The 253,791-nt window shown below is 51.6% G+C and overlaps 1 protein-coding gene across 12 annotated transcripts; it reads left to right on the top strand.

Moving 5' to 3' along the window:
* The first annotated feature begins 79,490 nt into the window (after window positions 1–79,490).
* Window positions 79,491–245,379, top strand: SSBP3 (single stranded DNA binding protein 3). 12 transcript variants are annotated; one of them, XM_027970542.2, is made up of 18 exons: window positions 79,491–79,988; window positions 80,988–81,060; window positions 81,283–81,344; window positions 84,097–84,181; window positions 195,767–195,856; window positions 217,942–218,022; window positions 218,878–218,937; window positions 222,987–223,053; window positions 223,169–223,245; window positions 231,937–232,001; window positions 232,665–232,713; window positions 233,325–233,360; window positions 233,882–233,936; window positions 235,230–235,300; window positions 242,291–242,369; window positions 242,588–242,616; window positions 242,735–242,836; window positions 243,679–245,379. In XM_027970542.2, the coding sequence occupies exons 1-18, from the start codon at window positions 79,933–79,935 to the stop codon at window positions 243,706–243,708; spliced, it is 1,167 nt and encodes a 388-aa protein (XP_027826343.1). In that variant the 5' UTR covers window positions 79,491–79,932; the 3' UTR covers window positions 243,709–245,379. The 12 variants fall into 12 exon arrangements, with proteins under 12 accessions (XP_027826343.1, XP_027826350.1, XP_042104361.1 ...); XM_027970549.2 differs by lacking the exon at window positions 217,942–218,022; XM_042248427.1 differs by lacking the exons at window positions 217,942–218,022; window positions 218,878–218,937.
* The last annotated feature ends 8,412 nt before the right edge of the window (window positions 245,380–253,791 follow it).

The following is a 253,791-nucleotide window of genomic DNA, read 5'->3' as shown; positions in this document are numbered from 1 at the left end:
ACCTCTGTGCCAGGCCTGGCACTCAGGACACAGGGTAAAGATCTGAACTCACAGCGTGGTAAGGCAGATGGAAAACACGGGTTGTCATCAGAAAAGCAAGCATTTGATCTGGCTGTCTGGGTTGAGAGCCCAAGTTGTTCCATGTTCCACGCTTTCTCTTTCTTCCTACCCTGGAGGGGCTGGGTCCAGAAGCCTAAGATGAACCCCTTGAGCTCCCTGCAAATGACACACATCTCCTCTCTGAGAGCTTCTGCCTGGGGTCCTGCCCTGGCCCTACGCACCTTTCCTCATCTTCATAAGGACAGCAGCATTGGTCTACCCCGGCAAATAAGAATGAAAGTTTCTCCAGTTTTAGGGAAAAACAAGAAAACTCTCCAACACCCCTCTTCTAGCCTCTTCACTTACCAACCCTCATGTCCATTCACCAAAGTAAATAGGAAGCCACAGTTAGTGATTCATTCATCCCTCTATTCAATAAAATACTCCAGAGAATTCCTCTGGTCTAAGAATGGATGGTCTCAAACATTCTTTCAGGCCAGCAAACAAGCAAAAAGTAGCAGCTCTGCAGCGTCTATCAGTTACAAATCTTTCTGTTGCAAGTGACAAAAACTCCAACACAAATAAGTTTCAACAGAGGGAATATACTGGCTCAGATACAGAGAAGGGAAGGGGTATGGCAGTTTCAGGAATAGCTTGATTCAGGGGTTCAAGCAAAGTCACTAGGACTTGCCTCTGTCGGTCTCTTATTCTTACTCTCTCCCATGCATTGGCTTCATGCTAAAGCTCCACTTGGTGATAAGCTTCTCTTGCTCTCAGACTCTAGCCCACCAGAGACAGGAGCTTTTCCAGGAGCTCCTACACAAGCCCTGGGATTCGCTGTGGTAGGATGCGCTCCCGCACGTGCCCACCTCTGAGCCAGTTCCCACAGCCAATGGGCTGCCATGCTCAGATTGCTTGGATCAAAGGGTGGAGTTCCAGCCAAACCTCCTGAACAGAGTGGGAACAGCTGGAGCCCCAAATGTTGTCAGAAAAGGGGGAATTGATAAAGGACCAGGAGGCAAGGTACCAATACCCGCTACAATGTTCTTTTTTAAAATTTCATTAATTTTGTTTATTTTTGGCCACGCTGGGTCTTTGTTGCTGCGTGCGGACTTTCCTCTATTTGCGGCAAGCGGGGGCTGCTCCCAAGTTGTGGTGCATGATCTTCTCTTGTTGTGGAACACGGGTTCTAGGGCACGTGCTCAGTAACTGTGGTACATGGAGTTAGCTGCCCTGCGGCATGTGGAATCTTCCCGGACCAGGGATCAAATCCATGTCCTCCGCATCAGCAGGCGGATTCTTAACCACTGGACCACCAGGAAGGCCCTACAGTGTTCTAAGCATTCTAGATCAGAAGGGTAGGGAATATCAGCCCCGTCTTGGATCTAAGGAAACCGAGGCTGAGAAAGGAGATAAGCCTAATAAAAACTGTCCAGTGAGTAAGGGACTGAGTCAGGATTTGAACCAATTTCCTCTCACTTCCTCCTTGAGCCCTTCCCCCACAAACAGGCTCCCGGGAGCACTCTCCAGGCATCCAGGCTACAACGAATCGAATCACTTTCCTCAGTTCTGCGGTCCCTGGGCCAGCAGGGCCTCCTGATTGCCTGGGAAAGGCCTCCCAGGCTGGGAACTCTGTGAGGGCCAGCCTGCTCCATCCATGGGTGTCCCACTCCTAGCCCTCGGAGCTCACTCCAGGGCAGGTGGAAAGCCTGCCACGCCACTCTCCCAGACTTCTCTCTGGCCAGGTGTGGTGAAGGACAGTCCAGAAGGGCCTGGGAGCGGCCCCAGACAAGGACCAATGGGAGCTAGAGGATACACGCCGGCTCCCTGGCCCCATGGTGGCATGACAAGGTGGGGCCTGTTCCACCCAGGTGCCCACAGTGGTGACTGGCCTGATAACACACCCTTTCCCAGCTGCCTTCCCTGCCCTGTCTCACTCCCCCACTCCCCTCCTTGATTCCCGCAGTCAGCTCTCAAATAGGCTTGCCTTCCAACTATTCTCTCAGGATCTGCTTATGGGAAAACACAACTTAAGGTACCTCCATTCTCCTATAAAATTAGGGTATGGGACGCCTAAGGGGGGGTTCAGCTAAATCAATGATGGTCAAATATTTTTTTAGTAGAATGCTTTTACAAATGCTTCTCTTTTCTGTCTGGTTTTCACCCCCTCTCCTTCCTAAAATCCAGGCCCCTCCCCTCCCTGCCCTGCCCCTTGTCCCACTGAGTCTCAGGTGTCCCATAACCCTTCTTTTTCACGTGGGATCTTAGTTCCCAGACCAGAGATCAACCCTGCCCCACCCCATCCCCACTCCCCCAAGCCCCACACCTCAGCCCCCTGCAGTGAAAGGGCAGAGTCCTAACCACTGGACCACCAGAAAAGCCCCTCCCACAACCCCTGAGTCTTGCGCATTCCTCAGCCCCTGGCATCTTCTCAGTCAAGGGCATTTTCTTCCCTGCCAGGTCCTGTGCTGGGGGAGGCAGAACTTCGGATCCCTTGGTGACGGAGGGCAGGAGGGAGATCCTAGAAATAGTTACAATTCACTCCCTCCCCTAACAGCTAAAAAAAATCACACAGATTGCACATCTCAAAGACTAGCTTCCTGTAGAAAACCCTTACTGTGTCTGTATATCCTTTCTGATAACGTAACTCTGGCCTAAGTACACTACAAGAACTCTAGCCCCACTCACTGTGGAAAACTGTACAAAGCCCTCTTACATTAACCTGACATCAGAGAGTGCCAGGTCGCAGGGTCCAGACTGGTCTCTCCCCTAGCTTCCTGAGGGGATGGGAGAGCTGTGTCCATCTTTCTGTCTGCTTATATCTGCCTCCCACTCTCTCTCTCAAGGACCATCTTCCTGTCCTCCTCTGGAACGTAGGAGGTAGAAGGTAACTGTTATCAGATGCTGTGGAGCAAATCACACCAAACTTAGTGGCCCTACACAATAACCTATTATGCTCCCAAATTCCCTGGGTTAAGATTTCAGGACGCTGGGCCATTCTCACTTGGGTCTCCCACGCAGCTGCAGACACATAAAGGCTTGATGGGGCCTGACGACCCACCTCAGAGGTGACCCACTCCCTTGGCTTGCGATGGTTCTGGCTGTTGGCCCAGACCCTCAGCTCCGCCCCGCGTGGGCTTCTCCAGGCTGCTGAGTGTTCTCACGGCCTGGCAGCTGGCTTCCCTGCAGCAGGAGAACCAAGAACCCAAGGCAGACGCTGCAGCGCCTGTTGTGAACCAGTCCCTGGAGCCACATCGTCACTTTCATCTTATTCTGTCGGTCACGCAGGGCCAGCCCTGATCTGGCGTGGAGAGAACCACACAGGAGGCGTGGGGCAGTGGGCCATTGTGGAAGCTGCCTACCACGGGAAGTTTAACCGGAGCCCCGGCCACCCCCAGGTAGTCTGTGTTGCCTGCCCCCTGAGTTCCTGTCCGCCCCACCCTGAGCCCCCCAACACCATGAGATCGTGGCGTCTAGCAGAGGCACACGGGCCAGAGCAGGAAATGTCTCAAAGCCCTCATCAGCCAGCGCTGTCTTGAAGTTCATCAGTCACTGCGCTTTCGGGCCAAGCACCTCTTGCAAGCCCACCAGGCTCCTGGGGGCACACAGGGGAGCCCTCATCACCTGCCACCCTGGGGGACCAGGAGCTCTGGGAGGGCCCGAGGGAAGACTGGTAAGGTGAGACTGGGGAATGGGGCTAGAAGGGGGGGTGTCTTCTCCCTACCTCTATTCGTTGGCAAGATGATACTCCCCATTCCTGCCCCAAAAAGGACAGAATCTGCCCCAGATTGTCACCCTACACTCCACTGAGGAGACCCTGAACAAGAAGTGCCCAGAATGTGATCCGCAGAATCTGAGTGGAATACAGGGTTGCTTTATGCCACTTAGTTATGGGACAATGTGATATAGAGCATTAAACAACCCAATACCTTCTGTCTCCAAAGACATAGAGGTTCTGCCCCAGGCTAACATGGTCCATGGATGCCAGGCTCCATGTGGTCCCATCAGTCAGATGGGTCACTGCCCCAGGCCTGGAGGCTAAGAGTGTTCATTCCAACACACTGCAGACAGGAGGAGACCCTCCTGCAGCTCACGTCCACACACCTGGGCCTTGTTTTTCTCCACCCCTGTGTCCAGATGCCCGTGCAGAACCCCAATTCCTGTTGGTTTTTCTAATAGCTTAGCCCTTCATCCTCTCCCCTCCCCCCGCACCCCCAAGGCCTCACGCCAGCTTCTGTACAGATGCAGGGCCTGGCTAAACAAGAGCCTTCTAGGCAGCTTCTTTCCTTGGCAGAAGGAACCAGCAGAAGCTCGGACATTACAGCTTGTTCCTGAGTTTACTGAATGAAAGTGACCAGCTACTCTAGGAACCAGCCTGGACGTGGGAGTGAGGGGGATAGGTTGGGGGGAGGGAGTGGGAATTTTCTATTCCTAGAGTTTGCCCACACCTGGAAGGAATAGCATCAGACTACTTTTAAGTCAAAAGGGGGATTTCTTGGGAGGTCACCAGGGTAGCCCACAGAGCAGGTGGAATCTTGGCAGAGACCTTGAGAACCAGAGGAGAAACCAAACTTCTAACAATGATGATGTCTAGGGAGGGCTTCCAGGTGGCACTAGTGGAAAAGAACCTGCCTGCCATTGCAGGAGACGTAAGCCTAAGCAGGTTCTGATCCCTGGTTTGAGAAGATGCCCTGGAGGAGGGCATGGCAACCCACTCCAATATTCTTGCCTGGAGAATCCCATGGACAGAGGAGCCTGGTGGGGTACAGTCCATGGGGTTGCAAAGAGTCAGACACAACTGAAGCAATTTAGCACCCATGCACACACAATGTGTAGGCAATGGGATCGTGAAGAACACGCTTCCTCCACACTGTTGGAATTTCTTTCTCAATAATCATGTGTAATCAACAACAACAAAAAGAAAAACATTTCCTTTTGGAGAGAGAACAGATCTGAAGCAAGGTGGGGGATGCCCAGAGCCCCACAACCTCTGCCCCGGCTCAGTCCCCAATACAGGGCCTCGAGCACCTCCACTGGTTGACTGCTCAAGACCCCGCAGCTCAGGCCTATTGTCAAACACTAGAGTCTGAACAAGCTTGGGTCTGGGCCCAGCCTCACCCGCCCTGATCTGGCAGCCAGCACCTCGGGAGCCCAGCAGCATCTCATGTGTACAGACCTGGGCCCCCACTGCTGATCTTCTGCCTGCTGACAAATGATCCTGCCTTCCCCACGAGCTGTGACTCCTGGGCCCATCCATCAGCTGCCCAGCCAGTGCAATCGGAGTTTAATGATGTCATGACAGGAGTGATTACAATTGTTAATTACCTTCCAGCCATCAGCAGCTTCTGCAGGTCTTCAGCCATGTGGCAGCTGCCACGGCCACCCTGTGCTTGTACAAACCTCTCCTGGTCTCATCAACCACCCTGCTGTATTCCCAAAGGCCCTGGGATATGGGGGTGGGCATTTCAAAGGAGGATTTCTAGGCACCAGTATGTCCCCAAGATCCTGGTACTCGGAAGGTCTGAATGCCTTTCTCCCTGGTTTAATTTATAGAACGCATGCTATCAGGGTCCTGAAGGAAAACACCAACCACATCATTATCTGCTCACGGTCAGTGGTGTGGAGTCCCATACCAAGGTCACAGGCACAAGGCCTTGTACCAAGGCCATAGATGCAGAGCCCAGGACAAGGTCACCTCTGGAACTGATTGAGCCTCATTGAGGACCATTGCCAAAAGCCCCTCTGATCCTTACAGGCCAGCCCCCTGACCCCATATCAGGCAAAAATGACCCCCGGCACTCACCCTATAGTGCCCTAACCAATCACCTAATGCCACCTTTCCAGCAGGAATCCTCAGCTAAAATTGGCTTCTAACTCACAAAAAGACTCTCCCTGGTGTGTCAGGAAGTCAGCCCGCTGTATTTGCAGCGTCCCTCACCTATTCTCCCTTCAGTCGGCTTTCCCTGGTCTGTCAGGAGGTCAGCCCACTGTGCTTACAGCACTCAAATTATCTCTACTCTCTGTTCTTAATAAACTCTCCCTTTATGCAATGCTCTGCGCCTGGAAATTCTTTCTCAACCCATATCTGGACTGGACTTCCACAAGCGGATCCTCCCTGCCACAGCATAAAATCTAAATCCCTTAGCTTAGCACTTAAGATGTTCCACGAAGGACAGTGCCTGTCTTTCTCTGGTTGCACCTCCCACTACTCAGCTCCACACACCTCACTGATAATAACAGAGCTTCCAGCCACACCTCCTACTTTCCCAATCCCAGGCCTTTGCCCACACCATCCCTCCCCCCTGGAAAGCCCTTCACCCATGGCTCCATACATTCAGCTTCTACCTATTCTTCCATGCCTGCCTCATGCTAACTCTGTAGGATATGGCCTAGAGCCTCCCTCCTACCCCAGGCTCCAATCCCAAGTAATTTTGGCCTCCCAGGATCTTCAGAAGCCCTTCACCTGAGCACCCCCTTTCTCACACATCAACTCCCCAGTTTAACAGGTTTGTGTCCGTGTCCTCACTCTCCCACAGCAGTGAACTCCTAAGGGTAGGCCCAGCACAGGGCCTGGAGTGGAGTAAGGGGTCAGAACCAATGGACAAGTCTTGAGCTGGCCCAGGAGAGAGGAAGTAAAAGTGGCCTGAGAAGGAGACAGCATGTGTCATTGCTTCCTTCTTAAGGGACTGTGCCCACATCCAGGCCCTCACCAGCTATGCAGGAGTAATGGGCTCCTCACTGGTCTCCCTGCAACCCACCTCCACCTCCAACAGCCAAAGCAAGCCTTCAGTTGTGAATCAGATTCTGCTACTCCTTGGCTTAAAACCCTTAAATTCCCCCAGAGGTAAGTCTGTTAGTTCAGCCTTCAAGGATCACCATGGCCACAACACGTACTCTCCGTGCGTGTCTGCAGCTCGCTGCACCCCCTCCTCTGAAGGCTACACCTCCACACACAGGCCAAGGCCGTGACCGCCACGTTCGTACCTCATACCCTCTCCCAGTCAGGTGCCAGGGCCTCACTGGACCTACCCGGTCTAAGCTCAGTCAACTAGATTTTCTCTCTTCCCTGGGAACTGAAAGGTATATAAGTGCTTCGGAGCCATGAGGAGGTTATTGTCCACTTGGAGCCCAGAGAGGATGAATGAAGAGGAGGAGTATGAGGAAGGGGAAGAAGAGGGGCTCAGAGAGACAAAAAGATACCAGGAGACTTTGGAGGTCACACCCGTCCCTCCCCGAGACACAGTTCTGTTGGGTTCCAGAAGAGACTCCCATCTCTTTATAAACATTGTCACTTTTTTCACGGTGGTTTCTGTCAAATGTGTCAAAGATGGAGGAAATTCTCTCATCCAGACATGTACAGCTCAAAACAAACATCATATATCTTTGAATGAAATACTCTGAAAAGCTGTCTGGGGAGCAGTAGGGATGTGGGAGTGCAAGTTCCAAGGACTTGTCCACATTTCACAAGGTGGTAGGGAGGCTGCCCCTTGAACGGCAGGTGAGAGCGTCATACTGCTTCTAGAAGCAGTAGGGCTTCCAGAGGTCCAACCATCTCCATTTAACCCCAGCCCTGCCAGCCACTCACGGTGTAAGACTGGACCAGTTCTCTCTGGCTTCACTTTCCTCATCTGTTAAACAGCCCTGCCCCTAAAAACAGTGCCTACCTCAAGGAGTTGTGCTTTTTTTTGGGGGGGGGGGGTTCTTTTTTTTTATTGGATTAAACAAGTTAATATGCGGAAAGCACACAGTAGTGTCTGTTAAGGGCAAACACCAAATGTTAGCAAAAATGGGAAAAGCTAAAGCTGTGAAGGGCCTGGAAGTTGTGAGATAAACTCTGATAGGCAAATTTAAGCCAGGATCCGGGGCACAAGTGAATTTAAGAAAAAAAAGAACTTAAAGTAGATTATTCACCACTGCGTTCCGAGGAGAGTCCTAGACACAACGCAGCCCAAGTCCCTGCTCTCACAGAGTTTCCATTCTAGAAGGAGACAGGCAATCAATAAGGTCCCTACAGATGACAGCTACAAAGACAAAAGTGTGGTATGAAGAGAGGGATGACTAGAGGGCTTCTCTGGACCAGGCGGGGACTGAGAAAGGACCAACTGCTCCAGCACCACCCGCGGAGGGAAGCCAGCAAGGAGGGAACAGCGGTACCGAGGCTGGCGAAGGTGAGCAAGCTGTCCATGAGAGGGCAGGAAGGGCAGATCCCTGAGCAGGCAGCTTTGAGCATGGATTCTGCCAGGCTCTCTGCTACAAAGCATGAATAGAAAACAGCCTCGTCCATCTCTGCCTTAATCTTCAGTCCCTCCCACATGCTCATGAACACCTTTGGGTGGTTCAGCTCTCTTTGAGGGAATAGGGGAGCTTCTGAATTCAGCGAGGAACAAATACTGAGACAACAGGGGTAGGTACTCCTCGGGGCAGGCCCCTCCAAGACTCTTCCTCGAAACTTAACCCTTCCTAAAGAGTCCACAAAACCCCGCATTTACCCAGAGCCCAGCTCTGGGTAACCTGCCGCAGGGGGAAGCTGAGAGAACTCACCTTTGTCTTGTCTTCAGCAGGCCTGGTCCCTCAGTGACCCTTAGTGAGGAGAGGCAGGAGCACTGGTTTCAGAGTCCAGCAGACTGCGTGTCACTGTTTTCTGCCACTTGCACACTAGAAGCCTGGGCAAGTCTCAGCCGCCCTGCTCCATAAAATCGGGGAGACAGCTCCTGGAGAAGATGAGTAAGCCTTCCACATGTTGCCAGAAGGTATCAATCTCAAGAGACCCATGCTAGTCATCCCATTTTCCGTCCAAGGGGTCAGTGGGACAGCATCTTCTCCAATGTGAAGACCAATGATACCTGTGCCTTGATGAGTGCCTTCCGGGGGCCAGACACATGTGAAAGAAAAAAAACAGCAATAAAGACTTTAAAATAAACAAATGAACACCTAGTAGAACAGTTTTACCACTGAGCAGGTCACAAATCTGGCACAGTCTCTGGGGAACTGAAACTTTGATGAGACAGAAAGGAATTTAACTTTTTAAAGCCAAATACCAAGCACTGTAGGCTTCCCAGGTGGCGCTAGTTGTAAAGAACCCACCTGCCAATGCAGGAGACGCTGGAGACACAGGTTTGATCCCTGGCTAGAGAAGATCCCCTGGAAAAGGGAATCTACCCACTCCAGTGTTCTTGCCTGGAGAATCCCATGGACAAAGGAGCCTGGCAGGCTACAGTCCATGGGGTCGCAAAGAGTCGGACAGGACTGAGCAACTAACACACACCCACCCCACGCATTGCCTGCCCCGAGTGAGGAAAGCAAAGCCTCTGAGCTGCCAGGGGCACAAGGCTCGTCAGCAGGCATTTGCTGCCTGTGAGGGCCCGTCTCAGGAGCCTGGCGTCTGCTGCACACACGGCATGCCGGGTCTGGGTTACGTGGCCTAACAGGTCTGCCCCAGTGTCAGCAGGCCAGGGGGTCGAGGCAGGGTGTACCACCTGGTACCCAGCTCTTCCTCCATTACCACTGCTCCAAGTGACCCCACAAAATACAGTTCCTTATCCCCATTTTAAAATGAGAAACTGAGGCCCAGAGAGTTTAGGGATTCCCCTGTCGAGGTCACTCAAGCCCAGCTCAAATTGGAACCTAGATCTGTCTGGTTGCAAAGGATGTAACTGTCACATCAAGCCACGGAAATGCCAGCTGGGGCACAATAACTGACTATAGTCAGACTAAGCTCAGAATCCTCAGAACTTGGAGGAAGAGGGTCAGGCCAGAGGAACCAGGCCAGAATGCTGGAGCCCAGGTTCCCTCCCAGGCCCCTGGGGTTGCAGAGAGGCTGAGCCAGGGTGGTCCAGGGAGAAGTGTGGGATTACTCCCAGGCTGCACCGGCCTCCCGCCTCCCCTCAGCACGTCCCCCACTAGGGGATGATTTTTCAAACCAGATTTTCCAACATCACCCTTCCCTGGGCGGCCAGACACCCGGCCCCCCACAGCCCGCCGCCAGTCAGCCCTGCCTCCCTCCTGGAGCGGCAGGAAGCCCGCAGCCGTTCTGCATACACCCCCTGGTGGAAACAGCTCATTACGAGATGGGGGAAATGTGCTAGAACATTAGCTTAATAAATCAAGCGCTCCCGGAGCCCTGCAGCCGCCGAGGCTCTGCAAGGCGGGGCCACGGCGCCCACCCCCGAGCTGGGCTTGGGGGTAGGGGGCGGGGCCATCATGCGGCCGTCACCCAGCTGCCGCCTCCCCTGCGGAGCCGAGAAGTCGATGTGTGCAGCCGGCTTGGGAGACTAGGCCGCCCGGGGTTTGAATCCCGGGGCTGCCACTTGCTAACCTGCAACCCAGAACCAGGGGGGGCCTCCTGGAGCCTCTGTCTTCATCTAAACAATGAGGCGGTGACGAGCCCTATCGATGGAGGGCCTCTCAGAGTGGTGCCTTCCACAACTCACTGCAGCTGCGTGAGATCCAAGAGGCCATTTCATTTTTCAGAATGATGAGATTCAGAGCCTGTGGCTGGTTTATGTCCAGTCCTGCCAGCCCTCTGCCCAAGGTCACTCCCAACCCCCTGGCGCCCACCTCTGCCCAGAGCAGGTACTCTGCAGTGAGGAGCCCTGCAAGGTAATCAGGTCCTGCAGGGTGGCTAGACTGCAGAGCAGCAGGCTTCACCTCCTGGGTGCCCAGCAGGCCAGCCATCTCCCAGCTCCTCCCGATCCCACACAAGGAAAATCCAACCAGCGGTATAGGGACCACCACAGACTGGGAGCCCCAGGTTTTTTTCAGCAGCCTGCTGCCCCTGTCTCTGATACACGCCAAAGCCTTCTCTGCTGTCCCCCACCATACTGGCTGGCTCCAGCTAACTTCCCTCCCAGTCCTAGCTCAGGCGTTAACCCACTTAGGGCCTGAAGAGAATCCCTCCCTTCTCTGGGTCTCAGTTTCCCTCTCTGTGTGAGACTTAGCCTAGAGGATCTTAAGGAGGCTCCTGCTTGCCACCCCGCCTCTCCTCCCTGCTGGTCTAGGCAGGAAAGGGGCTGCAACACCAGAGCTCCTTAGCAGAGAAAACCACTGTCCAGAGAGCTAATCCCTCCTGCTCTCTGGGGGGTGGAGAGAGGGCTAGAGAAAAAAAAAAATTAAATTACTAGACCATCTATTTGTCAACTCCTCCCTCCCCATTGACTTAATTTTCTCCAGCCAAAGGTAGAGTCAGAGGAGGCAGGAGTGAGTCTGCAGCCCAACCAGAGATGGAGTAAGGGGAACTGCAACAGGGAATGGGAAGAAGAAGCCCCAAATGGACACAGGGGTGAAACTGTTGGATGCTCATCAAGCCAGGAAGCCTCATCTGGGCCAAACAAAGAAACACCAAAAATGAGGAATAGATATTCCTCTGCGCCTAGCTCTGCCCAGGAACTCGGAGCAGCATCACTTCCTCCAGGAGACTTTCCCAGATCTCCCAGTATGGGTTAGGAGCCTTCTCTGGGTTCCCACAACCTCTTTGGTTCCCCCATAACACCATGCCGATATGGTGTGTTAGCTTTCATTCATTTATACAATGAGTATCTCTGGAGCATAGTATGTTCCAAGCTAACTGCTGGGAATAGAGCTAAAAACAAAAACTGTAGTCTACCAGGAAAGACTGATAAGAAGTATAAACCCATTTGGATTATCTACTGCTGTGTAACAAATCATATCAAACCTTCCTGGCTTAAAATAACAGCAATCATTATCTTCCGTCTCATAATTTCTGTGGACAAGGAATTTGGAAAGGGCACAGCTGGGGTGTTCTGGCTCAGGGTCGCCCGTGTGCTATAGTTAGACAGCAGCTGGAGATGGAACGGCAGAGGGCTGAACAGCTGGGGGGTGGCCAAGCTACCCCTCCTTTAGTCTCAGGATTTCACACGATCTCTCCACATAGAGAGTTTGGGCTTCCTCACAGCATGGCAGTTTTAGGGCAGTCATGGCAGCTGGCTTGCACCACAATGAATTCTCCAAGAGAACCAAGCAGAGATGTTTCACATTTTTTCAACCTAGCCTTAGTCATAAAAATAGTGTCTCTTCTGCCACACTCTTGGTCAAGGCAGTCATCAAGGTCCACCAAGTTTCAAAGAAAGGACACACAGACCCTATCTCTTGATTTGGTAGGAGGATCAAAGTCATATTAAAAGAGGGGCATATGGGAAGGGGTTATATTAGTGGGACCACTTTGGGAAAACACAATCTGCTGCAAAACCCAATTTGATTTAAATAAGATCACCTCACACACCTCCACACTCACCTCACACTCTCTTCCCAGGTGGTGCAGTGGTAAAAAAATCTGCCTGCAATGCAGAAGACATGGGTTCCCTGGGTTGGGAAGATCCCCTGGAGTAGGAAATGGCAACCCACTCCTGTATTCTTGCCTGGAGAATTCCATGAACAAGGGAGCCTGGCGGGCTACGGTCCATGAGATCACAAAGAGTCAGACACGACTGAGCAACTGAGCTGAGGTAACACCCTCCATCCCCCTAGGAAGTTAACCCCTCCACCTCTCACATTTTTGCACTTCCCCAGAGGCTGACTTACCTTTCACTTATGTTTCACTTACCTTTCCTGATTACCTCTGACGCCAAACTCCTGCTTCGGCTGTACTCGCTCAATTTTCAGACTATCTCACTGGTCTGTGGGTGCAGACTTTTGTCATAAGCATGAGATTTGGACAGAAACTCAATCCCTTGCTTGCATTTCCACAAAACACTCAGCTAATGGGATGAGATGGCTGGATGGCATCACGGACTCGATGGACGTGAGTCTGAGTGAACTCCGGGAGATTGGTGATGGACAGGGAGGCCTGGCATGCTGCGATTCATGGGGTCGCAAAGGGTCGGACACGACTGAGCGACTGAACAGAACTGAACTGAATGGCAAATGAGGATGTGGTGGGCTCTGCTAAGAATTTAAGGAGAAGGAGGAGCAGCTCCAGTGACTTGAAATTGAATATTAGACATCCCTTCTCATAACTGAGATTTATGCTTGGTCTAATCTCCTCTCCCCTCTCCACTGCACCCCCAACCACCACCAACCACTGCACTGAGCTGCTTCTGGGATCTCAGTTCCCCAAGCACGGATTGAACCCGGGTCACAGCAGTGAAAGCCCTGAACCCTAACTAGGCCACCAGGGAACTCCCATCTCCTCTCCCCTCTTTCACTTTTCTCTCTCTTTCCCAGCCCTTTCTCACAACTCTACCCCCTTCCCAAATTTTCCCCAGGTAAGCCAAGCAGTTTTCCAAGACTCCTTGCCCTAAACTTGCCCCCCGGCATTGTTTTGGAGGCTCAAAGGGCTTTCCAATTTCAGAGACATCTTCCCTAGAAGGTAAGTGTGGATTCCATGATGCAATGATGAATTTTTCCTCCATTACCCAAGCCAGGACCATCAAGTGGGACAGGGTCTCTAGTGGGGAGAGACTTTGTGTGGACCATCGCATGCAATCTTTGGAATAACTCTCTTCTGCCTGGTCTGCCTCCCTCACTGCACCATGAGCCCTTAGAAATCAGAGCAGCACGAGTCGCCTGGGTCCTCAGAGCCCACTCAGGATAAGCACTCAGGAAAGACATGAAATGACAGCAGTTCAAAGGCGATTCCATCAGGGACCGAGGGCAATGGTGTGCCAGAGCTCAGACCCTTGAAGCCAACCTGCCTTCCCCATCCCCAGCGGTCAGACCTGCTCTGAGGCAGGTGCTGTAGGTGGTCCTCAGCACTGATTGTGGACAGGAAGGCAGACCAGGAAACCCAGCAGAAAAATGTGCAAAAGACACAAGCAATTCCCAAAAGGAGAAGCCCCAGATGGCCAACAAGCGCAAGTGCGTGAAGAGCTGTTTATATTCACTAACAATCTAAGAAACACAAAGAGTTGCCACGTTACATTCATCATAGTGGCAAAAATTAGAACAATGGGTAATACTAAGTGCTGGCAGGCACGCGGGAGGTAAATGCTCTCACATGCTGCTGGCGGGTGCAAAGTGGTTCAGTCATCCTAGAAAGCAGGCTAACGAGAGTTAGTAAAATTAAGTAGGTGTGTGTCCCATCAGGTAGCAGGAGTATCCTGGTGCACCCCTGGATATGACAGGGAAATTCTCACACAAGCCCGCAAGGGGATCCGTCCATGATGTGTACAAGGGTGCATGTCAAGAAATTATTTGTAAAAGGAAGAAATTCAAGGCAGGAAACTTCCCTCGTGGTCCAGTGGTTAAGAACCTCCCTCCCAAGTCAGGGGACACGGGCTCGATCCCTGGTGGGGAAAGTAAGACCTCACATGCTGTGAGGCAACTAAATCTGTGCTTCACAATGAAAACCTGTGCATGCGTGCCGCATTGCTTCAGTCAGGTCCGACTCTGTGCAACCCTATGGACCATAGCCTGCCAGGCTCCTCTGTCCATGGGGACTCTTCAGGCAAGAATACTGGAGTGAGTTGCTATGCCCCCTTCCAAGGGAACTTCCTGACCCAGGGATTGGACCAGCATCTCTTATATCTCCTGCATTAGCTGGTGGGCTCTTTACCTCTATCAACATCTGGGAAGCCCAGTGAAGACCCAGCACAGCCAAAAAAATTTTTTTAACTAACAAAAAAGAAATTCAAGGCAGTGTATGTGTCCATCACTGGGGAAATAAATGAGCAAAATGGGGTGGATTGCGCTCAGAAATCCATAGCGTAAGAAGAAGAAACAAAGAGGCCTTCAAACATGTAGTTCTGAGTTTGTGTGGTGGTGCGGGAGCAGGGGGGAAAATGTAAAATACATAACGAGATCTCTAGCACCCAAGACACCTCTACAAAGTTTACAAAGATACATGGGTCCTCATGGAAAGAAGAGATGGGAGAGGGGACTAAAAATAGGTGAGTGGTAAGAAGGGAAAAATCCTACACATGTAAGCCAGGCCTGGTATTCAGAACTGTGTATGTATCATCTCATTTCATCTTTGGAATATTCTATGAGGTAGGTACTATTAATAGCACCACTTTTTTCAGATGAGAAAACCAAGGCTTAGAGAGATCACTCTGTCCATGGGATTCTCCAGTCAAGAATACTGGAGTGAGTTGCCATGCCCTCCTCCTGACTCAGGAATCAAACCCATATCTCTTAAGTCCCCCAGTTCTGGCCCCTCCAAATCCAGCCTCACATGAGCCAGCAACAAACACCCCTCACCCTCTTCCCCCAAGAATGGATTCATCCCTCCAAGAGAAGCTCACTTAGCACTCTCTAGAAGCCAATGGCTTGCAATGCCCGTACACTGAGTCCAGCTCTATCCAGGTGTTTGAAGCTCTCCACAATTGGACTCTGCTCACCTAGGAGTCTCATCCATCATTATTGCCCTACTGATGCTGGCTCCACATCAGACCAAGCTTCTAGCATTGACGTACCATGGCCTTCCACGCCCACCTTGAGTACCTTCCCTCAGCTCCTTTCAGTCTATTCAGACATAAGGAGTATATGCTCTAGTAGCTTTCCAGTCTTTTCTATTTTTAAAAATTGATGTATAACTTACACATAAAGATCTCAACTTCAAAAAATTCACTGAGTTTTGACAAATGCCTTCATCAGTTTGATAGTCATTTCCCCTCCCTGAGTCAGAGTTTCCCATGTACAAAATGAGGTAATGTCAACCTTATAGGGGTAAAAGTAATATGACAAGTGGCCAGCACAGTGCCTGGCACACAGCAGGCAAGCAGTTAACTGTTCTTCACAAGTAGCCTATATCCAGTTTTCAATTACAAAAACTTAAATGAGCATCTACTCTGTGCCCTGTGTACGTATGGCCTGGAGACTCAGGGAAAACCAAAACTGGAGGCTGCTAGCTTCCTACTGGGGCTTTCCAGGCAGCTTAGTGGTAAAAAACCCACCTGCCAATGCAGGAGATGCAGGTTCCATCCCTGAGTTGGGAAGATCCCCTGGAGGAGGAAATGGCAACACACTCCAGTATTCTTGCCTGGAGAATCCCCATGAACAGAGGAGCCTGGCGTGCTGCAGTCCAGGGGGTTGCAAAGAGTTGGACATGACTGAGGACCCATACACACAGCCTCCTATGGATTTTTTTTTTTTTTTGGCTGCATATAGGATCTTAGTTCCTCAACCAAAGATTGAACCTGCATTGGAAGTGTGGCGTCTTAACCACTGGGCCACCGGCGAAGTCTCTCTCTTAAGGATTATTAAACTATACTGAGACAGATGCTGTGACAAAAGCAAGCACAAGGAACAATGGAGTTTGAAAGGAGGAACCCAGGTCAGCTTTGGGGATAAAAGAGGGCTTCCCAGAGGGAGTAATGCCTGAGAGGCATCTTGAAACAGTTAACAGTTGGACTTCCCTGGTGGTAGTGGTTAAGACTGCATTTCCACTGCAGGGGACACAGGTTCGATACCTGATCAGGGAACTAGAATCCCAAATGCTGCGCAGTCAAAAAAAAAAAAAAATTAACAGGTGAACGACAGTAGGATTCCAGGCAGAGCAAATGGTGTGGGTACTGCTCTGACGGTTGGTGGGAACTCAGCGTATCGGGGGAAATGCAGATAACTCAGTTGGCGGGAGTAATGGGAGTATGAGGGTTCTGCTGTGGTGAGTTGCAGAGGCCAGCAAGGGCCTTGAATGCCATGCAAAGCAGAGGGCTTGCCCCTCAGGACCGCAAGGAGCCAAGGAAGATGTTGAGAGCAGGAATTAACAGGTGTGTATTTTAGAACGTCCTCACTGGGATCTCTTCATTCTGCTCTGACCCGGTTTATTCTTTATCTGCCTTAGTCTGCTAGCTCCTTGCTGTCCAGCCCAGGGCTCAGCAACCTCTCCAGGCTCCCTAGGGACTGGATGTGACAATCACAGCTCCTCAGGCCAGCACACAAGGACCACTCGGATCTGACTCCCTCTCCAGTCGCATCTCTTCCCCACTGTCCTCTCCCCTTACATTTCCGCCACGCCATCTTCGGTTTCATTAAAGGTCATGCTCCCTCATGTCTTGCGCTTGCCCATGCTGTTGCCTATTCCTGCCATTCCCTCTCCCTGAATGAACTGTCTCCCCTTTAGCTCTGTTTATGTGGCTAATTCCTACTTCTCCCTTGGGACTCAGCATAAGGATCACCTCCTTCAGGGAGCCTTCCCTGATTTCCCCCCAGACTGGGTGACAGTTCTCTTAAGACATCATTCTGCCAACCATCATTATACCACTATGCTTTCTGCAGGGAAGGCTGGTTCACCTCAGTATCTCCAAGCCCTGGCAGGACCTCACAGTGACAGCCTGTGCAAGTCTAAGGAGCAGGGCAGGCTCTGGAGGTCACATGTAGTGTCATCCGACTCTTTGTGACCCCAAGGACTCCTTTGTCCATGGGGGTTCTCCAGGCAAGAGTACCGGAGCAGATTGCCATGCCCTTCTCCAGGGGATCTTCCCAACCCTGGGATCGAACCCAGGTCTCCCGCATTGCAGGTGGATTCTTTACCATCTGAGCCACCAGGGACGCCCACACGCATGTATCACTAAGACACAAAAGATGCATCTGAGAGAAATAAAATGAGATGATCAAGGTGGAAAGGCCTAGATCATGGAGGGTCTCACCAGCCTGCAGCTGATCCACAGGGCAGGGAAACGCAGGGCATAGACAGAAGCAGCACGGGAATATGTGCTTTGTGGTTCAGAAGGCTTGGTGGAGGGGCCAGTTTCAAGCCCCCTGGATACCAGCAAGCTGGCAGATTAAGATGGTGGCTAAGAGATGTGGAGAAGGGAACAACTGGAGAGATATTTAAGGGGAGAAAGGACCAGACTTGGTGCCTGATTGTTCGTGGGCGGCAAGAGAGAGGGAGGAGTGGAAACGACTCCCTGTGCAGCTCCTCGAATCTCTAGGGAGAGAGGAAGGAGGCCAGCAGCCAGCTCGGACACCAGTCACCTTGGACACAAATAACCTCTAGGGACTCTGCCCCTGCTGAGCCGAGCTGCTACCTCTGACAATGCCTCCCCAACACACACACACACACACACACACACACACACACACACACCCTGTTTTCCCAAGGGGTTGACTGGACGCTCTGCTGGCTCCTTGCCCACTGCTCCCTCCCGCAGTCTGCTCTGCGCCAGCCAGGAGGGGAGGGAAGGGGAGGGGCAGCCGCAGAAGCCCTGCCGGAAGGGAGGAAGGGCGGGCTCAAGAAGCCAGCCCAGCCGACCCCCAACTGAGGAGCAAGGGAGAGCCGAGGAGAGAGGGTGAGACAGACAAAAGACAAGGAGAAGCAGTACAGCAGCTCTGAACACTGGAGATACAAGATGCCTTTCTGTTCCTCTTGCTTGCCCACTCCCCATTTTAGAGATGGGGAAACTGAGGCCCAGAGACAGCAACAGTTTAGGAACCTACAACTCAGGTTTCAGCAGACCCACACTCTTCTGTTGGAGCCCCTCAGCCTGGAGCAGCCACTTACAGGCTGGTCTGGTAGGAATGGGTGTTGAGCACCACAGCCATCGCCCCAAATGAAGAGCTGGCCAGCTAGTTGAGTCTATGGTTCAAGTCCCTCCAAGTCCCCATAGTATAGAGAGCTGGACTGAAAGACAGGGGACTTGAGTTCTCACCCCGCTGTAGGACTGATTTTTCATCTGTAAATGTCCTATACTGCCTCTGATAAACCTCTCTACAAGGTTTACAAGAGCCACTAAGGGATGAAGGAAGACTGTGAATTCAAAAACGCCACAGGACCCCAGAAGGATTGGGTGCAAAACCATGTCCCTGAGCAAATCGCTCCCCTCTCTGGGACTCAGTTTCCTCAACTGCACAAAAAGGGTACCAGATTCATTGATATTAAAAGGCCATTCCACCACTGGAAGCCAGTAGGATGCACCCACTCTGCCAAAGTTTTAGATTCTAGAGCAAACACAAAACCTCACCATCGCATCTTCCCCGCCCCTAGAACGGGTGCTTGGAAGCCCTCTTCAGGCCTGTCACCGGTCACCGGGGGAGTTATTGTCGCCCCTGCCCAGGTACCATTGACTCCGTCCTTAAGGCCCCTCGCCGCCCCGGCTGCAAACTTACTGCAGTGGCCCCTAGGGGGCAGTGTTGCCCCGAACTTGGGCCGCCGCAGCTGCTGCCCCCGCCCCAACGGGCGCCGGGAGAATACTTGAGTTCTGGGAATGTTTGACACCCCCCGGCACACACACCGCCCCCCGCGGCCAGCCCCAGTCCCGGAGGCTCCCGCGCTGCCCACAGCCCGGGTGCGGACTTACTGCTAGGGCCCCCCCACCCCCCACCTCTCCCAGCAAAATATTTCGCAAGGACAAGGCTTCTATTTTTGTTTTTTCGCAGGAGTAGAGAACAGGTATTGGTCTCAGGCTGCTCGCGCGGACTAGGATGTCTCTGTGTTCAGAGATCTGAGGGAGGAATCTGAGGGGAGAGGAGGCTTGTTTTCCCAAGAACCTGTCAGCTGTTTCCCCCGTCACTCCCGCATCCCTTTGATAAGGGGTTGGCAGGCATGCACCCCCATACCTCCTCCTCCACGGGTCCCCCAGCCCCGCCAGGAAGCGCCCCGGGGTAGAGGGTGTGGGCTGCAGGGTCCGACCTCGCCTTCTCCAGCTCAAGCCCAGGCCCAGAGACCGGGGCACAGGCCGAGCTTGAGGGGCTGGGTTTGGGGGGTGACTTCTGCTGTCTCCCCAGCCTCAGATGTGAGCAGCAAATTCAGGGTGAAGACGGTGAAGGGGAAACGGAGGGAAAATCCCACTCAAGTTTGGTCCAACGGTTTAATGGAAGTGGGGGGAGTAGGAAGAATTTAAAAGCCCCGAACCCACAAAGCAGACTTTTTTTAAAAAAATTATAATTGAAAACATCTCGGAGTAAGGGCCGCCAGGAGCGGGCCAGCTCCCCCCGCCCCATCCCCCTCTCCTGTTCCCCGGAGTCCGATGAAGTCATGATAAGTAGGCTGCAAAAAAAAAAAAAAAAAAAGTGGGGGGGGTGGCTTGCAGGGGCTGGGGGCACAGGGGTCCCAGGCTGGGGCCCCGCGCGGACACAGTTTGGATACTATGGTTACGCGATCCGACCCAAACAGCGAAGGCGGACAACAATAGCGGCCGCCAGAGGAGGAAATTCCTTCCGGGGTGGACGGCGCGGGGGGAGGGGCGCCTGGCTGGAACGCCGAGGCGGCGGCTCGGCCAATCAGCGCTCGGCCGCCGGCGGTTTCAAGGTGCCCCGCGCCGCGCGCCCCCGCCCCCCCCGCGCGCTCCGCTTGGGCGCTGGAATTGCTGAGACGTTTCCCTGCACGCGCCCGGGTAACCCTGCGGGGGCTGCTGCTCAAGCCGACCCCCTCCCTAGCCCTTCTCCCCGCCCCCCGCCGGAGCCCACCGCCCCGGGAAGACTGAGTGTTCTGCTCCCTGAGTTGCTTGCACTTGAGGGAGATGGGGGGGGAAAAACATCCCTCCAAACTACCCCTTTCTGTGGGGTTGGTTACTGCACAAGCCTGTTTTCTATTTTAAAGCATGTCTCAAGAAAAAATGAGAGAGGGGAGAGAGAGAGAGAGAACAGGGAGAGCGAAGATCCACCCCAACTCAAGAAGCCTGGGAGGCTCTGACCCCTGCCTGCCTGGCCGCAGGGGCTGTTACATAATAAGTTGGGTTATTGATATTGGCGGCCCTGGCCGGGCATCTGGCATGCAGAGATCCAAGGGCAGAGTTGGCATTTAGAAAAGCCCCCCCTCCCCCTTTCAGTGACCGTTACCTGCTTTATAAAGGACCAGCGGAACCAGGGGCTCACCTCAGCCGGTGTCTGGGCAATTTACGTGGTGCCCATGGTGTGACCGTGCCCACTGCTACCCCCACCTACCAGGGAGGGATTCTGTGCCTAAGTCCCCCTCCTTCAGAATCCCCGGACTGGCTCTTTCCCTGTCGCCAGGCCCTCCACGGTGCTTCCTGCTTTCCTGCCAAGTACCCAAAGCCGGCATCCTGGGCACTTAGAGCACCGAGCTGGTCCCGTTCCTTCTTTAAGCGGAACCAGGTTTCTGCTCTCTGGTGTTTCCTAGCTCGGAACACCACTCTGAGGAGGAGTAGATACCTTCTCTTATTCATTGCCTACTGAGAGATTCACTTCTCTGGAAGGCTCTAACATTCAAAAAGTATTAGCCTCTCTCTCCCACTCTTTCTCTCCCTCTCTTCATATATAATGGGGATAGCCCTAATTCTCCAGTTCCTCGTGTGTCTCTATAAATAAATAATGAGATTTTATTAATTATGCACGTATAGTATCTGCAAGCAGATTGCTCTGTCTCTTGATGCTTAATAATATTTTAAAAATGGAAAAAACTTCCACACTGAAGCTGGGTATTTGGGGGTTTTTCCCCTCCCTTCAAGCAAACAAAAACTTCAAGGGGCCATATGTCCTCCAAGGAGAGGCGAGGAAGGCAGAAAGTTGGGGAGTGCAAGCAAGGGAGGGATTAAAGGGGGTCTCTCTGCAGATTTTCAAGGCAGCTGAAGGCAAATTTCAAGTAGCCTGCTTCATGTTTGTGATTGAGCTGCTGGTCTGAAAACATACCAAGGTTCACTTGGGCGTTTGTGTGTTAGGCGGGATGGGCAGCTGTTAATAGTAAACAGGAAACCAGCAAGAAGAGAGCTGGCTGCAGCCCAGTCCCTCTCTCAATTCCGCACCCCTTCTCAGAGCCCCCAAACCCTTGAGCTCTCGAAACACACTTGGTTTCTGGGAATTGTGCATCAGTTAATTTCTGGGTGCCCAACACAACTCCTGGCACATAGTAAGGGTTCGAAAAAACATTTGCACATTGAACAACTGGAGCATGGAGAACATATCCAGGGTTGGGGAGTGGTTGCACAGAGGCCGGGGCTAGGCCTTGGGGCACTATGCCTTGAAGGCATAACAGTTGGAGCTTCAGTCCTCAGACAATGGGGGAGGGACTCGCCCCTCCAATTTTGTAGTCCAGGAAGTGACAGAGCAGAGCTGAGCATTGAAAAACTAATCTGAGTGAGGGAGACCAGAGAGAGGTGCAGATACAGGAACCATCAGGCAGAGTCGGTATGGCCAGAGAGAAAAGGATACAGAGGTAGCCTCCTACCTTTAGCATGTGGAAATGAGGCAGTGGGAGGGGTCAGAGGTGAGCTTTGATTCAAAACGTTCTAGTTCCTGATTTGAATAGCAAGCCTATGGAAATAGAGATTTAAAGGGTGCAGACATGAAGTGTAAGGACTCCTATAAAACAGGCTTCCCTCGTAGCTCAGTTGGTAAAGAATCTGCCTGCAGTGCAGGACACCGGGGTTCAATTCCTGGGTTGGGAAGATCCCCTGGAGAAGGAAATGGCAACCCACTCTGGTATTCTTGCCTGGAAAATCCCATGGACAGAGAAACCTGGAGGGCTATAGTCCATGGGGTCACAAGAGTCGGACACGACTTAGTGTCTAAACCACCACCACCAGAACAGGCACCTTAGACTGAAATTTTAAAAGCAGACAAAAAAAGAGATCCCAAAGGAGGCACGCATCATTAATTGTCCATCAGACTGTCCAAGGAATTATCATTTGGGACCCAGAGATCCCAAGAGGATCAGGGGCTAATCGCGGGCAGAGGGTGGTTGGTTTCTACAGCAGGACCAGTTGCTAGCACACCACCCCACATCTTTTGCCTCCTTCTCAAGTTATTTGCACAACACCCGCCTTGCAGGAGAGAAACAATTTTCTCACCCAGCCCAAAGCAGACCAAGCCTTCCTACAAAAGGGTTAATTAAACTGGGTATGTGTTGCGCAAGTTGAAAAAAAATTTTTTTTCAAGGGAGAAGTTCTGGATGCCATTTCTTCTGCCTGTGAGAGGTCTATATATCACCAAGAGTTAAAACATAAAAATAAAATTGTGCTGGCTGAGGTTACCACAAAGCTATCAAGCTGGGTCTTGTTGCCGGAGTCCTGGCATCTGCTGTGTAATTTGGGGAGCACTTACTCTCCCAACCATGGGTGGGGGCGGCTGTCTGACTTCTCTCTTTGTATCCTCCTAATTAAAAGGGACCAGGATCCCTTACCACATGTGTTAAAGGACATCTCTTGTGCCAAGGAAAGGCAAGGAGATGAAGATGCTATGGGTACTCGGGATGCAGGGAGATGGTACCAGGATCCAACATGAACCCTCCCTGCCACCCTCACCCCCACCCATACCTGATGTATCATGACCTGCTCTGTGACCTTGGGCAAAGTCCTCAGTTTTCCCAAAAATCAAAACGAGGAGGGGAGAGGAGGATGGTTGAAGATCAAGGATCCTTCTCACTCTCTGGCTCTAAGAAATGGGTCCAACTGGACCTCAGGCTATCTTCCCTCATGGTCTGTTGGGATGGAACCTCTGTCCCCCCTCCAGCAGCCAACATGCCTGTTGCCTGCCCCCCTAGTTCCAGTTGTGGGGCCAAGGTCCCAAAACACAAACCACCTTTAGACTACAAAGGTCCCCAGTTGTAGATATGCCCAAGCTCCGACAGTGCCTCCTACACACAAATGCAGCAAAACCCTAGGCTCAGACACCATCTAGGCTGACAGGCCGCCAGGCCTAGCTCACCTGGGATGCACGTAAGCCCTCTACAACATCCCAGGCTCGTGTTGGTCCAGCCTCTGCTTGAATGCCTCACATGACCAGAAACTCACTATCACTTGTATACCCTGGCACAGGGTACCCTTACCACCTAACTGCTCCTGTCCACCAAGGCGTCCTGCTAATAGTTCAAAGCCAGCACGTACCAGGATGGAACTCATAATGTCCTCGACAAACCTGGTACTCCTCCACTTCCTCTCACGCATCCTGGCTCAGACAACTGACACCGCAAGCGAAGAGCTTAGGACTTCTTCCTGCTTTCCCACTCCCTCTCCAGTTGGTCCCCAAGTCTTGACATTCCATCTTCTTACTGCCTCTCCAGTTGGGCCCACCTCCTCATCCCCCTCCCTCATCGCTTGCCTGTGCAGTACATCTGCTTCTAGCTGGCCTCCCTGTCTCCTGATTAGTCCCATCCACATGACCCTCCATGCTGCCTACCAGAGGGCCCTTTCTAAACCCTTAACCTGAATATCACACTCCTCTGCTTATAAATAAACGATGACACAAGTGGCCCACAGGACCACACTCCAAAATTCCTTACCACAGTATTCAAGGCTTTTCTCAATCTGGTACAGACACAAAGCAATCCTATCGCCCACCTTCCTGGTAGACTTACTTCACCTTGCAGCCCCACAGAATGGCGTGCTGGTCCCTGAACATACTTTGTTCTTTCATATCTTTGTCTGTGTAGCCCCTCCACCTAGGACACCCCTCTCAGCACTGAAGAAAGAGGTGGAAAGTACAGGGTCTCTGCCCTAGAGGAACCCACATTCTAGAGCCGTACTATCCCGTATGGGAACCACTCATCACACAGGCCGATCGAGCACATGAAATGTAGCTAATTCAGACTGAGGTGTGCCGTAAGTGCAAAATACACACCAGATTTCAAAAACTTAGTACAAAAATAATAATGTAAATTAGCTTGTTAATAATTTGTTTCTGTTGATTCCATGTTTACCATAATTTTGGTATCTTGGGTTTAATAAAATATATTAGTAAAAGTAATTCCATCTGTTCCTTTTTACTTCTCACAACCTGGCTACTAAAGAATGTAAAAAAGTACAGGGGTGCTCTCCTTCGTGACTCGCTGGGTATGTCTGTGAGACAGCGCAGCTAGGAGCACAGATGCAGAAAGCGGTGGTTAGAGCAGTGATGTCGGGAACAGACGATGGGGGGCGGACACAGGGTGCTAGAGGCCAAGGTGAAGGCGGTGCCCCCTCGCCCCCATCTGAAGGTGGTGAGTTTAGGCTTGCCAGCGTGGCCATGTCCTCAGACAGCACCTGGACCAGCTGGCACACAAGGGCAAGTGCTGGCGGAAGTACGTGCTAACAGGGAGGCAAGGCGAGCATTCAGAGTGCTCTCAGCTCCCCCCAGACACTTTTCTCTGGAAGCCATCCCTGGCCACCCATTCCTGGGGCCCAGCTGAGGTGAGTCCTCCTGGGGGGCTCCTAGAGCCCCTCATCTTCCCGGTCACAGTACAGAACAGTTGGTGCTGTCATCACCATTGGTGGTTGTGACCACCAACCCACCCCTTCCACCCCATCCCACCCCACCCCATCCCACCCCAACCCAACCCTCCTCTGGGCCTGAGGCCTGGGGGCGGTCCCTCACTTCCTCACAGTGGTGTCCCTGGGCTTGGTGCAGGGGGTACCTCACGGAATGTTTGTTGAAAGTTGAATGAATTCCTTCGTTCAACAAACATTCATTGACCCTGAGCGACCTTTCCAACTACATCCTTTGACAACCCCACACATCCTCAGAGGTGCCTTCCACCAGCCAACCAACTGTAGGAACCCATATTGCTGCCCAGAACAGCTATCGTGCTGGGTTTTACTGAGCCCTGCCTGGCCATAGTTACAGTACTTATGTAGGTTAACCCATTTCATTTTCTCCATAATCCTGTGAGATGGGTTCCACAGATCCCCATTTGTATACAGGCGAGGAACTTGAGTCTTGGAGAGATGAAGTGACTTGTCCAAGGTCAAGGTCACAAGGTAGGTCTGGATGGAGCTGACTTTCACAAATCTGTCCTCTAGTTGCCAGGCCTTTGGCCTAAGACAGGGCTCCTGCAGAGCTCTCTTCACGCTCTCCCTTCTCTTGCTTCCTCCTCCTTCTCCCTCTGTACCTCCAGCTGTGAGAGAGTTGAGTTTAATTCAGACGCTAGCAGTGGGGACAGCCCCTACCCCATACCCTTTGCAGGGGAAGTGCCTCCCCCCAAAGGCTGCCCAGGGCTGAACACCCCGCCCCCAGCTGAGGAAGGGAGGAGGGAGGAGAAGAGAAACCCACCGGGGCCTCTGGGGCACAGCCCTGAGGAGCCCCGGTGTTTGGTTTCAATTAGGAGGACAAATTCCAGGAAGCCAGGCCAGTGCTAGGGGGGTGGAGGGTGCGCAGAGCAGGGCTCAGAATGAGGAGGCTTCTGGAATCTGGCCTTGGGAAGAGGCTCCCGTAGGGTGAGGGGCCCGCTAGGGGAGAAACCTGGCCCCCAGGGCCCGGTTCGGGTCCCAGTTCACATTTACCAACTTACTGCAGTGTGCTGTCAGGGGCATGAAGAACATGGGCCGGGTGCCTGGCACCCAGTAGGCTCTCGTGGGCCCAGGAAGTGGGAACAACAGTGCTTCTACTCGTGCTTATGCTTAAACTGCTCTACAAATCCCAGCTCTGGAGGTGGGGAAGGGTGCCCAGTGGTTGACGACACAGTCTGCTGTGTGGCAAGCTGGGGGCTGGGTCCTGGGGCCCCAAGATGACTGAAGCTGAGAGTTTGTGCACAGTCCAGGAGCGACAGGTATAAATAACTGCTATGCCACGTGGCCAACGTCAGAACAGCACCAAGAGCCAGGCTCTGGAGGCTCAGAGAAAAAGGAAAGAGCCAAGAGGGAATGAGCTTCATGTGCCGTCTTGGTGCTCGTGTGCCCAGCCCCGAGCTTCATGCCTGCCACAGAGCTCGCACTGAATTCATGGGTGATGAACTCTTCTGGGAAATGTCAGGGAAAGGGTCTTAAAAGAGGAGAGTGTCTAAGCAGGGTTTTTAGGAAATGGATCAAAGCTTGGAGACCAAGCAAGGAAAAAAAGGGCATTCCAAGCAGAGGAAACAGCTGATGCAGAGATGAGGCAGCACAGACCGCGCGGCAGTGTTCGTTGATTCACTCATTCAACAAATATTGATGGCGTGTCTGTGACGGTCCGGGCACTGTGCTCCACGGATGGCTGTGGCTGGACTGGAAGGGAATGAGTGGGAGGAGGAAGCAGGGGCCAGGCTTCTGGGTGGGAGGAGGGGTGGGCTTGTGAATTTTGCAAGGGAGTCAGGACTCTGCACTGTCAGGTATGGATGGGTAGGGGGAACTGAAGGAGTTGTCTGGAAAAAATCATGGTAATATAGGACTAGAGTGTGGGAGGGGAGGGGTCCTACCATGTAAATAAGGAGCCTGAGGCTTCAAGTGATGTTGGCATTTGCTCAGGCACAGCCAGGTACACACACAGCAGCAGAGATGGGCCTCTGGGCTCCCACAGCCCAGAGCTCAGCTCCTGTACCCGGTCTGGTCTCTCAGCTCTCCCCCAGTCCAGCCCCACCCTGGGTCAAAATCCTGGGTCTTGGGCTCCAGGTGGCTACCTCACTTTCTGAATGACCTTGGATACCTCTCCTCCTCTCTCTGGACAAAGGGCTTGGATTAAGGCAGAATCTTCCATGGTGGGTCAAGCCCACCCCATGGGATGAGGGAACGAGGCCAGCGAGGGTGCAGACACGGCCACAGACCATGGAACCTCAACTCATCTCGGAAAATTTATTCCTTTTTGATTCTTGCTCCTGGCTAAGTCAAGGAGAAGGAGAAGGCCCATTTTGAGGTTGGAATGTCTTTAAGGCCTTTCTGATGCTTGCTAATCTCCCTTCATAGCAAAGAGAGAGGCCATTTAGGAAGCAAAAATTATCTAAGTAGAATTGCTTTGTTTTCACTGAATTACCTCTTGTATTTACCTCTTGTTTTTGGAAAGCCAAAACAGAGTACAAATAGTTTCTTTTGTTAAAGTTTTTTAAAAAGTGAGTTAACTTAAAGAAAAACACTAAACAGATAAGGTTAGAGCAAAAATCATGGAGACAGATGACCAGGCTTTAAGGACTTCCTGGCTGGAGACCTCTTACTTCACTTCTAACATCAGCCATTTTTCTAGGAAACTAACTTGGAATTTAGGTGCTACAGCACATGGGATCCCCAACCAGGAATCAAACCAGAGCACCCTGCAGTGGAAACACGGAATCTTAACCACTGGACCACCAGGGAAGGCCCCTGTTTCTTTTAAAACGGGGAAAATGAAACTTCCCTGGTAGTCCAATGCTCAAAGGGGCCACTGGTTCGCTCCCTGGTCTGGGAACTAAGATCCCACATGTCACATGTGCAGCCAAAAATAGAAAATAGAAAAATAAGAGGGAAATGGTAGAAATTCCCCTGGGTATTTCACAGTGGAATTAACTCTATTTACCAAGGAGTTTCCCTCAGCACACTTCAATGCCAGCTGCAACATTCTGGCCATGCCCTCCATGAAGGTGGGGATGAGGAAGGAACCCAGGTTGGGGTAGCCAACCCTGAGTCATTGTCACTTTCCTTCTCCCGATTCTGGGGATGCTCTAAGGAGGAAACTGTCCTTCTGCGTGCACCATCCACCTGTCTGATTCCTACTCCCCTGCTGGGGAGCCCTTTCTCAGTTCCTGTAGTCTCCCCCAATCTGAACCAGGGCCTCTTGTGGAAATCCAGTTTCCTTAGCCTCTCAGGCACCTTAAGGCATCATTGCCTGTACGTGCGCCTACTGTCCCCATAGATGGGGAGGCAGTGCCTCTGTTATCTCCATCTAGTCAAAGCTGTGGCTTTTCCAGTGGTCATGTACGGATGTGAGAGTTAGACCATGAAGGCTGAGCGTTGAAGAATTGATGCTTTCAAACTGTGGTGCTGGAGAGGATTCCTGACAGTCCCTTGGACAGCAAGGAGATCAAGCAGTCAATTCTTAAGAAAATCAATCCTGAATATTCACTGGACAGACTGATGCTGGAGCTGAAACTCCAATACTTTGGCCACCTGATGCAAAGAGCTAACTCATTGGAAAAGACCCTGATGTTGGGAAAGACTGAGGGCAGGAGGAGAAGGGGACGACAAAGGATGAGATGGTTGGATGGCATCACTGACTCAATGGACATGAATTTGAGTCAACTCTGGGAGACAGTGAAGGGCAGGGAAGCCTGGTGTGCTGGAGTAACAGAGTCGGACACGACTTAGCGACTGAACAACAGCAAGAGCCTAGCACCCAGCACAAGGTCTGTACAAACAGATGCTCAATAAACCTTCGTTGGATTGAAGAGGGCACTTCTCAGTGTGCGTGATGCTGACATTAGTTCTAGTCTCTCTGGGACTTTCTATGAGATTACTTGTCCTCTGCTGAGTCTCCTGAAGGGAAAGTTGCCTGTGAAGGGTAGTGAGAAACAGGGGAAAGGCCAAGATGTAACATCAGACAGATGTGGGTTCAAATTCTGCTTTGCTGTTCAACCGATTCAGCCGAACCAGAGTACTGTTAAAGGGGATCCTATCCCCGCCAGAGAGGAAGACGGGGCGTGATGAGTAAAGGAGACAATGTGAGAAGAGCTGCATCCACACTTGTTGGGGTCAGGGACACACTTGCTTATTAAAACATGGAAGCGTTAGAAGTGAAGAAAGTACAGAAAGCCCAGATGCTAGAGGAAAGGAACTCACACTACCCAAGGAACTGAAGCTGGGAAAGTTCTCTATGAGGGTCCTTTTGAGTCGGGCTTTGAAGGATGAACAGGAGTTACCCATAAACACTCAGAGGAAATTGAGATGAAAAGGCAGAAATTCATATAGGGAAAGAACTCCCAGCCTCTAAACGGAACTACAGCAAGAAGAGTTTTAGTTAAGAAGGAAGGACGTCTCCCCCCAGAGCTTGGGCACGATTCTAGTCTAGATTTGACTAAAGGTGTAACATGGCCCAAGAAGGATCAAGAGCTCCTTTATCATAAGTCAAAGGCCAACTTGTCCATCGGCCTGTGGCAAAGCCACCTAATAACTTTCTCACTCACTAAACCTGCTTCCTCTGTGCTAGAAGGCAGTCCCTCCTTGAGTGAGGAGGGGAAGGAGCAGGAGGCTCCCCTCTGATTACTGGGTCTGTAGCCAAAAGGCTGGGCCCAGGGCCAAGCAGCCCCCTCCCCTCCCTCTCCCAGAGCCTGATCCCCACCCCGCCTGGCTCCTTCATTTCTCCCTGCAGCCTTGACCCAGGGCAGTGATACCAAATTGGAACATCAGCCCCTCTCCTGGGCTGGGGAGGGACAAATGGAGGCAGGGCCCGTTTTCTAGGTCAGAACTGCTTGCCCTCACCCTTCCTCCCCTAGCCCATGTTGTTCAAAACTAGACCTTGGGGAGAAAAGTGGACTGGAGAGTGTGGATGCTTTTGTGTGTGTGACTGGGTGGGTATGCCTGCGTGGAGAGAGGGAGAGAGAGGGAAAGAGAACAGAGCCTGGGAGTGTGTGAGTGTGTGTGCGTGTGTGTGCGTGTGTGTTATGTGTGTGTGGAGAGAGAGTGACACAGAGAAAGGGGGGAGAGAGAACAGAGCCTGGGAGTGTGTGAGTGTGTGTGTGTGTGTGTGCGTGTGTGCGTGCGCGCGCAGAGAGAATGACAGAGAGGGGGAGAGAGAACAGATCCTGGGAGTGTGTGTGTGGCTGTATGACTGCGTGACTATGTGCAAGAGACTGGTGTGTGTGTGTGTGTGTGTGTGTGTGACTCCAGCAGTAAGCTGTACCTTAAAGGCACAGACCCTGCCTCTGCCCAGCTCCCCTCCACCTCCACCCCTAACCAGAACCACCCCCACCAGCATCAGCTGGGAACCAGAGCCAGTCAGTCCCCAGTGACTCTTGCCTGAGGGAAGAGAAGCAAGCCAGCCCTCTAAACAGCCCCACTCTAGGCGGAGGCTTTGAGACCTCAGAAAGGGGTGCAAGGAAGGAGAGAGGGGCTTTATCCCTAAGGAAAGTAGGGCCCCTCAGAGGATTGGGGGCTGGTGTGGGCAGGACGCCCAGCTCTGGGCCAAGACTGCCTGGTCCAGGGTCCCAGCTCCTCCCTTACTTAGGGCGGGGTGGGTGGAAGGAGGCCACAACCTCCACACCTCCTCTGCAGGGCGGGGACTCAGAACAGAGCTGTGCAGCAGTCCCGGATGGAGGCCATGGGGGTATGGGTCGTGGCAGGACACCGTGAGGTCTCTGGCGCAGATAAGAAGGCTGGCTCTCAGGTCAGGCTGTCTTCCCGTCGTCTTAGCAGCTGGAGCCTGCAGAAGGGAGAGCAGGGGTGTTCGTTTTCTTCCCACAGTAACCTGCCCCTCCCCCCACTCGTACACCCAATTTGGGCTCCCAGGCAGGAGGTGATGGGTGGAGCACCGACAGGCTGAGACCAGGTTTCTCGGTCTGCCTTGGCCTTCAACTCGCTGTGTGACCCTGGACAAGTCGCCTACCCTCTCTGAACACTGGGTTCAGAGACTACCAGCTCTTCTAGCTCTGACATTCCCACATGATGGGCGTCATGAGATGAGAACATGCCTCCAGTGGAAGAGGATGAGAAATTACCCAGCCCTGAATCCTTCCGGCCCTTTCCCCGGAGTCACAAAAATGTAGTGTGCGCTGATGTGTCCAGCAAAGTCTTCCTGGCCCATCTCTGCCATGTCACAGGCGAGGAAACTGAGGCTGGGAGATGGAGGATGAACGTAATGATTTGCTTGCGCGAGATACAAAGGGACTGAGAGCCGAGGCCAGAACGGGAGCCCGGTCCTCTAGTCAAACGGGGTTCTTCTAGCTATTCGTAGAGCCCGAGTCGCCAAAGGAGCAGCAGGAGCTGGGAGGCCGGGAGGAGGAGGACAAGCTGGGGGCGCGCCCCGCGGCCGCGGCTCCCGCGGGCCCCTTCCGGCCCCTCCCCCAGTCGGCGCACCGTCCCGCCACCTGCTCCCCCGCCCGCCGGGGCAGGGCCGCCGCCCCCCGTCGCCATGGCAACGCGGGCCCCCGCCGGCCGCCCTGGCCTCCTTGCCTCCGCGCAGCCCATCTGGCCCCAAGCCCTACCCAGCTGTGCCGCCCGAGGCCCGGGCCTCCAGGGGCCCCTCACAGTTCCCCAGGGGCGGGAGACCAGGGTTGGAGCACCAGGCTTCGGCCACCTACCCGTCCCAGCACATGGGTTGGCTGCTGGGTTCATCTTCCCGGGTCAGAAGCCACCCTGCCCTCCGGGATCTCACATTCTAGAAAGAACCCGCCCCCAAATGTGCACCCCCGTGCGTAGGAGACAACCATAGGATTAGGACAGCTTTCTGCACCCAGCCACCCTGGGCTCAAATCCCCAAGTAGTGTGACCCTAGTCAGTTTACTTAGCCTTTTCCCCATCTGAAAAATGGAAGTGATCATAGAACTTACCTCATAGGGTGGTGTTGAGGGTTAAATGGGTCAATAAAGAAAAATACATGGAGTCAGCACTCAATAAGGATGAGCTGTTATTATTACCTCAGGTAGCAAGCACAGCAAGAAAGAGCTGAAACCTAGAGTAAAGGGCCTAACCCAGCCTGGAGGGCAGCAGGGGCAGCTTCCCAGAGGAGGCCATGCTGGCTGGAATCTTAGGAAGTAGCAGGTAGCCAGGAAGCAAAAGGGGAGAGGGAGAGCAGCATCTAAGACAGAGAGGTGAAAAACAGCAAGGAGTGTGGGGGCGGGGAACACTATGAAGCCCCTCAGTGCTGCTGGAGAGTGTGGAAGAGCTTGGCGGACTTCCCTGGTGGTCCAGTGGTAAAGAATCCACTGGCCAATGGAGGGAACGCAGGTTTAACCCTCGGTCTGGAAGATCCAACATGGCTCAGGGCAACTAAGCCCGAGTGAAACTAGTGAGCCCAACTGCCCTAGAGCCCATACTCTGCAAGAAGAGAAGCCACTGCAGTGAGTAGCCCCAAGTCCAGGCAACTGGAGAAGGTCTGAGCACAGAAACAAAGACCCAGCACAGCCAAAAATAAATACATAAATTTTGAAGCATAAACGTACAATTGTTAAAAAAAGGAAGAAGAACTTGGCTTTTAGTCTAAGGGCACTGAGACAGGAGTCTGAACAGAGGCAGGAGATGTTCCTTATTTCCTAGACATCATTTTGGCTGCCGTACATCCAATGGCTTGGAGGGGTTAGTGGTCTTTTTGAGAGACGGTGAGGTCTGAACAAGGGGAGATGTAAGGTCAGTGGAAGGTGGGGACCGATTCATGGCTATTAGGAAGCAGATGTGACAGGACGGTGACCTGCGCATCAGAGGTGGCTAGAGAGGGCAGAGTTAAGGATGGCCATGAACACGCAGGTGGTTGCTTTGGGTACTGGAGGGGCAGCAGGGCCAGAAGAGGGACAGGTGTGGGGTTGGGGGCGGGAAGAGAATGGGCTGTGAGTGTGGAGCAAGGGTGAAGGAGGTGCTGCCCAGTTTGGGAACACTTTGGAGCCTAGAGACCGGGCTACAGAGACCAGCGTGGGAGACATTGGTGCCTGGATGATAACTAACCCTACCGGGGCCTGAGAGAGGCCCCAGAATCTTCTGGGCTAGGGACCCTCACCAGGCCATATCCTCTCACACAGAGAAGAGGACTTTTGTTCTATGATTGAATTCTAAGCTTCGCTTCCCAGGACCAAGCAGAATCTGTCCAAATAAATTCAAGAATTTTGACCCAAGTGCTAGAGTGCCATTATCTCTTTCTGAGGTTGTGGGGTTTGGGAGGGACTGGAGAGTCCAAGGAGCTAGTCCCAGCTCTGTCGTATAGCAGCTGTGAGATCATGGCAAGTCTCCTCGCCAGCCTGTTTCCTCCTCACCATCTCCCTTGCAGGGTGACTGTGAGAATTAAACAGGTTTCTGGACACAAAGCTCCCAGCACGGCCTCTGGCCATCTTTGTTAAATATGCAAACTCTAGGATCTTCACCGAGACCCAGGAATATGAATGTTCACGGTGGGGTGTCTGGGGGTGGTCTGGAATCTGCAAGCGAAACTGACCCATCATTGAATCAGAGTTACAACCACCAGGGACTTCCCAGGCAATGGTCGTGCGGTAGGACAGTCCACCCCTAACATTTGTGGCCTGGGGCAAGGGCTCAAATGGCAGGCCACCTGCCAGGTTCCTCCTCTCCCCACCTGCTTCCTCCCTACAGCAAGAGTCCCTGTTTGCAGACATGGGGACTCCGCCCTATGTCCCAAATTCCCAGGTGCACCTCCCCTCCATCCCCCACCACCAAACGGTTCCCTTGTCCACCCATCAGGTCTAGGGTTGCACACACCTGCAGCACAGTCCACTGGGAGGACAGACCTGGGTCCTGGGAGTGGGCTCAGGACCCTTTGGGCAGGGAATTCCAGATTCCATTGCCTGGAGTGTGATCTAGAATAAGCTTGGGCTCCAAGGGGGCATGTCCCCTTGGCCTCATGTACACCTTACCTTGTAGGGGGGAGTGGGGCTGGAGGCGGGCAGAGGGGACCCATACATAACAGAATTCAGAGCAGAGACCCAGCTGCCCAGGTCTGTGGTTCCCTTGCCTCAGTTTCTATCAGCCTTTCCCACCAAGGCCCTCTGACCATCCCAGTGGATCCTCATAGCCATAGCATGGAGGCTGCAGTCATTTGTCCATCTGCCTGCTCCCTGCCCAGCTGAGGTCATCTCAGACTTTACCTCCAGCCTCTGCTGGCGCTGGGAAGTACGGGGTTCTGAAACCTCCCACAGAGCTACCCCGTGGGTCATCTCAGCTCATGCATGACCTGTCCTGGGCTTGTCTTGGGAGGCTCTATTGTTGTTCTTTAAAAATGAGGAAACAGAGGCTCAGAGAAGGCAAAGGAGGAATTTATATTACAGAGCATCTACTGAATGCCAAGCATGAGGTAGGTGTTTTAAAGACGTGACCACCTAATACCTCTGTCAGGATTATCCCCAGTTTACAAGTGAGGACGCTGTGACTCAGGGAAAGAGAAGTAACCGGCCCCTGGGTCATCCGTTCGGTAGGAGGCAGAGTCAGAATTCAGACTCAGCTGGTCAGACCCCCAAGCCCAGACCACCTTGATGCACAGTATTTGGTGGTGGTTTAGTCACTAAGTCGGGTCCGACTCTTGTGACCCCGTGGACTGTAGCCCACCAGGCTCCTCCGTCCATGGGATTTCCCAGGCAAGAGTACTGGAGTGGGTTGCCATTTCCTTCTCTAGTTGATCTTCCTGACCCAGGGATCAAACCTGGGTCTCCTGCATTGCAGGCCAGTTCTTTACAGCCTGAGCCACCAGGGAAGCCCGTGATGCACAGTAGGCCTTCCGTAAATCTTGCCAAAAGGAGCTAAGGTTGAAACCTGGGGCCTACAGTCTCCTGTGAGGTCCACGGAATGTGAGGAATGTCCACCCCCAGGGCCAGGCCCTGGGCAAGGTGACCTTTGGGGAGATAAAGTCAAATTCCGATGCTCAGAAGGAGACTAGCAGGGGCAGAGCTGGGGTGGTACTGCCAGGGACTGGGGCCAGCTGCAGCCAGGCACCGGCTCCCAGAGCCAGTCTTTACAACTAGGCCATGTGATGGGGGCAGCACCCCACCCCACCTTACCCCTGCTGTTTCCTAGGTAGGAATCTCCTTTCCCCCACTTTGCAAACGACACCTCAGCCGCTGCACCTCTAACCCTGTCCCCAGCTGTCACCTGACACTTCTCCTCGGAAGGCCCTGGAGAATCTCAGCCATAACTGTTCATAACTAAACTCACCATGCTCCCTGACTGCATCCTGCCATCCTCCCTGGGAATGCCAGCTCTATGCCCCAACGTGGTTGCCAGGGTAGAGCTGCCAGATATAGCAAATAAAAATATAGGACTCAGGTATATGTACACAATGGAATATTACTCAGCCATAAAAAGGAACATATTTGAGTCAGTTCTAATGAGGTGGATGAACCTAGAACCTATTATACAGAGCGAAGTGAGTGAGAAGGAAAAAGATAAATACCATATTCTAACACATATATACAGAATCTAGAAAAATGGTACTGAAGAATTTATGGAGAAATAGACATAGAGAATAGACTTACGGACATAGGGAGAGGGGAGGAGAGGGTGAGATGTATGGAAAGAGTAACATGGAGACTTACATTATCATGTGTAAAATAGATATTCAATGAGAATTTGCTGTATGGCTCAGGAAACTCAAACAGGGGCTCTGTATCAACCTAGAGGGATGGGATGGGGAGGGAGATGGGAGCGAGGTTCAAAAGGGAGGGGATATATGTATACCTATGGCTAATTCATGTTGAGGTTTGACAGAAAACAGTAAAATTCTGTAAAGCAATTATCCTTCAATAAAAAATAAATGAAAAATACAGGACTCAGTTAAATTAGAATTTCAGAGAAACAATGTATAATCTTTTTTGTGTATGTCCCAAATATTGCATGGGACATACCTATACTAGAAACAAATTATTTTTTTTTTATCTGAAGTTTAAGATTACCAGGCATCTTGTATTTTACCTGGGAACCCTAAGTCCGCGTGTAGTTCACCACTTAAAACTCTTCAGTAGTATTCCGGGGGCAGAGAATAGAGAAAACTCCCATGTTTGAAGCTCTTCCCTCCGTGGTCCTTGAAATCACCTCCTCCAGGAAGTCTTCCAAAGAGCCATACCTATGTTAGGGACTGCTCTGTGCAATTCAAGGCCATCCATACTTCCCTTATCAGAACATTAAGTGCCCTGTCTCCCATCAGTAAAAGGTCCATGAGACCAGCATCTGTCCTGTGTTCACTCTGTTCCCAGCCCTTAGCACCATGCACAGTACCTAGAATAACTGCTCTGGAACCCTGGCTAAGCCCCTTGCCTTCTCTGTCTCTCCGTTCAGGACAGGTTCATTTAAAATGGCCTGTGCGGCTCCACCCAGCTCTGATGCCAGCCTGTTTCAGCCAGATCCTGCACTTTGACCCTGGAGATCACTGGCAGGGGTGGTGTAGGGAGAACTCTGAACTCAGCTTGGAAGACGTGAAGACCAGCCCCAGCTCTGCCAGTCTGTGACCTCAGGCAAGCTCCCCACCCTCTCTCAGCCTGACTTTTCTCCTCTGCCAGGCTCTGTACAAGGGAGGGGAGGGATCACGCGGCTTGCTCAAAAGGTTGTTGGGAGGTTGAAGTCAGAGAGGTAAAGCCTGCATCAGGGAGCCGAGCTGGTACTTTGGAGGCCCTCAAAGAACACTAGATTCCTCCCTGCTCTTCCCATTCAACTGGAAGACCTAAATGCCCAGGAGGGACTCAGGCAGTGGGGGCTGCAAGAGCTCCAGGGGAGGAGGGAGGGAGAAGCTGGGCTGGGAGCATTCAGGCAAGACTTTAAATCTGGTCTTCAATTTATTTATTTATTTATTTTTAAAGGGCCTGAGCATCTTCCCTGAGAGACGTAAGAATCAATCCAGCCTTAGCAGAGGGGGACAACCTGAAGTCAATCATCTCCCACTCCTATGTAGCAGAGTGATTTTTCAGCCTAAGTGGAGGGCAGGGAACATGTGGGTGTAGGGGGAACACATTCGAGAGACCTGGATCCAAGGAGACAGACACCAAGGTGGGGGGTTTGTGCAGCCTTAGAGCTCCCATTATCTTGTCCAGATTCCCCAGCCTACCCCAAATAAATATGCAGCTTCGGTGAGAACAGAATACTCACTGGCTTCAAGACAAGCTCATCCCCCACCCTCATTCCAGTCCCCTTTCCAGAGGCAGTGGGCCCATGAGGTGGGGAATTCCTGGCAGGCCCCGGGGGCCACCCAACTCTTGACCCATTCTTCCAGTGCTTGGACAGGGCTTTCCCAAGGACAGTGGGGCGAGGAGGGGGACACTCCTTTCCCAGACAGTCTGGGGTTCCTGGGGGGGTGGTGAGACAGCAGTGAGTAACTCAAGAGCTATGAGCCCCCAGGAAATGAATTCTTGCCTGTGAAAAGGAATCTTAAGACAAGGCTTTCTCAAACCACTCCTTCTCCTCCCCTTGCTCCTCTCTGTCCCCTCTCCTGCCTCCTTCCTCCTCTAGCTCCCCTGCCTGGCTCTCCCAGCCTCTGCTGAACTAGCTTCCTGTGGTCCATCAATCAGGTCCGATCTGATCTCAAGACCAAAGAGGCAAGAGGAGGCAGGGAGAAAGGAAGCAAGGAAAGGAAGGAGGGAGTTCGCCTTCAGTGAGCCCCCGGGTCAGCACAGCTCACCACTGCTTCCGCGGTCTCTAGGGCCCCAGCCATCCCGCAGGGCAGAATCTACTTTTCAGGGGACCAAATTCAGCCTTAAAGAGTGTAGACACCGTGACAGACACACAGGCGGTACAGAGTCAGCCCTCACCCTAGGACTCCAAGGTACAATCCGGGGGCTTCAGCTGGCCCCAAGGAGGCAAGGCTCCCACATTCTGAGGTTGGGAGCCTTAGTTCTTCTGGTCTGAAGCCAGTCAGAGCAGGTAGGAGGATGAGGCTGCCAGTCCCTGTCCCAGGCAGGCTCAGTGACCTGAGGCAAGTCACTTCACCTTTCAGATGATCCCTTTGTCCAGTTAAAATCTGTCCTGGAGTGACCTTTGCCCTCAAGGGAAAGGGGACAGGTTCCAGGGCTTGATTTCAAATCCTGGTGCTGCTCTTCCCTAGAGTGAGCTGGGACAGTCACTGCCCTCCTTGAGGGTCACTTCCCACCCCTGTGAGATGAGGCCCTCGCAGGGGGCTTGGGGAAGACTGGGAATGCACAGTGCTCAGCACCACTGAGGGCTCTGCAGCTGGTGAGTGAGGGGAGAACCCACTGAGAAAGCCTCGTGACCATGATCCGTGGGACCCAGACCTACCAGGTTCCTGCCTCCCTGCTGTGGGACCAGGCAAGTGGCTTTCCTGCAACAGGAGGCCAAGGCATTCTCAGACCTGGGAGGGCAGACTAGACTCATTTGTCTGACCTAGAGAGGAGACCCCTGTCTACCCAGTCCTGACCTGGACAGGTCCATCCAGCTCTGTTTTTCCCCATGCCGGCCAGGCTGTAGCCCCACCCTGCCCCAGAACAAAAGGGACATTTGACATTCTTTGTCCTGAGCAGACTCATTCTCTGAGTGTTGGACCTGCCAGGCCTTGCAGCCAGGACCTGCCACCAACCCCTGCTGCAGGTCCCCCACCTCCACCCCCGCCCCCACCCCGTCCTGGCCCAGCTCTCCCAGGAGCCTGGAAGAGAGGGAGGGAGGCGTCTTAAAGGAGCAGTCTGCTCTCAGAAAATATTCCCCACCCCCACCATCGGAACTAGCAGGAAGGAAACCAGGCGGGGGAGGGGGACGGGAGAGGTGTCCACGGAGACTACAAGGCATGTGACTTGTTTGGGACTGGAGGGGCGTTAAAGTGGGGCTACAACTTACTCTTCTCCTGGCTCCCACCTAAGGGCTCTTTTCAGTTTTTTTTAGTGTCTTTTAAAGAAACTGGTCCCCAACCCTGCCTTGATTTGCTGTGTGACCTTGGGTGAGTTCCTTTCCCTCTCTGTGCCTTAGTCTCCCTTGTATAAAACAAGAGGAGAAACACGTATGAGATTTCTGAGCCAAACCCTGGTGAGGTGCTGGGATACCAGAGATGTCCTGCCCTCAGAATCTAGTCCTAGGTTTCCATGAAGATTCCACCAGGAAAAAGCCACGAAATGACTCTTAAGGTAAAAGGAATATGTTTCTGTGAAAGCAGGACCCCTAAGTGGTGGAGGAGAACTAGCCGCTCTTCCCTCCAACTGATAGTCTTATACAATGTCCAAAGCTTCCCCCTCTTCACCCACTGATAGGCTTGTGAGACAAACAAACTGAATAGTGTTCTCCTTGTACAGAAAATAAGGCTACAGGCACACCGAGGACAGGCCCCGACCCGCCCTGCGAGCTGGTGTTTGCAAAGTGATGCCTAAGCACTGAGCCAAATGGGGAAAGATAGGCGATGGGTCATTTGGTCGAGGGACCCAACAAGCAAGGGAAAAGCACTGATACGTCGCTGTGCTCTGGTTCCTTTGGCTGGAGCTTGGGGTGTGCTGGAGGGGAGCAGAGAGGGGAAGCCGGAGGGTCTTGGTTGCCTGACTGAGGAGTTTGTCCTCTGAGTGCCAAGTAGCTAAAGGGAAATTTTACGCCAGGCAGTATTCCTTCGCTACTGCTGTACTGACGGGAATGCATGGTGGGGGCCCAGACAGAGACCAAGGGCCAGCTGTACACATAGGTACCTTCTGACAAAGGGGCCCGTGAAGCCATGGGGGAGGGGCAACAGAGCAATTCCTCCCGGGAAAGAGGGGAAGTGAGCGGGGAGATGAAGCAGGGGAGAGGAAATGAAAGATTAAGTGCATAAAGGCCATAAAGCTCAGAACCGTCCAGGCTGGATGGATTCCCAGTTTATAGATACGTTTATGTTCAAGGATGCCCAGCCAGGCCTGATACGCCCGCAAGAGCAGCCACCCAGGGAGGCCAGGGGACCCTGGGCTAGAGGAGACCCTTCCTGCCACTGCGCTCCTCTCTTGCCCCCTCCCCTTCACTTACCCCCAACTCCTCAGGGCTGGCTGACAGCCCAGCTGGAAGCAATTGTGGGAGTCTCCAGCCTGGAGAGCTGCATCCCACAAAGGGCCCTGGTAAATAGCAGCCCGCACCCCAGACGGCCTGCAGCCCCCTCCCCCTCTGCAGCCCCCTGCCCGGAAATTTGAAACAACTGCTCTACACAGTCTTAAATCCTCCAGGAAGGAGCAGGAAGGGGTTGGCAGGCGGGAAACATGAGGCTGGCCAGGGTCCTCCCTGGAACTCCCTCTTTCCCTTCTCCCACCCTGAATTCCCCTAAAAGACTTCCTCCCACCTGCTCCCCTCAAAGTTTTGCCATGGGGTCCCCAGCTCCCTGACTTCCTATGCCGGTGTTCACTGCAAGGCATCGCAGCTGCAGTCTGTTGGAAACATCAAGTGGGCGGTGAGCACCCAGAGCGCAGAACAGTCCTATGCTTGCTTGGCCTGGGGCACTGGGTCCGCCACAGAGCAAATGCACAATATATATATGAAGAATGAACAGATGAAGCCACAAGGGACCCTGAGCCACTGCTTGGCTCTTTTGAACTCAGTTTCCTCATCTATTAAATGGGCGCAATAACTTTTTCACCTAGTCTACTTTGTGCAAGTATTTTATGAACTGCGAAGCTGATAAGTCACAATGATTCAATTTCTGCCTTACTGGTCTTAACTTGCTCATCTGGAAAATGAGGGCCTGAGTTAAGTCCTAGCTAGGGGCTGTTCTAGCTTTGATACGATATTCCAAGACTTTAGCCAGTGGCAAGGATGTTCCTTAAATGTCACCTGGGTGGTAGGGGGACAGCAGAAGGTGAGGTAACAGGGAAAGAGCCCTGACTAGTGTTTGCTGCTTCTGTGCTGTGCTCAGTCGTGTCTGACTCTTTGCGACCCCATGGACTGTAGCCCACCAGGCTCCTCTGTTGGTGAGATTCTCCAGGCAAGAATGCTGGAGTGGGTTGCCATTTCCTCCTCCAGCGGATCTTCCCATCCCAGGGATCAAACCCACATGTCCTGCATCTCTCTGCCTAGAGTTTAGAAGGCCACCATTTTAGTTCCAGCGTGGCCCCTGACTTGCTGTGTGATCTCTGGGCCTTCGTTTACTTCTCTGTAAAATGGGAGTGGGTGGACACAGGATGCCTGAAGGGACCTCTTGCTTTTGAGCTCTGTGTTGACAGGCTGTTATCCAGTGAGGAGCCACTGCTGGGCTTTCAGTAGGAAAGCGGCATATGCTAGGAGTTGCACTTCAGGACACTCTGGCAGTGGCATGGCTTGAGGGTAGAAAGGTGAGGAGTCTGGAGGCTGGAGGGGGCTACTGTCTCTGCAGAGGCAGCTGAAGATAGCAGCCTCTACATCCTTCTTCACGCCATGCCTGACCCTGGGCTGCCCTGCCTCTTTCCAGTATCTCCTGCTTTTAACATTTACCCGTCTTTAAGACACAGTTCAGAGACCACCTTGTCTATGAGGGCTTCTCAGGTTATTGCTGATGCAGATAATGAGCTCTTCCCCTGTCATCCAGTTTCCTAGCTCTGTGTACCTTCATCACGGTACCAGTTGGAATTGTGTGTGTGTGTGTGTGTGTGTGTGTGTGTGTGCATGCATGCATGTGTGTGTACTCTCACCTGGGCTGTGAACTCCTGAGGTCAGGGCGGGTGCCCCACTCCTCCCCATACCATCTCTTATACCCATCACATGGAGCCCAGAGGAGGTGCTCAATACACAGAGGACTGATGTATGCAGAGGACTGATGCCACAGCACCCTACTCCTTGAGTCCACCTACAGTGTAGGAGACTGGGCTCCAGCCTCAGTTTAACTACTAAGAGCCCTGTGACCTTGGGCCAGTCACTTCTCCTCTCTGAATAAAGGTCCCTTTCGGCCTCATGGGAAGTATCCCCATTATTCAGTCTCAAGTCAGCACTCCCTTCACTCAGCACTTTTTCCCTTCCTGTGGCCTGGGTCACAGTGAGCTGCTACGAGTATGACTCCCATTGGAACCTGAGCTCACTGAGAACTTCATTCCTGGGTCTTGCACAGTGCTGTCTGCTCAAGGGGCGCTTGACAGATCTGTATAGATGTCCACTCCTTGGTCCTTCTAGAGGGCGCATATAGGAGCTCCATAAACAGTGATGTAAGATCAAATGTGCACCTTTGCAAGAGGCCAGGAGCCTTCACTGCCTAAGCCCTGCCTGCCACAGTCCTGCCTCTGTCCACCCACCCACCCTCTTGCCCAGCCATCCTTCTGGGGCTAGTCCGGCCTCCCCTGAGAAGTGTGGGGAAGAGGTGCTGTCAGCAGATGGGTCTTTAGCCAGCACTGCTCTGCCCCAGGCAAGCCCTGCTCGAATCTCAGCCAGAGTCCCCCTCCCACTCCCCCGCCCCCATGGGCTGGGACAGACCTCAGCCAGCAGGCCTCCCAGCTTTGATCAATACAGGGCAAGCAGCCAAGGCGGCTGCAGGCTCCATCCTCCCAGGAGGCCCCAGCTCAGCCCGGGTCACATGGGGGAGGGGGCTGCAGCCTGGCTCAGGGACTCTGGGGGTGGGGCGGGGCAGGGGAGAGTAGGAAAGGCAGGCATCACTCACAGTCATTCATTCCTTCACCCACTCACTTCTCTGCCCGCAGATGTTCAATCCACAAATATTTAGTGAGTATCAGCTATGCACCAGGCACTGTCATCAGCTCTGGGGACAATGTGAGGAAAAGACAGCAGCTTTTGTGGAAATGAGTGTTCTAATGGGGAAGAAGATGAACAAAAATAAGAAGTTTCAAAATGTGGTAAAAATAAAATATGATAGGGTGACAGATTGGGGCAGCATTCTGCAGGCTGGCCAGTGTGTATGTTCAGTCACTAAGTTGTATCTGAATCTTTGCAACCCCATGGACTGCAGTAGGCCAGGCTGCTCTGTCCTTCACTGTCTCCAGGAGTTTGCTCAAATTCATGTCCATTGTGTCAATGATGCCATCCAACCATCTCATCCTCTGCTGCTCCCTTCTTCTTCTGCCTTCAATCTTTCCCAGCATCAGGGTCTTTTCTAATGAGTCAGCTATTCGCATCAGGTGGCCAGAATATTGGAGCTTCAGCTTCAGTATCAGTCCTTCCAGTGAATATTCAGGGTTGATTTCCTTTAGGATTAACTGGATTGATCTCCTTGCAGTCCAAGGGACTCTCAAGAGTTTTCTCCAGCACCAGAACTCAAAAGCATCAATTCTTCAGTGTTCAGCCTTTATTATGGTCCACCTCTCACATCCAGGGAGGGTGCTTATCTGAGACTTGGAATGATGATGAGATCCCACCAGGTAGCTCAGATCAGGAAGCAGATGCTGAGATGGAAATTTGTATGCAGGCAGTTTGTTGGGTTGCTCACCGGCTCACAGGACACCTATGGGCCAGGGAGAGAGGCAGCCTAGAGTAGGAGAAGTGGGGTTATGCTACAGTCATAGCAGAGGTCTCAGCTCACCCCCACCGACCAAGAAGTTAGCCTTTAAGAGTTATCCCAGGGCCTCCCTAGTGGTCCAGTAGTTAAGAATTCAGCTCGCGCAACCCACTCCAGTAGTCTTGCCTGGAAAAGTCCATGGACAGAGGAGCCTGGCGGGCTGCAGTCCACGGTTACATGACTGATTATGCATGCATGAGGGTGGAGGGAGATGGGTTGGTAGCAATAAACTGGTAGAACTAACCAAAAAAAAAAAAAAAAATTCAACTTGCAAAGCAAGGAACACCTGGTCCAGGAATATCCCACATACCACAGAGCAACTGAGCCCACTCACTGCAGCTACTGAGCCCACACTCCCGACAGCCCATGCTCTGCAACAAGAGAAGCCACTGCAATAAGAAGCCCTTGCTTCACGACAAAGAGTCGTCCCCACTTGCCACAACTATAGAAAGCCCACGCACAGCAGCAAAGACTCAGCACTGCCAAAAATAAATACATCTTTTTTTTAAAAAAGAGTTGTCCTAGCACCAGGCAGGCCTTTGTACCCCTACACTGACCAGCCATTGGGTAGGTGCCCCCAGGAAGGAGCAAGCCAGCTGCCTTCGGTTAGAGGCATTCCCACAGAGTCTCAACTGCTAACTGCTGCCAGCAACACTCAGCAGCTGGGAGAATTCAGGACCTCACCCCAGAAGGGGGCCATAGGGGCACACCTCAGTATCCACAAGGCAGGCCAAGATCTGGAGGAAGAAGGTTCCAGACAGAGGGAATAGCAATGCAAATTCCCTGAGTCTGAAGCAAGCTTAGCCTGACTGAGGCACAGAGAGAAGTCCAGCATGGTCAGAGTGTGCCCCGATGGAAAGGGAGTCACAGGACAGCAGTCAGAGGCACGCACAGACCACTCCAGAAGGGCCTTATGAACCCTGGGACTTTCTTCTAAGTGTAAAGGATCACCCCGGGAGGGCTTTAAAAAGAGAGTGATCTGATAATTACCTATTAACACTATCCAAGCTTCTGAGTGGAGAAGGGGAGGGGAGGGAGGTGGGCGGGGAGAGCATTTAGGAAACTGTGGAAGGGTCCAGGTGAGAGCCCCTGGTGGTTTAACTAGGATGAGTAGGAGTAAACTGCTGTCCAGTACTAGACAGTGCTGGGAAACTTACAGAAACCTCGGGGGGGCTGGCTGAGGGTGGAGCTCAGAAGTGTCGCTATTGGAACAAGATAAAGCCACTACCCATCCATTAATTTACCTAAAATATGTACTGATTAGGCACCTGCTCTTTGCCGGGGACTGTGCTAGGAGCTGGGATTACAGCAGTGAAAGGTGTAGCCATGGTCCTGACCTCATGGAGATTATAGTCTGGTGGGTATTGGGTGGGATCAGTGCTCTGAAAAAAAAAACTCTGGATTTCCTCTTATAAGCAATGGGGAGACTTTTTTTTTTTAATTAAGGTATATCTTATGAACAGAAGACTGTCCAATCTAAAGTACCCCTTTTAATGAATTATAAGCATCACTCAACCAAGATTCAGAACATTTCCTGTGCCCAGAAGGCTATTTCATGTACTCTCCCAACCAGGTTACCTACAGAGCAACCACTGTTTTGATCTCGATCATCACATGTTCAATTTGTCTGCTTTTGAACTCCATATAAATGTATGTATGTGCTTGATTGTGCCTGGTTTCTTTTGCCCAAGATTATGTTCAAGGGATTCATATGTATTGCCACATGTAGCAACTGCCTGTTCTTTCTCATGGCTATATAACATTTCACCATGAAGGTGAAGTCACTCAGTCGTGTCCAGCTCTTTGCAACCCCATGGACTGTAGCCCGCCAGGCTCCTCTGTCCATGGAACTCTCCAGGCAAGAATATTGGAGTCGGTAGACATTCCCTGGGCTTCCCAGGTGGCTCAGTGGGTAAAGAGTCGGCCTGCAATGCAGGAGACACAGGCAGATGTGAGTTTGATCCCCGGATTGGGACGATCCTCTGAAGGAGGGCATGGCAACCCACTCCAGTATTCTTGTCTGGAGAATCCCAGAACAGAGGAGCCTGGTGGGCTACAGCCCATAGGGTCCCAAAAGAGTCAGACACAACTGAAGTGACTGAGCATGCATACAGCCATTTCCTTTTCCAGGGGATCTTCTTAACCCAGGGATCAAATCCAGGTCTCTTGCATTGCAGGCAGATTCTTTACCATGTGAGCCACCAGGGAAGCACAATATTTCACTATATATATATATATATGTATGTATACACACACAATATTTTATTTATCTATCCTACTTTTTAAAATTAATCACTCTATTTTACTTTTTTGTCCACGCCACATGGCTTGTAGGATCTTAGATCCCTGACTAGGGAAGGAATGCATTGCTTCCTGCAGTGGAAACATGGAGTCCTAACCACTGGACTGCCGGGGAATTTCCTGGCAGTTTCTACTGTTAATGGACATTTGGGTCATTTCCAATTCTTGGCTATTATAAATAATGCTATGAATATTTCGGTATATTTCCTTTGGTGGATATACACGTGCTCGTTTCTGTTGAGTATATATCCAGGAGTGGAATTCCTGATACAGAATATATATATATATCTTTAGCTTTGGAAATACTACCAGTTTCTAAAGTATTGCATCAATATATACTTCTATTAACAATGTATGAGAGTTCCAGTTACTCTGTATTTTTGCAAACACTTGAAAACGTTGGTCCTTTTCATTTTAGCCATACTGGAAGGTATAGAACATTAACAGTATCTCATTGTGGTTCATATTTGCATCTCACTGATGACTAATGATGTGGAGCACCTTTTCGTATGCTTGTTGATTTACGAAGTGTCCAAGTCTCTTGCCTGTTTTTCGCTTTTAATGCATTGTCTAGGTTTCTCGATACATGAGTTCTTTAAATTTTCTAGGTATGAGTCCCTTGTTTGACATACATATTGCAATTATCTCCTCCCAGTTTGTAGCTTATATTTTCACTCTCTTAGTGATACCTTTTGATGAATAGTTCTTAATTTTAATGATGTTCATTTCCTTTATCTTTTCAACCTTTTCCTTTATGGTTGATTTTTTTCAGCATATATGTGATATGCTTAAACAATCTTCGCCTACCTCAAGGCCATAAGAGATTCTCTTATATTTTCTTCTAGAAGTTTCTTTTTTGGCTGCACTGCACAGCATGTGGAATCTTTGTTCCCCAACCAGGGACGGAACCCATGCCCACTGTAGTGGAAGCATGTCTTAACCACTGGACCACCGGGAAAGTCCCAAGGACCCTGATCCATGTGAATCAACGTTTCTGTGTGGTGTGAGGTAGAAGTCAAGGCTCGTTCAGCACCCATTTCCAACCAAGCTCCATTTAAATTTCTAGCACCAGTTTTTTGAAAATATTTTTTTCTTCTAGTGAATTGCAGTGGCCATTTTCTCATAAATCAAGTGTTCTTATATGTACAAACCTACTTCCGAGTTCTCTGTTCTGTAGAATTGGTCACCTTGACTACTCTGTGCCAGTACTATGTGTTAATCATTAAAGTTTTATAATGAGTTTTCACATATGATAGTCTAAGTCCTCAAGCTTTATTCTTCTCCAAAATCTCACTGTCTTTTTAGGTTCTCTGTATTTTCGTATAAACTTTAGAATCAGAGTGTTAACTTTTAAAAAGCTATTAGATTTTTTATTGGAATTGTACTGAGTCTAGAGGTCAATTTTAGAAGAATTAGCACCTTAACAAATACTGGCCTAAAAACTCTCTATCCCTTAAAACTTCATCTGACCATCAGGCCAACTTAGATGCTGCTCCTTCTGAACTTTCATTGTACTTTCTATGTACTTCCTTTCACGTTTCACTTTCCTGCACTGGAGAAGGAAATGGCAGCCCACGCCAGTGTTCTTGCCTGGAGAATCCCAGGGACGGGGGAGCCTGGTAGGCTGCAGTCCATGGGTCGCTAAGAGTTGGGCACAACTGAGCGACTTCACTTTCACTTTTCACTTTCCTGCATTGGAGAAGGGAATGGCAACCCACTCCAGTGTTCTCGCCTGGAGAATCCCAGGGACGGGGGAGCCTGGTGGGTTGCCGTCTACGGGGTCGCACAGAGTCGGACTTGACTGAAGTGACTTAGCAGCAGGTATGTTTATATTGTGTATAGACTGAGCAGACTGAATAGAAACTGATTAGATGTCTATACCTTCCTTAAGAGGTGATCTCTTGGGCTATCAAGGCATCCTTGTATCCTAATACTTAGTAAAATGCATAGTATATAGTAAGTGTTTAATATAAGTTTGATGAATGAATGAATAAAACCCCAGTCACTTTGCACTAAGAGTTTGTCACTTTGATATCTGGCAATGCCTTCACTCCTAATTCTGCAGTCTGACCAGTTTTTTAAAGTAAGGAATGAAGATGGAGACAGAGCAGGTAGACAGCTCAACCATTCAATGCCACAACTAAAGACAGAACTCAAACTGTATACCCTATTGTCATTGAGTTAGTGAGAGTATCTCCATACAAGAACCTCATGTGCAAGTGGGGTGATCCCCTGGCACTTTCCATGGCAGTTCTTAGCAATAAAACTGCTGTCATAGATATGAGAATTATTCTTATTTGAATGCCTCATAGGAATAGGAACCAAATATTCACTGTCCCCTTGCTTAGCCCTGTCATCACACACACACACACACACACACACACAAAGTACCAAATCTTCCAATCCATGAACATGGTATATCCCTCCATTTATTCTTTTACTTTCTGAAGCACTAAAGTTTCAGAGTGAAGGTTTTGCACATATTTTATTGCATTTATTCTTAGGTATTTGATGTTTTTGATGCCATTATAAATAGTATTATTTTCAAATTTCATTTTCTAATTGTCTGTTGCTACTATAGAAAAAATAATTATTTTTGTATATTGTCCTGTATCTCAAAACTTTGCTAAATTAATTCTAATACTTTATAGATTTTTTGTAATTCTTACATCCACAGTGATGTCATCAGAAACTAATGGCAGTTTTACTTCTTTTTCAAGCTTTATACTTTTTATGACTTTTTCTTCCCTTATTGTCCCTTATTGTCCCGTTAGTATAATGATTGAAGAAAAACAGTGTGATGGTATATTCTCACCTTGTTCTTGGGATAAAGTGTTCAACATTTCACATTAAACATGGTTTCCCTGGTGGCTCAGAGGTAAAGAATCCACTTGCAAAGCAGGACCCACACAAGGTGCAGGTTCGATCCCTGGGTCAGGAAGATCCCCTGGAGAAGGAAATGGCAACCCACTCCAGTATTTTTGCCTGGGAAATCCCATAGATAGAGGAGCCTGGTGGGCTACAGTCCATGGGGTCTCAAAGAGTCAGACACGATTGAGCATACACGCACATAGGATTTTTGTGGCTATTCTTTCTCAGATTAAAGAAATTTCCTACTATTCTTAGTTTATTGAGAGCTTTATTATGAACTGATATTAAGTTTTATCAATTTATTTATTTATTTCTGTACTGAAGTGATGATTTTTTCTTTTATGCTCTGACTATGATAAAATTATACTGATCTAATAAAGGACATTAAACTAAACTTGCAATCCCGGAATAAGCCCCGCTTGATCATAACATATGCCATCATATAGCATGGATCAGGGAGAGCAAGGCTGGATGTAGTGAAACCATTGAGAAGGGTGGTGCGAAAATCCTCATGAGAGAGGAGGAGGGCCTGGACTAGTGTATAGACTGTGATGAATGAAGAAGATACTCTGAAAGGGTGGAGTGGGCAGGACGTGGTGGCAAATGAGATATGAGGCCTATTGAGAACAAGGGCTTCTGGTCTGAGCATCTAAGTCGGATGATAGTGGTGCCATCCTCTAGGAAGGTGGCTGTAAGTCTGGGCTGGCAGAGAACAATGAGTTCTCTTTCAGATGTATTACAGATACCCAGTGGAGTGGCGCAGGAGACAGGATGCCATGCAGCACTGGAGCTCGGGGGAGGGATCTGGGTGAAGGTGTGACATGAATGTTTTCTACTTAGAGGAAGTGGTGGAAGCCTTGAGAACCGAAGACATGGGCTGGGGACAAAGCACAGAATGAAGAGAGAGGAGAGGCCTAGGACATACCCGTGAGAAAGGCCCATATTTAAGAGAGAGGTTGAGGATGCGAAACTGGGAAGAAGATGGAGAAAAGAGGAGCCAGAAAGGATGAAGGAAATCCAGGAGTCCAGGATATCAAGGGGCCATGAAAGACCATGTTCCAGGGAAGGAGTGATCAGCTGTTTCAGACAGGAAGTCAAGTGATGAAACATTCCTGATTGGACTTCACTCTAGGTGCCTCTGGGGGCTGAGGCAGAAGCAGGGCTGAGAGGTCAGAGAGGAGAGCTGGCTTCACACGTGGGAGCAGGATCAGAGGTCCGGTACTCACACTTCATACATCAGAGATGGAGGCACATCGCAGCTGTGGCAAAACAAGGACCAGAACCTGTCACCCTAAATCCCTGACCCAAGCACTTTCAGTATTGCTCTCAACAATAATAGCTAATTACTAAATGCCAGGAGCTGTTCTGAGCATTTTACAACTTAACTGATTTAATCCTTAAGATATGAGATAAGTAAATTTATTTCCCATTTTGAAGACGAAGAAACTGAGGCACAGAGCGTTCTTAACCACTTCTCACGCTTTCAAACCTTAAAAACTACACTTTCCGTTGATCTGAAAATAAGGATCCAATCCTCCAACCTCATGATTTTTGAGTCTGTATTATCTGTGTTCCCCTTGGCCTCCAGAAAGTGATGCCCAGTCATCGCCACTACTCTGCTTTGATCTTTCTATAGATCCCTACTGCCTTCATCCTAACCTCTAGCCTGGTGCTGCTCCTCCTGGGCTGGCCCAGGTATACCTCATCAGCCACCACAGCAACTGACCTCCCTGTGTGTATCAGTCAGGGCTGTTAGTTGCTAGTAACAGAATCCATTTGAGCATGTGAAAGCAGAAATTGGGTTTGTTGCAAGTGTTAGGAATTCAGAGAATCATCAGGAGGATGAGAGGAGCAGACGCAATAATAAAATTGCTTCCAGGAACAAACCGCAGAACTGGCCATCTCAGGACCTTCTGTCTCTGCCATCACTCTAGCAAATACCAAGTGCTAGGACCTCAGCTTCAGTGAAAACTGCTACTGCTACTGCCAATGCCACATCTGTGTCAGGGACTCAACCTAGCAACCTGTGCTACTTTCCAAACCACCTCCACCAGCAACGTACCATCTCACTGGGGTTCTCTTTCTTTATGCTGCTCTTTCTTGAAGCAAGTCCTGAATGATTGGCAGAGCTAGGTCACATGACTGTTTCCTAGCTGCAAGGGAAGCTGGGAATTGATGCTCTATCTTCTATTTTGGGAAGGTGGAATCCATTAGGGAGAATCACACAAATATAGAAAGACTGTTCAGAAGAAGATGGACAATGATGAATATGACAAATGTCCTGGACACACAAACTCTCCTTTAGCCTGGAATGCCCTTTTCTGTACCTGATGAACGACATCTCATTCTTAAATCGATTTCGCTGTGTCAGGTCTTAGCTGCAGCACGTGGGACCTTTGTTGCTTCATACAGACTGTCTAGTTGCAGCACATAGGCTCAGTAGCTACGGTTTATGGCCTTAGTATTTCTGTGGCATGCAGGGTCTAGTCCCATGGCCAGGGGTCAAACCTAATTTCCCTGCCTTCCGAGGTGGATGCTCAACCTCTGGACCACCAGGGACACCCCAACGTCTCATTTTTTAAGGCTTCCTCGAGTGTCACCTCTTTCAGGAAGCCTGTCTTGACTGCCCACCCTCATCCCACAGCTGCCTGGGTGTAGTTAGGTGCCATCCTAGTACCCTATAGACTTATAGCACTGATCACAACAGGCCAAGGGCTGTGATTAGCCTCCCCTGCCCCCACTAGACTATGAACTTCCTGAAAGGCAGGGGCTCCCTCATCAAGCTCTTGCCATAGGCCTGACATCAATGGAAACTTAATGAGGGTTTTCTGAATAAATAAATAGATAAATGAATGAAGAGGGTGAGTTCTCCTCTACCTAGACTTTGGCAGAAACAGGAGTCTCTCCAGGGAAACGGAGGTCCAGAAGAAGGGATATAGGCACGGGGGCGGTAGGTGAAAACAGAAATGAGCAAGGGAGAGAAGAGGCTGCTAATCTATTAGACTCATTACAGCATATTGTTTACGTGGTTAGGTTCCCTGTTGGCTCCATCTGTTGTGAAAGAAATGTTCAGGGACACACCTGGGACTAGGGACAGAGTTTGGGGATCCATATGGAACCAGCTAGGGTAACTGTGATTTCCTAAGCCAGGAAGATGGAGCAGAAGGGAAAGAAGGACAAGAGATCTGGCTTTGAACCCCTTTTCTGATACTGGTTCCCTGAGAGGCTTTGGCAATTGCTTCTATCTTCCCTGTGCCTCAGTTCCCTCATTTATAAAATGGGGATATGAATGCCTCACTCCTCCCAGGTGTGTGAGGAGAGAAGTGGCTGGCACATGGTTGGCACTCAGAAAATGGGTCCTCCTGCTCTGAGCTGGGGCTTCCCAGTGGTGCTAGTGGTAAAGAACACGCCTGCCAATGCACAAGAGATGTGAGTTTGATCCCTGGTCAGGAAGATCCCCTGGAGGAGGACACAGCAAGCCGTTTCAGTATCCTTGCCTGGAGAATCCCATGGACAGAGAAGCCTCACGAGCTGCAGTCCATAGGGTCGCAAAGAGTCAGACACAACTGAAAAGACTTAGCGTGCACACAAGTGCTCTGAGCCAGGAGCCAGTCTTTCCTTCTCTCCCTCTAATCCTCCCTGAAAGCCTCCTACCCTGCCCAGCCCAGTCCTCCTTCCCCTTGATGTCACACAAATCTTTCTGGTGCTTTATATTTATTTTTTAATTAAATTAAATTAATTTATTTACTTTTGGCGGCTTGCAGGGATCTCAGCTCCCCTCCTGGGCCTTGGCAGTGAGAGCATCCAATCCTAACCACTGGATCACCAGGAGCTCCCTTTTGGTGCTTTTAAAATGCTTATTGAGGGACTTCTCTGGCTGTCCAGTGGTTAAGACTGTACGTTCAATGCAGCAGTCACCCTTTCAATCCCTGGTCAAGAAACTAATCCCACATGCTGCCCAAAATAAATAAAATAAAAATTAAAGGTTTTAACAGACAGCTTGTTATTCATGATAACACAAATAAATACTTTAATTAAAAAAATAAAATGCTTATTGAATTCATTGAAATACAAAAAGTACCTTAAGAAGCTAACTCCCTAGGGTGAAGGGAAGTCAGTGTGAGTAGCTGGGCAGAAAGTTAGTACACCCAGGCCTCCTTGGGGCAGTCAGCCCAGCCACACGTGAAGCCATCGGCAGGAACCCAGACTCCTCACTTTTTACATGGATCTCTGAAAAGGAGCGGGTAACTCACTTAGCAAGCGAACTATCCTTCTAGAAGTGCTAGGATAGAATGGTGGCCACCTAGCTTCCTCTGCCTGATCAGCTTTCATTCCCCTTCTTTGGTAGCAAAGCCCACTCTTCCTTTCAGCAGCTCACTGTGTGTTACTCTCGGTTCTGTAAGGCTGACCTCAGGCTGCCTGGCTGGTCAGAGCACTCTTTGGCCTTGAGCACAGGGATGGGGCTTGAGGTGGTCACGTGATCCATGTCAGGTCAATGAGAGGAAAAACCTGGGGTTCTCGGCAGAGCTCCCAGGAGGGAAATGCTGCTCATTCACAGGACTTACTCTGCGGGTAGAGCGTACACCTGGACCCAGCAGTGACTACCCTTGAGGCTTTTTAGGGAGAGCCTGTCTAACGATGCGGAGAAGGCAATGGCATCCCACTCCAGTACTCTTGCCTGGAAAATCCCATGGATGGAGCAGCCTGGTAGGCTGCAGTCCATGGGGTCGCTAAGAGTCAGACATGACTGAGCTTCTTCACTTTCTCTTTTCACTTTCATGCATTGGAGGAGGAAATGGCAACCCACCCCAGTGTTCTTGCCTGGAGAATCCCAGGGACAGGGGAGCCTGGTGGGCTGCCATCCATGGGGTCGCATAGAGTCGGACACGACTGAAGTGACTTGGCGGCAGCAGCAGCGGCAGTCTAGTGATGAAGTTGACACCAAAGAAAGCAGAGCCGAGAGTTAGAAACACATGGCTGATGGCGGTGTTTGAGTGCCTGAACCCAGTCAGCCTGCTGCCAGAGCTGCCCCTGTGCTTTTCAGCTACACGGGTGAAGAATTCCCTGTTTTGCTTAAGCTACTTGAAGTTAGGTTGCTTTCAGATCTAGATTAAGTCACTAGGTGTGGGAATCTTTTTGTCTCTTAAAAGCCACAGGAAAAAGCAATTGACAAACTGGTGGTAGTGGGGGTCACCACAGAGAGGCCCTTGGTGCCTTTGGGACAGGGCTGAAGAAGATTTGCTTTCCCTGTATCTGTCCAGTTTTATGTCTTTAATTGTTTTTTCCCCCTGCTGCATGTGGGATCTTAGTTCCCTGACCAGGGATCGAACCTGGGCCTCTAGTAGTGGAAGCACAGAATCCTAACCACTGGATCACTAGGGAATCCCCTGTATTTTCTGTTTAAAAAATTCAATTGTTTACACTCAAGCCATAGAGCTTGCTGTTGAAAGAACAACGGAACAGTTTTCTCACTTACCTAAACACATTTCTTCCAAGTTATATTATGCCATTTTAGAAAATTTGAAAATACCAAAATATTGTAAAGAAGAGTCAAAGCATCTATAACTGTGCCATGGTTGACATTTTAAGATATTTCTTTCTGGCCTTTAATTACTTTTCATGTTTTGTTGTTATTCAGTCTTATTTAATCCCCACAGCAACCCCATGAGGTAAGACCCACCGATGTCCCATTTTGCAGAGGATAAAACTGACCCTTAGAGAGGATAAGTGACTTGCTCACATTGAAAGGTACTAACTAGCAGATACAGAACACACAGACTCACACTTCATACACAGATGATTTGGGGGGGAAAATGTCTCATACTTTATAAGTAGTTTATATTCTTATGTTTTTCACTTAAAATTATATCATAAACATTCTCTATGATATTGACTATTTCTTTAAAACACAATTGTTAATGGCTGTAAAATAGTCTCTGATATGGCTGAAGCATTATTACATTATCTCATCATAACCTCTGACTATTACAACTGTTCTAATGTTTCTTTCTTATTCATTTTATTGTGATAAACTCTTTAGTATGTGAAAGCTAGGCTTCTCTGGCTATCTGTTCACATTAACCCCCAGAAGCAGACTTGCTGGGTTAAGAACAGGAATAGTGTGTCACTCTGCCCTCTAGAAGGCTGCTCCCAGGGACAGACAGTTCCTGAAGCATCTGTGAGTGTGCCCCAGCCATCACACACTCAACAGCACCAGTCACTACTTCACACACTTGCCCACCCCCATCCCCGTTTCCATGACACAACAAGTATCCACATTCACATTGATCCTTCTTGTGTAGAATGTGAAAGGTCTTGGGCACCAACAGGACAGAAGGCTGTGAAATTTCCTTCTTCCTTTCGTCTTTATCACCTGCAATGTGGGCACAGGTTCTCACTCCAAGCCTCAGTCCTAAATTGGAAACGGAAGACTCCCTCTTGGTTAAGAATATCCAAACGTGATTAAACAAATGGAAGAAGCAGTTGGGAGTATACACGACCATGAAGAGAGCAAGTTGCTAGCAAAGAAGAACACACCTAAATTAAATTCCAGATAGAATCCAGGTTTTAACACACATGATGAAATAAAAAATGCGCTAGAGGAAAACACAGATGAAGTATTTCATGACCTAGGGAATGGGCAGAGACTATAAGGCGTGACATTAACCCAGAAACTATTAAAGAAAAAAACAACAAATTTGAGAACATAAAAAACTTGAAATTTCCATATAGCAAAAACTCTGTAAACAGAGTCAAAAGATAATTATTATGCATTATACGTACACCATTATAACTTACTTATAAATAAGAGTCTAACTTCATTAAAGTATAATTTTTAATAAATTAATGACTAACATATAAAAGTAAATAAATGATATGAGCAAGATGTTTGCATAAAAACAAAAGTTAATAAACAGAATAAAAAGATGAGCACCTTACTTATAATTCAATTAATGCAAATTAAAACAATGACATACCAAATTGTCAAGATTGTCAGTGAGATCCCAGTGAGATGTTAGATCGCCAAGATGAAAAAGATGGGTAGAATATTGACAAAGAGGAAAGCCAACTGGAACATTCCAGTTAGCTTAGTGACTACATAAATGGGCATAATAATTTTGGAGGGTAATCTGTTCCCCTATGCTGTTAAGAATGAGGTATCCTTATTTGTAATATGAAAAGATGTCTAGGATATATTGCTAAGAGAAAATAAGCAAGCTACAGAACAGTATATATCACTATCACATGAATTCATTTGTTAAAAATAGAAGGGATATACAAATAAATTGTATTTAGAGGTTATAGAAATATTTGGAAGGATACACAAGAAGCTGCTACCTGTTAGCTGTTAACGGTTAACTGAGGGAGTTTAGGTGGGAGAAAAAGACAATGAGGGCTTTTACTTTTCACTTTTTTCTGTACTATTTGAACTTTTTTCTACATCACACATATGTTTTATTTAAAATAGGTAAAACATGCATACAGGAATATTATTTCCCAAATTAAATCCTCCACGGCTTCCTTTTTCTTGTAGAATCAAGTACGACCCTCCTAGCGACGTCCCCCTATAGTGGCCTTTGACGGCGTACCTTCTGAGCCACACTGCTTCACGCCTCTGTGATTGTGCTGTGCGGATTGCTCGTCTCCCATTCCTGTCCTGCCATCATCTGCCTGGAACTCCTCCCCATCCTTTAAGACCCACTCAAGCACTTCCTTCTCTGGGCAGTCTTTCTAGATTTCCCATAATGAAATTCTCATTCCCTGTGATACCTTACACATCCTTTTAACTCTTACTATTTCCTATTAAGCTTTATATTTGTCAGCTTTATTAGACATAGAGCACGGGTTCAGTTCAGTTCAGTTCTGTCGCTCAGTCGTGTCTGACTCTTTGCGATCCCATGAATCACAGCACGCCAGGCCTCCCTGTCCATCACCAACTCCCGGAGTTCACCCAAACTCATGTCCATCGAGTCAGTGATGCCATCCAGCCATCTCATCCTCTATCATCCCTTCTCTTCCTGCCCCCAATCCCTCCCAGCATCAGGGTCTTTTTAGCCAGTACCTATATGCAGGTCAGGAAGCAACAGTTAGAACTGGACAGGGAACAACAGACTGGTTCCAAAGAGGAAAAGGAGTACGTCAAGGCTATATATTGTCACCCTGCTTATTTAACTTATATGCAGAGTACATCATGAGAAACGCTGGGCTGGAAGAAGCATAAGCTGAAATCAAGATTGCCGGAAGAAATACCAGTAACTTCAGATATGCAGATGACACCACCCTTATGGCAGAAAGTGAAGAGGAACTAAAAAGCCTCTTGATGAAAGTGAAAGTGGAGAATGAAAAAGTTGGCCTAAAGCTCAACATTCAGAAAATGAAGATCATGGCATCTGGTCCCATCATTTCATGGGAAATAGATGGGGAAACAGTGGAAACAGTGTCAGACTTTATTTTTGGGGGCTCCAAAATCACTGCAGATGGTGACTGCAGCCATGAAATTAAAAGATGCTTACTCCTTGGAAGAAAAGTTATGACCAACCTAGATAGCATATTCAAAAGCAGAGACATTACTTTGCCGACTAAGGTCTGTCTAGTCAAGGCTATGGTTCTTCCTGTGGTCATGTATGGATGTGAGAGTTGGACTGTGAAGAAAGCTGAGTATGGAAGAATTGATGCTTTTGAACTGTGGTGTTGGAGAAGACTCTTGAGACTCTCCCTTGGACTGCAAGGAGATCCAACCAGTCCATTCTGAAGGAGATCAGCCCTGGGAATTCTTTGGAGGGAATGATGCTAAAGCTGAAACTCCAGTACTTTGGCCACCTCATGTGAAGAGTTGATTCATTGGAAAGACTCTGATGCTGGGAGGGATTGGGGGCAGGAGGAGAAGGGGACGACAGAGGATGAGATGGCTGGATGGCATCACTGACTTGAGGGACGTGAGTCTGAGTGAACTCTAGGAGTTGGTGATGGACAGGGAGGCCTGGTATGCTGCGATTCATGGGGTCGCAAAGAGTGGGACATGAATGAGCGACTGAACTGAACTGAACTGAAGATTAGTTCATGTCTCTAGAAGCAGGAAATGAACACACCACTCTACTCCAAGACTCCAAGTCTTTGCTTATATTTCTTTCCCTGCCTTTTCTTCATGATTCCCTAAAAGCAATACCTGGTCAGGATCATTACTATCTCTACTAAATAAAGTTGGCTCAATGTGTATCCAAAGCACATACACACACAAAGAAAAAATCATATATTTTAATTACACTGTAATTCCACCTTATGTCCATAACCTGATGAAGCCACACCCACCCCCCCCCCCCCTGCCCCCTGCCCCCAATCAGGCCTAACACCTTGGTCTTAACAGGCCCACTCTCAGTTGCAGTCCATTAAGGAGCCTCTTTGAGCCTGGGAGCACACCCAGCCAGGACTGTTGATGGGTTACAGGTATGTTCTTGCTGTTCTCAGATAGGAGTATGGGTGAGAAAGGCAAGAGTGGTGGCCCCTTCCCCTTAAGAGTCCAAGTGCTCTCATGGATTCAGGCAGGACAATGCCAGGGGCGGGGGGCACACCCTCAGAAGACACACCACAGCCTTCCAGCTTTACCAAGGGACACTTCAAGAAACACCACAGGAAAATGTTTTCTTATTTGCTCTACAGCTGCGTTTGAGTTTGCGCTCTGTGACGTCACATGCTACAACCATTAACATGTTTTATCTTATGTGACAGAAGCAGACGAATGTGAGATGGAGAGGAGTCCACCGAAAGGCTCTGCCGCGGCGTGCAGGTGGCCTGTTGGGCCTTGGAGTGGACACCATGGGCATGGCACTGGAGACTGGCAGCAGGAGCCAGCAGACTGCCTTCTGAGGTGCGTATCAGACCTCTCTGTGCCTGGTTCACACTCTCTGACTCCCTTCTCTGCATGGATTTTGAGCCGATTTGCACTGACAATCCTTCATCTCAAAATGGGACTCGCTCAGCTCTCACATCCTGCTCCAAGCTTCTCTCGGGCTGCCACCTGTGGCACCTGTGGGAACTTGCTCAGCACGCATTCAGGGGTCACCCAGGGATGCAGTGGTGAACTTCCCTACGCAGTAAGGCCAGGAGCCAATGGAGATGGTCCTCTCGCTTTACCCCCTCCAGACTGTTCTGAGACTCAAGCTCCAATCCTCAGAAAGTCCTTGTGGACTTTAGCATACAATGGGATAACCTTTGGCTTAGATTTCTCTTCCCAGTTTCTCTCTCCTGCTCCCAGGAATCCCTTCCCAAATATACTTCTTACACAAAAGCCCTGCTCAGGCTCTAAGTTCAGGGGAGCACAGATGATGACAAAAACCTCATCTTGGGGGATGGATGACTGATTACTTTGTTTGAGACAGGTCAAGGTTCAGATTCCAAAGAAAGCTTTTAATTGTTAAGGCTTAGATCATGGTCCACCCTTTGGGCACAATGATGGCAAGCCCCCAGGACTCTATCCTGTGGTGGAGGGATAGTTCCCCATAGCCAATCAAGATAGCTATCAGGGACTTCCCTGCTGGCTCAGTGCCTAAGGGCTCTCAATGCAGGTTCAACCTCTGATGGGGGAACTAGATCCCACAGGCCCCAAGTAAGAGCCCGCATGCTGTAACAAAAGATCTCACATGCCTCAGTGAAGATTCTGAGTGTTGCAACTAAGACCCAGCACAGCCAAATAATTTTTATTTTTTAAAGATGGCTATCAGAAGAAAGGTGAGAGATGACCTTTAGTAAGCTTCCTTACATTACAAGTACCTTGAGGCAGCATGTACATACCATATCTAGACCAAGCTCTTAACAAAGCTTGGAAACACCCACACAAACCTTCTGGCATTGCCTTCTCAGGACACGGCACCACCATTCTCCCAGATGCCCAAGCCTGAGTCCCGGGAGGTTGCCTCTTCCCCTCTCTTCTCCACCGCAGTCAGATCATCACCCAGCCTGGCACCCACCTCTGACTCCTTAACGTGTCCTGACTTTCTCCTGCTCTCCCTCTCACTGCCATTGCCCAAAGTCTTCCAAATGATCTCCCTACCCTAACACACACACACACACACACACACACACACACACACACACACACACACACTCTTTCCGTCTCTCCTGCAAACTGTTCTTATCTATTAGAGCGATTTTCCTAAGATACAGATTTGAGCACATCACTTCACTGCTGAAAAGTCTTGGCTGTCTCCCCATTGCCCTCAGGATGAAGTCTTGGAAACCTCGGTGGCATAATCTTGTCAAGACCAGGCCCTGATAGCCTCTCTGTCATCAGCCCCTGGCATTCCTCCTGCCTATACAACTTCCTCTGCCGTCACACTGAACTACAAGCCAGTCTCTCTCACCCTGGTGCCTAGAATGCTCTTCTGCGATAGTTACCATTCTCAGTGGCAAGTAACAAAACACTCTGTCTCAAACTGGCTCACACAATCAGGAAATCCCTTCTTTCATTTGGCATGGAGATAGGATGGGTCCTAGGCGCTATACAATTAGCAGCTCAAAAACATGGAGTCAGCTTTTTTTGGTCTCTTTTCTCTGCCACTCTTGGGATCAGATTCATTCTAACATAGAATCCTCTCCAGGCTGGAAGAAGATGATAGGAGACTCATACTTCACTCCTAGACATGACAACATCCACCAGAAGAAAAAGAGACCATGCCGAGGACGTCCCTGGTGGTTCAGCGATGGAGAATTTGATCCCTGGTGCGGGAAGACTCCACGTGCCTTAGAGCAGCTAAGCCCGTGCTCCACAACAAGAGAAGCCATTGCGATGAGAAGCCCGAGCGTCCCAACAAAGAGTAGCCCCCACTCGCCGCAACCAGAGAAAGCCTGCGCAGAGCAACGAAGACTCAGAGCAGCCAGTGAGTAAATAAATAAGTAAAGAGACCATGCCAAGTGTCTCTTTACTGTGCACTTGGTAACTCTTCTTAGAAGCCCCCTAGCAGACATTCCCTCACCTCTCATTGGCTAGGGTCACATACATGCCCATTTCTAAATCAGTCGCCAACAATAGAAAAGAGGTTATAATTGGTGGAAGAGATGTGGGGGTGGGGGTCAATCTCCATGACTACGACACCGCCCCTCCTAATTTGTCTGGCCAATTTGTTTCAAAACTCAACTGAAGTGTCATCTCCTCTGGAAAGTCACCAAATAGAAACCTCCTTCCTCTTACGTATCTCTCTCTACTATTACTACTATCCTTACCCTCAGACTCAAGTTCTTTCATAGCAAGGAGCTAGTTCATATTTACTCTGTATATGCAGTGCCTAGCTCAGGGCTGGCACAGAAAAAATTCGTTTGTTGAATATTTCTGTAATTTGGAAAAACTTTATTCTTTCTTTGTTGGCCATGCTACCCAGCTTGTGGGATCTTAGTTCCCTGACCAGGGATTGAACCTGGGCCCACAGCAGTAAAAATCCTAAACACTGGACCACCAGGGAACTTCCCCAAACTCTACTATTTAAGTCAAAAAGTACTTTTCTATATATTCGCTCTACAACCAAATTTTTCCACTTTGCAACATATTCCGTCATATTATATCATCTTTTATGACAGTTAAATGGCATTTCATAGTATTGACACTCTGTACCATAAATTATCTAACCAACCCCGGAGTCTTTGGCCATTTAGATTGTTTCCAGGTTTTCTGTATTTGAAACGATGTTGCAGCAAACTTCCTTTCTCACAGATCCCCAGCACTGGGATTAGTTCCCTATGATAAATTCCTACAAGTGGCCGGTGGTGTTTGAAAAAACAGAGGGCTGCAAATTCTTTGATATTCGTCCCATCAAGTTCTCCCACGTGAAATCTGGAAGAAACTGTGAAGCTTTGACGACTGGAGTACAGCAAGAATGATGATATGTGACTTCTGAGGGCAGATCATAAAGATTCCTGCAGCTTCTACCTCGGATTTTCGGAAAGCACCCTCTCAAGATTCTCCCATTTGAAACACAGCAAAGTCACACAGTGAGGCCACAATAATCCTGGCTGAACCCAACTTTTGCGTCATCCTAGCCTAAGGAAATGGCAACCCACTCCAGTGTTCTTGCCTGGAGACTCCCAGGAACGGGGGAGCCTGGTGGGCTGCCGCCTATGGGGTCGCACAGGGTCGGACACGACTGAAGCGACTCAGCAGCAGCAGCAGCAGCCTAGGCACCGATGTGTGAGAGAAGGAACCTCTGGAAGATCCCAGCCCCAGCTGTTGGAGTCTTGTTAGCTGAGTCCTCGGACACTGTGTGACAGAGGATGGCATCCTTGCCCTGCCCTGTCCAACGCCCATGGAATCCCCGAACACAAGAAAACAGCTGATGTTCCCATTAAGCATGGGGTTGTTGGTTAGGCAGCAATGTGTGTGTGTGCTCAGTTGCGTTTGATTCTTTGCAGCCTGAGGAACTGTAGCTCCTCTGTCCATGGACTTTTTTCAGACAAGAATACTGGAGTGGGTCAGCATTTCCTCCTCCAGGGAATCTTCCCTAACAGGGAGTTGAACCTGTTTCCTCTGTCTCCTGCACTGGCAGGTGGATTCTTAACCACCGAGCCACGTGGGAAGCCCTATGCAAAAACAGTACCTGTAAAACTGGGATTCCTCTCATAAAGAGTATATACATTTTAAACCTTTCGAGCCTTTAATAAATATTTAATGAAATTTTACAACTCAGTGGAAAAACACTTTTGCTTCCTTTGAGAAACTGCCTCCATGACACAGTGGGGCAGATATGCTTCTGAACTGATAGCTTGAGCAAGTTTACCAACATGCTGTTGATTGAGTTCTCTGGAAACTGACTGTCCCTGACTGAGACCCAGTGGTGGCCCAAGGTTTATTGGGAAGTGTGCCTTCCCAATGGGAGATGTGCCTGTAAGGAAGTGGGAAGGCAGGACTGGTCACAGGTACGAGTTGGTTTGCAATGTGGCTCTAACTGAGGCTGGAGCTGGGATGGTCTTTCAAAGGTGTCCCAAATTGAAGCGAGGTAGCTGGGCACTGCAGCTCCTCATTAGCTGCCCGTTGGAGTGGGGAGAACACTGGAGGAGGATCCCTGCAGTTATATTCCAAGCAGCTGAGGATGGGTGGATCAGCCTTAAAGAAGTGATCTAGGTGGGGGATCACTACAGCCCACCCCTTGCATGGCCCTGATCCATTTGCTTCTGTGAGGTTGACCCATGTGGGAATCATCTCTCCAAAATTCCAGCTGGGTTTGTTCCCTGGGAATCTTGCAAGAGAAGGGTTAGTAGGGGGAACTACAGCACCCGCCGTGGAAGTTGATCTCTAGACTACAACTGATACCAGTGATCACTGTCCTGCTACCTGATCTGGAGTCCCCTCACCTTCTGCTAGAATCTTTTTCTGGTCTAGGCAACTTTCCTGGTGGAAACCCAGGCCCTCCACCATGAAGGGTCTGAAGCCTACCTTACCACTCATTGCTTGACTTGTTCATGTATCACGAAAGCAAGGCGTGTAGTACACAGGACAGCCCCACGGACCACCTGAGCGTGACGCAGATCCTTCTCTGCTTCTCCCAACCACCTCTGCCAGGATGGAAATTCCTCTCCTTGCTCATGATCTGTTAGCTCAAGGAGCTCAAAATAATCAGGCAGCAGCCATATTTGAAGTTTACTGGAACTCTTATTGCTGTGTCTCCTGATGGAAACATCTGGAACTTCTAGCCCCTCAGCAGTTCTAGGAAGCTCTACTTGAAAGGGAAGGAGGGTGTCACTTTGGGTGAACAGGCAAAGGCACAGGGTGGAATGCTGTTGTGAGGTGTCAGCAGCCCAGATTCCCCGTAGCTGAGGGCTGAGTGCACTAGTCCTAGGAAGACATCCCAGTGAAGCACCATCAGAGTATCCACCACAACATCTGAGATTCATTCTTCTTCCCTGAAAATGGGAATTACAATGGCTTGTTGGCACAAGCATTGGGAAGGAAATGAGATTATATATGTTAGAAATACCAGATGGTACTCAACAAATATAGTTTGTATTCCACAAATGTAGTTTTTATCTCCTTTGCGTCAAGAGCTCCGTAAGTAAGCATGTTTCCCTTTTTGCCTTGGCCAGTGAGGAGCTTATAGCTTCACCTGGTGCTCAGTCCCAGTAGAGGTACCGCTTATTTTCATTCTCTTTCATTTCCCTGGTCCTGCTTTCTTTTAACTCATTAACGAATCTCACACACAATCCCTCTGTTGCAAGCTTTTAGAACTGGAATCATGTCTGCAAAGTGGCAGAGGATCAGTAAATACCTAGCAGAGAAATTAGCTGCTCCGAAGACAGTTCATTTCCCAAGAAGTGACAGTGCCACGCCTACAGTGCCTGCCACCCCAGCGCCTTGCTCAAACCTAGCCAAGCACTTCGCTCCTGGGTCTTTGATTTGTTTTGGCACCTACCAGCCAACCAGCACCTAGGCGTGGGAATCCCTTCATTTAGACAGTGACTCACAGCTCTGACAAGTTGGAAAAATAAAAAAATGTGGGGGGGATTAGTGTTATCAGGAGCTTCCATCAGCCAGAGACTCTGCTGCTAATCTCTATTCCCACTGTCTTCCCAGAAGGACCCCTCCATGCACCCGCAGACAGCTCAGTTAGCAGTCCCATCCTGCTCTCGGAATTGAAGTATGTAGGGAACAGAATGGGGCTTCCCAGATAATGCTAGTGGTAAAGAATCTTCCTGCCAACGCGGGAGACGTGGGCTTAATCCCTGGGTTGGGAAGATCCCCTAGAGGAGGGCACAGCAACCCACTCCAGTATTCTTGCCTGGAGAATCCCATGGACAGAGGAGCCTGGTGAGATCCAGTTCATAGGGTCCCAAAGAGTCAGACACGACTGAAGCGAACTAACACAGCACAGGGGACAGAATGGGGGCATATGTGCTCGATACGTCGTGACTGAGCTGGGTCCTCCCCTCCAGGCTACCCACTGGGTTTGATCCCAGACCCAAGGCATTTGGGAGACTCGGTCCTGAAGTCAGTAGGCTCCAGGTGTGCCCAGCCTTGTTTGCTGCCTTGACCTTCTTTCACTGTCTCCAGGATAATTCCTGGAAGCCAACACCTCCATCTCTTCCCTCCCGCCCTCCCTCCTTAGGAGGCCTCAGGGTGCCAGTGGGGTGCCACACCCACTATTCTTGTTTCCATGTCGCTATGCGATGAGCCACATTCATGAAGAACACATCCTTGGAACTCATGTCAGCAGACACCCTTTTGCTAAAGGACTTCACACGTCCTATTGCTGGTGGCTCCTGGCTCTCCACACTCCTCTCCCACCAGTTACGGTTCTACATCAAATTTAAGAGCTTGGGGTGTCCTGGATAAGCCCAGGTATTTAGCCTCCCAGAGAAGGGGGTCTTGCTTCCACAACGCGCTTCCTCTTGCAATCACATCATTGCCTAGATGGTGAGCACCTGAGCTTGTTCAGGGACGGCTTAGTGCTAGGGCTCAGGTTCCTAATTCTGGGAAACTCTGGAGGGGAGAGAAGTTGAATCAGTGATGATGCCAAGAAATAGGCTGGAGTCAGGATGCCCGATTCCAGTCCTCACCCTGCCTCCTGCGAGCTGGATAACGTGGTAAATCACCCCTCTTCTCCAAGTCCAGCTTCCTCCCCTGGAAAATGGGTGAAATGATACCCACTTTTAGAATAGCTGTGACAGTCAATAGGCTTACATTTGGAAAACTAGAATCATCTAAGAGTTCCTGATCACAAGGCAGGCCAGGTACTTCGCCAAGCACTTGCAGCTTTTATTTAATCCTCCAAAAACCTAAAGAGTTGGTGTGATGGCCTCTGTTCTACAGATGAGGAAATCCAGGCTTATAGAGGGTCAATGTTACGGAAGTACGGGGCAGAACCATGCCTCACCCTTAGGCCTCTCTGACCCTGAAGCTAGAGCTCTTAATCATACGAGACTGGCTTTCAGTGCCAGAACAGCACATATTTCATCCATCCTTACTCTCTTTTTGCCTGTCATATCCTGTGTCCCGAAAGAAGTTTAAATGATATTCACTTGGCATGTACTATATGTTAAGTACTTTAAGTACTTTATTCTAGATCTCACCCCAAAAGGATGGTATCCTGACTCCCATTCTCCAAATGAGGAAATAGACTCAGAGAGGTCAAGTAGCTTGCCCGAGGCCATGCAGAATAAGGAGCAGAGCTGAGGTTGAAGCAGGTATTCTGTGGGATTCCATACAGGCTTCTGAGACCACATCCCACAGTCTCTTTTGTAGCAGCTGTCTGCAAGGCTGGTTATCTAGGGGTGTCAGGTCAGTTCAGTCACTCAGTCATGTCCGACTCTTTGCGACCCCATGAATTGCAGCATGCCAGGCCTCCCTGTCCATCACCAACTCCCAGAGGCCACCCAAACCCATGTCCATCGAGTCGATGATGCCATCCAACCATCTCATCCTCTATCGTCCCCTTTGCCTCCTGCCCTTGATCTTTCCCAGCATCAGGGTCTTTTCCAATGAGTCAGCTCTTTGAAACTCCAAAGTATTGGAGTTTCAGCTTTAGCATCAGTCCTTCCCATGAATACCTAGGACTGATCTCCCTTAGGATGGACTGATTGGATCTCCTTACAGTCCAAGGGACTCTCAAGAGTCTTCTCCAACACCACAGTTCAAAAGCATCAATTCTTCCATACTCAGCTTTCTTTATGGTCCAACTCTCACATCTCTACATGACCACTGGAAAAACCATAGCCTTGACTAGACGGACCTTTGTTGGCAAAGTAATGTCTCTGCTTTTTAATATGCTATCTAGGTTGATCATAACTTTTCTTTCAAGGAGTAAGCGTCTTTTAATTTCATGGCTGCAATCACCATCTGCAGTGATTTTGGAGCCTAGAAAAATAGTCAGCCACTGTTTCCACTGTTTCCCCATCTATCTGCCATGAAGTGATGGGACCGGATGCCATGATCTTAGTTTTCTGAATGTTGAGCTTTAAGCCAACTTTTTCACTCTCCTCTTTCACCTTCATCAAGAGGCTCTTTAGTTCTTCACTTTCTGCCGTAAGAGTGGTGTCATCTGCATATCTGAGGTTATCTTGATTCCCGGCAATCTTGATTCCAGCTTGTTCTTCTTCCAGTCCAGCGTTTCTCATGATGTACTCTGCACATAAGTTAAATAAGCAGGGTGACAATATACAGCCTTGATGTACTCCTTTCCTGATTTGGAACCAGTCTGTTGTTCCATGTCCAGTTCTAACTGTTGCTTCCTGACCTGCATATAGGTTTCTCAAGTGGCAGGTCAGGTGGTCTGGTATGCCCATCTCTTTCAGAATTTTCCACAGTTTATTGTGATTCACACAGTCAAAAGCTTTGGCATAGTCAATAAAGCAGAAATAGATGTTTTTCTGGAACTCTCTTGCTTTATACAGCCTCTTTTTCTGAACCTGCCACACATTGCGCCCTCATGCTTCTAAAATGCCTCTTCCTGGGGCAAAGCCTTCATCTCCCCCCAGACCCTTAAGAAGAAACTTTTAGACAAGCCCCTGAAGAGGCTGGTGGTGGCTAGGGTCCCACAAGGCAGTTAGGGGCTGCCTTAGAGCCTTCCCCTGCAGCAGATCACTGGGAGCTGCAGTCTTTTGGCCCTGGCTGGGGGGACGGCAGATCTGCTGTTCAGGAAGGGCAAGGGCACTGGGCAGGGGAAAGCAGCGACTCAGGAGCCAGCGGAAGGCACTGGAAACAAATCGCTGACTTCCCAGTTTTGCTGTGAGCTGCCCCAGTGCCTGGTCCTGTTTATAATGGTAATTGGGGGAGGGGGGAATGTGTGTAGGCGGCTGTCTGAGGGTTGAGGCTGAAGGCTTAAAGTTAGACTTCCTAAACCCACATCAATCTAGGAAACATTTACAGGAAAGAATGCCACAGATGGTTTTGTGTGTGTGTGTGTGTGAGAGAGAGAGAGGGGAGGCAGCAATTACAAGGAATAACAGTGAGAGAGGGAGAGAGAAAATAAGAGAGACTGAGCAAAAGAGATAGACAAAGACAGAAAAGAGAGAGAAGCAGAGGTCCAAAGAAATGCAATAGCAGCGGGCTTCCCAGGTACGCTGGTGGTAAAGAGCCCACCTGCCAGTGCAGGAGACATGAGACATGGGCTCGATCCCTGGGTCAGGAAGATCCCTTGGAGGAGGGCATGGCAACTCACTCCAGTATTCTTTCCTGGAGAATCTCATGGACAGAGGAGCCTGGTGGGCCACAGTCAGGGCTATAGGGTCGCAAAGAGTCAGACATGACTCAAGAGACTTGACACACTTCCTTGCACACTTCCTTGCACACTTACTTGCACAAGGCCAAGAGAGGGCAAAGAGGGGCAAAGGTATGGAGCACAGAAGACAGAGCGAAGAAAGACTTGACAGACATACAAAGAGAATTCATTTGGCAAATGTTTGCCTAGCACCTACTATGTGCCAGGTACTGTCTTGGGCACTGTGAATTCAACAATGGATGACACAAAAACCCCTGTTTTCATGGGTCTCTCTAGTGGGAGAACAGAGAAACCCAGAGAGACAGGTAAAAACCTAACAAGCTCACAAAATGACCAAAAGGGGACTGTATGAAGAGAGACAGAAGCGGTAAAGAGGCTGGAAGTGCAGCGATGCAGCAAGCAGTGAACCGCAGGACAGGGATAGAGCAGAGGAGCCTGAAGGTGGAGGCTGGAGGCGGGGTGGACAGACCGCATTCCAGGGCTGGAGAGGGACAGAGCCCCTTGGACAGTGCTGAGAAGCCTTTTTCCCGAGCCTGCTCTGTGCCCCCATCCCCTCCCTGCTCCAGTGTGCAGGGGGCAAGTCCCCAGCCCTTAGTGACCAGGAAGCTGACCTTGAGTTCCAGCAGCATCAGCCTTGGAGACTGCAGGCTGTGCTAGGATCAGGCTCCCAGGCTGACCCTGACCACCTGTGGACTTCAGGTACTGTGCCCCATCATCTGGACGGATGGGTGAACTAAGGCCCAGGTGAAGGAGGCAGGAGGGCTCTGGGCTTCCTGGGTTGAGGGCAGCGCTAGACAAAGGACAGAGCGCTGACCTGGGAGCCAGGACCCCATGTTTGAGTTTGGCTCTGCCCACGGTGCCCGCCTCTCTTCCTCACAGAGTGGTGGAGGGTGGGTTGCTACCATTGTAGAGTCGATGAATCACGTGAGAGTAAGTTTTGGAAGAGACCTGTGTTTGAAAGCGGGGACTTTGACGGTTGCTGATGTCTGTTTCCGTGGAAACGGAGCTCAGAATGGGAGACCGAGCGGGTGAGCTCTGCTCTGAGAGTGCCCCAGATAGCTGAGCGAAAGTGTCGCCGCCGTACCCTCCTTCATCTGCAGGCTTTCTAGTCCTTGGCCCCCCAGGGGCCGACCCCATGGGAGGGGTAGCTCCCAGGGACGTGCTCACTGGGTACCCCAGCCCAGTGCAATGAATGAGAAAAGCCTGCAGTCTTCACAACGTTCACCCTCAGGGTGGACGTATGCTGTCGGAGCGCAGATTCTTCATCCACTCAGCGCACCTGTCAACCAGGCCCTGGGTGGCACAGAGGTGAACAGGACACAGTCCCTGGCTTTCTTTGGGGTCCACAGGTGCCTATTATGTTGGGCCCCGAGTTCCCAGGTATTCACAAAGTCAACGCAGAACGTGCCAAATCTTGCCAGGGCCCCTCTTGCATCACGTCACCCCCAGAACCCCCTGAGCCAACCGTGGACTCTCACCTGTTAGCTGTCCCAGGTGTTATGATGCTGTCTTGCCTGGAATCTCTTTGCCCCTGCTGGGTTGCCTAGCAAACTTCTGCTCAACAGTCAAAGCCCCAGCTCCAAGCTTATCTCCTCGGCAAAGGTCCCCCCCACCGCCGCCCACCCCCTGTAGAGTCTCCTTGTCTTATTCCCAGAGAGTTCCTCATTGATGTTGGCTCCTACCTTCTCACCTTCTTGGGAACTTTGCTGTTACATCGGTGTTGGACATCTACTTAGGACCTCCAGCCTCCTCCTCACTACTCCCTCCTTCTAATGAGCATCTCCACAGGTCTAGTGTTTCCTGTTTTCAACCCAAACAAAGCAAAGTTCCTTACCCCAAGGGGCTGGTCTGTCTCTTACTTGCTCACAGCCAAACTTCTTTGTATTTTACTTTTTTTTAACACCACAGATATTCTGTATTGGGGTATAGCTGATTAACAATGTTGCCATAGTTCCAGGTGAACATGGAAGGGACTCAGCCATGCATAAACATGTAACCATTCTCCTCCACAGCCCCTCCTGTCCAGGCTTCAGCCAAACTTCTACTTTAAAAAAAATCATCTATTTATTTTTGGCTGTGCTGAGTCTCAGTTGCTGCTTTTCTCTAGTAGCGGAGAATGCAACCCTCAAGTTGCAATGCACAGGCTTCTCACTGCAGCGGCTTCTCTAGCTGTGGAGCGCCGGATCCAGGGCACGGGCTTCAGCAGTTGCAGTTCCCCGGCTCTAGAGCACAGGTTCAATAGCTGTGGTGCACAGGCTTCCTTACTGCACAGCATGTGGGATCAATTCCATGTCTCCTGTGTTGGCAGGCGGATTCTTTACCTCTGAGCCACCAGGAAAGCCCCTCAGCCAAACTTCTTGAAAGAGCGGGCTTCACTGACTGTCTCTGTATGGCTCCCCTACCACATGTCCATCACCACAATCGGCCTCTGTCCCCATCACTCCCCTAAAACTGCCCTCACCGGCTATCTGAAAGCCTTGTTTGTGCACTCTGCTGCTCAGCCACCGTTAGGCATTCAGCACCCTTCTTGCAGCAGTCTTCCCTGGCACCCCTCCCCAGGTTCCTCCCCACTGGCCCCTCTGGACAGGCCTCCTCAGTCTCCTTCTCCAGCTTCTCTTCCATCAGACCTGCTGGTGCTCCTCACAGCTCCGTCTTCACCTTCTTTCTGAGAACGCCTGTCACTCGCATTATGGTCCAAGGAAGACCACCTTCTCCAGGCCACCTTCCCCAACCCCCTGCACCAGCTTAGCACCCCTGCAATATGTAAAACACCTTTATACTCCAACATGACACCTGTCACATGTAACATAAGTACCGGTGGAGTTGTCTGCTTCCTCTGTGGGCTGCAAAGTCCTGGGCATCATCACATCCACCCCCGCTGCTTAGGACTTTGGGGAGCAACAGGCTGCAGAGAGAGAGAAGCCAGACTGTGAAGGACCTTGAACTTTTTTGCTGAGGACCTTGGGCTTCATCCTGCATGAGATGAAGAGTTTTCAGAGAACCACTTTTAAGCACTGAAGCAGGAGCATGTCATGGTCACATCTGTGCCTTAATGCATCCCTCTGTCTGGCAAGGGATAGTGGGGGAGAGTCTGAAGGCAGGGAGATCCATTAGGGGTTGGAATCTAGGACCGGAATGCAGCGATGATGGTGCAGGGAGAGACCGTGGGGAATTTACTAGGTCCAACTGATCAACCCTGGTGCTGGCTGGAGGTGAGGAAGAGAAGGAACAGAGATCCATGCTCGGGTTTCTGGCCCAAGTAACTGGCTAGGTGGTAATGTGGTATATAGAAATAGGGACTGAATAGGAATCAGATAGGGAGAAAGGAAGAGTGCAGTTCTGGACACTTGAGCTCCGACGAGCTCGAGGAATATCCAGGTGGGACTGCCTTGTAATTACACAGATATAGTGCTGAGAAAAAACTCTGGGTCAGTAGGATAGATTCAAGTCATCACGAAGGTCAGGTGTGGTCTATGCCAAGTGCATGGCTGAACTTGCCCAACAAGAAAGAGAAGGTCAAGCACACAGCCTGAGAGATGCTCATTTGTGGTAGACTGTGTTGCTGTTCAGCAAATATCCACCCCCTTCCTGTGGGAGGCATAGTCTTCTCTGCCCCACTGAGGCTGAGGTTGACTGTGTGACTTGTGAGCAGATGCAACGCTTGCATGGCTGGCTTGGCCCCTGGTGCTCTTTTCTCCCACTCTAAAAAAAAATATGTCAGAGGAAAAAAGAAACATGCCAGGCAGCTTCTGCCTCTCAGCCTGAGCCCTGGCAGGGAGAACCACAGAGCAGGTTCAAACTACACTCTCTAGCAGAACTGTCCAGTTGACTGTGGACATGTGAGTGAGAAAGAAATAGCTTTTATTATAAGCCACTGAAACACGGGGGCTCTTTGTTATGTAACATTGGATCAGCGATAGCCTGACTAATAAAATTTTAAGAGGAGGCTGGAGAAAAAGGAATCGTCAAAGGATAATAGGAGAGTCAGAGGGGAAGGAAGGAAATCAGATGAGAGCTGGGGTCCTGAAACTGGTAGGAGCAGGTTTCAGGAGCATTAGCATTGCTGATGCCCTGAGGTCCACACTGTGGGAACCAAGCCCTCCTGTCTTCTTCCTCACAGGTTATGCTTGGGGCACCTCAGCTACCCTTTACGGCTTGAGTCTAAATTCTAGATGCTGATGGCTCTCCAGGCTACATCTTTAGGGCAGAGTGGTCTCCCGGGCTCCAGACTCATTATCTACCTGTCTCCTGGATATCTCCATCTGAACAGCTGATGGGCTTTTCAAACTTATCACGTGACCTCTTCACACTCCCCACCCACAGACCTGCTCGCCCTCGGGGGGCTCCCAGACTGGCAGACCCGTCACCCACACCAGAAGCTGGGGAGTCCTTTTAGCGTCCTTACATCCTTTCAGCTACCGAGCCCTGGAAATTCTCATCCTTCAGCTTCTCCCCACCTAGCCAGCTCTAGCGCCCTTCACTGCAGCTGCTGCCAGCCCATCACTGAACTCCACCCTTGGCTTTTCGACAATGGCCCCCCTGAGTGCTCTTTCTGAAGCACCAATAGGTCACTCCCTGGTTAAAGCTCCTACCGGCAGACAAAGACCAAGCTTCTTAGCATGACACCCAAAGCCCTGAAAGGTCCAGCCTCAGCGGAGTGAATTAATGAATTATGCTGTCCCTTCTGTCGGAAACACGTCCCACACCTGCCCCCCACCACCTAACTCCTACTTAAACTTGGCCTCCTCCAGACAGCTTTTCCTGACTATCTCCCACTCCATTCCACCCCACCACCACTGGGTTAGTTTAAAAGCTTCCCCCTTTTTCAGTGCCTCCCTGAAGCCTCATGATATCCTGCATTGGACCCCTCTTGTGCCCTGCCTCATCAATCTTACCCTAGATTTTTTTCTCTCTCTTTTTTTCTATTTTGGTAAATATACACCAATTAAGTGTATTCATATTGTAGTGTAACCGTCAGCACCAAAACTTTTTTATCTTCCCCAAACAAAACTCTGTACCCATTAGACATTAACTACCCATCTCTCCTCCCTCAGCTCTGGCAACTGCTGTTCTAATTTCCATCTCTATGAATTTGACTATTCCAGGTACCTCATATGAGTGGATTCATACAACATTTTGTGTCCTTTTGTGTCTGCTTATTTCACATAGCATAGCATAATGTCTTTAAGGTTCATCCATGTTGCAGACATGTCAGATTTTTGCATTCCTTTTCCAAGGCTGAATAATATTCCATTGACTGGCTATACCATGTTTTGTTTTTCCATTCATCTGCTGATGGACATTTGAGTTGTTTCCATCTTTTAGCTATTCAGAATAATGCTGCTATGATCATCAGTACACAAATATCTGTTTGAATCCTACTTTTAATGTTTGGGGTCTATACCTAGGGATGGAATTGGTGGGTTATATGGTAATTCTATGTGCAACTTTTTGAGGAATCACCATCCTGTTTTCCATAGTGGCTGGACAGCTTTACATTCCCACCAATGGTGCCCAAGGGTTCCAATTTCTCTGTATGCTTGCCAATACTTGCTATTTTCTTTATTTCTTTCTCATTCCATAGTTGCCATCAAGATGGTTGTGAAAGTGGTCAGCCCATTTTCACTCCAGCCATTGCTACAGGCATGGCAACCGATTCCAGTATTCCAGCTTGGAGAATCCAATGGACAGAGAAGCCTGGTGGGCTACAGTCCATAGGATTGCACACAGTCAGACATGACCTAAGTGACTTGGCTCACATGCATTGCTACGGTAACACCCTCTCTGAAGCATTACCCCGCAGTACCTCTCCTTAGCTGTGGGAAAGAGCTCTTGTTTTCTGCTCTGGGGATTCTCTGATACCATGGCAAGGGACACCTGCAGAATGGCTGGGCATTCTGCTCCTGCCATGAGGACCAGCTAGCAATAACTCCACCTGGTAGCTTCCTCGCTACTGAAGAGACTTCCCTTCAGTATGGTGGAACATTCTCCCTATAGGAGTTCACTCTCACACATCCTTTAGAATTCAAACATCACCTCCACAGAGAAAGCCTACTTGACCACCACACCTTCCCCTTGGGATCATCCTTTCCTTGGCCCAGTTCATCAGAACATGTTTACCTGTGTGCCTACAGAATTAACCCCATCTTTCTTGCTGGGCTGTAAACTTCACACAGAAGGAGATTTATCTATATTCTTAGCAACTACTGTGATGCCCAATCCATGCCAGATGTTCAGGAAGCCTTTGCTAAGTGCATTATTTTATTCAACATTTAACACATTTTTATTGAGTACCAGCTCTAAAAGTGAGGATAAAACTCCCACCCACAGTGCTTAAATTCTAATGAGGGAAATAGGTAAGAAAAAAATAAACAAACATATGTCAGGTGGTAATGGTTGCTATGGAGAAAAATAGAACAGGATAAGGGAGGAGCAGGTGCCATTCCATAGAGGTCCATTAGGGAGGGTTCTGGTGATGTCTGATCAGAGACTTGGGGGGAGTGAGGAAATAAGGGGAAGCCTTTATCTGGGAGAAAGTGTTCCAGGCAAAGGGAATAGCAGGAGCAAAGATGTGGCAGGTGAATGAAAACAGAGGCATGTTGGCCCAAGGCAGGATGGAGGAGGCCAAGGGGGAACACTCTCCCAGGACTGGACACAGCAGAAAGCTTTATGGAGCCTTCTCCTTGACTTCATGGGACTGAACTCCAGGCCAGGAACTCTGGACAGGAGGTAGGGTAGGTGCAGCAGGAACTGAGGAAGGACCAGAACATCACCATCCTGGCCCCAGCCTGCCCTGGCATGACCTTGCTTCGTATATTCTTGTACTTCCAAGTGTCCCTGGCTCAAGGCTCAGCACATAGTAGGTACTTTCCAGACAGAACTAAACCTATCCAAAAAATTGCCTAAAACCCATTTTGCTACAGGTTGGCTCAGGACAAGTTTATGTCCTTCAGAAGATGTAAAAACACATGTGATTTTTAAACTTAAATCCTTTTCCTTCTTCCTGAGCACCTCTTTGTTCGCTGGCTCTGCTAGGCTAATGACATCAGGAGTAATCATCAATTTCCATTTACAAAATGTTTCTCCAATTACTGTCTCTGAGGAGCCTCCACACAACCATCAGAGTAGTGGCTCTCCATTGTCCAAAGGTGTCAGAACTGTGGGCTCTGCCAGTGTTGACTGACAGCCCAGCCAGTGACTCCCCATCAGTTCCCTCATTTACCAACCTCATTGCACACACAGACTCAGAGAGCGGACAATCACCTGCCCAAAGTCTATCAGCAAAGCCCTGAGCTGCACTGCTCCCATGGAGGCCCCCAAAGCCCTTGGGGAAACTTCTGCTAAAAACCTGGGGTGGATCAGCCGGGGCAGGAGCCTCGCTGGGCAGAGTAGTCCAGGGTATAGACCAGAGGTGTCTCCTCGCAATTCTAGGACCCAGTGAGCAGGAGGGGGATGGGCTGCATGCCCAGCATCCGTTTGAACATCCCTGAGTAGGGGGGGTTGGAGGAACAGCAGGGCAGCCCCCAGCCTCTCAGCAGTTGTGGGGAACACAGATATAGAGCTGCAAACCTCTGGCATCTTTGGCAAGCACAACCACCAGGGTTGAGCCCACGGGCCTGAAGTTTCTTTCCTTTAAGTGCCAACTTCTGGAGGCCTGGCCCCCACCAACCTGATCCTCGAGCCCAGAATTTCTGCCCTCTAGTTTCTGGTAGCCGAGTAAAGGAGTGGCCATCCTAGCCTAAGCTGGGAATCCACCTCCCCTTCCCCTCTTCCACCCCACCTGCTTGTTCCTCCATATTTTGGTCACTCAGATACTCACGTGTCCCGTTCTTTTCAGCACCGTGGCTGGGTACTGGAGGTCCACAGGGGAATGAAGATCATTCCCTGACCGTGAGGAGAGGTGCTCACATTCCTGTGGGGCCAATGCACATAGACCACACTCATGCACAGTGGTCATGGTCAGAGAGAAGCAGAGGGGCGGCCAACCAAAGGTCATGGTTAAGGAGAGGCAGAGGGGCTTCCAGGGGACCTCTGGCTCAGACCAGGAGCTCCTAGAGGGCATCCTGGGATGGCTTTCCCAGGCTGAATTTTAGAATATTAGGAGTCTGTAACAGGAAGACGCTTGGGGGCAGAGGATTTCACAGCAGTGTAAGCTCCATGGAATTTTGCCTGGTTTATTACCCGCTTCCTAGAACAGTGCTCAGTACATAGTAGACGCTCAATCAACATGTCCTAAATGAAAAGATAGAAGGGAAAGAAAGAGGGAAGAAGGGGGGGAGGGAGGAATAGAGAGCGAGGAAGAAAGAACAAGCCTAGGGAGGATGTGTAAAATAGCTTGGTGTATTCTGGGAACTGAAAGTACAGTACTTCCAAGCTGTTGTAGTTTAGGTGGTCAGGCAAAGCTGGAGGTGTGATCCTATCTAATCTTACTGTTGGTGGTGTCCATTTCTTATTTCCTTACCTATGCCGGAGTGACTTTGGGGAATGGGATCACTTTTTCCTCTCTTGCTCCCTGTAGCCCCTGGTGTGGGCATGGAGTGTTAACTGCATACAGGTATTACACCTGGGCTGGGTGCTGGAGACACAGATGACTCAGAGTTGGTTCCTTCCCACTCCCCCACCACTACCTCTGGCTGGGGAGAGAGACAGTAAACAAAAGGCTACAACAATGGGCAGAATGAACAGAGAGCTACTGGAGGTTAAGCAAAAAACTAGACCAAGCAGAGGGTTAAAGGGATTTGGGAGTGAAAAACAGGGAAGTTTTCATGGAGGAGGCACTGGAGGGGATGTAAGCCTTAAAGAATGATCAAAGAAGAGGGGTGGGGTGGGAGACACTCCAGGCAGAGAGACCAGGCCAGAGGAGGTGGTGGAAGATGGTGCGGGGGAAAGGTCCATTGGGAGATATTAGGAGATCCAACAGAGAAAAGTAGCCTGGGGGAATGGATGGAGGACCCAAGTGAAGAGAGCCATTGCTCCCAAATTTCCAAGTTCTGCCCACCTGTCATGTTAGTCCCTCAGCTGCTCCACAGAGACAGTGCCCTTCCTGGGTAGGGTGTTTGCTTCTGATCTGACTGCATTCTGGGTCATTGTGCTGGGGTTGCTGAGGGTTCCTGCTTCGTGCGAACCCATCAGTTCCCCTCTCTCCAGCAGGTTGGGAGGCTATGGCACCTGCCTTTCTCCATCTGCCTGGGCCCTCCTACTATCTCTTTTAGCTTCACCACCAACCTACCAACATTCTCTGTCAAGTTCCAGGGAAGGGCAGACCACAGGGACAGAGAGCCTGGCACAGGTTCCTCAAACGCATGCCACACCTGTTCTGGAAGGAGGTACTCGTCCTTTTTTTCAGGGTGGGGTGTGAGGAAAGAAAACTATAGAAAGGAAATCTTAGTGTCACAAAACATCAGACTCTAAAGAGATAAAGATCCCCCTTTCCCATTTGACAGATGAGGAAAATGATGCACAGATATACCTGTGTTGCAACCCTGACTCTGACAAAGCATGGCCAACTTGATAGAGACAGGGCCAGAGAAGGGCAGTATTTTCCTTGAGCCAGGACCTAACCCACACTCATGATACTCATAATTTGTGGGCCTTGCAGACCCAAGATGAGTCAGGCTTCTTGTGAGTCAGTCTGTTGACAAGCCATTCCTGGCCATTCCTAGCCCATCAAAAATAGAAGTTCAGGGGAAGGGTATGAGCAGGACAATTTAATTAGTGTGGGCTCTAAGGTACCTTAAGTTAGCCCTATTAAATTAAACCGCCTGGGGGAAAAATAACTGTAATTATTTCCTTCTCTCCCCTATCGTTGTATTTCAAGTCCCTCCCAACCTCCATGCTTCCCTCATTCACAAAACAACCTTTAAACTAGGAGCTAGCACACAGACAACCAGAGACTAGGAGTGTTTTCTTTTTTCTACCTCCTTTCCCTGCAAGCTCTAGGTCCCAGCAGAGAACAGAGTGCGTCCAGAGTCATTGGTAGGGCCTGGCTGTATTCTAATTTAGGGAAGCTGTTACACTGAGTAGAACATTATTCCAAAAATGCACCCAGAGTCTCCTTCCTGAACCAATGCCGTCTATTTGCTGCAGGGGCATTTCTTTTTAAAGCCCCTTCTTCTCTCATCGACAAATCAAAATAAGCAAACTTTAATGGTAGTGAATTATCCCTTATTTTGTTGAATCTAGTTCTGAGTTTTCCTACTTGAAACATGTTTTCCCCAGGACACTGACCTATCCTTTAATTGTTTGGTGCGAGGCATGTTAGGGGGAGGGGCGTTACTTGTTTATTGGAACAGCGCAGTTAAAAAAAAAAAAATCAACCTAGGCTAACAGTTTCAAGGCTCCCCTAAAGATGTATCCAAACAGGCAGCCAATCAGCGCTTACACAGCTTTTTCTGCTTGACTCTTTTAAAGAGACAGTGTTTTATCACATTTAAAGAGAACCGCGCTCTAAAAACAGTCTGAAAATGGGGGAGTCTTGCCCTGTTTGGTTGGTTTCTCGTCATAAGAGTGTCTAATGAGGGACACTCAGTGTGTCCTCGGGTTCTCGGCGTGGGCAAAAAGGAGTCAGGAGCAAATAGCTGGGTCACTCTGCCAGCCCCCTTCAATTTCCCATTGTACACCTGGGTCACTGACAATGGAAGCTTCCCCTCCCCCCACGGCTGGCTCTCGTACCCCACTCCCCAATTTAGCTCCATTTATTTGAAGTTTGCAGATTTCTGTGACGCGTATTCCGCGCAGCGGGGCGCCCAGGTGACAGCCCCCTCTACCCTGGAATGGCACCATCTCTCCCGGAGAAGCCGAGGGGCTAACTTGCTAGGGCGGGCAGACCTTGGAAATTTGGGAGCAATCACTCTCCCTTCTCTTAGCTCAAGTCTTCAGTCCCTTCCCCCAGGTTCCCCAAAGCAGGCCAAGGGCCATTTTCGCGCGACTCCACTTTGGGGTTTTCCAAAGTATTTTAATGATCTAGTAAAGGAGCAGCCGCGCGCCTCGGCGCCGGCTCGAGCCGCCCAGCTCCCAGCGTGGAACCCCGGGCCCTGCGCTCCGAAGCCAGACTAGGCGAGAGGGAGGACCACGGGCGGGGCGGCCAAGGGTGGGGGCGAGTGGAAGTCTGGGGAGGGGGTTGGGGTCGGAGCCCACGGGAAGGGCAGGCGAGGGGGAGGGGGAGATCAGGGCTGGGCTGGCGCGGGCTGAGGCGGGGGGAGGTGAGGGGCAGATAAGGGAGAGGGACGTGGCGGGAGGGAGCCGGCGGTGCTCGGCTCAGGGGTCCGCGCCCCCTCCCCTCCGACTATGCCGCAGAGCCCCCCGCCCCCCACCCGCTCCCCAGCGGTCCACGCCGCGGAGACCGCGGGTCGGACCCCCTCTTCGCGGGTGCCAGGAGACTAGAGCTCCCCCTTCTCGATTCGCGTCCTCTCCCTACATCTAGAGAAAACAGAGGCTCGCGCCCGCGGACACCCCCAGTTCGCCCGCAGAAGCAGGGACAGCGGCTCCTCGGTGGCGGCCTCAGCGGGGACTGCCGCGGCTGGGCGCTGACAGGGCGTCCCTCCCGGGCCGCCCTGGGCCCGCCCCCGCGCGCAGATTGGCCGAGGCACCAATCAATCGCGGGACGTTGACGCCCGCCTCGATCCCTCGCCGGGGTAGCCACGTTCGGTTGAGCTCCAAGTAGACCAGCGGCGGCGGCGGCGGCAGCGGTGCAGGAGGCGCAGAGGGCGGCGCAGGCGGAGCCGGGCGGGCGGGCGCGCGAGCGAGCCAGCGGGCAGCCGGGCCGGCGGGCGAGCGGCGGCGGCGGCGGCACCGGCACTCCAGGCCGAGCCGGCGCAGGAGGAGTTCCAGGGCGATGGGGCCGCGGCCGGGGCTGACGCTTTGACAGCTGGAAAGAGCGCGGAGCCAGCGCCTGGGGGGGAGGGAGGGGAGCGCGGCGAGGAGAGCGCGAGCGAGTGTGCGAGCGAGCGCCGGGGAGGGGGCCGGGAGCGAGGGGGCAGCTCGGGAGCAGCCGGAGCGGTAGCGGCGGCGGCGGCGGCGAGGAGGCTCGGCGTCCTCTTCTCTGCAAACCATGTTTGCCAAAGGCAAAGGCTCGGCGGTGCCCTCGGACGGGCAGGCTCGGGAAAAGTAAGCCCTATTTTCCAAGTGGCGGCCGCGCCGCCGCCGGGCTGCGGGCGGGTGGTGGGAGGCAGGTGGGCGGGCGGGGGCTGCTGCGCTCCGGGCCCCGGCGCCGCCAGCCTGGCCCCTTCCCGAGGCCGCGGCGGGCGGCGTGGGAGAGCCCATTGTTGGGAGCCGGCTGAGGTTGGGGCGTCGGGGGGCGCCGCCGGGGAGGGGGCATTTGGTGGCCCCGGGGCGTGCCGGGCGCGGGGGCCCGCGGAGAGGGGTGGGCGAGGTCCTGCGAGCCAGCCGGGGCATCCGCCCCGGCCGGGGAGCTCGCGGCGGTGACCGCACTTTGCCCACCGGGCGCGAGCAGGGGGCGCGTGGCTTCTTGCAGCCCCGAAGGCTCCTTTTGTCCGCCCGCGGCTTGAGGAGTGCGTGGCGGGGGCTTTGTTCGGCCAGGAGCGCTCTGCCTTCCCTGCCCTCGGCCCCACCGCCGGCCCCGCGCCCTCCGGGGCGCCGGGCTGGGCAGGGACAGCGGCGCCGGCTTGGCCCTAGCTTGGGGGACAGTTGTTTTGGGGGGAGGTGGTGAGGGCGGCGCTTTGCTGCCCTCTCCAGAGCGCGGAGCACCCCGGAGTCCAGGACTGAGTCTCCCCGGACCCTCAAAACTGGGGAGAGGGTGGGTTGGTGGCAAGGAGTAGGTCGGGAAAAGAAGCGAGGCTCTGGGGTCGGGCGGTTTGCGAGTTTGAGAGACCTAGGTGGGTTTGGTCCCGACGCTACTTGGAAGTTCAAGTTCGGGGGCTGCTCTTCAGCCCCCGCGGCTTGAAGTAAACGCGTCTCCTGGTACCCACCCCCTAACTGCTCGCACCCTTGGCCCCAGGCAGGACCAAGCTAGCTGCTCACCTCTGGTCGGGGCCACAATGGGACAGCACGGACAGGGTTGGAAGCCGGCTGGTATGGTCCAGGAGCGAGCACCAGTGTGATCTGACGCCTTCCCTCTCTCTCTGTGCCCCCCTGCCCACTCTCCAGGTTAGCTTTATATGTCTACGAATATTTACTGCACGTAGGAGCACAGAAGTCTGCACAGACCTTCTTGTCAGAGGTGAGTGGAACTCCCCCAGTCATCCAGTTCTTGACACCCCCTCCTCCCCATCGTTCTTAAAGCCTTTGTTTTCTGGAACAGCCACTGTGGCCACCATTTTGAATTTTTATCACCTTTTGGCATTTATTGTTAGTTGGTCTTCACAGCCTTTTGGCTCCGGGAAGCCCCCAGCCCACCCCTTCCTTCTGCTGCCCTGAGCTGTCTCTGTTCTCTCCATTCTAGATTCGATGGGAAAAAAACATCACGTTGGGAGAACCGCCTGGGTTTTTGCACTCGTGGTGGTGGTAAGTTTGTGATAGTTTTGTGTGTGTGTGTGTGTGTTTTGTTCTGAGCCCCCCGGGGTCCAAGTGAACAAAGACAGGGGGTCTGGAGCAGGCTCCCTGTGCTTTAGTCCTCAGCATTGTAGAGAGCAGGGTGCCTCTGGGCCCTCAGACCAGGACTGGCAGAAAAGGGAAAGGGCAGCAGAGGTCGATGCATAAAGTTTCTGCCTCCTCTTTTCCCACTGGTGAGAACCTACTAATCATGCCTAGTGTTGCAATAGAAATGCCTTACTTTTACATCTCACTCTGAAGCAGTAAGCACGGACTTGGAAAAAACCTGAAAGGATTTTTGTCAATTCTGCATGCTGCTTTAATTAGAGGGAGTGGGGGTGGGGCAGGACCGGTGGCTGGGATACCAGGTCTGTTTTACAACTGGCCTGTCCCTTCCTTTTTCCTCTATAAGCGAAACTTTGAGAGAAAGATCCATGGGTACCTTTTCCAGGCACCCTGAGAAAGAGCAAGAGGAGGCTGCCACTTCCTTTAAAGATACTGATTCAGACTGACTGGATGTTCCCGCCCCCAAACCCCCACCCCTCTAAATAGCCCTGAAACCTCCAGGTTTCATTTTACTAAGACCTGGCATATGCCTGTCGTTGGTAGTTGGGGGCTGTTTCTGTGACCCTCTCCCCAGGCCCCTGGGCCCTGCCTGCCTGGGACCACCAGAGATCCGCTCCTGGTTTGCAGCCCCCCAGGAGGGAGGCTTAGGTTTAGTGGGAGCAGTTGCTTTGAGTAAGACTTGGGTGTTTTGTGAGACCGATCGGTGGAGTCTTTGACATCTTTTTCAAAAGGAAAAGAGAGCAGAGTGGTTTTTGATATTTTGCTGCAGTTCAGTGCCCCATCTTGGGATCTTAGCACTTTTACCTGACCGCCAGCTCGGGTTACTGTTTCAAGTGTCTTTGAGATGCAGGGGGATGAAATGTCTGTTCTAACTTGCTGCAGAGAAGATGAGTTTTTAATTACTTCTGCCAACCTCGCAACTGCAGAGTTGGAGGCGTTTGGTGTGGTGTAAGGATTCTACCTGTAGGAGTGGGTGGCCGGTCTTCTGCACTTTTGTTTTCCGAGAGAAGTTGTGTGGCTGGGGCTGGCCGGTCTGGCCACCACGGACTTTGCAGACACTTAGGCTTATGAGTAAAAATTACTCAGAAGGGGCCAGGGAGTTTGTCGTGTTAGAAATGTAGCATGTAGAGGAAGTTAATCAAATATGTGCAGCCTCAGAGCACAGAAAGGAATGTTCTGCTGTTAGTAGGAGTAGACTGTCCTCCCTCTACAGTTAATAAAAGTCCCCGATTATCCTGTTCTGTGCTTAATCACTGCACCGACCCCCCCCCCCCCCCATATACAACTTCTCCAACCTTATCTCTGCCTTGGGAACTAGAGTGTGTCGTGCCGGGCTCCGGCAGTGGGGACTCTGTGATTTGACACTGACGCCGAGCAGATGACCACAGCCTTTGGAGTGGGAGGAAGCGGTGGAGCGGATCTGAAGAGGGCCAGGCTGCGTTCCTCGCACACCTGGAGTGAGATGCTTGTCCGCTGACAGATAGAACTGGCAGTTGAGATGGTTTCTTCTGGGCTGGCTGTTTATAATGACGACAGGAGCTCTGGTCCAGGAGTCAGACCTCTGCTCTGGTGCACACTTTACCCTTCAGGCGAGTTCCTATCCCTGGGCCTCGGGCTCTTGACCTGGAGAGGGTTTCTAAGGCTGCTTGTTGATACCACTGACGACCTCATGTTTGTATAGGGTTTTGTTGGTTGACAAAGGATTTGTCTGTCTGTTTTCACATAATGCAAAGGGTTGGGGTGACCATACAGAAATCACAGAGGGGAGTTAGGCTGGGAAATCTCCCCCCAACCCTGCTTTTGCTGGACAAGTGGCTGTCTGAGGGGGGGTGGGCTTCATGTCATTGTGGAAAAACAAGATACTTGATCATCCATAACCTCACCTTTGGGTGATGGATTTATGTTCTTTGATGGGCAGGGGAGGAATGGTTTTTATATAGGAATGCCTTGGGGGAGGGCCTAGGTGAGAGTGTGGGTGAGCTGGCAGGGGTCTGTGGTGGCCAGACCCCCCAGCCCCAACCATACAACTTCTCTCAGAAAACAAAAGCGCACAAGACCCATCACCCACTCCTACAGGTAGAATCCTTACACCACACCAAACGCCTCCAGGGTATGGGCTCTGGGTTAAGAACCTGGAGATTCTCTTTATTGCCAGAGTCACCCAGGTTTCTGTGTATATGAATCATAGTCGTGACTTTGACAATTTAATCCTTTAATGAAATGCAGCCATTTGGGGTGGAGGTGGGGGTGTTCATATGAGAGATGAGACGGGCATGGATTTTCACCCAGATTCCTACCTGTCCTCCTTGGGCATCCGTGCGTGTGTTGCACTAATGGGCTTGAGCCTTCATTGTCTTGTGTATAAAGTGGGAATAAAATCACCCACCTTACAGCTCTTGGGGGTTACAAGCAGTGTCATGGGCATGCACATAGTAGGTGCCTGAAGGGTGAGAACTATTGCTCTTACTGCAAATGCCAGGCTGTCAGAAGAGGTTGGGTCCATTTTGTTTTGTAGACTGAGTTTGCCCAATGAAGGCTGAAAAGGTAGGACTGAGCCTTGGGGAGACCTGGTGCTGTTAGTACCATGCATTGTACACTTGCCATTGGGCACACAAGTAATAATTAGTAACCTGATCTTATTTTATTTTTCGACTTGCAGCGTATTTTGGGACCTTTACTGTGCAGCTCCTGAAAGGCGAGACACTTGTGAACATTCAAGTGAAGCAAAAGCCTTTCATGATTACGTGAGTAACAAATTTTTAATCCTGGCAATAATTACAGGTTGGATAGCTTGAACTTCTTTAGTACCAAAAGCAAATACACAGCCAGTTGGCAGTGGTCTTTGTTTTCTCCTTGCCTTTCTTTCTATCCTCCCCACCTCTCTGCTTCCCTTACCCCGTACCGTCCTCCGGCAGCTGTCTAACTTGGTAAACGGTATTTCATAATGTTGTAATTATGCAAAAGAGCATAGACACCTATCTGGAGCATTAAATGGCGTTGTGCAGGGCTCAGCCCTGTGGGGTTTATGTTCTGATTGAGCAGTCTGCTGGGGAATGGGGGTGACCAACCCTATTTGGTGCGGGTTTGTGAAAAAGTTGACCACAGTCAAGAAAAATAAAAAGCAGATATGAAACTTTTGTTTTGGAGTAGAAGGTGTGTTTTGAGTGAGATTTTGGTGCAATAGATTCTTAGGTTACTTTCCACAGAGTGATCTTTCAGATTATGTTTTTGGGTATGTGTGTGTGTGTGTGTGTGTGTGTGTGTGTGTGCACATTCGGAGAAGGCACCGCACTCCAGTGAACTTGCCTGGAGAATCCCAGGGACGGGGGCGCCTGGTGGGCTGCCGTCTGTGGGGTTGCACAGCGTCGGACACGACTGACGTGACTTGTCTGTGGGGTTGCACAGCGCCGGACACGACTGACGTGACTTAGCCGCAGCAGCAGCGTGTGTGCACGTTGTGTGTTTGTGAGTGGGGGCCTTGTGTTGTGTCCACCAAGATGTATACTTTGAGGTCCTTGGCTGGTGCATAATACTGTGTTCAAAATGTTCTTGTGAAGAAAGTTAGATCACATTGTGTAGTGCTTTGTACTCTATCAATCCCTTTCCCTGGGTAAGTTTCTTAAGAGTTATGAAAGGCATATAAGAGAGAGATCTACTGCCTGTCCATTTCCCACTGAGTCCCCCCTTAAAAAAATTGGATTCCAATTGGGGTGGAGTCAGATTTTCGACTGTTTCAGGTGAAGCAGGTTAGGATCTTCTGGAGGTGGGTGGAATGGAAGGGGAAGGGTCTGAAGATCTTCCCAGCCTCCTTTGCTTCCTGTTGGTCTTGTAGAAAGTTAAGTGTTTGTGTGTGTGTGTGTCTAATGTGTGTGCACACGTGTGCACTCGAAAGGTGGGTTATTTGATTTTCCACTTGTGCTTGAGGTGGGGAGGAATGGTCCCTTGAGCTCCAGGACACGGAAGTTGGTTTTTGGAATGTCATCAGGGACCACCCACTTGTCCAAGCCATGTTCATCCCCTGCGTGCAGTTTGAAACTGGTCTGGGAGTCCAGAACCCGTTTGGTTGAGTTTCACAAGTGGTCAAGTCCCACGCCCTGAGTATCTTTGTGGTGAAAATTTCTCTGTGTAGTATGAGGACTTAGAGATGCCGCTGGAGGCTCCCTGATTTTGAGAATATTCAATGTGATGAAATTTTGCTGACTGTGAAGTTAATACTCCTTGGTGTGGGATGCTGAGAAGATTGACCAGTTCTTGTGCCCTCTCCAGGGCTGAAGGAGAGAAGCTGGCAAATGGTACTTATGGCCTGGTGAACTTTTAGTAATAAAAGGTGAGAGGGCTGGTTCACTTGTGATGTGGTTCTTCTGGGAAAATTGGTGGTGGTGATCATAGGGTTTCCTGAGCTGGAGGCTGGAGGATGGGGGCGGAGGCCAAGAGTTACATTAGCCATATAAAAATACTTGGGGAATTTGACCTTTCTACTTAGTAAAAATCGTGTGTGTGTGTTTGTGTGTGTGTTCTGTGTTTAAACCTGTGGACAGCAAGTTCCTCTGTGGCCTGTATTTAACTGCTATGCAGATGGTTCCATCTTAGAGTAGGGATTGGTGGAGATACCTATTTCAAGTTACTCTCTTGACGTAGGATGTCTATGCTGTCTTTTAGAGAAGTTAATGATTTTTAACTAAGTTTAGCTCCCTAGTAAATAACGTAAGATTCTTTAGCAGTTTGTGGTTTGGTCCGCAGTCTTAAAACAGTATGGTGGCAGTGAAAGTTTGCATGGGTTTTTTTTCAGTAATTTGTTGAGGGAGGGCCGCAGAATTGTGTAGAGATTGCTGAAGTTGGTGTAGACCTTTAGAAAATGCTAGCAAGGGCTGAAGTCACAGGGATTGAGGCCCAGGATTCACAGATCTTGGGATCCTTCTGGATTGGGATCCACTTGATGTGATGTGATCTGAGAGTCAGGTCACGTGAGAGGAGGGCTGGAGTGATGACTGGGGGATGGGAACGGACCGACCATCTTTATTGTGAAAGAGTTACGGGGGGATGGGCATTGAATTGCAGAGATGACAGAGAAGCAATGGGAATTTTAAAAAATATTTAAGAAACTGATGAGAAGGAACCCTCCCTCTTTTCTCTGTGTCCTTCTCAGATCTTCATGTGGTCCCACAGCTACCGTCTTCTTTGCCCTAACTTCTTCCAGCTAGAATTACTGCTGCAGCCTCTTCCTGGGCTGCCTTCCTCTTAGCTGGAGTGAGTGCCTCTCTTACCCATCATGTCACCTTTTAGCTTCTTCGGGGAGGACTTCAGGGTACTTGGCTGCGTGCACATGCTGATCACTTCTTTCTCTCAGTGTCTGTACAAACCACCTGTCCAAAGCCTTTGTTGATGGTTTTCGACGTGCTGGGCCCCTGTGCTGAGTGCTCTAGGTTCAAGCTCTCGTTTCAGGCTGCCAGTGGCCCTGGGAAAGAAGGCATTTTGTTAGCTCTATTCTGCAGATAAAGAAACCGAGGCACAGAATGGTTATCATAGCTGTAAGAGTTAGGATCCAAACACAGGTCATAAGTGACTCCAGAATCTGTGTTCCTAACACTGCTGAGACTTGGCCCCAAAGGTCCACGGCAGATGTATTTGCACTATTCCGGCCAACTTCCCATTCAGGTTTGTCTTTCTAACCACAGCTTATTAATTTTTTCCATACTAGAGCCTAGTTATCTACAGTGCTATTCATTTCTATAGCTCCCACAATACTTTGCACATGGTAGGCATACATACTGAATGGATGAAGGGATTAAGAAACTGTGGGTAAGAAAAATATACCCATTTTGGGGCATTTTGGTAATCTGAGGTCAGTGAGTAACCTGGTTTGGAATAGCTGGTAGAATATTGGAAGATGGTCTCTCAATGACTCATTTTTGCTGGGTCATCTTGAATTAGGTGATTTTAATATGTGTTAATGTGTGTTATCTTAAATCCTTTTTAGAAGATAAAGTGGAGTGTAAATAAGAGTGTGTGCTAACTGGCCTTCTGTTTTCAACCAAGGAAATTCAGAGGTTCTCATGGTTTGTCCGTGAAGCTCAGGTACTTGCTTGGGCCTCTGTGGGTAGTGAGTGTGTGTGGGGCGCGGGTGAGAAGGGACTCCCATGGGACTGGGAAGGAACTCATCATGGAAGATCCTGCTCTTGGCTTTCCTAGGGAAGTAAATCTGTGTTCCTGGCAGGTGCTCTCCGCTTCCTGGTGGTGGGTTAAGGTGTGGTGACCTCAAAGGTGCATCTCTCTGGTCCAAGCCAGGCTACAAGGCTGGGAATGAACCAGGTGACTCAGTCAGAGGAGACTGAAATTTTCTTTGAATTGGTGAGTTTTTATTTGAGTCACAGTCTATTTCCGCCCCTCCACACCTGGCAGCTTCAGTTTGCTTGGCTCATTGTGTATAAGCCAAATTGCCCTGACGTTGACCACACATAACTCAGAGGGATGCGGGCTCAGTCCTTGGAATGGACTTTTCTGAGAAATGGGTTTTTCTGAAGTCAGCAGAGCCCTGAGGCCATGGGAGGAGTCTCACAGGGACCCAGGCTGCGGTTTCCTTGCTGTTCTCCTGTGGCCAGAGCAGAGGTTCTCAGATGCTGATGAAGCCTTTGGGTTCTCTTAGACACCAATGTCTGTCTGGTCCTGGCCTTTCTTGGAGTGGACACTCCCACCCACCAGCTCAGTGTCTGAGTTGAAGGTGCTGGAGAGCAGTGACACTCAGCTTGCTCTACTTTACAGAACTCTTTATCATTGCATGATTGTAGTTTGACTTCATAGCTGCCAGGTGAGCAGGTTTTATTATTAAACCTGACCCCTATTTTACAGATGAAGAAACTGAGGCCTGGAGTTGAGATGGCTTGTCTGAGGGCATATAGCCGGGAGGTGGCAGAGCTGGGACCAGTTCCCAGTTTTTCAGATTCTACCTCCTAGCTTTTGACAACCTTCATTTGATACAGAATTCCTACAAAACAGAGGGAAAGTATTTGCATTTGACCCAAAGCGGGCCTGTGTATAGTCACTGAAGAAATAATTCAGGGGAGAATTAAAGCCCCTGTGAGGTGAATTGCAGTCGAGAATTAAAGCCCCTGTGAGGTGAATTGCAGTCATTGGCAGAGATGGGACCCAGGCTCTGGGAAGGGAGTTTGTTATGTTGCAGTGGCTGTCTTGGCAGGAAAAATCCGAGAAAAGCTATGGCCTTCCCTTCCAGAAAACGCGTGTGTCCCCACAGAGGAGACTCTGTGCAGGATTTCAGGAGGCTCATGGATGCTGTCCCAAGCCCCACCCGTCATCCCCAGTGAAGAACCTGGGGTTCAGAGTGGACGTGGAGTCCATGACCTTGGCAGGTGTTGAGCCTCAGTTTCCCTTTTCTGAAGATTTTCGACCCCTTTCAGGTCAGCCTCTCTCCTACCCTTATGCACACCCCAGCAGGACTCAGCTGACCCCCATACCCTGCACCCCCAGCTGTGAGCCTGTCTCTCCAAGTGGGTTGGTTAAAGTCAAAAAGCGCCCCGGAGTCCTGGGTGTGGACGGGAGCTGAGGTATTTGTGGCTCTGTGGCAGGGGTCCAGCGTCCTTGGTGGGTTTGAAATAGCAAAGTGATATTTGAGAGGGCGCTCCTTGGATGTGCTGAGCTGAGGTTCCTGCCAGGCGAGGAGTGTCTACGGCTGCCAGAACCCTTTGGGAACAGGGGCGTGAGAGGGTGGCATTGCGGGCAGGGGCAGCTCCGAGGAGCTGGGGGCGTGCTCTCCGCCGCGATAAGCCAGCCTAGCCATCTGCCCAGAAGTCCTGGCAAGTTCACGGCCTTGTGTTTGGCTCTGACCCTTGGCACCCTTGTGTGGCAGATTATAAAAACAAAACATACACACAGTTGTTTCTTTCCCTGCTTCACTTGGAGCTCAGACCATGTTATGGCCTTTCTTCGGGCTCCCGCCCTGTTTGTTGCAGCTCCTCTTAACCCCAGAGGCTGCCAGACTCCTCCATCGGTAGCTAATTAAACACTAAATGAGTAACTGGAATTGCTTTTTGCCAGAACCCGGGCAGTGTGGCCACCTTAATGGGTTTCAAGTGGCAGCAAGACCCCAAATTGCAAATCCTTGCCCTTTATTTCAAGGCGGGAGGTGGGGCGGGGGGAGTGGTGGGGACCCAAACAAAGTTTTTGGCAGTGGTCACTTCATTTGAACTCCAAGACCAGCCATGCGCTCCAGTCTGTGCATAATGCCATCTTTGTTAGCTAAGCCTTTGCAGACTTGGACCAAGAGTTAACTGAGTGCCAGCCACCGCTCCAAGGGAGCCGGGAGACACCCAGCTCTCCCTGCAGCATCCCTTAGGCCATTTAGATTTTCCAAGGGAAGCGGGTTCTCCAGCAGGGACCTCAGGCCAGAGCTGCCTTGCCCCTTCCCTCGACCTTCCCGCCTCTGTGGGTGAGTGTGTGTGTGTGAGCGTGAGCTTAAGCCAGAGCAGCAAAGGGGAGGCGTGTGTGTTTGAGGGCCTGTCAGCCAAGATAACAGAAATGTTACACTAGCTGTAGCCTTTATAATAGTGTCTAGGGTTTAGAGTATTTAGAAAAATTAATCTTTTTTAGCTTGGTAATAATTCTGACCACGGCACAAGTGCATTAGACGATTCACATAAACTTCTTTAATACATGTTGCTGGAAGCTTACAGCAAATAGACAATAATGATTGTTTTTGATTCGCCAGGGTAATGGGGTTTTCTGTAGTGTTGCTGAGATGAGTTTTAGAAATGTTTCTCTCCGGTGTTAACGATACCTGCGCCCCAACCCCACCCCGTCCCCCTGCTCCCCCACCTTGGACCCTGAATCCCCTGGATTTTGAAGGGCTTGGGTTCTGCCTCGTGGCTAGGATGGACACCTGAGTTCTCGTTCCTACTTTGTCATTTCCTGGCAGGGCAGACTTCTGAAGCCTTGGTGTCCCCATCTGTAGAATGGGGAAATGGTGATTCCTGGATGGGTTTGTTGTGAGGGTTCAGTATGATTGTATATGTAAAATGGTTGTCTCTCAGTGGCCAGCGCTTGATGAGTTAGTTTCCTTTCTGTTTAAAGCCCTAAAGTTTTCCCCCAGAATCTTTTAATACGATGATGATAGCAGCATATTTTTCTGGGAGAGCAGGTTGACGCTAGTAAACTGGACACTTAAACTACCCGCTGATGCCCTCTGGTGCCTGGACTCCTCTGCTGTGTCTTGGAGCCCTCCCTTCAATACCAGTGTCTTGTCTCCCCCCAACACCCCTGTCAGGGGCAGAACAGGCAGTCCTGGCATGGGCTGGCACTGATAAATGGTCCCTTGAGGCATCTGTGCCCCTTATCTGTGTTGGACAGAGCGGTCCTGTTCCACTCCCGTGTGTGGCTGCTGAGTTGTTAGATGGGAAACGCTTGCAACTTGACACGAACAGAAACCTGAATGCAAATTTGTTTCACACGCTTTGTTAGCTGGAGGGGTCTTTACTTTTCAAGGTCCATTCTCTTAACTGTGAGGTGGAAACATGGGTCATCCTTGCTCAGCCCGCCGTGAGGGTGGCTGTGATAAGGCATGGAAGACCATCCAGGAAAGGTTAACTGTGGGGGTAGCGGTGGTGGTGGTTTTGTCCCTTAGTTGTGTCCGACTCTTGCAACCCATGGACTGTAGCCCGCCAGGCTCCTCTGTCCATGGGATTCTCCAGGCAAGAATAGTAGATTGGGTTGCCATTTCCTTCTCCAGGGGATCTGCCCCACCCATCGATCAAACCCACATCTCCTGTATTGCAGGCAGTCTTTTCTGCTGGGCCACGAGGGAAGCCCAGCTATGAGGGGCCTGCTTATAAATGCTTGTAAGGGTGACCAGACTCGAAAGCCCTGCAGTCTTTGTCTTCTTCGGTATGTATGTTGCTCTGGCCAGCTTCGGGCTTCACTTGACCGTTGGATTGAGTGAGGAGTCCGTACGAAGGGCCTTAGGGAGAAGGCGAGGAAGGCATGTGTCAGCCTTTGTAGGTCCACCGGAAGCTAGTTCTGGGCACGTGGGCTACCATCTCTGTCAGCTTCCTGGGAGGAGCCTGAGGTCTTGGTCAGCTGACCCCCAGACCAGGAGCAGAAGACACTTGCCAAGTTTCGAGGTGTTGATTCAGTCCAATTACTGAGTGCCTGAAGTGCTCAGTGACTAGTGGAAATGCTACCTTGCTGCATTTCCAAGCTGTGTGAACCTGGGCACCTTAAGTAACCTCTCTGTGCTTCAGTTTCCTCAAATGTGAAACGGGGTTAATAAAGTTGTACCCATCTCATGAAGTTGTTCCGAGGATTGGATGAGCTTACGCAGGCACACACATTAAACACACACACATGCATACATGGTATGTACAGTGCCTGGCACAGCGTAAGTGCCACACAAACGTGTACTATCATTCTGTTTTTAAATTTGGGCCATGCCATGCAGCTGGTGGGATCTCAGTTCCCCCAACCAGGGATTAGAGCCTGGGCTGTGGCAGTGAGAGCATGAGGTCCTAACCAGGCAGCGCCTGGTGCTGTCATTCTTATTATCTCACTTGAGGCCTGGTACGAGTTCTGGCTTTCCGATGGCCTAAAGGGAAGCAGCAGCAGGACGATGCTCGTGTGAGAGGTGTGCTCCTGGCACGCACGAACCACCTGTTGGTTGATGAGCACTCTGGGTCCCTAGGTTGGAATCCACCTTCTTCAAGCAACCACAAGTGACTGGGAGAGGGGATTCACACATGCAGCCTCCAGACCAGCCCTGCTGCTCGTGTGGATGAACTGCTGACTCAACGCTCCTGGCCAGCACTGGCCTGTGATGTGTAGTCAGTGTCTGTTTCTTCCTCTTGTAGCTGCTCTCCTTGCTAGACCTATCTGGAACTTCCCCTGCCCCCTCTGATCCAGGCCTGGTTTTTCTATTTGGTACCTGAGATGGGATTTTTGACCCCCTGCCAACCAGCCCTGCCATAGAGCAGATGCCAGCCTGGAATGTGGCTGCCTTCTCCGGCCTGCCAAGACCACCCCCAGGGGAACACTTAACTCCCCCCACCCCCTGGAATTCTGTGGGTTTTACTCATTTGCTATTTGTTGTCTGGAAATAGAGTGACGGGGGTCCCTATTTTAGGTGGAAAGCTCCTGAGGCCAGGAGCCCTTATCTTCATCCCCTTTCTGCTGCCCCTGCTCTTGGGGCCTATTGCAATTTTGAGTAAATCGTGAGGGTGATGAGCTAGGTTCCAGGCCTTGAGAAGAGAGAAGGGTTTGATCCCTTTCCTAGGGATCAAGCATGTTAAATAAATATGCACTCTAATGGAGATGGGACAAGTAGTGAATGGTAACTGTGAGTTGTGACCCATTAGTGCCTGGTGGAATCACCTTGGTAGGTCATGAACCAGCAATTAAAAGAAAAGACTCTGGAGCTTGCCTGGGAGTCTGGTGGTTAAGACTCCATGCTTCTGCTGCAGGGGGCAGAGGGGGAACAGGTTCGATCCCTCGTTGGGGAACTAAGATCCTGCATGCTGCAGCAGTGCAGCAAAACAAAACACTAAAACAAAAAAATGAGCCTCCGTATCACAAAGAGTAAACATAAGCATTGTTTCAGGAAGCTTCTCCTTTTCAGCAGTGTATGGGTGCCTGTAAATAAACAGGTGCCCTGGGTTTTCCATGTGAAATTTGCCTTATTGCGAGTCTCAGTCTAAACTTTGAGAAGGCTGAAGTTGAACCTCGGGTGCTGTAGGTTGTGTGACTTTGGCCAAGTGGCAAGTGATGGCTGACCTCAGGGTCCTGATGCGCCATAGAGAGGGAGTCATTCCCGCCTCCGAGGGTCCCTGGGCAAATTGATTCCCTGCCTTGCTCCTGGAGTGGTGCCTGGTGGTTCCTGGGGACCTCTGCCTTTGGCATTTGCTGCTGTGTTCTTAGCGCCTGGAGCCTGTGAGAGGTGACCAGCAGATGCCTGCAGAGTGCTGAATAAGCAGTGATTCCTGCTTGAAGTCTGTCACTTGCCCCTGCCGAGTGGCAGCTCCTCTTGCCTGTCTGCGGTTGAGGTGGCGGGGGCGGCTGCTGGTCCCCGGCCCCCTGTGGAGCGTGCTGTCTGAACATCTGCAGGGCTCAGGCTCTGGTCGCAGCAAGAATCTGGAGAATAGGTCTCAGGGCATCCTGTCTGACCCAGGTTGGCCCAGCCTTCCAAATTCCCCATCCCCTCCCGGTGACAGCTGTTTGCACAGCTCCGAGGCGGGCTTTGTGTCCCCTGTTCTTTGTGTATTTGGGTGAAGCGCCTGACATTTCACTTCTGTTTTACAGTCCTCTGACCTTAAGAAGCACAGCTGCTCCCTGAGGCCCCTGTCTGAGGCTTTCCTCTGATCCTTCTCTCCCAGTCACAAAAGGCTGTTTGGAGAGCAGACTCTGGTGTGGCAAACCTCTCCCCAGCCCAGGATGCTGGCTGCAGCTTCACGAGTTCTTGGAACGGACAGAGTGTGGCTTTGGCCACGCTGGCCGAGGGTAGCAGTTGGCTGGTGGGCGATTATTCCCGTGTGCCTGCTGCGTGCCTGGCCCTGTGCTGGTTGGTGATGGGACTAAAGCAGTGCCTTGGTAGCACATAGGATTTGGACTTCGATAACCAGGGATCAGGTTCTGATCAGGTTCTTTCAGGTGGCCTTGGCTAAGTCGTTTGGCCTCTGTGAGCCTTGGTTTATTTGTGATAAGAAATTATGTGAAATGAGGCTTGTCTTTTTTTCTGCCTCTCAAGGTTTTTCTTTTTTTTTTGAAGACATGTGAAAGTGAAAGTCTCTCAGTCATGTCCGACTCTTTGTGGTCCCATGGACTGTCCAGTCCATGGAGTTCTCTAGGCCAGAATACTGGAGTGGGTAGCCTTTCCCTTCTCCAGAGGATCTTCTCAACCCAGGGATCGAACCCAGGTCTCCCGCGTTGCAGGCGGATTCTTTATCAGCTGAGCCGCAAGGGAAGCCCAGGAATACTGGAGTGGGTAGCCTTTCCCTTCTCCAGAGGATCTTCTCAACCCAGGAATCGAACCAGATTCTCCTGCATTGCAGGCGGATTCTTTACCAACTGAGCTATCAGGGAAGCTCAGAAGCCAGGTGAGATCATATATTAATAAAAATAGTTTGTAAATTGTGGTCTATTTTAAATGTAAACAAATCATCAAATCATAGAATGTATATCAAGAAAGAACCTCTCAATTTACAGAGGGGGAACTGAGACCTGGGATAAGGTGGTTGGTCAAAAGTCTCTGGCCAGATGAGCCCCTGATTCTCGTGGCTGCCCCTGACTTTAGAAAACCTCCACTGAGGAGGTTGGCACCCGCGTCTGCATCTGTGCCATTCGGTGAGAGTTCACAAGCCACCTCTGGAAGATGCTGTGGGCTGGCCTTGGCTTTGGCTGTGCGGCCTGTGCTGAGGGGGCAGACAGCCCAGTGGGCAGGCCTGGTGCCGGGCGTGCGCAGGCAGCCACTCGTTTCTGCTGTCTTTTAGAAGGCTTCCAGGAGAAAATGTTATCCTCTCTCTGGAGGCTCTTCCTCTTGGCAGCGCCCACTGGTGTTACACGAGGTGCTTCTGGCCACGGCTCTGGGCGCAAGTGTCCCTGCGGGTCTCAGGGCTGCTGAGCCGCTTCAAAAGGGGATTTTACAGCATGACAGGGAATTTCAGCCACCGGGTTATCTCCGAATTGGCCAATTGATGGTTTCAGCAGAGCATTTCAGCGTCGGGGAAGCCAATACAATTTGAGTTAGTCGTGATGGCTGCCACTTTAAATACCGCGGTGAGTGTCTGTCAGCAACTAATGTGCCGCACAGGGCCTCGCAGAAAACCTGATCACCCCAGCGCTTCAGTCTATTCTGACCCCGAGCTACGGAAAATGAACTTAAATCTAGTGGGCTGTCGCCACCTACTTTCTTTGGCATTATTTTGCTAGCAGCATCTTTGTCAGAGGGAACTGGGAGAGAAGAGAGCGGGCACATGTCACAGTGTGTGGCTGTGCGCCGCCCCCCACCCGCGTTTCTGGGGAGGAGGGGTCTTCCACAGGGAGTGAGCTGCGGGGGCCTGGGGTTCTTGGTGAGGGATGCGCTACTGATGTGTAGCGTTGCAGTTTAATGATGGCAACTCTCTAACGAAGGAAACTAGTGTTTATTGAGCACTTACTATATGCCCCCCGCCTTTTTTTAAGTGTTCTTATTCAGTTCCCATCTTATTCAGGCTGGGTAAGGGACAGGATATTCTTCCCATTTCATGAAGGAGGAGCTCATAACAGCACGCAATGATTGCGTGCTAACTGTGTGGTCAGGCACCTTTCTAAGTGCTTAGGGTCTTCCTCAAGGCAGCCCCCTGGGTTAAGTTCTGTTTTTATTCCTCTTTTGTAGAAGAGGAAACTGAGGCACTTGGATTCAGGAATGCTGAAAGTGAAAGTCTCTCGGTCCTGTCCAACTCTGTGAGCCCGTGGACTGTGCAGTCCATAGACTTCTCCAGGGACCAGAATACTGGAGTGGGTAGCCTTTCCTTCCCCAGGGGATCTTCCTAATGCAGGGATTGAACCCAGGTCTCCTGCCTTGCGGATGGATTCTTTACCAGCTGAACCCGCAGGTTTGGTTGGTTGAAGGAGGGCTTAAACTGAAGTGCTCTTCACCACTGTACCACAGTGTCGCCCTGAGAATTAACGCCAGGTTTGGCTTCTTTGCTGCGTAAGTGATTAGTGACCTGTTGCCTAGCTCTGTTGGGTCCAGATTGCAGGACTAGGTGGGCCCACAGGGGCAGCCCAGCTGAAGTGCTATCTCTGGGTCATCTGGTTAGTGACAAAGGGGCGGGGCTGGGCTGGTTTTCAGTGTGACCCAGGAAGGAGACATCTTGCTTCAGGCTCACATACCTTAAGGAAGAGTTGCCCCATCTCTTCACTTCTAAGGTCCCCTTTTTATTAATCCCCTACAACCTGGTGTGGACTCTGTGCTTGAAAATGTTTTATTTACAAATAGGTTGCATACATTGAGTCACCATTAATTTTCCTGTGAAGAAATAGGAAAAACAAGAACTGTATAGTTATTGATGAGAGCTTCTCATCAGCTCAGAAAGCATTGGGAATGTGGGGTTTGTTTCAGTTGGGGCAGACCTGGTGGTGGTGGTGAGGTAGAAACAATCAGCAGCAATGCTCTAGAGCCCCTGAAGTTTCCCAGAGACCTGGTGAGAGCCATCAGGCTTGGGGAACTCTGACTTAACCTCTTTGCTTCCCCCACCTACTTAGCAACGTAGATGGCTCCTTTGAGCTGTGTTCCTGCATTGCAGGTGGATTCTCTGTTGTCTGAGCCACCAGGTAAGCCAAGGGAGGATACAAAAGTGATTTCTGAAGCAGCCTTTATTGCACGCTTATCCCAAGTCAGGCACTGTTCGTGGGCATGTACCAGGCAGAGGCTGTTTTTATCTCACTCCTTTTAATGAAGAAACTCAAGGCTTCAGGGCCCCGCTTCCTAGCCTTTGAACCACATTATTATTTTAGTAAAATTTTAGGCTGACTTTGACAGTGAGGGACCCTGGGAGAGAAAAAAAAAAGCTCTTTGAAAGAATTGGATCATTTTCATAGAAACCTGTAAATGTGTGTCTTTAAAAAAAAAAAAAGATGTTAGTGACAGTTTGCTTCCCAGTGAGATGAATGCAGATAAACCTATTTTGACTGTTAACTTATTTTGTTGCTTAAAAGCCACTGACATGTAGCATTGAATTTATTTTTCTTCACAGCGTTTAAGTGTTTGCCACTTCTTGAGTGACGTGTGTGAATTTGGGAATTGCTTGTACTTTGGGGATCGAGGCCGCTGCTTGCACTTCAGGATTTTGCCTTAAGAGGGGCGACTCCTGGGAGGGTTTGTGTGGGCATAGGATGGAGCCGAGAAATGGCTTGAGACCTGCGTGTGTACCTGAGCCTCAGGATGCTGTTGGAGCCAGAAGCTTGCTCTGAAGTTGGGGTCACGGTGGAGAACTTGATCACAGGAGTCTCTGTGACTGGAAGCCTAAATATTTATTCTGTTCTGTCCCTAATGAAAACAAATTGTCAACAGTTGTTCAGTAACTGACTAAATTAAAATCTGTAATTAGTCAATTAGATTAAAGAGTTGGCACAACCTGATTGTATCATGCTGGTTAGTTATTAAGAGAAAGGGTGTGATTTTTAATTACTGAATGCTAATTTTGACAGTTTCAAATAGAAACAGACGTGTTTTTTCCCCCCTTTTCCTAATTCTGAATGGTTTGGAAAGTAAAGACATGCAATGTGTAAATTGTGTTGTTTTGAAGGAAAATAATCCGAGAAAGCCCTTCTGTGGAGTGGAGGGATTTTAGTTAAGAGGCCACACTGGCTTTGGTTGAAAGGGTTGGTTGGAAACCTTTACTTTCTTGAAGGAAGGATGGCCCGGCGTTTGGCAGCTTTGCTTTTGCTGTAAATGAGAAGTTGGATTTCAAGCAATTCAGTCACTGAGTTAAAGTTCTTTCTAGGGTCTCTCCAGTCTCTCACCTCCAGGGGGTTTTCTGACCAAGGTGAGATGCAATAGAAGGCAGGATCCGGTGAGGACACTGCTGTGTGTTTGCAGCAGGGTGGGGCCAGAGGCACCAGCGCTTGTGAATGATGTCAGAGTTTTTATAACCGAGCAACCCAAGGGGAGGAGACAGGAGGAATGAAAGTTCTTTCTCCTCTGCTTTAGAGCCTAGGAGCTGAGAGCTGGGGCTGGAGGTGCCAAGTGTAGAGGATCCAGCTGAGAATGGGCTGGGGGCTTCGAGGAGAAGAGATGCCGGCCGGCAGGCAGGGGACTCTGTTAGGTAGTGGGTGGGGACAGATTGAGGCCAGAGAGGAGAGGGGCTTCTTGCTGGGGAGGAAGATGGAATTAGAATAGGAGGGCCCAATTGTGGGTTTAGAGGTTTGGAAAGCCAGCCAGAGAGTTTGGGACCAATTGGGGGGCCAGTTTGAAAATAGAGCAAGTCCTTCTTCCCGGTTTGTTTTTCTGGGGGATGCTGTGTCATTGCGTCCCCTGCAGATGTTGGATATGGGTTGTAAGCAGCCTCAGAACTGAAAGTGAGCTCTGAACTGCTTCCAGCCACAGACCCCAATGAATAGCTTGGATCTCCCTCATCTGCAGAGAGGCCCTCCTCTCTCCCCTCTCCCCCTCCAGCTCCTAGGAGTTCATGCAATGGTCTGCTCTAGGTGCTATAAGGGGCTAGGCATGTGGGTTGTTTTAATTGGAGAACCCCAAGCCACAGAAAAGATCCAGGGGCCACTGCAGGAAGGCCACCCACTGTTTGCTTCTCTTTCCCAAGTTATGGGGGCAGTGAGAGGTTAACAGCTCTCCAGTGTGCCAGCTCCATGTAGCACACTGGGCATCCTCCCTGAATGGGGGAAGGCTGCTGCAGACCCTGTGCCTCCAGAACCACATGGGTGGTATCATTGGTGTTGAAGCACAGGTTCGATTTTGTGCTGGCTGGGTTTTCTATGATCCTTTTTGGAAGCTCCAGTTAAAATGGCCTTTTTCAAGCACTGGTTTTCAAGATTTAATATTAGAGCTGTTAGTGATCTAAAATGAGTCATCTTTTCTTTTTGTTTTTAAAGGAAGCAATTTTGCTTTTTGTGTCTGGCTCTATGGGAGGGATGCTGGGAACCAGGGTGCAGAGAATTGGGTAAAGTAACCTGGGTTTGAATCCCCCGACTAGAGCCTCTACCACAGTGTAACCTGTGCCCATTGCTTCACCTCTGAGCCTCAGGATCCTCATTGTAAAATGGAGATTGCACTCAACTTGCAGGACTGCTTTGAGGCAGTGGTGCAGAGTGCCCTAGAAGATGCCCACTGAATATTTCTGGGATGCTGGAATGAGAGGTTGAAAGTTAGCTAGTGTTCTTGAGCAGGTATCCCTACTTAGGGAACTGTGCTGGGTACATTTAGACATAGGGGTAAATGAGAAGAACAGAATAAAAAGCAGGAAGTATTTATAAGTGGTGGATTGGTGTGTGTTCTGAATTTGGAGTTTCTCTTTCAAACTCAGGAGTCACAGCCAAGGTTAAAGAGGTGGTGTGAGTGTGTGTGTGTGTGTGTGTGTGTGTGTTGTGGCAAACAGAAGAAAGGAAGTAACAGTGCTGGAAGAGAGTTTATTTTAAAAGCTTCCCCAGTGATAGATTTGTAGCTCTGGGTAAATAGAGAAGCTTGTAAAACTTAATTAATTTTCTTCCTGAAGTCTGTTTTTGGTGGGGACTAGGGGTGAGGACAGAGCTTCCAAATGCTTTTAAGTTAGAAGTCTGTGTGTCCTGGGTTCAGTCCCTGGGTTGGGAAGATCCCCTGGAGAAGGGAAAGGCTACCCACTCCGGTATTCTGGCCTGGAGAATTCCACTGACTGTATAGTCCCTGGGGTCGCCAAGAGTCGTACACGACTGAGCGACTTTCACTTCACACTGTGTCCCCAGCACACACCGTGTTCAGGGCCAGAGCCGAGTTCTCAGCCCCGCTCCCTGCCCCCGATCATCGCTCCCATCGCTCTCCTCCTGGAACGGAGTGCCTGCTGCTGGGCTGTGCTCTGGTCTCACCTAGGGATGAGCGAGGACTTTCTGCACCTGCAGTGACTTCCTCTTCCTTCCTGGCCTTTGCCTCGGTCCAGAGTAGAGCCGATTTGCTCTTTCTTTGGGGAAGCCCCCACCCCGCCCCGCCCCTACCCCATCCCTATCCCTGCCTAGGCCTGCTCTGGAGACTTGGACGGGCAGCTGGCGTGACCACTGGCCAGTTAGGAGCTAAGGTTTGTCCTGAACTGTAAGGCCCATGTGGGCTGTTCAGTCATGAGAGGTTCCTGTTCCCAGGAAGCCACTGCAGAAATGGAAAGGTGGGCAGCAGGGAGGGCTGAAAAGATGGTGGACTTTGTATGTTGGGAAAGAAAAAATTGAGTAAGTTTTGGAATGCGTCTATGTTTGGAAATAAAATTTATGATTGTGTATTTCTGTCATTAGGGTGGAGTGTGAACCCTGAGACTTAGATACCAAATGTTGCCAGGCAGTGCCAGGCTTCTTACCTCAGGGCCTTTGCACAGACATTCTCCCTGCTTGGAGCACCTCCCTTTGTTCCCTCTCTCTATGGGGGATCCCTTATCATTGCTCATGTCTCGTTTTTGTTTGTCTATTTATTTATGCCCCTGACTGTCGTTCCTTTTCCAGAATGGAGTGCCTGTTGCTGGGCTGTGCTCCAGTCTCATCTAGGGATGAGCGAGAACTTTGTGCACTTGTGATGACTTCCTGCTTCCTTCCTGGCCTACTGGGCTGGCATTCGGGATCTTAGTTCCTTGACTAGGGATCAAACCCATGACTCCTGCAGTGGAGGTGAGGAGTCTTAACCACTGGACCGCCAGGAAAGTCCCATGTCTCAGTTTTAGACGTCATCTAATTAAAGGAAAGTCTCACAGTCATCTTTGAGCCCATGGGACAGGGCCCATAAACTCGGGGGCTTGACACCTAGTGCGGATCTGTGGACAGAGTGATCAAGGACCCCCGCCTCCCGGAGCTCTGTTCTCTGAAGAAAGCTTCAGTGTCCTCAGGACATGTCCACGTGTGGCTGCCCGCTTTGAGCCCTGGTTTTGGTGTTTGCCTTTCTTTTCTGAAATAGGTTTCCAATGTTGATGGAGCCTCAGACCTGGAGTATCCTCAGAGATGTGTGCAGAAATGTCCAGTACTGAATTAGCCCAGTTTATGTCTACTGCTGAGGCCTCTGGGCTGGGTGCCCTGTGACTCTCCTCTTGCCAGGGTTTAATGTTTTGTGAAGGGGATTGAGAAGTGGGTGTGTGCAAGTCAGGAGTCCTGCACGGTGTCACTCAGCTGGAGTCTTGTTTAGTTGCTAAGTTGTGTCTGACTTTTGCGATCCCATGGACTATAGCCCACCAGGGTCCTGTGTCCCTGGGATTTCCCGGCCAAGAGTACAGAAGTGTTGCCATTCCCTTCTCCAGAGGATCTTCCTGAGCCAGGGATCGAACCCGCATCTCCTGCTCAGCAGATCAAATTCTTCACCGCTGAGCCACCTGGGAAGCCCAGGGGATGTTAACCTAGGATGATGGGAAGCAGCTGGTTCTGATTCCTCTAACTCTCCCTGCTTATCCGTGCAGGCATATTTTATGATGTGACCCCCTGTAATTCAGAGTTGGTGGCGATTTTATCAGCTCACACAAATCTACAGTTGACCTTTGCATTATCTGAGAAGACTTGTGTTTGCTTAGCTGCGGAGGATAAACAGGATTCCAGGGGGTGGCTCAGGGCTCTGGGCTGTGGGTTTTGTGCAGCAGCCGTGGCTTCTAATGGTGAGTGGCTCTTATCTGTGCTTCCTGGAAGATCTGGCCACACCTGGTGGCGGTGGTGGGGGGTTTCTTTGGTTCCAAGCTGGCCATTCAGGGTTTTCCTGGGACTTGAAATGCTCACTCCCTTTGAATCACCACTTTCTAGTCAGGCTGTCCTAATGCTATCAGCTCAGGAGAATACTCCAGAATCCACTGAGGAGTCAGAGCAGATACTTGTTTTCCCCCGATAGTCAGTCTAGTCTTTCCTTCTTCAAATAGTTGATGCCCCTGAGGTGTGGCTCCTGACAAAAGGACATGGGCAAATGTTTTGTCCTCATAGAACTTATAGACATTCTTTCCCTGTATCAGGAGCTTGTGTGTTTTAAGATGCTAACCGCACATATTTAAATGGGAGGCACATCCTGCAAGTTCAGATGGGCTTTTCCTCCAAGAAGTTACCTGAATGTATTATTCTAGGCTCTCCTTGGCTCCCCTTGACCGGAGAATAGCTAGGTCACGCTCGCCTCCGCCTCAGTCCTCTGGCCGTCTTGCTGTCTGGGTCTGTGATTTTTGGACTTAGTCACTTGAAGAAAACAGAGTGTCTGCTCCTTTGTCTGTAAAGTGATGGTAAAGGATACATCTGTGGTCCCAGCGTCTGGTGTGCAGCTTCACGGAGCCGAGCCATCCAGCACCTTGTCAAGGTATGACTGAGAGTTTGGAGAAAGTGATGATTTGATTGTACCTTGGAGACCAGAGAAGAGTTGGAACAAAAATGTCCTTGTACAGCTGTTATTCCAGTGAAAATTTTCTAAGAATTGGTTACTGGAAGCACAAATCCACAAGGACAGGAAAGAGTGAAGGGAACGCTGATTTTAAGGAAGCTTTTAGCCAACCTGAGTTAAGTTTCCTAGGCTTTACGAAAAACACAATCCCCCTCCTTGGGGGCCCCCCTTGGGGGCTGGACCGTGCAGTCAGGCCCAGGCCACCTCGGCGAGGCGCAGGTGCCCTCCATAGCGCCACCCTTTCCGGTGAGTCAGCGAGTCTGTCCTGGAATGTCTCGCCCGGGGAGGGCCAGGGTCACGGGCTGGGGGGCCACTCTGGGCCGCCGCTTCTCAGGAAGCCCCATCCAGACATGGCTTCTTTCCTGCTCCCTATTTTCTTTTCAAAAATGTTTTTGACATAGGTGTGTCACCATGGAGTTCTTTTCATGAGGACGAAAACTGGTTCTGATCCAGAACCCACTGTGGCCTGATCCTTCGTCTTCATTATTTGGTGGGGCAGTTGCTGGGGCCTGACCAGGGCTGATGGGTGGGGTGAGGGGAGGAGGAACCACGGGGAGGAGCTGCGCTGATAGTGAGGGAAGAGGTAGGGGGGAGGTGTGATTTCACTGACCGGGCCACAGACAGGACCACGCCTCTCTGAAACGGCAGCATCTGTGCTCTGGGGGAGGGTTTGCCCCTGACCTGATGGCCAGAGCTGAGGCCACCACCAGCTTGGCCATCCATCCCGGCCCAGCCCACACAGGAGGGAGGAGCCTGGAACAGCTCTCCCAGCCTCTCTCTGGCCAGTTGGCCCTGATCCCTTCTCCCTCTTCTGAGTACAGGCTCTCCCCACTCCTCAAACCTGCCTTGTCCCCACTGCCTGGGTAGAAGTGTTCCTCCCAAGGGCCCAACAAATGTGTGAGCCCCCAGTGCCTGCCGTGCAGTTGGTGCTCGTAAGAGTCTAGATTTTAAAACAGTGGGCATGAAGGACTTGATGGGCTGTGAGGGATGCTCTTGTGGGAGTGCAGGGGCCATACCACCCTGTGTCGAGCTTGGCACGTTGTAGGTCTTCTGCCCTTTGGGTGAATGGAGCGGTGCCCAGAGAAGCAGGACTCTGGCGTGGGCAGCAGCCCCCAGAGGGAAGGAGCTGAGCTTGCTTTGCATAGGAGGGCTGTGGTCTGCTTCTGTGGCGCCTGCCTTTCTCCTCCTGTCCCTCCTGCTTTACCAGGAGACAGACAGCCTCCTGGCCTTACCCTTAAACTGCCCCTTGGTTGGTTTGGCCTCCGTGGGGACGGCTGACTTGCTTTGTTAATGTAAAACATGAAGGTGTCCTGTCTCTCCCTTACTGAAATCAAAATCAAACCCAAATTGAAGTAAATCAGGAGCTGCAATGAAGACAGCCCAAAGGTTCCCTTGACTGTGGGGCTGAGAGCCAGACATTCAGGGTCTTCTGGGTCTGACCTTGCCCACGTTTCAGATTTTGCCATCTTTATTGCAGACCTCATCCCAGTGTTTGGCATGCTCCACTTCACTATAGATTAATCATTACAATTTCCTGCTGAGATAGACAGTGGTCTTAAGGGGAAAACCCCAAAGGGCCAGGTCTGTGGGATTTTAGAGAGCGGCTGAGGGTGCAGAGGAGACCTGGGGAGGGAGGGGGTAGTGTGTTGCTGGCGAAAGCCCCTGAGGACTAGAAAACCCAGCACCTTGCACCTACTGCCTCACTCCTGTAGAGAGGGTATCATGTCTGTCAGTGGCTGACACTTTGAGGGTTTTTCTTTTCTCCAAATAAATAATTCTTTGTCTCTCTTCAGGGTGGCAGATCAGGGCTGGAGAGAGGCACCCGATCAAAGGCAGCCTCGCTGACTTTGAACAAGTGGGCTGAGGAGGGGTTCTGGACAGGCGTGGGGTGGGGGAAGGAGAGGGGACCGAGGAAAACCAGTGCGCTGCAGAGACAGGTGGGTGACACCTGAAGCCACCACCTCCTAAAACCGGGGATCCTGCGTTTCTTGCCTGGGAATGTGTGAGTGAAATATTAGGCTCGGTGGAGAGCTCCTTCCTCAGAGGAGAGAGCGGGCTCCCTTTTCCTGTCCCTTTGTCTCTGGTCCCCTTTGTCCCAGCCCTCCAGCTCTGCGGCCTCCCCTCCCCCCACGGTTCCTTCCTTTGTCCCCCGCCACTCACCAGCGAAACTCACCAGTGAAACTTAACTCGAGCCTTCAGCCGCCCAAGGCCCCTGTCTCCGCTGCTCCCCATGAAACAAAAGCAGCTGGTAGGTCCTGGCCTGGCTGTCAGCACGCTGACTCAGAGGAGCCAGACAGGGCCCCGGCCCCCAAAGGTGGTGGCTGGTTAGTTTTGAAGTTCGGTGCTCACTGTTGGTAGCCCTCTCAGAGGGAGCTATGTTAATTGAGGGGACCTGCTGCCCTAGTTATAGGGGTCTGGGGCTGCAACTGTAGCTGGGGGACTCTTTTCTCTGGTGAAGCCCCTCTTTCTCCTGCTGTAAGTGGTCCTGGGCCTTCTTACTGATGAGTTCTGTGTGCAGAACTTATCCCTAAAAATAAGGATGTGCCAAACTCTAAAAGAGCCAAACTCACACTTCTGGGTACCGAAACATCTTTTAAGATTGTCTTAATCATTTTTAAGCAAGCGTTAGCAGTCACCTGGGAGGTTAAGCAAAGATTAGGGGAGAAAAACTGAAAGTCAAAAAAATCTGTCTGTTAACTTAGTTTGTTAAGAATATGGGAAAGGATGGGCTTGATTCCGTGTTTTCATGATGAAAATGGGAACTCCGGTGCCTGAGTTCTAACCTGACGGCTTCCTGGGTGTGTGGCCCAGCGCGCTGGAGAGAGGGAGGGACCTGAGGCCCACAGAGAGGGTCACAGGCGCCTGTGTGCATCTGTGAGGCAGAGCAGAACTGTGGTCGCTTGGAGAGGCTTCATCATTGCTGGAGTGGGTTTCCCTACTTAAAATGTTTAAGTTCCTAATTACTTGCATTTAGAAGATATGTAAATTTTGAAATATTGTATTCAACTTGCACAAAAAAATACTTGTAGGTTTTCACATGCATTTTTGGCATCAGTGTTCAAATGCTGTCACCACAGCCACTTTTAATCTTCTGACCCACCTTTCTTGTATGTGTCACCCGTGTTCCATCTCAGTTGTTCGAGATACGGTTTTTCAAACTTACGTATGATTCTGTCTCTAAGAATGTTATCTGAAGCCACAGGGACCCATGATAACGTTAAGACAGTTGAATATGTAAGATTTGTCTCCTAAGTTTCTCTTGCTAGAAATGCTGCAGCAGATAGCAGACCCCGGTTCTGATGCTAGAGAGTGGGGAGGGCACCTTTCCTGAGTGTCCCTGCATGACCTTGATTTTTCTCTGAGCCTCAGAGTCCTCATCTGTCAAAATCAGAGGATAACAGTGCCTAAGGGTTGCTTCTCAGGGTTAAGTATGTGAGGAACGCAGGACCGTGCCCTGTATACAGCAAGCACTCAGCAAATGCAGCGTTGGAGGTTGGACTGGTTGGAGCACTCTGGCCATTCTGGTTTGTGGAGTGACTTTGAGGGCTTATCAGGTGACACCTGGGGGCAGCCTTTGTGGGGAAAGACAAGACCCTCGTACGCTTTGGGATTGGGGGATCTTTCCAGAGGAAAAGAAAAGGTTGCAGTTTTAGCTGTTGAGAACACAGTAATGCGGTGAGGTGAGGTCTGTGAAACCCTCCCTAGCCCCCCAGTAGTCGCTGTGGTCCATCCACTGGCATTCCCAGGCCAGAACGTTTTCAAAGTCCTTGGTTTAGGGCCCCTGTACCCAGGAGGTAAGAGTAACCAGTCTGTAGATAGGACTCAGAAAACATCGAGGTTTTATCTTTTAATGATGTTTATTTCAAAGCTGGCAAAAGCTTAACTGGAGATGTAGCAGGTGCTGCGTTCTGTGTGTGCCCACAGATGTCTGTCGTCATTGTTGTGGTCATTGTTGGCCATCTCAGAGCTGCGGGTGACAGATGACACTCACACCCCCTGCTTCTTGGTTGGGATGGAAGCTCCTGGGGTGGACAGTGGCCTCGGTGTGTGTGTGTCAAATGTGCCCAGGTTTACGGGACGGATTTGCATCACCGTTTGTCAATAAGTTCTGCTTTGAATATCCACCCCTGGTGTGCCCGTGGGGCAGGAGCTGGGATTCCCAATTTAGACGCTGACGATAATCTGAAACTGAAACCATCAGAAGAGTGTGTCTCCTGAGAAGGAGAGCAGGGGGATAACAGTTCGGCCGGAGGCTGTCACCTGGCTGCAGCTTTGCATGTGGATGGCAGGGCTCCAGGCTGGCCTCATGTGGAGGGCGCCACCTTGAAGCCGGTTTTCCTCTTCAGATGACTGTACTCCATTTGGGAGAAGTAGTAAAATGAAATGGAAATGGGCGATGTGTTCAGTTACTTTGTGAGGCTTTGAGTGGTGGATCCCCTCTTGGACCTGTGAACTCTGTCCCAGGGTTAGGTGTCCCTGGCCCCAGAGTGAGAAAGTCTGATGGAGAAAGAGGTTGGTGGGGGTAAAACCAGGTAAAATTAATTTCAAAAGACCAAAGGTCTTAACAGGAGGGGGTAGAGGGCAGGGGTCAGGGGCACGTTTCTTTTCTGAGTAGGTAAGGCCCCAGAGCTCCTCGCCGAATGCACGCGCACGTGTGCGTGTGTGCAAGTGTGTCAGTCACAGCAGAAACAAACCTAGAGAACCGCCCCCACCCCGTGTGTGTGTGTGTGTGTGTGTCACACAGTGGAGACAGACCTACCCTGTGTGTGTGTCTGTGTGTGTTTAGAGACCCAGAGGGAGGGGGCAGGGCCTGGGAGCGATGGACGGCTCAGGCTGGGGGAGGGGTCACTATTTGCATAACTGATTGTTGCTCTTGGGGATTGTGGTGGAGGATGGGAGGCTAGCACAAAGGCTCTTTCCTCCCCCTCTCCTTCCTGACCCTCCTCCTTTCTCCTTTCTCCCCCTTCCCTCCCCGTTCCCATGCCAGGGCCGTGAGTCTGGTCCGCACCACCTGTGCCCCCTCTAATGGCTCAGGAGTGGCCTTGCTCTTGGTGCCCTGTGGATGAGGTTTTTACCGCCTGGTCCCCAACTGCAGGCAGGGCCACCGCAGCCGTCTGTCAAGTCAAGATAAAGTCCAAAAGGAAGGGCTGTGCGTCTTTCTTTAAAAGCTGGTACTTTATAAAAAACGGTTTCTGCCTGAGGTCTCAAGTTCTTGCCTTCACCATCTTTTCCGTCTAGAGACTGGGGGTTTCTGGAGGGAGACCACGGCTGGTGTCCCCTCACATAAGGTGGTTTTCCGGGGCCTATTTCCTGTGACCCACAGCTTGACACTTGCTGGAAAGCAGAAGGGCCTGGTAGCTGGGCTGTCCCATAACAGCTTCAACCAAGCCTCTGGGAATCCCACAGAGAGAAGGTTGAGGCCTGTGTACTGGCATGGGCTTGAGACTCACTCTTGCAGACCCTAAACAGTAGTACCTGGTGGGTCCACCGTGTGTCTTTGCTAAACCAGTAAATGAATGAGTACATGTGCTGCGACCCCAAACCAAAGTAAATGCCACCTAGAGGTCTGCCATCCACTTCAGGGCGTTTCTGTCTAGCATGTCAGTGTGTTGAGTGCCCCCCAGGAGGCCTGTCTCCCTGCCTGAGCCTCAGTTTCCCCATCAGTAAAATGGTGGTAACAGTTCTTGGTCAGGCTGTCATGAGACTCAAGTGAAGTACCCCAGAGGGTCCTGCCTATCACTGGGGAACTTGGAGACAGAGCAGGCCTTGAACAAGTGGAGAACCATTTGTCAGAAGGCTCCTGGGCCATGTGAGATGACCTGAAGGGGCAGGCCTGGTCAGCATCATCTGCCCCCCTGTTTGTTTTGCCACAGAACAAGGTTATTGTGACATTAGACTCCTAGGTTGTGCTGAGGAGGTAGGGTACCAAATTGCTATGCGGTCCCTCCCCGCATACCCAAGGTTGATCTGTGTTTTAAGGTCAGGCTACAGTCCTTTCACAAAATGAAGACTGAAAACGTTTTAAAGCAAGTTCATGCCCTGGAGGCCAGTTATCTCCCTGGCACTCTGAATTGGGTTGGGCGGGGTCAGTATTTGAGCCATCAGCTGCAAATCCCTCTGGGTTCCTGAGGGGCTGAAGTTGTGTGCTTGCTATTCCTGGCAGGTCCCCTGATGGGAGTGTGGGGTTGTTCTGGTAGGCTAGAGGATGGAGGAGAGGGATGCGGAAGCTTGCTTCACTTGGTATAGCTTCACTGACTGCTTGGTTTCTCTGAGCCACAGATTCTTCCCCTGTGAAATGTGGGCATCCGTCACATGATGAGTTGAGGGTGCTTGATGACCAGGTCTTACTCCGGAAAATGTTAAGTATTGGGGATGGATAAGGGCTTCCCTAGTGGTTCAGCAGTAAAGAATCTGCCTGCAGTGTAGGAGGTGTGGATTCGATCCCTGGGTTGGGCAGATTCCCTGGAGAAGACAATGGCTACTCACTCCAGTATTCTTGCAGGGAGAATTCCATGGACAGAGGAGCCTGGTGGGCTATAATCCATGGGGTTGCAAAGAGTTGGATAGGACTTAGTGACTAAACAACAATAATCCCAGAAAGGCTTGGACAGTTCAAGAACTGGGGGGTGGGAGGGACCTGACCAGAGGTGCCTGGAAGAATTGATGACTCTGCCCTTTGTGGCTTGCCGAGGAGATTAATAACAAAGGTCTGTGGGATGAGACAGCTTTCCCAGGGTGTTTGCCCAGAGGGACCATCTTCTTGGAGCCCGTGGTTCCTGGTGAGTAGCCATAGGAGTGAGAGCTCAGGTGTGCCAGCCACCTGGCTACTCTGGCCTCGGACTCCAGACACCACTGGACGCCTGTTCCCCTGCCTCTTAGCTGCTTCCAGAAGGCTGCTCGGATGGCCTGGCACCCCCCAAAGGTGGGCTCACAGCCCCATGCCCGTTGGCCTTTTGAGCCCTTCAGGCAGCTTTCTTTGGAAACTTCCTGGGTGCTCTTAGGGGAGGCATCAGTAATAGCCTGTCTTTCCTGTCGAGGACGCTTACAGCTGGGCTTCCCTGGTGGTTCAGACAGTAGAGAATCTGCCTGCAAATCAGCAGACCTGAGTTTGATCCCTTAGTCAGGAAGATCCCCTGGAAAAGGGAATGGCTACCCACTCCAGTACTCTTGCCTGGAGAATTCCATGGACAGAGGAGTCTGGCGGGCTACAGTTCATGGGGTTGTAAGAGTTGGACGCAGCTGAGCAACTTTCACACACAGGCTTACAGTTTAGTAGAGATGACATCTCTAGTAGAGGTGAAAATAATTAGTGGTCACTCCAGCTCCAGTTGGAGAAGGAGATGGCAAACCACTCCAGTATTCCTGCCTGAAGAATCCCATGGACAGAGGAGCCGCTTTCCCTATCCCCAGCTCCAGCGGTCTTCCCTGGAATAGGCTCAGCCCGTGGTACTCAGCTTAGACACCTAGATGTGCAGCCTCTGGGTATAAGTAGGCTGGTGGAGGAGGGGTCTGCTGTTTTTTTTTTTTTTTTTTTGCTGCGCCAGGTCTTAGTTGTGGCATGTGGGATATAATTCTCTGACCAGAGATCAAACCCAGGTCTCCTGCGTTGGGAGCACAGGGACTTAGCCGCTGGACGACCAGGGAAGTCCCTCTTGTTTTTTCAAAAACACTTGCCGAAAACAAAAACCCCAAACACTTGCCGGCCCATCTAAACCATCCAGACCACCCCAGAGGCCTGATTGACTGGATTCCCTTAACCCCCCAGCTCTGTAACCAGAATCAGGGAGAGTAGCATCTGCTTTTTATAGAAGTGGAAACTGAGGCCCAGGCAGGGAAGAGGCTGCCTTGATTGATGGAAAGGGGCCCCAGAGGCTGTTGAGAATTTCCCTCCAGCCCTTAGCAGTGGGCTGGTAGGTCTCACCTTGCTCCCTAGGCCGTTGCCATTGGCAACCAACTTCCCCTATTGGTTCTGGGGGGCCCTTGAGGGGAAGAGGGAAGAAGGTGGAAGCCAGGCTGTCAGTCAGTCAGGTGTCATTTGAGTGTCAGTGGGTTAGTGCTGGTGACACTGGGAGGAGGGCCGGGGCACATCAGAGTCATCCAGTGCACAGGCCCAGATCTTGCTACGAATTGTTCCCAGTACTGGGGAAATTCTATGCAGGGATGCCTCGCTTTGTGCAAAAAGATGCCTTCCCACCCCTCCTCCCCCCACCTTATACACACAAAGGAAATTTGAAGAGAAGCAAAGACAAGAGTAGAGACTAACAAGGCTAGTAAGATCTGCTTGGTTCAGGTAGCCTTAGCTCCGGTCCCGGCCCAGCTGTTCTCTGGCTCTGTGGCCTTCTGTTAATTGCTTAGCCCTGCTGAACCTCAGTTTACTCATCCGTAAAACAGGGGTCAAGGCCCCGGTGTCTACTGGCAGTGCAGGGGAGCAGTGCTTAGCACCATGCCTGACACCCCTGAGCCCTCAGTAAGGGGTTGCTGTTGTAAGAATTGGAGCCCTGCGGTGGGTTGGTTACTGTTTATTGAGTATCATCTGGGTCCTGCCAGAGGCTTGGCACCCAGGGAAGGCAGAGCTGGGTGAGGATCAGATTGGTTGTCATCCAGAAGGGCGGACAGATCAATTGACGATCGAGTGGGCAGGTCACAGTCAGTGCTGGGAGGAGGACACAGACAGAGTCTGACATCCGGAAAGGGGTGTTGCCTGCTACATCAGGGGCTGGGAGGGCTTCCTGGAAAGGGGGTGTGGCAACGGAGCCTCAAAGAAGAAAAGAGAGAGAGAAAGTGGAGGGGAGGGAATCCCAGGCAGGTACAGAGTTTCATACTGGAAGATGTGGACAGTGGATGTTGATGACAGTTGACATTTTTTGGGGTCTTAGTCTGCGCTGGGCCCTAGAGTGCTTTAATTCCCATAACCAACCCTGGGAAGTGGGTATGATCCCGTTTTGTAGTTCCAAAACTGGGCCATAGAGAAGTTAGAAAACTTATCCAGGCTCACACAGTGTGGAAGACAATGTTCAGCCTCCGAGACCCAGACTTTGGAGGCCACACACACTGGTGGCCGCTTGAGTCGCTGCCTTGCCCGACGGGACCCAGGACTAGTTGTTGGCAGATAGATGCTTATTAACTAATGGGACAGCCCACAAGTTGGGCAGGTTGAGGAGTCCCCCTGCTCACCTCAGTTTCTTCATCTGTAAAATGAGAATAACCCATGTCCATGAAATAAGATGAGGTTCTTGGGCAGAGTGTGCGCTATGGGGTGCATTCAGAGGGTGTCTGCCCCAGTTCCTTGACCAGGCTGTGGTTGCTGGGTAGACGATATTCAGTCTTAAGGCAGTCCCCTCCGCAGCCCCTGCCAACTGTCCTTGTTTGAGAGTCTGTGGGACTTGGGCCGGATTAGATAGAATGTGGGCAGAGTGCCCAGTGCAGCACTGGGAGGCGCCTAGCTCCTGTACACGGTAGTCATTTTCATTATGCTGTCTTATCTCTCCATATTAGTAATTATTACTGACGGTCCTCTCATCAGTCCAGTGGGGGTGATTTTAGCCACACTTACAGAAAACGGCTTGGTGGGTGATAACGCCTCCAAAGTCACAGTGCTTGACAAGACACTGAGATTCTGAATTGGGTGTGTTGCACCCCTATCCCTGTGCTACATCATGGGAAGGCTCTGGCAAAACAGGCCTTCTTGGGACTTCCGGTCCAGTGGTTAAGACTCCATGCTTCCAGTGTACGGGGTGCAGGTTCGATCCCTGGTCGAGGACTAAGATTCCATATGCCCTGTGGTATGGCCAAAACCCCCCAAAACCCAACAAACCCAAGCTTTCTCAGAGACGTCCTTCTAACGCACACCCACTGTGTAAGGTGCAGCATGCTCGCGGCGTGTGGTGCGCACACACACTTTCTCTCACTTGGACACTTCAGCTTGTGATAGCGTCTCTGCTCCACCAGCAGGGCACGTACCCTGGGTGTGTGAGCATGCCCTAAACCCAGTCCAGACCCTGGGCTAGTCAGTCTTCCAAGAACACACAACTCCATCCCAGAGAGTGCAGTGTTACCCGCAGCTCGACCCAGTGCGGTCCTAACAACAACGCAGTGGGAGGAATGTCCATAGCTTTGGGGTCCCCTGCTGCCCTACCCCTGCTCCCTGGGGCACCCCTGCAGGGGTAGTCTTCTGGCAGACACATCACTGCTGTACTCCCTCTCAGCCCTGCTGGGAGGAGGTGGTTGGCTCCCTCGATTGGTAAACTGGGCCCTGTGGCCTTGAGTGTTTCGGTATCTGGGCCGTATGTGCCCATGGCCCTGTGCCAAGCACCACTGGGAAGAACCAGCGAGGACACAGGGATCCCAGCGTCCCCTGTGGCGTGAGAGCAGAGAACCAGGCCCTGAGCGCGTCCCCAGTTGAGATTGGAGGCTCGTCTCCCTGAGGGCTGCCCCCACTTGCAGCCACCACGCTAGTGCTAATTCTTTGTTGATTTAGAAGCCTCTTCAGGATCGTGTAGTGCCTTAGGGCCACTCTTGTGGAGAGGAACTGTAATCCCTTAAATATAATAATCCCCCTTGCTGGACATGTTAAAGAACAACTTCTGTATGTGAGCCCATTGGCACCCTCCAGCAGTCCTGCGGGGGCGAAGGCCCAGGCTTATCATCCTGGGTTGTTCATGAAAAGCAGGTAGGTGGCTTTTGTGACTTTCCAGAGTCACATGTCCAGTCCCCGATGAAGCTAAGAGTCAGAATCCAACCTGAAGGCTAGTCCTGGTGTCCGGGACAGACGGCAGATGCTTGGCATACATCTGGGTGCTCCCCACTCATGTCAGGCATTACAAGTAGATCACGGTAACTCTTTCCTCCTGACCCAGGTTCAGAATTTCTTTTCAGTGCAGCGTTTTAGTCACTGTCAGTCAAATGACGTTGGCATGTGAGATGAGTTCCTTGTTATTGGTGTCACACTTCAGACTGGAAGTCGGCCAGTGATGTTGTGTGAGTTTCCTGGCTCTTTGGATTTCCAGATAAGTGAAAGTTGGAGGCACAGCGTCACTGTATTCCAGTTGGAAGCCCCGTACCTGTCTGGTGGAGCCAAGAGCCAGCTTCCAGGAGGGCCCTGGCACATCTCATCGGGTGTGTGGTGTCTGCCTGAAGAAGAGCCGCTTGAATCAGAGTGCCTGCTGGCCAGCCAGAAGGGGATGGACGGCGGGGACCAGCCAGCTGCCGAAATGTGATCGAACCCACCTCGTTGGAAGAAGCGCGAGCAGCCTTCTCTTCCAGATGCTCTGAATTCCACTCCACATGTTGGTTTCTCTTTGGAGGTCCCCAGGATGACCTTTTACACCATACACGACCCTTCTAGGATGTGGGGATCCTGAGCGGTGGAGGGATGAGGAAGTTGGAGGGTGTGTGTGACTGGCATGGCATCGCAGGTATCATCCTTGGGAATCCTGTCTTAGTCAAAATGACATGGTCAGGTACTCAGACTGCTGAGCGAGTCTGAGTTCTAATCCCGTCCTGGGCATCTTCATGTACCAGGTTTGAGCTGAAGGTTGAGTTTGAAGTCCTCGTTCAAGGTGAGCCTTGGGTTCTGCAGCTGCCCTCATAGAGCTGGACCGTGAGCTCCGGTGACTGCGGCGCCTCTCCTCCTCAGCCCTTCTTCCACGCTGAGCCACAGAAACCCAGCGCCACGGTCACCTAACGAGTGGCTCTCTTGTTTTGATCGCATAACTCTTCAAACATCAGCCGATTTCTTGCTATCTGCCACCACGTGGATGTTCTTGACCTTGGTTTTCAAGATGCCTTTTCATCCGTCCACTTAGTTGCACAGTCCGTCTCATCTCCCCCGGCAGCATCACCCCTGCCCCCCCGCCTTCCTGCCCGCAGGCAGGCTCCCTGGTTCATCCCCAACCCTAAACCTGCAGAGCCTCTTTTTTCAGCAAGTTCAGCTCAAACCCTCGCCTTTTCCTGACTCTACTCGGCCCCTCCGTTTGAGAGGACTTTTTCCCACATGAAATACAGATTTAAAGAAAGTCAGCTGTAATGGTTAGAGGGACCTTACAGGACATAGACTTCAGTGGGTTTTTTTTAACTTACTTTTTTTTTTTTCCTTTTTAGCAGGAGATCCCTTTCTTTAAATGAAGTCTTAGGTGGAAGGCCAAATAGTGTAACAGAAAGACAGAGCCATCTACCAGTTTAAGGGGTGTGGGTGCCAAAGGTCACCTGCTAAGCTTCCCACCATTATGCCTCCTCCCGTGGCCCCCATGGTTTAGTCCAACTCCCAGATGGAGACATTGTGCCCAGAATAAGGAGATGACTTGGCTGAAGATTCTTCAGGAAGTGAGAGGCACAGGGGTCCCCAGGTCCCCCAACCACATCCTGGGTGCTGTCAAGCGATCAGGCTTCCCCAGCTCTTCAGTGAGATGTTTGAACATGTTTCAGTAAAGGATCTGCAGCCGGATCCTTGTGGGAAATGCAGGGTTCAGCAGTTTCTCTAGTGTAGGACTTCTCAAGAGTTTCCAGTACATTAAGATGCATTGCAGATCTTAGAAGTGGGATAGCATATATGAGGTGGATAAACAGTGTGAAATACAGCGTGTCTGACATTTATTTGACCACGGGACCTCATCCGGTTGAGGAATCCTAAAACTTTAATAAAAAGTACAGGCTAGGAGATGACTGGGTTGTCTTTTGGTCCCCAGTTATTTTGAGATACGGACAACTGTGGGTCCAGGTGGCACTCACCGTTCCCTGGACTGTATCTCCATCCTGTGGAGCTGTCCGTCTTTCTTCACTAAGCACCTGTTTTGTTGGGTAACGGGCTCCTGTAAGCCTCTGCCCTTCCGTGTCATTAGATAGTATCCATTTTTTTAGTGATCACAAAGTATTCTGCTTCTTGGATGTGGCATAATTTTATCAGTCCCTCGCTGTGGAACATTAAGATTCTTTCCAGTTTTCTCATACTGTAAACGAACTCTGATGAACATGTTGTTGTTATTGTTTAGTTGCTAAGTTGTGTCCGACTCTGTGACCCCATGGCTTGTAGCCTACCGGGCTCCTCTGCCCATGGGATCTCTCAGGCAAGAATACTGGAGTGGGTTGCCATTTCTTTCTCCAGAGGATCATCCCAACCCAGGGATTGAACCCATGTCTCTTGCATTGCAGGCAGATTCTTTACCACTGAGCCACCAGGCAAACTGTGATGAACATCTTCGTGGCAAAATGTTTGTGCACGTGTATGTGATGATATTCTTAGATGTGGAATGCTTGGGGCGTATGGTATACACAACACACTTTAAAAACAGAAGGCTGTCGGGACTGCCAGCACATTGCTTCACAAGCTGGGTGTTGCTTCCCAACTTTGTCCCTGGCAGAGCTACTCACGAGTGCCTTTGGAAGGGCCCTTGGGAAGTCAGAACTGGCCTCCTGTCTTTGACTGTACTGCCTGTCTGGCCCTGGAGAGCTCCTTGTTCTTTGCGCTCTCACCCTCTGTCTCCCCTGATGTTCGTCTCCAGGGGAGGGCTCTGTGGGGACCTCCCTCGTGTTAATTGATTTAGATTTAGATGCTTTTCCTTGCCTAAGAGCTCGGTAGTTGGAGACCCATTTATCTGGATGCTTTTTACATCCCTGAAACCGTGTGTGAGAGGCACAGATTGGACGACAGAGACGATGGGGCATCGGGGACCTCGCCCGCAAGGTTTCTGTCGCCACTTTCATTGCCTGGCTCTTGCCTGACTCCTCAGTGACGACTGGTGTTCTCAGAAGGGGAGTCTCGGGGGTGGGGCTTTGTAGGCAGAAGTGGTTGGTAGCATTCTTTTCTTTTTTCCTCTTTCTTTTGCCCAAGTAGATCATTTTGGAGGCGTGCCTCATGGATGTAGATTAGGGATAGATTGGGATTAAGGCTTCACAGTCAGGGGGAGGCAGCTGTACTCCTGTGTGCCCAGCGCCTGATCAGGAGGACTTCAAGCGAAGCCTCGTGGGAATCTCGGGGTGGATTGAACCAGGCTCCCTTTGCCACAAGGGATCAAGGCTCCGAGAGGTTTAGAAACCTGAATGAGGTTTCTCCGCTGTAAGGCGTGCGTGCGCTGAGTCACTTCAGTGGTGTTTGACTCTTTGCAACCCCATGGACTGTAGCCCGCCAGGCTCCTCTGCCCATGGGGATTCTCCAGGCAAGAATACTGGAGTGGGCTGCCATGCCCTCCTCCAGGAGATCTTCCTGACCCAGGGATTGAACCCAAGTCTCTTGCGTCTCCTGCATTGACAGGCGGGTTCTTTACCACTAGTGCCACCTGGGAAGCCCTCACTGTAAGCAGAGCCCTGGTATGGGGACAGCAAGCCAAGTTTGTCGGGTTCTTTTTTTTTTTTTTTTTGGAATGAGGGGCACGCTGTGTGGCTTACGGGATCCTAGCTCCCTAATTCCCTGACCAGGGGTTGAACCTGGGCCCTCAGCACTGAAAGTTCAGAGTCCTCAACACTAGGAAATTCCCCAAAGCTGGTTCTTACCTGCTTTCTGTCTGGGAAAACTGAACAGCTCTCAAGTTTTCTTAGAATTAAATGTGAGTGGTTTCAAGGTCTTTTGTGGGAGGTGAGTTTAACATGACTCTTGTTATTTTTAATTACATAAATAATATCCAAGTACTTCTTGTGTTAATTATTGCTGAATTATAGAGGTCTCTGGAATAAGAAGTAAGGAGAACCCCCTACTCTCTTGCCCCTTGCTGTCCTCTTCCTTCTGGTAATCAGGTTTAAACAGTTGGAGGGCGTCCTTCTAGACCTTTTCCTATGCATTTGCATGCATTAATATCTGTCTTGATGGAGCCCTAAAAACCATTCAGTTCTGACTGGAGGCCCCATTATTTACCTGCTTGATTTCTTTAATTTCAGCAAACCTGAATTGAATAGCAGCCTACTAACTAACTGTAACTTGGGTTAACTCACCCATCCTGGGAGATGAAGCGTGAGTTTCATCTGTGTACTTAAGGATAACAGTCCAGAGTATCGCAGCGTTATTGGCAGGATTATAAGAAAACCATGTAGCAGTCCAGTGTAAGGTATGAATGAGAAGGTTCCAGAAGGTTACCTGAGTTTGTGCTCCGTGTTGCAGAATATGAGAATGGATATAGTTAGTACTCTAACTCAGAGTTGTGTGGACAACAACTATATAAGTAGCCATGAATACGAAATTAGCTGTAAATGAGCTATACATGCCATCACAGAGATGTTAGCGACAGTTGGAGCTCCAGGCTCCAGGAAAGAGCAGTTAGCCCACAGAGGGAATTAGAGAAGGCTTTTTTGGAGGAAGTACCCTCCAAGAAGCAGGGTGGGGGCATTAGCAATGTAATTTAACTCTCGCTTTGTTCCACGCCGTGTTCTAAGTGCTCTACGTAAACTAACTCACTTAAACCTATACCATTACTATGAGGTCAGAGTTAGAATTAATTTTCTAGATGAGAAAACTGAGGCAGAGAGAGGTTAAGTAACCTGCCCAAGGTTACACAACAGTATATGTCTGAGCCAGGAGTTGAGCACTGGCGTTCCATGCTCCTAGACCCCGGCCGAGCAGTGTGGAAACAGTGGGAGCATGGCTGGGGTGGGAGACAGCTGTTGGCAGATCTGGGAAACAGCAGGGTGTGCAGGCGAATGGGGGGTGGGGGTTCATGATGTGGTTGGGTGGGGTGATCGCGAGCAGATCAGGGAGCCTAATACCAGAGTCCCTAACACCTGTGATTAACCACTGGGCCTCATCCCACCCTAGCTCTGTCACTTGTGTGGAGGGCGCCTGGCCTCCCCGGCATCCTCCATGAGAGTGGCCGCTCCCGATGCCTGGCTTCCTCCCCCAGGCCACTTGGGGGGCTCATAGGCGAGCTTTGGGCTGTGCAGTTCCTTAGCGGTTGTTTCCACTCCAAGTTCTCAGATAGAATAGTTATGATCGGCATTTTGGTTATTGCTTTTTTGAAAGTAATTTAAGAAAATCTTAACTCCAGACCTCACTCCAGACTCCACTCACCATTGCGTGTGTGCACGCGTGCACACACACACGTACGCCTGCATTCACTTAGGGCAGCAGGTCACTGATGCGACAGAGCGTGTCCTCACCTCTGTACCTAGGCTGCCAGGTGCCTCTCGGCACGTGTGTGCGATGCCCTTTGATTGCTTCACTGTGCGGCACAACGGGGCCTCTGTTGACATGCCAGCTAATTAATTTTAACTCTGCGATGTTGCTCCATCTAGTTGTGCTGCCCAGGTTGTCCAGTGTTTTCTGGGTGCGGATTCGAGGAAAGGTCTGGAAACGGATGGAGGATGTGGCTTCTGACCCTCCCTCTGGGCCCCTCCTCCCTCCTGCCCCTTCTGTGAGCTGTGAGGGGACCCAGGTGGACCCTTTTCCTCTTTGCCTGATTTTCCATAGCTGTTTAGGGGGGAAATGCTGGGCTCTCCTTTTGGGAGAGGTCTTAATTACTAGGGTGTTAAAATTGAGCACAGATCTCACTAACATGGTCTCCTCAAGGGCTGAGTTGTGTGAGAACCAGAAAAAACTGAAATTGTAGACAACTGATTAAAAAAAACAAAGCTGTTGGGGTTTGGCACTGCCGAGTTCACTCTGCAGAGAGGAGGAGTGCCTGGGCAGGGTTTGTAATTAGCACGTGTGCTGTGGGTGTGTAGAAGGGGTATTTCTAAAAGTCTTAAAATAGTCTGTCCTTTTGGATATTAATTTGCTTAGTGCATCCCATGTTGTCCTCTGCCCCTCCCCATTTTTCACATTTCTGATGTTAAGCTTGGCTCAGGCATTAATGTTTGTTTGTAAGATTTGATTTTCTATTTATATTTTCCCCTGCTGCTGGTGTTCCGTTGTGAGAAGCCTCATCCCTTACTTTGTGTTCGGTGGAGTCTGGTTGAAGGACGGGGGGACCTCAGTCTTTCCAGCAGTTGGACCATGGCAAGTACTTCCTCCTCTCCAGGCCTCAGTTTCCCCATCTATAAAGTGGGGATGCTGGGTTAGCTGTCTTCATGCTCGGAAACCTATTATCACATCCTTTATCATGGAGTGCATTTGACTCTGGAGCAGGGTTCAGCAAACTGTTTCTGTAAACGGCCAGATAGTAGATACTGTAGGCATTGTAGGTTGTATGGTCTCTGGCACCACTCCTCAGCTCAGCATTATAGCACAAAAGTGGGCACAGTCACTGCAGAAGTGAATGGGTTGTGGCTGTGTCCCAATAAAACTTTATTTACAGATATAGATGGTGGGCCAGGTTTGGCTCATGGATCTTAACTTGCCTTCCACAGCTCTAACACATTCTCTTCTCACACACCAGGCTAGTCTGAAGGAAAGAAGTATTTGAATTAAGGACCAACTGCCGAGCCTTCCTGAGGGCTTACCTTGCCAGGACCCTGGTCCGTCCCCTGTGTTTCCACCTCTGGTAGCTGGGGAGATTGCCCATCCAGACACCTATAAAGACAGGTGTGCCTGCCTCTGTGCAAATCACCATTTCCTGAAGAACTGTAAGATTTGGTAAATTCTGGGTTAAGTCTGATTAAGGAAACTCTACCACAAAATAATCTGCCTTTCCCTGTGATATACCTTTCCAGTGGGAGAAAAAAAATCAAACTTGGCTTTTTGCTCTTGTCAGTGTAGTGGTTTTATTGACATTTTAAAAAGTTCTTGATGTGTATAACGGACTTTTGGACTCAGAGGGAGAGGGAGAGGGTGGGATGATTTGGGAGAATGACATTCTAACATGTATACTATCATGTGAATTGAATCGCCAGTCTATGTCTGACGCAGGATGCAGCATGCTTGGGGCTGGTGCATGGGGATGACCCAGAAAGATGTTATGGGAGGGAGGTGGGAGGGGGTTCATGTTTGGGAATGCATGTAAGAATTAAAGATTTTAAAATTTAAAAAATAAAAAACTAAAATTTAAAAAAAAAATAAAATAAAATAAAAAAAAATAAATAAATAAAGTATAATTGATTAAAAAAAAAAAAAGTTCTTGGCATACAAGGTAGTTTCCTGCACAGTTGCAATGTGCTTCTCTCACCCCCTGACACAAAACTTGGTTTTTTAAGAGGCTGTTTCTTGAAGAGCCAGAGAAGACTGGCTTGTGGGGTAAAGTTGTCTGAATAAGGGTTATCCCTCTTCTTTGTAACTGTCCAACGTAATATCACATGGTGGATTTGGTAGCAGAACTTCCTCTCATTTTCTTGAGTTGTGCTAAATACTTTTCTTCCAGGTGAAGACTCATTATTTACATTATTGCTGAAGGCTGTATGTGTCCTTCTTTATGCTGGGGAGAAGGAACACTTATCCCCATTTCCCAGATTGGTAAAACAAGGCAGCAGACAGTTCAGAGGTTTGCAGGTCGGGATTGAAAATCTCATTGTGATAAGTCAGGTGTCTTTATCATTTACCCTGTGAAAACAGAATTGTGACTCAGCAAACAGTATCTGGGCATTCAAGGGTGCTATGCTGTTGGGGGCTTCTTAAGGCCTGGTGCCTCCCTTCCAAGGAATGCCCTCCAGAGAGTGGGTGATCCTGAAGGTGGAGGCTGGGAGGATTATGCCACGTTCCTCTTTCCAACCCATGTAAATAAGCAGTCTAAGTAGAACAATAGTATGCTCTGCAAACCCACTTTGAGATAATTCCCTCTGTCCCACCAACCCCATCCAATAAGATTAAGACCCCTGGGAAGTGCACTGCTCTTGTAAATGCAGCCTTTGCTGTTATCTAGGGGAGAGAATGAAGGAAAAAAATTCACCACTAAAAGCAGAACTAACCCTGGGGGCAGCCTAGCTTGTGGCTGAGATGCTCTGACAAATGTTTGGACAGCTTAAGAAGATAAACTAGAACTTAAATAAATAAAACCAACTACCTGGTCTATGAAAAATTAGATTTGAGGCCCTGTTGTTTCCTGAAGCTTTCAAGGCTAGGAGCTTATAGGGTAGGAAGCATACCATTCCTGATGGAATAACTTCTTCCCCAGGTGTCGGGAACCCTTTGCCTGTGCAGGGGCCACCTGGAGGAGCAGGGGTGGGGTGGAGCATCCACTTGTTGGGTCCTCACTCACCAGTGGACTGCCACTGTGGTCTGGAGAGGGGGTCGTGGGTCTGAGCTCAGATGCCCATCTACCACTCATTAGCTAAGTCACTCTTCCCACAGAGCAACCCCTGGTGACCTGCACTGTTTGCCAGATTGTTTTGGGGATGTGAGGACTGTTGATGTAGTTGAGTCTGCACTCCTTGGGCTCTTTTAATTGAGCACCTGCTTGGTGCTGGGATTGTTCAGTCAGTACAGGGCTGGCAGCAAACCCTCAGTGTGCTCCAGGGACTTCCTGGTGCAGAGTGAGGAAATGAGTGACGAGTGACAGCGGGAGGTTTTTTCCTCGCTAGGATGTTTTTGTGGCTGTGTGTATTTGTGGTTTCCTCTGCTTGTCCTTACCATGGAGGTGAAGACCTGGATGTGGACGATTAAATAAGATGCCCACCTATGAATGAAAAGATGCGAAATTCTAAAGTTTGCTTTAAGCCACCCAAGAAACCTGTGTCAGGCCTTGAACCCCTTGCTTTCATGAACTCTTGCAGGTGTTCCCCCATCTCCCTAAGTCTCTATCCAGGAGAACTTCTGGTTGCACCCTCTTTGAGTGTGAAAGGGAGGACTGAACCCACGGGGTGGGGGAAGATGGTAACACCTCCCACTCAGGGAGAGTTAAAAAAGAGGCCTTTCACCTTTTAACGATAACACACATTGCCCGGCAGCATCACTGCGGCGTGGGGGCCCTGAATGTATCCGGTGTGTCCAGAAGGGCCACTTATCTTGATTTTGGCTGTCACTTCTGTTGCTCGTAGATGCTATGTTGATATATACCACTGATTAGGGCCTGGCTTGTGTCTCTGGCTGCTGGGCCGTGAGGAGGAGGGTGGGGCGGCCCCTGCTCTGTGAGAATAGGTTCCCTATCTCCTCTCTGAGGCCCTGCTGGGACTAGCTATCCCAGAGGCTCTTCCTAAATGCCGCGCCTCCGGGGAGGGCCCAGCTCTACCAGTGGCAGCCACCAGTCTCTGCTTATGCCTTGCCGGCCACCAGTGTGGGTTGACTTGCAGCTTCAGAAGGTCTCTTGTCTTCTTTTTAGGGGTGTTCAGTTTTCCAGATATTTCTTCTTCTCTGCTTTAAACTTCTTTCCAGTCTTCTGAGAAGGGAGCAGAAAGCTTGAGATGAACTGTTACATAAAGTCAAGTCTTCGTTGTTACAGGTCAAGTTACAGATCACCAGTCTTTCAGTAATGTTTTGTGGACTGGTCCTAATCATCCTTTGACCCCAATTGGCTTCTCCAGTTGAGGGTAGAAGTAATTGTAAGGTTTAGAGCTGGACGTGCGTGACATGGGTGCCTCTTTTCAGGAGAGTTTGTAGAGCCGGGCTCTCTGCTAACCTTAAACCTTGTAAAGTGCTTTTATGTACATTATCATCTTGTAATCCAGGCTGAGCCTCTGTAGAGATAGGTAGTTGTGGCTCTTGTTTCGCAGAGGTGGAAGTTGAGGCTCAGGAAAGTTTATTGGCATCCCTAAGATCCTGCATCCCAGACTGAGCTGGGACTTGAAATGTCTGTGCTGAAAAGCCTGTGCCTTTTCTGTGGCACCACACTGCCTCCTAGCTTCTTCCCTTGTGGAAACACCCGGGGGGACCCAGGCAGGCTTTCTCTGATCCAAGCCATCCCTAGGCCAGCTCACCCAGATCACAGGCTTCCAAGCACATTAGACCTGGCTGGGGACCCCCGAACCCCTCCAGTGCTGTCATTTTTATGGTTGAGAAGAGATGGGCTGGAGAGAAAGTGAGTTGCCAGGATCATACAGTGGATGTTGATTCTTTTAGAGACTTGTTGACCATACTGAGCACCAGTGTTGTGCCACGTCGCTGAGGATAAGACAGTGAACAAAAGGCAAAATTTCCTACCCTTGTGGAGCTCAAGACTGAGGGTCACACACTCCCGCAACTTTTCTCCCTAAGTTTCTAAAGGATAAACCCTTTATCCCACCATGGGCTCGGGGAAGGCAAAGTGATTTTAATGTAATATTTTGAGCTGAATGCAAGGAGATGGGTGAATCAGCTGGAGAGAAGAAGTTATGTAATTGATTTCTCAAGAAGAGGCACTGGGATTGCTTCTTCAAGTACAGGGCACAGGTTGTGTGCTGGGCCCTGTTCTAGTTCCTGAGAATTCAGCGAGTGAACAAAACTCTGAAGGAATTGGCATTTATGATGACATACTTTATTCTGTCGGAAACCTGGTAGTGGCTGGACGTCCCCCGTTTTGCCTGCATGGTGATTACTGATTTGTGATCTGAACATTTCCCCAGGGTGGGTGGTGAGTGCCCTGCTGTGGTCTGCCGCCCCGTGTCAGCAGGCTGGGCTGGGGGTGGCTGGGACGAGAGGACTAGAGGGCAGCTCGTCCTTCTAAGATGAATGCTGACCCGCGACGTTTCTTACGCAGGGTCCACTCCCAAACTTGTTTTCTGATCTGATTCTCTGCTCCACAGAAATGCCGTAAACATTGGAGTTTTTACATAATAGAGCTTTTCTTACTTATCCAGCATGTCCGTCACCACCTGCAGCTTTTGCCACAAAAACACGGTGACCTCTGCAGCCAGGAAGGAGGGTGGGTGGAGTTTGACCAAGGATATCGGGAAACCTTCTGTTTATAAAAAGCCCTCCTGCAGGTTGGTGAGAGGCAGGCAGAACATTCCATATCCCCTTAGGAGTTCTGTACCTTTTTTTTTTTTTTTTTAAAGGAAAAGCTGTTTTAAAATATGAAGGACTTGAATGATCTCCTTTGTGTTTTTCTCCCATCAGCATTTTATCAGTTGATAACCTCTAAAGTCCCTTTTTCATTTTATCACTTGATAACCTCGAGTTCCTTTGGCTCATTTCCTCTACAGTCTTTGCTTCACCTCCAGTGACAGGGAGCTTATTACCTGACAGGACGGCACATTTCAGTTTTAGACTGAATGGTTAGAATGGTTAGAAGTCTGTGTTCTTGGTATTATTGCCATCAGATGGAAAGACTTCCCCTTCCTTGTGACAGCTTTTGGGGGGGGCGTTAATTATAGCAGCTCATTCATGCTCTCTGTTCTTCTCATGAAACTCCTCCGCCTCCACCAGTGGGTTTCCATTTAAAATAGCTCCTGTTCTGTTTTGGAAGGCATCTCGCTGGCTTCTGCTTTGCCAGTGTTCTTCTGAAAGTGTAGCTTCCAAAACTGACCTCCAGCCCCCACGCTTTGGCTCGGCACCCTCCAAGTGTCTGGAGTTGGCAGGAGGGAGGCACGTGGAGGGGCCGAAGACGCTCTTGAGTCGGGAACTGGCTGTGATCCGCTTTACTCTGTGGTAGGTATTAAGTACGTTCCAAGGCCTGTTTCCTGCTCCCAAATGCCAACATCCCTGCCTCTTATGTGAGGTTTAGTTTAATCCCCAACCTTACCTAAATGTTACTTCTATTATTATTCCAAGCCGTGGGTAGAATTTCCCCATGTCGTTGAGCGCGTGGGTGGGGACACAGCAACGGGATGCCGGCTCTGCCTGGAGCCCTGCTCCTGCACCCTTTGTTCCCAGAGTTCTGTCCAGCTTGGATGGTATTGCTCATCTTAGGATGTCTTTGGAGATCAGACTGGACAAGCTCCTCAGGCTTGTCTCCTGCCCTGGAGTGAGGCCGCAGCAGGACTCCCTGAAAATGAGGGGCTTTTGTTTAGCAGCTGTGGAACTGCTTAGGAAGCTTCTGGTTGGTTCGCTGCAGTCTTGGGGTTTACACCGAAGCACTAAAGCTGCCCTTGCTTTTCCCTCCACCGCTGCTGGGTGTGCTGCCCCTAAGGGGACACACCTGATGAAAATCCGAGAGTTCAGTGTACCCGTTACATACTGAGTGCACGGCCGGCATGGAGAGCTGTCAGCACGGCTGTGAGCCGCTGCATACAAGGGCCGGCTGGTGTGTGAGTCTTCATTTTCATTTTCGAATGCACCGTGCCCGCACTTAGTAAGTGCTCAATAAGGATTTGTTGAATGAACCAAAGGATTTGGATAAACAAGACCAAACAATGGATAAGCTTGGTGGCACCCTGCCCATCTGGTGGGTTAAATGGAAAAACCGGATTCCTTTTTATCTTGCAAATGTTCTTAGAGCTCCTGGCTCTTCCTGAATGCTATAGAGGGTTATAAAGGTGCTGTCACAGTCTTGCCCTCGAACAGGTTAGGAAAGGAGACCCTAAGATAAGAACGCTTGTGTGCATGGATGGTATAGGAGGTCTGCTGTGAGCGCTGGCTGCCCACCTGCCTTGGCTCTGGGGGGTCCTCCTTTGCGGGGTCTCTCCTGTCACTTCTATCAGTGGTGCTCAGGTGCTTGTTAAGTGTGCAGCCTGATGTTTTGCTCCAGTTGAAGCCACGCCCTCTTTCACCCCAGGGGCCAGGCCTGCCCTCACCCTCACCCCATGGCCTTGCCTCAGCGCCTCTTTAACCCGGCTGACCCCTCGGCACTCAGAGGGGCTGGGTGACCGGTGAACATGCTGATAAAAGTCATCACCCCTCTGCAGGCGCCGGGCCGTTTGTGGTATGTCTCATTAATTACTTGGCAAAGAGAACATTAGGACTTTGAATTCTCGGGACTGGCCTTCCTCCCAGGTGTCCCCCAACGCGGGTGACAGGTGGAGGTGGCCAGGCTGGCCGGCAGTGGAGGGCTGAGGTGGTCAGGGGGGTGGGGGGTGGGCAGTGGTGTGCAGGGTTGAATTTTCTCCTTTTTCTCTGCTAATAGTGTCAGCACTCTCCCCCTCTCCCCCACCCCCAGCCTTACAGCAGCACCGCCCATCCACATTATACATCCTGCCCTGCGTCCCCAGCCCCACTCTCTGAAACTGTCTGAAACCGGAGCCTTCTGTTGAGCGGGGCTGCGGCCTGTGTGCAGTCCTGCAGCCTCATTTATCAAGGGCCTGCTGGGGGTGGGGGTGTGCTGGGCACCCTGGTGAGACGCTGGCAGGCTGCCCCCTTGCCACCATGGCCAGGGCTTTCCTTACAGTCCCTGTTCCCGTGAACCTTCCCCCTTTCCTCCTCTCCTGCCCTCTTTTGACTTCTCTTTCCTCTAAGTGGGCTCAGTCCCCTCTCCTCTCCTCTCCTCTCCTCTCTTCTCCTCTCCTCCCTCCCTTCCTTCCCAGGGGTCTTTTCTTGGTCCTCCGCTAGCAGCGCAGACCTCCCGCTGGTCTGTCTCTAGGCCGGTCAGTCAGGAGAGTATCTGTTCCCACAGGGAGGCCCATTCACTACCCCCGCCAACACTCTTGTCCATCACGAAGATGAGATGTGAGGTGGGAGGCTTCACCCCTGTTTTTCCACCTCTGGGTAGGGTTATTAAGTCTCCGTGTCAAATCCGAGAGGCCAAGGAAAGTCGTTTTAAAGATTTATTCTTGAAAGACCTCAAGAACTCTGAGCACAAAGAGAGCTGAGTGGTTGGGGTGGGAGGAGGAAGATTTCGTGTGAGAAATGGAGAGGGGGCACGGGACAGTTCAGGGATGGGGTCCTCCGGGATGTACCAACCAGGGCTTTCAGATGTGGGTCGGCGGATCAGAGTGGGAGAAGCCGGCTTCCCAGAGCCCTGGTGTTTGGCCTGGTATCCCTGCCCATCAGAGCCAGCTCCGCGTCCCAGAGCTGTGTGTGGGATTGGGGGGCTGGGGGTTGGGGCTTGTTTGGCAGCAGGCGCCTATCAGACAACTGGAAAGTGCCAGCGCTTGCCCGGCCATCTGTCCCTGTCCGCCTGGCTCCCGGCCGCCTTCTGCCTACCCCAGAAGGCCTGCAGCGTCTGCAGTGAGGCCGCGGAGCCTGGCCAGGAGGGGCAGGCGGAGGGCTGTCTTGCCTTTGTTTATTCCCATCTCATATTCGGCTCTTGCGCTTCGGACGAGTTGCCAGGTGTGTGAAGTTTGCTGTGCAGCCTCGTCGCGGTGGTTTTGTGGTATGGTGGTGGGCAGGAACGGTGCGTGTGGCGCTTCCTTTCCACGGTTTGTCTGTTTGCTTCACTGGGGACCTTCGTCCCCCCGCCCCCCTCCCTTTCCACTCCCACCGCTGTTTTTCTTCCTTTTCTTGCTTTAATTTGTAAAAGCGCTGCCAGAGCAGGCCAACTCTCCCGCAGTTTGGGTTCATCTGCGCACCACCCTCTCCAAGCTAGTTAAAGGGTTAAAAATTATGGGGAAGTTCAGCCGGCACTTGCAAGATATGGTTGCCGTAGCAACAGGCCTTCTAATCTGGTAGGTGACCTGAGAGACTGGAGAAGATGTAGGGGTTGGTTTGGCATTTCATTATTTCATGAGGCTGCCTCTCCAGCTGGTTTCTCTACTGAGCTTAAAGCTTGCTGTTCCTGCCGGTAGAATTACTGGCACATTCCAAACCAACAGTGTTGATGGCACGAGCAGTGCGCTAATGGGGGTCTGGCCAGGCACGGTGGGTGGAGGAGAGGGAGCTGGGTTCCAGGAGCCCTCATGGGGGTCTGTGTCCCTCGCACAAAGAGGGGGGCACGGGTAGAAGGGTGTGAACTCAGGTTTGCTTTCCACACACAATAGCTGCCTTCTTAAAACCCCACCGTGTAAACTGAATCCTGTTTTTTAGTGAACTAAGAGGGACAGACTTTTTAGGCGGATTTCAGGAGAACTTCTTTAGTTTGCCAGGAATCCTCCTTAGATTTGAGTAAGGGGTGGAGAGACTCTATTGCAGTACCTACACTTGCTGCCCTCTTCTTTTATTTACCTTCAGCTGGATGTTGTCCAGAAATTTGGTTTAGTTCAGCACATTAGCTGCATGTCTGCTGTGGACTCAGCTCCATGCCTGCAGCAGAAAGGCGAAGGACAAATACCTACTTTCATTCGTTCACTTGGCAAACGTTGGTCGGATGCTGCATGTGCCAGGCTGTGCAGAGAAGGGGAGGCTCAGATCACTCTCCTGGCCTGAGGGCTCCCAGTGTGTGAGGGCCCTTTGCCTACGTCTCCCCTTACTTTTAGAGGCACCTTGTATGGAGGACAGGATGGGTTTTTTTGGCTTGGAGAGGCAGAGACACTCACATTCCTCAGCCCACCTTTCTCAGAGGGGTCCTGTCTGTTCTTCTTTCCTCTTGGCTGTAATTACCTGGAAATCTGTGGGCTCAGTAATTGGAACGTGTAGATGGTGTGTTGAGAAGTCCAAACCTTCCTGAACTTGGTGCCCTATGCAGTGTTCTGTGTTAGCTCATGCCCAGGTTCACAGGGATTGGCAATTGGTGGCTTCCTGGGTGTCTTACTTTTCCAGATTTCTTCCCTCTGGAAAGATTGAGGGTTCCTGGAATTGGCAAGGGAATTTTGTATGGCTCACTCCCTTTCCCTGTCATAGTCGTGGGCTCTCTGAAGAGACGTCTGTGGGTTAAAGGCCCAGTCGGTAGTTTGAAGAATCACTGCTTCTACTTCATAGATGCAGAAGCAGAGGACCAGTGAGGCAGGAGTGTCTGTCTCCAGGGCTCTGGGATCCCAGGTGAGGACTTGCCCCACTGTACCATGCCTTAAGCGGACTGTCCACTCCTGTGTGTGGCAGGTGCATGGGAAAGGTTGGGCCGGAATGTGGTTCTTGATGGGTGGGAGTGTGGAGAATTAGGAGGTGCATCTTCACTGCAGATGGCAAAGGGACATGCCTCCTTTTCAGACCAGAGTGTCTATGCACAGCAAGACCCATTGACTGCAGGCTTCAGCTTTCTGGGTTCAGAGGATGGGGTTGGAGGCAGTGGGATAGGAGACTCGTCCCTTGCTGGCCAGCTCTTCCTGGTGTTGTGACACAGGAGTGTTCTTGGGATGGCACATGGTCTGCCACCTGCAGCCAAGGGACAGGGTCCAGCCCAGCTCTGGTCCCCTCTGCACCACAGTCTCCCATCTGTAAAACACAGGAATCAACCTCATCATCCTCAGCACCTCAGGTCCCCTGGCCCATGTCCGTGGATAGAAGAAGCATCTTGGCCACGTCTTTCTGCTCTGCTGAGCCTCAGACTGGCTTCTCAGTATAGAATGTGGCTTCAGAGTTGCCTAGTCGTTGTCTGTAGTTTTGTGTGATTTCATGCATTTCAGCGAGGATGTGTTGAGTGCTACCTCCTTTATCTTTGAACTGCAGCACTGGGGAGACAGGGGTCCAGCCACACCTGGGGGGCAGCCTTGGGACCCTGCCTGTTTTTGTTGACTTTCATGGAACCTGAGAGAGGGTGGTTGTAATTGGGTTGTTACTCTGCATGTAATTTACTTGGTTTCCTATCAAGAGAGATCCTGACTTGGGGGTGGGGGGTGGTGTGGTGTGTGTGTGTGTGAGAGTGTAGTGTAGTGTAGCGTAGACCTTTAGGATGTGGAACAGTAGGGGTGCTCAATACTTTATGCCAAGCTGACTTTGAGGCCTATAAGATCTCAGGGAGTCTGACTATGCTGGGAAAACCAGCCAAATGCCTGTTATTTTGACACCTTTACATTTTGATTGGGACGCACGTCAGAAGTAGCCTTCATGCCAGAGATCTGTGGTTATTCGAACTGTTATTACTAGTGATTTCATGACTGGTGTATCTGCAGCCCTTGGCCATGAGATCCCTATAGAAGTGATGTTAAAAATGGTCGCTAGGGTTAAAAAGATATGTGGTATTTCTTGATCATGTATGACTTAACATCAAAGCCCCCAGAAACTACTGAGTGGGAATAATAAACTTCTTGTTCTACTTAAAAAAAAAAAAAAGTAGAGGTGACCATCTTTCCCACTTTGGCTTAAAGTTCTTTCCCATTTTGGCCCAAAGTTCTTCCTGTCCACAATATGCCTGATTTTGATAGAAAGAATGGATCTGTCCTATTCCAATTAGAGAGCCGAGGCCTCATTAGTTGCAAAATAGATAAAACAAACTGTGTTCATCTCCAGAGTTGGCCGAGGCCCTCAGAGAGCTGCGTTTCCCATTGCAGGGGTGTGGAGGGATCCTTAGTGGATTCTTTACAGGTGAAGAAACCCAGGGCTGCGTGGGATGGTTGACCACCTGGGAGCACATTACCTGCAGGGCTGCCACCAAAACCTGGAGCTCCTGAGGGTCGGTGCATCCCCCTCCCCCAAAGTTTCCCTTGCATTCTAGGGTTTGCCATTCAAGGAGTACCCCACAGAGCCTGCTTATATATGTGTTTTGGGGGTGGATAGATTTTCTGTTCTACTGTTGTGCCTCCTGGTTGAGTTTCATGGAGCTTGTTAAGGTCCTTCTATTAGCCCTTCTCTGTTTTAGAGTAGGAAAAATCAACAAAGAATTTACCGCCATACAGCGATTTCAGAGCAGTTGCACTCTCCACACATTTCTGCTAACAGTAATAATAATAATAACAGTAGTGAGTACAATGCTGATCATGGTAGGAGCTCGAATGGTGAAAAAGATGAGTGAGATGCAGCTGCTTCCTGCTACGGATCCTGGCGCAGTGAGACTCATCAGATGGTAGCCACCCACATTTATGCTTGCCTTGTTGTGTTAACGTTGCCATAGTAAGACACGACACGGGTGACTTTATGCTCTGAAGAGTGGGAGGTGAGGGGAAGGGAGGAAGGGGTTTGGAGATGAGATGAAGCCTCATAGGAAGCTGGAGAGACCTGGTAGAAGTTTTTGACCAAGGTTCCCTTGGTATATTGTGTGGAAGTTTGACGTTTTTTCACGATGGCAGTTGAAGAAGCCACCTTACTTACCAGCCAAGAAACTTGGATCCATTTGGGTTTTCTGGAGAATGTCACTTCCTAGCGTAACAAGTTAATTCCTCGCTAGGGGAAGTAGGGCTTGCATCGGTTTCCTTCAGGCTTCCTAAGGCGTCCTGCTCTAGTTCTGAAGCTTTGTGCTTTGACGAGCAGAGTCATGTCTGTAGGCCTTTGGTCCTTTTATGTACCTTGAGCCCTGTCTAGCCCAAGGCTGTGTAGACTGAGGCTACTTGCTGTGTTTTGTCTTTCCTAATAAGGAAGACTGTTGAATTGCTGAGATCCTACTGCCTCTTGGCTCACCCAGGAGTTCCTTATGGAGAATAAACTTGATTTTCAGATGGATAGATAGGTCGGGTGGGTGAAACAGATGAATGGATGTCTGGCTGGCTAGGTAGAGGAGCGTGCTCGTTCAGGCTTGGTTGAGTCAGGAGTCCGTCCACAACGCCTTGCATTGTTTGAGGACATTTCTGCAGCTGGGTATACGGGCAGCAGACAGGTCCAGAATCCCATGATGGTCAAGTGCAATTTCTGATCATTTCTGTAGACTCTGCTGGAGGCTCCTTCCTACTACTGCGCTGACCCAGTGAGGAACCCTGTCTTATGTGAATATCCCACATGCCAAAGGAGTATGGAGCGATGAAGGAAGACTGTTTTTAAAGCTTAATTTATATTTAAATTATTACAGCATTACTCTTGAGATCTGTGAATTTCAGCATTTGTAGCTTCAACAATTCACAGGTGACAGGAGTAATTTATAACCTCCCTGAGCGTAACTTTGATTTTTGGCCTACGAGTGGCTGGTGGGCTTGTGAGTCGCTTCGCTGGCGGGAAAGCCTGGTGCTCTGTCCGGAGCCCGCAGTACGTGGGTCTGGTTCTTTGATTCATGATCTGATTTCATTCTTATAGAAACCCTGGGAATTGGGCATAATTGCTGTGGCTTTACACCTGAGGAAGCTGAGGAAATTGTGTGTGCCATACATGGTCATTTTGAAAAGGAGAAAGAAGAAAAAGTCACCCCTTCTTTCCACCATCAAGACTAACTCTGTGCTGACTTCTGGGGGGACTGCTTCTTTTCAGGGTATTTTCCTCCTCTTTCACTTTCCATTTTCGCATAATCACGTTCCAGTCAGAAAATTCTCATTACGGAAAGTCACGTTTCAGAAGCTGTGTAGCTGTTTCCAGTCTCTGAGTTGCTTTCCGTGTTGGTTGTGGTTTTTAGAGGGTCTCTGTGTAGGGCTGTCTCCGCACCCCTGGGCTGAGCTGACCCGGGAGCTGGAGTGTCTCTTTCAGCTCAGAGTCCTGGGCTCAGGCATTTGAGACCTAAGCAAGGCCCTTTGTGTCTACAGTGGTAGTTGATTGGAGTGCTAATGAATCAATTAGAAAATTACTTGCTGCTGAGATCCTCAGCCAAAGGAGAGTCGTGCACAGTCTTAGAAAACCATCCGAAGGCCATACGCGTATAAATCTCTCTTGGCTGTGGCCCTCGTAAATCGCACCCCAGCCTTTCTTGGACCTGTTAATCACTTGAGAAAAACGGGAGCACTTCTGCTTTGCAGGACTGCTTGTGCTTGGCACGGTTTTCTAGCTTGTACTTCTGTCCATTCTTCATGGGCAAGAAAGAGAAGACTAAGAGTTTCTAAGAATAGCGTTTGTACCACAGTTAGGAAAAAAAAAAAGAAACCATTTTGGGGCCGTTCTTGTGTTCCTACCCGGAGTCCCCTACTCCAGCCCCACCGGGAGGTACTGTTGCTATAACATGTATGCCCCTTTTTAGGAACAGTGGATCACATACTGGGGAAGGCAGTGGCTCAGCCCGTAAGCTGTCTCTCTGTCACAAAGCCTTTTCACATGGCCGCCCCCTGAGTCCTACGTCTGAGGGGGTCTTAATCGCCCCAGGATAGGAGTGGCAGCTGGGGCACAGAGAGGAGGGATGGAAATGGTAAAGGCCTTCTCGGTGAAGTACCCTGGGTTGGGGTTTGGTGAAGTTTAATCTCGGGCAGAAGAGCTGGCGTGACAGCCAGCAGCTTCGGTGGAAGAGCCCCTGCGGGGGTGAGATACCGGGGGGCGGGGCTCCAGACGGCAGCTGATTGTGTTCTGCGGTCCGGGGTGTTCTCCAGGTATGTTTGAACCCGACACGGAAATGGGTAGAGGAGAGAGAAGTTAAAGCGGGTGACGAATCCTCAGTGAACCGAGAGCCATCTCTTGAGAAAGATCCTCTGCAAAGTAATGTGGATGTGTTTTTCTGGCCCTTCTTCACCTGGTTCCTAGTGCACCTTTTTAGCCCTCATTTAATGAATACGATGAAGACTACACTGGTCTTTACCTGGTTTCTCTGAGAGGAGCTGGTTTGCTTCCCCAGAAGCAGATCACTGCTGGGTTCCCCTTTGAACTTGGCTTCACTGGGAGGGAACGAGTGGGCACCTGGGCCTTGTGTTCCTGGCTGGGCAGGCAGGACTGTTTGTTTATAATCTCGTATTCTGTCCTTTCATCCCCAGGATGTTTTATGTGTCATGCAGTTCTGATGCATCCACTGTTGGGTGCCTTGGATATCCAGCAGTTTTTTCATTCAAATCACAAACATCTGAGTGCCTGCCCTGAGCCAAGCGCTGTTGTAAATGCCACGAGTACAGGGGGGAGCAGTGCAGATGATAACCCTGCCTGTCCTCACGGGGCTGACATTCTCGTGAATGATGGGGAAATCTGCTGTTGACCTTAAGCTGATTTGGAAAATAGGACCATAATAATTCTGATCTCTCCTTTGTAGCGGCTCTTTTTAAAAATACCCACTGTTGGCTAAGCATCTTAGGTTTGCCATCATGTCCCTTCCTCAGATGAACTGTGTTAAGGTAGGTATTGTCACCCCGTTTTACAGATGAGGCCCGTAGAGCACATTGCTGCTGCTGCTGCTAAGTCACTTCAGTCGTGTCCAACTCTGTGTGACCCCATAGATGGCAGCCCACCAGGCTCCCTCGTCCCTGGGATTCTCCAGGCAAGAACACTGGAGTGGGTTGCCATTTGCTTCTCCAATGCATGAAAGTGAAAAGTGAAAGTGAAGTCGCTCAGTCGTGTTCGACTGTTCGCGACCCTATGGACTGCAGCCTACCAGGCTCCCTCGTCCATGGGATTTTCCAGGCAAGAGTACTGGAGTGGGGTGCCATTGCCTTCTCCAAGAGCACATTGCAGGTGCTCAATAAATCTTTGTTGGCCAGCTCAGTGGCATACAGTTTGCAGGGAGTGGAGCTAGGTCTCTAGCCCAGCCCAGGTTCTCAACAAGATACCAGGCTGCCTCTCCAGTGCTGCACTTGTCCCTTGTACCTGGCTTTATTTTGTGGACTTGCTTTGAGTGTGAGTGTCAGAACCCAAGAAGATTGTGGCACGAGGGCTTGGTGTGGTCTCTGACCAACTGTAATAGATCAGTATTACCCATCATTGCTGCCGCTGCCACTGCTGGAGGCTGCTTTGTTTCTGGTGGTTTTCTGGAAGTGGAGGTGAGATTTAGAGGCCACTTGCTTCACCAGTGACTGCTGTCAGTCTCCCGGCCTCCCACCACCTGAGCTGTGAGTGTTGTAGGGGACTGAGGCTGGGATGTGCCCTCCCTGGTGCCCCAGGACCCCAGGTGACTCTGCCCCTTAAGCTGCTACAGGTGAGGCAGCGTGCGGAACCTCAAGCGGCATCCATCCACCCGGCCAGCTTCTTGACCATCTGATGTTGACTCTGCCCCCTCAAGTTCCAGGTAGTGAAAACCCAAAACAAATAAAGTGCAGCCTCTGGATGGAAGTGGGTTGGCTTTCTCTTTGCAGAAGCTCAAAGTGTAACAGCTCTGTGGGTAGACTGCTCTCCAGGTGTTAACCTGCTTGGCAGGCTGTTGGAGTAAAAAGTTCCAGCAGGCATCAAGCGAGTCGGGGAGGGAGTGAGAAGTGTGTGGCTGGCCATGAGGGGCAGGGGGACGGGCTGCTTTCTTTGCCTCTTGTCTTTGCCCTTGGCCTTCAGGCTCTGTTCTGAACTTTCTCCTTCTCTCTCCCCCTTTCTGCTGACTCTCCTTATTTCCACCCACTTTCCACCCCGTCCCCACCTCTTCTCTCTATTTTGTAACGTCTTGTGTGCTGTCTCAGACTGTCCTTGGCTGTTAGTTGGTAGGGGAAGGGACAGAACCCCCCACCCAGTAAAGGTCACCTGCCTGTGTCGCTGTGACACAGACGGGGAATGGGGACTCTAACGTGTCCCAGACGGTATTGCTGGGCGGTCAAGGGTGGCTGCACAAATGTCAAGGTGGGTCACAGAACCCTGAGTTGGGAGCAGTGCAGAGAAGGAGGAGAGGGGTGGGGCAGGGTATAGGTGGAGGTTGGCGAGTTGGAAATAATTCAGGCTGTATCCGTTTCCTAGGCTGCAGTAACAGACTGTCACAAATGGGGTGGCTTTAAACAACAAATTTATCCTCTCACAGGTCTGGAGGCTAGAAGTCTGGAATTAAGGTGTCGGCAGGGCCATGTTGCCTCTCAAGTCCCTGGGGGAGAGCCTGTTCCATACCTTTCTCTTATTTTTTGGTGTTGCTGGCACGCCTCAGCGTTTCTTGGCTCGCATCTCTCCAGTCTCTGCCTCTGTCATCCCACGGCCTCCCCGTGGGTCTGTGTGCCTAAATGTCCGTTATTTTATAAGGATCCCCGTCACTGGATTAGGGTCCATCCTAACCCAGCATGATCTTGTCCTAACTCGACTACATGTACAAAGGATTTAGACTTGACAGAGTGGTCGCTGGTTTGACTTACAATTTTTTTTGACTTTACGATGGTGGGAAAGTAATATGAAATAAGGAAAAACCGGTACTTTAGATGTTGAATTTTGAACTTTTCCCCAGACTAGTGACATGAGGTAGATCTCTTGTGATGCTGGGTTAGCGGCAGTGGCTGCAGCCCGCAGTCAGCCTGACAGTCACAAGGGTGAGCAATGTACACAGACCACCCATTCCCTTCCGGACCACCATTGTGTTTTTCGCTTTCAGTACAGTATTGAATATGTTACACAAATTGGCTTTGCAGCCCTTCATTATAAAATAGGCTTTGTGTGCAATGATTTTGCCCAGCTGGGGGCTGATGTAGGTGTTCTGAGCACGTTTAAGATAGACAGGGGGGTTAAGCTCTGATGTTCATGAGGTTTGGTGTACTAAGTGCATTTTCTTAATATGATCTTTAGTTATATTTTCATAACCCCCTTGTAAGTCAGGGAAGATCTGTACTTCCAAATAGGGTCACGTTCATAGATAGGGACTGGGGGTGATGACTTGCACATATTCTTTAGATGGACACAATTTAACCCGCAATACAGGGTGATAAAGCCAGCCCCGAATCCAGAGGACGTGTTCAAATTCCTATTATAAAGGGCCGTAAAGATCCTAATCGACTGGGTAATTCCAGCCAGTCTAGTAAACTGTGTAAGGAATCCGCTCTCTGCCAGGTTCCGGGCTTGGCTCTGCACAGAGGTGAGATGCCTCCTGGCTTTTATGGTGAGAAGCTACTTCTGTGGAAACCAAGGTTTTAAAAAGAAAGCTTAAAGGAAACATTCATGCAGGTGCTTCGGGGATGACCTTAGAAGCACCGACAAGCTTTTCCTTCCTGCCCTATTAATTTTGAGGCCAACTTGATCAAGCCAGGACTTACTCTCCCTGTCCTCTGGCAGAAGGAGATGGGGCCAGGTGGCTGGGAACCCCTGGATCTGGAGGCAGTTTTGGTGCTTCTTCCCTGCGGGGTGGGTGGGGCTTAGAAGGTCTTTGAAGTGTGCTTCTTGGCGTTGTCTGTGCAGGCAGCCTTGGGAGCTAGGAACAGTTTCATAGAAAGGGCAAATCCTGGGTGGGGTCAGTAAGGAAGTTTTTACTGGGGCTCCTGTGTTTCTGCTGTGGATGCGCATGGGTCAGCATCTGATGGCTTGGCCCAGCACCCTGTCTTCCCTCACAGAAGTTTCCCGATCAAGCAGAAGGATCTGACCCTGAGTCTGAGCATTCTCCCCATGACTTTATAGTCTCCTTGGTCTGAGAAGCATTTCCACACAGGGGACAGAAGTGGAGCAGAAAGCATTTGTAGCTGTTATGTTGGTAAAAACCAATGTAATATAATTAGGAAGTCTGGATCACACATATCCCTAAGATACAGGGACTGAAAACCACACACCCGAAGGAAATTTACAGATGTTCGCATTTCAGAGAGCTGTCAGCTGCTGAGGGCTTCAGTGCTGGGGCGCTTATGTTCTCCATCTCTCTCCTTGTCCTGCCTCCCCCCAAAAAGAGACAAAAATTAATTAGGCGTTGCCCTCAATTCTTTCCCTGGTGACTCAGACAGTAAAGAATCTGTCTGCAGTGCAGAAGACCTGGGTTTGATCCCTGGGTTGGGAAGATCCCCTGGAGAAGGGAATGGCACCCCACGCTGGTATTGTTGCCTGGAGAATTCCATGGATCGAGGAGCCTGATGGGCTACAGTCCATGGGGTCATGGGGTCGCAAAGAGTTGGACATGACTGAGTGACTAACTTTCACTCTTTCCCAGTTTTGGGGGCTCTTTCCACGACCTTCGCTGCTCAGAACCTGTGAGGTCACCTGGGTCTGCCACTCTCTGTCCATCGTCACAGGAGAGCTCTTTCTGCATCCCACCACAGAGGACCCAAGGAACTGTCTGAAGTGTGCTCTGGTTTCATCAGAATGATACCTTCCCTGGAGTGGAAGGCTTTCTATTCCCGGAGGGGCCCTCCTGGAATCTGCTCTGGGCAACAGCATAAGTATTTATGATATTATGCCAAGTTGATTGTGTGCTTTACCTAGGTAGCTTTGTAAGTAGATTAGTTCCAGGTCTCATTTCCCAAAAACTCCATGGATATGTGTTCATTGTGAAGGGAGTTAGACAGTAAACATAAAACTCTGGCACTGCTCTTCTGCAAAGATTAAAGTGAATGCCCTGACTTACGTCTTGTTGTTCTGGCTTATTTCCTAAACATGTCCCTGCCCCCAGGAGGTCAAGTCCAGGAGGGAGTATCTGTTCATTTGGCTAATCAGTCAGCCCATCACCTGACCAAAGATACCTACTCCTGAGGTTCTAGATGGTCCATCTTGAGATCTTCGACCCTGTGTGGCCTGTAGCTTCCCTTCTAGGCGGCTTGTTCGCACAGCTGCCTGCCTGTGGGTCTCTGACTCTACCCTCAAGTTGGGAGCTCTTGTAACTGCTCTCGCCAAGAACTACTTTCTTTCCCTTGGGGAGAGGGAAATGGGGTGTAATCCTTACTCCAAATGCTAGAGTCTAGGACGGCACTGCCAGGGGAACCAGGCGTGTGTGGAGCAGACAAGTGTGTATAGAGCTATGGTTTTTAACCTTTATGGGCCTCTAGAGCCCCGTGAGGCTGATAAGATCTGGTGCCCTCGCCAGCCCCACACGTTCACATGTACAAACAGCTGTGCGTGATAAGCCCAGGGGTTTGCAGACCCTTTGAAGCCCATCCCTGAGGCCCTTCAGAGGCAGCCGTGTGCCCTGCCCTCCCCTCTGCCATCGCACGCTGCTGTGGCCCTGTTGCATCCATTTTCCCTTCTGTAGGACAGCCAGCGATAGTGGCCTCACACTCAGGCTGTTGTGACCAGGACCGTGGTAGTTCTAGTTGCCCACAGACGGTTGTTTCCAGAGTCCTCACCCTGACCTAGTGAGGGAGGTCCTACCAGCCCCATTTCAGAAGTGAGAAAACTGAGGCTCAGAGAAGTGAAGCTCGTGCCCAGGGCCATAGAGTGAGGGTCAGCATTGGAACCCAAGCTCTGTGACTTTAGAACAAGTGCCAAATGGCAGATTCGTGTCCAGGTACGTAGTAGTAGGTGCTCAATAAATAAATAGTAGTAAGAGTGTTAAAAGCGACTGAGGGTAAGGGCACAGGGCATGGCCAACCTGTTGGTTATGGGGGACTCCCCTCCCCCACAGCCCCCTTGTGTCCTGAGTATCCTCTCGGTGCAGGATCCCGGGCTCCGGGGTTTACGGGTGGGCGGGCGGGCGGAGGCGAGCGCAGATCCGCCAATCCTGGGAAACGTGTAAAATCCTGTTCCTGAAAACCGGCCGGGTTCTCCGAGTGTCCCGGCTGGCATGTTTTGCTAGTCACGAAACATGATCCATACGCTGTATTTTAGGACTCTCCATCTGTCGGCATTGTGGCGGGGGGGTGGGGGGTTCACTTGAGAGAGCTCAAAGCCTGCCACTCAGCTGGGGTCGAGGGTTGGGGGGGAGAGATGGGCAAGAAGGATCTGTGACAGCAAGCAGATCTGCTCCTCCACAGAGGGTGCTGTCTGCTGCGTTGGGGGGCCAGGAGCCCAAGAAATGGGGTAGATGCTGATGTCTTATTGGGCAGCAGCATCGCAGATCCCTTTTCTCATCACATCACTCCTTTTTCAGACAGATCTCCACCTGTTCCTTAAGCAGACTGGGGTACAGGGAGGTTAAGTCTCTTGTCCAAGCGTTTAAAGCTGCTAAGAGGCTAAGCTGAGATTTGAACTTAAGGCTTTAGGCTCTGTCTGATGCTCTATCTGACCTGAGCCTGTCTTCCTGTGTCCTGGGCTCTCCCGCTGGAGATGGTGTGGGGCGAGCGGGAGATGCTGCCTGGGAGTGGGAGGCGGTGAAAGGAGGGAGAGGGTGAGCCTTGCTCTCAGACCCACTTTGCAGGGCACGCCCCAGGCTGGCCCCGGTGCCCCCACCCCTCTGGTCTGCTGGTGGGAGAGGAAGACCGCTAAGAGGGCTATTGATCCACCCTCTCCTCTCAGCGAGGGCCATGGCACATTCAAGCTCTCTTTTTAAAAATGCATTAACCTGACCGTAAGCAGGCCCCGGTTTAAAAATAAACAAAAATCAGACAAGAAGCAAAACAAGTGGGAGTGAAGGCAGGGCTGGGGCAAATCCTTAGGGAAACGAAGAGACTGTTGGAGGGGGTCCTTCTCCCCATTGGTGCCGGGTCCAGACCAGGATGCCATGCCTGTTTGGAACTCCGTCCGCGTTGTCTCGTTTTGCTGTGCGCTGGGCCATCTGCATCTCTCCTGGAGCCGTCTGTGCAGAGGAAAGTTACCCAAATCCAGAGGTTCTCCTTGCGGGATGGGGGCAGAGGTGGGCTAGAGCATGGCAGCAGTCTGCCTTGCCGGCCCCCACCCGGGCAGTCTGGTTTCTGCTCTTGCCCTTGAGCCGCACTGGCTTCTGGTTCCTCAGAAGTGCCTCTGCACGTGCTGTTCCTCTGCCTGCTGCATGGAAGGGGTGTCCATCCCTTCCCTAACACCTGCCTGCCCTCGTCTTTCAGATCTCAACCTAAAGGGCTCTTCCTGACCCTGGTGGGTCAGGGCTCCTGTTAGATACTCCTGAGTCTCCCAGTACTTCTCCTTGTAGCTCTTACCCACAAGCATCATAAAAGATTAACTCTCATTTTATAGCATTTAGGAATGAAGCTTGGGGAAAGCAGAGACTGGTCTATCCTGTTTGCTAAATATTCACTGCCCAGCTTGGCACCGTGAAGGGATAGTAAATCCTCATGGGTTGGGTAGATGGTGGATCAGGGTCTATTCCGTTTGGCCCATCGATACGGTTTGGGTGAGAGTGTGGAGGATAACCGTTGTAATCAGAATTTATTGTGATTTTCTAATGTTCCTCGAGGTGTGGGCCCACTTTGAGGTCAGGATATGGTTTCAGAGAGGGCCCCCCAACCCTCAAAAGGACGGAGACTTCTGCCAATAGAGCAGTAGCTTAGGGTACGGCATCTCAGAGCTGGTGCCCCTCAAAAGTTGCCCGTTCCCTTCGTGAGTGGAAAGACATGGAGCCAGCAAACAGAAGGCACCTGGCCAGGATCACACAGCAGAGCCTGTGAAGGCTTTTACTTGGGCCCCAGTTTAATTGTTAAAAGGTGATTAATCAAGCGCCAGGTACCTACTGGGCGGGCATCCTTTCGCTGCCCCATGTGGTGGTGCCAGTTCGTGGAGGAGGAAATAGAGACTTGGTGAACTTTGGTACCTGCTGTAGAACACAGCAGAGAAGGCACGGGAACTCAGAAATCTCTCATTCCATAGCCCACTGTGCCTCCGAGCGAGGAGGCCTTGGTGACAGCCTTGGGTCTCAGACTGGCTCTGGTGGGGAGGCCTTGTCTCCTCCTAGCCACGGGAGTCGTCCCCACTTGCAGGAGCCTTTGTTGCTTCCAGCCATCCGGGCTTGGGGGACCCATGGCTCCCAGAGACCCCCCTCCCTTGTCCCCAACCCGGCTCACCTCCTTTTTCTGTGTCCTCTTCTCTCTCCTTCCCAATCGCTATTTTCCTGGGGATCCTGGGAAGGTTCTGAGGGTGATGAAGCAGAATTTGCTCCATTCTGGGAGTAAGTTTCCATCATCTGTGGCTAAAAATAAAGCGTGTCCTTGCTCCTCACTGCCTCTAGGCTTTCTTTTCGGAGTTTCGGTAGCAGCCGCTTTTCCACTTGGCCCCTCTCCCCGTTGACTCTCAGCAGGCATGGGGAGTCCCACAATTGGGGGACATGGGTGGGCTTGAGCCACTCATCTCCCCCTGAGAGCACAGCCCCCCTGGGGCCTTTCCAAGGAAGCGCTCTGCTTCTCTGTGGCAGCAGACAGCCATGTGGTCGGCCAGCCGCTCTGACAAGTGGCCGCCCAGGGAGGCCGACTCCCTTTGCAAATATTACCGTAGCCGAAGAGACAAGCCACCTTTAGAGGACTTTCTTTATGCAGCCTGCTTCTTTTTGATATCTGGAATGCACAGCAGCAGGAGAGAGAAATTAATTTGTTCAATTAATTTTGTAAATATTGACCAAGCAGAAGTTTTATGCCAGTCACATGTCAGGGAGCTGAGGGCTTCCCAACAGGCAACATGACACAGTCCTTTACTTGAAGGCACTTACCTCAGAGTAGGGGGAAGAAAGATGTGAGCTTTCAGACAGAACCAGAGCAGGGGGGGCCACAGAACCCTGCTCCCCACACCACCCTTCCTTCTAGAATTCACTGACAATGTCTAAGAGTGGGGAGCTAAGAGCTGAACCCTCCCTTTAAGGCAATTGCAGTTCTCCTCTCTCCCGGTAAATATATACATACATACATATTTAGTGCTTGCTGTGAGCTTGGGCTGGGCATCCTGCTAGAACTTTACTTGTTTTTATTTCCCGGGACGCAGTGTACCTCTGTAACTGCTATTCTTGTCCTTATTCTTCAGTTGGTGAAACTAAGGCCCAGAAAGGGTAATTAACTTCCCTAGGATCCCATGGCTAAAATGTTGCAGAGCCCAGATTCAGATGTAAGCAGATTAATTCTAGAGCTCACTCTCTTAACCACTAACTGTATAGACCTGTCCACACTGAGAATATGGATCTGTCAAGCATCCACTGTCTGCCCAGCATGAATTACCCTAAAGAGATGCTTACTGTTAAAAAACCTTCACTATGTTTTCCATTTGGTCTTTAATACTCCTGGTAACCCTGTGGGATTGAAAAAGCCCACTCCCACCCCTAGCTCCATTCCTCCCACCCCCGCCCACCTCCCCGCTTTAATCCAAGGTCTCTGTGGAGGGCACTGTACTGCAGAGGCTGGAATCCATGTTGTCTCAATCCAGAGCCTCTTGGGGATTGAAAGGGATCCTGAAAGCACTCTGCACCGCAAAGTGCCCCTGAATCGAAGGGCGCAGGAGAGAAAGGGCCTGCGTAGAACACCTGCTTGGAGCACCCAGCTCGTGCATCATGCCTGAGGATTTCTTGCACGGTTGTCACAGTCTGGTTTCAGGTACCTGTGAAAAATTATGGTAATTAAAATGTAATTTGGAATCCCCTGTTGGTTCTCAGCAGCTGGCCCAGATGCAGGAGGCTGGGGCTGTCCAGGCTGGAACAGGCTGAGGCTTGTTAGGGGTGTCGCTTCGCTCTGCCCTTTGTGTTGCTGGGTAGAAGGGTGGGGGCACGAGATACAGGAGCTATTTTTACATCATTCACGTCATGTTCAGCATTACTGGATGTTTGTGGTTGGGTCCCTGTTTAGCCTCAGCCGGGAAGCGAGAACTCCCTTGGCTGCCTGAGTCTGTATGGAAACTCAAGCTCATGCCCCTTGGGTGTATATATATGTGTGTGTGTGTGTGTGTGTGTGTGTGTGACTCTAAAGACAGGAGGATCCAGTGGATGTGCCATCTCCCAGGGTAGTTCAGATTTGTTTTTTTTAAGGCTTAGGTTTTCTAGGCTCCTTCCTGGGGTGGAGGGGGCAGTGTAGATAAGAGGCCATGGATCCTTCCATCCCCGTATTAATTCAACAGATGGTTTTTCAGTTTGAGGTATATGCTAGGTCTTTTTCAGGTACTTGCAAAGTGAAGTCGAATAAAGTATTATCCCTCAAGGGTTTTATAGTCTAGTTGGGGAAATGGAAAATAAACATTTGCTTTAGCATATGCAAGTCAGGCTTCTGTGCCAGGCTCTGTTGGAGGTATTGGGGATCCAGTACTGTCATAGTAAAGGCTTAGGAACATAGTAAGGGGCTGTGGGAACACAGAAGGAGGGGTGCCTGGATCAAGCACGTGGCCAGACGAGGCTGCTGGAGGAGGTGGTGAGTTGCAGGAGTGGACCTAGTGAAATGGGGGATAAGAGGTTTCAAGTATGTACTTTGGGTTTATTTGCTGTTGAGCTTTTTTTTTTCTTTTTTAAAAGATTTAATTAATTAATTTCATTTTTTAGCTGTGCTGCATCTCCGTTGCCGCATACAGGCTTTCTCTAGTTGCGGTAAACGGGCTGCTCTTTGTTGCAGTGGGTGAGCTTCTCATCACAGTGAATTCTCTTGTTTCGAAGCACAGCCTCTAGGCGTGGGAGCTTCAGTAACTGTGGCTCTTGCACTCTGGAGCACGGGCTCAGTAGTTGTGGCACATGGGCTTAGTTGCTCCGCAGCATGTGGGATCTTCCCTGACCAGGGATCAAACCTGTGTCCCCTGCATTGCCAGGTGAACTGTGAACCACTGGACCACCAGGGACACGCCTGCTGTTGAGCTTTATTTGTACAGTCATCCCTGTGTATCTGCGAGGATAGGTTGCAGGACTCCCCTGTGGATACCAGCATCCACAAATGCTCAAGTTCCTTATATAAAAGGGCCTAGTGCAGTTGGCCTTTCCTTATCCACAGATACAGCCAATCTGCGTACTGCAAGGATGAGGAACCTGTGGCTCTGGAGGGCCAAGCATATACCTGTGTGACATTATGGGTGGTGATAGATTATCCCGTACTCAGTGGAGATCCTGGGATTTTGTTTTTATATCCAAATGCCCAAATGTTTTCAAATGTTTTTGAAAAGTTTGAGAAAAAAGCACTGTATGTCAGCTAAGCCTTTGTTGCTTCAGAGGTTGGAGACTGGTGGCCAGTCTCGGCCACGCAGAGCCTGCCTCCTCTGGCCTCTTGGCACTTCTACCCTCTTCTTCTTAAGGCAGGCCAGAGTGAGGTATTACACAGCGGGAGTCACGGCACCCAGGTCCCCAAACCCTGGGTCGTGGCCTGGCTGATGCACAGGGCCTTGAGTGTGTGTGCCAGGGATGGGCATGGGGTCCTACCTGCAAATCCTGCTGATGGGTGTGTGGCCCTGGGGGAGGAGGGTGGTTGGCAGAGCCGCTGTTCAGACCAGCTGTGGAGTCTGTTGCAAAGTGGAAGTACAGAGAGGCAGAGTGCTCACCTGAGGCTGCTTCAGAGCAGGGCTCACACCTGGCATTTGGCAGAATACGTCCTGATTCAGGGTGCTTTCCTCTTGCGCTCTTTGTAGGCGTTCGTTCATCCAGCATAGGTTCATCCTGCCTAGCATCTCTCCTCTGCCACGCCCAGGGTGGAGTGTTGAGGAAGCCAGTGAATTGGGTACAGCTTTGCCCCTAGGGTAGCTCCCAGTTCTGGGTGGTCCTCGCCCAGGTGGCCACAGGCAGAACCTGACATGTGCCTTCTGGGACCTTCTGCTAATAGCCATTATGTCTGGAGCATCCCCCCCATCCTTGGGAGCCACATGCTGCCACTGCAGCATGCCAGGCCCTGTCCTTGGTGCGGGATTATTTGCAGTTAGTATTCCAAATGTCAAGTTCCCCTTGACTTGAGCTGAGCAGACGAAACAAAATGGCAGGCAGATTAGAAGGGACTTGAGAAACCTTTCAGGATTTGAAAACCTTCCTTTGTTGATTTTGAAAAGCTGATGCACCCGGCTGCTCCTTAGAGGCAGGGGCATCTGTTAGGTGCCCACTGGCTCCCTGGGCCCGGGAGCGCCTAGCCAGAGCTGCTCTCCCGTGCGGGCACTTGGGAGCTTGGGGAGTCCACCGAGCTTGCTCAGGAATCGAATCCAGTCCCTTCTCCTGGGGCTGCCCAGGTGGCGCTAGTGGTAAAGCACCTGCCTGCCAGTGCAAGAGACTCGGGTTTGATCTCTGGGTTGGGAAGATGCCCTGAAGGAGGGCATGGCAAACCACTCCAGTATTCTTGCCTGGAGAATCCCCATGGACAGAGGAGCCTGGCGGGCTACAGTCCCTAGGATTGCAAAGAGACGGACACAACTGAAACGACTTAGCACGCATGCACCCTTCTCCTTGGAGCAGAGGGAAGGTATGTGGGGGCCGAGGAGCTGAAGTCTCTGGGGTTTCAGGAAGGGTTTGAGTGGGTCACCCAAGGTAGGGGAAGGCCATGTCAATCAGTATCTGTTTAATCTTGACTCATGTTTGCCTTGCCTGCTGCTAAGACTGGTAGGTAAAAGGAAGATAGATGGCCTACCATATTATAGTCCCTCTGATTGAATGGTGAGAGGTTTAAAAAGCTAGTGCTCACACAGAGGTGTGGAAGTACCTGGCTAGAACCGGGAGTGTCATTGCCTTCTTTCTACCGCATGTGGTAGCTGAAGCTCAGAGAGGTTAAGTGGTCTGTGCAGAACCACACAGGAAGTGGTAAAGCTGGAATTTGAGTAGTTTCTGTGGCTCCAGTGCCCGTGCTTGTCCCATGACATCACACTGGCTGCTGCTTGGGGTCCTCCCTTCTGGTGAGACTCATTTTGCCTGCCCTTCCCCCAACTGCTTCCTTTTCCTGCCTGCATTCTCCAGGAATCCCTCTGTGGGTGCTGCCTCATCCAGCCTGGGAGCAGGAGTAAGAGCTGAGAAGGAGTAAGGTTCTGAGACAGAACCCAGCCACCATTTGCTTCTTTGCCACTTTCCAGGGGACAGAGTGTGTGTCTTACTGGATCTTACATGCAGACTTGTTTACTGGAGCAGGCAGAGGTGGGACTAATGCCTCGCTGGGCTGCTCAGGGTCCCAGTTTGTGAGTTGTTGTGTCTGGGATCAGGGGAAATAGACTTTTAAATGGCATGAAGCTCTGCAGTCTGCATGGGCAAAAACTTGGGTGGGCAAGTTTTCAGGCTGGCCTTGAACCCCAGTCTTTTTGAACCCCCATTTTAAATTGGCCTCTGTCTCCCACAGCCAGGTTCTTGTGTGGCTCACAGTCACCTGGCCCCAGAGTCTGAAGGCTGTTTTTTGCCTTTTGTCTCCTTTCTCTTTGCACACTTATGGGCAAGTGCCTTTTATTCCCAGGGAACGTTGCTTTCTCAGTCTCCATCCTGGAAATATTGCTGGAATGTAATAAATCTGATTGTGTTTATGTTGAAGAAATGAAACACATTACTGTGTAGGGAGGAATGCAGGAGAGGCCTTGCAAGGGGGCTGTGTTTATGACAACAGTTTGCACATGTGGCTTTATTTTTGAAATCATGATTGCCCCCCCGCCCACTTCCTTGATGGAGCTCTGGTAATAAATGCTGTCTCTTGCATCCGGGTGTTAGACAAACAGAGGGCAGAACTGGCCAAAGCCCTCTCAGCTGTGGCCGTCGCATTCTTAGTTCTGAGAGCCTGGCTTCTCTGGACTCTGCCATTTCTCAGGGTTTGCAGCCCTTCTGGGGACAGCGCCTCTGTTCTGGTTGAGTCAGAACTGATTAGTGAATCCTCCTGCTCCCATTCAGGTTGGAAACAACAGGATGAAATTTAATAGGCATCAATGTAAAGTCCCATACGTGAGTTCAGAAAAAAAAAAAGGCCCCAACTTCACAGGCACAGGATGAGGAAGCTTTGTTTGAAACAGTGAGCGAGAAACTGACCCTCGAATGTACCCGACAGTTGGTTCTGCGTGCCAGTGGTTGGCCATCAGTGAAAGAAAGTGACGCAGGCTCACTGAACGAGGATTGTGTCCATAAGGAGAGAGGGATGATGTTGTTCTTGTTAATAATTCATAATAACAGCTAGGTGCTTTACATGCATTATCATTCTATCTTTAAGTTCATCCTTTGAGGTAAGTCAGAGGATCTTCCCTTTTTTTTCGAAGAGGAAACCCAGGCGTGAGAGGTTAAGTTACTTGCCCAGCATTTTCACTGCAAGAGGGTGGCAGAACCAACTGGAGTCCAGAGCATGTGCTATTTGGAGTGAAGTGAGGGTCAGTAGAGGCTGGAGATTTTCAGTGAAGAAATGTTGAAGGAAATGATGGCATTTATCTTGAAAGCAGTTTTAATAATGTTTGACTTTTACATGATCCTCGCTGTGTGGCAGGCATCATTCTAAGCTGTCATATATATATATATATGTATGTATGTATGTGTGTATGTATCTCAATTTCATTATCATCTCTGCTTTATAGATGAGGAAACTGAGGCACGAGAAGTTAAGTGAGTTGCCCAAGGCGATTCAGCTTCTCAGTGTCTGGGAATCACACCCCAGTAGCATGGCTTAGTGCTCTTACTTTTAGCCCATGCAGCCTTGTGGAGATGGGTGGGGATAGTGGTAGAGGGGAGAGCTGACTGTGCTCTTTGGAGCAGCCTGTCTGCAGGACGCTGGCTGCTGTGTTTGGATCCAGGGCAGAACCAGGGCCTGCTAGTGGGTGTGTGCCTGGGAGAGGGTCAGCTCTCCTAAATCTGGACATCAGGTGCCTGTAGAGGAGCCCTTTAAGGGGAGGCAGTGAACTCCCTGCTGCTGGGTGACAGCTCACCCCCCAGGACTGCCTGCAGACGCGAGGATGCCAAAGACCACCTGTGTGGGGTATGAGAGGACCCCACCCCCGCGAACCACCCGTGTAGCTGGCCGGCTCCCAGCCTTTTGTTGAGGACAAGCCCAGCTTTCCGGGCACATCCCCCACCCCAGGCAACCGTGTGTCCCCGTGGACCGCTGGAGGGGAAGTGACCGAGTGTCCGCCAGGTCCAGCCTGCCCTGTTTAGGAAGCCCTGGCTGTCAAGCCCACAGAACTGCTGACGGAGGCACCAGGAACAATACTGTGTAGGAGGAGGCGTGTGCATACGTTTGCTCGCCTCCTGGTCTGAGTGCCAGCAGCAGTACACTTTTATTTTTCTCCTCGGGTCGCCTGCGGGCACCTGGCCTCGCTTTCTGATCCTTTTGACTCCCACTTGGGCCCCTCATCCAGCTGCAGCTTTGGCTGCAGGCAGGGGAGTCAGTCAACTGGCTCTGGTCCCTCCTGATGCCAGGGTGAGTTGGGGGCATGCTTGTGGCTTGCATGGCCCCCAGAGCACTTAGCATGGAGCCCCAGGAGCCTGGCACCTCCTCATCTCAGGTCAGGAGATGGAGGCATGGAGAGGTGATGCGGGACCTACTGCAGGCCACGTAACCAGTGAGTGTGGCTGAAGCTGTAATCAGGTCCTGGTGACTTGAAACAGTGATCATCTTGTCCAGCCCTTTGATTTTACTGATGAGGAAATAAGGCCCAGATTTGCAGCTTGACATGGCCAAGGCACTGGCGGAGCAAGAAGTAGAACCCAGGTCTCCTGGCTCCAGATACTGTCACTCCCCTTCTCTGCAGCCCGCTCCTCCACTTGGTTTCTGGGCCTCTCATTTCTCCTGCCGCCTCTCCTGCAGGGCTGGTGCAGTGACTGTGCCTGTCACACAGGCTTCCTTCCCCCCTGCTGCTCCCACCAGCCTCCTTGACCACTTGTGTCTGGTTATCCCAGTTGTCACTTCCTTTGCCTCTCAGGACTGGTAGCCACAGCTGGGTTAAAGGAATTTAGATGAGTGGGAGGAGCGTAGCCTTAACCAGGCGGCTTTGGGATCCAATCCCAACCCTTCTACTTGGGAGCTGTGTGACCTTAGGCAAGTTGCTTTACCTTTCTGAGCCCTGGTTTCTCATCTGGGCGATAAGATGATTTGGACAAGATAACCTCCAGTGGCCGTCCAGTCCTGTAGGTCTTTGACTAGTGGTTTTTCTGACAGTGAGTGTGACCCACGTGGATGTGTAGTTAGAAGCTCTTGGGAGGGGCAGGTGACGTGGACCAGCAGGATAAGGCCTGTGATGACAGGTGCAGGGCTTGTATCTGTTTAAAGTTTTGGCTTTGCTGAAGGAGGGCTGTTGCCCTTGGCTTTAGGTGCTGATGATGGGTGACTGAGGCAAGGACCCCGCCAATTTTCATCTCTTCTCTACGACTTCTTTCTCTGCACCTGTACTGTGGGTGTGGACACTGTTTGTTCTTGGTGGCGACCACTCGGGTTAGAGAGCTTGCTGGAGCGGCTGATTTGCTTGGCCTTGGGTCAGCCAGGCACAGGCAAGTGTCAAATAGCCTTTCACCTGGATGGGATGCCCCTGGATTTTTGTCATGGGAGGAACTTGGGCCCTGTTATTAGGCCTGAGGGAAATCTCCTCTGCGTTGGCTCACAGGTGTGAGGTGCAGGGGAGGCGTGTCAGAGTAAAACCAGAAGCCTTTGGCTTTTTGTCACTGTGTTCAGTCTTGCAATTATGTTGGCTGTGTACATGGTTTTCGTTCTTTGGTTTTTGCCTTGGCTGTGAAGCTGTACTATTTTCTGAAGTAATCCTGTTTCATGTAACCTGAACCCAAGTATCTGGCCATGAAGGGCGAGCTTTTTTTCCCCTCTTCCTTAACAAAGGATATCCTAGACTGCAGCATCTGGAAATGATTTGGCATCTGGTTTAAGTTTGTGTGCGTGCCTGCACACACTTGAGTGACATAACACGCCCCTACCCAGATGAGATGCCATTGTCTCTCTTTATACCTGTGCTTCTTTCTATACAGAGGACTTTACATAGGGAGGTTATTATATCAGGACATATGCTTATGGGTGTATGCTTGTATAAGCCTTTATTTCCAGTTAGAATGGGGAAGTTTTCAAGGGCTTGATGTATAGAAAAAGCACTTGCATTGATGGATATATTTTTCTTTGCAGTTTAATAAACCATTTAACAGTGGCTTCAGTTACTGTAATGAGCTGTTTCCTCATTATTCCCAGGCTCTGCCTTAACAGGCATTCCTGTCCCCACCGTAGCTTGGTGGCCCCCGACCCAGAGTTGGGTGCTCTAGAGCAGAGGTCTCCAACCACTGGACTGCAGACCAGTACCTCCTGTCAGGGCAACAGCAGCATTAGTTTAGAAATAAAGTGCACAATACTTGTAATGCACTTGAATCATCCCCAAACGATCCTCCCTGTACCCGGTCCATGAAAAAATTGTCTTCCATGAAACCAGTCGCTGGTGTTAAAAGACTGGGGACCGCTGCTCTTGAGAGATGGCATGGTTTGAGTTGCCCTTTGTTGGCCTTCTTTTAATGGTATCTCTTTTCTGCCTGGTGTTGGTGTGAGTGGGAGCCTGTCCTGAGGGATTTCTGGGCCCGTAGTGTCCTTCAGATTTGGGCTCTGGGAAGGAATGTTTTGACTGCATAGGGTTGGTGCTCTTAGTTGTATTGAGATTGGGCTGCGTCAGTAGGTAGAGTTCGTGTCCTCACCTTGAGTGTGCTAGGCAGAGAGCCCTGATACCTGTGTCCAGCCTGGTGGAGGATGGCCAGTGGAGGTGAGTGAGATGACCGATGATGGTGGGATGGTAGGAAAAGAGGATACCACACATCCTGTCCATGAACTAGGGTTTGCCCTTGCTTCCCTTTGCCCAAGGGACTGCTGGTAGGCTGATTTATAGTAATATCTTAGACTCAGTGCCAGGAAGATTTTGGTAACCACAAGGATGAATAAAACAAGAATGGTCCTTGGAGAAGCGGCACGTGGAGCTGAGCAAGGCTGGGCAGATGACTCCTGGGGCGTTATTCACTCCTCTGAGCTGCAGGTTAAGGTGGGGATGTAAGGTAAGTGGGGGATAGGTAACATTCCCTCATGGTCACCTCTAATCCTCGTTCACCTGGCATGAGTGCCCCCCTGGGGTAGCCTCCCTCCATGGTGGCAGCAGTTATATTTATTGATTTTTATTTTTTTCTGTTGACAGTGGAGTTGGCTCAGGTCTGATGAGGGCTCTTGAGAGTACTTTCTTGTAGTCTTTTCAGGTCTGCCCTCTCTGCTTTGGGGACTTCCTGAGAGGGGGATGATTCCGGCCCTCTTCCTCCTCTGGCTCAAGGGGTGGGGGCTGGGGTGTTAGGGACCAAATGATGATGCTTAACCCAGGGTACTTTTATAACCAGACCGTGCCCTACATCAGTATGTCAGGGCAGCAGGCGTCAACCCGGGTAGTTTGGGATGTACAGCCCTTTAGTGTATGTCGAAGCCTGTCCCCCAGTTTGTAGAACATTTGACCAAAATCCACCTGAAAAGCGATCCATGGTTTCTCTCCCCTGCTCACCCCAGCCTAAGCAGCCTAATGGGGACTGCGAGGTGAGGAGGACAGTCCACTAGGGCCGTGCTCCCCCAGGTCCCAGGGAGAGGGACTGCTGCTTTGTGCAGTGTCTGCTTCAGAGTCTTAGAAGCAGGGGGCTCTCGGCTTGGGCTTGGGCCTTGGAACAATCGACACGGGGCTGGGTGCCTGCACTGGGTTGGGAAAATGTCCATTTCTGGTATACTCTCAGAGCCTGTGGTTTCCTTGAGGCTTTGTTCAGCTCCCCTGTAGTGTGGGGCCTGGGCTGAGCCTTGGGGCCCCCGGTGAGGTAGAGGCCCTTGACAGTGGGCCATGTGTGGACGTAGGCCCCAGCTTGGCTGGCTGGCCTGCCACATCCAAAACATAACTCAGTATTGATTGTGCAGGAAGCCCAGCCTCAGTCACATGCAGTGATCCTCACTCCTTGAAGGGAGAAAGAAAACGGATTTGTCCCTGGTACAACATGGCTTGAAAAATGTATCTTGGTTTAAGATTCAGCTTTTTGCAGCATATTTTAAAATGTCAGAGAGATAAATATGCAGCCTTCCTAATATGTCTGCCTTGAACAGCCTTTAAAAAAAGTCTGCCATCCATCCTCAGGGTCACAGGTGTGTTCAACATCGCCCCCCACCCCCCCACCAGCACTCAGCCCTCCTGCCTTTGATGGTGTGGTGTATCTGTCTCTCTTCCACAAGCAGAGTTTTGTTGGAGACTCAAAACCCCTCTCTTCCAGAAGTCCAGCAGGTACATTTGTTTCCCTAGTTTTGAGGCTGGTAAAGATGTACAGAGAGTCTCCAAACAACTTTTTGGAACTTTCTGTTGGACTTGGGAAGCAGGCACTGGCTTCTACCTGCTTCTATCAGGGGACCCTTTTCACGTCTCGCCAAAGGAGCAAAAGAGGGAAAACACGTGCTCCGGCCACAGCCCTCTGAGATGGGCATGCACACGCTTCTGTGGGTGTAGAGCTGAGGAAGCTGGGCCTGGGGTGAGGGAAGCCCTGTTCTTGTGGGGGTGCCTTGGGCCAGCAGTTCACTTCCATGATTGGGGTAATGGCACCTTCCTAAGCTCAGTGCAGGTTTGGAAGGGGGCTGGAACACAGGTGAGGGAGAGGCTTCTGAAGGGTTAAATGGTCTGTGGGGTTTGTATCCCGTTGTCATTGTGTGGGGCTTTTATCAAATACCCGGGCAGCCCAGCTGGTGGAAGGGATGGGAAGAACCCTAGGGTTTTTCAGGATGTGACTGAAGATGTCAAGACATTGTTATGCCGGTTGAGAAACTTAAGATACCTCAGTGGCCAAAGCAACCGTCTGCCTGGGAGAGAGCTGCCAGGGGGACTTCTGGTTAGATGGATAATTGTGCAGGGTTAGGCCTGGAAGGGGCCTGGAGGCGTGCCTCTACCCTAGCTTCCGCCATTATGTAGATGAGGAGATGGAGGCCCAGAGAGGGAAAGCGGCTTGGCCAAGGTCACACAGAAGATCAGCAGCCGTGCCAGAACTAGAGTCCCCCCATGACCCTGGTCTCTGCATTTCATTGCCTAGATCTGCTATCTCAGGTGGGCTGCGCTGGTGACGCAGAGGTCCTGGCCATGCCGAGTGAACGGAGCTCTGCCAGACACTGGGCTTCTGCAGGGCCACCTGCCCTGTTCTGGACAGTGGGTTAGATCTCTGGGGACCGTCCCTTTGGCATTGGGGACCTTGGCTGTGCTCATTGTTTCTCTGCTGGGTCCCCAGTGTGTTGCTGTCAGGATGCAGAGAGAGGATGGGCAGGCGGGAGGCCTCTCCCTGCATGGAATCTGCCTGGGTCTGAGGTCCAGGATGTTATGTGCCTGTGGGGTGTGGAGCAGAATGGGGAGACCCCGGGGTGAAAGCCCCCATTCTCCCTCTCAGCCCCTCTAGTTGCTCTTCTACTTCCCCTGAAAACCATTTTGAGGATCATAACATTCATCATGAGCTTTATTATGGGAGACTCTTCTTCATGCTTAAAAATAAATGCTGGCATCCAGAACTATATTTGGTATATGGAAGTCTTTTGCATATAAATGTGCTTAAAGGACAACTGCCTTATTGAAGAAGCAGAGTGAGCCCCAGCTAAAGGGACAAGATGGGGTGGGTGCCGAAGGGACCCTGGGGTCTGCCTTGCTCAGGACAGTTGAGTAGTAGCCTTCAGTCCTGTTGAATTGGCCGTCCTTTCCCCAGGGACAATTGTAAAAAAGGATAACTGGTACTTAAAAATTCATAGAAAATGTTCTTATCACAACGTCATAATTGTTATGACTCAGAAAAGTAGAATTGCCATTCCACTGTGCCTGTCTGCCCTCACTTTTGTTGCCTACCGAGTCCCCAGCAGCAGCTGCAGAATCATAAAGAGAGAGAGGGAGAGAGAAAGGAAGAGAGAGAGAAATCCAGGGCAATGCTTTATTTATGTTAACGGCTACATTTGACTTGAAAATTCTGTCCCCAGAGCCTTGAGGTCAGCACATTACAGAGTGATTGATGGCTGTCAGGGGCAGGCAGGGCGGCAGATTGCGGAGGGGAAGTGGACAGATGATGTCGTAGCTTTCGAGGGCTTAGCAGAACCCAGGCCTTGAAAGGAACTTGGTGGAAAACAAAGCAGATGGAGAACTGCTGTGGCCACTGCCTGTCTCTTTATTCTCTCCTTCCTTCTCCTTCCCCTTTTCTGCTGAATATAGGCATTGGGGATGGGGGGCACTCCACTCGCATCAGCATGCCCCAGCAGTATGGCTTTTAGATGGGACGCTGGGTAAGATCCTAGAGAGGCTGGACTCCAGAGGGTGCCCCCATCGCACATGTCTGCTTAGAAACCATCACGTCGCCCGTCGGTAAAAGCCCTGTAGTCTCCCCCATCTTTTCATTGGGCCCTGTCTCCTGAATCCGAAAACCAAACAGGGAGGACCAACTCTTGGGGCATACCATTCCCACCATCCGACCTGGGCTACTTCGGATTACATTTCCAGAGGGCTTCCCAGCTAACCCTTGTGTATTTTCTCTGGTGGGAACAAATGGTATCGGACTCCCAGGCCTGTTTACAGATGGGGAGACACGGGAGTGATGGAGGAGTTTTGAATTTTAAACATTAGCTAATGAAATTGCAGACGGGGGCACTGGGTGGAACGGCCTGGGTATTCCCATGAAACACTTCGCCGTCAGCTGTGAGGGAGAAGCCGGCCGGGCTCACTTATGTGCTCCACAAACATTTATGGAGCCCCATCCCTGTGCCAAGAGCTGCGTGAAGTCAGAGGTCTCGGAGTCCTGCCTCTGGGTGTCCCAGCCCCGTTAAATAGAGAATTCGACCTCTGATGCCAACTGCGGGAGCACAGACGGAGCCGGATGGCAGGGACTTTCTGCAGGGGAGCAGGGCTCACTGACACCTCACTCAGGAGGAGGGCAGAGAGCCTGACCTGGCTAAAAAAGGGAAGGCGCTGGGGAGGGGGAGGGCATTCCGGCCAGATCCTGGGGTGGGGGAGGGTCCTGGGAGGCCGGAGGTGGGCCTGGAGCTCTGTGTCTCCCGCTCCAGAGGCCCCGAGCAGGATGGCGAGCAGGATGGCGAGCAGGATGGCGGGAGGCTGGAGTTCGTCATTTCCCCTGCCTCTGCCTCCCCCTCTCATGGCTGCTCCTGTGCAGTTGTGTCAGAGACAGGACTGGCTGTTCATTCATCCGCTAATTGTTTTGATAAGAGACTCTAATTATCCACTGCGATCATCAGATTACCCTGAGCTCCAGGAGGGAGATTTGAGTTTGAGCTGCTGTGGCAGCCAGCAGCAGCACACTCTCTGCTGGAAGGGACCCAGCGGTAGAGCCTGGCCCGCTGTACCTGGTTCCCAGTCGGTGCTCACAAAACCTTCTCATGAAGGAATCACAGGGGCCCCACCTGAAAGCGCAGCCCCTGATGTCAGGTAGGACTTTCCCTTGGATTATCTTTGCCACTGTGTTAAGTCCACAGATGAGAGGTTTGGTTCTGGGAATTTCAAAGTAAGGTGAGGAGTGTGGAGAAAACCAGAGAAGAAGCAGTAAATGTCTCTAATGAATCGACATCAGCAGTCAAGACAAATTCAAATACCTTTTTGGATCGTTTGATTAAGTTCTACTTACATGTGATTTTGGTGTAAAGAGAGCAATAGGCAAAAAAACAACCAGGAAGGCAGATTATAAATTAATCCAATCATCCAGTCCTCCAGCAAAGGTAATGGGGAGTGATGGCATCGTAATTGATCTGATACGGACGTTTACAGCATTGGAAGCCTCACAGTAAGGGAGCTTCGCGTCTCTCGGGAGGACTGACTGTGACCAGCCCGTGGAGAGATTTGATATGTTGTGTGTGACCTTGCCCCGAAGGGCTTGTCAGAAGAGAGGACCCACCCTCAGCTCCTGTGTTCAGGCAATGTCTATAGATCCGATGGAGCAGGAAAGCCTGATGATACTCGATCTAGAAAAACATGTTTCCGTCCTGCCTTCTCTCCATGGGATCAGAAACTCTCCGGAAAAAGGGCAGGCTGGGCTGTGGGGTCTGGCTGGGATTTGGAGGGGTGGGCAGGGTGCCATTGCCCACATAACATTAGGTCCTGGTCGAGACACTGGCTGCCACGTGTACTGATGTCTGAGGCACTGTCTTCCCACTGATTCAGTGGAGACTCAGTCAGTGGTGATCTCTCAGTTTCCCTTGGCTCTACACTCTGAAGCTCTTTTATTCTTTTTTTTTTTTACTTTATTTTTTAATTGAAATATAATTACTTTATAATGTTGAGTTAGTTTCTGCTGTACAATAGCGTGAATCAGCTGTAAGTATCCATATGCCTCCCTCTGGTGCCTCCTTCCTGTCCCACCCTCCATCCCTGAAGCTCCTTTATTCTTGAACCGCTTCTCCCACCGAAGCAGAAAGCCAGGAGAGCCTCAGCCCAGTTCTGCTTGGCTCCCCGGTGCCGCCTGCTCCTCCGTACTTCCCTCCCTCTCTGAGGAGTGGGGCCAGCTTCCCGCCTGGAGTGCTCCTTTGTCTTCACATTCGGGGCTCAGCTAGCTGGGAAGTTTGGCAACATGTCAGGCCATATATCTTGAAAACCGCCCTCCAGAAACGACCTCGTTTAGCAGATTTACTGACGTATCGGGCCTGCCTGTTCTCAGGGGCCGCCATCCTAAATCACAGCAGGTCCACTGGACTTGGACGCCTCAACGCAGAACTTTTCAAAAAATTTCAGGCAGGATATATCACTGCCCCATTAACTCCCTACCATTAATCTACTCCTCCTAAAAACCTGGAGTTTTCCCAAAAGGACTGGAACGTGGTGAAAAACGGACCCATTTGGTAAATTCTGTAAATCAGGCCGGTTTTCTCCTCTTCAAGCAGAGGGCCTGCCTCTGTCTCCATGGTGACAGGATGCCTGCGTGCCACGTGGGCAGGTACGGTCTTTGGGGGTTTCCGGGGAGCGTCCTGGGGATGGACAGTACTCTGCAGGGGTGGCTGCCTACCCCGACCTGTGGGATCCCTGGGTGAAGTGTTCTCTGGATGAGGGTTGGAGCCCACATCAGGAGCAGTTACAGACACTGCAGCAGAAACCTAGCAGGGGAATAGAGGCTAAGCCGGGCTCCAGTCTTGCTGAGCTGATGGGACCCTGCCAAGGACTGTCTGGGGGGATACATTCCTTCCTTGATTCTTCCCTGATCGTTGAAGAGGCTCTTTGTTGTGATGAGGCTTATCCACAGCCCCAGAGACTAGTGAGAGTCCACCTACACTTCTTTTTTTTAAGCGTATACACGTGCTATTCTTTCTCAGGTTCTTTTCCCATTTAGATTATTACAGAATACTGAGCAGAGTTCCCTGTGCTATACAGTAGATCCTTGTTGGTCCGGCCATACTTCTGGTTCCTATCACTAGAGACTTCTTCCTTTTGGAAGAAGATGATATCCATGAGCTGGGACTTTGGAGCCCATAGACCTGGGTTTGAACTCCAGTTTTCTTGGTCGGTAACCTCAGGAATTCAGGGGCATTTGAAAAAGGAAAGATACGTGATTTGGAAGAGAGGGGCCCTGGGTTGAGCAAAAGGAAGACAAGAAGGAATAATAATGGTCCCCAAGTCCCCAGTCTCTCCGTCCTCCACTCTGTATCTGAATGAGGATGAAGATCATTCTGCAGGCATGCTTGAGGATGAAATGAGTTAATTCTTGTAAAATGTTTAAGATAGTCCCTGTACAACACTGACTTTCTGTAAATGGTGCTCCATAAGTCTGGTGGGGACACATAGCATACCTACTGCACCCCACTTGCTTATCCTGCTGGGATGGGCCCATGCCAGCCTGAAGGAGGAGCTCCTCTTTTTCACGAAATCCCCGCTGCCCTCCCTCTAGCCTCTGCAGCCTCACTGGTAGAAGCAGCAGAGCTAGAAACTCTGTGTAGGTCAGGGCCTTCCCCTGCTCCTTCCAGAGTCCATCCTTTCCCCCTCAAGAACAGGAGAATTCTGTTAATTCAGTGCACGTCCCCACTGTCCCTGGAATCCTGGCTTCTGGAATCCAAGATGAGCTTTCCGCGCGCTAGCACCTACCGCCTCTGCAGGCCTTTACCCTTCCCTCTGCTTGCCTGAAGGCAGAAAGCACGGCTGTAAGGGCAGGAGCAGTCCTCTCCTGCCTGTTGGGACAGGGTCTGGAAAGCAGGCCGAGACAGGAGACTGGAGCACCCCCTTCTGCAGGGAAGAGCGGGAGCCTGGTTCCAGCAGCACCTTGGCATCCCGCCCTGCTGGAGGAACTGGTTTCCAGGGCCTGACTCCCAGCCCCACCTGCTGGAGGGGTCCTGGGGGCTGGGCCCGAGGATCTGGTCTGTGTTTCTTGGAGTAGTTTACTTTTTCCTCCGCCTTTGGCGAAAGTACCTATTATCTGTGCATCTCCTGGCCTTTTACAAAGCTAATTAAGCCCTAGAGGCAGAGTTTTGGGGCCTAGGTTTCTTTCCCAACTGAAGAGTTGTTTTTAGGTGCTCTGGGAGCTTAATTGACTTGCTCAAGGGGTGCCCATTGGTTCTGGGGGCTGAGGTGGGGGAGGGTGAAGGACCCTGAACCTCTTCCCTCTTGCAGCCACCCTCCCACCTCCTGAATGTCCTAATAATTCAAAGATCCTTGCCATCTCTTTGTTCTAGAAGCCTGAAGTCTCCTCCCGAGTTTCTTGAAATTCGTAGGTGAGGGTTCAACGAAAGACTGTGTGGAGTGTAAGTCCTTATTTATCAGTTTTGTCCCAGAAGGCAGAGATGTTCTAGAAGGCGTTTATTCCTAGCACCCTAGTAGCATATCTGGTATAGTTCTGGAGGAAACCAGCGATTGTATGGGGTACCTGCCCTTAGACAGGTGCTGTGTTGGACTTTCAAAGCCACCAGGTAATGCCAGTTGACCTGGAGATATAAGTGGATTGTTGGAACGTGGCAGAGTTGATTGGGATGCACAGGTTGGGGATGGAGTATGGTTGCTGACTTCCTTGGAGCCTGTCGGCTTGAGAAGATAGTTGCAATGAAAAAGTTGAGAGTTATGTTTTATTCAGGAGAAATTTCTAGGACTTAAGCTTGGGAGGCGGCATCTCAAGTAATCCTGAGAGAACTGCTTGGAGGTGGGGGGAAGAGGCAGATTGTATAGAAGTTTGCAACAGAGGGCAGGTAGTCTGAACATCAAAAGTATTTTTGTGAATTAAGACCAAATATCTCACATTGAAGAATTTAGTACTTTTCTATATGTGGGAAGATTCAAGAGCCTGGGCTCGCTGAAATCATTCCTTTCATGTGCATCTCAGCTATCTGGGGCGAGTATCCTGAGGACCACATCTCGAGTTCTTTGGGGCTCCCTGTAGGGAGTGGCTGCAACCTGATGGCTGCACAGGTATTCTCCTTCCCGAGTGCCCTGGAGGGCTAGAATCACTGATGACTGTGACATCCTTGGTTATTGATATGGTAGGAAATACTTCATTTCTCAAGTCCAAAGCTTTTTTCTTCTGTCCTTCCTTGGAGAAAGGGCCTTCGTCTTCTGCATCTGTTCAGTGGACACCTAACTTGACTTGGCCTGGCTGTTGTTGTTCGGTATTAGGTCGGTATCGCCTTACAGTTATGTGCCAGATACATTATTAGGTGGTAGTGATAAGACCAAGCTACCTTGTGGGCCCTTGAGGGCCTGCCTTCTGGCCCGGGGAGGGGGAGCAGTGCCTTAGTGTAGACCTGGATCAGAGTGGGCTGTCCCCTGTCTACGCTGGTGGGTGCTGGCCACGGCTGCTCGTGCACGTCCACCTCAACCCACTGATGCATTCCACTTGCCTCGTGCCACATGAAACCTCAAGTCCACGAGATTCTTTAGTCCTTGTCAGTTCTGTTAACCACCTGTTACTGTCAGAACTGTCTGTTAACTCTCTCTTGCCTGGTCAGCCTGTCCCAACAGCCAGGGGCAGGGGTAGAGCAGAGACATGTGACCAGACCAGAGCCTTCCTGTGCAGTGATCTGGGAAGGCTGCAGCGAGGACCACACCTACGGATCTGTGCCCTCTCTCTTTCCCACCTGCAGCCTTGGATGTGGGGTAGACCTGCTAAGTTTTGAGTCCCAGGGCTTTGGAAGGGGCACAGTAGAGCAGTTGGCATTCTATTTTTCCAGCCTCTTTCCCAGCCAGCTTTCTGTTTTTATGTCTTAAGCCATCAAGCAATGCATAAAACTTTATGGTTTTACTCTCTTCCTTGCTTACCCAACTCCCTCACTGTATAGATCAAAGGACTCAGATTCCTCGCTTCTCCCAGTCCTCTACTGTGAGGGCCAGTCTTTCCGTCTGTACCCTGATGGACTCCAGCTCCCTTTAATTTATCCTGCCCTGACTGATTAGAACAGCGCATAGTAGACCCTCAAGGATGTTTGAATGAATGAAGACATCTTGTCTGCTCTCCTCATAGGAGTTCATTGTGTGCAAGCACGTGATAACATCCTTCATTTGATGTGCAAAGCACCTCTCAAGGGTCGACATCAATGCCCCCACTTTTCACAGGAGGAAGAGTCTGGGGCCCAGGCAGGTAAAGACCCTTGCAGGCCCCTAGCTGTTGGGCTACCCTGCAGCATCTGTGGGATACTTAGGTAATGTGGTGAGAGCTTTCAGGATGGGAGCCCTGGGACAGAAGCCAGGGGTGGACACCATCCAGTCACTTGACCTCAGGCAAGAGATTGCCCAACTTGAGTCCTCAGTTTCCTCATCTGGAAACAGGGTATGTGTGTTGGGGGGCCAGGGCGCTGGGATGAATAGAAACTGCCAGGTGCTGCCAGAGTTTCCTCTGAAATGCTCATAGGGCCCTGCTGCACCCATGTCTGTGTATCTCAAGGAGTCTCTTTCTTCTCTGCTTCAGGATGAAGCAGACTGTCCTTTGCCCACAGCCTCCTCCTCCCTCAGGCAGGACCAGAAGGGCTGATCATGCCACATGCCCTTGTACCGCAGTGCCTTTGCACATGCAGTCCCCTCTGCCCAGATTGCGGATGCTCCTTTTGCTTGCTTGGAGGTCAGGTGTCTCTTGACAACTGGGCTCTCGGTTCTTTTCCCAGCACATCTTCCCTGTCCCCCCAACAAGGTAGAATAAACTGCTCCTCTTGCCTGCCTTCCCTCCCTCCCCCCACCTCCTCCCTTCCTTTCCCAAATTTGCTGATTGAATGCCTCCTACGTGCCAGGCATCCGACAGGTTGCTTTAGTTCCGAGACAGCCTCTGGAGCTTACCTCTGTGGATTGAAGATATTTATCTGCTTGTCTCCCCCGCCCAGTCTCTGCCCCAGGTTCCTAGCACCTGGATGATGCTCAGGATCCTGACTGACTGCCCAGCAGCTTGGGTATTAACTTTAAAACCTGTTTGGTGTTGTCTTTGACTTCTTTGAAGTTGGGCCTCTCCCCTCCTTGGTTTTTTTTTTTTTTTTTTTTTTTGGCAGTGTCAGCATTTCTCATCTCAGAAATTGTCTTTTCTTCCATATAACTTTTATTTGGTGCTTTCCACCCCCTCCGGAAGTCACTGATATTTGTGTTGAATCTCCTTTCCCCTGGACTGGAAGCCCCTGGAGAGCGCTTGAAGTCCTATTCTCTCCCACCTGCCTGGAATGAGTCAGGTTCCCGTATGGGAGTGGGTGGCAGGAAGCAGGGGTTGTTGCACTTCAGAGGTCTGGGAACTGACGGAGTCCCTCTTCTATGAAAGCCTGAAAAATAGTGAGGTCTGTCCAGACTGTGAGTTTGAGACCAGTCTCCTCGGCACTAATCTTTGTGGTTGGCTCTTTCCTTGGACGTCCCAGACCACCTGCCTTCTTCAAAGAGAAGGGCCAACAAAAGAACAATAAAAATACCGGAAACACCATGTCTTAGCTGTCCCCGTTTTCTTCAGGACCCTGTTTTACAGCCTAATAAATTGATGCAGAACCTGCTTTGGGCCATTTTTCCTGGAGGTGGTCATTGTCCCTTTGGAAAGCTGGCGCCTGCCTGGAGGATTGATCATTAACAAACTCAGGCATGGTCTGGGTAGTAAAGGCAAGTAACCCAGGGATTGGGCTTGCGCTAGGAAGGGGGATGTTAAGGGCCTTTACAGTAGTTGGACTAAGGGTGGGTTCTGTAGCAGGAAGCTGAGGTATGAGGCAGTGCCCTCCTTTCAGGAGAATTCCTGTTATGGGGGAGTCCTCAAGGGTTCCCCTTCCCTGGTTTTTGTCTCCTTGCTTTCCAACAAAAGCGCGTCTGAGTACCTACATCGTGGCTGGTGTAGCTTGGCTGGGAGCTACACAGGGGTTTACAGTCCCATTCCTGGGATTTAATTTCGACGATTAAACAGCTGCCACTCATGGGGACGTGGGCCTTGGTTCTGATTTAGTCCCATGACCTGGACTCAAGTCCTGCTCACTGCTTGAAAGCTGTGTGAGATTTAAATTGGCTCATCTCTGAGCCTGTTTTCCCTTCCAGAGGTTGGTGATGAGGAGGTAGTCCCTGCTTCTGCTTGTTACAATTAGAAAGAGTGCGTATAGAAGCGCTTGATACTTACTTGGTGCTTATAGTGGTTGGTCCCCAGCTCTTTTCCATCGAGCACGATCTGCAGCAGCCAGTGCGGCACTGAGAACCTAGAATAGTAAATATTTGGCCACAGAATTGCAGTGTTTGCGAGCCTCGGTTTGCTCATCTATAAAATGGGAATACTAACTCATCAGGTTGCTGAGTGTAGAAAATGAAATCATAGGAGGGAGGTGCTGGGTATATCCTGGGACAGGATATTCTTATTTCCCATTACTCACTCAGTAAGTTTTAAGGAGATATTAACTGGTGTAGATCAGGTTAGTGCACGTAGTATAATAATCCAGAAATTTTTTACAGTGGGAGAGCAGAGGAGTGGGGAAGATTCCACACTTGGGCTTGGGGATCTGGAGAGGTTTCTGGGAGGTAGTGTCACCTGCTTCATCAGAAGGAGACCTGAGGGGTGGGGGAAGCCTGGAGACGTGGTCCTTCCCCAGCATCCTGTTCCTTTAAGCCTGGGCTTCCAGCTTCTCCACCAGGAGGTGAGACTCTGCAGAGAGCTGCTTGGAAAGCTTCATCTTCCCCCTCCCCCAAACTCTGGGGGTGTGAAGATGAACTGGTGTAACTATAGCTTGGTGTTTTGGTGTCTGTGAGAAAAGCAGAATTGGCTCAAGCTGCTTTCTCAGTTAAGGGGATTTAAGAAGGAAAAAAAAAAAATTAATCCAACCCTGGTGATCAATCTGACACCTTCCCTTTGAGCCCCAGATGGCTGATTGGGGTGGAAAGTTGGCCACTGCTGCTGTTGGAGAATGGAATGGTGCCTCTGTCTCTCTCTCTACTGAAAATGATGGCTTTCTGTACGCGCATGCACACTATTTATAAAGCCTGCCTGCCTGGTTTGGTTTTTTGGAGGATATTTCAATATTCCCAGAAGGTTCCTGTTGGTTAAATGTCATTCTTGGAGGTGTCATGTTAACAGGGCTGGAAACCAGGTCTGTCTGCCGTGGTTCCGTCTTCCCTCCCTCTTCTCCCCTTGCTGAAGTCCCTGGCCTGGAGACTTCGAGGGAGACATCTCAAAGCAGGTTGGAGACCCAGGTTTTTGTCTCCGCCTGCCTTAAGTCTGGTGTCCTTTGTCTTTTAAAGACAACTTTAGGGGAAGTTTGGAAAGTGAAAGGAAAACATTCACTCTACCATTATCTTATCACAACTTCTAGACTTGGACAAAATGCTGTCCGGGTCTGAGCATGTGTTTGTGGTCTGCCACTTTTTCTATTGATAAGCGTGTTTCCACTTACTCCTAATTATCCTCTAATGGCTGGCTTTATTTAACTCTTCCTCTGTTACTGGATATTCCTTCCTGTCCTCCCCCTCCGCACCCCGCCATCATATATGACACTGCAGCGAACATCTTCGCATTTCATTCTGGATGGTTTCCTTGGAATAAATTCCCAGAAGTGGAATCACTAGGTCAGAAAGTATGAGCCTCTCCTTTCAAGATCCTTGTGTCCCTTTGCCAGATTATTTTCCAAAGCATCACCTTGATGTGTGCTGATGCTCGAATAGACAAATGGCTATTCTAACTGCACTTTTACTTGGACTGGGGATTATAAAACAAGTATTTAAAGGAAGGTCTCTCTTTGCCCTAGATGAAAAATTTTAAAACCCAGACTTTCCTACTTTTTGTACTAACTACCAAGTCCAGCTGCGATGTGCTCGCTCGCCAAGGGGAGCGTGGTGTGAGTCCTTTCTGTCCCCTGACGGCCAGGGATTCTCAGCCGCCCAGGAGAGAGCAAAGACGGGGGCTGGAGGGAACAAAGGTAGAGCGGGCGTGACCTCGTGTTGCCGCCTGAGTTGCCCGTTCCCTGGGGGATGGAGGAAGACCAGGAGAGCTGCGACCCGAGAGTGGGCACAGCCGGTGCTTCCTCTGTACAAGAAGGCTCTGGGAGTGCCCTGGTTCGTCTTTCTGTTCAACAGTATGTATGGGGCCTCATGGGCACCAGGCTCAGTGGGGATGGGGAGATGGATGAGAGCCAGCAGTCTCTCCAGGCAGACAGAATCACACAGGGAGTTTCTATAGGATGTGACAGATGGCTGGAGACGGTGCCATGGATGATCAGGGCCGGAGTGACAAGCTCTGCCGTCCTTTTGTTCTTCGGAGTTTCGACTCCCTACTCCCTTCTCCCTTCCCTGTGCGACGGGGGCTTCCCTTACCAAGCAGGAAGGTTGCTCAGATCAACAAGTATCCCTGCCTTGTCCAGTGTTTGTTCTCAGCCGGCTTGCGACTGCATGGAATTCCCATGCTGGGAAGGCATGTTGGAAGCCAGCACCCCAGTCCCTACTGGGATACAGCCAGTGACGGGGTGCTCACTACCTAATGAGGCGCTACTACTCCAGAGTCGTCTCTACTACTCCAGAGACTTTCTCTCTAGAGCCTTTGAAGGTCCTTTTTACGAAGGATCTAAAGAAAAATGTAAGGCTATAGAATATTTGTCTAGGGGAGCAGGATTAGAGGTTTCAGGCCCCAAGTCCCACCGATTTAACAATCTACTTAACAAATCTTTTAGTTTTTTGAGGACCTCAGCTCTTGGTCACACTGCGACATATATAGAAGGGTTCTTACACCCTTTTCCTTGTGGGTCTGCAAAGTGGAACGTCCTTTTTATTCACTGCTTCTCCACGGAGTTTGTGCTACATGGTATGTCCTCAGGAAAGCTTTTTTGGGTGTGTCACACACGTTGTGTTGGTGTGGTTTGTCATGATGTGGTCACCCACCCCACCCTCACCAGAGAACCAAGTGATCCTGTTGCCCCTTGGAGACTGGGTCTAGGGTTACATGTTGGGCTGGGTGCTCTTTTCCTTCTCTTTGAGAACTCCTGGGAAGAGCCCTCAAATAGGGGAAATTTGGGTGCTGGCCCTAACTCTGCTCCTTATTAACTGGCTGGCAAGGCCTCTCCCACCCCACATATTCCATCTTGGCCCCTCTGGTACCTTCCAAGCCTAGAAAGTGAAAATCCCAGAGTTCATGCTTGCCTGCTGCCCTGAGTTTCAGGGAAACTTAGTTATCTTGACCCTAAGGAGCATCCGCTTAAGACCTCTGCACAGAGGCAGTGGGCAGCCTGCAGCCATGGGGGAAGGGGGCAATCTGAACCTTCGCTCTTTTGCACAGGACCCCAGGGGACTTGACTTTGGCCGTCAGAAACCAGCACACAGCAGGCTTTGGTGTGGTCATCTCCCCCACCCCCAACCTCTTCCTGGCTGGGGAGCAGGGAAGCCTTGAGTCAGGAGAGAACTGTGCAACCTACAGACCATGCAGGCAGGAGGGAGGGTCATAGGACCCTGCTCCCAGCTGCCTTCCATTGTCTGACCGGCAATGACCGCAGCCCCCACCCCCAGGTCCTCTTTTTGAGAATAAACATATCAACAGGATTGATTACCCGATTGGCCCCTGGGCAGCTGGCTCTGGCCTGCATCTGGAGCCGATTTCTCTGCTGTCACACACCCATTGTCTTGGATTGTTCACTTCCACAAATCAGAGGTTGGCTTCACTGCCCTCACCCTACCACGACCCCCAGATGCTTGTTTGTCGGTCGAATGAACACTTCCTGCTCAATGAAGGGGAAAAAAAGCCTGAAGCACACGTGGGCAGCCCTCAGTCCCTACTCTGTTCTGTTGTAGACAGGATGTTCCCATCCCAGCCCCTCCCTGGCCTCCGCCCGCTCTGGGCCTGCCTTTCCAAAGTGGATTCAGAGTGGAGGAGATGTTTCCAGGAAGCTGGGCTGTCAACCCCTCTCCTCCCAACAGAAGGGACACCCAGAGGCTTCAGCTGTACACTGTCCCCAAGTGGGACCAGCCAGTCATGAGCCCTGGCACCCCGGGCATGGGGGTTGGTCTGGTCTGAACGCTGGGCTCAGGATCTGTGATGTCATGATGGGACAGCCTAGGGGCACAGGGACGGTCGTCTCTTGGTTTGCTTGGGGTGGGGTCTGTGAAGGGGTGAATGGAAAGGGTTCTCAGGTGCTCTGTGAAATCCTGCCTGTTCTTCCAGGCGCACCGCAAGCTTCACCCTCCTTGGAAAAGGAAGCCCCCTCTGACCACTTGCCCCAAACACTCTCCCTTTCCTTTGAAATACTGCAAAGTTCAGAGCTGGCGGTGTGTGCCGAAGCCCTTTTTCCTGTGGGCTGCCGCTTTGTTGCACAAGAATGAGGAAGGCCGATTGGCCAGTGAGAGCTGGAGAGAAGCAGTTGGTTTAGGCTAAGACAGATGTGTCCAGAGCCTCCACCAGCGGCGGGGGGAGGTCTGGCTGCTGTAGGTGTGAGGCTGCAGAACCTGGGCTGTGGGAGCATGACACCAGGGCTGTGTTTGTGCCCCTGTTGCTTTCTCATAGTGACAGTAACTTGGCCCGTTCTCTAGCTGCAGACCTGTGTGTGCACCAGACACGGGAGTAGGGGTGGAGGTGGCCTAGAAGGGTTCAAGGTAGTTGGGCTGCTTTCCACAGCCCACTGATTTGTAGCTCCCTCCCTGAGCAATTGTGGTGATGGTGGGTATGACACGGCGGTCACGTCTTAGTCTTGTGGCTATGTGTCTGGCTCGTGTGTTCCTGATGAAAGTTCTTCAGAGTAGCCTCAATTTGGGGCTCGTGTTGGTACGGTCCTTAGAGTTTTCCAAGCCCTCGGCCTCTCCTGTCCTTCATGAGCCCCACAACAGCCCCACAGATTAGGCAGGGTGCTTATCTTCCTTCACTTGGCCCCTACGCCCCCCAGGGCCTGGGAATCCAGTAGGGGTTGGACCCAGCTTTGCCCTCCAGGTTCTCCACACCACCTTGCTGCTTTCTGGCTATTGTTCATAAGCAGAGCGCGTTCCCAGCTCAGCCCTTCCCACCCCTTCGCGTGAATATTTCCAGCCTAAGAGGACCTTGGTTCTCACTCAGAGCTGTTGGTGGGTTTCTGCCTTGAGCCCGGGCTGCCCAGGGCCAGGCTGTCCCTCTGCTGCCCCCTTCTGGGGTGGCCCGTTCTCTCCCTGTGCCTGTCCCCTCCTTGCTTTCCCGGCAGAGTCTCGGCCTTGGTGTTGTCACTAGTCACTAGTCGTTGTTGGGGGAAATAGACCCTAGCACATGTGACTTGGGAGACCTGTGAAGCTGCTCGAGGCCCTGGAGAGATGAGGGTGGGGACCTGGCTCCTTCTAGCTGCCATCAGCACTCAGTGCAGAGACCCAGACTCACAGGCAGACAGGCTCACCTTGCCCTGCCTGTCACACGTTACAGGCGTTTCAGTTGTCTGACGGACTAGCCAGTGAAAACACCGTTAAGGGGAGGAATGCTCCTCTTCCCAGGAGAGGAACAGGCTGGACCCGATACCCGGCCTTCCTTCCGACTCCCATCAGGGATGCTGCCCGCTCCAGGCCCGCTTTTCCACTTAGCTCTTGTTCTCCCCAAGGTCTGGACTAGTACTTTGTAGATGGCATCAGGGAACCACTTACCCCAATTAAAACAGCCAGAGCGGGGTGGGAGGAAATGGGCTGGAGTGTACTGGGACTGTGTTAGCTAATGCAAGGAGTGCTTTTTAAAAGGCAGGTAGAAAACTTTTTTTCTCTTTGTAGATTAATTAAAGCCCCCTCTTCAAATGAACCTCTGGAAGGTGTGTCAATGGGCCCTGTTTTCCTGTGGATACCCAACTCTATGCAAACTAACCCCCCTCCACCAGAAAAAAACCTCCATACTCTCAATGCCTTTTGAATTTTCTGTGAAAGGTGACCAAGTGTTTTTTAAAAGAGCTCCCCCTCTGTGATAAATGCCAGGTAGTGACTGAGCCTGCAGCCCCCCGGGGAGCGTGAAGAAAGCCGGGCTGAGCATTGAAGAATGGGCGGAGAGAGGGTAGAAGGCTGGCCGTACCTCCCCGAAGTCCCCGTGGCCTGCTGGCAGCAGCAGGCACAGAGCTGGGCATCTCGTCAGAGCCAGGCAGATGGCGTTCACCTGCTCGGGACGCACTCCCTCGTGCTGGGGCCCTTGGAGTTGCCGGGATAATAACAGACAGCTGCCAGCTCCAGGCCGAGGTCTGCGGGCATTCAAAAGCTTGGAAGTGTGCGGGGAGAAGAAGCCGCCCTCGCTAGCTCGCTCAGGGCCTCCCCTCCCGCCTCAGCTCGCCTTTTGTTTTGAGATTTGTGCCCCCTCCCTCCTGCACCAACATCCGAGCAACAAGAGCGTTTTAATAGAGGACAGTTCTGTTTTGGAAACGACAAGAAAGCGCCTCGTCGAGTGTGACCTGGCCTCTCCTTTGTCCAGCCTACCCTGCTTTGTGTGCGCCTGCAATGGGTTTTGTTCCAAGGGGCAAAGGAGTTGGACATGGATTTGGTGTGTTCCTGGGGTTTTCTTTCTTTTTCTTTTTCTTGGCAGCGGCTAAAGCTTTGGGTTATGTCTGAGCACAGGGCATTTGGGGATCTGGGGATTTTCGGGACCACTCCAGGGTCTTTGAGTGACCGTGTGGTGTCAGAAACAGTGAGCAGCAGAAAAGGCAACTTTCCCTCTGCCTGGCGTTTTCTCAGCGCATTGTGTACATGTGGAAGGGACAGATAATTTCTCAGAGTGCGATGGGCCTCGCATCCTAGTAGGGACATTTCCCAAGGTATCAATGAAGCTCAAGGCTGACTGTTTTGAGAACCAGCTTCATTTCCTTTCTCTATCTGTAGAAAAAGGGTGCTGGTGCTTCCCTGGTTATCTGGTTACCACATCGTGGCTAAAGTCTGTGCAGGCCAGTGTTGAGTCCCTCTGGCCTGTCTCAGCAGCAGCATCTGCTCTCATTAGGTTACTTGCAAAAAAATGTGTCTTGTGTGGAGGCAGCTCAGTTTGATGGGGTCTGGTAGAAATTTTATAACCTCCCTCTATATAGAACTCATGCCTCACTTGTTCAGGCCAAGCTTGGGAGGCAGGTTTGCTCAGCAAAGTAGAGTGTCAATAAGATGAGGAAGTCTATTTGATGGTCCTACGCTGCTGGAAGTTGGCATGCTTCATGGGCTTAGATGCCCTGTGTGTGCCTCGTCCAGCCCATCAGAGGGTGGTATAACTTTGTTACAGTGGTAATCAGACCAGCTTTTTATCTCTTATCCCTAATCATTCCAAACCAGTGGGATTTTTCAATACAACCACTGGCAGAGATTGCCTTTTCCTTAGGGGGAATGGCCATTTTTCAGCTGTGCCACACAGCTTATGGGGTCTTAGTTCCCCCACCAGGGATTGAGCCTGGGCCCCATGAATGAAAGCATGGAGTCCAAACCACTGGCCTGCCAGGAAATTCCCTTTCTTTGGCATTATTAATTTTCAGAGCAGACCTACCAGTGAATTCCTGCCCTTCTGATCAGTGGCCTGTCCTGCTCTTCCGTTGTTTTAACTGCTGATGAGCAGCTCTGGGGAGGGAGGAGATGTGCTTTAAAATATTGCTTAGCTTATTCTGTACACACCAGCAATTCAGAGATAAATGAAGGCAGGGTCTCTGTCCTCAAGGAGCCCACCAAGGAGACAAACCGCACTGAACACAGTACAGTGGGGCTGGACCCAGGCAGGGTCCCAGCCAGGCTGCATTGGGCGTGGAGGATGGGGAAGACTGGTTGGTTCTGTAGGGCTGAGGAGATGCAGGGTGAGTATAAAAGCTGGTCGAAGAGGTGATGACTTAGGAGTGGAGAGTGGGTATTTGCTGGACAGCCAGGAGGGTGGGGAAGCAATTATCCTCAAAGGAGGCAGTGTGCCCTCAGGTTCTAGGCCAAAAAAGCAGGAGGAGAAGGATGTGATGGGGGTGTAGGGTGCCCCGAGTTAGCGGGGCCAGTGTGGCCTCTTGAAGCCTGAATTTCTCTCCTCCTGGGGGCTGTGGGGACAGGGAGCGGCTGGAATCCTGAGTCTTCATTGTTTCACCATTAGAGGCCTCAGGTTGAGTGTCAAGGTCAGTAATGGTGGTGGGCCGCAGTGGAAGAGCCTGTGGGTGTCAGCTAAATACCAGCTCTGCCAGCAACCGCTATGTGACCCTCGGTAAGCTAAGCCTCAGTTTACCGCACTGTGGAATGGATCTTCTAAAGTATTTACATCTTGGGGTTGGTGTGAGAAGTGCTCGGCACGTGGAAGCACCCAGTAACAGGGCACCATGGTTATCATCTATGTAACGAAACTCCCAGCAACTGTTCTTACGCAGTGTCAGGGGGCTGGCCTCACTCTGCCCTGCCCCTGTCTTTCCCATTCATCTCAGGGATCACCCAGGCTCGGGGTGAACCTGGTCAGTGAGGCCTCACTGTGGCCATGGCACTTTCCCTCTGTTACACAGTCTGGTTTCAAATAACCTGATGTTTGCCGATAATGAGCTGGGTGTCTTGGCCTGAAACTCTATGCCTGTTTGGACCTGTAGCTCTCCCCGGGTCCTCCAGTGGTGGCACATGGCCGGCACCAGGCTAGAGCTTATCACATGCCCAGGTGTGCTTTATCATGTTCCTCCCATTCTCTCCCTGAGCTCTGCCTCCTTGGGGAGGCTCTTGGGGTTCCATGCAGGCAAGACTTAGTCCAGCCCTGGGAGGGCTTCCCATCCAGTAGAAGGAATAAGAAAGGAACCCAGGAGCTGCCGACCTGGATAGTAGGGGGAGTCTGGGAAGGGCTCCTGAGGAACATGGCATTTCCATGGGACCCTGAGGTTAGGGAGTTTGCACACATGAGAAAGATGGAAGGGTATCTTGGTGGAAGATGAGATATAAATAGATGAAAGAGAGGAAACAGCTATCAGGCAAGAGTGACTGGCCTTGGGACAAAACTGGCAGAGAAGGGGCTTCCTGGGCAGTTCATAGGTTAAGATTTCAGTGCAGGAGGCGCAGGTTTGATCCCTGGTTAGGGAACTAAGATCTCACATGCCACATGGTGCAGGCCAAAAAAAAAAAAGGATAAAGCTGGGAGAGAAAAGTCTGCTAGATGGAAAACCAGATAGTAATGACCCTCTTTGAGCCTTGAAACCAAGTGAGAGTTTCCTTCTACCTATGGCCCATCCTTCATAAAAACATCCAAACTTGAGTCCTCTTGCTGCTTCTCTGTGACTCCCAATTGCCCAGCCTGCAAAGGAAGCCAGTGGCTTCCAGCTTGAAGCTTTTTTTATGTGTCCAGGAGCATTCCGAGGGTAAAGCGTCTGCCTGCAATGCAAGAGACCCAGGTTCGATCCCTGGGTTGGGAAGATCCCCTGGAGAAGGAAATGGCAACCCACTCCAGTACTCTTGCCTGGAAAATCCCATGGACAGAGGAACCTGGCGGGCTTATAGTCCATGAGGTTGCAAAGAGTCGGACACGACTGAGCAACTTCACTTTCACTTTCAGGAACATTCCATGGACCCGTGACTGCTCACCAAAGTAACTTTCTGCTCTCCTAACTGGATCTAATTTGCTGTTCCTCGGCCATGACATCTGATAATAGGAAATTTACTATTTATTGAATGTCTCTCGTGTGCTGCCTGCCGTGTTAGGCAGGTGCTGTGACCCCGTTGACTAGGGAAGGGAGGCACTGGAGAACCAGTGACATTGGCAAGGGAAGGGCTTGGGTCTGTGCTGGGTAATTCACATCTCCTGAATCTCTTGATTCCTCATAAGGACCTTGGGGAGTAAGGTAGCAGTTTCCCTCTTACCCAGTTAACAGCCTGACGTCTCTCAGCGTGCAGATGTAATCAGAACTGGGATTTGTTACCTCTAGCCGTGCACCCCGTGCTGCACCTCCCGCTAGACGTGCTTGGCCCAGACTTCTGTCTCTTGCGGTGCATGTACTGGCTTGCGAGTGCTCCTCTGAGAGTGACACCAGGTCCCAGGCATCCTCGCCCCTGCATAGGGGTGGTGGTATGGGTTTTTCTGTATCAGCCTCTCTTCAGTTGTTATAGCGGATCAAGGCTCATCTCAGCAGAGGACAGCTCAGCCTTCAGTCCAGGCCCAGGGCTTGTTCTGATGTGTGAGGACCAGTCTGTTCTCTGAGAGCGTCCCCAAAGCTCAGCTTTCAACCTTGCACCAACAGTATTCTCTATTAGTAGAATGTCCTGGGGACTGTCTCCAGCGACCCCTCTGGGACTCTGCTCTTCTGCCTCTGCCTCTGGCTGCCTGCTATTCACACGGCCTCTGCACAAACTGACCTTCCGCGTGGAATGACCTGGCTTTCTGAAGCACCCCCCAACACACACCTGCTGAACTCTTTTCCCACCTTGCTTCCTAAGCCCTCATACAGCCCTTTTCCTCAGAAAGGCCTCTTCAGCTCCCCTATGTGACAATAGCTAGCCCTGGGCCCACATGTCTGGTGCCCATTTGGAATGTGTATTTCTTGCTCCTCAGAGGAAACCGACTCTGGAACTCTCTAATTTCTCCTAACTCAGGAAATTGAGGCACTGCTCCTGGTTTCTGGAAGGCAAGTGGGTGGGTGACTGGTTCAAGGTCCCTGAAGTCGGGTGGAGTCATTGTTCCTGGCTCCCAGCTCCACACAGCAGTTTTACTGCCTGTTGTTACCAGAAGCCGCAGGTCAGAGCCCTCCCCACTTTCCGTGCCTTCTGTCACCTGGCTCCTGCACACCTGACCACGCCCTCGCCTGGTTATATTCAGATCTCAGCCCTGCCTGGGCATCCTGTGCAGGCTCAGGGCTGCCCCCTCCCTCCTCGGCTGCCCTTTCCAGGCTTCCCCTTGCCTGAGATGCCATCTTCTTTCTCCTTTGCTCTTGTCTACATCGTCATTCGTGGAGCAAACATCTTGGAGGCAGTGCTGTCTGATAGGAATGCAGTGGGAGCCAGACATGTCATCTTAAATGTTCTGGTAGGCACATGAAAAAGGCATAAAGAAACAGGTAAAGTTAAATTTAAGAATATACTTGATTTGCTCATACAAATGCATGTCTGAAATACTGTCATTTTAAGACGTAATCAGTGTACTTTCTTCTCACACCGAGTCTGTGAGATCTAGTCCGTATTTTACGCATCTCAGTTTGAATTGCCAGTGCTGCAAGTACTCAGCACCCTTTGCAGCTGGGGCTTCCGTGTTAGACCTGTGGGTGTGGGGAGTTAAGAGCACGAGGTCTGTAGAGGGGTGGACTTGTTTTATGTTGTCTCTGGACTGCCATCTTATTAGCATGTGGCCTTGGGGAGGTGATGTCCCCTGTCTGAGCTGGTTATCTGCAGAAGCGTGCATCCTCCCCTCATGGGCTTGTCGGAAGAACTGAATGAGTGGCTCACGCAAGGACTCAGCACAGCTTCCAGCACAGAGCATCGGTCGTCGTTTATATTGAAGCTGTGACTCCTTGAGTGACTACCAGGGGCTGGCTTGGTGCCAGGACCTACCCCCCAGCCCCTGGGCTGACCTTCAAGGTAGTCCACCTCATAGGCCCTGCCTACACAAGGGCCATGAGGGGCAGGGAGATGGGCCTGCGTGGGACAGGAGCTTTGGCAGGAGCACAGAGGAGGGAGTGGTAATCAGGAGAGGCTTCCTGGCGGAGTCGCGCCCCCCGCCCCCGCCCCGCCTCAAGCTCACCTTGGGTCCCTCGGCCTCCAGAGCCCTCTGTGGCAGCACTGGCGCCCCTGTGACTCCCGTCTGCTAACTCTTTGTCCTGTGTAATTAGTGCGGTGTGCCTCCCTCTTGTCTCTAATTGTGTTGTACAGCATGTACTTTATTATATCAGGGTATAATACCGTGAGGCTGGCAGTTATCTTGTTCACTAATTGTTTCGTGTGTCTGTCTCGTCTGCCCCGCCAGATTACCCGCTCCTTCTGAGCAGCCAGCGCTGTCTCCGTAGCTTTTTGTTCCCCCAGCCAGGGAGGGCTGGGATGGCCCAGGTTCGAGTCCTGCATCCCCCACACTGATTTGGTCTGGCTGCAGACAAGTCACTCTCCTTCCTCTAATGAACAAGCAGGGTGACACAGGGACATTTAAGCCCCATTCTGCCCTAACATCCTCTGATTCAGTGGATTTCTCTCCATAGGTTGAGCTTCAGTGTGCCCAAGGTGGTGCATGGTCCTTCTTGGCCTAACAAGTAAATACAGAGCATCCGTGAAGTGCCAGCTGTTGGGAAGATCCTGGTGAATGAGAAGATTTCTACCCTCAGGGTGCTTACAGTTTAGAGAAGGGAACGGATTTAAAGGAGTAAAACTGTCAATATTGTATTTAATCAGACTTGTGATCTGCATTCATTTAGTGGATCTGAATACGTTGTGTGCAGCCTTGCCTTTTACTAAGCACTGGAGGGATGCCCTCACGCTTACCAGGTGGAGGGGAACACAGACACCCTCATGGGAAGATGTCGTCATGCACGTGGGGAGGGGTTGGGGCCCCTGCAGGGGGGTGTTGACATCTCCTGCCCAGAGTCCTCTCAGAATCCAGAGAGCGAAGTACAGAGTTGGAACCCCCTTCCCTCCCGTGCTGCGCAGTGAGGCTGGCTGGGGTGGGACCCCCATCCCTCCCGCGCTGTGCGGTGAGGCTGGGGTGTTTGTGCTGCTGCCTGGTATATATGATTTGGGGGAGGACACTAAACACAAAGCAGAGGAAGGTGCTGCCCGCGGGCGCCTGGGAGCAGGGGGCGGCCCGCGAGCACGCTGCTGGGGCACCCTTTATCATCGCAACACTGCGGCAGAGGCCCCGGAACCCGGGGTGCTGACGGGCGGGGGATGCTGGCTTCCCATCTGCTCGGCCTCCTTTGGCTCTGAATGGATTAGTTCTGTTTGGGTTGGAGCTTACCGTTGTGTGTGTTTTTCATCCCCCTCCCATTTGTTCTCTCTCCCTGGCCTGAGCGCCCGCTCAGAGCGGCGAGGGTCCTGGCGCGGGCAGGGAGAATTGTGAAGTGGCCATTATTCAAGCAAGAAAGGGAATAATTGGAGTTTGCGTTCTTCTGGGCTTCTATGGAAACTCGGCTGGGGCTGGGGGTGGGTGGGGGTGAGGCCTCAGGAGAGCGAGAAGGTGGGTGTCACTGTAGAAACTGGGGTATAGCATGGTATGTGTGTGCGTGACCCCGCCTGGTGTGGGGTGCCCCTTAGCTGAGTTGGTGCTGGGAAACCACAGTTGATCTGGAGTGGTGGTGGTGGTTCTCACAGATGGGGCGTCTGAGCGGCTCCGATTCATACCAGAGGATTCTGGTGAGGCTTCTGTCGCAAGCCACTGTTGGCAGGGAATGGGTATTACGGGCTGTGTGATGTGGGAAAGGATTCCGTGTGGGCCTGCTGCTGACCTCACCAAGCGCCCTCTGTCTGAGCCTGTTTTCCTAGTCTATCTAAAGTGGGGGTGGTGATTGCTATCATGCAGGCTTGCTGAGGGGCAGAAGGTACGTGTGTAGGAGAGCTGGTACCACCCGGCGGACACGGGAAGTGTGCAGTAGAGCCTAGGAGGACCCAGGTCTTCATGACACTCCGGGAACACTGGGTTGCTGGGGCGTTGGGAATGCCCGTGGACCCTGCTGGATTTCTTGTTGGGCTCAGGGAGCTTTTGCAGGTAAAGCAGGCTTGCGGGGAACCAGCACTGGCTTTATACGTCCTCTTTGAAATAGAAGGTCCGTCTCTCCCATCGGTGGTCCCTCAGTCTCCACTGGGAGCCCTGCTGTGGAATGGATGTTTGGGGAGAGAGGGGTTGGGGGAGGCAGGGGAAGCGACCGCAGTCTTGGCCTTTCAGAGTCCACATTCTAGCTTAGAATCAGAATTTCACACATGTGGAACAATTAGAGAAAAATAACAGATGGTGTCTGATCAGATGTCAGCGCCCCAGACGGCCCCACCCCCCAGCCGAAATAATCCTCCTTTCTCTGGGATCCCGGAGCCGGGCGCAGGCCTGGGCTGCGCTGGTGTGTAATTGGTCGTTAGTGCCATTAGTTGTGCAATAGCGCATGTCTGTTGAGTGCTCCACATGCTGGGTCCTCTCCTCAGTCCTTGCTTCTGTGTTGGTCCAGCAAACGCTCAGGGCACTTGAGCCAGCCGTCTCCCCTCAGGACCTCCAGGCTGGCCTGTGCGTCCCCTGTTGCTGGGCTCCGGAGCCCTCGGGCGGCTCTTCTTGTGCTGCCTGTAGGCCTCTCTGACGCCCCACTTTCTTGGATGCTTGGTCCTGGTGGCCGTCTCCTGAGTTGGGTCTTGCTGTAGGAGCTTTTGGCTTACCTAGAGGATGAAGATGAAGAGCCTAGCCAGCCACAGTCCAGTGCGGCTGACCAGTGGTGTGATGTCGACACTCCCCTATCCTTCCTGAGCCTCCCTTTTCTTGACTTTAAAAAGCTGGGATTGGAGTAAGCAGTGTTTCTGGTGTTGGTTCTGAGACTTCAAGTTTCTTTTGGAAGTTGTGTTAGCCTGAAAATGCCTTTGGTGTGCTGGACCTTTAGCTGGGCCTGGGGGGTGCCTCATAGACCATTTGCCTTCTAGAATCTGATGGTCTAGTGAGAAAAATGGATGTAAGCAGATGCTCATGGTGCTGCAAAGGGTCCCATCACTGGATATCCCAAGAGAAGGCCCTCCTGGCTCGACCCAGAGGGCTTCCTGCATGCGGTGGCTTTTTCATGTGGGTCCCCAAGAGAAAAAAATAGGCGGAAGATGGTGACTGAAAAGGGAGTGTGACGAGCACTGCAGAGTAGGGGCTCCCTGGCGATACAGTGCTTAATTCTCCATACTTCCAGTGCAGGGGGCACAGGTTTGAACCTGGTCGAAGAACTAAGATCCCACGTGCTGCGTGACACCACCCCCCCCCAAAAAAAAAAAGTAGAGAGCATTCCAGGGCAAGGGAAGAGCCTGTATAAACACTTGGAAGCTTGAAAGACTTGCCATGTTCAGGAAGGAGGGCCTGTGGAGGTGGAGCTGAGTGAAGGGCCCAGGGCAGCGTGCAGCCTGGAGCAAAGTCCTCTTGGGTTGTGAGCCTGCCCATGAGGTCTGCTTGGGGACAGGAAGAAGGACAAGAGAACGAGGAGGGCAGATCCACGAACAAGGAGGCTGGCACACTGGTCCAGGAGCAAGTCCAGTGGAGCGATGGGGAAGACATGATCTGGGTGTTGTGTGGAAGCTGGGACTCAGCCTGGCCTATTGAGACCTGACACAATTGGGAGGTTTGCCTGACCCCCTTGACTGTCACACATTTTCCTAGTAATTTGGTGCCTTTGCTTAGGGGTGATTTGCCTCAGCCTGGATTTGCTGAGGATACTGGCCGGGGGAGGGGGAACCCACCTCTATCCAAATTATCCAGAGAGTGAAAGCATGGTGGCATGTGGAGCGCTCTGACCTGGTCCTGGGCGTGTCTGTCTCTTTCTGTGAGCCTTCATTTCTCTTTGGTGAAGATGGCAGGGGCGGGGGAGGCATAGGACCGGTGCCTGCAGTGTGCTAGCCCGCCCCCATGACTGCCGCCTTTGTTTCAGGGGTTGGAGGATCACGCAGGGCAGGGTGGCTCATTCTTGGCAAGTGGAGTGGAAAATGCCAGTGTCTTAAAGCTAGTCCCAGAGGGGTGGGGATGGGTGTGTGTGTACTCGGCTGGGTGTGCCCCCGAGCATCTCCCTTGGACAGGGCATCTGTGCTCGCCCAGCCTGGAGACTGCATGGAGTTCCTTTCCTTCTAAGATCTCATCTCATCTTCCTATTAAACATTAATGATAAGTGATCACTAACCCTCAGGAGGACCGAACCCCCCATACGTTGGGCAGATATTGCCTGTGTGTGTGGTCTCCATGCATGTCCTTGACCCAGCGTGGCACCTACAACAGAGCAAAGCGTGTGTGTGTGTGTTTTGTAGTTGCTACTTTGGAGACACTGCAGAATTTCTCATCACTGCCAAGTTACTTCCTCGAGATATATTTAGATAGTGCGAGATGAGCGAGAAGTGGGCGACGTGTATTTGCACAGGGATGTTTGCACACGTTGACCGTGGTGTTTTTGGAGCCGATGTCCACGAGCTGGCTCCTTGCTCAGCCCCTGTCACACTCTCATCGGGGAAGGGCTGTGAGTAGCTTCTCTTGGGGATGGGGTGGGTGGGGAAAGCAGGGGTGGCAGGACAAGTCTTCCGCGGCCCTCTGCCTTCTCCCTCCCATTGAGGATGAAGTCAGGGATGAGGGCTTCAGGAAGAGTTCGAGGAGGCAGCTGGGAAGCCCACACTCTGCCCAGAGGGGTTGCTGTCTCCTGCTGTGGGGTGGACACTGTTATTGCACCCTGATAAGATGGATATAATTACTTGGTTGTTTATCTTTATTGGAAGTCATGGAGACTGTGTTGGCTCCCCAGGATGGGGTGGGCAGGTCTGGCCCTGCACCCCTGCTCTAAGCACTTTCTCCCACTTCCTTCCTTCCTGCCCTCCTTTGCAGTGTGCCCCTCTCCTCTGAGTTTGAGTGTGTGCCATCCATATGGCAGCGTGGCGTGATAGGGCCTAGAGTGGTCTGACTGCAGCCAGGGGGCCTCGGGTCCAGAGCGGTCTTCTCTGGCCTCCCCAGACCTAATCAGCTTACAGTGGGGCAGGGCAGTGCTCTTCTGTTATTAAATTCAGAGCTGTGGTCTGCATGATGGAGGCAGCTTTAATGAGATTAGAAAGCTTAACCGAGAGGCCAATTAAATCTGGGCCCGTACCTGTTTGGGCGGCTGTCTAAGCCCCGACCTGCATCCGGAGGCTTTCTACAGGCCTCCTGGGAGCCTGGCTGCGGAGGGTGAGGGGTAAAAGACGCCTGCCCCTCTAACCACCCCTGGACCTGGGGCTGCTCAGGGCAGAGGCAGAACCCAGGAGGAGTTTTCTGGGACATCTGATCCTGGAGTTCCCCAAAAACTGGATCCCTACAGGCTTTCTGCAGCCTAGGGAGGGTGGTGACTGGGTGGCTGGCAGAACCGCCAGGTGATTCTGATGTGCAGCGAGGTTTGGGAACCAAGCATTGAATCCACCCGTTGTTTTTTTTTTAATAGACAGGGGAAAGGGACTCATGGGGCAGCCTGCCAGGGCCTGACTCCCAGCCCCGTGCCTGTATCCCTGTAGTGCCCTCCTTCCTTCCAAGCCCCTTGGGTTGTCAGGAAGCAGGGGATGCAGTTGCTGTTCCGTTCACGCCCAGTTTTCTATTTGTTTCTTCAAACTCCTGTGTCAGGCAGGCCAGGCAAAGAATGGAGACTTCCCATTTCACAGATGGGCAAGTTAAGGTTGAAGAGACCTGCCTCACACTGGTACCATCACTGGAAGGCCTGTTTGTAAGATTAGTCTTTCCCTTCCATGACTGGGGTCTTCCTTTTGGTTCCCACTGGAGGGGATGCAGTGTGTTGGTGTGTGATGACGACCCAGCCAGGAAGAACTGCGACCTTGTAAAGACACTTAACCATCGTGGTCTTCATTGGCAAGGTGGGTCAGATACGGAACAAAGGAGCAGGCTATCGAGAGGGCTAAGTGAGACCAGCTTCCTTTCCATGTCTGGACAATGTGTGGTGGGTTATTTCTGTTCCTGGAATGCGGAACTAGCAAGCTTTGGGGGACAGTGATGGGAGGGCTGAGAGGCTCTACAGGTGACCAGTGCCCCACCTAGTCCACACAGGGCATGGGACTTCCTTGGTGGATAAAAAGTGGAGAGAAGGGTTTAGAAGGAGTGTCCATTCACCAAAGTAATTATTGACCACCTGATTGTAAGCTGAGCACTGTTTCTGGGGGACGCAGAAACCTTACTTTCATAAACTCTGGGAAGCAAGGCAAAGTTATTGCCATTTTCTAGATAAGACTGCCTAGGGATGATGTCTTGGAAGACTCAGGTCTCAGACCTTTCCTACCCTCACCCTAGGATTGTGAGGCTGCGGCTAGGTCTGTTAGCAGAGAAGCTGGGGGACTCCTTCCTGTCCTAAGGTTCTAGGTTCGGGTTTTCTGGAGGCCTGTGGATTACCTGAAGCTGATTTAAAAAACTCCTATCTGCAGTGGAGAAAACCAGGCCACAGCCTCAAATGCAATTAGATAAAAATAAAAGAAAACCAGACTGCTTTAGACCAGATTTGCAGCAGAGTGGGGAGTTTGGTCATCATCCTTCAAGGATGGTCCGGTGATGTCTATGTGGCTTACACATTTCAAGCTAGGAATACAACTAAGATTCAAAATCAGGTCTTTTCCAAGGTTTCCATGTTTCTCTTCTCCAATGATTGCTTGAGAAGAGGAACATGGAGACTCTGGGAAGATAAGGCCCCTCTTTGTCCCTTTTGACATTTGGATTTATGAGAGTATGTTCTGTTCTTTAAAGTTACATCTTTATAAAGGAGAAAAATGAAAAACATTTCCCAGAAAAGCCAGGCCTAGCTTTGTCCAAAAGCTGTCTTACAGCCCCCAGTCATTCAGTGACTTCTGATTATTGGACATAGTTAATATTTGGATTCTACTTTTTGGAACCAGTGGTCCTGCAGGGAGATAGCTTTGTCCATATGATAAGGCCAGGTAGAAAGTGTTGTAGGGTTTACAGAGTTTTACGTTGACTTGGAAGAGGAAAAAAGTCATCCTGCCCAGTGTCCAGGGCAACCTGAGGGATGGATGGGTAGAGGGACTAGAATGGCAGAAGCCAGCAGGGAGGTGGGCATCCTGGGTGGAGGGATGTCTTGTGCAGAGGCTGGGGACCAGCATGTGCTTCTCAAGGTTGAAGCTGGGTGTCCATGAAAAGAGGGAGGGGAGAATGGGTGGAGGAGATGAGCTCCCAGCCCTTCCGTTATCTCCTTGTTTGCATTAACTCATGCCAGCTCCAGGAAGCTGTTGTCTTATATCGGTCATGCCAGCTCCAGGAAGCTGTTGTGTTATATTGGTCGGGGCATGGGGCGGGGGAGCATCTCAAGATGGGAGTGAACTGCCTGCCTCTGAATTAGCCAGGGAGCTGGGGAGCCCAAGCTCCTCCCCTCAGTCCTGCTCTGTCTGCATTACCGTGGCAGCCCTTGGGTAGGAGTTTATTGGAACGGCTAACGTTCCATCTCAGCCATCTCAGCCCTTGTTGAGAGGGTTGCAGGTAGAAGCAGGTATCTTCTAAAATTGAGTTCTAGCTCATGAACCTACTCAGGGCCTTCCATGCTTGCTCTGTGCTGGGAAGCAGGGACATAAGAGGTGGGCATAGGTGGATGAGTAGGAGTTCTATAGGTAGATAAAGGGATATAGGCAGATACAGGGAAGGTGGCAGGGGAGCTTGTTGAGCAGAGAGAGTTAAAGTAGCACGAACGGTGTCCTGGGGGGCCTGAGACTTGCTTGTTGAAGGGCTGGAGCTGTTCTCAGGACATGGTAGACAGAACAGGGGTATGACCAGAGGTTCCTGCAGGCTCAGAGAGCCTGGTCATTGCCCACCCTCCCCTTTTTCTCAGCATCTTATCTTTCTCTTCTCTCTGCCTCTCTCAAGTTCTTTCAAGTCAAGTAAGGAGTTGAATCAGGGAGAAAGAGGAGGATGCATTCTGACTGAGTGAGTTCAAGGCTTACTCTGGGCCATGTCTCTTGATTCCAAGAGACATGTCTTTTTTTAAATCTATGATTCGGAGGGTCCAGCTGCAAAGGGCAGTTGTCAGATTGGCAGTGGATTCCTCTATCTATGGGGTACATTTTCTGGGGCACAGGAAGGCATCTTAGGGGGAGACCTCTGCCTTGATGTCTTTGTCAGCTTCTGCCCAGGCTCAGGAGCACCGCCCCCCACCTCTGCCTGTCCTCAAGCCCTGGAGGTAGTAGGCATGTTCTCTGGCCCCTCTAAGAAGCTTATGGAAAAAGTTGCTCCTTGGGCCAGCGGAGCAGACATCTACCTGCATGGAGGCTGAGAACCAGAGCGTTCAACCTGTCTTGAGAGTGAACAGCAGACTCTGCTTTGGAAATGAAAGGGAGGCTCGACCACCAGGGCTGGAAGAGGCAACTAGGTCTTAGCAACTCATAAAGACTCCTCAACTCATACATGATCCTTTCACTGCACCCAGCCCCCTGGCCCCAGGCTTGACTTCCGTCCAGTTGGGAATGAGACACAGTAGCAGTTTAACTCTAGAGACTACCTCACTCTCTTGCATTTTTTTGTCTGTCTTGGAACTAAAGATGCTTTGTCTAGATGTTAGCTTAAGCTGTCTCCACAGCTGTCTTGGGAGAGGAGGTGTAACCATGATCTCATTTTGCTGACCTGACCGTTGACTCCAGAAGAGGCCACCCAAGTCATCTGCCAGGAGGGCGGAGCCGCATCGTTGCCCAGGTTTTCTGAACACCCAAAGCTTGGATTTCACAGGCAGAGGAAACAGCCTGTTCTAAGATGTGTGTGGGCCTAGTGGGGCGTGCGTGCGTGTGTGTGTGGCGGAGGTGCTGTGTTTCGAGGGGAGAGGGTAATTGTATGAGTTAGCTAGTCTTGCAGTTTGACCTTGTAGACATGGTGACTATTCTTGATAAGCAGAATTTCTGCAAGAACTTTATTCATCCAAAAAATATTTACTGAGCCAGCACCTTCTCTATGCTGTGCACACCATTCCTGCCCCCATCCCTGTGAAGGCAGCTGGCTAATTTAATAAGAAATTAACTGTCAGATGTGACAAGTGCTGTGATGAGGAACACACGGAAGATGAAGAGGTTTTGCCCAGGAGGAGAGAGTGAACGAGAAGTTCCAGAGAGATGGACCAGCCTCCGCAGAGGGATAGTTGGGCATGTTCATCAAGTAGATTTGGGTGAAAGAAAGGCCTTGTAAGCCAGAGCGTACTAAACATATGTAATAATAATAGATTATTCCTTCTCTGATAGACTTAAAGAATCTAATTTGTTGAACCCTGATGAAGGTCCTTCATCAGAAAAGACCTTCCTTTGTGCTTTCAATACCATATGGATTGATGGGGAGAGTAGGGGTGGACCACTGGGAAGTCCCTTGGATGGGTCAAAAGTCTAAGTAGATAAGGTCCTCTGGTCCCTCGGAAGCCTTTGACCAGTCAGGTCATCTCTGGTTCTTCCAGGCTGGGCTCCTGGCCCCGTCCCACTAGCAGGTTTCTTACTAGGATCCTAAAGGCCGAGTGTGTCCTTGGGTGCTCCGGAACCACTGTGGCAGGATGCTAACAAGAAAGCCCTGCTTGTGTGCCTGGTAGACCCCCAGCAGCATCTGTGGGCCTCTTTGTGATGACCTCCAAAGGGCAGCCCTGCCTAGCCCTGCAATGGCTCTGGCAAGACCTCAACAGGCTGTGGAACAAGCTTGCAGACTGGGCTGTGTCAAGGACTGAAGCAGCCTGGGTCTCAGTCCATGCCTGACCTACGTCTTCAGCCCCTCCACATGACTCTTGGGGCAAACTGAATAGCCTGCCACCCTGAGAGGGCCTCTTGCATGCCCGCCAGAGTGGGCCCTGTTCTAGAATGCTGCCAGGCAGTGAGGGATGTGGTGTGTCTTTGAGGGGCTTATTGTTGTGATCACAGAATTTGAGTCAACCAGACTGGCTGAGTTTGGTTCCTTAGGGACACTGGCTACCAGAGCTGTTACCGTTCCCGCCTCAGAGATGCAGACAGACATGTGCACACACAGACTTGCCCAGAATCTGTGACCTCGTGAATCCTCTTGTCGAGGGTGTTAATGTTTTTGTAAAATGACTGTCCTAGTCCCCTCATCTCAACACCGCTCCCTGAGTCTGCTCAGCACCCCAGGGCCTGGGAGCAGGGTGAAACCTGGGACCTTTTCTACAGCCCCATCCAGTGCAGCAGACCTTTGTTGTGTACCTACTGGGTGCCTGATCTAGTTCTGGGAAGGCTTCCTGCACCTGCTGCATTTAGGCTTGAAGGACAGGTGGGGCAGCAGGGGAAGCCTCAGGGAGGGCTCACTCCCAGCAACTGGAGTCTTCCCAAGAGGAAGGATCCCTAGTTGACAGCAGCATCTCAGGGGGTCAAGGCACTGGGTGGAGGCAGAAGGGACTGAATTCTGCCCACCCTGGACCCTACTGTTTTGTAAACGAGGCACCCAGGCAGGGAGGAGGTTGTCCTGTTCTCAGTCACCTAGTTAGTTTTTTGGAGGTTGTCATTGAGGCTGAGCTGCAGTACCTCTTTGTGTTACCTAAAGAATTTGGTCGAGGGGAAGGAATGTGGACTCTGAAGTCAGGTAGACCTGGGTTCAGGTCCCAGGGTGCTGCTTCCCGGCCTATGGAACTGTAACATAGAGATGCTAATGCCACCCACCCCCCTGGGGCTTTTTGAGGGGATTGGAGATAAGTAAGAAAGGGCCAGGCATTAGGAGGCACCTGTCTTGTCATCTGTTGCTGTCCTGTCATTCCTGTGGGCAGTACAGGCAGAGGGGGAGGTGTGGCCAGAGCGTGCCATCTCCCCTGGCCGGAGCCCTCTGCCTGATGTCATGCCTCGTCCCTGTGTCCTGGAGGGCCCAGCCGTGGGCCCAGCTACTGGTGACCTCACCTGGCAGATGCCCAGGAGCCCTCAAGACGAGCTTCTCCACCTTCTGTCTGTATCTTGGGCAGCACGACACTTGTGCTGGAGCAGGCTGACACCTGGGCTTCAGCAGGAGAGCCAGCAGTGCAAGCCCCCCGTCTGACAGCTGGGCGTGGAGGGCTGTCCGAGTGGACAGCAGTGGATTCTAAGTGCCCGGCTGCTCATGGCGTTGTTTGGTTCAATTTCCTTTGCGTTGTGACCTACATCATTCCTTATTTGCTAAACCCTCTGAGCAGGCAGCAGTAATAAATCAATTAATGACTCCGATGAATCGTTTAATGGCTGACAAAATAACAGCAAGGCCAACAGCTTGCATCTCTCCAGCGGTACCCAAGGACTCTGGTCGACCAGGGTGGGGGACGAAACAGAGACTGTTAGCTAAATGAGCGCAATTAATACGCGCTTTAAAGGCTTAGGCGGCATCTGTTCGTGCAGCCCATGCGCCTGCATTCCTGGCTCCTTCGTTTGCACCCCCTCCCCAGCCTGGTGTAAACTTCCCCGGTTGGATGTCAGGGGACCTGGATGAGATTTTCAGGCTGTGCACCTTATCCTGTATGACGAGCTGAGCTGAGGGAAGGTGACTGTCCCCCCTGAATCTGGTGCCAGTGAGCAAAGTGTGTGCCCCCTTTCTTGAAAGGTGTTCTGAGGGCCATCCCTTTCATGATTTCTCTTAAACTTAAAAAAACGGAAGTTTCTAAAGTGGGTGGGTTTTTTGTTCTGTGCACACCTCAGTCCTGGCAGGATTAAGTTGTCATTGCAACTGAGCGTGTGTGCAGGCCCATGCCAGGGAATTTTCCACTTCGCAGAAGCAACTGCCAGTGTTCTTGTTAAGAAACTGTCACTGGCCTACTATGACATGTTTGCGGTTGTAAGAGGCTCCTTTAAGACAGTGGATGTGGGTGGGTGTGTGGGTGTGTGGGTGTGTGGGTGTGTGTGTGTGTTTTGCTAATGGTGTAAACCAGGGTCTGAAGCTCATCTCTCTTTAAGAAGAAAATCAGCGTTGTACAAACAGCGTGCTGTTGATCCACTCCACGCTGTTCATTTGCAGGGGGCACGTCTCGCCTTTAATCTCCCTTGTCTCACGTGTACATGCCTAGGACCCATGCCCTCTGCTGTGCGGCTCAGCTGGGGAGATGTTTGCACATGGGGAAGGGCACCCTGGCTGGCATCTACAGTATAACCAGGTATTAATTACATGGGGCTCCACCTCTTACCCAGATGATGCCCTTTGATCCAGTTCACGGAAGAAGCGAGTGCTTCCTGGGTTGGATGGGCAGGGCCTGGTGGGATGGTGGCCACGAGCTTCTCAGCACAGAGAAGCCAGTTGCTCTTCCTCTTGAAAATGATCTGACTGGGGTGCCTTTCTTTGACTTTTTTTTTTTTTTTTTAAAAACGAGAGAGGCCGCTCCTCAGAAGACTGGGTTCTGCCCCACCAAGGATGCTGTCTTCTGCTGGCCCCCACCCTTCCCACGCCCCGGCCTGCCCTGTGTTCATAGAATCATACAAAGCAAACTCGCGTGTCTTCCACCTGGTGCTGTGTTGCTGGCTCAGGAGTTTGAGTCCCTTATCTGAGGAGTCATATTTGGGTTCCCCATACCCCTGTTGAGGGTAGAGGCCTCCCTGTAATAGATGATGAAGGGCTCAGGAAGGTAAAGTGAGGTCCCCTTGTACCCCAGCTGCTGGAGAACAGAGGGGCTGGGCGTAAAGCCCGGACCTCTTTACCCTCTGGCAACATCTTTAAATGTCAGTTTCAAAGCTTCGATTGGAGAAGCCAGAACATAGCCAGAAGGTCTGGGCTTGACTTCCAGTTCTGCTTGTTCCGAGCTGAATGACCTTGGATGAGTCCCTGAGCCCCTGTTTTCTCATCTGTAGTCCCTGCCCAGTTGTCCAGGAGGATGGGGAGAGAAGCTGGTTGAGCTGTGCCTAGGTTAGCTGGTGAGCTGGGTGGGCAGCCTCCTCCCCCTTCTGGGGGAGGGGACATGGATAAGCCCCATGCCCACCCCGTCAGCGAGATGGAGTGGCTGGGGAGGGCAGAGGCCTGACGGGATTTATGCTCTGAAGGAGAAGCTGTCAGAAGGCCTGGTTCCAGCGGAGGGCTAAGATGACAGCAGTAATCTCTCACCTCCCTATCACCTCCTGCATCTCCGAGGCTTGCTGTCCTTTAAGGCCCTGGCTTGAGTGCCACCTCTTCCATAAAGCCTCCCTGATCCCCCTAATCCCCACCTCACGGCGCCCGCCCAGAGCACCTTCCCGCATCCCTCAGTTCTCTTGTGGAGACTTCATTTCATCCCCTGGACCTCAGGGGCAGAGCTGAGCCTCTGTCATCTCCCACCCCAGCAGGCACAGCACAGCATCCCTGGCGGCCTGGGAGCCAGCGTTTGCTGAACACGTGGCCGTGTAGAAAGTGCTCCTAACCTTCTTAAGCTCCCCGCCTGCCTTGTTTCTCCTCTTCCCAGGGTAATTTACCAGTTCGATCCAACAGACTCTTCAGCGAGATCTTACATTCCTACACACAGGCACACACGAGCATGCACGCACCCGAAGTGGAGGCCAGCTCAGTGAAATACTTGCCGGAAGGAGCAGTTAGAAGGCCAGTCTACTCTGGGAAGAGGAAAGCATGTGGATGGTCTCAGACGTAGAGAATGCCTTGTGCTTACCTTATGTTACTATGATCTGTTGTTTCTTTTCATAAGCAACAAAAACCCAGAACTCTCCTTTGTAGGGACTAGTGGCAGGGCGGAGAGGGGTGCATTATTTAGGTTTCTTGGACCGAAATCAGAGGTGGAGGGACAGAGAGACTGAAGTTAGAACACTTAGGATAATGCACTTCTCTGGGCCTGATTTCTTACCAGTAAACAGCAGTGACACCTTCGCAGGGATGTTGAGAAGTAAATTGTACCCCCTTCCCTCTCCCCAGGGCTCTGGGATCAGGATAAAAAGGCATTTGCTACTCTCTGCCTGCTCTCTCTGCATTCCTGCATCCATCCTCACTTTTCAGGAGATAGAAATGAGATGGGGATGTTAGGGAAGAAGCTCTGGTGTCAAGACAGCCTTCACCTGCGCCTGACGGCCTGACCATGCAAGCTGGGGCTTTTGTCGCCCTTTCTCAGTTTGTGTGGCCGAGAGCTCAGTGTGATGTCCGCTTGGTTCACTGTAGCAACAGGATCTCAGCCACCTCACTTGGAACTGAGCAGAGGCCTGAGGGGCAAGAAGGCTCACCCGAGTCACACAGCAGGTGGTTTATAGCTGGCCCTGGAACCCCGATCCCAGGACCCTCCATCTGGGGCTCCTCTGTCTCCTAATAATCCCCAGGAAATGCCAGGTCGTGCTGGATAATGTAGCTCCCCCCTTTTTAGAGGGGAGGCTGAGGCAGTCCCCATGGCTCTGTCGTGGCCAAGCAGAGACGAAACACACACCCTCTGATCCTGAGTGCGCTCGCACCCTGTCCCCGCTGAGCCACCCCGAGGTGACGTGGCCCACCACTCCCAGAGGCTCTCCACTCTGATGCTCGGATCTGGAGAAGCTTTCGGCAGCTCAGAGCATCTGCCCCTCGACCTAGGGCCATCCCTCAGCGGCGACAGGCGAGCACGTCCGTCCGTTCCTCCCTGCACGTGACGGCCCCCTGGCCGTTTGGAGGCAGGGATCCTGTGTTGCTCACTCCCCTGTGTCATCCAAACCTATTTTTAACGCCAGCCGTTTCTGTCTCTTCACATAGCAACAGCTCTGTGTGTTTTTCCAAGCTGCAGAATTAGAACCTCTGTTCCTAAATGGATTCTCTTCTGTGGTCTGCACATAAAACCGAGAGGCCGCTTCCTGTACCTTCCGCTTTTGCCACCCCGCTTCTCTCTGTCTTGGCCTTTCTGTTTGGGTGATAAGATTCTCTCCATTCCCTTAGCTATAGCCTCAGTCTGTTGATGCTACTAAAATTCTCTCTAGGAAACTTGGGGAAGAAAAGCAGCGACATTACATTGCCAACAAAGGTCCGTCTAGTCAAGGCTATGGTTTTTCCAGTAGTCATGTATGGATGTGAGAGCTGGACTATAAAGAAAGCTGAGCACCAAAAAATTGATGCTTTTCAACTGTGGTGTTGGAGAAGACTCTTGAGAGTCCCTTGGACTGCAAGGAGATCCAACCAGTCCATCCTAAAGGAAATCAGTCCCAAATATTCATTGGAAGGACTGAAGCTGGAGCTGAAACTCCAATACTTTGGCCACCTGATGGGAAGAACTGACTCATTGGAAAAGACCCTGATGCTGCGAAAGATGGAAGGTGGGAGGAGAAGGGGACGACAGAGAATGAGATGGTTGGATGGCATCACTGACTCAATGGACAGGGAGGCCTGGCATGCTGCAGTCCATGGGGTTGCAAAGAGTTGGACATGACTGAGCAACTGAACTGAACTGAGGAAGCTTGGCCCAGAGGGTCCCGGGTCACTCCTATATTTTGCAGAGAATGTTGTATTTTGAATTGTGATTTCTGTATTTTGCACAGAATGTTGAACTCTCTGACCTGATGACACCTGTTTAAACATACCTCCCTCCCCGGAACATGAACTTCTCTCACAGGCCTTCATTTCTCAGAGCTGGAGTGCCCCTGTCCCCCCCAAGTGTCCTCCGCTGCCGAGCTGTGAGCACACCGCCATACACCACATGCCCCTGGTGTCCTGGGTGCTTGGCCACGCGGCCTGTGTTGAGTTTCAGTCAAGGAAGGCTGTACTTGGTGGTTTCACATGTGGGCCCCGTGCTGCTACACGCCTGAGTAGGGGTGGGGCGAGGAGGGAGGGGGTTTAAGAACAAAGTTCCATTTTTGCAGCCTTGTGAATCAGTCCGGAGGGGTTGGCTGACCTGGCAGGAGTCCCGCCGTTCACTCTGAGCGTGTTTTTATTCTGTTTTCCAGGAGCTTCCTGTGCATAGAACAATTTTTTTTTAAGAGAGTTAAAAATGGGTGGGGGATTCCATGCTAGTTTGTGGGTGAGGCTAACTGGGGGGTCTCAGGGTAGGGCTAGAAGATAGGGAACACACCCCCCCCCCCTGCCCCCACCATGCTCTGCTTCTTGAAGGAAGCATGAATGTCATCTACCACAGGATATGACAAGATGTGAAGTGGGAGGCTCCTGGGAGCTTGTCTCTTGGTCCCTGTTGACTGACCCTGTTCCTTGAGTCGCATGGGACTCCTTGCTACGGATTGAGGAAAGGGCCCACGTCCAGAACTTGCCAAGCCTGTTCATTTGTGGAGCCTTGGGTACTCTGGCGGTGGTGGGTGAGTTTGTCAGGCGTGCGCTGGGATGCCTGGCACAGGTTAAGAGGTGTCAGGTAGGATTCTCAACTGTCCTGAGCTGCGTGCTCTTCTGCTGAGATCTCTTCCCTGTTGCCTTGAGCGGCAAGCCCAGGCTCCCTTGCACGGCTTTCAAAGTTCCTTGCTGTCGCTCAGATCCCAAGGCTGCAGGTTTGAACCCTGCATCTCTACCAGGGGTAAGGGTGGGGGGTAGAATGTGCTTACTCTGGGACAGGGGTAGTGTCCAGGTCTCTCCTCGCTGCTGACAACGGGGTTTGGTGGCGTGGCATCCGGAGCACATGAACAGAGCTGAGGGCCCGCAGTGAACCCCCTAAGCCCTGGTGGCTGTGTAGCCATCCTGAGGTCATAAAGAAACCCTACTCTTGAGGGTGAACATTGTAGAATGAGCCCTCCTTGGAAGGCTCCCTGGCTGTGAACAAAAATAAAATACTTCGCAGGGAGGGGAACTTTTACAGCTTCAGGCAGATGTCTGAAGGCACCTCAGGCTTTCCAAGTGGACTAGATCCCGGAGGCTTGGAGGAGGCATCTGGCTGCAGTGGGCCACACCACTCAGTGCAAGGCCTGTTTTCTATTTGGAAAAGAATTTTTAGTTTGTTTAAAAAAAAAAAAAAAGCATGAGTTGCCAAACTGCATGCCCAATTTGATTCTGCCTTTTTTAGTCCATGTGTGCACGTATGCATATATGGACAAAGGTTGGTGGGGGGGCTGTTGCGGGTTGCGGTTGATGCAGGGGAGAGCCCAGATGTCATGAGCTAGCTGTTATCTCCAGGCTTTGACAATCAATAGGCTTGTAGGTGGTGGTGAAGTTTTGACCTCTCAAGAGTTCTTTTTTTGGTCTGATTCTCTTTTTGAAATACTTCCTTAGTCTTAGGTGGGTCTTCGTCATTGTGCACAGGCTTTCTCTAGTTGCAGGAGCGGAGGCTGCTCTCTAGCTGCTTCTCGTTGTGACGGCTTCTCTTGTTGAGGAGCACAGGCTCGAGAGCTTGGGCTTTGATAGTTGTAGCACAGGCTTCGTTGCCCTGCGGCTTGTGGGATCTTCCCAGACCAGGGATGAGACCCGTGTTCCCAGCATTGGCAGGCGGATTCTTAACCCCTGCACCACAAGTCCTAAGAGTTCTGTAATGAATGGGAAAAGTTAAAATTTAGGGTCTGCCTTCCTGAAATTTAGGAGCTGCTGTTTTCTAATCCCTGCTCCTGCTAGGTGTATGGACTGGGTTGGGAGAGTACTTTGGAAGAAGAGCTCCAGAAGTCATCTTCTCTAACTCCATCATTTGACACTTTGCACAGCAGAGGCCCAGGGCAAGCAGGGACTTACCCGAGCCCATGCGGGAGGTCTCTGGCTCCTGACTCCTTCCTTCCCTACTCTGGTGGAAGAGTTCCTGGGCACCTACTATAGCCCCAACGTGCTGTAGGCCTCTATGAATGTCAGGGGGTTTTGGTTTTGTGTTTTTAGAGAAAACTCACATGAGACACTTTGCTGAGTGCTTTAATGGACTTCTAACTCCAAGTTGGAAACCACAGGGAGAGGCCTATTCCTAGCAGTCCGGAAAGGCCTGGCTCCAGATGGCCAGATTTGAGCAGGTCTTTGAACAATAAAAGTTGTAATTGTTTATTGAACACCTGCTGTATGCCTCACATTGTGCTGGGTCTTAGAGATGGGTAAAGGTGCTGTTGAGGTGTGGGGATGAGGGCAGTGTCACGTTGATAGATGTGGGGTGAGGTCCCTTGGATTGGGTTTCGTGTGTAAAAATGATTTATTAACCTTCTTGTCTCCCTGTGACACTGGTTGCTGCTTTCATTTTATTTTTGTCCTTTTCTGCCCTTTTGAAAGTTTTGTATTATAAGTTCATGTTTGCCTCAAAATCAGAGAATGGCAGTAACTGTCATACTTTAAGACACAGAGTTAAATACTGCAGAGCTGCTTAATTTTGCAGCTGAAAGAGCCTATAAAGGATAAGTTATCACCCCCGCTTCCTGACACCTGAGCCACCACTAACATGGCCTTCCTTTCACTGGAGGGTAGCAAATGTCCATTTCCACCCAGATGTCAAAGAATTATACTATCCTCCTACTAGAACTGTGGATTTTCCATCCCTAACATTCAAAGGACCATGGATTCCTAATCTTGTAGGAAAAAGAGATTTTGGTGTCAGGGGAGCCTTGTAAGTCATGAACCTGGTTCAAGTTTTCATTTAAAAGTTGTGGTTTTTTTTTTCTTCTTTTAAATGATAAGATATCTATATGTTATATCCTTAATGTATAAAGAGCTCATGTATATCACTAAGGAAAGATGTCAAATACCTAAATAGCAAATGACATGAATGACTTGTCATTTGTTTTACTAAATGGCCAGTGTAAACCATTTAAAAAGGTTAGTGATCCAAAAGATTAAGTTAAAATACCAAAGAGATCAGAGATACCATTTTGTAACTACTAAGTTAGCAAACACTGATGTAATGCCCTGTTAATTAAATTAGTTGAATAATGATATTAGTCTCATTAAAAAATCATGTTTTCTTTGACCATTTAATGAGAGGAGAAGTGCTTATGATATTATTTAACAGAAAACAGTGACTAATTTTCTTTTTACTCTGCTGTGTCCTATAATAAGAAAGTGTTTTATATTAAATGAATAATGCTAATTTAAAGAACCAAGTTGCTGAAGCTTTCCAAATCTTTCTTTAAAAGCCACGTGTTGTTTCTGAGCTGAAGGCTGAGGGAGAGTAGAGCTGGACTTTCTGAGGGGATAAATAGGAAAAGGCCACCTTCAGTCTGCTCTCCACACAGACACTTGTTTTCTCATCTGTAATGTAAGGGTACCTGTGTCTGCCTTGGAAGGCCACCTCGGGGTTCAGGGAGAGCTGGTGTGAAAGTAGCTGGCTTGTTCTGAGCATCAGGCCAGATAGCCTCTGCCATCCACCCTGCCTAGGGCTGGGCCATCGACTCAGTCTTTCTCACACCATCGTCAGGAGCACCATCTTTTCCATCTTCACCCTGAGAACAAGTCAGCATCACATTTGTTGAATAAAACATTTAATCAGGGCAAGAGAGGATTTTGGTTTTCCCAAATGTATCACCTGCCCTTGCCCGCCTTTCTGATCAGCATCATTGACCCACCCTCCTTGCTTGACTGGTGGACTTGAACGAAAATATGAGTAATTTGAGAACAATCACCTCCTAAGAGGGTACTTCTGTTTTGGAAAGGTGTCAGTTTTCCTCCAGATTACATAAGAATTTGTTAATTTTGGTGGGGAGATGACTTGTATAAACGATAGAAGTTTGGTAGGATAAGTAGATAAAAATAAATAAGAAAACTTCCACTAAAGAATTGAAGAAGATAATAAAATACATTGTAAAACTCTGATCATTAGAATGGAAAGAATTAGGACAGAATTTTTTAAAAGCTCAAAACTATCCCATGCCTTTGTAAGAATTTTTGTCTCTGATTTCAAATGAGTGGAAAACTTGTATCAAGCTGGTTGACCATTTGAGGAGTAAAATCTATGTTCTTTACCAAAATAAGTTGCTGAACAATTAAAGAGTTAAGTGTAAAACCGATCTGTGAAAGAACTTGAAGACAGTATAGGAGGATGTTTACCTCACCCCATTTAAAATTAAAAAAAAAAAAAAAAATTTTTTTTTCTGCTGCTGCTGCGGAGTAATTGTTGGCTGTAAATCATGAAAAGTTGCATTTTCGCAGAACAACCAACCGCAAACAAACAGTGCAGCTAATGGATAACCTGGCGTATTCCCCCAGGCAGCCCTCATCCTAGATAATACCAGGGGCGGGGGGCTCAACCAGGGCTGGCTTCTCCTCCAACGAAGGAGGTAGAAAGGGGAGAACCTGATATTTGGGGGATATTTTAACACATTACAGGATAGTTGGCAGACTCTCTTAACAGCGAAGTTTGCTTTTCTGTACACCGAATCATTTTGGAATGTTGGGCCAGAGAAGCCAGCCCCATCCCACGCTATTCCTGTTTACCTGGGGTCTGTTGAAACAGCCACCGTGGGCCTCCCGAGTCCTCCTTACTTCCAGATTACCAGCTTCCCTGGGTTACAAAACACAGCCCATCCCATTGCTTAATCCTCCCCAGCGCTTAGGAGCACGTAGGCCCACCGCGACCGGAACCTAGTGCCGAAAGCTGAGCGGCTTGCTGTGGCCGCCCCCTGCTAGGACAGGCAGCCCACGTTTGAACCCCGGTGCGTTGGTTCCCAGGGCTGTCTGTTTTCTTGCTGCACGTGGTGTGTTTGGGGGATTCATATAGTCCCTCATTCCCTTCCCTGCGAGTTAGGAGTTCTGGGTCCTGTTTTGTGGCTGAGGAAAGGGCAGGAGAAGTGACTTGGAAGTGGTGACAGCAGGCTGCAATTGTAACAGAAGAGTGTTCTGTTTCTGACCCCGAGGGGCTCAGCGTCGTCCCAGAGGACCAGTCAGAGCCCCCAGGAGGACAGTTGGTGATTGTGTCTCAGAGGCTCAGTCCTGGTGGGGTTTGGCGACCTTCGAGGCTGGGTCTGGGCTTCCTGGGGGAGCAGCCTGGGAGGTGTGGAGTGTGGCGGGGAGCAGAGCACAGCCCCAGGTGGGCGGTCAGGCCCGGGGGCTTCTCTCTCAGCTTCACCCGCCCGTGTGAGCACGGGGCCAGGCACAGACACGCCGGCCATGTGAACAGGTGGGACACAGATTGTCTGGAAGGAGGCCAGGCTGGGGAGAGCAACGTCTGTTCACCCCTGGGACGCATTTGTTGAGGCAGATGTACCAGGTAAATGCCGGAAGGGCAGCATTTGAAAGAAAAAGTAATGGCAGTGCAGCCCACCTCCTCTGTGGCACCCAGGACCCTGATGGGGCCAGCGACATGCCTGCCCGCCTCTCGCATCTCCCGGGCGTTTCCCAGCTGATCTGTCTGTAGATTCACTAAGCCGTGGACGTTCATTGATCTTCTGCTCGGTACAGCATGCCAGCGTCTTGGCGAGGGCACCCTCATTCATGAGGCACCCCGCCTGCCCTGCGGAGGCTTCTTCAGAACTAAAGCAACTGAGTGGGGAGCTGGGGCTCACAAACAGCTACTGCTGCTTGGAAGGGTGTGTGCACGCCCGTGGTGGGCACTGTACCCCCGACCTGGTGGTGGTGGTGGTCGTGGCTTGTGGCTAAGTCATGTCCGATTCTGCAACCCCGTGGACTGTAGCCACGAGGCTCCTCTGACTGTGCGGTTTAGCGATGAGGAAGCGTAGGCTCAGAGAGCTCATCTCTTACCCACTGAGTGACAGTCCTGGGAAGGTGCTGGTGTTTTGGGTGGGTGGCGGGTCTTTGGAGGACGTGGGTGGAGAGGGTGGAGGGGGCTGGGAGTGAGAACTCCTGTCTATCTACGTGGGTGCAGCCTCTTACTTTCCACCCTCCTGTCTCCGCAGAGTGCAGCAGCCGCCCCGAGCCCCGTGCTTGGCAACATTCCCCCCAACGATGGCATGCCGGGAGGCCCCATCCCTCCGGGTTTCTTTCAGGTACGTGCTGGGCCCTCGGCCCTGTGCTGCTTTCACTCCAGGCCAGGCCCCGGGCAGGCGGGAGGGAGGGAGGGAGAGAGAGAGAAGTCAGTAGCAGCTCAGTTTGCCATGGTCTAAATACAGTTGCTTCATGCTGGTTCAAACCCTTCCCTTCCCATCCCTCTCGCCACCCCTTCCAAAAACCAAGGAGGGGAGCAGAGAAAGCTGGAGAGCAGGCACCTCCGGCTCGGTGCTGTGTCATTTCTGCCGGAGTTTGTTTTCTTTACACCAGCTTCGCGCTCACGACACAGCCCGCCCCTGGTCGGGAGGCGGTGGGGCTGCTTCCAAGGCCGGTGCAGAGCTGTCTTTTAACAAAAGGCCTTTTTTTTTTTTTTTTAAACAAAACAAGTAAACTGTTCTTTGTCTGTCTTGTTGCTGCTGTCATTGTCATTGTTTACTTTGCCTGCCCAAACTACAAACCTTAGGCGTAATCTGAAAAAACAAAAAAACCCACCATCCTGGCAGGTCTGGGAATCCCTTCCCTCTGGTTAACCGCTTGATTTTTTCCGAGTGTGATCACAGAAGGCGTCCCACAAGCATCTGTGCCCATGCTCTGCCCGCCAAAGGCAGGAGCCGCGCTCATGTGGGTTGAGAGCCGGGTCTTCTCCAAAAGACACCTTGTTGGGCTCTCGGGTGTGGGGTGTGGGGAGACAGCTTTCTGATTTGCTGGGTGAGTACACTCGCCACACCCTCTGTACCATCTCTTGCATCTCTCTTATTCCCTCTGGGGACTCATTTGATTGAAACCATATTGGGACTGGAAAAGGCCATTGGAGAGGGATTGGCCTGTGGGGGCTGGAAGGAACTTTTATGATGGAGCTCTTGGGGATGACATGCTTTCAAACCTCTCCTCAGTCGGGTTTGAGAATCTGCCTGAGGTTTGCACACCTTTTGAAAGGTTGGTGGTGGTTCTTCAGTCACCACGTCCTGTCCAACTCTTTGTGACCGCAGGGACTGCAGCTCACCAGGCTTCCCCATCCTCCCCTGTCTCCTGGAGTTTGCTCAAACTTGTGTTCATTGAGACAGTGATGCCAGCCTTTGAAAGGTTAGCTCTTCCAGATAAGAATCTAGAAAGAGCTGTTATATAGACAAGAAAGTGGATATTTTTCTGTGAAGCCCAAGAATTCAAAACTGGGGCCAGGGAGACACAGTCTGAGGAGACTGTGGCTTGGTGACAGCCAGAATCTCACACCGCTTGTATCCAGCCTGGGACACCGGTCGCAGGAAGCTCCCTGGCAATGGAGGAATCTGAGCAAAAGTGGGGCAGGTGCCTCTTGGGGGTATTAAGGGGTTTTCCTCCCTGGGTGGAAGGTGACCTGGAAGACATGTCTGCTTGGCAAGTTTTCACGTTATAGTTGATGTTCGCTCTCAGGAGAGGAGGGTTAGGACATGCTGCTTACCAGCCAAGAAGGGAAATCAGTGAAATTTGGCTGTTCTTCAACAGAAAACAGCAGGTTGCCCACCAAAGTGGCAGTGAGAAAAGTGATAGGGATTTAGGGATGGAAGCTTAGGGTATTGGATGGCCACACATGTGTCTTGTCTGTGTTCCTAGCATATGGTCCAAACTGGGGCCTTGTCTCAGGAATGGAAGTGGAAGTATAGGCTCCAGGTTAGACCAGACCAAGCACTGCCTGGGGTGAGTCTTGGCACGAGGCCGCAGGCACTGGGGAGAGGGGCCAGGCTTACGAGAGAGAGAAAGACGTTCAAAACCTTGGAAATCCATGGACCCAAGAAAGACAGGAGCTTGAAGGGCCACTGCCTGACAGGGTCGTCCATGCTGAGGGGCAGCCACCTTCCCAGCCGCTGCGGACAGTGTACTGCAGCCAGGCGGTGGTCTTTCCCGTGGTGTTCTCTCCAGTTGGAACTTCTTTCCCAGGCTCATGTCCTCCCCAGAGATACCGTGGCTGCCCTTCCTACGGTGCAGAAGTGGCTTCCCCGTCTGGTGGACAGAGACCTCCCAGATACACGCTCCATCTGTATGCATCCCTGTTGAGGTTGCTTGCTGGCATCCGGGTGCCTAGTACAGGCCACGGTGGCAAGAAGAAGGGGACAACAGCCGGCTGGATTTTTTTAAATAGGCCACTGACTTATTTTTTGGCCTGAGTCTGGGGCAAGGAGAGGTCTGCTTGATATGTGGGCAGCTCCCAGCTTCCTGCTTTGATACAGTGGTCCATGGTTAAGGCCTAATTCCAGACGTATATATTTCTTATGCCCTCCCCTGTGACATTTCAGGGGTGTGTGGTCAGAAAGCACAGACTTACTCCTGTCATTATTTAGCCACTGTCAGGTACCATCCAACAGAGGTAGCTGTGGACCCCCTCCCCCCATCCCACCCTTGACTTGAGGTCTTCTCTGATCCTTAATTGGGGTGAACCATCAAGAGCTTGCTGGATCGCTGAGCAGGGGGCTGTGTGCCCTGACCTCTCTGCTTCTTGGCTGACTTTGGCTACACCCCAACCCCCACCCTCACCCAAAGGGGCATCCTTTCTCTATCAGTCAGTTGAAGGCTGATGAAGTCCTCCCTGGTCAGGATGCTGAACCCCTCGGGCTGGGTCACTGCTGTGGGGAAAAGGTATCTCTCTGTAAGCAGGTAGTGGCTGCTCATTTCCAGAACAGGCCAACTCACATCACAGCAGTACTAGCTATTGATTGCCGGCCCTGCCCCTCGCTCATCTTGCAGGCGGTCACTCTGATATTAGAAGGGAAATAGAGATGGTATTGAAGGTTTTATCTGCCGCCAACAATTGAGCTTCTTCCCCTACTTGAGCACAGCCTGGCAGACAGCTCAGTGGCAGAGGGTCTTTGCACTGAGGAGCCAGCCTAGTCCGGCTGGTCATCTCTGGTCAGACCCTGTCCCAAGGTGGCCAGCCTTATTTTTTTGGTCAGAATTCCAACCCTAGTTGATGCTCAGTTTAGTTGGGGCCTCCAGGGTGGGTGGGAGAGACCAGCTTTCCACCCCTACCCCTGGCCCCTTGGATAGCAGCATAAGGAACTTTCTTCCTTGGGCCTTTGACTGCTAGGCTGCGAAGCCACGCTTGGGATCCGAAGGCTTAGCCGTCATCACATCCGGTCCCATCTGTTTGCTCTCCCTTACTCTGTGTTGGGGTTTCTGAGATGGATAGTGCCTGTAGTCCTGGGCCTGAGAGATGCTGAGGGCTGACTGGGAGATGTTTGAGACCTGACCTGACCATACCTCACTGTTCCACTACTGGGGAATATTGTGGGGTTCTCCAGGTCATGGGAGAACTTAGCAAGGATATTCTCAATCAGTGTGTTCCTTATAAAAAAGACCTCCTTCATCTTGGCATCCCCAGCACCTCATGTGTGCTGAGGACCCAGGAAATGTTTAGAATGAGTTTGTGTCACTCTTATTTCCAGGAGTGGAGTCCAGCCAGCCCCCAGCTCTAGATGCAGCTGTCTGACCAGACTAGGGGGTGGTCCAGGGATGGTGGTATGGAATGCGGAGGACACAATAGACTGGAGTCTCAGGACACCTGTGCTAGCCCCTGCTTGTCCATGTACTTGCTGAGTGGCCTCGGCCAAGTTGCTTTCCGTCTCTGGACTGCAGTTTCCTTAGCAGTAGATGAAACGGGGTGGACCAGATGGTCTCTGAGGGCCCTTCTTACTGAATTTTCTGCTTTGAATCCAGATGGATTTTACATAAGCAAGCAGTGGCTTTTTTTTTTTTTTTCCCCCCCTCCACAGAGCTTAAGTCAGTTGGGCTGCACATCTGGCAAACTCAGCTTGGCTTTGGCCACGCCCACTGGTTTGGGTGGGTCCCCAGCTCCTTGGCCCTAAGGTGGTTTGAAGGGAGGCACCGTCCAATGAGGGTTTCTAGGTCCAGAGCTGGGGAATTGCAGGAGGGCAGAGGGGTCATGGAGAAGGGAGCATTGGATACAGACTGGTTTTGTTCTTGTTTTGTTTTAAATTCCAATAATTGTTTTCAGTTATGTAGTGTTTTTGGCCATGCATCTTACTTTCATTTTAATCACAGCGTTTCTGCAGAGGGGGCGTAGCTGGTTGGGAAAGTGAGACTCAGAAAGGTGAATGACCTGCCCAGAGTTAACAACTGAGGGCTGTAATCAGAGCCTGAACCCAGCTTCCTGGTTCCTGATCCTCGAGTTCTTCCATAGCAGTCAGGGTCCTAATGTGGATACAAATCTGATTATCTAGGAGAAGAAAGAATAGAGAACAAGAGAAAAGAGGGGAAAATAACGGAAGGAGAAAGAGAAACGCCAGCCATCTTCTCTCAGAAGTAGCCAATGTCTCCATTCAAATGCCAGCAGAGGCCACAGGCCTAAAGACCGTGCCTTCTCTGAAGAAGACAGCCCTGGCGGACCCAGCTCCCTTTACCAAAATCTCAGCCTGACCTGCTCTGAACATTCCCAGATACTTCCCACCATGATGGGCAGACATGTAGGGACCGAGATGTCCCCTTTTCCAGTGAGGCCTCATTTGTTCAGGCCAAGCCCAGCCACCTTGGAAGGAGGTTAAGGTCTGTTCCATAGAACCTTCCCCATCAGTTACAGGAGGAGAGAGGAGAAGCAGCGCTTGATGTGTATAGCCCAGGAACCAGAGACATGATCCAGAAATAAGAGGGAGAGAGGCACACACAACCTTGGTCCTTTCCTGTCGAAAGTATCAGATACACGTCTCTGCTTATCTGCCGTGGGGATAGTTGGGGTTTCTCTGGGAAACACACAGCCTCTGGAGGGCTCTGACTTGAAGTACCTGAAGCTCTGCCATGTAGAATATACTCAGCCCCACCTCTGTGAGGTCAGCCTGTAGATCTCAGATCCTCCTTAGAAAAGAAGAGGGAGGCCACTTGACGTGTCTGTAGGGAAGGCATTGCTACCACCTGCTGGTTTTACAATGAGGTAGTGAGTTCCTTGACATTGGCGGTAACCAAGTAGAGACTAGATACCCAGCAGAGAGCCTGGGAGACTGTGAGCCTTGGGGTGGGGTGGTGTGTTTCCAGGGAAGATCAGAGTCCAGCAGATGAGAATATGCCGGTGGCAGCAGCTCGAGCGGTTCCCTAGTTTTCAGGCTTCCTTTCCAGCAGGCAGCAGGTAGCGCAGAGTGAGCTGAGTCTCCTCCTGCTGGAAAGCTGCGGCCGCAGGAAGGGCCGCTCTGGCAAGTCTGCGACTAGGGGAGGCTTGGGGGGGAAATTAAACCACCTTGTTTTTATGGTTTTCAAAGCCCACTGCTAGGGAGGACAGCTTGGTGGCTGGGGGCCCGGGTCCCCATTAGACAGCTGGTGAAACTGAGGCTAGGACCACACGGGCGCGGGCCCGGGCTCGTTGATCACCCCTTAACTCATTGACCAGACGTGGTCCCTCAGGGCACAGCGACCTCCCAGTCACTCAGCCATGAGCAGTGCCAACCAAAGAGGCAGCCACGGACCCTGCCCTCAGTGGGCTCACATGGCCTGGCTGGTGCAGGAGGCGAGACTGACTACATGGAGGGGCCAGTGTGCCTGGGTGTGATGTGAAAGGGCAAGTTTGGGATGGCAGGAGGCCTGGATGGACTCACAATCTTAAAGACAAAGGGGAGACATGGAAGGTTCCTAAGAAGGGGAGTGGGGTGGTCCGAGGAAGAGCCCCAGTGGCCTGGAGGGGGTGGCCAGGTGGGGTTGGAGCCCAGGCTGTGGTCACCTCAGGAGGTGGCCAGGCCTGAGCTGGAGTGGTGACTAAATGCTGTGGCTGGTGCCCCCTCTGGATACGGTGGCCTCTCGCTGGGTATTGGAGCTGGGGGGTGGTGGGGAGCAGAGCAGGAGGAGGCGGGTGAGGGCCAAGGGCCAGCCTTTCGCTGAGTCTCCCATGCCTCCTGCCCTGTGGGAGCCTCCCGTCCACAAGGGAGGGCCCCCACATGTGGTCCCATGGCTGTCTAGACTGGCCCTTCTTGGCCTCTCCGGCTGTGCCCACAGGCCCTAAAGTGAAACTGGGTGAACCCTTCTCATGGCTGCTGGTAGAACGTTCTCCAGATTAGAGAAGGTTCTCCCTCTGTGCTCGCGTTTGCCTGTTAGGTAGGCCTGAGAGCTGACAGCGTTCCCACATTCTGGATGAGGAAACTGAGGCTCAGATTGGCCACAGTGTTGCTCAGGGAAGAGAGGCTCTGGACGGGGCAGGGGGATTCAGAGCTTCTTGATGAACCCTCTGTCTGCTGGCGGATTCCTCCCCCGCCTGGGCTTGCTCTCCAACCCCAGCCCCTTGCCCCTGTCTGCTCCCTAGTGAGCAGAGGGGGTCAGTGCAGGAGGACAGAGGTGCTGCGTCAGGGGTGGGAGTCCCAGGCCCTCCAGGAGACAGAAGCACCCCTCCTCCCCATCCCGTGCCCTGCTGTCTGCCTCCAGACTGACAGAAGGCAGGGTCACCCCTGCTGAGAAGGATTAGAGAGGAGGCGGGCCGCCCCAAATGCTGGGCCCTGGGCCATGCTGGGAGGTGGGGAGCCGCTGCTGTTCCCACCCCCAGCTCCCACCTGTTCCAAGCCTTGGCTCCAACAGCAGCATCTCTTGGTTACTGAAATGAAGCCAGGGGCGCCCTTTAGGCCTGAAGAGCCCTGCCCGGGGAGTCGGACACCCTGGTTTGAGTCCAGCCTGACTGCCAAACTGCTGTGTGTCCTTGGGGGGCCATCCTCCCCTCTCTTGGCCTTAGTTTGCTCATCACTCCGGTGAGGGGAGCCCAAGAGGGCACTCTAAAGCGCTGTGGACTGGCCTGTTCGTCCCTTCCCTGCTGTGAACCCACACGCAGGCTCCCCTCACATTTACTTGGCCCGTGCAGAAAGGCTGGGACAGGAGAAGTGGTGGGGGAAGCCTTCTTTTCAGGCCAGTACCACCTTCTTAAAGGTCGGGGTGCTCGCCCACCCTGCCTGGCAGCCAGCCTGGTGCCTAATGTCTGCCCGGGACAGATGACCGACCCCGGGCTCCTAGCAACAGTGGACAGAAGGTTACTCCTGACAAGTCAGACAGCATTGCCCCCATCACCTTCTCTTCTTAAAAAAAAAAAAAAAGTTGTGACCTTGACCATCATGTGTGCCTGTATGCACCCGTGGGCATGTGTGCGTTTGCACACTCAGGCTGCCCCCTCCCCCCAAATGTGAACTCCACACGGTCACACCATAAACTCTCTCTGATGAAATGGAAAGCTGAACATAAATCAGTGTCTGCTGCCCTGTTAGCTATGCATCAGCAGTCAGTGCCTGGGTGGTTTGCTCGGTAACAAAGCACCCGGCAGCTCCGCAGGCCTCGACTGCCCCCTGTCGTGGAGCCAGCCCCACACCCCAGAGCCCTTGGGCTGCGGCCAGCCCTGCTGTGTGCCCCAGCCGCCCTGAACCCTCCTGGCTTCAATGCCTCTGCAGGGAGAGGCGGTGGAGTGGCTCCAGAAGGACCCTAGGATGGAGGAGACCAGGCTGTGCTCAGCTACTGTTCCTCCCATCCCAGGAGACCCCAGTGGCCATGACCGCCTCCCCCCTGACCTTCTCCTGAGCTCTGAACCGACTCCTTGAATCTCTGGCTTTTACGGATCTGATGCTCAAGGATAGGTGTTAGCGCGTTGTCACCTCTGGTTTATTAAGACCTTGGGCTGGTTTATCCTTTTCCTCTTTGGACCTGGGTTTCTCTTAAAACTTGAGTTTCTCCCCCTGTGCTGGAGAGCTGCTCTGCCGTGAGTGTTCTCACAGCACTAGGGCCACATCTGTCCCCCAGATGATGTCCTCACCTCTCGTGGGCCGGGGGCAGGAGAGACATGCTCCACTCATGCCCCGTTCTCTACAGATCATGCTGAGGTTTTTTTCCTTTAAAGAAAAAAAAGAAAAGGCTCAGATTCCACAGCCTAGTAGCAGAAGAGGTTTGAGGAAGGGAATTCCAGTGGAATCCTATAATAACATGCCTTGGCATCGTGTGGGTTGAGATAGACCCCCTTAATAAGAGCATGTTGCCCTGAAAGGAAGCTGCCCTTTGAGGAGTCCCGGCTGGGCCTGGGGCTCTGGGGGCAGACTAGGTGGTCACAGGGCTTTCTAGCATCTTGCTGAGGTTCTGAGAGCTGGGGAACACAGCAGGAGACAACACAGTGTGGGCCGTGAGCTCATGTTTGGTTTCTGCCTAGATTAACTCTCCAGCTGACCTTTCCCTGACAAGCTCCTTCCTTCAAATGAAGGCCTTGGAATCAATGAGGTCCCAGGCCCAGGTCCACCCCTGGATTCCAGAAAGCCCCATCACTTGCTAAGACCAAAAGGGCGGGGTTAGACTTAGGAAGAGCATGAGTGGGGAGGCCACAGCCTCCGTGAGGTGTCGGCTCTGTTCTGGGTGCTGGTCTCCCCAGGGTTCTCCCCAGCCCGGGAGATGCCACTCAGCTCTGGGCACAGTGTGGGGGAAGGGGAGCAGAGGGCACCCAGCTGTGGCAGAGGCTTCCAGAGAGGACTGGCACAGCATGCAGTGGCTGTGAGCAGGAGCAGGACAGCCCCCTGCTGCTCCTGGTGACATGTTCTGGGGAGGTTGTCCAAACTCTCTAGGCACTGGTCTCCTTGACTGTGCTGAGGAGCAGTCATTTAGCAGATTGTAATGCCTCCTTTGTGGAGCTCTGGTGAGGATTGACTATACATATACACGTATGATGCAGGTTCAATCCCTGGGTCCGAAAGATCCCCTGGAGGAGGCTGTGGCAACCTACTCCAGTATTCTTGCATGGAGAATCCCATGGACAGAGGAGCCTGGGGGGCTACAGTCCATGGGGTTGCAAAGAGTTGGACCCGATTGAAGCGACTTTAGCGTGTGTGTACGTGCATACGTGTGCTGCACACACGCGCATACTCTTGTTCAGTGATGGCTGATTACTGCCATGGAAATATGGCTCATCCAGGATCCAGGATGAGCACTGGTCAGAAGGCCCAGTGGCTGGGCCCTTGGAGCTCCCGTGAGCCTTTAGCTCACCTGCCCCCAGTGTGTCCCATCCCTCCCACACCTTCTCTAAATAAGCTTCCCGGCGGCCCTGGGTCATGGAGCCTGGGTTGGCATATAAGTTGCCTTGGGAAAGTCCATTCAACTGTCTGAGCCTCAGCTGCTTCACCTGACAGTTGGGGGTGAATATACCCCCTACCTCTTGGGGTGGTGGTGGGGACACCATGAAATAATGCCTGTGAAGCCCTGCCAGGCACCTTGCGTAGGTAAGCACTCTGGGTCCTCTGTTATGGACACAAGCAGGAGTGTTCTGGGCTGTTCTTTAAGCTAGAGGCCGGGGTAGGGGTAGGTCTTCCAGGTCAACCAAAAGCAAGGGCCCCCAGGAGTTTTCTCCTTTTTCCAGAAGTTTATCTCAGGGGCTTAGCACAGCTGTGGTGGCAGTGATGTGTGTAAGAGGTTCAGGGTATTCTCGAGATGGATTGCCTTTTTAGGATTTAACCCTTTAGTTAGACTGGGGTTTATGGCACCTGCTCAGCACCGGGTCTTTAGCATGTTACCTCACTTAATGCTGCCCACCTGGCTACCCTCCTGGGCCCTGGCATGGTGACTCCTTGTTCTCTTGTCCACTGACAGGAGCTGGCAGGGGAGCAGGTTGTATGTCCACTTCCTGCCAGGCTCATCAAAGTGAGCTCGCTTTTGTGAGTTAGCATCTGCTCTCCTGCCCAGGGTTCTGGGTCTTCACCCATGCAGTCGTCCCTCGGTGTCCACGGGGGTTGGTTCCAGGACCCCTTGGACACCAGGATCTGCCGATGTTCAAGTCCCTTATATAAAATGGCTGAGTGCAGTCTGCCTCCCTGCCGCGAGTTCTGCCTCTGTGGGTACGGAGGGCTGACTGTACTCCAGAGTTCCATCACTAGTGACTCACCCGGGTATCATTGGAGTTTCTGTTTCTCCACCTGTAAAATAGGAACAGCTCCACCTGCTCCACCAGCTCTGAGTGTGGGAATGTGTTCATAATGAAAGGCGGTGGAGGTGTCCATACAAGGGCTGCTTCCCAGGGGCTGGCGTCCAGCCGTCCGATCCTTCAGCGCACATCTGGGAGGGACATCTCTCTGCCTGGCCCTGCTGGGCTCCCAGGGCTGGGAGGTGGGCAGTCTCTGGCTCCAGGTGTTCCTGGTCCACGGGGTGGACTCCAGCCTAGGGTCCCTGCAGGCCACTGGTGGGGCTCATTCACTCCATCAAGTCATCTTCTTGCCAGTGGTACCCCTTTGTTAGATACAATCCAATCCAAGCTGTTGGTAAGACACTCAGAGCTCTTTGTGGTCTAGCCCCATTGATGGACCAGCTGTTTATCTCTGGGACAAGGGCCAGAGCTTGTGCTCTCAGACCCAGCCCTGCCCCTCCAGCTTGTCTGCATGGCCTCTTCTACAGACTGCAGAATTCTCCCCTCCCCTTCTTGAAGGCTCTTCAGTTTCAGGTCACTTTTATTCAAGAAGACTTTGACAGAGTCTTGTCCTGTCGTAGCCTCCAGGTCAAGAACAATACACCCAAGATGTGGATCTGATTAAGTGCCTCTTCCTCAGATTAATTATAGTGTCTGACTCCACGAGACGTAACTGTTTATGAAAAGGGTCTAAGATTTTGGAGACTTGCAGTCTGTTCTGGGGCATTGCCTTCACCATTCTGCACCTCAGCCTGCTCATCATAAAAATACAACATTAGACGATGTGGACATGGGAGATACAGTGGTATTGAAGAGCCCTGTCGTGCGGGGGCATCAGGGGCAGAAGAAGTAAGTAATGGAGCACTTCAAGGGCCAGATGTCTTGTGTGGAGTTGGCTGAAGAGTTCCCCACGTCAGGTGGGGTTGGCGAGAGCCACTTGTCACATTCAGACAGGTTACATATGGGCAAGGAGTCAGTTCCCTAGGAGTCAGGTAATAGGAAGGCTTAGTCAGGAAAGAGGGGCTTCCTGAAGTATCCCATGAGGCTGGAGAATCTGAGCACAGCTCTGTGTATGGGCAGCCACCCTGTGATGAGGCTAGTCCACGGCCTTGGACTGAGTACTGGAGTCTCGGGATCTGCGACTCTCTTTGGGAAGATGGCAGCCCTTTTTACAGGCAAAGTTAGGGTGTTTCGAAGGGGACTGCAGACCATACCCCTGGCCCACGGATCTGGGGCCCTTCCAGCAGCGCCCACCACACAGCTGCCCCTCATGTGGCCACTGAGATGTGCCAGGTTTCATAGCCCACTGTCTGTCTGTGTGACGGTGGGCCAACTTCCTTCAGCCCATCTTTCCCCTGGTTTCTGGCTCTTTCCCTCACCCCATCCTATTGCTTCTCCTAGGAAGGAAGACAGGAACCTGGTTCATTCCCTAAGCTCAGGGAGACAGAGGCAGAAGCCACCCAGTTATCCAGGAAACCACAAAGCTAGTGGGGAAACCTTAGCTAACTCTGCTGTTTCTTCTTCTGCCCAGTGGACAGCTGGGGTTGAATTCTGGCATCTGGATTTATAGCTCCCACAGCCTTGTGTCTCCCTGTCCTGGTCGATATGATGAATCTGTACTTTTTGGATCGTCTGTCGGGGTGTAGAGGAGTAGGGCAGGAAGGCTGTGTGCATGCATGTGCCCAGAGAGCTTAAAGTAGAGCAAGAATTCTCTGGGTGGACCAGGCAGTGCTTTATTAATATGCACCTCGCCTTCACTGTGCTGCCGTGATTAACAGCAGAGCCTGAGCGTTGGCGAGAGGTGGTGTGGAGGCTGGCAGGCAGGAGCGGGATGCGTCTTTGCAGCCCTGTCTGTTTTCAGAGCAAAAGGCAATCTTTGGGGATGGGGGTGGGGAGGTTTGGTTCTCTAGGCAAGGTGGGCATTCTCCCTGTGTTCTGCGGGATTGGCATGGTTCTGGATCCTGGGTATGTCTGTGCCTCTCCCACTTACCAGAGAGCCAGTCTCTACCCAGTAGACACTGGGGAGAAGACCGTGTGCTCTCTGGATGCCCTCCAGAAACCTACATGGTTGGGACTGGGTCTTGGAAACCTTCACCAACATTAATGCGAGCTGGCTGCTCAGGGCTAGAGAGTGGCTTAGTGGAGGAGCAGGCATACACTCCATGTCTAGTCTGTAGGAGATGGGAATTAGCACCCCAGACAGCTGTGAACTCACTGTTTTCCAGAGGCCATAGGTCTTTACTTCTGACTTGAAGGAAGATAAAGAAGCATCTTTGGAAAGGAATGGAACAGATGTGTGCTTCCCAAGACAGGTCTGATTGCTACCCCCTTGCACGAGCTCCCAAGGGTTAATGACCCCACTCCTTAGCCCCACTTCCAGCCCCAGGGTCACCATCTTGTGCATGAGACCCTCCGGCACCAGGCCCTCTCCTGCCCCTTCCAGGTGCCCACCTCAGGCCAGAAGCCTCTTCCATTTCTGCTCTGCCAGGGAACTCCAGGCTAGCCTTCCACCTCCTGCCTACTCGGTGTGATTGCTCTGCAATCGCTGCCCCTTGTTCCCTAGTGCACCTGGCGCCTGCCTCTGTTTGAAAGCTGTTATGGTCCCAGTTGTGCCTTGGTCTCTCCGCACCACCAGGAACACTTTGGGGGAAGACCACGGTTCTGCTTATTTTCGTGTCTCCAATGCTTAGCGCACACTTGGCCCAGGCTGCTGGGACCCACTGGCTGGGTGCACTGCCAGAGTGAACATGGGTTTTACCCATAAGTTCTGCGTATTAATACTCTTTCCTGAGTCCCTGGATAAAGTGCCCAGTTCTGTGGACACAGCACATGCAAAGAATCTTTAGCAGCGAGGCCTCAAGTGTTCAGCAGCAATGGCTGGAGGCAGAGTGGTCTCTCCTAGCCCCCGCCCCTCCACCACAGCATTTGAGGTTAGAGCCCTTTCCTGAGATGACCCTAGAGAACTACTCAGAATTTACTGCACTGGAGAAGGTCAAACAGCACAAACCTCCTGAAAGAACTCAGGGTTGGAATCAAGTCTTCAGAATGTTTTGTGCTGGCAAGCCAGGGAGGAGTGTGTTCCCCAGCACTGTGGCAAGAATGAACATAGGGAAGATGGTTAGCAAGGAGATACCCTGGAACCAACCAGCTGGACATGAATGCTGTTTATTGTATTGTATTATAATGATGAAAGATCATTTTGTTTAAGACCAATGGCCCAGAAACCTGGGTCTCAGAGATTGGTCACAGGACATGTTGGTGGGGGAGCCAGAACTCAGATTTGCTGACCCCGGGTCTGGGCACAATCTCTTGTCCTCAGTGGGATAAATCCTGGCTCCAGTAAATAATACTGTAATGTCGCTGGACTTCATTTTTATCCTTTGTAAAATGGGGGTGATTTTTGCTTCATTTATCTTACTAGAGAGATGTGAGGTTCAAGTTAGAAGGTATTGATAGATACTAGTACTGTTTTGCTTTTCCTTGAGAATTTAAAAGGACCCAATTTGGGATTTCCCTGGTGGTCCAGTGGCTAAGACTCCATCCTCCCAATGCAGGGGTCCCAGGTTCAATCTCTGGTCAAAGAACTAGATCCCACATGCCTTAACTATGTAAGACCCTGCATAGCCAAGTAATTTTTTTTTTTCCTAAAAATTGTGTGCTGAGTTTAAAAAAAATAAAAGGACCCAGTTTTTTCCCTCTTAAGTCTTGAAAACCATTACTAAGCTCAAGGATCAGCAAAGTTTTCCTGTGAAGGGTCAGATAATATTTCAGGCTTTGTGGACCATCTGGTCTCTGTCCTGACTGCTCAGATATGTTCATATGGAACATGAAAGCAGATTCAAATGGTATACAGATGAACATGGCTGTATTCTGATAAAACTTTATTTACAGAAGCAGATGACAGGCCAGACTTGGCCCCGAGCCATAGCTTGCTGACTTTTCTGGCAGCTCAGTGTAGTGGACGTGCTCTTGGGGTCCTCATGTGGCAGCTGACCTCCAGCCTCCACTCCAGGTGTGGTGCAGGGCACCAAGCCTGGACCTGGGAGCAGTGAGCCCACGTCCCTGGGGCTCAGCTTTCCCGTCCGTGCTCTGGGCTGGGGCAGCCAGGGAGCAGCATGGGGCGGGTGGGGGGGACTCTGCGTTAGGTCTTGGATGCCATGCCGCTGCCTGTACTTTCATTTACTGTGTTTCCTCCCTTTGTTTTGAAAACCGTCTCCTGCTGATTCTGCGTCTCTGTCTCCGTGGGACCTCTGGAGTAAAACATGATCTGAGCGCCTCCTGCGGGTGTCTGGGCGGCCTGTCTCAGGAAGCCAGATTCACAAGTGTGTGGACCTCTCACCCTCGCCACCTGCCTGGCGCTGTCCTGGCTCCTCTGAGAGGCACAGGGAGGAGGAGAGGGGAGGGGAGCCGGGGTCTTTGCTCAGCTGGAGTCAGTGTGTCTGTCACTGATCTTGCACTGAGTGGACCCTGGTGGCTGTGAGGACTCCTGACGTTATGCAGAGGTGACCCGCAGGGGACACGCTGTGTACTGTCTGCTCCTTTCACTGATGACTTCCCCGCCATGTCAAGAAGATGGGCCACCACCGCTTGCCACCTGCTGTGCCTGGTGCCCATGGAGGGCATGGTTGCTGTGGGCTCGTCTCCTAGGCAGCCAGCAGCCCCCTGACTGAGCTCCCAGCGCCAAGCCACCACCTGGTCATGGCCCAATGATTGAGTATGGCCCAGCTCAGCCCCCCGTACCCTCGAGTTGGTAATTTCAGCTCCACGTCTGACCTTTTCTGCCCATGTCCGCACACATGAAGACGTCTCTTCCCCAGAGAGGACAGATGGAACTAGGATAGGACGGCAACTGTCCAAAGCCACTGCCAAGTTCGTTCCCGTGGGTCAAAATGAAGAAATAACTTTTTGTGTGATGAGCTGCATGTCAGAGGGAGGGGGCAGTTCAGAGCCCTACCTCTGTCACCCCGCCAGGTGGTCAGCCTCCTGCTGCAGGGAGGCTGTGGGTGGAGATAGACCGTGGTGACGGATGTGGATGTCGGTGGCACACGGGCACACCTTGGCCCTCTCCCCAGAATGGGCTTACGGCATTTTCCATCAGCATTCGTGTCCAAGGAGCAAATTGGATTGTCTGTTGCATGCCTGTTGCCATGTGTATAATTAATGTAATTTTATATTCACTCAATTACGGTGACACGCCCAATAGCCGGATTACGCAGGCCACCAATAATGTGGGTTGTCTGTCTCCCCGCTGCCAATCAATGAAACCCATCCCTGCAGCCTTGCCACTCCAGTGGCCGGTGTCCCTCCCGCCCGCCCAGGAGTTGGGGAGGGGGACGGGGATGTGGGGAATGTTTTTTCTCTTAGCAACCTAAAATTTCAGATCCCCTTTCCCCAAAGGCCCTCTGGCTAAAGGCAGATCTGGCCAGGGTGGTAATGATGAAGCACTCAGTGTGTGAGAGCACTCTCCCAGCTTTTCTGCGAGGAGGGTCACCTGGACTCCTTGTGGCCTTAAAGGCCTGGCTGGGGATGTCAGGCAGAACTGCAGCCCGGGTGCCTTGGGCTTTCATGGCCGAGCTCTCCCCACTGGCCCACCTCTGTACCCAGAAAACCTGGAACTCAGTCTCAGTTCTGTTTCTCTGAGAGTCCGTGATTCCTAGGCAGGTTGAAGGCAGCTTCAGGGAGTGTGGGGTGGAATTTGGTGAAGGAGCCGTGAGTTTTGGAAATAACTAAACTTAGCATGTAGGTTTCATTACCTCTCTCCTTAAAAATTAATACAGATTATTTTTTTAAAAAGCAATTTTTAAAGTTTTCTTTTTGACTCTGCTGAGTCTTTGTTACCGTGCCCCCCTCTAGTTGTGATGCCTGGTTTTATTGCAGTGGTTTCTCTTGCTGTGGAGCCTGGGTTCTAGGTGCGTGGGCTTCGGCAGTTGTGACCTGCAGCCTTCGTTGCCCCGCGGCATTTAGGATCTTAGTTCCTGGATCCGGGATCAAACTCACATCCTCTGCATTGGCAGGCGAGTTCTTAACCACTGGACCACCAAAGAAATCCCTATCTGGTTTTTAATTTTAAGACGCCATCCTCCCTTACTCCCAGGAGTCTTTAGCTGAGAGGACCAGCTTGGTTACCCTGTTGTTACTAATGTTTCCTCCTGGTTCCTTGAACACCAAGTGTTAGATGTGTTCACCCCAGGGCTGGCTGACTGTGGCTGTGGGGTCCGCGTGCTGGCTGAGCCTCAGTGTTCTGCTCGGGCCCTGCCCTAGGAGTCCACGTGGGGGCTGTGTCACTGCCCCGGAAGAGCCCATGTGATATCCAGAGATAAGGCGGGACGTCCACAGAGGATGTGCCATATTTGGAGTGTGCTTGGCCGGGTAGAGTAGGTCAAGCTCCACAAAGGAGGATGTGTGCCCTTTCAGCAGGCTCAGGAGGGGGATCCTGCAGAATATGCGTCTGGTTCTTGGCTTCCATGTAGATGGGCTGTGAGTGGCTTTAGAGCATGAGGGGTGGGGACTGCGGAAGCTTGAGGATCTAGGCCAGACACTGTCAGCTGAACCGCCTCTCTCAAGTATGTGTAGAATGTCCCATGTTCCATATAAGGAAGCTGGACCCACAATGTGTCCTGAGGAGTTGGGCTGAATGCCAGGAAGTGTTCCCCATCCCCATCGTGCACAAGCACGATGGCTTCGGGGAGATGCAGGGACTTGATCAAAACATGGCAATAGGTGGGCCCTGCTGACGGCTCTGAGGTGCTTTTCTTTTTTATAAGGTTATTTATTTATTTGGCCATACCTCGAGGCATGCAGTACTTCCTCCATCAGGGATTGAACCTGTGCCTCCTACAGTGAAAGAGCAGAGTCTTAACCACTGGACCACCAGGGAAGCCCCCTGAGGTGCTTTTCTACAGAGACCTCTGATCCATTGTGCTCTGCTCCCCACCACATCGATGACGCTAAAGGCTCCTCCACTGAACCGTCTGCATCCAGAGGTGGAGCGGAATGGCCTGGCATTTGCCTCTGTCACACTCATAGCAGAGCCTCCTGAGGCCGTGGATGTTACGCCACTCAACGCTGAAGTGGCAGGCAAAGGCATAAGGAAGTGTGGGGCTTACATGTCATTGGTTGGAGATCTCAGGAACATCTGAGAGGAATGGCAAGTCCATTAACAGGTTCTGGGGCAGATTGAGGCCCCGACAGGACGTGGGCATGTCTCCTTCCTTTTCCCAGATTTGGTGTCAGGCCTCCTTGTTGTCACCCCGTGGAGGCAGTGTGGTACAGTTTGAGAGTTCTGACCCACCAGGGGACCTTCTCATCCCTGCTCCCATCGGCCTCCATCTGTGGCCACCCTGGGCCTTGGTTTGCCTGTCCCCTTCTCTTGGAGCCTGTGGTAGTTTCAACCTGACACTCCAGCCTGTTTGTCACTGTGTCCTCGTCCTTCTCCCTAGCTAGCCTGGGAGCTCCTGGGCCAAGACGAGACGAGGCCAGTGCAGCTCTGTGACCTTTCCTTACCCCAGACGTGTGGGAAATCCACACCCAGGAAATGGATGTGGGTGAGCGGCTGGATGTACCCACAAGTCAGTCCTTCAGCCTCTAGGAGACTGCTCAAGGGCTCGTCGGAGTGGGATGGTGGACCAGCTAGACTCCCTGGACTTGAGAATCAGCCTGGACCCACCACTTAATAGTTTGTAATCCTAGGCGAGTGGCTTTGGCTTGCTGAGCCTGTTCTCCCTTCCTGCAAGGAGTTGAGTGACATGAACTGATTCAGGTGAAGCCACTTGTACTGTGTGGCAGGTGTGGCTTCATTATTCTTACTATAGTTACTCCCATTTCATCATGGAGAGAAGTGCAGTCAGTGGCAGGGAGTCAGGGTTTGAATGAACCCAGTTGTTTTCAAACCCTGTTTCTTTGTGTGCAATGGATGGGGGAATGATATCATGAAGAGATCTCTTGACTGGAGTGAGGTGATGTCGCTCAGCCACCTTCATCTCTGTGGCCTTGAGCAAGTCACACCTCTGTCCTGCGCTTCTCTTCTCCCCCATAAATGAAGAGCATTGGAAGAATTGATCTGTCAGAGCCACCAACAAGCAGGTGACTGCTGGGCAGTTGAGGTTCTCCGGAAGTTTCTGGTGGGACGACCCCCATCCTGGTCAAGCCTGATATTCTGTGCACCTCAGATGTCTGCCCCTATCCACCTGCTCGCCCGGTTGACTAGGCAGCACCTGGATGGAAAGCCTCCAAGGTCCAGACCTGGATGCAGAGGCTCATCCTGGTGAAGCAGGCTTCCAGATGTACCTATTTTGGATTCTTTTAAAGCTTTCAAATGGAAACTAGGAGGGCCCCATTGGGGAGGGGAGTGGACCTGTATGGAAACAATGCTCACTGTTATCAACTTTAAGGTTCTTGCCCTCTCTCATCTTCTACCTCCATCCTCTCTACCTGCCTGCTACATCTGTGCAGGGTTTGGGGAAAAGAAAAGCCAATATCCCAACAAAGGTCAGAATCTTAAAACAGGGTCTTTTTTTGGCGGGCGGGGCGGGGGGGGGGGTCTGCTTCCTACATAGCCTTTTACTTGAGTGGGTACCAAGTTGAAAAGACCAAAGGTCTGTCTTCTCTAAACTGTCAGTCTTTGGTTGAGAATGCAGGCAAGAAAGAAAAGAACACTCTTTTGTGATTTGATAAAGCACAGGGCAGCAGATGCCCTATAGTCTCGTGAAGATGGGCAACACAACACGTCTGTCATCGTCTACATGAGCAGACGTTTCCCCAACTTGGAGTCGATTCTGTGCTCCTGAGAACAAGCCAAGTGTACAGTGCTGGTGCATCCAGTCTCTGGGGCAGAACCTGGACACGCATGTAGCAATGGGGAGCTTTCAGGCTGAGTGGAGGTAGCAGAGCTGCAGAGCATGAAGATTTGGGAGGATGTTGGCTACCCGTTGGGGAAGGTGGGCGTCTGGCTCTGTGAAAGAGAAGCTTCCTGGCCTCTAAGGCTCCAGGTAGTGCTGGGGAGCGTGCTGGGAGGTACAGAAGCAGAGCCTGGGCAGCCTGAGCGGGTCTAGGAAAATGAATGCTGAGCTGTGTCTTTGCCTGTGTCCAGACTGTGGTGGGCTTTCCTTTTCAGATGACCAGCTGGCCTGGGCTAGAGCTCCCAAGTCCTCAGTATTCCAAACCCCGGCTCCAAGTCAGAGGAGAGACTTCAGAGCTGCTGCCTCCTCTCTGGGCTTATCAGCCGGCTTCCCATGGTTGCCCGCAGATCAGGGAAGTTGCTGGGGCCTCACTGACCAGCCACACTCCCTTACTGTTTGTCTCTTGACTTGAGGCAGCTGCATGAGGCCAAGTTGTTCCATGTCCACTCACCAGGTCCCCGGCAGCAGAGTCCCAGAGGAAGCTTCTAGGGGGGAGGTGCAGGGGGCAGCTTTGCCCTCTGGACCTCCCAGGGCCCAGGCGGAGCAATGCAGGGCTGAGAGGTGACTTAGAAAAGACTCAGGTTTGAGCATTGGCCCTTAGCAAGGACTGCCATTGACCAAGGCCCCGGGGGTATCTGGGGGGCTTTACTTTTTTCTCTGATCATTCAGCAAACCAGGCTCTCTCTACCTCCCCTGGCTGCCAGGGTGCACAGGTGTGAGAGCCCTGCCCGAGCCGCACTGCTGGCCCTGAGAATCGGGATGTTACTGGAGAGGGCGGTAGAGGCTCAGGAGGGAGGAGGCGCTTCTCCTGCCAAGAGCTGAGGACTGACAGAAGGCCTTTTGCTCCCTCTTGGCGACTGGACCTCACCCTTGAACCCTCCTCCTCCCTGCTTTTCATTTTCCTCTTTTTTGGGGGGGTTGGCTCCAAATTATCTTATTTTGTTTACATTGCACCCAAGTTTCGTGGTACAAAAGACTTGCAGGTGCAAATATGTCCCGCCTTCATTAACTTCCCCTCCCTTTTTAATTTATGTGATTTCAATTTTCCTTCCCTGTACTGTTAATTAGGGGACCCTCTAATCAGTGCCATTATCACAGTGGTATTCATGTTTAGGAAAGCCGCTAAACAAATGCTTGCAAAATTGCTAAATGGCTAATTAATGTCTGTTAATTAAGAAAATTGCTCATGGTAACAAACCATGCCGTTGCTGGCAGCCGCTAGAAAGACACACACTTGTTGAAATTAGTCGTGTGGCAGGTAGGGGAACATCTGCTCCATGTAGCTTTCCGGAAGTGAGCAGCCCCACGCTCAGGCGAGAAGCTCCAGGCCTGTCCCGGGCACGGCCCCCTCGCCTCTCTCTGCACACCTCTGTCTCCATGCCCACTGGTCCTAGCCACCCCATGGCCCCCCACCTCCCCCCACCCCTCCACAGGCTCTGCTCTCTGGGCTGTGCTTGCTGAGCCAGCAACAGGCTGAGCAGCCTGGCTTCCAGGCCGGAGACTGAGGAATAAAACCATGCCCCACGAGTCATTTTCCTTCTCTTTTTAAATGAAACCACACTCATCCTCTCTGCATATTTTGAATTTTTCTCAACTTCCAAGAGTAGTGACATGGCCCCAAAAGAGTGAATTGGGTTGTGTTTCTCTCCAGTTGGCTTCCCTGGTGGCTCAGACAGTAAAGAATCTGCCTGCAGTGCAGGAGACCTGGGTTCAATCCCTGGGTTGGAAGGATCCCCTGGAGAAGGGAATGCCACCCACTCCAGTATCCTTGCCTGGAGAATCCCCATGCACAGAGGAGCTTGGCGGGCTACAGTCCGTGGGGTCGCAAAGAGACACAACTGAAGTGACTTTCACATTCTCCTTACCAGCACCAGCATCTTGCTCTGAATAGCCCAAGTTGGCAGCAAGGTGCTTCCCTGACCAGATTTTCATGCTTTTTGACTGTGACCTGCAGTAGAAAATATATTTGACACAGTGACCCAGTACATACACACACACACATGCACATATTTATAAATAGAGATTAATGAAGAGTATTTCCTTAAAATACACAAAGCGGTCTGATATTTTCTACCCTAGTTTTTATTCTGCTCCAGGTTTTTAAAAACAGTGGTTGCAACCCACTTAATTGATTTCACCACCCACTAATGGGCTGCACCCCATGCTTTGGTCAGCTCTGTGGTTTAAGTGTGAATTCTTCTGCCCATCTCTCCTGTGGGGAGTCAAGGCCAGCATATAGCCCAGAGCTTCAGGGGTCAGCCGGGGACGAGGGTGGCTTACCACCAGCTGGAGTGGCTAGCCCCAGCATCTCCTCCCGTCACCCAGCCCCGACCCTGCTCCCCCACACACCCTCTCAGGCCTGGGCTGCAGAGGCCAGGGTGAGCCTTGCGCCCATCAGGCTTCTCCTCCTGTCCTTGCCATCTTCCGCTTGTGTGGCTGTGGCCAAGTCTCTTTATCCCTTGATACTCATTGTCGCCACTGATAGAAACAGGAATGAGAAACCCGCTTCCTGGGGCCAGTTTCAAGTGAAGGTGTGTTGATGAAGTGCTCTGAGTAGTCACTCGGTGATGGTCTCTTCCTCTTGTCCCCCAAGTATTCAGCCTCTGGCACCACCTCACTATTCCTGTCTGTTCCCATTCATCCATCAGAGCCCCCTCCCCTCAGGAGACTGATTGCCTCATCCTTGCCTGGCCCTGGCCCAGGAAGTGGCACGTGGGCACCCTTCAGGGTAGGTCAGTTTCTGCAAGCCCTGGGGCTTCCCTGGTGGCTCAGCGGTCAAGAATCCACCTGCAGTGCAGGAGATTCAGGTTCGATCCCTGGGTTAGGAAGATCCTCTGGAGGAGGACATGGCAACCCACTCCAGTATTCTTGCCTGGAGAATCCCCGTGGACAGAGGAGCCTGGCGGGCTACAGTCCGTGGGATTGCAAAGAGTCGGACATGACTGAGCGACTAAGCACGCACACACACTGCGCGCCCTGAGCCTGTCTCAACCAACGTATTTAACATGGCAAACTCCGCTCTAACGGCAGACCATGCTGGCCTACTCCTGCGTGCTTCCACAAAGGAGCTTGATTTTATTTGTCGTGCCTGGAAATCCCCCTGAGTGTGTTTATCAGCTTCTCTCCCTCCTGCCCGCCCTTTTACACCGTTGAGCCGGCGACCCAAGCAGCAGCTCGCACCTCCCCGCCAGCCAGAGCCCGCCGCCCGCACGCCGCCCGCCCTTTGTTTTTGGTTTAATTTTTGTTCTTTTAAGCTTCTCCTGCGCTCCTCCATGTGCTGTGATCTATAACCTGCCTCTACTGTCTGGCCTCACAGGGTCCTCCGGGGTCACAGCCCTCGCCGCACGCACAGCCTCCACCTCACAATCCCAGCAGCATGATGGGACCCCACAGTCAGGTAACGCACTGTGGCCCGCCCGCCCGCCGGCCGGGGGGCGCGGGGCACCAGGAGGACAGAGCCAGCAGAGGAAAAACAAAAATCAAAACGTGCTCTCGCCATGGCCTTTGAGGATTTCCTGACCAAGGAGATTCCCCCTCCTCCCAAAATATATCTTTTTCCCCCTTAAAGATAGTCTTCACTCCTTGGACATCACACCCTGCTTGGATATGAAACCAAAAGAAAACGAGAACTGTTTCTGTGACCTTGTCAGCGGCCTCTGCGTTTTTGTTTTTTCCTCTCTCACTTTTGGTTTGGTTTTTGAGTTTGGTTAACCATTGTTTGTAACCGAAGCTGCATCCCTTGCCTTCTCCGTGTGCACTCTTCGCTGCTGAGAAAGCTTTTCTGCCCATTCCCCTGCATCGAGTTAGGGCGCCCGCTGTCCCCTCACTGTTGGCCTTGTGTATCTCCTCCCCCTTCTCCCTGCTCCCCTTCCTTGCCCCCTTTGTCGGTGTCGTGTGAGTGTGTGTGAGTGCGCGTCCAGCTTTGTCTACACACTGGAAAATTGCCTGTACAAGTCCCCTTGGATTCTTCCACCTGCCCTTACCTACAGCAGAGGTCTCGCCTTCGCCCTGCACTGGTGGGACTGCTCCTCCATGTCCTGTGCCAAGCCCCAGCTGCTGCCCCGGCACCCAGAGTAGAGCTCTCAGCAGATGCACGGTGCGCCTCCGCCCAGAGGGACAAGGCCGCCGGGGGGAAGACAGTTTAAAAGATCACTAATTGTAACAAGACTGGACTTTGTGGAGTGGTGTGCGCTTGTGTCTGTCCCCATTCCATACTGCGGGCTGTCACTGAACTAACGCCCTGTAATTGCAGCCTTTTATGTCACCGCGATACGCAGGCGGCCCCCGGCCCCCGATCAGAATGGGAAACCAGGTACTGTACCTTCTCGTGTTCTCTCCCCTCGCTCGGCCACCCTTGACCCCAGCTGGACTTGGACTCAGAATCTGCAGGAGGGTTGGGAGGTGGAGGGACAGTTTTAACTAGCGTGGGAGGCAGCTTATAAGCAGGTCCCCGGAGAGGACTGTGTTTTCTCTTCAGCGCTCCACGCAGCCTCTCCCAGCATCATACCTGCCTCTCCCAGTGGGCTGTGGGCAGCAGGGTGTGAGTGCAGGGTTTTTGCGCTTCTAAAGAAGGTGGTAATGCCTCAGCCCCTCCCTGCCAGCCCTTTCTTGGAAAAGGGTTTTCCTCCTTAATAAAGTTAATTGACAACGTACATTTTTTACCCTGGAAGCTTGTGAGAAGGCTGGTAAATATAATCCTGCTATTAAGGGGAGAAATGGCCCATAGGAATGCTTCGATCAAGAGCCTGGATGCAGCGAGCAGGACATTTGTGAGTTTTTACGCAATGTCTGCCTGCTTCCCAGTTGCTTCCCAACTAACAACAAGAAAGGATTTATTCATGTACTTAGAACAGTGGTCTACTTGTGGGGAGGGCTTTTCAGCCTGGGGTTGTATGCCTTATGCTGCCCCATTAGGGTTGGCAGTTCTGGGTGGTCTGGAGAAACTGGTCCCCAGCTGCCTTCCGTGGTTCAGCCCATCCAAGGGCAGGCGAACTGCTGAAGTGAAGATGGGTATCTTCTTTTCAGGGTAGACAGGCTTTGAAGAAACTTTAAAGAAACATCAGGGAAATTTGATTACGTGCCCCAGTATTTCTGTATACATAATTCTTAGAGTGACCTGGCAGAAGCCCATCGGGAAGTCTGACAGCAACGCCAGGACCTCCAGCCCTTGTTGCCTTTGGAGCTGGGAGGTCAGTCACCAGCTAGATTGACGTTACCTGAATGGACTCCTTTTGTTCTCAAGAAAGCCCCCTTAGTGAGATATACGAGGACTTTGGAGAGATGCTCATAACCAGGGGACTCCAGTTTTAAAGTTAAATAGCCTGCCAGTTTCCACTTATTTTTTTTTCCTCCAAAAATCTTTTCTTTCCTATTTTCTCTGACATGAAGGAGAAAAACTTGGACAAGAATTAGAGGCCCAGCTTTTTGAGCAAAGAGGGAGCCCAGGATATGTCACAGATGAGGAAACAGGGTCATAGTGGGGCAGTGATTTCCTTATGTGTCCCGGTGAGCTGGGCTCGTGTTAGTCTCCAGCTGCCCTGGTTCAGTAAACGTGTTGCCCCTGTCTCTGTTTTTAACGGGTCATTAAGTGGACCTCCTCTGGCCTCACATGCCAGGGCCCCAGCACCAGCTCTTCCTCCTGCCCATCCAAGGCTCTCCTTAGCCCGAACTGCACCCTCCTGCCCCCAGGAGAGAACAGATGCTTCCTTATCATAGTTGTGGTCCTTCCTCCAGCAATTAAGGGACGCGAGAGGAAACATGTTTGTTTCTATTTATCAATTAAGTATGAGCAAGTGCCCGAGAGAGCAAATGGAGAATAAATCCATCATCTGTACCTCGCATTACAGATCAATCAGGCTAACCTCCCCACCACCCTCCACTGGAAATCTATCCAGATTTCCAGTTTTCTGTGGACTCAATAATTTTTGTCCTCCAGGCAGGGATGTGTCCCTTTTCCAGGAATCGCCCCTGAGCATGGGGCTGCTGGTTCCACAGGAGCCTCTGTGGCACCTGAGTTAGCTCAGCCTTCCTCAGGGCAGGAGGAGGAAGAAGCAGCTCAGGCTTGCGTGATCTTCTGGGTTAGGGTGATGGAAGGGCCCTTAGGGAGACCAGGAGCTAAGGATCATTGACTTTGGTCTGGGTTTGATCCCTGGGTCAGGAAGGTCCCCTGGAGAAGGAAATGGCAACTAAACCTACTCCAGTATCCTTGCCTGGGAAACCCCATGGACAGAGAGGAGCCTGGCAGACCACAGTTCATGGGGTTGCAAAGACGACTGAGTGACTAACTCTTTCTACTTAAAAGTCTTGCAAGGTCATCCTCCACCTGCCTCCCTGGCTAGGGGTTTGGTGCCTTGTACAGAGAGCATTGCTGTGTTTCAAGCAAGGATAGCTGTGTGAATGGCGAACAGTGGGTTTCAGCAGGGTTTAGGAGAAGAGGGATAGAATCGGGGGTTGTCGGGCAGCCCTCGCATCGCATCCCAGTGGAGCCCCTGCCCTACCCAGCCCGCTAACTTGGGCATGCAGCGAGTGACTAGCAGATGCTGCTGGACTTCGTCCGGCCCCTGGGCGGACACTTGCTGCACCCACCCCACCGTGCTGGAGGCGAGGCACGGGCCAACCTCCAGGAGCCCGTGGAACAGCCCCAGAGCATCTCTCTGCCCAGCAGGCCTGAGGGTGTGTGCACGGCAGGCACTTGCAGTCCCATGTACAATGAGCCATTCTTCTTCTTTCTCACACCTTGGGGCTTTGGCCGCTGCGTGAAGACCCTTTTACCTTTGCCGCTACACACCTTACTGCCCAGGCAGAGGAGGCCCAGCGCTCATCTCAGGGTCACTCCAGTGAGAAAAGTGACTGCGAGTCCCGTCTGGGCCTCTGGGCAGCCCTGCCCTGCTCCTGAGTCCTGATACACAGCAGGGTTAGGGGAGCCCAAGAAAGAGCTTCCGGCCTGAACTGATAGTCAGCACTGGTCTACCTGGACAGGGAGCAGTTCTCTGATCCCCATGGCCACTCCACCAGAGTTAGGTGGCGGCTTACCAAGACCTCCCAGCACCTCAGCACCCCAGGAGCCCCCAAACCGGACAGCTTCAGTGGCAGGCCTTCCTGCGTCCTCTCAGAGTCCTGTAACCAGGCTTCAGAAATATCCCAAACCCCCAAGTGGGCAGACACTAGCCAGCCCAGTGATTCAGAGCTTGGGAACTCAGTAGAGGAAGCAGAGCTGGGAGAAAGCAAGAGGTCAGAACAGCTAACACCCAGGGCCAGATAGAGAGACCATCCAAAGGCCCCGGGCAGCTGGAATGGCAGGTATGGGGTGCCACTTCCTAATAGCAAGTGCCCCCAGGCTGACGTGGCCCTCCCATACGCCTCCCTCTCCCCAGATGCACGCGCACACACCTTATTTATTCTGAAGGTGAACTGTGAGAGGTTGTCCCTGTTTCCCACCACCACCTTCCAAAACTGGTTGGGAATTCCCTGTTGGGCTGATAGCCCCCCACCAATCCCACAGCGCAGTTGGGGCTGGGGGACGCTGGGTAGTCCAGGGTCCCTGACACAGGTACCCCACTTTCACAAAGGCTTTCCTCCCCAACCCGAGGCCTGTAATTAGTCCTAAGGCATGGGGTTCCTCCCCACCCTCCGCATCCTCCCCAGTTCTGCTTTTCTCTTGTTTCATATTGCAGTAAAAGAACTTCAGTCTCAAAGATCTTTGACGGGGTTTTCATAGCGAGTGTGCTAAATGTTAACTCAGGAACCCCCTGGCCCTCCTCATCTCTAGAGATCACACGAGCACCCACCACGTGCACCAGGCTTTGCAGGGGACAGGTTCTCACCCAACATCCTGCTCACCCTCTCCCAGAGGCCTCCTCCACCCCTGGGGTTGGAAGGTGGCCTTTCATGTGCTGGAAGGAGTCAGGAGTCCTGGGTGTTCTTCCTGGCCCTGCCTGCCAGGCTGTCAGACCTCGGGACCTCAGCTCCCCCACCAAAATCTCAAAGGCCACTTTGTTTATCCCCTATTCCCAATTTAGTGTTTGACCTAGACGGCAGAGACTAGAGTTCGGGTGGTAGAAGGGAGGGACAGTGCTGCCGCTGAGGGGTGTGTGGTGGGCGGTGATGCCAGAGTGTCACTCGGCCCTGGCAGATATGCAGGCCCGTGAGGACTGTCACAGATGGAGCCCCCGTGCTCAGCTGCGCCTGCTGCAGTTTTCCATAGCTCCAGCTGGAGCTGCCCGCCCCCTGGGGGACCGTCCCGCCGTCTCAGGGAGACCCTGAGTAGCCCTGACAATCAGGTGGGGAGATGGGGCAGGCAGGTGCACCCCCTGGGCCCCCACTGTGGGGAGCAGCACTCAGCTGTGTCTACATCTCTTTCAGCCTCCGGGAGGAGTTCCTGGGACGCAGCCACTGCTGCCCAATTCCATGGATCCCACCCGACAACAAGGTAGAGGGCGCAGGGTGGGCGGCTGGGTGGATGGGGGCGTTGGGAGAGGCCCCTCCTCCCCCACGGTCTGCCTCTCCTTCCTGCCGCTCAGGCTCTCCCCACCTCTGTCACACAGGTCACCCCAACATGGGAGGATCAATGCAGAGAATGAACCCTCCTCGAGGAATGGGGCCCATGGGGCCCGGCCCACAGGTAACCAGCCGCCAGTCTGTCTGTCCATCTCGCTAGCCATCTGTATGCACCCGCCTTCTCTCCTCCTTCCTAGTCTGTCTGTCTTTCCACATCTCATAGCTCGTAAGGCTGAGAGGAGAGGGCATGACTGACGCCCTGGCGGCCCTTGCTACCCGTAGATGGGCAGCCCCCCAGCAGAGTTGAGGGGGACCCCCCTCCCATGGAGCTGGGGAGGAGGGGCACCTGGGAGCCTTCCATGGGAAGGACTTGAGGAATTTGAAAGGCAGGGGTCTGTGTGCCCAAACAGCATTGTGGGTCCCCAGAGCTTCCTCCCACCCTGGGAGGGTGGACCTGAGCTGGCTCAGTGGTCACCCAAGGCAGGATATTACGTTATTCTGTCTGCAGCTCACCGTTTGTCTGATTTTGGATGGATCACTTTGACCTTGGTGGGCCCAGCAGGCCCCGGTGTCCCCACCTGTCCAGCGCGGGAGGTGTGAGTCTGGCCATGGTTCTCAGTGGTACACCTCTCAGCTGAGAGGAGGCCAGGGCCCCAGAGTGCAGTTCAACCCAGAGCTCTTGCCATGTTCGTGTCCCAGGCTCCTGCCTGAGCTTGCTTGTGCCCAGAGGGGTTCTGTTGCCAAGAAGGACAGTTTAGAAACCTCTGGAAGAAATTATCTAGTGCCCTGTCTGTCCCTTCACAACATCTCAGTGGTCGCTCCTTGTGACCCAGCTGCATACCCTCTGGTCCCCGGGCCCATGGAACCATTGGGCAGGGGTCTGACAGGCCATTCCTGTTCTAGAACCTCCTCACCATTGGCTCCCACTCTTCTGAGTATTTAAGTCTGGCTCTGGGTCCTGCGGAAGCTGTGGCAGAGAATTTGCTGTGTTCTGCCCTCCTTGGGAATTCTCTGGGGTCTGCCCCTCGAAAGCCAGAGTCTGAGTAAGGAGACGGTTGTTTCAGAGAGAGAGCAGGAGGGCCTGTTCTGGGGTGTTCCTTCCCTTCTCTTCTGCCCTGCCTGGAGGCCTGCTGGTCTGTCTCCCTTCTGCTCTGGGTATTTGGATTCTCTGGGCCCCTGCACAGGTTTCTGGTTCCCTGGCAGTGGGGTTGTGCCCCCGCTCATGCATGCCTGCCTCCCTTTTGTAGGAAGAGGTTTCAGCCACACCCCGCAGTCCTCCACTCTGCCCGGAATTGTATTTACAGCACACCCAGCCGCTGCTTTCTTCCCGGTGATGGCTGTAACATCTGTGGTGTTGAAAGATTTTTAAGGAGGTCCTTGTCTTTCGATGGCCCCGTAATCCTGAAAGGAAGCAAGCCCACACCGGTTACAGCTCCGGTTTTTTTGTTTTCTTTTCTTTCCTCAAATCCCTCAAAGCTTGTGTTTTCAGCAGCTCCTTTTAAGCCACCGGAGTGGCCCCTTCCTGCCAGGAGGCCTGCTGGAGCTGACCTCCACAGGAACCCATGGGAGGGCAGCAGGGTCTGAAAGCTCAGCCTTCTTGTCCTGAGTCAGAAACTTTCAGATTCCTCAGCCCCGCACACTAGATCCTCTTGGTGTGCAAATCAGCAGTGGCCTTGGACTTTTAGGATGTCCTTGGGGAGGTCTTGGGGATGCAAGAGGACAGTGTACTCCACCCCTTGCCCCGCTGATTCCTGGAGACTCAGCAGCTGCATCTGTAAAGTGGGACGGAGACCAGGACTGCCTTGTAGGGTTGCTGATAGGAGGAGGCACGAGTTCTTGGTGTGAGGCTTGGCACCGTGTAGCCTCTTGGGAAGTAGCTTGGGTTTTCCAACTAGGGGGCTTAAAACCAGTGTTGAGGACTCAGTCTGCTTGGGCTGGGTGATCGCTTTGTGTTTCTTTTATATTTTTTCTGGCAAAGGCCATTAACACTTGTTAAACCTGTAGTAATACTGAGGTTCCAGAAGCTGGGAATGGATGTTATCAGACGGCCCGAGACCAGAGTGTTCCGGAAGTCTAGGACTTCCTCCTGACTCAGCAGGAGTCTCGGTGTGTCCGTGTCCCTGACCAGGAGTCTGGCACACTCCTGTGACTGACATGTTTAAAGAGGTGGGGCTCCTGCAGCCTGGGGTCTTGCTGAAAGGGGCCCTCCTGGCCTCACCGGGCAGGATACAGGGGTGAACTCTTATGGGCTCAGAGACTGGTGCCCAGAGGGATGGGAGAAGCAAGCTCAGGGCTGAGGCCAGCTGGCCGTCCTCACCCCACCAACCTCAGGGTCTCTGAAAACATCTCTCCTGTTTTCTTCCCCCCCGCCTGGTTTTATGGAGATATAACTGACATACAGTACTGTATAAGTTCAAGGCGTACAGCATAGTGACTTGACGTATATCACAAAACGATTACCACGATAAGTTTAGTGAGTCTCCATCATCTCAAATAGATACAGAGTTAAGGAGATTGAAAAATTTTTTTTTCTTGTGATGAGAACTTTTAGGATTTACTCTCTTAACAACACTTGTGTATAACATACAGCAGTGTTAGTTACATTTTTGATGTTGTACATTACATGCCTAGTACTTATTTGTTTATCTTGGGAGTTTGTGCCTGCTGACTTTCTTCATCCAGTTCTCCCTCCTCACAGCCTGCCGCCCTCTGGTAACCACAAGTCTGATCTCTCTTTCTATGAGTTCATTTTTGAAGTGTAATTGACCTACAACACTATGTTAGTTCCTTGACACAACTTAGTGATTCAGTATTTCTGCACATTTCAAAACTGATCACAGTAGGCGTAGTTCCTGTGATGTGTCCCCACGCAAAGATATTACATAGTTCTGGGCTGTGTTCCTCACACTGGACACAGCATTCCCATGACTCAGCTTATTTTGCACCTGGATGTTTCTACCTCTTAGTCTCCTTCACCCCAGTTCTCCTCCCCTCTGGCAACCACCTGTTTGTTCTCTGTGTCTATAACTGTTTTCTGCTTTGTGATTTTTATTCATTTGTTTTGGTTTTTAGAGTCCACATATGAGTGAAACCATAAGTGTTTTTCTTTATCAGACTTACTTCACTTAGCATATTGCAATCGGTGTCCATCCATATTGTCACAGATGGCAAGGTTTCATCCTTTTTGTTTCTGAGAGAGATTTCTGTGTGTGTGTACCACGTCTTTATCCGTTCGTTGTTGGATACTTATGTTGCTTCCATGTCTCGGTTATTGTTTTTAAAATGTGCTGCAGTGAACATAGGGGTGCATATATCTTTCTTTTTTCGTCTGTGTTTATTTTTGGCTGCGCTGGGTCTTCGTTGCTGTGCAGGCTTTCTCTAGTTGTGGCGAGCGGGGGCTCCTCTAGCTTCAGTGCTTGGGCGTCTCATCGCAGTGACTTTTCTTGTTGTGGAGCGCAGGTTCTCGGGGGTGCAGGCTTCAGGAGCTGCAGCCAGTCCTTGTGCCTCACTGGCTCTGGAGCTCAGGTGCACAGGCTTGGTTGCTCTGCAGCATGTGGGATCTTCCCAGACCAGGGATCAAACCTATGTCCCCTGCATTGACAGGTGGATTCTGAACTGTTGGACCACAAGGGAAGTCCACGTATATCTTTTCTAGTTAGTGTTTTTGTTTCCTTCTTTTCCCATATCAGGCTTCCCTGATAGCTCCGTTGGTAAAGAATCCACCTGCAATGCAGGAGACCCCGGTTCAATTCCTGGGTTGGGAAGATCTCCTGGAGAAAGGATAGGCTGCCCACTATAGTATTCTTGCGCTTCCCTTGTGGCTTAGCTGGTAAAGGATCTGCCTACAATGTGGGAGACCTGGGTTTGATCCTTGGGTTGGGAAGATCCCCTGGAGAAGGGAAACGCTACCCACTCCAGTATTCTGGCCTGAAATTCCATGGACTGTATAGTCCATGGGGTCGCAAAGAGTTGGACACGACTGAGCGACTTTCACTTTCGCTTTTCCCATATCTCTCGTGCCCCACTGGGTAGGGTGCAGTATTAAATTCGAGAGCCAAACCTCCCTCAGAGCAACTCAGATGTCATCCCTGACCCCTCACTGGGGGCAGAAAGGCCTGGCCTTGAGTGAGCCTGGACCTGGGCAAGATTGGGGTATAAAGTAGATTGCAGGTTCTGGGGTCAGCCAAGGAGTGGGTATCATAAAGCCTGGAAGTTTTGGACCCCCAGGATACAGTTGGGCAGAGGACAAGACCCATCCCCCAAGTCCTCTCTCTCTCTGTCCCCTGAGGGTGCTCCAGGGGAGTAGACAGGAGAGGGATGAGCTCAGAGCCTAGTGTTGGAAAACATGGTCCCAGCTGCGGCTCAGGCTCTTGGGGCCTCTGGTCCCTCGTCTGCAGAATGGGCGGCCGGGGGAGGACCTCATGGGACTCATCATGGGGCTGTGAGACATGGACCACAGCACAAGGCTCCACGAGGCGCCCCACGGATCCCATTGCTTCCCTGGAACCTGGGTTCAGAGAGGGAGCCCTGTCTTGCTGTGCCTGGGCTAAGAAAGGCGACCAAGCCCCTTTAGGCAGTCTTTAGTAAGCCCCACTGCATACACTTGCTGAGACTGGACACAAAGCTGGGAAACCTTCAGCCTGTTGTTCCAAGTGGGGAATAAGATTGCGAATAGTGGAACCATTCTAGAACTTTTCTGAACAAAGAATAGGTACAGTGTGGGCTTAGGGCTACAAAACCAAACAGAGTAACGTGGTACTTTTTGAGGTTGTGTTGCATTTTAGCCTAAATGTTACAAAGGAACCAGGAAACTAGGCGTCCGCCTGCCCTTTGCCCTCAGTGTCTTGGGCAGATTTTACTCTGGTTTCCTGAAACAGCCAGTGCCGAAAAGGAGGCAGTGTTTCCACTTAATTGTATTTTCTCTTCAAAGATTTATTCCTATGCCTGTGTCTGGAGAGAACCTCTGGCTGAATTTTTCAAAAGTGAATCCTGTTAGGATGACGCGGAAACTGCCAGAGCTCTGCAGGCTCCTGCGGCAATGATGTTTGGCGCCCAGACCCCACAGGGCCACTTTCAACACTTCTGGTATTCCTGGTGAGGTGGGGTCAGCACAGCCTGGAATCAGATTGCCATCCTGGCATTTGAGAACATTCAGATAATCTCTGATAACCTACCGTCTAGAGACAGACCTTTTCCACTGGGAGAAGCTGCATCTCCCCTCTGATCCAGGACAGTCCAAAGTCAGTGCCTCTGAACAGAGACCCCAGAAAGAGACAGAAGGATTGTAAACCAGGCTAGAGCACCCTCAGCTGGTGAGGAGAGAGTAGAGTCACTTGAGGCCCTTTCTGGCGTGGCCCCGTGGAGGCCTCCCAGTGGGGCTGGCCAGGCTCTGCATAACTAGAGAGGGTGGAGGGCAGGTCCAAACGCCCAGGAAATGGCCTGACAGCCTGGAGTCCACCTTGACAGGCCCGTCCTATAGACTGTTCTCTCAGTCACCAGGCAGCACCAAGAAGAGCCTCTGTGTCGAGGGTTGCAGAAAGCAGAAGCAGCGCCTGCTGCTGTGAGTGCTTCCAGCATGGCTGTGCACCCTGCCCAGAGCACGGAACTCAGACCAAAAGGGCGGGGCCTGACCCTTTATAGAGTTCCGGACAGTGGATCTGACTCCTCTGCCCAGGGTCTGGGGTGACCTGGTTGGAACAAGAAGCCGGGTGGGAAGATAGGCGGGCAGACAGACACATACCCGTGGATGTGGCCATCCCCGTGGCTGCACCCCAGACTCCTCCAGGTCTCCGGCTGCCCCATCCCTGCAGAGCGGTGCTGAAGGCAGAGGAGAAGGAGTGTCCAGCGGCAACCACACCTCCGAACCCAGTGCTAAGGGCAGGTGGGCTCTGGCAGAAGAGAGATTATTTCTACTGAGTCTGAAGCTATGCTTCTAAGCCCGCCCATCCTCTGTGAAAAGGCTGAAGTCTCTGATTTGGAAACTTTCCTCCAAAACCTGCCTTTCAGCCCTGACTTACTGTATGGCCTTGGGTGGCGAGTCTTTAGCTTCCCTGGGCCTCTAGCTTGTCACTGTGAAGTGGGACATGTGAGTGGCCCTCGGGATCTAGGCCTCTTTAGGAAGTAGGAGCTGGCAGCTTGCTCCCTCCTGGGCAGTGGTCAGGCTGGTTGCTGAGGGCTTGGCTGAGCACAGCAGCTAGTGCATCCAGAGCCTCCCCTTAGGGGCTGTGTGTCCAGACGGCTTTCAGGAGCGAGCACCCACTTACCCTCTCCTCACCCCTCTCTGCTGCTGCAGCGTGGGCTCCTGCCGGCCCCCGGGCCAGCCTTCTGCTCTCACCCCTCCGTGCAGCCACTCTCCTGGGCACGAGCGGGAGCAGGACACAGCTGCACCCTGGAGGAGGTCTCTGTCTGGGAGGCCTTTCGGACTGGCTGGGCCGGACACAGTGGAAGAGTGGGCTACCCAGGGAGGCCGTGAGCTTCCTGCTGTGAAACAGCGGGAGCCAGGCTGCGTTGTCGACAGGGCCTTCAGTGATTGTACATGGGCTAAGAAAGGGCCCTGAAAGACCTGATGCTCAGGGCAGCGTTCGGGGCTCTGGTGTTTTCTCTGCCAACGTCGCACATCAGCACACATCTCTGAGGGCTGACTGAGCTCTTCAGAGCCATCATTTCATTTGATCTTCTCATGACCCTGTAAGGCTGGGCTCTTTGTCCCCATTTTATGGACGAGGCAGCACAGCAGAGGGATTGCACACTGAAGCCATGGTGATCGCTGCACAAGAGGCCGTCACTCTGCTTCTGTGCCCGAGTGTCATAATCTTAAAAGCGGGGATAGTAATGAGATGGTTGTGGGTCAAATGTAGGTGAAACAAAGCCCGTAGCACAGCCTGGCTTGGAGGAAGCCTTATTGTTATTTGGGTGCTTTGCCAAGAGTTAGGCTGAGCCGGGACAAGCACTCCCATGTCCTGCCCTCAGATCCGAGGCTGTGCTCACCACCTGTGGCATCATCTGTAGGGATGGGCTGGCCCTGCCATCCGCAGATCCTGCTGTGGTGTGCTCCAGGGCAGGCACACGTTTTCTGGCCCCAGGACTCAGCTCTGAGCAGGTGCAGGGGATGCCGGGCCCTATACGTGCCAGCTGCCTAAGAAGCCCTCCCCTGCTCCCCCACCCAAGCACTCTGGGCCTTGCTCCGTGCCAGCCAGCCTGATGCTGCTGCTGTCATTGTGCACACCCTGTCTGGACACTCAGAATCCCCTCTCTGACCAGGCCAAGGAGGTGGCCCCAAGATGGTCCCTGGCTGAAGAACCCGCCACCAGCCTGAAGGCAGCTCTGTTTGTCAGCTCTGGCTCTTGAGCCCCCCTGTTGTATCCCCCTCCTTCACAGATATGTGATGTAGAGAGCAGACCCTGAGACCCTAGATCCAGGATTAAACCCCAGTGGAGGCATTAGCTGACTGTGACCTTGAGAAAATCTTTTTCTCTCCAGACCCTCAGTCTTCTCTTCTATAAAATGGGAATAATACAAGCCTCATGGTAAGGTCCAAACCAGAGGTTGTATGTTACATGCTCAGTAAAAAAAAAAAAAAAAAACAGCTAATGCTGGCTATTCCTTTGCCATCAAAATTCCACCCAGCCAGATACTTTCAGATTCTACTATGAAGGCGGAGCTCAGGCTGTAGTCAGCCTCATTGTACTTTCTATCCCTTCACGTCTTCATTCCTTCATTGATGATTCAGTGCCCATTCTGCGCCAGCTGATGGGTGGAGTGATAAGGGATAGGACGAGCATTAAGATAGGGTTCCCACCTTCCAGAGTGGCTCACAGTCCAGTGGGAGAGCTGTGCACGTGACCACGGTCATAAGCCAGTGTGCTGTAGGCTGTGCAGGGGGGCGAGGTTACAAGGCACTGTGGGAGTGACTGGGATGGAGCAGTTAATCCCACGGGATGAGCAGGGAGGGCCTCACAGAGGAGGTGCTGTTTGAGCTGGGTATTGGAGGATGTGTAGTAACCCGCCAGGTAGAAAAGCAAGGTATTTATTCCTGCAAAGGAAACAGCTCTGGAAGAGGGGAGTTGGGGAGAGTGGAGTCAGGAGATGAGCCAGGTGACAGGCCTGAGTGCCTGGTCCAGACTCGCTTTGACCCATCCCACTGCCGTGATGGGTTGTGCCGAGGTGAGTTGGGACCAAGTTCTGTGCAGATTCTGTTCTTAAATGGAACAGTGATTCCCTTGAGCAGAGACCATTTTCTTCTTGCTCTTCCAGTCCTGTGCCTGTTGAGGGCCCCACATGCTGACAGTTGAATCAGGCGACTGCATCAGGGGTAACCAAGACCTGGGGCAGGCTGGGGTCTGTCCACACCAAGGCTTGGGAACAGCCACTGGACAGGCCTTTCAGATGCGAGCCTTCCCTCCACATGCAGCCCCTGGTCTGCTGGCAGTTTGTTCTCCCCAAGTGTCTAAGGTGGCTGGTGGTCATCAGCCGGTCCTCTTGCTGAGTCTGTTCCCCTTTCCTGCCTGAGACCTGCGGGCAGGTGCCGACCAGCATCATGAACGCCTTGCTGGACGACCGTATGCTCTCAGGAGACCCACCCTGAAGCCCCTGAAGATGCGCCTAAGCTGTGGCTTTCCGCCTGTGCTGGATTGCTATTGTGACCCTCTCAGCTGGTTCCCACCCCTTTTTTTTCTTTTTTTAAATGAATGTATTACTTTTTCATCAGATCCTTTTCACAGACTAACCCTCTCCCTTATGTTCTGTTTGTTTTTCCCTCTCCTCTCTCTGGTGCCCCTTCTTCTTCTCATAGACTGACCCTTGGTTATCGTTGCAGAATTACGGCAGCGGCATGAGACCACCACCCAATTCCCTCGGCCCCGCCATGCCCGGGATTAACATGTAAGGCCACAGCCCTGCTGGCAGCCCAGAGCCCATGGGTGTCCCCACCCCCTGTCCCCACTGAGAGACTCATGATCGCAGGAATCACTGACACCTCTCTGGACCTCAGTCTCCCCATCAGTAGAGTGAGGATGTTGAGCGTACTGGTGACAAGACCTCATAGACCCCCGTATAGGGCTTGTCTATGCCAGGCACAGGTCTGAGCTTGCTTCATGGATTAACTCACCTCATCTTCATAATAACCCTGTGAAGTGCTTAGTATGCTCTGCTGTCAGATGGGGTAACTAAGGCACAGAGAGGTGAAGTAACTCGCCCAGGCTCCCACAGCTGCAAGTGGCAGGCTCAAGTTTGGAGCCCTGTACCCCTCGTTGAGTGCTTCAGTGGTGTAGCACTTGTGTGGTAGTAGATCCCTGTGAATATCTGTGTCCTTCTTAGGAAAATGCACTTGCAGAGGAAATGCTGTTCTTCACAGATTTTGCATATAATGTACAGGGGTCTGTAGGTTTCTACCCGTGGGAGCACATGTTTTTACCCCAGTCCTAGGACTATATGAAGGACTTCCTGTTGGTGATTTTGGCCCTCTTGTTCTGCCCCTGCTGGCGCTACCATGTTGGCATTTATAGCATCTTTTTCATTGTTTTCATCTCTCTCTCCTTCTCTCAGGGGCCCGGGAGCTGGCAGACCCTGGCCCAATCCTAACAGTGCTAACTCAGTGAGTACCCAGGTTGGGCATGGGGGGTTCTGTTTGCTAGGGGTGGGTGAGGTTCCAGGGTGCAGGGTGGTTCCTGTCCCCAGGTTGGAGGTGTCACGGGGAGTGGGATGCAGCAGAATTCCACCTGATGCTTCCAAGGAGAAGCCTGTCTGTAGGGGGAGATTTGGGAGTACCACGCTAGACCCATCAGGCTCTGCAGGAGCTGGGGTGTGAGCTGGAAGCCGGGCTCAGTCCTGTCCATGCAGGCACTCCTGCTGGCCTCCTCTTGCTTGGCAGGGCCGGCCTTCAGCACTCAGAGGAGGGAGTTGGGAGGGGGCTCAGCGCAGACAGTCCAGGGCAGGAAGCCAAGGGGTGGGGCTAAGCTCTCGCTTTCCTGTCCTTGAACTAGAGGGTCTCCTGTGCCCAAGGTTCCCTGCCAAGGCTCTGGGACCAGTTCAGTAGAGGAACAGGACTCTGCTCACATCCTTGGCCCTCCTAGAGACACCAGGTGGCTCAGTGTGTTTCCCATCGAGAGTGGGGTTGTGTCCCCAAGAGGATTTGGTAGGCAGAGCACACATTGCCTGTTGGAGGAGGTGTCTCTGACCCGTGGTTCACCCCTTTCTTGTTTCTAGATTCCATACTCCTCCTCATCACCCGGTACCTACGTGGTGAGTGTGTGCAGGTTCGGGGCATTGCGTGTCTAGTCCTGTGTAACTGCGTGTGCAAGAGTATCAGGGTCAGGGGGTCCCTTGTCTCTTTGTTTTCAAGACATGTTATGAGCACAGATTCCAAACTGTGCTAGAATCTAATGTCAATATGCAGGTGTTTGTACCTTCTGGTGTCCCAGAAGTCCCCACACAAGATCCAGAGTTGGGACCTCCATCCAGGGGACTGACCAGGAGGCCAGTCAGCTTCCACCACAGGCCTGTGGTTTCACTGGGCTCCATGTGTGTGAGCACACAGGCATGCCCGCAGCTGCCTCCTGGTTTAAAGAAGAGAAGGAGGGAGTCCGGTTCCCCCAGGCCTTAAGCACCTGGGTTCTGTGTGGACACTGGCAGCCGAGTGAGAGCTGAATGTGGGGCTGGGCCCCGGGTGAGCATGGACTGCTGATGTGGCTGGAGCTCGCGGCCTCTCCCGCCATGTGTCATCACCGTGGGTTTCCGACATCAGTTTTTAATCTTGTCTCCAGGGACCCCCTGGTGGTGGTGGCCCCCCAGGAACACCCATCATGCCTAGTCCTGCAGGTAAGAAGGCTGGGGGACGGGTGCCGCTGGAGAAGAAGGAAGTCTTGGAGGGGCCTGGTACAGAGCCAGGGTTGGCTGGCCACTCTTCCTGAGCAGTGCGCCCCCCACCTGGCATCTTGGCATCAGGGATTTAGTGGGCAGGAGACCCTGGTGCCGCCAGCCCACCCTGTGGCTTCAGCTGGGGCACTCCTCACTCCAGTTGAAGGACAGGGCAGAGCAAGGAGATCCAAGAACAAGGTGTCTCGCTACTCTTGACTTCCCCTGGTCAGAGAGAACCCTGTCCTGATTGCCACTTCTCTAGATGACTGGAAAGGGGCTTTGGGGCTCTGGCCTCCTGGGCCCAGGACTCTGCAGAGTGAGGCCTCCTGAGTGTCCAGAGCTCGGTTTCCGGTCCTCTGTATCAGAGATCCCTTTTTCCCCTTTTCTTCAATAGAAGAGGGCACGTGTACTCACACACATACAGCATCACAATTGTGTTTCTTTCCCAGCTAAGAATAGCGTACCACCAACTAGAAGGAATTCAGCATGCCATCTTTACCCACCCCCAAAATAAAAAGTGAGAGGTAGTTGGATTTCTGCCCGAGAAGTACGATGCCTGCTCCTGATATAAATACGTTAGCTGATTTCCTCGGGAGACTTTTCTGGCTAATTGGGGAGACAGAGGGGTCCCTCCCACCCCCTCCTCTGCTCCCCATGGCAGGAAGGCTGCTCGGCAGCAGGGTGGGGCTGGCGGCGGCCGTGAGGCTCCCCCTCCGGCTCCCTCTTTCTGCTGCTGCATTTTTATGAGCTGCATGACCTACATTCAGACTGGGTCACATTAACCCACTCCATATGTTACTGTGTCTCCAGCCCCATCTCTGCCTCTCCCTCCTGCCCCATCAGCTTGGCAGGGTGGCCCCTCGGTCATCTGTGGTGCTGTTCTTCCCCAGTGTGATTAAAACTGCCAGCCAGGGGTCGGGGAGGTCACAGGTGGTGGTCGGGCTGTGCCTGCGTGATCCCAGGCAGCATCTGGGGAGCACGTTTGGTTTGGGGTGGAGATGATTTTGCTGTGTCCACACTGCTGTCCAGAACCCCAGAATCCTTCCTTTCAGGGTTGAGTGGCTTTCACAGTTGAATTTTCTGTGATTAAAAACTTTGTGAATCTTCATTAAATACAAATTAGCCAGAAAATGCTGGTACTTAGAGGAAATTTTAGGTGATAAAATACAAAAGAATGAGTTCAAGTGCCATGAGTTTGTTTTAATTAAGCAATGAATTAATCACCCCGACTTGCGGGTTTCCACTGTTCTACAGATTCAACAAATTCCAGTGACAACATCTACACAATGATTAATCCGGTGCCGCCTGGAGGCAGCCGGTCCAACGTAAGTCTGCTTTCTAATAATTTACATATCAGATACCATAACAAATCATAATTAACTTCATCAGCTGAGGGGAAAGCAAGTTTAATTGATTTCAGCCATTTGTTACCAAAGATGAATAAAATAAACCATCAGAAAAGTGATTAACTCTTGGGCAGCTTGGTTCCCATTTTATAGCTGGCAGGGGGTGGCAGAGAAGGGGGTGGAATGATTCCCACCCCTGTGGTCAGAGCAGGGTGCCCAGCTTCACTGTGGGGACCCCTGCTGGTGCCCAGCCACACCGTGCGGACCGCCCCTGGCGCCCAGCCTCACTGTTGGGATGCCTGCTGGTGCCCAGCCTCACCGTGCTGACCGCCCCCCCTCCCCCCCGGCGCCAAGCCTCACTGTGCGGACCGCCCCTGGTGCCCAGCCTCACTGTGGGGACCCCCACTGGCCTGAACGGGGTGTTGGTGAGGAAGGAAGAGCACCAAGGCTGCGGGGGGCTGGGGGGGGTGGTGGTCTGGGCCAGTCCCTGCTCAGCTGACTGGCTGTACCCCTGGGTGATGATAGCTCACCCTCTCTGGGCTGTTTACTTGGCTGTGGAGCTTACGGCAAGGCCTCCAGGTACCTGCCTGCCCTGTGCCTCTGGGAGCCCTCTGACTCCCACATCCTATAACCTCTCTGCCTCTCCTCGCGCCCTCCCCTCATCTGGAAACCACTCCCTCCCTTCTCGGCCCCTCAGTGTTCCTGCCCTGCTGGCTCAGTGTTCCCGCCCTGCTGGTCTTTAGCTCGGAAACCTCACACAGAAACCACAGAAACCTTTCCCGGTCCCTGCTCACCGCCCCCTCTTGTGTTCCCGTACTGGACCATGCAGCTGTGGCCTGTCTGCCTCTCCGGGCTGGGAGCTCCCTAAGGACAGGGCTGGTCTGGCAGCTCTTCCTGGCCAGGCAGGAAAGGTGAATCCCACTGGGCTTGCCCTGGGGGAGCTCAGGGTGTGGAAAGGAGGCTGTCGTGTGACCGCGTCAGTAGTTCGAGGACAGCGGAGCCAGAGCATGGGCTTGAGGCTCCAAGGCTGGCTCTGGCCTTTAGGATGCTCTGTCTGGTTCCGCTGGTTCCGTTCCCGGTGTAACTCCAGAATCACCCCATGTGCTAACAGCCCTGACTGTGGACACTGCGTGTGTTGCAGCCTCTGGGTGGGGGTTGTAGGCCTGCCAAGACGAACCTTACCCAGATCCCATGACTGAGAACTGTGGGAACCATGGTCCTCACCTGCCACTCCACCACCTTCTCTCCCTGTCTCTCCAAGGCAGCCAGTACCTCCCATACCCCTGCCTCTCCCTAGGGTGGCCAACCATTTGGGTTTTAGCACCAAAAGCCCTGTGTCCCGAGAAATGACTTCCCAGGACACAAGTCTTTTGAAGTTTTAGCAATGGATGTAGAAGGTTGGGGAAAATGTACAAGACCCATTTAGCTGCCCCAAAGACCGGACTGAGCGCGAGAAAATGGTGTAGACTCCCCTCTTCCCATGGTTGCTGTTGCCATATCTTCCCAGCCACAGATGCCAGTGGTTGTGGTCTGTGGCTCTGAATGATGGATCATCCATGTTGCATCACCCCGAGGGGTACCACTCAACCGCACAGCATCCAGGCCCTGGCAGAATCCACCTTTGACTCTGCCTGCAGTGTGACTGTTAGGCTTTGTGTCCAGATAGTGCAGATGTCATTTTTCACACTGTGAGTATTGTGGTCATGTTTTCTAAGAGCTCAAATGATGAAAATGAGAACAATGAGACCACCGGCCCCAGCGTGACCCTGACATGTCCAAACAAGAGAGGCCTGAATGAATTTTAACGACAGGTGTGAGGACATAGAGACCTGCATCAGGGAGGCAGATAACCAAGACGGAACATACTGGCAAGCGTGTAGAAGAGAAGAGGTGCGGGTGGAGGAGGGGTGGGAGAGTGCATGGCCATCTGGGACGTGACGTGCACATCCCTCTAAGTCAGTCACAAGCTTTGTATGTCATCCAAAGGAACACCAGTCCTCAGTGTAGAAAGGTGGCTGCCACACTTGGCGGGGCGACGGCCCTAAAATGATCACCGTCACCGTGTTGGTCCCTTGATGCCTCCATGAACTGAGAAGATTACATTTCCTGGTTCAGAGGCTGCAACTAAGTCCTACGGGTGAAATGAAGGGGAATTCTGGTGACAAGTGTGTTGGTCCTCCGTGGTGTGTGGCTGATTCTGTCTCATCATCCTGATAGTCGGGGAGTTTTCTTCCTCAGATCAAGTGGTTCATCAGACCATCTCCACAAAACCGTGTCCCTGGCTTTTAGGCACTTTGACTTGAAAACTGGAGCTTCACCTTGTCATCTTGGTTTCTACGAAGAAGATGTTAATGAAGTGTGGAAGAGAAATAAACTATTACTGTTCTCTTGTCCAAATACAAGCCACACTTTGCTCGTTTATCTGCATATTTGGCAGACAGTGCAGTTAATTTGGCAAGTTTCATTTAGTCCATGAACTTCTTACCTGCTAATTTCCCCACCCACCTTGTCCCTAACAGTGCTGCCAAGGGGGCTGATTTGCTCGCCTGTGATAATCCAGCTTTCATAATGAAAGGTTTCAGTCACTTGTCGGTTTGCTCAAAACATGCAGAAACAGATTTTTGAGTTTATAAAAGAAAAAAGAGAAGGCCTCGGACACCTGCCCACAGATGACTGGCGTTGTTGCTGGCTGTAGAGAAGATGTGAAAACGTCAGTCTGCTCTGATGCTCTTCTCTTGGAAACACTGTGAGATGAGAATGTGGAAAGGAATTATAATAAAGTAGAAACATAGCTGCTGCTTCTCCAAAACTGTTTCATGATCTTCGCGAGGCCACCAGGAGCCTAGGTGAGGCTTGAGTGGCCTGCGCTTGAGCTGTTCAGAGTTGTAGAGGGGCTGTGACAAAGCCTTATACAGCCAGAGTAATGGCTCCCCTTTTGGACGTGAGACTGCTTGAGAACTCATGAAGTGTTATAGGCAAGGGCAGCCAAGTTAGCTAAGACTTTCTCAACATTTTTATTAAAACTGACTTACTTAGAATCCAGCTTATATCTCACAAGTTACAATTACCTTTGTGCTTTAAAAACCATTTTCCTTGGGAAAGAGAGGTTTAATCGATGATGACATCCATGTGCTCGGAATGTTCAGAAATGATGGGCGTCGTAGGCAGGCACAGCCCCATCTGATGAGCTCCTAGGTGAAAAGGGCCTGCCAAATGGCCGACCTTCCAAAACCCACCTAGATACAAAGCGGATGGACATCTTTGGAGAACTGGAGGCAGATTCCTACAGATCCAAAACCTGTGTGCTTAAGTAAAATCCTAAGCGCTGCATGCGCGGGTGTTCTTGTGGAGTGGCGTGTTTGTTGTTGGTGCGTTGGACTGACACCAGTGCTTGATGAGAGCAGGGTGGCAAGTCAGCGCATCTTCTGTTTGACTCTCTTCAGTTTTGCCCTACGTGAAAGAAAGGTGTCCAAAGCCTGCAGGCAATTCAAAGAAGCATTAGTGGAAAAGCAAGCACCATTTGCCTTGTTGGGCGCCTGAAAGCGAGATGATTCCCTAGCAGCTTTCTTGAAGCCCCCTGGGGAAAAATCTGCCGCAGCTCTTGCTCTTGCCACATCTTCTCAACATTTAAATATCCAGTTTAAAGAGTTAAAATAATTTACTATGTCGAAGACAGATATTATGAAAGTGTTCTATTTTCCCCGTACATGTCATTTGTACAACTAGTCACCCCACTAGTTTCGCTGTTCTTTAATAGAATTTAACAGAAAAGGAACCAATACAGAGTGAACAACTGGATACCCACATGCAGATGGATGAAGCTGGACCACTTCTTTATACACAAACACAAAAATTAACTGAGTAGACCCTAGGCCTAAATGTCAGAGCTAAAACTATCAAACAGTTAGAAGAAAATGTAGGAATAAATCTTTGTGACCTGGGTTAGCAAAGCCTTCTTAGCTACACTAAAAGCACAAGTGGCAAAAAGTAGCTGCACTGGGCTTCATTAAAATTTAAAATTCATGCTTCAGAGGATACTGTCAGGAAAGTAAAAAGACAGCCCACAGAAAATATTTGCAAGTCATATGTCTGATAAGGGTCTCAAATTGTAAACGTGTAAAGAATTCTTAGAACCCAATAATAAAAAACAAACCCAACTTTAAAGTGGGCCAGGGATCTCAATAGACATTTCTCCAAACTTGTACAGAGAACCAATAAGCACAGGAAAAGATGATCAGTGTCATTAGTTAATGAGGGAATGCGAAAGAAAACTTCAGTGGGTTATCGCTTCACACCCACTAGGATGGCTAGAATCACAAAGACAAATAATGAGCGGTGGTGGTGAGGACGGGAGGGACTCTGAACCCTCACATGCTGCTCATGGGAACATAAACTGGTACAGGTGCTGTGGAAGAGTCTGGCGGTTCTTTGATAGGTTAAGCAGTTACTGTGACCCTGCAATTCCACTCATTGGCATCTACCCCAGAGAAATGGAAACGTGTCCACACAGCTGTACACAGATGTTCACAGGAGCATTAGTCGTCATAGCCCCAAAGTGGAGACAGCCTCAGTGTCTGTTGACTGATGAAGATGTAGCACATACATAAAATGGAATGTTGTTTGGACGTAAGAAATGAAGTACAAGATTCACGCTTACAACATGGATAAACCTTGGAAACAGTTCACCCAGTGAAAGAAGCCAGCCACAGAGGTCATATACAACATGAAATAACTAGAACTGCTAAATCTATGGAGAAGGCAATGGCACCCCACGCCAGTACTCTTGCCTGGAGACTCCTGTGGATGGAGGAGCCTGGTGTGCTGCTGTCCATGGGGTCGCACAGAGTCAGACACAGCTGAAGCGACTTGGCATGCATGCATGCTTTGGAGAAGGAAATGGCAACCCACTCCAGTATTCTTGCCTGGAGAATCCCAGTGACAGAGGAGCCTGGTGGGCTGCCGTGTGTGGGGTCCGCACAGAGTCGGACACGGCTGAAGCGACTTAGCAGCAGCAGCTAAATCTGTGACACAGAGAATAAATTAATGGTTGTGTGGGCCTGGGGGTTCGAGGGGGAATGGGGAGTGATGGCTCATGCGTACAGAGTTTCTTTTGGGGATGATGAAAGTGCTCTAAAATTGATTGTGGTGGTGATGGTACAACTTGCTAAGTACACTAACAACCACTGAATTGTATACTTATTAAATGAGTCGGTTGTATGTGGTTAAAAGCAGCATGAAAATACACATAATATAATTTGATACCTGTTTTTGAAATATATCTATGCAGCTGTAATACATGTGAATAATTGTTTATATTATCAAATTTGGGGATTTAAAGAAATATGTGTATTTTATTTATTTGGCTGCATCAGGTCTTTAGTTGTGGTGGTCAAGAGCTTTCGTTACAGCGCGCAGCATCTCCAGCTGTGGCCCCAGGGCTCAGCATTTGCGGCACGCGGGCTTAGTTGCTCCATGGCTTGTGGGCTCTTATTCCCCGACCAAGGATGGAACCTGTGTTCCCTGCATTGCAAGGTGGATTCTTAACTACTGGACTGCCAGGGAACTCCCCTGGATGTATCTGGTCTCGTAGGACTGTGTTTGGGTTTGGCTTCCTAAAAAGTAGGTCACCCTCATCCTCCTATTACTTGGGTTAATAAGCATGAAATGGATTGCCAGATGGCAAAATGTGCCCCCCCAGCCCACCAACAACCCTGGGAAGCCACTGGGGAGGCGAGGACACTGTCCTCAGAGGGTATGTGAGTGGGTGTCAGGGTGAGGAAGCAACTGGTACCCTGGCAGTCTCCTGACAGCAGTCTTTGCACCAGCTGGTCCTGCTGCCACCTGCTAAGAGGGCCCTTTCTTCTGCTCAGGCAGGACGCTTTCAGGGATGGAGCCGTGACACATCTCTGCCTGCCCAGGTCCTGAGCCCCAGTTATTTTTTCGCTCTGCCGCCGCCTCCTTGCAGCCCATCGTGACTTCTCTGCCTTCTTCCCAGGGCCTCTCTCTGAAGCTGCCGCTGTGCGTGGTCTGCAGCTCTCTCTAGATCTCAGTATCCTGTGGGGTAGCTGGGTGTCCATGGCTGCGCTCTTCCTCCAGGCTGAGGCCCGGATGTGACTCGGTGCTCAGCGCAGGCCACATGCCAGTCAGGCCTCTGTTGTGCTACTTCCGTCCCGTCTGGTCGGCCCCCGAGGCCTTGGCTCTCCAGACTGGGCTCAGCCATCCCTTGGTGGCCATGCCTTGTGATCTCTGGGCTTTGGTTACGTCTTTTCTGAGATGGGGGTGACAGTCCCAGACGGGCCTGAGAAAGGAGTGGAGCCGGTGAAACGTCCGGCCTCTGATCCATCTGCATCTCCAGCTCTGCTCACTAGTGAGCGCCCCCATGGAGTCCCAAGGAGAGAACGCCTGCCACCAATGCCCCAGCTCCCCCCACATTTCAGAGGAGGAGCCAGAGGAGGCGCATGTGATGACTCCAGGGCCAGGCTGCCCGATGTCCAGCTGCAGCTCCTCCATCTCCTGCTTGGGAGATTGAGGGCCAAAGCATGGTCCACTCTGTGCTTCAGTTTACTCACATGTAAAATGGGGAGGAAAGGCATTAATAGTTTTATTCCCAGGCCTGGCTCAGTGGGTCACTCTGTCTCTGTGAGCCCCACACACTGCCTTGGGGATGGAAAGAGCCCAGGGTGGGATCCAGGACACGTGGTGTGAGAGTTGCCTCTGGTGCCTTGGGCCAGCCCCTCCTCCTCTCCTGGTTTGTTTCCTCCCGTGGTGCGTAGGCCTCTGCCCTGCAGTCAGAAGGCTTAGGGGAGGCACCACTTCTGGCCTCCTGGTGTTCAATGCCTGAGTGTGCCTGAGAGCCGCTCCTCCAGGCTAGAAGCTCCCGGGGGCCACACTTCCGTGCCACAGCGTGTGGAGCCCCGCGAGGGTTGCTGCGGGCCCGCTCAGGTGACACGCTCTGTGCTTCTCCCACAGTTCCCGATGGGTCCAGGCTCGGACGGCCCGATGGGGGGCATGGGCGGCATGGAGCCACACCACATGAACGGCTCGTTAGGTAAGTCAGCACCCTGCCTGACTTCCCGGGAAGCCTTCGCTGCCTCGGCTCCAGGCTCCACTGAGCCCAGTCCCCACAGGAAGATCCAAAGAGGAAGATGTTGCCTGGGTAGAAGGTCCTCTTTGGCAAAATGTTTGGGGTTTGGGTGGAAGCATTTGGAGGCCCCTGCACAGAAGAATGGGCGAGACCCTGAACTGGGCTTTCTTTTTTCCTTCCAGGGTCAGGTGACATAGACGGGCTTCCAAAAGTGAGTGTGTGTTCCCTGCCTCCTCCCTGACAGCACCCTCCAGAAGGCCTTTCCCCATCCCGGGAGGGGTGGCAGGTTGCTGGGGGCCCAGGGCTCACCGCCTCTGCTCTCTCTGCAGAATTCTCCCAACAACATAAGTGGCATTAGCAACCCTCCAGGCACCCCTCGGGACGATGGCGAGCTAGGAGGGAACTTCCTCCACTCCTTCCAGAATGACAATGTAAGTGTGCCCACCACCACCCTTATTTCATCCTCCAGGTCCTCACTGTATCCTCTGGGCCCCGGGACTAGCGATTGAAGTTTCAGAGTCTCCTGCCCGAGACCTGTCTGCTGGGCCAGTGTCCTGGCAGCTGCGTCATGAGCCTTTCACCTCGGTTATTTTTCCACACAAAATGGAGCGCCCTCACCTCCCCCCCGACCCCCACCAGCCCCCAGTGCGGTGCTGACGCCTGTCACCAGAATCCGACCTTGCCCAGGCATCCGCATGCAGGCGCTGGTGAAGCTCACAGTGCTGGACGAGCCCTGGGCCCTAGCCCGCTGGGTCCTTGTCTCAGTCTGTGCCCTCCTCTCCTGGAGGGTGGGTGTGCATGCAACTAGTGACTTCCTGGGGTCTCAGTGCAGAGGAGCTGGCTGGCTGGTTTTTCATATTAGGCTTCTTGTTTACAGTCTCATCTGAAGAACCAATGTCATGTTTGTGTAGCTTCTGAGAACCCCAGGCCGGCTCCCACCCCAGGGTGCCCTGGCTGTGCTCCAGCTCATCAGACCCCCGTCCTCTGCAGACCGTGGCCCTATGAGGGGAGGGCAGGGGCTGCTGCTGGCTTCCTTAGGAAAGAAGGGGTGATTTGGAGAGGAAAGGGGGGCAGGGTAGGCAAGTGAGGGACACAGGCTGGTGCGGGGGGGATGGTTCCTGAGCCCCGCCTGCTGGCCCCTTGCCCACCCAGTGCCATCATGGGCGTCTCAGCCCAGCCCCGAGACAGGCCCTGTCCAGCTCTATGCGGTCAGACCTCCACAAGGCTCCCACACCCGGCCCTCACGACCCCCCTTCTCTGCTTCTCCCTTCAGTATTCTCCAAGCATGACGATGAGTGTGTGATTCCCCCCCTCCTCTTCTCCGAGACGCTGAGAGAGCCGACATTGCAGGCGGGAAGATGCCAGAAATTATGCAAGAAGAAGTGAGGTGTCATTACCCAGGAGCTGGGGGAGGGGCGTCTCCTGCTCCCCCCCAACCCCCACCCTCTCCTCCACCCCCTCCACCTGTCCCAGTTTTAGTTTCATGCAATAAAAAGGCCGAACTTTTTATTCCATAAAACATGAAGGACAAAACAAAATAAAAATATATTTCAAGTCAATGAGCAGAAAAATCCCACCCTTGCCCTTTCCCGAAGGACCTTTGATGTCCTTGACACTTTTCTGTTTTTTTGTTTGTTTGTTTGTTTGGGGTTCTGCTGTTGTTGGGATTTTTTTTTTAATTTGTTTTCAGGGGGGGTTTTTTGGGGAAAAAATTTTTAAAAATGGAAGCTTCTAGCAAGCCCCCCCAACCCCACCCCAATCAACCTCTTTGCTTTCTTCTTTAAAAAAAAAAAAAAAGGACAAAAAAAAAACAAAAACCAAGCCCCGTTGTCTGTACCCAAGCCCTTCCACCAGGAAAGCTAGTCTAGGTGTGAGATCTCACCTGTCTTTGTAGCCATCTAAAAATAATAATAATAATTATAATAAACTGGGCAGTTTACAATCGGTGGTTTCTTTCAAACGGCCTGTTTTGGAAAGAAAAAGGAGTCACCCTTTTCCACCTGGGGATTTCGGTTTGTGCTGATGAGGGAGGGGCGGGAACCTGTTTTGTTTTCGCTTGGCCTCTCCCGGCGAGGTGGACAGCAGCTGCACAGCTTGGACCCCAGACCCCCGCCCCAGCGGAGCCGCGCTGTGGCCCGGTTGGCATGCACTGTGCTCCCAGGACTGCGTCCTCTCTCCTCTGGACCTCTCCTCACCCGGGCTCCCGCCCCTCCTCAGCCCTGCCGCAGGCCTCCTAGTGAGGATCCTGCCAGCCGGGTGGCGGCTCGGAGTGGAGTCGGGGAGGCCGCCCCCGACAGGATGGCTGGGACCTGGGACGTGGAAACCTCGACCTCTGCGTCCTCCTCCCTCGCATCGTCCACGTCGTGTGTGCGGGCAGTGCAGGGCTGGAGTTGGGTTTTCTTTTTTTTTTTTTTCTCTTGATTCTTCCTTCTTTTTCAAAGATGGGATATTGACCAGAATTGCTCTGTATATGCTTGGAACTGGATGGAAAGACTTTGGAATAGCTGTGGGGGGCGGGGGGGGGGACACCGACAACCAAACAGATGTGCTGTTTCCGGACCTGTTTTTATTTTCAAAAACCGACAAACGCCACAGTGGAGCCTGTCCCCTCCCAGGAGGAGTGACTCATGGCCTCCCTCACCTCACCACCCTGCATCGAAACCTCTGTGTCTTTCCCTGAGACACCTGAATTCTTTGTACATTTACGCCCCTCTCCCCCCTCTCCCCTGTAGCTGGTCTTCGTTTTCTTCCCTCCTTTGATCCATGTATATCATATTATGTGAGATATCATCTGCCTGAAAAAAGACCTTGTGCGGATTATTGGGAACATTGTAGCTGTTTCTGTGTTTTTTCTTACCTTGTAGTCTGGTTCTGAATTAAGAGAGGAAAAAAAAAAAAAGTAATTATGATACATTGTAGTTTGTGTACGATATATGTTGATAACGTTTTATTAAAGGGACATCTTTTTTCCGCAGCCCTTCCTGACATGTTTGGGGGAACGTGGGTTGGAGTTTATTACACTGGTTATAAAATGCCAGGCGGCTGGCTGGGCATAAATTCTGTTCCTGGTGCACAACAAGGTCTTGTTTTGTGTTCCAGGCGTTGGCCTTCTTTTCCTGGGCGTGTTAATTCTGCATTTTCTGTGGAGAGTTGGGGGTGATGGGCTGGGAGGAAGGGCATGGTCTCATTTCAAATATTGGGGGGCATTCTGAAAGGCAGCTTCAGTTTCTCATCCTGCTAATGCATTTTGGTTTGCCAGAACGTACTTTTCTGGAGAAGTAGGAAAAGTTTCCCAGTGCACCGTGTTTTCAGTAGCGAGGCGGTGTCGGCTAGGATGGCCGCGTGGGCCGAAGCCTCACCTGCTTTCTCCTTTCTGGTGAAATTTGTTTTCCAGGTCCTAGGGTGCTGGGCCGCGGGAGGTTATTGTATTTTTTCACCTCCAAGGCAGCAGGGAGCCCTTGAAAGATTTGAAGAGTGGCACAGTTCAACTTGAATTTGAGAAAACAGTGCAGGTTGCATCTTGGAAGATAGTTGGGTGGGACTAGACAGATGTGGGGAAATCCAGGGCCAGCTGCCGTCTAAGCAAGAGCTGCTGCAGGCTGAGGAGGTCAGCAGCAGTGACGCTGATTTGAACGTTTAGAAAGTAGAACTTACTGCGTCCTTGGAGCTTCGGGGCCAGGCCTGCAGCAGGAGTAGGCAGGAAACACACGGTGTCTGAGCAAAGCGTGACCTTAGCCCCACCTTAGCCCCACCTTAGCCCCCACTGGTCTGAAGGGACCAGTTTCAGATCCTGCCTTTGCCACTGCTCACTGTGTGGCCCTGGGCCAGTTGGTTCATACTGTCCTCAGTTGCCTCATCTGTAAGACAGGGGTAACGGTTTACCCATCGTGTGGTCGTCGTGAGGATAAGTTGACATTTGTACAGTGTCTAGAACAGTGCCTTTTAGGTAGTAAGAGCAGTAGTGTTAGCTGTTGGCAGTATTGTTCCTCATTTGGGGAGTCTAAATGGGTGTGATGAGTAGTTGGGAGGCCCTAGAAAATCCCATTTGTCTTTCCTGCCTCATCTGAGAACATGGCTTCCAAGGTTCTTCCTCATCACTGTTGGACAGATGAGACCTGGGCTGTTACTGACCTGCATCCACAGTTCTGAAGAGGCGTTTATGCACCAGCTTGAACACCTGCCGTGCCCCAGCCCAGTGCCGGGCAGAGAAGGTGGAGGTGACAGCGAGCATGTTCTCAGTATCCTTGCTGCCCCTGTGCTTGAGCAGGACTCAGGCTCAGTGGGGAGCAGTGACCTGGGGAAGGGAGTGCAGGTCACGGGGAACCTTGCCAAGAGGAAGGAAGGACCTCCCAGCCTGTAATGAGAGCCTGCTGCACCCACATCTGCGGGAGGTGGGAACACTGGGCACCCTAACACCACCCTTCAGCCTGTGACACCCCCCAACCCCCCACCGAGCACCTCCAGAGTTGCCTTTGCCACACTCAAGGCTCTGGCAAGGGCTGGTTTGGGGTCGGCTTAGCAGCAGGAGAGGACAGACTGTTCCCCAGGTTTTTTCACCACTCTACCCTGTCCAGACCTGAGTGAGAGCAGAGCCAGGCAAAGCCAGCTTCTACAGCCAGCATGAGGGTCCCAAAATGAGAGTCAGGAGGTGGTGGGGGTCACTCCCCGTCCTTTCACAGCAGAGGACTTTAGCCCATCACTGAAGCTTGGGTGGGGGTGGACAAGCCAAGCCAGAGAGGGCTTTAGCCCATCGCCGAAGCTTGGGTGGGGGTGGACAAGCCGTCAGAGGCCCCAGCCTGGCAGCTGCTTCCCTGGTAGCCATCACCACCCACAAGGGGCTGGCCAGCCTGGGAGTCCAAGTGAGGGCCAGCCCTCCAGCCCTGCCTGAGTCAGGAAAAGCTGACTCGGCCAGAGATCCATGCCCTGCCCCTCCTGGCTAGACACCCCTCCCTGGAGCCAGAAAAGGAGAGCCTGGAGGCAAACCAGCTGCCAGCAGGGCCTGCTTGGGGGTGGGGGCGGGTGAGGGGGGATGTGTTCAGCAACTGCCAAGGCATGGTCACAGCAGGCCTCCAGCTTGGGCTCAGCTGGGGCCATTCAGCCTGATGCCCTGGGTGACCCAGAGGAATCCCCCACTCCCCACCTCTACTGTCCCTTGACAATTGCAGAGACTCCAGAGGCCTGAGCCCAGAGTACGTCCCAGGCTTCTTTGAGGGCTCTGCCCTGAACTGAGTGCAGCTGGGGCTCCCCAGGGCTCATTAGGTGGCAGTGCTGGAAAGAGAAGACCAGACCAAGCAAGGGGGTGCTGAAAGGCCCAGTCTGCCCTGTGCTGGCACTTTCCTCCCCCTTCCCAGGTGCCTGTGGAGCTCCAGTCCTTGGCATGATGTTACCCGGGCATTCAGCTACCACCTTGGTCCCCTGCCTCCATCTCAGCCCTTCCAGTGCCACAGAGATCTAACTCACTTCTGAGCATTCTTTAACTCTTCCATCTGTCCGTTCGTGTCTTTATTGAGCACCTGTTACTTGCCAGAGGCTGTCCTAACCCTAGGGAAACAGGTGCACAAAACAGATGTGGGAGGCTGGCGATGCCCATCACTGAGGTGAGGCGGGCTGTGGGAAGAGCAGGTGGTGGCGATGCTCCATGAGATGCTTATTGGTCTCCAGGTGAAGATGTCAAGTAGGCAGGTCTGGGCCAGAGACATTTCTCAGGGAGTGGTTGGCATTCAGATGTTCTTGAAAGCCACAGGACTGAGACTGGAGTGTGCATGGAGAAGAGCCCCAGGCCTGGCGCTGGGAAATAGACCAGTGAAGGAGGCAGAGGAATGAGGACAGTGAGGTGCCCTGGAGACCAAGGGAAGAAACCTGCAGAGAGGAGGGTGCTGCGTGCTGCCCAGGCCCCAGTGCACACACCTCCCCTCATTCAGGTCCCATGGGCCTCCTGCTCGTCCCTGACCCTCAGCACTTCACGCTCTGGGGATGTGGAGTTCCTTAGGGACCTCTGCCCACTGACTGCTGACAATTTTGTTCCTACTATTCCCTTGTGGTACGCCTTTCCTACTTGCTGTTTAGTGAAAGTCACTCCGTCGTGTCCACACCTCTTTGCGAGTACATGGACTATACAGTCCATGGGATTCTCCAGGGAAGATTACTGGGAGTGGATAGCCATTCCCTTCTCCAGGGGGTCATCTTAACCCAGGGACTGAACCCAGGTCTCCTGCATTGTGGGCAGGTCCTTTACCAGCTGAGCCACCAGGGAAGCCCAAGAATTCTGGAGTGGGTAACCTGTCCCTTCCCCAGGGAATCTTCCTGACCCAGGAATCAAACCAGGGTCTCCTGCGTTGCAGGCTGACTCTTTACCAGCTGAGCTCTCAAGGAAGTCCAACTCAAATTGGCCTTTCATCAAGGTAGAGGCTTTCTCTGGGCCCCCATGGCGGCTATGCTGTAATGGATCAACATGTGCCTCCCCATCAGATTGGGAGCTCCTCGAAGGCTGGGATCTGGCCCGAGTGTGTGGTCCCCAATCACGCAGCATGAGGCCTGGCACCCAGTAGGTGCTCAATGAGTACTCATGAAGTGGGCGTTTGTTGAGTACAGCACCCCTACCCCCCCCCCGCCACCACTGCATGCTGTCACCTGTGGGTAGGTGCTCAGATGCAGGCAAAGAGGTGGCCTGTATGGCTTTAGCAGACCCAGAGGAGGCTGGCTGCTGTCACTGCCCACCCACCAACTGGGAGCTCCTGGAGAAACTGCCGTGTCTTCCTGTGTCTCTGGCTCTTGGCACAAGCCTAGCACACAGTAGGCCCTTATAAAGGGAGCTGAACTGTTGGACCCCCTACAGATCTGTAGTGGGGAACCTCAGCGCTCAGTCCCTGATCCCATCAGCTCAACTGAGGATAACGTGTGTGTTTTGTGGGGTAAGTAACAAAGCTAAGTAGGGCTATGCTGCTCTTGACAGGCTAGAACCCTGGCTCTGGGCAACAAGCCTACACCCTGGCTAGTTTTGGGGGATGAGCAAATACGGCTAGGGTGTCTGGCATGGCAGAGACTAAGAATCTCAGGTGGCAATAAACAAAGCAGAGGAGAGGTGGGCCTCACTGCACCCTGCTATCCTCAGCCCAGCTGAAGCGCTGGGTCCCCAGGCCCTGCTCTGTCACACAGCCTGGAGCAGGCGGCCGAGGTAAGCTGTGGATTGAGCAATGGGTTAGAGTTCAGTGAGAGGCAGACACAGGGCTATTTGGCTTTGAGGCTTATAATTCTTGGCTTCAAATCTCTACAGGGCAGCCCCCTGGCTGAGAGAATGCATAGGATATGGGGCCCCAGAGGGCAGAGCTGAGGCCCTGGAGTTAAAGCTCCTGGAAGACATTTCTCCTGAGGTGTGAACGCACAGCAGGCAGAGATGTCAAAGAACGGAAGCAGCTGCAGTGAGAGATAGTGAGTTCCCCGTCGCTGGACATGTGCAAGCCAGCTGCGGGAAGGACAGATGGCATATGTGTCGAGTGAGGGTGTGTTGGCTCCTGGGCTCTCAGGTTGAAGGCAGAGCTAAAGATAAACCCCTTCTCAGAAGCTGAACTTGGGTGAGAACTAGCTCACTCTGACCTCTAAGTCACCTCTGAGAGACATCTCAGATTCTGCGGCTCTGTGACTCAGCTTGCATCTGCCAAAGACCACGCCAGACCCAGTTCTGTGAACTCTGCAGAGAAGGGCGGGCTGGCGGCTGCAGGCTGGGTGGAGTTCTAGTGATGGAGCCTGCGTTCCAGCAGGGCCTCCCCACCTCCTGGCCATTCCACAAACACGCCAAGCCCACACCCGTCTCAGGGCCATCACACGCACTTTCCCGGGCACCTTCCTGGCCTGCCCCCATGGCTGGTTCAGTCTCATATGTCACCTTCTCAAAGAGGCCACACCCTGTGCGGTAAAAGCCAACACACCCCATCCCCAGCTGCTGTTGGCTCAGGGTGTCCCTTCCTGGGCGCTGCCCTGGGCCCCTGGGAGCAGCCACACCCAAGGTTTCACCTCCCAGGCTGTGGCCGGTGGCAAATGGCTGATGTGGGACCTCAAATTCCCATACCTGGCCGCAATTTGGGACTCTGATAGGCCGCCCAGCACCAAAATCTCTACAGGACCGTGGGGTCCTCATCTACTCAGCCAGTCGTGCCCTCCTCCCTTGCTCACAGGTCTCTGGGGAGTGACCCCCAAGAAGCTTCCTGCCACAACCTTCCATCTCCAAGTCTGTTCCAGGAACACTTTCCTTCAGATCCTCTGACATACCTTTCTTTCTTCATCATCTCTCCAAGTTGGAATGTAAAGTTCATGACAGTAGAGACTTTGTTTTGCTCACTGCTCTCGAACTGGGGCCTTGCTGCATGCCTGACACATACCAGATGCTCCAGGACACCCTGTGGCTGACAGCTATCACCCGGAGTTGAGGAGTGGGGATGGGGATTCTCTGCAGGTTCCCAGACACATCTGGGGAGAAGGTCCCTAGAACAGGGTGGGCTTCCAGCAGCCAAGCAGGTAGGCCCCACGAGTCGTCGTGGTTTGTGGATTTGTCACAAGGAAGACAATGTGACACGCTCAGGTCACACACACACTTTAAGGGACTTTGTCCTGCCGCAACAGAGGAAGCAGGGAGATGCTGTCCTAAGCCTGAGGTGACCCTGACCTGCTCTTTCAAAGCCTTGGGCCTACTGCTAAGGACAGCCCGGGGAGTCACAGAGCCTCTGGGGAGGACCCGTCCTAGGCCCAGCCTGAGCCAGCCTTGGGAGGGGACGAAAAAGCCTAAAGGGCTGCCCGAAGTAATCTCACCTTTTCACGGGGCTTCTGAAAACCTCCAAACCCCTCTACTTGATGCATCCTGCTCAAACACGGCCTGTTAATCCCTGAGGAGGCAAAGCCTACAAGGGAGGCAGGTGCTTTATTCCCACTTTGCAGATGAGGAAACTCAGGATCTGAGAGGAAGCTGGAATATAGGAGACTCTGGGAAATGGCGTTCCCCAGTCCACTGAAGCCCGCTGGAAGTGAACTGAGGCGCTTTCTCATGGATCCGCAAGACATTTAAATACACGACAAAATGAGAGTACGTTCACATGTGCTCACAATGTCATCAACAAAATTTCAGTTCCAAACATCTGTTGCTTAACAGTCCAAGTCCCTGTAGTGTGATTTTTAAACCAATAAAGGGGTACCCCCATGCGCCTTCCTCCTGCTTCCTTCTCCCAGACTGGCTCCAAGTGAGCCGTCTGTTCTCAGGCCTGAGGCCAAACAGGGCCTGAAGATCACCCTGTATTCCTCCGTCCCAGTGTTGAACGAGGAAGGGAAGGGAAGAGGTGGGGAGGCTGAGGCAGGTGGGCATTTGGGATTTGGGGAAGCGGGCACATCTTTGTGGAGAGGGCAGGTGTCATCACGTATCAACTTTCTGGCTCTTCACACTACACCACGTGGTGTCTGAGCCTCACCTGCATGGGGAGGATAGAAATGCCAGTCTTGCCAGCCTCACCTAGCAGACTGGCTTCGAGGGGCCTGAAGGGAGACAGCAGTGGGCGCCAGGCTCCGCAGCTTAGCTCCAGGGTCCGAGGTGACAGACCAAGGCTAGCAACAGGCTGTCCTCACCCCAAGGGCTGGGATGAGTGCCCAGGCCCGCCCTGCAGCCCTGGCCCCTCTCCAGGGCTGTCTTCAAGCTTCAAGGTCACCTGCTGACAGCCCGCTTGCTCGCAGCCTCTGCCCCACACGCTCAAGACCCAGGCAAGTTGGCCCTCTCGCTCCCCATTCCACCAGCCACCAGGGGGTGGGGTGGTGGTGGTTCTGCCCCCTCAGCCTGGCTTCAGGCCACCACCGTCACTCACCCAGGAGTGACTGAAATGGCCTCCAGCTGGACTGTGCACAGTCACCCTGCCAACTTGTCCTCCATTTGCCCACAGAATGTTCTTATGAAAAAAAAAAATCCCTTTGACTCAGCAATTCTGCTTCGGAATTTGTCCAGTGGCTGCGCTGGCAGTACTCTAAGATACGTGAACAAGGATGCTCACTGCAGCATTATTTGTAATGGCTAACAACTAGAAATACCTCGAATGTCCATCGATAGACATTAATGCCGCTGCTCAGAACAAGGTAGCTCATATGTGCTGATGTGGCAAGATCTGCGCTCCCAAGGTATTAGGTGAAGAAAGGAAGGTGCAGAAGGGTCTACAGGCAGGATAACTAAGTAATGCACCTCTACATCCCTATCGTACATATACTATGCATACTAAGGTGCCACGTTAAATGACTCCAAGCTGCAGTCACCCCCAACGAAGAACCCGGGCTGCCTCGGGTGGCTGACAACTTGCACCTGGGGAAACCTTAAGTGCCAACATGCCAGGCCCTTGAGACCTGGTCCCTCCAGCCTCAACCCCACCCTCCCCATCTCCAACCACTCCCTGCTGTTTCGGCGTACGTGCTGCCTTCCCAAGTAACCCCTTCACGTGCATCCACCAGCCCAATCTGTCCTTTTCCTGGTAAACCCTCCTGCTGCCCCCGCCCCCACCCAGCCGAGCCTAAAAGGTACTTCGTAAAGTGCAAGGAGCACAGCCTGGGAGTCAAAGACACACAGGGCTGGAAAGAGCACTGTCATGTACGGAGCCGACATGGGCTCCTGGACTTCCTCCTGTAGCAGGAAGTGTCCTGGCTGCCTGTTCTCAGCAAAGCCACTCGGGAGTCACACTCAGCCCCAACAAAGCCACCTCACGAGGTCCCTCCTGCGTCGGGAGCCGTGTATCCGCTGACTGGTGACGCACCACTGGTGTTCATGGAAAGGCGCAGCACCTCGGCTTCACGGGGGTGCCCACAGAGCTCAGAATCAGCCAAGGCCTCAGGTACAAACCCATCGAGCCCAGTCCCTCTTCCACTTCAGGCCACTACTGTTTCTCCCCATGGGGGCCGATCCCCAAGGCTCTCCCAAGCTTTCTCCAGGAAATCTCCACCTCAGAGTTTCCTAAGGGAGCAGACCTAAAATATCAGCTGTGTGACCTGCAGTGATTCCTTACACTATCTGCGCCTCCTCAACTACAGGGCCCAGAAAGGAGCCCAGCACACAGCAGGCACTCTCAACACTTTTCTTGTATGTGGAAACAACACTTACCTTAAAAGGGTTGTGTGAGGACTGAACAAGATGCTGTGTATTAGCTGCCTGGACCAGAGCAGGGCTTGATGTTATCTGAACAGAGGTCAGCTGAACCAGGGGTGTGCTCAGTCCATTAACCAAGATACTAGTGGGAAATCTACAATGAATACTCTATTCGGACTTCCTGCAGTCACTGTGGAATGTGTCCACAATTTAAATAATTCCCACAGAAACTAGTGAGCACCTAATAGGAAGCAAACGTTACATACACATAATCTATAGTCTGTAAAA

The sequence above is a fragment of the Ovis aries genome, chromosome 1 (genome assembly GCF_016772045.2).
Source record: "Ovis aries strain OAR_USU_Benz2616 breed Rambouillet chromosome 1, ARS-UI_Ramb_v3.0, whole genome shotgun sequence".
Classification (NCBI taxonomy): Eukaryota; Metazoa; Chordata; class Mammalia; order Artiodactyla; family Bovidae; genus Ovis; species Ovis aries.
This window is presented reverse-complemented; position numbering and strand designations above follow the sequence as displayed.

Excerpts from the sequence above, each read along its gene's own strand:
- SSBP3 (XM_027970542.2), top strand. The coding sequence starts at position 79,933 with ATGTTTGCCAAAGGCAAAGGCTCGGCGGTGCCCTCGGACGGGCAGGCT. Across the intron at positions 84,182-195,766 it reads CAAAAGCCTTTCATGATTAC|AGTGCAGCAGCCGCCCCGAG; the intron begins GTGAGTAACAAA and ends CTGTCTCCGCAG. Across the intron at positions 218,938-222,986 it reads CGATCAGAATGGGAAACCAG|CCTCCGGGAGGAGTTCCTGG; the intron begins GTACTGTACCTT and ends CATCTCTTTCAG.